Source organism: Pseudopipra pipra, chromosome 4, assembly GCF_036250125.1.
Source record: "Pseudopipra pipra isolate bDixPip1 chromosome 4, bDixPip1.hap1, whole genome shotgun sequence".
In the NCBI taxonomy this organism is placed as follows: Eukaryota; Metazoa; Chordata; class Aves; order Passeriformes; family Pipridae; genus Pseudopipra; species Pseudopipra pipra.
The window spans coordinates 3,496,548-3,784,905 of record NC_087552.1 but is presented as its reverse complement, the minus strand read 5'-3'; the positions used below and the strand labels follow the sequence as shown (position 1 = coordinate 3,784,905).

The 288,358-nt window shown below is 37.5% G+C and overlaps 3 long non-coding RNA genes across 3 annotated transcripts; 1 reads left to right on the top strand and 2 right to left on the bottom strand.

The window, feature by feature from the left end:
• Window positions 1–39,464: 39,464 nt before the first annotated feature.
• Window positions 39,465–40,507, bottom strand: LOC135412651 (uncharacterized). Its single transcript, XR_010429832.1, has 2 exons — window positions 40,286–40,507; window positions 39,465–39,924 (listed from the first exon to the last, which is right to left on the bottom strand). It is a non-coding gene; the product is annotated as an uncharacterized LOC135412651 (long non-coding RNA).
• A 23,645-nt stretch (window positions 40,508–64,152) lies between these two features.
• On the bottom strand, window positions 64,153–162,327 carry LOC135412650 (uncharacterized). The gene is made up of 13 exons (XR_010429831.1): window positions 162,123–162,327; window positions 161,028–161,069; window positions 151,056–151,160; window positions 137,625–137,659; window positions 135,095–135,146; window positions 134,850–134,932; window positions 116,371–116,448; window positions 108,732–109,106; window positions 107,038–107,158; window positions 104,043–104,102; window positions 102,696–102,821; window positions 67,610–67,739; window positions 64,153–64,529 (listed from the first exon to the last, which is right to left on the bottom strand). It is a non-coding gene; the product is annotated as an uncharacterized LOC135412650 (long non-coding RNA).
• A 6,701-nt stretch (window positions 162,328–169,028) lies between these two features.
• LOC135412649 (uncharacterized) lies at window positions 169,029–231,483 on the top strand. Its single transcript, XR_010429830.1, has 16 exons — window positions 169,029–170,071; window positions 170,426–170,519; window positions 196,671–196,783; window positions 197,074–197,161; window positions 201,402–201,481; window positions 201,685–201,742; window positions 204,035–204,331; window positions 206,382–206,536; window positions 210,592–210,693; window positions 223,220–223,309; window positions 225,318–225,714; window positions 227,264–227,381; window positions 228,380–228,467; window positions 228,573–228,698; window positions 230,301–230,402; window positions 231,383–231,483. It is a non-coding gene; the product is annotated as an uncharacterized LOC135412649 (long non-coding RNA).
• Window positions 231,484–288,358: the final 56,875 nt, after the last annotated feature.

Below are 288,358 nucleotides of genomic sequence, written 5' to 3'. Positions count from 1 at the left end.
CAGCTTGTGGCTCAGAGGAAGAATCTTTGAAGGGCTTACCATGAATAAGAGAAACACAACAGGGACACCTTATGTGAGAGGAGAATGGAGTCTAATTCACTGCCAGCCTCTTCCTATGTGCTCAGCTAATTAAACCTGCTTTAATCGCCGTAAATTTACCATAATGAGAAGATTCATGCATTATGCACCATAGTGTGTCATTGCACATCTCTGTATGCAACACAAGAGCACAGATAACAGAAGATAAGCTCACTTTAAGATCCAGTTTTAACTAGGTCATACAGATTTGTCCTCCAGCTCCAACTTTGAGCAGAGGTGTACACCAAAGATTAGAATAAACATGACATAGCCAACACAAAAGTGGATTTCATAGCAATTTTAAGTTGTTCCTGGAACATTCTGCATTAACATGTGGGCATGGTACCTCAGGAGGAACATTCACAAATATTCAAAATAGCAGTTTAATACTATTCATTTCATTGGGAAGTGGAAATAAGTTGGCCATATTAATATTCCAATAATACATTATTTAAAACAGTAAATTCAAGCAGTGCATGAATTATAGTTAGTAATTCAAAATAACGTTCAAGAAACAGATTTCAGACTAAGGAGGAGACAGGAAAACTGTTAAGCAAACATGAAAACCAACTTTTAAAGTGGGTGAAGTATATACACGTGTATGTATTTAGTCATCATTAAGAGGTCAGGAAGAAGCAAACATCTCTGCGTCACGCTGTTTGCCATCAAAGACTCCACCTGCCTTCCCTGCCACACTATTCAATCAGCCACAAGCCTGGTGGTTAATTAGTCTTCAAAGTTAAATTCAAACTTGAGTGAACTTCCCCAGCTTCAGTCAAACATCTGACTTCTCTGGCACTGAGTGGCCCTAACAACACAACATGCAACATGTCTTACAACAGGCACTGTCCTACTTTGGATCCAACACTGTAACTGTTGTTTCCAAATATTTACTCAAATTTTGTTTGGCCTGCAGACCATGAGCCATGTGTTGAAAAAACAGATCTCACATGCTTTTCATTTACATTCACAGTAACTTGTTTTTCTTCCAAGCTTAGTTAGACAATGAAGAAATAAACATAAAAGGCAGCTGGTTGTTCTTTGTGTTAGATTTGTACTTTTCTAGCCTTCTACCACTTTGTCCTTCTAGCAAATACTACCTTTTGCAACCTGATAAAGTTGACAAAAATTAAGATGTAGGTGTTGCTGAATTGTGTTTTCCCTGTACTTAATCTGCCCTCATAAATGTCCTTACTGTGTGCAGATAACACATACACATGACAAATGAGGGACAATTACTTCAGAATGATGTTTTAATGTGAAAAACTTCAGCTGGCTAAGCACAGCAATCATTCCTGGACATGCACTCAGAAAGAATCAAACTTCTGAAGGAACACAGATCTCTACATCCATACTTGCTATTTCTCCAAATATCTAGTGACCTCTGAAGTAATGGAAAACTTCCATGCTGTTTGGCATTAAAATCATACCTGCAGGACATTACATATGCTGACAGCCTCTACTCAGAGATGCTGAGAGTAAGAGCTTTTAAAAGCTAAAAAACCCAATGTCATATTGGGCATCCCACTGCTTTTGTTAGACATGTTTTAAAAGAGAGGGTGTAACATCAAAAGCAGAAGAAATCATCTGCCATAAATACTGTGCCTCATGTTGCAGTCCACACTGAGGTCAAATGCACTCTGTTGATAGGATGCATCTCACCTTAAGCATTCCCAGCAGCCAGTCTTGGATTGCATAAATAAAAATACCCAGGCTGCACTTAAGAGAGAGAAAATACTGGGCAAGATGATGTTCCATGCAACCACAAAATAGTGCAGTATGGGGAAAAAACACTCTTGTTTTAACAAGTCTACTGCCTAAGAGCTGTGGATTTAGCACAGGAGCAAGAACCTGATGTTCTCAGGCAGCTGCTTTGTAAGTGTCCAGATCCCTCTTCCAGTTTTCAAAGCAAACAATTGTATTTATTATCAATATGGGGCAAAAAAGGAAAAATAGCGTCTGTGCATCTAATCTACAAAGCTGATAAAGTTCATATATAAACTGCTTTTTGCTCTCACTTCAAATTCTGTTTCAAAGTAAATATGTTCTCCTTATTTTATTAACATATTGGCTTCCCTCTCATTTTAAATTTTCTCTCTAAAAGGTATTTTCCAAGTCTGAATTAGTTCTATTGCTTTCCCCCCATCTACTAATATTTTTTTCCTTTTCTTAATACTGGGATTTCCCCCCCCAGCTCAAACAGAAACGGATAATGGGAAGGATCCACAGTAAAACATAATGACTTTTTTCTTTTTGGGTTTAGGATTTTTTGGTTGGTTGGTTTTTGCTATGGGCTTAACAAAAATTGATATATTTCTCCAGGTTAATCTCAGACCCTGGTAATATTAAGTTAAAACAGTTTTTTAAAAGTATATAGATGAGTTTTCACATTTGCACATGCCAACAGAATGGATTCAGCACACCATAATGAAAATGGCTGGCTGGCTATTTGTGGGTGGTACTTTTGAGTTCAATAAAAATAACTGTACTGAGATAAAGTGTGAAAGTCCCTGAAGGACTGGCTATAAGGCTTCTATCGCCAGGATTTCAAAAAGAATCTGACACAACTTTTGTAGTTATTAAGCTGTGATTATCCACCCACCCCTGCAAGACACTACCTGTTTAATTTCTTTTGTATAAGTGACCTGCAAGTCCCTGGAGATTTACAGCTGTTAACTAGATGGCTCTTGCATTTCATTTTTAAATAAACATTTTCAAGCAATTCCCCTGGTGAAGAGAGAAGGAGGATCAAGAGTAGAACAACAATAGTTTGCTCACAGTATGTGTACAGTGGCAGACAGAAAGCTTTCAGCCTTGTCACCACATATCTTGTGCTTTCAAATGCTGCCCTTATATGTTCTGAAGTAACTGCACAGAAACGAGAGGAATACCATGTGTTTGCTGAGACAATGGAGCAGTTTCCAGTGTCTCAGAGAACATTTCAAACATCAGACAAAAGATGAGAGAAGGAAGGCAAATGCCTCTGGAAGACTTCAGCATTCTCCTCCCCCCTGAAGCCCTTTAAAGAACATTCCCATCTCAGCCCAGACTTACAAAATGTGTTCTGGCTCTTCCTCTGAAAGCACTGCTGTTCTCAATAGCCTTTTGCATGGTACTGAAGGCCTTCTCCTAAAGGATTTATTCTTTCAAGGGGAAGAATTATTTTCTGTGCCCCTCTGAATTTCTGCATCAGGACTCATTTCAAGTAGGAGACTGATGGAGCATTTCTAGGATTATACCAGGTGTTCTGCTTTGGTGGTAACAGCTCACACAGATCAAGGGCTTACGCTGAGACACAGGAAGCAGAAGAAAGATGAGAAATGAGGCAGGTTTTAAAAATAATAATAATAAAAGGGACACTTCAAACTTGCAAAGTAACAAATAACTCTTGATTTTATACTCCCTACTCTTTTCCCAGCATGAGCCACCATAGAGGGGAAATTACCCATGACCTTTCCATTTATTAGCAGAAAGCAATTCTACTGAATTCACATAAACTTTGCTCATCTTAGTGATAAGCTAATGCTTATTGAGAAATAAATTTTGAAGGAATATTTTTTCATTATTGTTTCTTACATCAGAAAAAAACAGAAGCAAATTTTACAGTGGAACAAGTAGAAAGTACTACTTTTCTTTCCAATAACACTGCCGTGTGTTGGGGTTGACATTTCCAGAAGGACACGGGTTTGCTTAACCAGATAAGTCACACTGGTTTAAATATGTGCAAAAGAACTACCATTTTTAGACAAACATTAAAGTTTCACCCTTCTGCTTTTATTTCCTCTGCTTTTTAGATATTGAAATAAATTTCTGGTGCTCTCTCAAGCTAACAAGTGGCCATATAAATAAAATTTTATAAAAAAAATTTGCATTTATTGGGCTTTAGTCAACCTTCATGTAACTAGCTGGACTACAAGGAGATCATAAAAATACTATATTCCAGGCTGTGTGTAAAACATTTTCCACTGTGAATTTCAGATCATACTGGAGGAAGGAATCCCTCCATCTGTGCCTGAAATGAGGAAGCTACTCCAACGAGATACAGGTTAGCAGGACACAGCAACATTTTATGGTTACTTAGAAAATGCTGCTCACCATCTTCAAGCCTTTTGAAACAATGCCAAGGATTTTCACAATAGAAATTTGACCAGAAACAGCAGCATCATAGAAACAATAAAAACTACAGAGATCCCCCAAATCAGCTGCACAGAATTCTTCCCAAGACCAAATTCTCTCAACTGTTCCCTATTTTGTTTGAGACAGAACCTGCATCCACAATTACTTAGTGCCCTACCTTCTTATGCCATGGGATTTTACAGCACTAAGGAACTTTTGCATCATTTGCCATGTCAGCCAGAAAAGATCAATATACAGACTGAACCCAGAAGCACAGCTGTTTAAAATGAAGAAACAGTTTTAATTTGACAAATGAAGCTTCGGGTGGGGGGGGCTGTTATTATTTAGGTTATAGTTGCTGAATGCTGTTTAAAATTGAACTGTTAAACAAACAAGGGAAAATGCAGCCTTTGCCTTCTAACAGAAGGAGTTCTTTATTTTAAAAGTGAGGTTTGTCTCCTATGGGTAACTGATTGGATGTGAACTTGAACAGGAGAGGAGGGAATAATTTAAATTTTAAATTTTCAACAAAGCTTTGAGTTCCTGATTTGTGTTTGCAAGGTAGCACTCAAGAGAAATTGTTCTTATTCCCCATGTTGACAGGTTCTTCTCAGCATTTCCTCAAATTATGTATGGATCTGAATCTTAGAGTGCTAATACTGCCATTAACATTTTTATTTTTACTTTTTTTTAAAACGTAACAAATGCTGGAATTTTCTAAGACAAGCTTTACTAGACTATTCACACAAGGTACTTAGGTCTCTTGAAACTTAGAAACAGTTTCTTAGGTGAGGGCAATGCATCAGAATAGTCTCCAATTTGATTTATTAGCAAGCTCATTATCTAAAGACTTGGAATAAAATATTAAATACTCCTCTGATTCCCAGCCATGAGATGCTAATGCATGTGAAGGTGAACTGTGCATTCACTCTCCTTTCATGCTAATCTCAGGCCTTCCCAGTGGCTTTAACACATGCTCAGATTTAACAGCACAAGAATTGCCTGTAAGCCCTGTTTTAATCAAGTAAATTAGAGTATCCTGAGTTGGAAGGCACCCACAAGGATCAAAGTCCAACTCCATGAAACAAGAGATTCATTTTTTTAACAGAGACATCACAAAACATGATGTCAAAAACCATCCTGCACAAGCACCTCTCCTAGACTACATCAGTATTTGCCTTTAAACAAACACCAGAAAAGGGAGCAAGAGTGTAGAAAAAGTGGAAGTCTGTGTGTGAGACTAAAAAGCAGAACTGGAACTACCTCTGCCACTGGAGCCACTATGAGGTATGGCATTTTTGCTTACAAGATAGCCAAAAATATTTAAAGAGCTATCTGTTCTCCTTTAAACTGACTCAATAAGCAGCATTCCTACTACAATATGCCATTTGATTCACCATATTTTTGGGGTGGGAGACTGGTTACTGCATGCCCACCCAATACAGGACTGGATCTGGTACTGGAGACTGTCAAACATTCTCTGAACCTTAGAGATGATCCAATATTCTGTGTCTGCCCACACAGATATAAAATATTGCTCCACAGCCATTAGTAGATGCACATATTTGGCAAATGATGGCTAAGCAGAGGGAGGACAGAAGTCTGAAAACTGGTAGATGGATGAAGATAAAGAATTTAGTGTTCTATATGCAGTAATAGCAAAAAATAAGAAAAGGAACATATAGTGTCATATCAAAGAAAAATATTTTGACAGACTGTAGAGAAATTTTCCAGGGAGATTTCCAATTGAAATGTCACTGCTTTTTAAAAAGAATGTAGGAAAGCATTAGGAGACACTGAGAAAGTAAAAACTGTGACTGTAGAAGTGCAATCCATTCCCAACTTCTGAGCTGAGGGGAAAGGACACACACACTAAAGCAAATCCACAGAGGCATCTCTGCACCTTATCCTAATCCTTCCTCATGCTTACAGCAAAGGAAAGGCAAACTGGCATTCCCACATATCTGAAAACAGCTACCTGAGTGGGTGCTTAACATATTTCAATGCCTCATTATCAGACAACTGATGTAAATAGAAAATAGTCCAAAAAATACCACAACATTACCATCTTTCATCTGACACTCTAAACAGAAATGCTCCCTTGTGTAAGCACAATGCACTCCTGGGACTTTGATTCCCATTAGCTATTTTATCAACTTTATTTTATTCTGCAGAAGATAAATATCAAATTGTCTTGAGATATTAAATCCCTTCCTGGTAAAACTGCCACTGGTAGCACCATCTCAGGACATTCTTGAGCAGTTTTGCTGGCCTGGCCTTAAGTAAGTGTCCTCCTAAATCCAAAATAACCACCTGTTCTTCCTCCCTAACTATTACTTTATACAATTTCAATTTTGAGTGCAGTAGATACAAAGTATGGATTAATTTACACAATTACATATAGAGATAGAAAAATCCACGCATCGGGTTTCAGTTTATATGAAGCTATTGCCACATTTCCAAAGACTCAAGTCTCCCATAATTACAGACCCTACAATGTGTTTGGGACTGTTTCTAAGCTTTAAAGAGCACTGACATATTGATACACAGGAAACTGAGTATTTCTCATCATCATCTTATGCAATTACAGGCTATGCTCCCAGCATTTTGATTCTCTACAAAACAAACTAGTACTGAACGGAGGACAAAGCTCCTCTGCCCATCCTTTGTGTGTCTGTGTTGCCCAGCCTTGAGAAATGAGGCTGGCTGATGAGGCACTAGCTCTGAATGTCTCAGCTGCCTGTCCCCCCACCCACAGCTGGCTACATCTGCCCCAGCAGTAACAGCAGTGAGATTTCCTCTCTACATCTGCCCCAGCAGTAACAGCAGTGAGATTTCCTCTCCTGCCTTTCCCAGAAGCATCACATCTGTCACACAGTATCTGCCTCTGTTAGATCCCCTCTATCCACAACACAATTAAGATGCAGAGAGAACAGAGGGAGGGTGAAAGCTTTTCATTAAGATTTCCAGCTCTACTCAGGTCTGTCACTATCCTTAAGCAAACAAGCGACTCCATGAGAAAGAATGAGAATAATGGAAGTAACAGAAGCAAAATCTGGGTAGTATAGTTTTATGGGGAATACATTTATCAATGATCTGTGACAAGGATTTGTCCCTCTTGATCCTTATCAAGACTCATTTTAAAGGCTTGCAAATCATGTCATGAATAGACTTGCTCAGACCAGTAAGTTTATACTCTTAGGATTATACCAGGACAAACAACCATAAACTCTGAAGGCTCAGGTTTTCCAATTGTATATTCCATGTGTATGTGCATTTTTTCATTAATAAGTCTAAAATACTGGTTTTAATTATCTCAACCACAGTAACAAAATTTGTGAATAAGAGTGAATTTGTGGGCAAAGGTTCAGGGTTTTTTTTCCAAATACTTTAAAATTTCAAGTCGTCCTACAGATATGATGGGAAAGCCTACCTATTTATCTAGGCTTTTCTTACAGAGAGCATTGTGGTTACTATTACTGTAAGCATTTGAAATTATGGAACATGGAACAAATAATGAGGTTTTCAAAAGCAACTTGAAGAATGAGTCAATAAAGTCCCAATGAAGATCAGCTACTAATGTCAAAAGGAGTAAGACACAGAAGCATGTCATGAAAATATCTGAATTAAATAACAAAAGGAAACCCATGGTATTTTAAGAAGAAAAACATCCCACTCAATTTTTAAAGTATATTGCTGTCTTCTACTGATTTTATACAGCTATGAAATTACATCAAGACTAATAAAAGACATGTTCAAATATAATGTGCCCAATGTGCAGCTCACCTGGGTAAATCCCCTAGTACAACAAGAGCATTAGTCTAGAAAATTTCTGTTGTTCTTTCCCTGCTGTAACTTCTGGAAGTTTCAGACCACACACATAATACATTTGTAAACTGTAAATTCAAACTCAGAAGTACATTATAACCTTGGTTTAATCTCTGTTCTTTTTAAAAGATTAATGAGTCTACAAAAGCTTGTAAGAATAGGAGAATGTAAATCCTCAGTTATAATAGAAGCAAAATCCCATCCTGAAAACTTTTGTTGAGCGTGGGTAATTTCTTTTTGGATAAGCCAGAACAGTCTTTCCAATGTATCCCTTGATACAGCTAAATATTATTGCACAAGCTACAATAATATATGCCTTACTGTCCCCTCAGTTGGCTCCCAAAGCTCATATTGCTATTCCATTATGCCACTTTGCATGCTAATAAGATTCCAGAAAATGATAGTTACCCTTAGGGACTACATTCAAAAGCTGCCCTTTTCATTAAAGAGGCACATTCATAGCCCAGGTTAGTCCAGATTTGAAAGGAAACCTTATGCCATTTGCCAGATTCCCAAAACTTTCAAAATAGCATTATTTGCTTAACAACCTTTACTCTTTATTGCTGTTAGTTCTAGAATCCAGAGTAAATAAAATTACAAAACATCAACAGTGACATCCTCCAAATAACATAATTAAAGAAACAATTGTGCATTGTTTGGAGAAGGACCAGAACACTAAACATTCAAAATGCAAAAAAAGATGAGCACTGGGAAGCTGCCAACTAAGATTCTATAAACAGGGGCCAGTTAAGCTAACCTGTGAGCCTGCTCTCTAATCCAGCCACATCCCCACCAAACCCAGCAATAACTGCAAAAAAATTATTTACAGCATAGAAACATTGGAGAGGATTGCCAAAAGAACTGCCAAGAAGGAAGATACTCAACCCCCATCTCCTTGTCAACACGCACAGGATTTAAGAACTCAGGTTGCATAATCTCATAGCTGTAAATCACCTGTATTTGTGATACATGTTCCACATGGGGATTTTTGTGCAGGACAAACGTTACTTATAAAAAGTTGGAGTAATCTTAAATTAATTCTTAATTATAAGATTTGAGTTACTTCTACCATGTAATTTTCAGCCCTTTGATTCTGACACTGGCAAATTTTTAATTCTGCACAGTCAGTACAGAAATAGTCACATAGTAAATAAACTCCCAAAATTTTTGGAAAATATTAGCATTTGTGCTTTAACTTAGAAAACTTTGGAGACACTATTATTTCCCAAAATATCTCACGGTTATTGAAATAATGAAATTAAATGTAAGTTGAAATCAAAGTGGACGGTGAACGGTGCTTTTATTTAAGAAACTATTTATAAATTACGTTTGCAATGCTCATTTGTAGATGATGAAGCACCATGAGCATCATACAGGTGACTAATGATTACTGAGCACATTAGCTTGGGCAAGTGGGTTATTTAGTTCTTGTCATCTCTCACCCTTTATCTCCCTCAAAATAAGATGACAATCTTTCAGCTCTCACAGCCTCCCCCTAAGTTAATCAGATGTAATCAAAATGCAAACTATAAAACACAACAGCCTAAAAATCAAATCAACATTAATCTTTCTCAAAGTAAAACATGCTGCTAAGAATTCCTTGTCTGCTTCTAATCTGATTTTCTTCTGGAGCACAGGCAGAATATGCCTAATGATAAATCTTTGAGAAATAGAGATTAAAGGTGCTTTACAGCAAAGGTCTGTAAAAGGCTGTCTCAGGAAAACAGCTTGTCATGATAAGACATTAAAATTTCGTAAACTAATGTTCAGAAAGCACAATTTATTCAATTTGAGATGAAGCAGAAAATCAATTATTGATAGGGTCTGCTTAGGCATCTATAATATTTGCTGTTTTCATGAAATCTACAGCTAAATAAGCACATGCTACTGTAGCTGGGCACGTGAGCACAATGACCTTCTGTACCAACCCCAGCAATGCCATATGTAACCTTCCAGGATGGAACCATATTCTGCACTGAATTCTCCCCTTGGCTGGAAAATTCCTCCCTGTCCTCACTTCTGGCCTTTGGTCGCTTCACCAACTTTCTATGTCTCTTTCTTTCCTAATATTTCATTCTCCTGAATCATTGAGAGCATCAATGAGTGAAGAAAAATAACCCTTTCATTTACAACAGTCTTTTTCTATTGCATTCTTACATAACTTCCTCACGAGGCCACAGATGCTAAGAAGTGTTAGCCCCAGCTCAGCAGGAGCTGCACTAGGAAGATGAATCTGTACTTATCCAGGGCTGTGCAAAATCCAAAAGATTCATTTTTTATGATACTTGTATTGAATTAAACCCACAGGGTAGAGAGGCAGATACAGTCTCTAGGGGAATCATTTCCATCTGAATGACCATCTGAACTGCATCCTTACTCCCAAACCTGCTCTAATAGCTCCTTATTGCTTCTGGTGTTTGTTCCATCTAAACTATTTCCTAGTCTCCATAATGGGTTAGGAATTTTGCTGCTGTGCTTTGTTGAACTAAGCTGTTAAACCTCAGAAGCAGGATGCTAGGTTTGGAATTCTATGCTAGTGTTTAACTAAAACTTTATTCCTTGGCTTTTGATAGCATTTAGCTGTAATGCTCCTAATGAGCTGTGCCATTACTGGGTTCATTACCTCCTCAAGTGCTGAAGTTTCAAAGTCAAGTCTGCAGACAGAAGTGCCTTGGCAAACACTGCAGCACAAACCCCAGAGTTTGTGTCACAGTAAAAAAACCAGAACTACTCATGGAACTTGGGAGCAGGGAAACCAAGAGCTGCACCAAAAGAGATAAGTGAATCCAGAACTCCTATTTTAACAAAATTTTTCTTTTGGAATCACTGTCTTATGAAGAAACTGAAATCACCACAATAATCTCAGCATTTGCTTTATATTTATTTTAGCTTTGCATGTTTATCTCCATGTAATTTTGCATGTGTCTGCATAAAAAAAAATTACCATGACAATCTGGTTTTAAATCAGGAACTGAATATAGATCACTGACTCAAATCTTCCATGGAAGTAATGCTTTATTTTTATTCCAAAATGTTAACTTTCACTTTGTTGTGCATATGCCACAAGGCCCGTTGCTGTGGGGCACAAGCTCCCATACCAAGAAAACATCTGCCAGGACCATGGGGATTTATTTCACTGTTATCCACCACTTCCTTGTTAATGGACGGTCAATACTATGACAAGAAACCTCTCAATAAATATGCAGGGGGAGATAAATTGCCAGAAAGTTGGGACTACCAGCTGTCAATACAATTAGAGACAAAAGAGGGCTGGAGCTGGTCTCGGAGGATTATACAGCCATTTGGGAATTGATTTCCTTGGGGGTTACTCTTCAGAGCTTTTTATCCACAAAAGGAGCCCATTTGCTGAGAAATACCATTTGTCAGCTCTTTACTACATTTACATGTAATATTTCTGCCATTCCCTGCCCAGACTACTATTCTCTTGAAATACTCCATCTTGTAATGCTGCCTGTATAAAAATGTACTTACTGTACATTTCCTTTAATGATACATAGATTTCTATTTATTCAATTCCAATGGCCCAAACTATAATCTTTTAGATCTAAATTGAAAATAAGACAATATTCTTATGCAAGGAATCCCCCACTTTTCTGTTCTCATATATTGTAAGAGGAAAGAATACAGCAAAGAGAACACAGAATGGAAATTTAACTCTGGGAAATGAACGGAGATTGCAGAAAATGGGCAGTGAGAAGCAGGTAAAATGAGCACTTCCTCACTCTCTGCCTGCATATTTTCAAGCCAAACAGTACAGTTTTCCAGCTTTCCCAACAGAAAAATCACTGCATGCCTTCCTCTTTCCTGAAAAACAAAAAGGCAGAATTTATTTCAGTCCTCTCCATAGTAGCAGCTTTCAAGGCTTTCAGGCTGCACTCATAAGCAGAATAAACCCTCTTGCAAGAAAAGTTTGCTTTATCCTGCAGATATCAGTTGGGCAAAACTCTGACACAACAGCTCTCAGGGAAGCAAATGCCAGTTTGAAAGAATCCAAGCGCCCCAGAGAAACACATTGATTGTGTCAAAATTCTGATGACATTCACTGGAACCCTGCCCAGTTTCACGTCTGCTCATCTTCCCACCTCCTCAGCCAATATTTCCAGGCTCATAATGAAAATAAAAAGTAAAAACAAAGTTAAATTAAAAAAAGGAGAGAATCAAAATTAAGGAGTTGTTTAAAAGCCTATGTAAGTGAATTATCTCAGTGTCTTAAAAATGGCATTATTTCAGAACTGATATAGCAGGGGAGTTTAGTACAGTTATTTTATTGTCTCAGACCCTTATTTCTCACATTTTGGAATTCTGACTAAAAGGAAAATTCCTTATTCCACCCAGTCACTACTGTTCATAAAACCATACCATACCAGCATTTGCCACACTATGAAACACATGAATGCAACTATACAATATCATGCCAGTGCCTGTGCTCTTGGTGCAATCCTGGTAGATCCTGAACAGAACAGTTCTGACCTCACTGAGCTCTCAGCTCATTCATTCTTCACATCTTCACTTCTACCATAAATCCATCTTTGTTGCTTTCTCCTGTTTCCATCTTTTTCTACATTTTTGTAGAGATGTCATGCCTCCCTTCTCCTTTTTGTTGACTTCAATCACAAACAAGGTTACCATTATATCACAAGCAAGCTAACGGAAGCACAAATCAAAGTAGGATCCAAAGTCAAAGACTAAGAAGCACTAACTCAAGCCTGGCCAAATGCAAGTGATATTAATTAGACTCTGTGTTTAAGGTACAATGCTCAATGCTGCTTTGCTTTTCTCTTTTCCAGCTCATTTGTTGCTGACTCACTGCACAGCATGCTAACCACCACTCCACTGCAGCACCCATCACCTTGTTATCAGCTGCCACTGTAAGACTGGTACACAGTGCATAAGGAATGTCTCAATATTTAGTTTATCCAGGTCTCAGTAACCCTTCCACTTCTCCTTTAAACCAGATCTTCTCCCAATACACAATACAGCTCCCTGTTTCACTCACTGTTGTTACCATTCATTAAAATACAGTATTTGGGTTTTGTTAACATGACAGCCTCGTGATTCTACAGCACTGTTGTGATCCGTGCCCTTATTATTTAGTCCATAATCTCAAACTCAGCTTTATTACAAGAAACAAGCAGCTTTAAATGTCAGTAATTTGTAAGGTGAAAAAAGTATCAGATCCATCAAGTACAACACAAGCAAACCAAACAGTGGTACTTAGGTGTGGGAACTAAATGCCAGCAACTATAGCATACAAATATAATTTAACAATACTTCTCAAAAGTAGCAGCCTAGAAAAAACACTCCAGAACCCTCTCCCAAACCTCCAGAATTTGTATGATTTTACTCCCTCTTCCCTTTATTCACTTCGATGTCTTGTTTCCTTTCCTTAGTGTCTTACCTACACTTATAATTTACATCAGAGTCATCTAAATTTTAAGTTGATTGTGTTATACTTGAGTTGTTTCAAAGGAATACTGTAAACAGAGCTGTAAGGGGCTGGAGGAGAGCCTTGCTGAGGTTACCCAGCAGTCCTTTTCCCTGGGTCCTCCACACTCCATCTGTTGTGTGCTGCCCTGTCAGCAGCTCAGAGTAGGACTCTGCTCACCAAAGTTGAATATCAACTATACACATGTCCTCTGGCATCAGAGAGAAACACACACTTCTAAAATAAATTTATTTCAACCCAAAGAATAGAAATAAAGTAAGTTAGACCAACTATATCCCAGAAGAATCTGGTTCTTCCTACTGAATACAAAGCTCATGATTACTGCCTTTAATGCAGGCAATGAGACATTCCCAGAGATCTGCAGGTGAAATTGAATCCCATCTCTGCTTTCTCTCACATAAAGAACTATAAATCCTTTTGTGGTTTGGTATATAAAATTCTCTGGATTCTCTGTTTTGCATGGAACATGCTTAATAACAGTTGTTCCATTCCATATGTTTAAGTAGTCTGTGACTGAACAGTTTTCTTACACATCAACAAAAATCCTTAAATTCTGAATAGATTAAATGAAAAATAAACCTTGAAGTGTTTGAAAGCTTTCTTTTAACTGAAGTGGGACAAAACCCAAACAGACTGGAAGCTGAAGGGGGTAAAAAAGGTAAGGAAAATCTGCACCACACAAGATCCAAAAACCCCAAAATACAAATCACAAAATACACCAACCAGCTACGGACCAACCAACAGATAAAGAGAATTTATGTTACAGTACCAACATAAACATGGTACTTCCCAACATATTATTCCCTAATATTAAATTCTAGATATGCTGCCTACACTTTTGAAAACAGTAACTTCAAAGAACTCTTCCTCAGCTTTTCCAAGCTCACCAGAACTGCCTGGCAACAATAGTAACTACTCTTTTCCGTGTTAAATGAAAAAAAACCAACCCTCTAGAATTTTCTATAATTATTAAGCTATTTAACACAGAAGCAAGAAACAGTCTACAGATCACCTGTAATACCCTTCTCCAGATCTTTGTCATACTTGTTGTGTTTTACCCATTCAACTCCTATCCTGGACTGAATGGCAATTATTTTTCATGTGCACAGTTTTAGCACTGTTTGTGACAAACATGTATCTTTCCTAAAGTAGAATATGCTGAAAATAATAGAGATTACTCTAAAACTCTGATAAAATAATGGCAACTTCTTGACTCAAATTCCCCATTTACAACCTGAAACACTGAGAATGTTTCTCAAACATGTACTGTACTGCAATTTAGAGAAGTCTTGTTAGTGCTCATCGGATTATTAATAATTTTTGCAGTTGTTGATGTATCAATTCCCAAAGAATTTAACAAACAACAACCAAGCTAACAGCCAACAGTTTACCATTATTTGCTTGGTTTATTACACCCAAGTACTGCTATAAGGTAACACTTCTACACTCAATTAAGAAAAACAATTTTAGTGGTACTGATGGAATAGAGCAAAGAATTAACTCTATTGACTTAAAAATCTACAGAAAATACAGGAGTAGCACAAAACAGAATGGCCCAATAGCCCTTGGTCAAAAATACATTTTAATATGGATGAATTAGACTTGATTAGCAGTAACAGGGCATTCTCTTGCTCACTAAGATCTTTATGGATGAGAGCTACCATAAGAAGAAAATGGACAATTATAGCAAATTACTGAAAGTTTGGGCAGTATGGAAGCTAACCTACCTAGTTGCACACCATGTAAATGATCAAAAAATAAAAGAAACGGAGAAGCCTGTGCAGTGAAAAAACTGCTTTGGAAAAAATCAGGTCTCCCTTCAAAATAAAATTAGTTTAAATTCATCTCAACAAGCTTAAATTACACTTGATGTAATTCCTTTTTCCTAAAACTCTTGATATTAACTTCTGTATTTTACTAAATTACACACAGATACTCTGCTTTGCATATGGCTCGCTTCATATGATGAGCTGTCTGCATTAATTTAAATTTTATTTAATCAGGTTAATACTAATAGTCTGTTTTGACAATTAAGAAAAGGTTTCTCAAAGACAGAAAATATATATATAAAATATTATACATTAAAATGTGTTATATTATCATGATATCTAAAAAATTAATAGAATAAGGATTAGTGTTCATTTAAGGCACAGGAAAAAATATTAAAAAAATACATAAACATAAAGCCACATTCTAGAGCTTCTAAGAACTAGTTCTGATTTGCATGAACTGTTAGTTGGCTCTCACACCAGCAAGATGCCATTAAGGTATTTTTCTGAGACTGCCTACAAAGTTTTGTGCCTAGGAAACCCAGATTTTCCCACATGTTGAGCATATAATGGTATTTTAGAAAGCACTGATGTTAGTTTTTAACTTCAAATGTAAACATTCAGTGGCTGCTAAGCAGAAAGTAATTCATTGGGGCTTTGCCTATGGATGTTCAAATGTTGCAAAGTATATATTAAATCTGAAATTCAGGCCACTTTGAATTTGCATAAGCAGTTCACATTTTCAAGCTCTCAAACTGGGCATTCAAAATATATTGACACTAATTTGAACCATGCTTTCTTAGTGACTATCTTAGTGAGTATCAGTTTGGACAGTATTGTGAAAGAGGATGTGGACCAGTGGTCTCCTCATCCAGGAGTTTCTCAAAAGAACTTGCAGGATAAAGACAGGCAGATTGGTGAAGAACAGTCACCTACAGGCACGTGGAACTCCAGCTAGCATCAGCAGCAACTCAGTTTATTGTTAAAGGACTGGTATTCTCCATGTTCATTATATTTATATAACTTTTAACTTCACTTAACTCACTTAGATTTTAGAAAGGGCTAGTAATACTGTAGTAAAGGTACCTGTAATGGCAAATCAGGCTCAATGAACCTGAAAACCACATTTTTAGAACTGGTATAAAAGACATCACTATAAAATCTGTTATCTGATAACATTTTCTTTTTCTCTCTTTTAAGTAAGGGCTAAGCTCTACAGAAGCCTCCCTTTGATCTCCTCTCTAGCAAAGGGTTGAAGTCTCCAAGATTTACTTCTCTAACTCACTCATAGATTATAATATTACCCTAACAGAGAAGGAAAAAATACCCACCCAAAAGCAATACCAGTGTTTACTTTGACCTACTGATAACCTGAGCAACATATCATGCACATTGAAAATGGTCATATCCTGGACTTCAGTCAATCTCTTAATCTGACAGAGACCGTGCCATCCGAATAACTTCCTGCCAATCAGCTCCCAAAATCCTGCACTCCCAGCATGTGACAGGAAGCACCTTTACTGAGATCCATGTGCCTCTCTTGACAGAAGCAGAATTTACCTTGTTTTCCTAGATCTGGTGGGGGGAGAGGGGGAATTTGTTTACTTTCCTTTCCCCCTGAACTGAAAGCAATCTTCATGGGTGAAACAAGAAAGTCTCAATCCTTTTGAATACTGTCCTTAAGGAAGCTTCAGGTACTCACAGGATTGTTAACATCTGAGAAACTAAATGCCTCCAAGGATGCTCCCTGATTTAGTTTTTTTATATTGTTAGAAGGTAAAGGTTACACACCCATATTAGTTCCTTAAATGTTAACCTCACAGCCAATGCCACATTGAACAATATTAATCCAGAATCGATCAGCCCTTATTATTGTGAGGCAAATAAGGTTCAACCCTACTGAAAGATTTCTTAATGCTGTGGCAAAACACATGTTCTTCCATCCTTTTTTTTCTTATCTAAGTATTTAGTTGTTACAGCAGCACACTTTGTTCAGATCAGACTGCAGAGGGAGCTGCTGAAGGAGTCCCTGCTCACTGGTAGGAACTTACTGTGCTGCACTGCACAATCACAGATACACCTTATTCCTAGAAGCCAAAACAGCCTTCCAAAAAGTACAAGTTATTCTTGACCTAGCTTCTCTCTTATATATTGTTTTACAGCCTATATAATAGGGTTATCCTCATAGAGTTAGTCTGGGCAACTGGAATAGCACAGGATCTGGCTCAAAGCCCCAGTATTTCTCCCCTGATTAGTTTCTTCTGGAACATGTGGATTACACACAACTGAATGGGAAGCCCCAACACTCCTTCACAGCAGCTGACTTGACACTCAATAGTAATCCTCTTGAAAAAAAACTGTAATGGGGAAGATCCTAAGTAGTCTTCCTAGGAGACTTGGTTTAAACTTTTATCTTAGGTCCTGATATGTTGAGGCTGCAGCATAACTTAAAGCACAAAAGAAATCCAAATATCACAGTATATTTGTGGGATAATTTGGCTTGTTTTAATGAGAAAATCCAAACTTAAGTTAGTTAAGGATAAGAAATGCAGCGAAAGCATCAGCAAAGTTCCTACAGTATTTGTACTTGAAATGTATGGCAGTCAAACTTAATAAAAGAAAGAGAAACCTGCTGTGCAGGAGTTGATTTTTCATCAGTTTGTAAAACAGCCCAGTTTTATAAATATCTAGAGCTAAACCTTCCTCACAGTATTATAATGGTAAATATCAAAAAGCTATTTAAGAACATTACCATATCTAATCAGAGACACGTAAAGAAATGAAGAAAAGTAGACAGCAGAAAGCTTATTACATTGAGAGCGAGGGAATTAAGTAACATATGTCTGAAAGGAAGGAAAGCAGGATTTGCTAACAGAGAAATTGGACAGTGGGTCAGTGTTCATGGAAAAAACAAAGATTTCAGTGGAAAGGAAATGTGTGTCCCCTAGAGAATACAGAGGCACCTGTTTGCACTCAGACAAGTAAACTAATCCAGTAGCCAGGATGCATTCCTGCCTGACAGAACATTACCACCTACCTCCTGAAAACAGGGGACAAAGGACAAACAAAAGCAGTCTGATGATATGAAACAAAGGGAAAATTGGGAAGAGTGGGACAGGTGGTATGATGAAACTAAATGGAACTGGAAGAAAAATTTCAATTTTTCTGGCAAATTACCAGGACTGCTTTATATCCAAGAACGTGCATGGTGGAAATAGGAGAAAACATTGTTTTCTATGCTTTCAAAAAACCCAATGCCTACTGAATATTATAATTTTCTGCATTGACTGTAACTATAGCAACCAGGAATAAATGCAGGAAAATCATCTGTACCCACAGCACTAACAGAACATCTGTGCACCAAGTCTTCGTATTACCAAGTTGTCAGTCCTGAAGACTGCTGGATCTTTAAAAGACTTATAACACAAAGAATTTCCAATATACACCAATATATTTCCAATAATACCCTAGACTGACTTTGCAGTTCAAAGGAGAGAGAATATTTAGTAACAGGTATCATAAATGCCTAGCAATTAGATGGCAGCACTTTACTGCAGTTGTTTCCAGCAGACCTGTTTGACTGCCCTGTAACTGCCACTTCAAACCTAAATGATGTCACTTCTCTGCCCAAATGGAGGGACTTGTGCCAGAACTGGTTTTCCTAAATGCCCTTCAGAAACAGGTGCATCAGCTCCTCATGAGGCAAAAAATCCAAAAATCAGAGGTATCATGCTACCAAAACTCCTTTGTCTCTACAATATCAAGGAAGCAAAGAGAGATATTTGAAATTAGATACTAATCCCATTCCTGCTCTGCCATTAACTGATTGACTTGGGATAAATCAAACTTTTCTGTCTCCATTTGCCATCTTTTTCATTGACAGGTCAATCTCTGCACAGTACAGAGGAACACAGGAAGACTTGCCCACAATAGTTGCAAAGCACACTGATCTATAAATCAACCTTTGCACCATTTTAGGAGAAGAGTATTTTTCCCCCCACCAGCACTGTACTTAGCATTCTGAAAATACTGTGATTCCTTTTCCAAGGATTAGGAATCACAAAGCATTACTGTTCCACTTCACCCTCCTGGCTTTATTTCTGGGAGTCAGTGCATTCCTAAATATACATCACCCTTCTTAACTACTCCAGTATTCTCCAGCAGAGATTCAATAACAAAGTGTTAGAGAAATCAAAGCTATCTGTAGGTTCATAGGCTTTCAAAAATCAATAAGTAACTCATGTTTTAAAAGCATTATTGATACAATTAGAATCTCTTTACAGAGATTCTGAAGACAGGATTTTACTTTGTTTCTTTTCTTATTGCCTGGCAATGTGACCTGTATATTCCCTGGGTGAGTGACATGAAAAACTGTTTTTCCTGTGAAATAAAGTACCTGATGTTGGCTCTCCAGGATTCATATAGAGGGTTGTCAAAACTTGTTTGAAAGTGCTCTTTGCTTCCTTGTTAGTGAAATAGATATAGCACTATCCATTTTATTCTACAGACTAAATTTAAAGATTGCACCTGCAGCATAAGGTGTTACCAATATGTTAAGCATCACTGTTGCCAGATAAGTAACAGCTGATTTTGCATAAAAAAGTGATCAGGGTTACTCACAATGAAAAAATAACAGGAATTAGGAGTATGACCTTGATTTTTTTTCTTCCAGTATGTTACAGTTACTAAAATAAAGGTCAGAAATAGATACACATTTCCAGCCTAAGTGCCTAAACTTTATTTTATTCTGGCAAGTAAACCTCAACTGTAATATAAGTGCCTCATCTACCTTATGTACTATTATTGAGGACTGCTCTGTGATCTTCACTGTTAAAGTCATCTATCACATCCCAAATTTAGGACTTGAGCCTATGCAGAAAGGATATTTATTGGAACAACCCACACCATTTGAAACCTGGTGTCATTGGAGACTAAATTTTGTTGCTCCTTCCCCTCAAATGAGTTAAAACTCAGCAGGATTTTTGTATTTAAAGAGCAGTCAGCTTTTTTTAAACAAAGCTTATATCACAAGAAACGAAAGATGGAGCCAGGAAAATGAAACATAGCTTGGTTTAATGTAACTTATGTTCAGCTCTTAAAAGCTGGTAAATGAAAACATATCAGTCACAACTAAACACAATCCCACTGAAGTATTCCCATATCAAAAATCAGACAGAAACAGTGACTAATCAAGCGGTTCTCAATTTAAAAATTATAATAATATGCATAATAGTTACATTCCATGATCTTGTCATGAGCAGAAACAATTCAGTCTCATAGCTAATGGCTTCAGTAATTTATTTGGTTCCTGTTTAAGTTCCTTCCTCGACTTTTTGAGCTTAAGTCAGACTTACTGGACAACAAGAAGATACTTAGAGCTGGGATCTGCAGGTGAAGACATCATCAAGCCTGCATTCACTTTTTAAAGTATGTACAAGCTATGATTTGTGAAAAAACAGATCATGCCCTTTCAGTGTTCTGCTTGCAGGTCCAGATAAAGTAGACATTCTGTCTGTTTACACTTGGCATCAGCTTTTAACAGCCCTAGGCAGGAGTTTAGGATATAACACCCAGTCTTGACGAGAAAGATTAACCAGTATCATTCCAAAAACTGCAAGTTGTAAATAACCAAGAAAAACTGACATTCTGTAATTATTAATTAAAGGAAAATATAGCAAAGATTATGTTTAAAATGAGTGAAAAACCAGCACAGAATACTAGACAATGATGGCACAGACATAGAAGGCAACATATTTTTAACTGTATCCAAAACTTACTAATGCCCTAAAAAGCACATAAAAGAAGAGTCCAGAAAGCAGACACCTTTGCCCACAGAACATTAACAAGCATGTAGGACCTGTCTGCTAATGGCATTCACACCACCATGCCTGCAATTAGTTATGTGATGCAGACAACACATAAACAGCACAGGATTTCTCATTTCGGCAAGAGGATCCAAAGCCCTGCAGTCTAAACCAGTACCAGCCATGCATTCCACAACTGCAGGTAACATGTGGGCTTCTAATGCCCACTGAACACTGTGCTGCACCACCAGGGACAAGCACTTGCAATGTGTCACCAGCAGCTTGCATGAGAATTTCAGTCTCCTTGGTGCCAGATGCTTGCCTAATGACTTACTATAAGTTCCTTTCTTACAGGCAGGCAGGGAAACTACATTTGTTAAGGTAGCACTTCCAGAGTAATGTGTGGCATTGGGACAAGCTTCTTCAAAGTCGCTCAAAAAACTTCCTCGATGATGTTTGCCTTGGGTTTAGTTTTGTGGACTGACACTGAATGTGCTTTATTTAAAATACTATGGGTATAAATGGCTTTGCTTGGTCATTACTGCCCAGCTCTTTGTTCTTAAATGCAGTATTTTATGTGTTTGTACACAGTAGACTATAGACTAATAGTGCTATAGTCATATTATACCTTGGTATAATATATAATACATATTACATATACACACTGTGCAGTCTATATATATGCAGAGATGCACTTCTCTTACAGCAATTCTCTCAAGCATCTTTAGTTTGCTTTTAAACCAGAGCTGTAAGAGGAGGTGGCTGGCAGTAAAAATGCCCTCTGCTGTTCTGACTCTTTCCTTTGGGTCACCTCACCATCTGCTTTTGGAACAGGAGCAGCTCTGCCTGGTGCTCTCGTGAACACCAGCTGACCTCGCTCCGGAGCTGTGCTGGAATAGCAAGTGGCTACACGTGCTGTGCTTTTTGCCAACAGTCAAGCCAGACTCACCAGCATGAATTTGAATCATTTTCTACACATTTCCACTGAACCACTTTCATCGTCAGACTTTGATGTCATTCTTTTTAAAAATTAATGCATTAATGCTCTGAGCAAAGAGACCTTGACAGGGAATAAAACTAGTTCCAAGGTTCTCTTGTGCTCATTAGCTTCTTTCTAAATATTTCCCATTATCTTGTGATTTGTTAAATACAAACCATAATGCTGGACAGAATTACTCTATATCATCCCTTGCCTACTAATAGGATTATAATTATTATGAAGAACTAAACCATGGAGTATCAGTTACACAATGGCCAAGAGAAACAAAAAGCAGATTCCTCTCTCTGTTATACCCAATAGGACACAATCACCATGGACAATATAAGCAATTAAAGGCTTTAGATATTCCATATACATATATACATATATATATGGGGCCATGTACCCCATGAAAATCCCATATGGTTTCACAACACTGTTAAACACACACCATGCAGTTGTTCTAGCCAAAAAAAGGCCAAATTTCCATTAGTCAAACAACTATAACTCACAGAAGCTTGAGTATGAGGCTTTTATGCCCTGAATGCAAAAGCAGGACAGATGAAATACTCTAGTGTCAACCATATAACAACAAAAACTACTCAATAAATACCAAGCCTATGCTTAGGAGTATGTGACACCAAGGACTGATGCAATCTGACGTGCTCCTAAGTACCACCCCATCGCCTGTAAAATGCTTCTTTGATTTCTCAAATAACACTTGTCAATATTTCAATATTTCATCATTTATACTTTCTTTCATCAAAGGGAAAACCAGGAATTAGAAGTACTAGGTGCTTTCTTGAAGAAACCAACAATTTTAAAGACTTGATACCATTGAAATTTAGAAGGTATTGTCTGTTTAGCTGTCCAAACTTGATAGCTCTGAAATACAGGTCTGTATACTTCATTCTTTCAGAAACAATATTTTGTTTTTCACAACAATCCTATTGTTCTAAAATAACTTAATATAAATACAGTGTGATTAAGAGCCTCTGTTCACCTAAAATACTATTCAAGAGAAGTACAAAGACAAAATGACAAAAACCCCATTCAATGCTTAAGGGCAGTGTTAGCAGTGCAGGGTTAAAACTTGGCAAATAAGTCTCCCAAGCCTCTGTGCCAAAATCTTCCTCTGCTCATCTGCCCAATAGCATAGAAAATTGAGTAAACAAATTATCATAACAATGATGAGTGAATGACTTGCAGCAAATATGTTCTCTGTGACAGAACCTGGTATTACATGGCCCCAAAAAAGCAATGAGGGAAGATGCTTTGCAGCTTACTGATCAGGTTTACATTTTGCTGTCTTTACTCTGGTGAAGAACACCCAAGATTATTCAGTGAGGACTCTCCAGTCCTCCTTCCTTTCTACAGTGCACCAGCACCTACTACAGCAAGTCATCAGCACAGGGAAATGCAACAGGGACAAAGAAGTCATTGTGGCTGGATTGGTTTCTGAACCACACTCTGCTCGGTACTGAGAGAGTTCCAAAGCCCAGACATTTTGGAACCATAATTGTAACTCATGAGGCTAAAAGAGCCAGAGCAACTCAGGGAAGCTTGCTTTCCACCTACATGGCCCCTCTCCCTGCTTCCCACCTCCTCCAAAAAAGATGCCTGCAGAAACACTTCAAGTTGGGTTCACAGTTTCCAAAGACCCACTTTGCTGAGACTGTGAGGAACTTTGCACACAGTGTTCTCTGCTATCTCATCTGAAACGAGAGGCTTATTAAGGTACAGAACATTGAGGTAAGGGCCCTGTTCCTAATGGCTGGTAGCTCTGACAATGCCCTGAATATCCTGGTCATTAGCACAGCAGATGGTTGACATTTGACACCTGTCCCAGCAGTTTTGTTTTTGCTACAGCTTGAAAAAAAACTCATACACAAAAGCCATTTGTCAAAAACTAACTGAAAAAGCCAAGTTAGGTGAAATTTTATTTCCTGAGAATAAACTTATTGCTAATAATAGCTAGATTTGAGTAACCAAAAACTTCTCTCTGGTATAGATAATCACTTCTCCACAGATACACTAAAAGGCAAAACTGACAAATAAACTGTTGCTAGCTTGGAGTGTATTATTTTGCACAAATAAAACCAAATTAATAGGTGGCTTATAGCACATAACTTTGTGCCAAAACCACCCAAGACAATTCACAGGTAATGGTCACTGACAGCAATCTGAGGGGGCTGTTTTTGTCATAGGTCTGCTTCTCCCTTTATGCAGAACACATGCTATTTAATTGAACTTTATTCTACATACAGTACTAAACCCAGAAAAGCACTAAGGATTTTTTTTTTAGTAGTTAGAGCACTCTCCAAGCAATCCCGATGTACATCTAGGATAACACATTAATTTTATCTTCAGCTTCATTTTGAGATTAGTTGTAAGTGTATACATTATTTTTATTTGTTTTTTTCTGACATTCCTTTTTCAGTATCACTTGAATGACTAGTCTCGATTACTTCAGGATTAAGTACTCTTAAAGGCTGAATTAATAAATTAGTCATTGTGTAAATCCAAGAGCTAAACCTCAGAAAGATGGCAGTCAGGCAGTCTAATGGAAAGAGTTAAGACAACGAAGAGGGACAGCCTAAAATGAGACTATAACGTTATGTCCTTGGAAATACAGCCCAAAGCATGAGCAATCACAGACAAAGGATCCATGGAATGGAGATGACTAAGTCTACTACAGACACACACCTAAGTGCCATGTGGCTCACATGAAAACCCATTCAGAAAGTTCATTTGCCTCTTGAGTGCCTTTAGTTGAACAGATGGAGCACAGACTCCTTGATCAGCTCACTGAACTGTCAGTAGCTGTGAGAGCAGCTGGAGCTACGCTTCACTCTAATGTTCAGACCTCCCACCTTTGGGGTTGCCTGGTGACCTTTGAAGGGATGAGAACTTGTCCTCAACAAGTTTCAGTGCCTGAAAGTGCACTGGCCAGTCTTCTGAAGGTACAGATCCTTTAATGTTTCAAAGAACAATAAGACTATGGAAATATCCCTGTTTGACACTTTTTGCTTCCATATAGTTACCCTCATTAGTAGTGCACTACATGACCAACCAATGTATTAGAGATGACATTCTGCTGTTTAAGAGTTTGCTTTAATAAAATTAACTCCTCCATTACACTTTCCATCTGGCTAGAATGGAATGAGAAATATTTGCCTCTAAGACAGCATCCTGAAAGACAGAGGGGAGAACACCTCTGTCTCTCAAGGTTCACCTTAGATAGGAATATGATATGTGAGCATAAACCACCCTTAAACAAACTGACTCTGCCCCATCTTCTGCTCATTGGAAAAGGACAACATAACCTTTCACCTGACGTCTCTGTGCTGCCTTTTCTATGGTCACAGTTATTGTACTCCCACAGCTGTTAAGGACACTTGCATAGACATTTTCTCCATCTCACATCTGCAAAGATGTAATATATACCATGATATGCAATTCACTATAAACTCTTCTGCACAATGATCAGGAAACTTAAATCCTCTTGATTATATCAAACATCACTGGGAAGGAGGAACAGCAAAACCTTCTGTTTCACATGCACAGAGAGCTACTTACACCACACTCATGGAAAACGAGGTGCTCAGCTAGGAGCTTATTGCTACCATGGTCCTTTACCAACAGGTCAGCTGAGGAATATTTGAGTAAAGGGGTTGTGAAGGAGAGAAAGGGAGTTATGTTAATCTACAGCAACTGCTCACCCCGATCCCTAAACAATCTGCTCATGCTCTGCAAGGTACTTCAAGCTCCTTTAAGGGCCACTTTCAGTACAGACCGGCTGAATGGAATGTGGGCAGACTTGTACAGTAACAAAGTGTAGAAGTGTAGAACCATACTTAAGAAATATATTCATATAAGATACATAAATGCATACACATTACATATATTTAGAACTGTTCTTCAAGCCAGAATTTGTCCTTAAAGCCAGGCCTCTGATGTATTATGCTGCCACTATTACATTATATATTGCTGTCCCATAACTCACACCACCTCTAACCCATTTCATGCCCACTCTATTACTGTGGCTACAAAGAATGATTTTAAGAGAATGATATAAAGTGATGTCACTCACCAGTGTACTCACTGGCTGAAAAGAGCTCTGAATTCTTTTTACTGTAATACACAGAGTATACTCTGTTGTAATTGCTGGGCTGTTCATTTTAGTCCTCTGGTGGCATTTACTGAAATGCCATCAATTCAAATTAGCTTTCATCAACTCTGCAGTCTGGGACTTTGAAACAGCATCCTCTCCCCTAGTATTCTTTTTCTAATAAATGGCAAATTAATTAACTAGCATCTGTTAAACAAACAGGAAAAGAAAAATAAATGCAATTTAAATACTGTGTTTGCTCTGAGATCATCGATACCATTCCCGAAACATAAATGCTATCTGCCTCTATTAAGTTTTGCAAATACACATGAACCTGATACAAACTCATGTATTTGCCTAAACCAGCCATACAATCACAATGCTGTAAAACCAAACCAGTTTACAAGTGGTATCTTTCAAACAACCTCATTCTGGGGGAAAACACCCCCTTTAACTCTCTCAAAAAAAAACCCCAAAACACCACCAAACCCCAAAGCAAAACAAAGCACCGTGCCACACCAAAACCCTCCCCAAACTTCTCCCTTCTCCTTTAATTTTAACAAGACAAATAAACCAAAAGCCACAGACACCCATTTCCATCAAGAAGATAACAGTAATTGCTGTTAAAATTTTACTCTGCTGAATTTGAATCTCACAATATTGCTTTGTTTTTTATTTTATTGTTGCTCCTTGGATTTAAACAGCAGAGAAATTTGGTCCATACTAATTTCTTATTTCTCACATTTCATATCACAATGAATTCCACTTTTATGTGCCTCTACAAGTGAAATGAAAGACAACTGCTTTGATTATAAGAACCAGATAGTGCAAACCCTGGGAAGAGCACAGAAGACCATGCAGCCTTTACTGCTGACAAGAAGAATGACTTTAATGTCCCTACACCACCCTCCTCACAAATGTCTTTCCAGCAAGGACATTAATCAATGTGTGGCACTGACACGGCAGAAGTTGTCAACCCTCTTGGTTGTTATATTGCTGCAGAAAGCACCTGGTGCAGGTTCACCCAGCCTTGACACCTGAGCTGAACTCTGGGAACACTCTGGATCAGTTGTCAGTGGAGTGATGATTGAGACCTCCCTGCTTTGCTGCAACATCTTCCCTTTCAGGCTGGTTAGGCCACTTCCAGTGAGCCAGTACAAATATAGTGGGGTTTTAAATTTTATTTTTCTTTTTCACTGAAAGACATTTTCATTACTTTAAAAAAAAATAAAGTTCTTTTTTTCTCTAAGAATGATTTGGTGACTCAGAAGAGATGCCTGAAGATGACTCAAACTATTTGTTGCGATTATTTCCTACAGAATCTGGCACACAACATTTCAGCTTTGCCTACTGAAACCCCTTTTCCACAAGTTTTTGTATGATCCCATTTCTTCCACTGGGTCATAAAATACGACATCATTAGCACCTTTTTCTTTGTGAAACTGAGGAAAGGTAAACCAGGTGACTTGCTACAATTACACTGGAAAATAATGGCATTGTCTGCAACAAAAATGGAATTTACCAAATTCCAAACCAATGTCTCTGACACCAAGTCAACCTCCCTCACCCTCTGTTCTTATTTCTGAGCTCAACGACCCAAACTAAACAAGCAGGAAGTGATCTCAAACCACATACTGAAACTCTGATTCACACATGGCCAGCAGGCCAAAACCACCATAGGTGGAGACAGTGAGTCTGCAGAGTATATTTAGGGTATATTAAAACTGCACAACAGACTATTATTAATTCAAACCTAACTTATGTAGAAAGCAGTGATAAAAATCACAGTAGGAAACTTTGGAAAGCCCTACTGCCTAAAGAAAAGATTCTTTAACCAAAGAAGTAAATTTGAGAAGAAATGAACTTCAACTACAATTAAAACTTGCCAGCTCAGCCTCTCCTTCTTTCTTCAGTTTCAGGGTAACAGAGTTTACTATTTTTTGCACTATTTTGTTTGCTATTGCCGTCATCACTGATCTCAAACAGAGCACTTCAGAGCTTGTAAAATTATCTTTTCTTACTGTTTTCATCGAGCTAACAAACGGCATTTTGTATGTGCATAGGGAAACATTTCAGTACCACAATTAACAGAACTATAACATCCCTCTAGCAGAATACTTTAAATGTTTTGAGACGTTCAAATCCTATAGCCATCATGGGACTACTCCCATATTGTCCACAGGGGCACCACTTAATCAAGATGCAGGCACTGACACACATAGTGCTAAATGCAGTGCTTCAGCCTCTGCATTATCCAGCTCCAAGGGCTCACATAAGCACCACACTCATTTCTCACAGAGGGGTGACTTTATCCAAGCAACCCTGCTGGTGGCCTTGATGAGATCTAGAGGTTTTCCTCTGAAGCAGAAAGGAGAAATTGGCTCAATTGGTAGGACTGCTTGGTTGCAATAAAGATATTCACAGTCAAGTGAAAAAAGTGTTGAGAAGAGTTAAACTTCTCTGATGTGTTGAAAACATTTTTTTTTAAACTTGGAGTAATTATTATCTCCTTTTAAAATAAAACACACAGCACTTAGAGGAGAAGGAATTGTTATACTACATTCCCACATGCATAACTTACAATGCAAGTCTACATTCCTGGATGTAAATACAGTCCTCATCCCAATAACTAAAGTCAGACTACTATCTCCCTAATGCCTTGAAAACAACTGAATTAAATAACAGGGTGGGGTCTGCCCCTCTTCAACTTCTAGGGTAAAATCCAACGGCATTCCAGTCCTTACTCCCTCTCCTAGTGCACCAAGATAGCTGAATGAGACAGCTCCAGTAGTAAAGAACATGAGCAATATATGTCTTTTTTAATCAAATACAGGGCATATTTTACAACACAGGCCTGTCACCAAGAAATAAGCTGTAAACTATAGCAGGAAAGAAAAGCAGATGTTAGCAAGTGGTAGTTTATTTCCTAGTAAGTGTGCCATCCATAATCAACTTTAATAAAATATCCTCAGAAAGTTTTAATTTTTTTCAGCATGGCCTTGCAAAATAAATACATCTCTCTTCCTGCAAAATTTACCTGTTGGCTCTCAGAAAGCACAGCACCTCCTACCAATTAAGAGGCCTATCAATCACACAGCACAGCACACAGACAACTGAATCCTGCTTCTTTTTTCCTCCCTCCTCCTGACAGAGTAATAATTTACAAGTAACTAGAGTATTGCTTTGCTCTGACATGCAAACTCCAAATGGTAACAGCTTCGTTTCAAGCATTATTCATAAAAATGTTCTAAGCACAAGAACTCACAGGTTGTGGAAGGGAGTGACAAATTAAAATCCTTGACATTCATTACAATAGTCCCTTCTTCTGTTTGCCACTTAAATGTGGGAAAACACAGAACTATTCCCTCAGAGCAGGTCTGGAAGATTATATCTGATTACTTGATCATTGGGTAGGCTCAAACAAAAAAAAGTTAGAGAAACTCCGTTCAAGTCATTATTACTACACTGATGTAAAGAACATCTTAGCTCAACTTCACAGCATGGAGCTTCAGAAAAACAGCAGAGCCTGGCTGAGTTATCATCAACAAAATGTCTTCTAGTAGCTGACAGCTGAAAAATGTTAATTTGAGAGGAAAAAAGCATATATTTTATTAACAGACTGGCACTATGGAAGCTTTCACACCTTGCTGCATCATGAAGTGATATGTAAGAGAAAGGTGGATGATGAGAACCACCAGATCTCTAAAGTGAAAAGCTTAGTGGCAATACCTAATTAAACACATGTAGGACAGAGATTTCCGATCCAGTAGTGAAGGACAAGACCAGAACTCAGCCACACAAACTGTCCTAGAGCAATGCAGCTCCACAGACTGGAATGTTTTAAGCCCCATCTTTGACATTACTGTACATATTCCAGCCCTAAGATTTCACACAGTATTATTTGACAAAGTTTCCAAGAGGAAAAAAAAACAAAACCCAACCCACAATATTTACTATGCCCATGAAAATTTATGTAAACTGTTACAAGTTCCCACTCTTTGTTAATACCAAAACATCCCAAAGTGTTTGCTGCTTTGCTTTTCAGTAAGAATACCATTTTTACTGCCTGCTCATAATTGCATTAAACTGTAAAACATCTGGCAAGAGGATAGGTCTGAAATCCAAGCCACTAGATGCTTAAGTAAAGGAAAATATGCAGACACGGGAGGATTTTCCCTACCCAACCCTCTGGTGCTTTGCTTATTACCTAGTTATTGTTTCCCACCCTGCCTCAAATGAAGCAATTAATATCGACCAGGTGCTTGCTACATCTTTGCTTCTTCAACCTTCTTGGGCTAAGGCCTGAATTCCACCAGGTCCAGAGAGCTGCTGGGAACTAACACCGGCCCCCAAGTGGCACTTGGCCCTGTTCCTTGGCGGGTGGGAGAGCCAGTATTAACAGAAACTGTTTCCTTTTCTCCCAGGGTGACAGTAGGGGTTGCAGCCCAAGTTAAGTCCCCTTTACCTTTAATGACTAGAAAAAAAATGTACTTTTTTTTTGTCTCGCAAATGACTCTAAAAAAAACAAAGGTAAATGAATACTTGTTACTTAGCTGGTGTCTTCTCAGAAACGTCTACCTTAGTGCAGGAATCTTCCTTCTATGTCATAACTGGTTTAACTTGCAATTATTTAAACATGACCCTTCTCTAAGCTCGTTTCCTGACCTGTTCAAGTAGATAATTTCATAGAAATTTATTTCACTTTCAAAAATCGAGATGGAATGGATTTTTCACAGCTACCTTCCTATACTCAGACTGTTTCAAGACAGCTGTCTTGCACCGCTGTTTCCCTCAGTCACAAGTCCAAAAGATTAACTACCAGGATTCAGTATCTCAGATTCCTCTTGTATTTCAGATCAGGATCGTAGCATTTTAGCACTGCAATTCAGCTGTGTCCTTGTTCTCTTTTCCTCTTATTTTGAAATGGGTTATTAGGCCCATCTCTTAGACAATAAGACAAATAATAGCTGTTGAGTTTATTGTATTTGAAGGTCATTTTTCACTCCACCTTCAGCAAATGTCTGTTCACAGGCTGACCAACATCTGTTGTGTAAAAACGGTAAATTCTTTATGGGGAAATAATTGAATCACTGGACAGAGGAACACCACTATGAAATACATTGCCATTAATTCCCTTCCCCACTTCCAAAGTTCACAATTTGCTGGGAGAGGTTTGTTAGAATGATGTATGTATTTAATTTAATCCAAATGGGAAATACAATAAGTTCCAAAGTGTTAAGCATACCATGGCCATTATTACCACATATTAGCTCTGATCCACAGTATGACCCCACATTTTCCCAATAATATAGGGATTTCTATTTCTCCCCAGTTTATTATTTTTCTTCTTCCATCTTAATTCACACATGGCTGCATATATCTTCATTATACAACAGGAGGAATAGAACACCTTGGTTTCTGTCCTCCTGGCAGGCCCTATAACTGCTTTCAGATAGGCAGACACTGGAGATCAATGTAGGAAACAAGGTTCTATTACTGCTGTATAACTTTATCCCACAAGCCCCTGAGTTGCTTTCATCTCGAGCTGCTGGATAGTGACAAGAAATTTCAGAACTTTGGCATCCTTTTATAATTAAATAAGCTAGGCAGATACAATTCATTAAGCCCCCTTGCACACTATTCAAGCAACAATATCCTAAGGCTTCTTTTACTATGGATGACCGTTCCAGCTTTCACACAGCAAGTACCTAAATATAAACCAAACCACAACCATTAGTTCCATGACTTTTTCACAACTGCTTGGTTCCAACTGATCCTCATTCTCATTACTAATGAAGTGCAGTCCATTTCTGGTTTGGATTAGCCAGGGTTCAGTTTCAAGACATCAATTCTCCTTACATTTTGTTCCATAAAGCAAAGCATCCAGAAAGCAGACACGAGCACAGTGCCATAGTCGTGTCTCACTATTCATTTTCAGGACTTAAATTTGAAACTCTGGGAATATCAGTGCAGGACACAGCCTTTTTTTTCCTGTCACTTTTGTCCCAGCACGGATCATTATCCAATATAATACAATTGATCCTTTTCAATCCCTACATGGGAGCTCACCCTATTTTAAGTATTATTCTCAGTCTTTATTTCTAGAAAAAAGATATTATATTTGGTAAAATTATTATATTTGATATGCAATCAATCTAACAATATATTCTTACTAAACTGCACTGTGAAGGGCAATACACTCAGTTCAAGATCAGTTATTGCTTGGCAGCTCAAGCATAAAATACATCAATACATGGTGACATCATAGAAAACATCAGTAAACCTCAAAAGCATTTGTACAGGTAGCTCCTATACTCTAAAAAGCAACCCAAAAGAACTGAAGCAAATAGCAGATTTTAATGTGAACATCACTGCAAATTGTGAAGGAAAAAGCATAGAAAGGATAACCAGTTGATTACACTTAACATGCTTCTTCCTAATGAATCTGGGATTAGACAAGAAACTAAGGCCTGTCTTAAAGTTAACATGAAAATTAAAGATATTGGGCCATATTTTACTGAACAGCATAACAGAAATGCAAATTATTATTTTTTTAATCAACTTGCACAAATGCTTTAGATTCAGATTACCATAGTTTCTAAACTGAGCTTTAGAACCCAGAGGGACTTTGATACACATCAGTTGCATCAGGATCTTGTGAAACATTTCTGGGTTGTGTTGAATGAAAAAGCAAAGAGCTTGGAACACTGATTGCTAGAATTCCGAGAGATACCTGATGGGGGTTTTGGCTCAGCAAGTACTGACAGAGGACACAGCAAGGTCAACAGGCCATCTGGCAGTCCCTGAAAATACTCAAAGGAGATATGATATCCAGCCTTTTATGGAGATGGCAGAGAGGGATAGGAAAAAGAAATATTTACAAAAATTAAACCAAGATAGGCTCAGAAAAGAGTATTCACCTCATACCCAATGGAACTAATCAATAAATGTTGTCCCATGGACAAAATGCTGAACAGATTGAAAAAAGAAATAACCCTGAAGATGCTTTGGGAAAATATTATTGAAAGATAACTAAGATATATAGTTGGAGAAGATTTTGACCTAAAAAGCACTGAAAGAGTCTTCAAGACCACTGAAGATACAGAAAATGCTCTGGGCTAAGCAGTTCCATGCTTGCAGGGATAAACACAATTCCCACTCCCTGAATATGCACAGCCAGGACACGAATCAGTGACATCTTTCTATCCTAGGGAACGGGTCCAGCTGAAAGGCAGCCAGCACGAGGAAAGAACAGCCTCCACACAAATACAGGACCTTCCTCTGCTCAGTTCTGAGGGGATCTGAAGGCACAGCATTTCAAACCCCACAGTGCCCCATACAACCAGAAACTTGCTGTGCCAGAAGGAACTCAGACAACATTATTCTGGCCTGTTCCTATGATGACATAATGTAGTAATTGAAAAAGATGCAATTTCATCCATTTTCTCCATTCCAACTCTTGTACAATCACTTAATTTGAATTTATGGAGACCTGATCTGGCACAGGTGGCCCAGACTCAAAACACAGTGCTGTTCACTGAGAAGACAAAAATCTCTGTAGGGAGCTCTGAAAACTCTATATAATTAATCTTTTAACCAATATATTCTCTTTGAGATAATATTACTGTCTCAGTAAGTTTCAAGTAAAAAATTTCTAACATTTAACATTCTGAGACTCAAGCTGTAACTCTCATATACCACAAGAATTTGGTCATTTTCCTCTGAAAACAAGTAAAATAATCAAAACTTTGCCTTTTTCATTCTATATCTTGTATTTACCCAGAAACATTTTTATAACAGAAAATTAGTAGCTTTTTTAATATGAAAAATAATGTTTTATTTCAAAGTTGTGTTTCATATTATCTTTTTTCCTAAAATTTCATTCGAAGTTACTACTAATCAGAGGGGTTTTTTTGCTATTTATGATTTCCTTTTCTACTAGCAGTCACATATCTCTAAATAAAACAAGCTATAGTAAAGATGGATGATTACAACCAAATTTACTAAAGAATTAGAACATTACTGAAATGATTTGGTTTAATATGTCTTAGTCATATTGATTTACTGATGAACCCTTGTTTTAATGTAAAACACAGAGCCACAAATAAAAATCACTACATTGAAACCCATACAGATATGCCCAACTGTAGGCAGCATCACAATCCCCCCTGCCCAAGGTTTTGAATCCCTGTCCATCTGTACTTTAAACCACACCTCTATTTTCAGCCACTCCATCACTCCTCCACATGGGAGAAACGAGAAGTGTCAAGAGCTACTGAACACAGAGTATTCACAGTTGATCAGCACATCACTACTCAAAACAGATGTTCTTATAATCACACAGCACTGAAAAAACACCAATACATTCAATAGCCTCTATCTCATACTCTTTTGTGCTGTTCTCATGTTAGACACAGCTCTTAGATATCTAACATTGAAGTGTTTGATTTCTTACAAGAAATATATCGAGTAAGCCACGGCATTTCCAAGGAAAACAGAATCTTAACAGTTTACACAGTCAAAGAGTTAGATAACCTCATAATTTATGCAAACAGGTTATTCACGAGAATTAGGATGCAGGAACAAGACTCAAAAACATCACAGATCGCATCTACTCTAACACTTCTGAAGGCACCAGGCTACTATATTTTTCCTATGCCTTCCCATTCCTCATTACTGTAATAATCATATATATATACACACCTTTCATCCTATTAGAAATAGTTCCTTTTCAGTATATATCTAGAACAGAGGAAATACCACTGGGGGAAAAAGTTCCAATACACTGAAGGCTAATATTCCTAAAGAGGATGGTGATGAGGAAGTCTAACCTGAATTCCAATCACTCAAAACACTTCAAGACCTTGAGAGCCTCAGAAAGAAAAGTTAAATTACTATCTGCTGTGACACTACTGCCTCACCATCAGTTTCATGTCTGGTGACATAAATTTTCCCTATTTTATATCAGAAATCAAACAGCACCTGAGACACCATTATTTTTCACAAGAAAGTCCTGCCTACGTTTCCATCCCTTCCATTCAGCCATTTCCCTAAAAGAGGAAAAAAAAAACCCCAAAACTAAAATAACTCAAAAAGAATCTCCAAGCAATCTTGAATCCCTTCAGCATTGCAGACACAAGCCAACTGGTTTCCCTTGAAGTTAAAACAGACAAAGGCAGTAAAATCCCTCAAAAATCACCAAAGAACCCTACAGACTATGAAAGTGGTACCAAAGGCAGCATTGTCTCTGACCCATTGATCAGCAGCAGCACCATTCAGAACATGCCCAAGGAGCTGATGACCAACTTTTCCTCTCCTTTCACAGGGTGACACCTGTGGAATTGGCTGTCTCTGGCATCCTAGTTTCCTACAGAGGGTCCTGCAGGAACATTTGTTATGAGCTCATTTTGTGTGTACTGGTCATAAAAAACACCAGACATTTCAAAAAGGAGGAAGAATGGTTTAGGGAGAACGTATTTCATCAAGGACAGTGTTTGAGGCAGTGAGCATTAAGCAGATACCAAAATACTGTTTGGGTCTCAGCTGGGGAAAGGGGGAAGTGTGACATTTAATCCTGCAGCAAGGTCAGCACTGTGGAGAGCAGCTGGCCCATGGATCCTGTCGTGGGACAGCCTGCCAGTCCTCCTCTTGCACACTCCCTTTGGCTCCAACATCCGTCACAGAACACAAGCATCAGCAGAGTCTGTTGCTGTTCTGTGCCCTGCTCTGTGCACTGTTGTCAGTACTGACACATCACAGTGCTGCATTTATTTTATGAGCAGTCCATGGGAATATCATTAGCAGCCTCATAGCTCAGTGGAGGGAAAACCACCAGGATTTTAGGAAACAAGACACAAAGCAGCATCCCAAGCAATTACTCTAGGTGACAATTCTCAGGTTGTGACAGTCAGATGACACAGTGCGGTGCCAGACGAAGGATGAGCAACAACGGCAAGTGAACCGAGTTCGACACTTCAGTGGCCAAGACTGCAGCAGAGATGGCACTAATTAGACATGGAAGGACAGGATCCACAGCTCACTGTTTGGGAAACATGCCACCATATAACACTACCTGGCTGTCAGATGGAGCCTGGTATACTTATAATTTAAGTATAATGCTACTTATAATGTTTAAAATATTAGAATAAGAATTCCTTATCCTAGTGAGCAGAAAAAAACCCTCTTTGACTGACAGATTTGGCCCAGCCTCCTAAACTTCAGCAACAGCTCTACTGTGTTGAAAAAAGAAAACACAATGGTAACAGACAACAGTTGCACACACTGTTCCAGCTCCACTCAGGAATTCGGAGCAGCTCTGCTTGTGTTTGACCAAAATAAACCAGAAAAATCAACACTGAACTTTGTGTATTTTGCAGCATCAATTCAATCTCGTTTAAAGCTCTCAACCTCTGGCTATCTCAAGAATCACACGTTCTTTAGGATTGAGTTTATTCTATAATAAACCCAAGCAGTCTAACAGGCAGCTCAGTATTACCCATAATTTCTCCGTTAAAATTTAAAAGCTAAAATTTCCAATTTAGATTATGATTAGAAACTAGTATTTTTCTATGAAAAAAATTTCAGATATCTTCATCTCAAATAGCATAGAAACATGGGAAAATAAAGTGGGAAAGAAAAAGAGAACAACTTGCAAACATGACTGATAAAAGGCAAGTGCTCTTGCCTGCTGTTTTTATGCCTCTCCAAACTGTCACCCATCTCCCTCACATGGAAAAAAAAAAACCAGCAGAAAAAATAACAATTTTTACTGTATTTTTCAGAAGATGACAGAATAATATTTATTTCACAGTATTACAACCAAAATCAGCAGTGACTACCACTAGCAGAAACATCTGAATTCACAATAAGGACAGATTCTTTCTCCCTTCTGTTCTTACTTTTAGGAAACCTCCAGCAGTTGAGATGGATTGAATTTCTGGGTGCAATTTAGTTGGTACCCATTTAGAAATAGCTTTACCGATTTGTTCTCAATACTGCTGCCAGATTTCCTTCTCTTTGGCACAACATGCCAACATGATTTAAACAGGATCCAGGTTGTGGATCTTGCTGTTTCATCTACTACCATCCTTAAACCCGTTGTTCCTTCCATTGCTTGATGTTCTTCTTGCTCCCCCACGTGTGTTACTGTGCACTGAGACAAACTCACAGCCTAAGAGGCACTGAGGGATTGTGGGTTGAAGGACAACCACTGCAACCCTGTGACTGCTCAATGAATTCACAACAGGCAGCAAGTCTGCTGTCAGAGAAGGGAAAAATCACAATCACAAGACACAACTCACTAAGCTTCATAAATTGAAAAAAGTAACACCAAGATTTTACACTGGGTCTAGGTAAAAGTCCTTTCTGCCCACTTTCCCTATGACAGCCAACTGCTTTGACGTAACTGACACATCAGTTTTCTTAAAAAACAAAGAAAAGTGCTTTCAAATGAATACTTGTGTGGCAAAATGGATTTTTAAACTGCCCTCTAAGTCATGCTGCTTGACCAATAATTAGATAAATATGGAAGAGAGACATTAAAGATTCATGTTACGCATTTTAACAAATACCAGCCTGTCAGAGGTGCTGGTAATGTACATCCAAAGAAATCTGGCAGAAAACACAGGAATACTACATTGCAACTGGCTCTTTACCCTGATCTGCTTAACATTCTAGTAAAGAATAAAACATTTCTTCCCCAAGTCAGGAAAAAATAAAAAAAACAAAATCAGGGTTGCACTTTTTTCCTCTATGATGTTTAAATGGAAGGAAACTTGAATTGCTGAAAAGACTTTTAATTCTCAATCAAATTGTACTCTTCATCCCCCTACCCTCCACAGAAAGAGCTGTGGCACTAAAATTTAAGACATTAGTGCCAGGCAGGTGATGAGTACAGCGGTATGAAATGCAAAACCTGCAGTATCAAATTGTGAGTAATTGTTTAAAACCAGAAAAAGAGTCCCACACAAAACTGTACAATTAACAGCACAGCCCACACCCATGTAAGTTTTTGTTTGATCAGAAGAAACATTCTCAATACAAAGTTCTTTATGCTACACATCTCAGATCCACTGTAGGAAAGCAGTCTGCTCCTGCTCCCTGACAGTGCAATTCAGGATCAGCTGGGCTTGATAACCACCAAGTGATGATCAACCTTGGCTTAAAAAAATAACTGCACCAAGAACCCAATTTGTGTAAATGCATTAATTTCATACAGCCAGTCATTTGTTGGTAAGAGGTTAATGCACTCACACTGTGCTTACTACTCTCCTTACCTGATACTTACCAGTGTCAGCAATAACCACCACAGAAATGAGTTTTATGAATGAAATAATACTGTGTAAAACAGATGTATTAGTAAAACAAATACCCAGTAATCTAATTAAAGATTTTACCATCTCGGCTGCACCAAATTTAAAAAATTTTCCAACTTCCGTCAAAATGATTTGTCTTGAAAACAAACAAAAAACCAAACAAAATTCCATTGCTCAGTGTCAGGGTCACAGGTTAACAAGGTTTGCTCGAGTCAAAATATTTACTCACCCTCACAAAATATTTACACCTACAGTCAATGGCACAGACAACTACTCACCACTTACCATTTTCCTATAGGGACATCCTGGCTGACATTGCCTGTAGGATGCTGCAATAAAGAGTTACTGAATACTTACATTTCCAATGTATTAAGCTTCTTGAAATTTATTTTCGTTTTTTTCCCTTTGTACAAACCTATCACATTTTGCCCAAACCAAAAGGTGCTGAACATTTAAAAAAGCAATTCATTTCTTTTTGTACAGGACAAGATTATATTCAACTTTTACCTCATTGTACAGCACATGCTGACCTCCACATTTTTTTTGTATGACTGAATTCACCTTTTTTTCCTGTTGTTTATAGGTTCTATGCATATTCCCATAATTATTTTCAAGTATTCTTGAACAGTGATTGCAAATTTTTATTTCAACAGTAAGAAATGTTATAAAATATTTAAAAATAGTTGTAACTGCATGTAATGTGCCTCATGGGCTGCCCAAAAAACTGCTAGTAATTCATACCTTGGCAGAGATTGTCATATGCACAAGAAAACCCCATTAAAAATTCATATTATTTGTTCTTCTTCAAAAAATGTTTCACATTTATGTTCTTTCGTATTTTGTCTGAATAACTACTACAGTAAATATTTCTGCTACACTACATTGAATACTTGGGCCACTCAGTGTAGTATTCTTGCACATCTACAGAGCAATAGCAAGGCAGGTTTGGAACTTGGCTACAGTAGCCATTAAAACTAAAAGAATAAACACACTGGAAGTCAGAACAAAATTCTTTATTGCTGTTTTAGAAGAAAAGTGCAATTCCTAACTTTAATTCTCAATTGAACATTAAAGACTATTCATGCTTTATAATCCCTCAGAGAACAAATAGAGAAAGATATTTTTTCCCCTGGACATTTCTATATTCTTATAAACTAGCCAGAAGCTTCAACTAGTTTCCCGCTTTTCCTTAACTTAAGCAACTATAAGCATTCATAATCGTACCGTTAACTGCACATTTTAATTACTCAGCCATGGTGGTGTGCAGCAACAAACCCCTCAGTAAAATGTCTATCACTAACCTTCACGGTTTTCCACAGGAAAGTGCTCAGGATCCACCAACTGCATTGCTGCCTTCACCAGCTCCTCCTGCTCTGCTCTGCTCTGGTCTGGTCTCTCCCGTCCTTCCACAGCTCACAAAGTAAGAGAAGCAGCTCCATCTTCTCCTAAAAAGCAACACTAACAAGGCCAGGGTGTGTTTTATTGCCTTCCCTTGATCATGTAATCCCCAACACCTGCTTCTCCCTCTGAGGTCCCCGTGGCCTTTATGCCCCTTTCCCGATCGACTGTCCCTCAGGAGCATTACTTATTATATAAATTATACACATAATTATTATATATTTATTATATAAAATCTTGTCTCTCCCGCCTCCCAACATTTGCAGCAGGTATTTTTAGGAAAAGCAGTCACCAGCTGTGCCTTTTCAAAGTGGCAATGGCCCAAAGGTACCCTGTTGCTTCACACCTTCATCGTAGGTCAGGTGTGGGAGTTTAAGACTCATCATCTCTCTCGGCCCACCTTTCACCAACCAGGACCCACCTCCCAGCCATTTCTGCCCCCTTTGTAAATTCAGGATAATATTTTAATCATCCCCGCAGCTAAAGCGTCCACGTAATCCCCTCCCTCGGGGCAGGAAGGGCCCCGCTCGCCCCCCACTCCCTTCAGGGGACCGATCCGCCATCGCGCCGCCTCATGAGGGTGCCGCTACAAGATGGCGCCGGTGGGGCGGCTACAAGATGGCGCCAGCTGAACAACCCCAAAATGGCGCCGGTGGGGTAGCCACAAGATGGCGCCAGCGGGGCCACTCCAAAATTGTGACAGCAGGGGAGGCGTGAGGGGACAGGGAGCAGCGGTCTAGGCCTGGTGCCACTCTCGACCTATTCCAGAAATTTAGGAAAATCACCTTCCATAAAACATTCCCCAACACCATGCCTGAGAGATTGAGGTTTGTGGTTTTTATCCCCCCGGGTCTCCCAGCTCTGAGAGCTGAGCAGTTCACTCTGGGAAGCCCAGGACTGCTCTCCATTTCCATCTGGATAAATGATAACTCTGCCTCTGAAAATAAATATCCCTCAACAAAGCTTCTATATAACCAGGTAAAAAAATGTTATAGTAAACAGTGAAGAAAAGTCATAAGATTAGTCTTTTCCCATGAAGTCAATGCAAAGAGAAGTTAGGAAAAATGTAGACTACTGTTAAACGAAGACCACGAGTTAATCTAAGCATCAGGGATGCTGATGCTTTACTTCCTTGGGAGTCTGCTATGTAACAAAGAGGGAGAAAAGAACAGGCATGTGGGTTTTTTAAACACCATTTTGGCTACAAGATAAACTCTTTTAGTGGGAAGAGACCACTCTATCTGTGAACCGCAGGGGAATTGTAACCATGGCAGTAACACAGTTCTGTTCTCCTGTACCAGAGCACATCAATCGCCTTTTGAAAGCACTAAAAAAACCCTCAAGGCAAGTCTTCCTTGCTGAAATGGCTGGACCAGCCTGGGGAGGTAGACAACATGTTGACAGTACAGTATTAATCTTAACGTCGAGGGAAAAGGACAGATGGACTTGTTTTTCCCCTGAAAAATAAGTGTGAGGTTGCACTGGGCAGCTTAAGAGAAAGGGAAAGGCAACAGAGATGAGAGGGAAGGAAAGGAAGTAAGATTGACAAGGTAATTTACTGTCTATTCTTTGTGTTTCACGAAACACACGTCATCACTCTCTAATAAAGCTTTCAACGTTTCCCAGATGCTCTCAGATAGAATCCTGGCACAAAGTGATTTTTATGCACGGATGCATTATTTTCTCTTTATCTGCTGTATATTAAGGACAAACTGGAACGTGCTCTAACAAAGTTCCAACCTACTCTCCTAGGCACAGACAAAACAAAGCAAAGTAACACTCTGCAACATCAATAGCCCTGAAGAGAAAAAAAAAAGTAACAGAGCAATACTGAAAACATTCAGTTCATTTCTCCCCAGATTCGCCAGATTTTTCTGCAGGCTGAGCTACCCTTTCCTGTAGCACACCACGTTCTGGTTTGACCTTTCCATTTTCAGTCCTACCAGGACCGTTGGTTTTGCTCAGCATGTGGATGGGAGATGAAAAAGAAGGAAAACTGGACTGTGTACTTTGACAGATGGCATCTTCCCTCCAGAGCCAGGGCCCGAACTAGGGCTCCCATGCTGCGGTTTGGGGCATTTGGGTGGCAGGACTTGCCAGCTCTCAGACAGCCTGAACAAGGACAAACTGTTTCAACCACTTGTGTCCTTGAAAATGCCCATGTTTTGTTTGTTACAGGCAACCAAGAAAAAGATTGCCTTGGCTTGGGAGTCACCCAAATCGGGCAGATGGAATCATGTCACTTTGCTTACAGAGTTATTCGCATCCTCTCTCAGATTCAGCTCCTCTTTCTTTTAGCCACAGACTCCAAAGTTGTGTTTTTCAACAGATTCGTCTCACAGGGTTAGACCCATTCAGTGAGCTTTTTGTTAACACTTTGTCCAGCTCTTCTGGGACATATTTCTTTCATAAGTCAATATTTCTTTAGTAAAAATACTGGTTTCTAACCATAAATCTAAAAGCTATATCAAAGGAATGTAACAATGTCATTTTGTTTTGGTAAGATCACATTACTCCAGGGAGATTTGTCTGCAGAAGAGGTAGGACGTGTAATGTGTGCAAATTCAACAGTTCTGCATGCAATTTCAATTTCCAAAAGACAGCAAAAATTGGTATCCCAAATAGTTTCTAATTTGAAAGCATATTTGCTGAGTTAAAAACTGTGTTTACACTGCAGAACAAAAGATGCAACATATTTCATGTGTCTGATTCATTTCAGGAAAAGATCACAAATATAAGAAGACTGAATGCAACATGCAGAGGACAAACCCCAAAAGCCTGCACTGTTCACTAAAGGATGCTGGAAGATATCCCAAAGGCACAGGAAATTCGTAGCACAGTGACCTGGCTTTTTACAGGTGCTGTCACAGAGCCAATGGACACTCAGGTTTTTGTATGCAAATTTTTCTATGAGTATTTCAGCTGCAAGAATATTTGAGCACCTTAATAAACAGAGGGACACTAGACAAGCACCTCCTGATACTGAGCCAGCTACCAGTGAAGCAAGTGAAATGGAGAAGAAACAGCAAGGCGATGCCTTTAACACCTTAGATCATTCTACAGGCATGAGTCTCAGATTCTGCTATCCCTATAACCTATTAAAGGGCATATTTAAGAAACTAAAACCTATGGCAGATTTTATTAGGAGCCTTCCAGCATGTCCTGGGCAGAAGATATCACTTGGAATTGATGCAAGTCTCAGAGAAGACAGCCCCTTAAAAAAAAAAAAAAAAATTCAAACCACAACTGTAATACTTTAAAGGGGAAAAAAATACTCTGAGTAGAGCCAAGTTTTAAAATTTTCAGTGTTCATCCCTGATCAGAGAGAAAGAGGCTCTCATTGAAAGTGGCAGTATTTCTGCAAAGATCAGAACTAGAAGCTGCAGTGACTTCAAATACTCTGCCTGCAAAGAACCTTTTCATTTTTTGCTTTATTGTTTGCAATTATGAAATTACTTGAAAAAAAATTATTAGGCATTCAGTTTGAAGTTCTGTTTGGAAATAATCATGCATTATAGCCCTTCTAATTGAATAATTATTGACTAAATATTAATGTATTTAGTTAGATATGTCAGCAAAAGTTCAACACAAAATTGTTGAGAATATAAGGCTTTCCATACCCTGTTGATTGTCACCAAATACATACAGAGCTGTAACTTTGCTACAACTTAAGCTTTTATGTTTGTTACAGCAAGTTTAACTTCTTGATTAAATTTCAGATGGGTGCATTGCAATTTCTCTCTCCCAGCTTTTTCACTGATAGATCTTGGCATCTTTGTGGAGATAAAACCTTGTTTTTAAAACCAAACCACCTACTGGGATTTGTTCTTAAGTACCTGCCTTCTGCCAGCCAACAGGTCACACTTCAGACGTGGCTGTGATCTCATTAAACACCACTGCACTGCCTCACTTCATGCAGGAGAGCACTGAAAGGATAAACATGACAGAAATCTGTTTTAAAAATCATAGTTTCTGTTAACTGTTGATGGATATTTCAGGAAGTATCCATCAATACTTAATATTAATTGCAAGTCCCTGCTGTACATGCTACAACTGTTGATAAATTGTTACCTTAATCTAACTAATGATTAAAGTGTCCATACAGGTTTTCCTCACTGCAGTTACTTTGCTTTCACCTCATGCCATGACTTGCACATAATACTTTAAAGGCAGGGTCTGGCTGTACTATCTGTTGGGAGTCACTGCAGAGCTGCAGTAATGAAGACCAGCACTGCTGCCGTGTCTGAAAACATCAATGCAGTTGAGTTAGGCCCAAAATAAAACCCTCAGCTGAGTAATTTTGAACTGAACAAATGGCCTAAATACATATTAGTGGTTGGGAAGGCAGAAGCAGCAAGGGATTTGGCTGGGGAGAAAGTAGATAAACCTGGAAATAAGCTCCAAGACAAAAGGGATGATGATCTATTTCAATCATGGAATGAAGAAACTGGAAATACCTCAAACACAGAGCAGAGTGGGGTGTTATCAAGCCCTGGTTCTGAAATTTGTGGCTCAGTACATGTCTGTCACTTGAGTTTAATACAGGTTACAAACACATAATCAGCAGTTAGTCTGTTCTCCTCCCTCAGCATAAGGGAACCTCAGCATGGTAACCTTCAGTTAGGGAAAGGTCACAAAAAATTTCCTGCAGAAAGCACTTTTAACTCCCTTAGAGCCTAATAATACACTTTATTTTGCATTTGGAGAACATGACTGAAGCTCCAGTGCCATTTAGCATCTTCTTTCACAGGCAAGTGATTGCCCTGCGCAATTAAGCACCTGCAATACAGAGCCTGGTGAGAGTCCCTTCCTTGCCAAATGTCTCTTTCACTGAGAAAACAACATGGTGAAAGGTGAAAACCAGAAGACTTTCTTTGCTCAGAAGTGATCTCCAATTCTTTCTTTTCTCTTTTTGTTGTTAGTGGCCTTTACTTTCACAGCTTGTTACTTGAACTAGACAAATGTCCCAATAAAAATACTACTTTCCTAATCAGTGATACAAATTATTTAACGTAATCTGCAACACAGTTGCTCTAAATTCTATTGGAAACCTTCAGAGAGGAGAGAAATTCTGCTGGAAAGATCGTAGGGGAGGGAACTGGGATCCAATTCAGACACAGACAGAAAGAGCTATAAGCCACAAATTTCTATGTATACCTGAAACTCTCCCTCAAAATTCATCAGTAAAAATACATGTTATTTCTGCAAAAATTGGTGGTAAAATCTTGTCTTTTGTCCCAAATCAAAAATTGAGTTTCCATGACTGTTCTTAAGCTTGCAATTTTAATGAGATAGTTTGAAAAAGATGATTAACATGGAGGACTACTTCTCTCATTACAATAACCTTTCCGATTCTTTCAGAATAAATTTTGTTGAACACCTTTCCTGTGATTTGCTTCATTATCTTTTCATTTAAATCATCTTTGATGACACACCATTTAATTAGGTTTATTGTGCAGGTACTGATGGTTAAACTTGTGCATTCAGCACATGCACTTCCATTTGACTAACGTAATAAATCTTATTCATGCCAATGTCACCATCCATTACAAAAATTAACAAGGCATCATCCAGTTAAACTAAGTTTGCAAAATGTTGTTTATGAAGAATTTTTCTTTCACACCATTACAGGATCCCTTATTGACGACTTTCTTGGTGTTCTGTGATCCAAGTCATAAATAAAGATTTACTTGTCAACATAAACTGTAAAATGTTACCTTCCAGGGAGTTAGCCAGTGTTCTCCCCCAGTCATAAATACGATTCCCTTTGTTGTAGTATTATTAATGTTGCATTTTTTCCTGTTATGAGATTTTACAGCCAAGAAAAGAAAGAAAATTGCCTAGTAGTTAATACCAAACATTTTACACACACACAAAGAAAATCTCATGTAATAACTTACAAATTTACTTTGGCCTGCAGCAAGAGGCATATATTCACATCCTGTTAAATTTGCAGATAAATATGTATTCCTGTGCACAAAATTTTTATTGTCAAAATATATCGTTCAGCAGCTGAAAAAAAAATCAGCAGGATATCTCAGAAAAAATTCTGGCTGCAATGATTAAAGGTCCTACAAAATCCCCTCTGTGCTTCTATTACTGTTTTTAACAGGGGTTTTTTTTCAAATAAAACAAGATTTGTAGGAAAAAGTAATACACTTTCCTAGATCAGCTGATGTAATTGGGAAAAAGGACAAGCTTTTAGCCGGTGAGCCCCTCTCTCAGTCTGATTCTGATGGGGCTGTCTTTACTGCAAACCAACAAAGCTAGGAATGCCAGCATCAGGAAGCATCAGTCACTGAAAGCCTGTGGTCAATTTAGCTAAGACTAAACTAATTAGAGCTGAGGCAACACTTTCCTCCCCAGTCACTGACTGAGTGGAGATCTGCTCTGTTACCTGGCATTGAAAATCCTTGATGAGTTTTCTCAGCCCATGGAATACCGTGGTAGTGAAGGATTTGTGCACCATTACATTAACACAAAGCCTGCTGATGGACCCTGTTCTAGGACTATTTGAGAGATGGCACAAGTCAGGTAACAGTGAAGAGCATGACAGCACAAACCCCCACCTTGGTTGACATCCAAACTTAAGAGCAGTGATGGTTACACTGGAAGCATCCTTGCTGGATTGCCAAAAGTTTTTCCCAGGAAAAGGAGTTGCTGTGCCACTCTCACAGCAGAGTGAAGTCGAGATTTATGAGATGGCTCAGATGATTTCCCAGAAATAATGAATCACTAGTCATTAGTTTAAATCATTTTAGCCATAGTACCTCTGCTCCAGAAAAGTGCTTCCACTACTGCTCTATGCTTCTATAAAATAACTTTGCTTTCAGCCTTTTTTTTTCTTTTAATATAAGCTACTTCACATGACAATAAAAAATTAAATTGCCAGGACCACAGCAAAAAAGAACAGCCCTGTTCATGGTGAATCCCTTCTCTGTGAATTCAGGACTGTTTTATGAAGGACTGTCAGGCAAATGCTCTTAGGCTCAGAAACACATGGCTCACATAAGAACAAAACCAGACATAGAATAAGATCTTTTAAACTCCTACAGAACATCTGAGGAAAAACAAGTGAGAACAGCTAAGGGCTCAATGCTCCTTCAGAATAACAAAGCTGCTTCATAGGCCAAGCTCGCTGCAATGCTGCAAAAATGCTGAGGGGATCAGATGTTTGAAACCAAAGCCCACAGTGAACGGCCATGACTGGTTATGCACCCACCCTCCCTGCATGATAAAGGCCAAAAAAATATTTTTATTCCAACTAGAAACCTCAAGAAAACTTTGAGAGCTGTTCTTCCCTGGTTTTCAGGCTTTGTGACAGTACCACGAATGCAGCGTTGGGGCATCAGCAAATGAGAAGGTCCAGGTGGTTTGAAGGCAGGTTTGAAAGAGGGTGTCAGTCACAAACAGTGACAATAAAGCTGGAGCAGCTCCAAATGGAGACAGAAACAGCCACCACTACATCCAAAAGTCATAGGGAGACTTCAGAAAAGAAGCAATGATGGTAAGAGCAGAACAAATAGATGAGCAGAGCATTAAACACATAAAATTGTCAATGGTACTACTTCAAAAGTGCTCTATTTTATACACTCAGTTACCTGAATAAATCTGTCATTAAAGTATTTAAATATGTATTTAAAATAAAGAGAAAAGGTGCTTTGTAATCACACCCTATTTTTCTCTTTTGCTTTCCTGCTCTGCCAGTAGTTTGATCTACAAAATCCACACTTGTACATGCAGCAAAAATTCTCATTAAAACTCGTGCATTTTTAACATATAAGATTTTATAATGAAAAACTTAACAGTAACAGATACATGAAAAAAAGAGTAAGAATTGTCTGAGATGTTGAATTTCATAGTTCATGACTTTTCAGCACTTCATTATGCAAATCATGTCATCTTAACACAGCTTTCTCAATGGAATATGTCTTTCTGCTATTAAATTAATTTTCTATGTCTGCTTCTTTTACATTCTCTTTGTACTCCCTGTTCTCAGCATAAAACCTTAAAATGTAGGGTCAAAACCAGATTTCAGTGTATATAGACTTAAAAAGCCCAGTGCCCAGAGAAAGAAGGAAAAGTAACATGCAATGTAAAGTTTATATCCCATGTAAACCAGCAACTATTATCTGTGCTCAGGAAAGTTCTCAAGGACAAAAACACAACTTGTATTTTTTTTTAAACCTCTGCATTTTACTGCAGGTTGAGGAAAGATAAAAATCTGTTGTGCTGTGGTAAAAATAAACATTTTGGGGCTATATTTTATAGATGGAAATAAAATGGCTAACCTTACGGTTTTTAGTTTTTTTCCCTTTCATCTAGATTTTAACCCAGTGCTATTCTCCTTCAGGGTAATTCTCTTTTTTTCTTGGCTGGTCTCTCTCACTCCAATATATTTGGTTACATCATGGAAATTGTACCTAACCCAGCTCTTTTTATTCTGTCAGCAGCAATAGCAAAGCACCACTGGCTTACTTCTTTTTTCTTTTGAAACTGAAAATGATAATCAATATCTACAATAATTGTTTTATTTGCAGGAGAATCTGGGCTGTACAAAGAAGGTGATAATTTCATTTACCCTCACATTTTATGAAACATAGTTTTAATAAAGAGAACTATGTTTGTATATGGTTAGATCAAAAGAGAGAAATTCAACACTTTACAGAGCAGGGATCTGAAATAAAATTTAAGTTTTGGCCAGCCAGGCAGCTGACCAACAATAGCTACAATTCTTAATGTCATCTTTATTTTAACAAATATGAGAAAAGGTAGCAGTCTGTAGTGAAAATAAAAATAACTGAAATGCAGAAAAAAAATTATATTCCATATTTATTGATGCAGTGAAAGGTTAGATGCTATCAGTATCCAAAATTCACTCACAGTTGGATTTAAGTTCCTTCCATGTGTTTTCTCCAAATGTCACCTCTATGCCTTTTATAATACCTACTTGAAAATACCTTCCAAGGGTTTTTTGGTGTATTTAAAATATATAGGCTTTTATATTGGAATTGTATTAATATTCTTATGGTTCTTTCCAGAAAGGTTTTTTTCTCCATTCACCCACTTGTTTAAAAATAATAGGTTTGGAAAAAACCACAATATCCAGATGAACCAAATGCCCCTTATCCTTAACCTGGTGTGACCTAACATAATGAACACTGACTTCCAGAAGAATAACAGGATGATGATTATGATTATCTTTCTTCTTCAGAAAAAAGAAAATAGATACACACTCAAATGAACAACTTCCTCTTAGGTACACATTATAAAGGGATTTTTTTGTTACTTCTAATTGGGAGCAGGAACTGAAATAACACCCAAAGAATACAACCTCAATCAGTAGCATCTGCAGAGTTAATCTGTGTGCTCTGCTAGAACACAGCAGTACAGTTCTGTTAAAAATGGTATGTAAGCGGTGTTCATGTATAAGGAGAGAGTTGAACTACAAGGCCAACCCCAATTTAAGACTTGGACTAGACTGGTGAAAAGATTTAAATGAATGCTTTGAAAAATTAGGTAAATCAAGTCAATTATGACTTTTTTTGTGCTCTCCTAAAGCTCCATGGAGTAGCAATGAATAGTAATTAAGAAAACCTACAGACAAGAGTCCCCTGTAACACTAACTGTGCCTCAATTCCTTTCAGTCACTGTTAAAAGAATCCCAGGTGGCCCTTCTGTCCTACTGTAATTTCTATTGCTTTTCACTCTTCATCTGGAGCACTTCCTTAATACTTAGTTATTCACAGGGAAATCTCACCGGATTTCAGCCACTTGCCTTCTCACTACCAATAATATATAAATTTCTAACCTCGCTTTTTCCACAGTACGTTCCTCCCAGCTGTGACTCCATCCACTGATTGTTTCATCTGGAATGGATACACTGCTTTGTTACACACCTAAGTTTACAGAGGTATCAACAATCTCACTCAATATCTTTGTCTTTCTTTACCTAGGAGGACACACAAGTCCTTAAGCAGGGAATGGTACATCAGACTTTCAATCCACCCACACTAGTGGGTGTTTGGAGTGGAGATGCATGAGGAGAAAAAAAATGAAAATGTTATAATTCATTTCTCAGCACTCCAGACTATGAGTACGTTTTAGGCTGGTGATGATAAAAGGTGAAAAAAAAAGTAGGATTACCTTTTTTCAGGCACAGGAGAGCGCTGAAGTAAGTCTTGTGTATGTCCCCAAAACCAAGCCATTTAATAAATGGGCATTTTCAGCACTTCCTCCTGTGGAAAAACTCCCAAGAGTCTAGACTTTTATCCCGATAAAGCGTTGTGCATTACTACACTAATATTTGGCTGTGTTTTCTATATTCTTCCCCCTGGAAAAGTTAAGAATAAGTGAGAGCTGTCCCTGTGCTGCTTTAATGGAGTGCATGGGGGTTTCCAGGGCTTTTCCACTCTGATGGAACTGCACTGCAGGATCTATCCTCAGGCACTTCAAATAATGCTCCAGCCTTCAGTGCCGCTGCGGGGGACACACTGCTTGCTAGTGCTGCCTTCAAACGGCCCCAAAAATACAAAATCACCTTTGCAGTAAGGCTCAGCCATTTAATCATAAAGTCTATAATCAAGCAGGCTACTCAAGTGAGAATGCACATGGAGCCAGCTGGGAATAGAGGAGGAAAACAACCTAAGCCTTGCTCAAGACTGTAAAGACACACACAGTGCAACCTTCAGTTCCATCGGCCCTGCCAGAATCTGCCTCTTAACCTGCAGTTGAAATGACTTCAGAAAATAGTCTCAAATCTCACAGAAACCTTGTGAAAACACATGACTTTCCCCAGGATGCTTCATAGACATTTCAGAATACCTCTTGTGCTGTCTTTCACTCCTCTTCTTGTAAACCAAATTCTGACAAGCTGCAGGGGAGGCAATGGCATTCAGGTGATTTATAACAGTTGAGGCTATTTCCCTTTTCACCTCAGCTATCCCTCTCCTTTCTCATCTCCCTCTTGAAACACTTGTTTAAATGTAATTAGGTAGAATTTGGTGGGTGTCCCTCATAATCTACAGCTGCAGATTTCAAAGGGCATCTCACTGGATTTTTCCAGAGGTTGCAGCAATGGATGGACACCTGTCTGCCTCATCTTTCAGAAATTATAATCCTGAGCAGAGATTTTGCTGCTCAAGAGGGTCTTTGTTCCAACCTATCCTTCCAACTTTTAAAGCACAGAATGAGCAGCTGAAAATAGCTCACCAACTTCTTGGCAAATATTGTCAAGGATATCATCAATAAAGAAAATGCACTGTGATATCTGAGTCCCATAGAAGATGATCCTGGGCTATTGCATGACTTAAAGACTCAATAAATCTCATTTTAAGGAAAGATGAGCACTGATGCATCCTTTCTTTAAGTGTCCAGAATATTTAGAGGACAAGAAAGGACTACATGGACTGCAAAAGTCTCACATGCAACACGAATTTCTTTCAACAAATATGAGCCAGTTTACTTCTTTCACTGCCGTGATTTAAGGGTCAGATTTGCCCATCACGACATTTTTCATGAGGTCAGTTGCTAGTTAAGTTTTCTTTTGAGATTTTACAGAAGTCATTTTGATTTTTTTTGGTGTTCTTACCTGTGGGCTAAGTGCTATTATCTTCCCTCATCTTTCAGCCTGGGAGACAGTGCTTTCTTGGTAAACAATTAAAAAAAAATCTTCACGAGTATCAGCCTGTAAAATCAATTTTAGTATGATGCTGATGAAGTTTGCACTTTTCAACAGCTGTGAGGGTGATTTCAAGGGTGAGTGGTAATTTCATGTTTAAAAACCAAACCAAGACAGATAAATAGCATAAAATACTGAATTTAAAAAAAAAAAAAAGGATCTCAAAATCCCAAGCAAATTACTGTTTAGAGACAATCCATACCCCACCATTTCAGGGGATGATACCTTTATGTACTTACCTTGGGGCCATGTGTGGTTCAAATTCACTTGCATAAAGTCCAATGAAGCGACCTGAAAAGCAAAAATAAAGCAGACAAGGCAATCCAAGTCATTATGGGAATGATGTGCACTGCACACAGAGAGTGGAATGTCACAAACATATTGATCTAAAAATGTCTGTGTTGGTAGAGGTGACCAGAATATGCAGAAATCTAAATTGCAGACATATCAATGTAAGTGAGTGAAACAGTGGCATTTGGTACTCTGGGCAGGTAATGCCCATGGAGACTCTCATGGAATTAGAGGAGTTACATTGTAACTTGGCTGTAGTACAAGATGGAAAGTTTAGACTGAAATTTTTAATCTATTTTGCTTGTAAAAGTGGGTTGAATCATCCCACGTTTCAATGAACACAGAGTAAGATGTATTAGATAGCACTTACAGAGCTAGGCTAAATCACTGGTAAGAGAAAAACTAAGAACTTGATTTCAATCTTCTAACAAACATTACAGCATTTTTAGTTTTGGCCAGTATTTTAGAAGGGAAATGGAAAATTAATACCTAAATACTGTAAAAAAAAAAAATCTTTTACAGAATGGCAACGTAAAAAAGGTCCAGATTTTTGTTTGGCACCATCTCTACATAATCACATACTTGTAAAATATTTTGGGGAATATAATTCAGGTAAATTTCAATTCTCAGGGGAAAAATTATAACAAAAAAATATCAATACTAACTTAACTGAATGCATCTGTAATTTAAAACATCTCTGTGTAGATAATGTTTTTCATATAAGTAGATCAATATATCCTGCATTATTGGGGGAGGATACCAGCTGACATGACCTGAGCTTACTTTCTGTGTCACTAAAAGCAGCCAGACAAAGAAAGCTCTATTACCCACTAAAGGAACAAATCTTGTTCAATTTGTTCTAAGTGCAGTCTATTATATAAACCACATAAAATGTCAATATGACTTTCTCACAAAACAAGGAGTACATCACTTTATGTTTGGAATGATCAGTACAGCACTTTTTGAAGCACAAATATGGGCACGGATGCTTAATATGAAGATATTTTATATATTTTCTTGTACATCATTTAGGGTGATGGCAGGATGGTGAGTGTTAACTAGGACAATTAAAATTAGTTGTGTGGATATTCCTCTTATAAATTAGATATAATCTGGAACATTATACCTCCACTAAGTCTTTGTTATTAGAATGATTTTTGAAGGGAACAATGATTCAGGTTTGTAAACCTAAGTTCACTGAAGGCAGAAAAAAGGAAAGGATATGAGTGACAGCTCCATACTGCCTGCAGCCATCCAGTGGCAGGAATGTACTGAAGGAAAGGAAGGGGGAAGCAGCAAAGTGAATTATAACACACAGACATCTGGAGAAAATGCCAGTGGTGCTGACTGGGACAGCGACGGCCTGGGAAAGCTGCTGTGGTGGCTCAGGGCAGAAAGGAACAGGGAAAAATAAGAAAGGTGAGGATTACCAGAAATAAAGGGTTTACTCTAAAGCTAAGGGAGTTTGGTGATACCACCCCTGCCCCTTGAATGACCACACTGTGTTCCAGGACAGGATTTCAAGCCACCCCCAAAAGTAAGGTACAGACTCTTTTCTTCCAAACTAACTCTGCTTGCAGTCGGTCGTATTTGAATTCCGCCCATGGAATTCATTAGGCTGTATTGATTTATTGATACAAGAACCTGATCTCATTTGCATGTGTAAATTAGCAGGAAGAACATTTTCCATTACTTTGCTGTACGGCTGGAATGACTGTTTACTTAATTCCCTCCAGCACAACACTCTGATTTTGCAAGATGCATTTGCAACCAAGGGTGTCATCCTGGATTTAGTTACATGTTGCATATGCTTTATAAAAAGAGGAAAGCAGTGCAAATTTTAAAGTCTGGGAATTACAATTTGCTACCAGTCACAAGGCTTTCTAAACAGAATGCATCAATCCTTTGGAACACTTGAGTTTTTCCTCCATAGAAGTACTAGAAAAAGCTTATTGGAATCTATAATTTCTCTTAAGAAGGAAGTGTTTTCTATCATTTTTGATACAATTTGCTTTAAATTGTCCTATACACATCTCGGTTTCAGTAGTTTGTTTACCTCTCTGGGGGAGTTGGGAGACAAAACTTGCTTGAATAGGAAATAATACATCTATTTTACTAGCCTTTTTTTTTGGTAAAGAAATAGAAATTTATTTCTTGATTCGTTCCATTCAGTTTGAATTGAGTCCAAATGAAAAGTTATAATTTCATACAGAGAATTCACACAGGGAATGTCAGAGGACCTGCATCAAATCAACATGTCAGATCTAAAGTTTATGGCACCATGAACAACAATCAAGACACCAAATAATTCAGGTGGTCTGCACTTAAGGATTAAAGATGAAATAACAGAGTTATTGATGCACGGTATCACATCATGCAAAGTCACCTTGTTAGCAGAGGGCTGGAAGGTGACTAGAAAGACTTTTAAAAATAAGTTTATGCAAAATTTCTCCTAAATTACTAACAACTTATTCTGAAATCTGCTCCAGGGAAATTATTGGAAACTATAAAAAAACCCCACCCAGAATTATCAAAGCCACAATAAGTAGGATCTATTACAGAGGAATCAACACAGCTCAAAAAAAGGCAAGGCGTGTGTCAAAAATCCATTGACTACATTTGTAGTCAATAATAAGAGATAATAAGCTGTGTGAGAGGTGAGGTTAATACAACATACATGGATTTCCAAAAAGCCTTCTGCAAGAATGTTTTCCAAGTGTTTTCCTAGAGGCTGAGCAGTTGTGAGAAGGAAGGACCTCACACGAATAAAATAGCTGATTAAAAAGGAAGATACTGAAGGTTAGTGTAAAAGCCATTTCTCTCCCAGAAGAGAGATACTCAGCAGAGTCTTACAGGATTTATGAGAGACCCTGGTGCTCAGCATGTTTTCAAGTTATCTGGGAAAAGGAGCAGAGAGAGTGATGACAAACTTTCAGGATGCTACTGTCATTCATGGTGGTAAAGATAGGAACTGACTGTGAAGAAGTGCAGCAAAACCTTTCAGCCAAGGAAGAGAGTGAGATAATGGCAGATGAAATTCAGGAAGGATAGTTGTAAAATGATGCACAGGGGAAAAAATAATTTTAGCTCCACAGTGATAAGCCAACCACTAATATGTAGGAGCAGGATGTTAAGGTCAGGGTAGATAGCGCTGTGAAAACATAAATCCAATCCCCAGGAGTGCAAAACCAGAGATGGGGACATTAGCAATTACTAAGAAAGGAACAGAAAAGCAAACAAAAATATCATTAGCTCAGCGTGCAAATCCACCATACTGCTGCATCCTTAAACCTGGCTGCAGTTGTGGTTCTTCCCTGGCAGTGAGGATGATTCAGGATAGAGGATGGCTCCCGCGAAAGGACCCACTGGCCACACCAGCTCTTCCTGAACCTCAAGCAAATTGGTTATTAACAGCTGTCCTTTCACTGCTGCTGTCAACTAGGGAAAATTAGGGAAACGTGAGAACAGTTTGGATGGTCGTTCGCTGCAGTGAGGAGTCTTCTGATTTTGATAAAGAAAAAAGCAGCAGCTTTTAAACCTGTAAGGATTTAATGTGTAAAACTTATATGTGGATTCCATTAGTGGTAGCAAACAAGAGAGAATGACTGAGTAAATTACTGTAGTTCACTAAAGAGATACTGGAGGAAAAAAAAGTCAAACCAACCACACTTTATAATCTTTTTTCAACCTAGTTAAAAGGATATTGATTTATGGGAAATCACATTTAGAAATTACTAGTAATCTAACATTTTAGTTCCCTTAGCTTATATTGGTTAACCTTTGAAGTGGAAGGAGAAATTATTCTTCTGACCTACAGGGCATAACTATAAAGAATTTAAGCAGGAAATCAGAAGAGCAGAAATCAGGAACTAGTTGGATTTAGTACTGCTGGGAATGAATCAATACAGTACAGCAGCACAAAGATATTCAGTCTCAAGAAAATAAATGTTAGGGAATTAAAGTTAACCATCAGCTTGGAACAGGAATTTCTTTTAGTCATAAGAACTGGTAAAGTGGAACAGAACAATGCAGATGACAATGTAATCCCATTTAGAGTGGTGTCACTCAAAAGCACAACTAACTTGTGCTGAAAAAGACATTATGGAAGAAGAAATAATGCAAAGAATAAGCAAATTAGACGGGCAAGTCAGACCTAAAGGCTTTAAGATCACAGCAGGAAAGGTACAATAATATCTAGTGCTTTAGAGAAAAGAAGGCTGCTTTTGTTTTGGTTTGTTTGTTTTGATTTGTGAGATAGGGCACTGATACATTGAGTTTTTCTCCCATGCTCTTGTGATATACTGCCATCGTGCCTTCTGGGGGTTTTCTCCTAAGTTTTATATCTTGCATGTTTTTGAAGGCTGTGCTGTGATCAGGGCTGGGGAAAAGAAATGAGAAGATGTTCTGGGGCTCTCACAGACCAGCAATTTTTTGCATGGACTAGCAAATTCAGGTCCCTCCATTATATTCTTCTCTCATTTTCTTAGAAATGTTAGGTATTACTATGTTAGATTGTTACAACAGTATCCAGTTTACAGCTGGGAAAATAGCATATAACATGAATAATGAAGCAGCAGGAGAAGACAAAACAACACAAACACAAGGAAAAGAGTGTTAAGGACAGCTTAAATTGATTTCCTGGGTTCAGTGGAGTACTTTCTCCTGAGAAGATTGTTCATTCCCAGAGTAACAACAGCCTAACTTTTTGTTAAATCTATTCTCTCTTCTTTCTGTTGTCATTCCATTGCTTTTCCCCACATGCATCATAAAAGCAGCAAGTTTTGTCACGGGAAAAAACCACTATCAAGGATTCTCAAGAAAATGAGAATTCTTTTCCCTTTTAACCTAAACAGCTACTTCTTGATGAAAGAAAAGTATAAATGCATATTACAGAGATACCCCATATTTTAAACCCCCCCAAATTAAAGTGCTAATATAAATCAACTGTTTTAATAGAAGCAAATAGCTGCAGTGGCAATTTATTACAGAAAACCCCAATAAATTGAAATCCATGTGCAATAGTGGTTTTTTTAATAAGACAGTAGAGTAACAAAAGTAATAACTAAGCTGAGGAAAGCTAGAGATTCAAATCAGCGTGAGAAGAGAGAATAGGTACACCATGAAAAAGTGTGAGAAGGAAATGAAGCATCACTCAGATAACTGAAGTTTGATGTTCTAAGCTTCAACAATCAATGTCACCTTCAGTCCACTGATCAACCATACACATACACACACAGAGAGAAGCACTCTAGTAAATTATACATATATTTTTCATTAACCTACTTCTCTTCCATCCCATTAAAGTGACTACTTTCCCCTCTGGTCCCCCCTGGCTGGGTCTAATAGTGTCTCTGCCTTCTGTGGAGGTGATAATTAAATCCACTAAATAAGTGGCAAGTAGGTGAGAAAGCAACTATTTAAGCTTATTCAAAAGGGAGTGGCTCAATTAACACTTAGTTTAGGAGCTTTTAAAATTTTATCATAACTTGAACCCAACCCCAAGCTCTCAGATCCCTCCATCCAGACCGGTTGGTTTGGTTCTTCCTTTCAGATGTCAGACAGGAACCTCTACTTAGAAACAGGGAGGTCAAACAAAGAAGCTCAAAGATCTGAATAAAGGTCTGTTGGCATCAAAAGAAGAGAAGTGATTTAATGGCTAAAAGAAAAGAAAAAAAGAAAAAGTGATGGCAGGTGAGTTCTGAGCTTGCATCTGGCTGAGTAAGATAGATCTTGAACTAATCAGAGCATTTCTCTCCGTTTTCCCAGTCCTGAAATAAGAGCAATTGTCTTATCCTTGGATAAAAATGATTGACCTGGTTTGATCCAGACCTTAAAAGGAGCCGTGACACTCAAATACCTCGGATGAAAGAGTTACAAATACCTTCACAGTGCCTGTGTTCAGGTACCTGGGATTATTAACAGGGGTGGAAATACAAATTTTATAGATACAACTCTACCTACTAGGAAGCCCCGAGAGCATTTGAGAGCATAGTCTGGTGCAAAGTAACATTGATTTACCTCCCCCCCAACAAAAATAAACTGACGGAACAGGATTTGTAATTAAAATTGACCTTACTACTCTTTCTTACCCTTGGAATAACTCCAGAAAAATCCACTTTTGTGAAGGAGATAAGAGCACATTTCAATTTATAGTGCATAAGCAACACCAGTGAACTGCATATTCTGAATACAAGAGGAGGGGGAAAAAACAGGTTTCAGTACAAAAGATAAAGTAATTAAATTTTAAAAAAACCCAGCTATTTTCCAGGGCCATCATCAGGGATTTGCATGCATTACCACTGAACAAGTGTGGAGACACACAGGCAGAAACTGAGGTTTATTGGTCTAGTCTGCTCTGGTCTCATCCCAGCTACAATAAATTACTCTGCTACTGATAAGAAGCAGGTATTAACCAAACAGCAACACAGTTCTCTAAACCCTTCAATTATTCTGACTTGGCAACTTCAAAAAAAGATCACAAACAGCAAAGAATTATTATTCAAATCTTAATCATTAGAATTTACAGGGAACAGCCCAATATTGCTATCAAAATATTGCAAATATGGATAGCGTGCAGTTTTTAATCTCCTTAGGTTCACTTCTGCTTAAATTGTTGGATGACACACATAAAAAGGGTGACTAAAATCTTTTCAGGAATATATCTCCTCTAAGCTGGAATGGTTGTAGCTAATCCTCCCATGAGTAAGACTAAAGATGCAGGACTGTTAACACAAACCTGAAATTCCAGAGGTTCTAATCATGTTTTTTATAAAGGAGCATTTCTAGACAGGGAAAAAAAAAAAAGAAGAGAGGGAGAGATGGAGAGAGAAAAAGCAAGGGATATTTTTCTGCTCTGTGCTTGCCATTTGGAAAGCAAGGTCTCTAGCTAAATTCCAGTAGTTTGGAAAGCTGAATGTAGCTAATTGAACTTCAGTAGGAATTCCTGAGACTTTATTTACAGCTGTGATGCAGCTGAATGACCTGGACACAACTTTTGCCGTTGCTTTTCCCAAACAATTAAGGGTCCCATTTCTAACAGGGTGGGCACAGACTGTTGTTTGCCATTACAAAATTGAAAGGGTAGCCAGTATGAAGAGCACTAATTCTCTCACAGATGTGGCAGTGATATTTCATCCAATATTAGAGCACCATTTTCAGAGCAGTTAATAGGGCTGGAAGCAGTCCCTGCCCCAACAAAGCTTATCTGCATTAACAGAGACCAACATGCCAGTGGAATATTGCATTCCCTTAACTAGGAGTTCTTGCAGTTCTTCAGATACTATCTGGAAATTAAAAAGCAAGTTTTCAGATATTGGTACACCTAAGTATAGCAAAGTAGGCTAATTTATACTACAGATCTTCTGATAATGCTTCTCAGTATCACATTCACTTAAAAATAGTTATAAAAATGTTCTAAAAAAACCCCAAAACTGCTTGTAGTGATTAATACTTCCCTTCTGGTTCATTTTAATCAAAGGGTCATTAATTATAACTGAGTTACTTTTATCACCTGAAGCCTGACACTCCATCTTTGGCCTGATATCCAGCATATTAAAAGTTGGTACAGCTATCTTAAATACTGTTCAAATTATGAATATTGGGCAGATAAATTTTATTCCATTATATAATGGATTATGTTACCTTATCCATTTTACTATTCAAGAATTTCACTGCCTTGCTCCATTTATTTGTCTTATATTCTTCTCAGTATGTTCTCTCAGGAAAGGTGGTTAAATAGAGAAAGCAAATTACATTGGTTTCTTCAAAGCTGTAAATTCTTGAATTCATTTAGTCATCCATGATCTTTATATGTAGAAATTATTATAATCTACTGCCATGAGATACAATTTTCAGATCAAAGACTAATCACAGTTTTCGACATCCTGTTGTTAAAGAACTTACAGTTTTATGATGCATGTTGTCAATCTGGCATTTTATGTGTAAGAGCCAAATTTCTAATAAAACTAAAAAAGACACAAAAGTTCATGTTTAAATCAATGCCATTGGGAAAAGTGAAAACAGTGTGGAATTCCTGCAGTTTTTGCAGTGTGTTAAAAACATGTTAGCCTTTTTTGAATTGGGAAATTCAGATTCAAATTCAAATAAGAAATTCAGGAGTCCTACAATTACAAAGACTTGGAATGAATAGATAGTGGTGATTAAACCAGAAAATGCTTCTAGTGCTTCTGTCTATGGTTTTCTATATATTTCAAGAGTGAATAAAAAAAAAATCAGAAAGAAATAATACAAAATGGATAAAGAGTGACTTATTCTTTGGTTAGTAAGGCATGGAAAGAACAGGGTTGTAAGAGTAGTCTTGGCTTCCCTTACAAAGGAGAGTTTACATAAATTTTACTGGAGACAGTTGTACAAAAACCTGCAGGGGGAAAACTAGACAGTGGCTAAACTGTGTAAAGTGCTGGAAGAGGACTTCCAAACACCAATCAATACTGAAAGCAAAGATCTGCAAGCATTTTTACTAATCAGTAAATCAGTTAAAAACACTCCTCCCCCCCCCCCTTTAATGAAGCTAGTCAACATTGAGTGAATTCACACTTACATAATGATTCCTAAAACTGTTGGTTTATTCCACGTTTAGAAAATGCAACAGTATTCAGCCAGGCTACAGAGAGTATGATGGAGCAGGTTCTGAAGTGAATAGTTCTGTCTCTAACCCCTCTCCACCCTCCACATAAAGACAGTCATCATCAAGTCCAACAGATTAGAAAACACTTTCCTAAAACTCCTAGTCCAGAAACTAATTTTTTTCTTTCACACTCTGCTAAACTCATCCAATAACAAACGGAAACAACTCATCCCACAATATTCTCACCCAACAGAAGGCTTTAAAAACAGCAAATACAATATAAAGAAATTGAAGTGAGGAAGTAGACAAGAGCTAAACAAACAAATCCAGCATTGGACCACCTCTGTATTATGCAGAGGATATAATTGAGCCTGGCTCTTCAGATAAGCTCTTTTTCAAAGCTCATTCTGATTATCCAATTGGACCTTTTTCCATTGTGGCAGAGTTGCCTACCAATTTCCAAAATGAATGGTTGAGTTGCATTTCTTTTATTAAACACACAGAGATCCTCCTTTGCTTACTGCATTGGATAAGGGGAGAAACACTTTGTCTGGAGGATAAGGAGAACAAGAGAATGAAGGGGAAGTTCATGTGGCAGGAGTGAAAGGTAAAGATGGAAGGAGGAAGTGATGGTTTGAAAACTGCCTTCTCCTTGAGGAAACTCTGCAGTTACACTCAGGTAACAACACCTCTGCCACAGACATAAATATACTTTTCCAGAGTAGAAAAAGATGAACACACCCTCAAAAAAAAAAAAAAATCTGCTTGAAAGCAGCCAGAGATTTTCCTGATTATTCATGTGCCACAAAGGGTATTCTAATGATAGTTGACTCCTGCAGAAGAACCCACTCGTTCATCAATTTAGAGTTTCAGGAGGAAATATTCTTGGTAGACACAGTGTACTAATTACCATATAATTTTATACCTGTCATTGACTTCAAATGACACATACATTTATTTAATTTACTTTTAATCAGAATTTCCCTAGGAGATGTGTTTGCATACTCAGGGTGTAATTCTCAAGTTCGAGGCCTGAAATCTTGTGTGTCACTGAGCTGGGTCTCCATTCCTTGTTAACTAGAGTTCATCTCTCTCTAGAAGGTTATGATAAGACTTAAAAGCACATCAAATACATTGGCAGAGAACAGTTTATAATGCAAATAACTTTTAAAATGCTTGAAAAAGTAATTTCTCACCATCAGTTCTTCTAGTTTATAAAATTTAAGAGATTACACTGCTTAGAACTTGTTTCAGAGTTGATGCAAGTCACTACTGAATCTTGGGTTGAAAATATGCAACCAAGTTTTTTTTTCCTGCTGAATTCCAGTTCTCTAACAGCAAATACCACTGCAGAAATCTAAAGCTGCTTCATCTTCATATTTGGATATGCTCTACTGCAATAAAAAAAGCTTCTGGCAATGTTAAACATCCCATTGCTGAAGCACTGTGTAATTCAGATGAAGGTTCTGCCACTGTACTCAGAATATACCATTCAACATCATAGAACACTGGATTGGCTTAAACAGTGCTTAAACATATTTTAAAAAATTCAGATGACCATTTTTCTTGTGAACGAGGTTTGATACTGATATTCACAGACTTTGTCATTTCATTTTTATGTCATCGTACCATTTTCCAAAGTGAACTCAGCATCATTAGGTCATACCCAAGACAAGGAACTTCTATTTTAGCAAAAAAGAAAAAAGTATAATAATTTTAGAATAACTGCAACTATTACACTTTGCTAGAATTTCCTTGTGAGGAAATTCATTGCACATTCAAATGCAATATTTTAATATGGAATTATACATTAATATTTCATTGCATATATATGCATTTTGTGATTAACTAATAAATAATATTTAATTTCTGCTGCAAGCCATTCTGAGCACTGCAGTGAATATGGATTGCAGAAAGGGCTCTCTACAAGAAAAATAATGCCATAGAAGCTGTTAAAAAGGATCTCTTTCAAGGTTCCCATATCGAAAGCAGTGCCAGGTAATTAAAGTCTGTTAGTTTTTGTCTTCACTCACAAGTAACAGCACCATAAACTGGGTTCTTAATAAATGACACCAAGAGCTGCCAGACTGCTGTAGAACTCACCCCATTAACGTGCAGTGAAATGGGCATTTAGGCTGAGCTTCACATGGCAATGAGAGCAGTTGCAGTTCAATTTGCCTTCAGAGGCTTGACTCAAAGCTCAGCTTAGACCTAAGGCAGGATTTTGCATCAAAGATCTGGGGATTTGGGCTTTTTTTTTTTCCTTTTTTTTTTTGTTTTTTCTCCCCTCACAGCCAAGTTAGTGCCTGTGGTATGGAGTTCCCCTTGCCAGGACAATCAGAGGAGGTGGCTGTCAGGGGCTGTTGCTGCATCTCCTTTGTCACTCTCTGTGGAGCTGCAAAAATATCTCGAGGACATTTTTTTTTTGATTCACTGTCTGACAGGTTTGAAAAAAATGTAGAATGAGATGCCCAGTAATTTTAAGGCAGCATTTTTATAGGTTGTAAATAGGTTTTGTCTTGGATTGCTCAAAATGCTGTCTGCCTGCCCAGGTCAGGAATGTCTGTGGCAGCTGCAGGCTCTGAGTTCTCCTGGAGACCTCACTTCAGCCTCCCAACCAGGAATTCTGCCAGCTTATTTCCAGACACACTGCCTGAACTGCTGCTCCCCAACAGTCACTTCTCATGCCCATAACAAAACTCAGGGTGTAAAAAGAAGATGGTAATGTATTTTCCTTTTAATTACATTTCAGAAAAATCTCTATTGTACAGGCTTGTAGCAATGTGACTCAACCTTCTCTTTTCTAAGAGGATCACTAACATAGGAATATTACTTTCACAAACAAGTAGTAGTAGAGTATTTTATTTTGGACAGTTCTCACTGTTATAAGTTCATTCCTTTTTCCTCTCCATTCTTCTCATTCTTTAGTAATATACTTCATAATTTTGACAGCACCATAAAGCCAGGTAATAGTCACAAGGATAACACTCTCAAAATGTGACATTAAAAAAAAACCAAAACAAACCACAACAAAAAAACCCACAAAACCAAAACAGGACAACCACTACACTAGCAGGAAAAACCTTCCTTCCAGAGCCAGAGATGTAACTTTGATGGAAAGTGGAAGAAAAATGTTTTCATGAGAGAACCCATCTTACAAAAAGAGCAATATCCAAGAAAACTGTGACATAGTTCATAAATCCTTACAACTCACTTTCTTCTTATATCTTTAAGAAGGAAAATCCCATTACAATCAAAACACTTGTCTGATGTGCCCAGAGTAATAACTGGAGTTATTACTGGAGCTACCATAGTGGGTCTTGTAGCAGACACTTCAAAGTTTTAATCTAAATTCTGCTTTGGAATTGCATAAATTACAGTTATAGAAATGTATCTTTCAATTGGGTCTGAAAATACACAAAGATTTTTGGAGAAGGATTTAACCCTTTTTGTTTTTAGCTCAATGTCATTTCCACCTCTGTTGTGTGAAGGTTGAAGATTACCTGTGTAGTTTCTAATTTCAAAATGACAACTTTCTAATTTACAGCCTGTTGAAAATATTTTTCTACCAAGAACGAACAAGAGTGTTTTTAATAGAAGGTCATACATATATATATTTATATATATACATATGGTTGAGCATCTGGACATGTGACAAAATTGAGCTGCCTGGTTTCCTTCACAGTTTTTAACATACTCTCACTATCCCACAACATGCAGGTCTGTTGAATCAGCATATTCATTCTAGTAAAAAAAGGCTACTCCAATGCCAGCCTTCCAGGCATTGAGTGATTTGTGGCTGGTTTTTGACACTTGGGAGTTTTCAGCTCCTTTGGAAGCTGGGAGAGCTCTCACCCAAAGCTTGTTGCCAAAGGGGAGACTTACCAAGTACTTGGAAAAAATATGAGTTACTAAGTAGAAAGAAACCACATGTAGCTCAGGAAATCTAATCTGAAAATAGATGGAAAGGCAAGGATATGAGAGGAAGTGTCACACATACCTGCCCTTCACTGTGCTGTGCATCTGCCTGGGGACAACATGCACCTTTGTTCTAACTCCCTGGGATCACGTTCAGGCTCTACTTGATAATCAGTTGGTTGGAAGGAACTTCAGAGGAGGAAAAAAAAATAAAAAAAAAAAATCAGTCAAATGTTTTACCTACCTCATCTAATTTTATTTTCTAGTGAATTCATTATTTTTAAAAAATACTAAGTATGGTAACAAAGCAGATAGGGGCAAAGAAACCAAATTACTCCTTTGGATAGCTGAAAGCTACTTTCTGATAAAACCCCTGGTTATGCTTTCTAAATTACCCTTGGATTATGTCAGAGATGAAGGAAGACAAGAATAGGTGTAATAGTTACAAAAAAAGAACTATACTGTCACTATTGACATCTGTAACTTTCTGGTTTCAGTAACTGGAAAAATTTGCTTGGTTTAATATGACAACTCCAACTTAATAAGAGTTTTACAAAGAATAAGTAAGATCCCAACACTCCTCAAATCTAACTCTTCTTGGAAATCTCCAGTAGAGGTCAAAGCAGGAGAAAGATGTTGTTGGGATTAGAAGGCACCTCTGAGGATAATACAGCCCAAAACCCTACTCAGAGCCACCTAGAGCTGGTGACTCAGGGCCATATCCAGTTTGAATGACAGATAATGGCTCCAAAGTCTCTCTGAGCAACCTGATCCAGTGTTTGACCACACACACAAGAAAGCCTCCACTTCTCACTTATGTTTAAATGCCATTTTCTGTATCACACTTTGTGCCCATTGCCTCTTGCCCTGTCACTGGGCACCACTGAGAAAAGCCAGGCTCCATCTTTCTATGCACACAGGTATTGATATTTTGGTAATGCAAGCAGGTATCTTCTAGGGTGGGCCATATGGAATGTTCTGGCAATAAGGTCTGCCCCCAGCACTCTCTTCACAAAGCTGAATAATCCCAGCATGCCAGTTTTCCTCATTTCCCATCTGCTTCACCCCCCTCATGATTTTTAGTGGTCCCCCCACTGCTAATTGGAGAGAAACAGTAGAGCAAATTTCCAGTAAGTTAATTCTCTATGAAAGGCTAAAGGGAAAGAGCTCTCCAGTCACAGAAAGAGCAGCATGCAGACTTAATACAAGTGTCCAAGGAGGCAATGAAGGAAAAATCTAGGACACTTCCTTTCATGTACAGTAGAGGGGCATTTTAAGAATTTGGAATATGAATGAGAACAACATGGCAGAGGTCCCCACTGCACTGAAATCCAGAGACACAGAGAAAGAGCCTTTATGAATGGTTGAGTAACAGTGTGCAGAGAAAGGATGATCTTTCTTGGAGACCAGGGAAATATTTTGGCATACAAATGAGCCCACTGAGCAGTGGGCTCCACTTAAAACAGTAGGGAATGTGCCTGACTGGCACTTAGAAACTACAGGGGATGGAGGAACAAGCTCTGTGGGATTAAGCAGCTATTAAAGGTGAAATACATCCCGAAAAATAAAAGGAGAGGAAAGAAAAGAGTCAAATACAGAAATACTAGATATGCACAATTGTCTTTAGAAACATGATAACAGTGTGAACCAAAATGAATGCCAGGTTTTAAATGAATATATTAATGTGGCTTCCCTTGTTATGGAAGTAACAACATGCAGGGTGTTGTTATACCACAATACATGTGCTAATGGATTGTAAATAAAAGTCCAAAAACTTTTGGATCTCTTTAGTAAGTCACATCTATGAGGTATTTCAAGATGTGACTACAAAAAAAGCCACTATGTAATAGTAATGATGAAATACTTATTCAGTATCTGCTCATGAGGAAAGGAAGACTCTGGAAGAGTTCAAAAGTGAGGGAGAAAATTAAACTCAATGAAAAGAACAAACAAAAAGATAAAGCAAGACATCACAGTTTAAAATAGACCTGAAACAGGTTAATTACCACTTTGTAGAAACTGGGCAAAAAACACAGCTTTCAAATGAAGTGATTTCTCCATGATGTTAGAATTTTAGTGAGAGAAGTTAAAAGCATAGTGCTTTGTCATTTCTAGTGACTCGTACATAGTGTTCAGTGCTTGACACAAGCAACTGTCAGTCCACCCCTATGGCTCCACGAAAGTTTAACAAAGAAACTACTAGTTTCAATTAAAAAAGGAAGATACAAGGATGAATAATTTTATTTCAGTATATTATACTTAATTAATATCAATAAACTTTTTTAGCACTTGCAAGTAATGACATAACTACACCTGTCACCAAAATTGTGATCAGTGTGTGATCAGGGATGAACATTCTTATGAGCAACAGAAAGCTCCATCACAGATCTAAACCTCTTTCAGTATTTATTAACCTCAGCTCATCCTGTAGTCCTGATGCATTTCATATAAAAACACAGTTCTTCAAAGTTTAACAAAATATTATTTTGCTTAAATAAATATTTCTCATGCAAGAGTCACAATAATGACCCAAATGTGTCCCAGAAGTGGAGAGAGGAAATTGTAATACAGAAGTGCTGTTCATTTTTAAAGAGCACTTCTGTTCCACTGCAGAGAAGTTCCCACTGATCCCTGTGAACACATTTGTAGCAAATGAACTAGTTTTCAAAAATTAGAATTATTTGAAAGTGGAACAGCTGCAGGCATGAATACTCAGATACAGAAGACAATGGCAGATTTGCATTTATCTCAAATGTATTTTATCTGAAGTCTGACTGCAATGAAAAGCACTATGCTTTGCAAAAACTTTTGGAGCTATTGGCTCTAATCCAACCTCATAGTCAAACAGAGCTGGCAGAGGTCTTCCCATCTGTTTACAGTCTTTTGCCCCTCATGGATGAGATTAAAAAGAATCCACAGTGCAAAAAGTGGCTTTTCCCACGTATGTAACACACAGGTTATCATCTTTAAATGGCAAAAGCTTCCTCTTTAATCCATGTTGCCATCTGGTGTATCAGGTAGCAACACACAATTTAGTTTTTTCTTGCTGTGCAAACTCCCATTTCTCTTTTTATGAACGCCTCTGGGCAAAGTTAAAACAAGTGCTTGCATTGCATGGCTCTTCACAGGAACAAACTGCCAGCCATCATCATGCTCTCCCTGTAAGCATTTCAGTTTTGTTTCAGAAAGTAGCAGATCTCACATGGACTCTCCTCCAGTGCCAGGACACAAGGCCAACAAAGAACTCAGGACAAATAGTGAGTTCATACCTGTGTGGAGATGAGGAAAACTGTCCAGTGGCTCTTCCTTTTGTAGGTCAGCCAGAGCACAACCAGCAAGACCTGAGCAATCAGTTCATTAGTAGCTCTCAGCTAGAATATTCCACTTTTGATTGAACTGCTGGAAAACAACAGCAGAATATTGGGAAAATCAGATGAAAAATTAAAACTACGCTCAGTAAAATTTAAAAATCATGAAGGTTATAACTTCTCTAGAACAACGTTTCAGTGCATGGTGATTGGCAGGACCCAGTGGAAAACAAATTTATATCACTTCTTAGCTTAAAATAAAAAAAAAAAGGCATCAAGGGAAAACTGAATAATTACATTTCTTTGAGGAAAATGTCACTAAGAATCACACTTAAGCCCTGGTATTTTACAGATGCATTTTGTGAGACAGAATTGATTGAAACAAAACACCCAGGGTGTGATCTGCAGCAAGTGATCACCTTAAAAACTGAAAAGGCACAGTGTGGTTCTTGACTTCCCACTGTTCTCAAGGTTAAACTGTTCAAGTAAGCTAGTTACTATGACTATCAAAAGTTATTAAGAATTAGTATGCAATTGCTTTGAAAAAGTTATGCAGATGGATAGACCTTGGTTATTTATAAATTTATTTTTTGGAAGATACACCAGCACTGTAGAAGAAGGAAGGTGGCAACACTGCTGGAGGAAATACAGCTACAGCTTCCCTGAACACCAGGCTGTGCTATCTGCAGCCAGGCTGGGGAACACCAGAAACAGAGGGAATGAAAGCTCTAAATATCCCACTGATGCTGCTTTAGTGTGCAGGACAGTCTTGTCAACTAGACAAACATTTTTAATGGAATCAGTAGTTTTCCTGTTCCCCTTCTCTCCAGCTCTGGTTCCCACTACATCTTCTGCTCTCGGGATATTAATACCTCTTCCCCTTTTTTCATTTGCTTAAAAATACAAAGAAATTGCACAGCGAGCCCTCAGCCCACGGGGCTGTTGCCGGTGTGGGGACTTGAGACAATGAACTATTTTGCATCTTGTATTCTGTGAGAACTTGGCAAAGCAAAGGGCTTTCACCTCTGCCTAACCCCTTTGACAACACCGAGCTGGGAAGCGAGCGAGCACAGCCCCACTGCTGCTCCAACAGTCGTGAGCAAAGTGATGGCCCTGCTGGAGGGTGGGGAAGTGTTAATTGGCAAATTAAGGCGGCGCTGCACTGAGGCGTTGAGGATAAATTGCTGCACTGAATATGCATTTTCAGGGCTTATCGGGAAATGGAGTGGAAGATGTGTAAAAGGCAGCTCCACGCACTGCTGGGGAGGGGGGAGTTACCCAATTTATTTTCTGGTGTGTCTACAGCAGTCTCTCAGCTCTCGGAGAGCTGTTTGTACTTTCAGGGATATTGTTTAATTAAAGAAGAAACTTCATCTGTGAAAGGTTATCTAATTCCCTCCACGAAACTGTTAAGTTTAAAAGGCCAGGGATGGGTAGAACAACCAGAATTATGTACTAAATGCTGCTTAAGTTTAAGGCCATTTACATACCTGACTCTGCATAGAATACAAATTATAAAGAATTAGACTAACAGTGAAGGCTGTTGTCTAAGCCAAATATAAAGACTGACTACTGCATTTTTCAATAACGAGTATGTAGTATTGACTGTTGTCCTAGATTGCCTGAGAAATCTTTAATTTAGATTTCATTCTGGCACTCGTAATGATTCCTATGTCCTTGTTCATGATCAGTAATCTACATTTCTAGCCACAGAAGTCAAGCTGTCATCACTGCAGTGTTTTACACTGGACTTTATGGTATTGCACTGCTGCTGGCAGCTTTGCTCCTGGAGGAAAAGTAGATTAAAAAAGCCCAGTTCCCTTCTTACTTCAGCAGGTTTTGGCCCCCGTTGCTGCATCCCCTGTCCCACATGTGCCCCTTTTCCCTCTAGGCCAAAATGCAGGTCCCAGCTGTACCCTTTCCTGTCTTCTCCCTTTGCTGCACTTTTGCCAGTTCATCTTCAATATGAAAAAGGTCATTTACATGTGGATAAAAGCACTGCATTTTGACAGTGTACCTATGGAATACTATTGAACTTTAGACCCGTGAAGTTCAAGTCAGGCATATGCACAGTACTAACCAACAGAATTCCCCAGCCTCCGCCAAAAAAACAGATCAAAGCTCTTTAGTACCAGTTATTCAAGAAAATCTAGCATGAATTATTCAATAAAGAAGTGCATTTTTCCACATGAATGAAACATTCTGTTCTGTGACTCTGTGATACTCAACTCTGATATTAAGCAACTCTCTTCATAAAAAATTTGGCATATCTTTTCCTTTTAAATTGCATTCAGATTTAGTTGGATGAATTTGTTCATAATTTTAATTTTCTGCCTTTAGATTATTTCCATTTTCAGATAACAAGTTGCATTCTGTGCAAATTTAAAATGCAGTTTGGTAGTATTCTGTGACAAAGGCAGCCTGCTAGACTAGAGTTCCAGTATTCGGTATAATTCGGAAAGAAGCCCAGTTTCCCATCAAATTCAAACATGGATCAGTGATAACCAGTTTCTCACACTTTCTTGCCCTGATTGAAATCAGAGCTGTGACTCAACAAAGAAGTCTTCCAGATATGAACTGGAATCCAAGGCACAGGAGTGCTTTGGAAGCTACTGCTGGAAGCTGAAGTTGCTCTGCTGTTTCACAAAGAGCAGGTTTATCTGGGAGATTTAATGAAGTTGAAAGTCTGACATTTTCTAATATTGACTACTGTCAATAGCGGCTGTCCTTAGCTCTGATGACAATTGCCACATGTTACATAGAGAAATTCTATAAAGGTCACTGCAATGTGGAAATCAGAGGCTGGGGAACATTTGCTGGTTTCACTTTAAGTGGTGTAAAGTTTTCATCCTTTGCATTTTCTAAAACACCAGACAAGTGTGCTTTTCTCATTCTGTCTCAACATTAGAAGTCTCTGAACACACAAGTGATGGCAAATAATTTTCAGATGTACAAAATAAATGCCAATTAAATAAGGTATATATAGGGTATGACTCAGGCAGAGAATGCTCAATAATATGCCCTGTATAGAGCTGGAGAGTTCGTATTACTCTTATAGCTTTTAATACTCTTATAGAATATTACTCTTATAGCTTTTAATAATGGCATATGCCAAGTGTTCTAAAAGTGTTAAATATTTTACTTACCATTATTTGGAGAAGAACTGCCAGAAACTTAAAAAGCCTAAAATTCTTTACATGAAGCAATATCAGAACAATTAGATAATATTAGGTTTTGCTAGAAGCAATTTCTCACTCATCCTTGCTCAACAACAAAAAAAATTTTAATATTTGCTTTTATTTAAACAAAAATGGATTTAAGGACAGATGTAGAACTGTACCATTCAGGATGTGGGAAAAGTAGAGGACTGGGGTTATGAAGGACACAAACCAGAGCTGCAGCTGGAATGGGGCTACAGAGTGGCTGCCAAGGGAAGGGACAGCCTAGATATGTAGTATATTTAGCCTTCATTCTAAATTAACAATTTAAAATTTATCATTATGTTAGAAGACATTATAAAAAGGTTTTCTTACTTGAAGGTGAGCTGCCAAAACAGATGTTGTAGAATTAGAGGAAAGGAAAGGAGCATGATCCAAACTGGACATTACACTGCTATCTCCATCAGTGAATATCAACCCTTGGTGATATTCCCCAGTTCCCTCCTGGGATTTGCTTCGTTTCAGGAACCTTATTTGAACATTTATCACACCTTTAGCTTTTCTCCCCGTTGTTTCCACAGTAACACACCTAACATTCAGTGCCATTCTCCTTTTAAGCACTTGAGCTTCATCATCTCTCAGCATTCAAAAGGCTTTGCAGGAGTATTTTCCATACATCCATCTCATTAGTTTGTTTTTTAAGCTATATCTATACATGAATACACACATGAAGCACAATCAACTTGTAAGAATTTTGTGACTTTCATATTCTGTGAAAAAAAAAAAATCCTAAAAACTTCATATGGATATTAGGGGGTAAAAAAAATATTACTCCACAATTCAAATACACGTGTAAATGCCAGATCTCAAGTTGATCCCCTTGTAGCCCACCTGTGCAGCCACAAGTAGCCAAAAACTGTCAGAAAGTGGAACTGGCAGTTGATGGGACTCATTGAGATGCTCTTGGCACAGCAGGAAATTCCAGCCCAGCCTGTTCCACCCAGTGCCCTACTTCAGCTCCATGCCCAGTGACACAGCAGTGGTAAGGAAGGCACTTCCAGCCCTCAGATCCACATTAAGAGAGCTACCAATCAATTATTTGCTGAACAGAGGCAAACAAAAAGGCTTTCACTACACTTGCACAGTACTCATCAAAGCCTCGGCTGTTAAGGCAGCTCAAAGACTTGGGAAACAAAACACTTCCACCTTATCCCAAGTTTTTTCACAAAGCTACCTTTTGTAGCTTAATTCTGTTTTAAGGGTAGCAAATCCTGTAAATCATTTGCAATTGCATTTTGAAATTATCTTGCTAAGAACACTAAACCAGAATATGGAATGTAATTAATGGCTTGTTTCATTAATGTGCAGACACTGAAAACAAGAAATAATTACTCCACAAAAAGACAACTTTTCTTGAACTTTTGAGTGTAAGTCCAAGCACAAAAAAGCCAGATGTTCTGCTATTTTTTTTTCCTCTTTTAAAACAGTACTGTATATTTTTGGCATTTTTTTTTTAAATTGAACTTATTGTCTTTATTACACCTACTGCAAAGTCAGCACTTCCAATCATTACTGCAGCATTAAATCCTTCATTTTAGATACTCTACAGGAACAGTATATTTGCTGCAGCCTGGATGTCTTTTGCCTCTTGGAAAGCAACGGTCCAGAGAGGTTATCCAAGTTACCTGACTGGGAAAAGCCCAGAGCATCCTGGTCTGATCTCAGAGCTGCCCCTGCTGTGAGCAGGAGGCCAAGCTCAAGATCTCTCCAGATCCCTTCCACCCTGAATTAACTCCTATTTAGTAAAAGAAACATTTCATTTCCCTTCTGGTTTCCATTTGGCTGTGGACTGTGAGAAACTGGGGACATGCAAATAGTGCATCAAACGCTTTGCAGATGGGAACAAAACTCTCTGGTGGATTCTGACAAGGAAAACATTCATGCAAACTTCACAAACAACCCTCAAGCCTACAAGAGAACACAAACATTTAGATATTTTCTCCATAAATTAGAAAATAATCTACTCTGAAAGCATCATATCAATTTTACTGACAACACAAATGGAAGAAAATGAGACATAGTCCATCCTTTGAACACTTTTTTGGGATGGTAAAAAGTCCCTAAACTGGAGATGTTAGGCCATGTGTGGCACAGAGAACAACATAGACAAAATAACTCCTTTTCCCTGTCTTAGCTTTGTTGAAGCTTTACCTTTTCTCACTTGTGTTCATCTATAACCATTTAAGACTATTATTTTCTGAGTCTGTTTTTTTTTTTAAAAAGAAAATTACGTCCCAGTTCTTGACTGTTAGAAGAAACAGGATAGTCATTTGTCAAATGCTGATTCTTTCTGGTTCTTCTGGCATAACATCTATGGATAAATGCCAACAGAAGGAACAGAACAGGCAAAACCACTTTTTGACTTCCTACATATATAACTTATTATTTAGGATACGAAACATCCAACAAATTTTTTCTTTTCCATGGGTATTTTTCTTTCCTTCCTTCCACAAAGACATGCATAAGTCCTCTCTAGTAGGAGCAAAGAATGAGGCTGATGATCTGCAGAGCCAGCAAACATCTCCAGATGGGGGGGAAAGAGTGGGTTGATTTTGTTTTATATAACTCTGTGGATCACAGAGGATAAAAACAGCTTTTATTTTACCCCTGTGGAATCCCAGCACTCTGAACTAGAAAGCCAACCTTTTAAAGAGTGTATATTTAGGCCTCCTAATGCATTGTGTTTTTCCCATCTGTTCCTCCCCTGCCTCTTGATTTGATGGCTCAGAGATCCATCCTGCCCTTCCAAACCAATTTGTATCCAGTGCTCTCTAAGGTGGAGATCATTAAACACATTTGGGGAACTCCCTCCATTCAGAAGAATTAAACTAAGCTGGACCATCTTCAGGAACTGAATTTCCAAGCGTGTCAGGGTATACACTGCTCGACTCACATGAGGCTGTTGGATTTATGCTTTACTTCTGAATCATTGATTAGCTGGAACAATTATGAAAACCCTTTGGCTTGCAGGAAAGGCTGATCCCAGACAAAGCACTGGGAATCCAATCCCGACCCACTGAAGGCATGGAATGCATAAGTATATGGAAGTTGATGCTTTTAAAATGCATGGCATTTGGTCAGAAGAGAATTACATATCACTTCTCATAAGAATCAGCCTTACTTTCAAAGCTGCCAGTGACTGTTGTGATTACAGGCACTACTCACATTTGAGAACTGGATCACACTCATTTCAGCACCTCAATGAATTTTTACCACCTTCAATTTGCAAGAGCCACATTTCCAAGTAGCCTGAGATGTGTGTACACAGCCATTTCAATATATGCATTTTTAATTGGCTCAGCCTTCCTCAGGCATGGAAAATGATTACAGATGTTGATTAAGACTAAACTATTGCTTTTCCATGGCACAATAAGACACTGAAAATGAAGGGCTTCCCTGGAAAATGTCAAACATGGGATAGACTAATGATTGGCATTGAAGTTGTGGGTCAGGTAAGAGTTATTTATGTGACTTTCCAGCAAAGCTGAGAATTTCAGGGCTATACTAAAGCACAAGTCCAGAGATGGACAGAAGGAGAAACAAGGGATAAAACCAGAGGAGAACAAGAAAATACAAACCCCAAAAGGTACCTTTTCTGCCCAAAGAGACAACTCTACTTAGGTGTGTTAATTTGTTATTAACATATTTCTTACTTTTACACATTTAGTTGTGACTGAAGCCCAAAGGGCTGCTCATTACAATAAAAAAGTTTTACTGCCATCCCCATCACAAAAAGAAAATAAAGGGAGTATTTGGACTGTTCTTATAGAAGAGCCTGGGCAAGGACTCAAGTCTGTCCTCTAATTTGGGCGTTTTACTAAACCCTTGTCTTCCTTTGAGAAAAACAGAGTCTGACGCCCTGGGCTACAGATGGAGGGGAAAAGTATTTTACCTGAAACAGTGATAGAAAAGCAGAAATTATTCCTTTATGAACCCTTGGGACCTTCATATCCATTATGTGGTTTGCTATTTTAATGTAAATAAACCAGCCTTTACGAACAACTTGGACTTCCTTATACTAACTGCTGTATAAGCCAGAGACCAAATTTATGCAAGTGACTTCATAATCTAGAGTTACCTAACAGTGGTTAATCTGAAATGGTGTGATTGAAAAGTGTCCCTCTTCCATAAACTCACTTCAATCTTAGCTAGGGAGGAGAAGTGAAAGAACCTTTCTGTTAAATACCTCTGTGACAGTTCATGTAACAGCACATAAATTACCTTTTGTCTTTTTCTTTTCAATCTAGTTAATTACTCCTGTAGATTTTATCTGCTCAGTACAGAAAGAAACATTACAGATTGCTCAAATAACTCAGCAGGGTAAACGATGTATTTTACCAGAGAAAAAGACTTTGACAAATGCCAGTCACATTGAAAACCACTTCAAAAAGAGTTCTGAAAGCTCTAGATACAAATGCCATCATAGCTGAATACTTAGAATTTTCCCATCACTCATGGAAAAGCATTCTATAGGCAGTTCTACAACCAAATAGACCGTAATCCAAGGCATTATGTGCATTTGTTGTTAAGTAGGTATATTATATAGTCAGAGAATGACAGGGAAATTCAGTTCTGCTTTGCAAGTATTAATTCTTTCTGTTGTCTTAAAAAAAACCCAACAAAAACCCCAACTTTTACAACAAACTAAGCCTCAGATCAGAAGTCTCTTACAGCCTAAATTCAAGTTTTCATGGTAGAGTGGAGCAGTAGCAGAGCATGCAGATTTTTATTGTTTATGTGTATTTTTTTTTCCCTTCACTCCTTCCCCCATCAGGGCTGTTGCACTGGGGATCCACAGTGCTGCTGACAGACAAGTGCTGGGGTCACTCAACTGAACACATATCAACAGGAACAATCTGCTTTCCTGCAGGAGGTGAGACGAGCAATGTGATTTCTAAGCGTGTCAGAGTAATAAAATAGTCTTATTAGAGTTCATATATGCCAAAGAGTGTAATTAATTTTCTTGGAGACTTGCTTAAACTCATTGTTGTCTGTTTACAGGCAACTCACCAGCAGAAGACTCCACATCCCAGCAGGATGACAAGTTTGCAGCATGCTACACATACCATTACTTTTCCTGTTACTCTAATAAGAAAAGAGATTACTGACATAGTTTTCAAGCCTATTCTGAAGTAAAACAGCTAATGGCAGCAGGAGATTATTCACAGTAGTTCTAGAAAGTCATGAAATCACCAAGACTTGTCTCATTAACAATTGCCATCCAGCTGTATGCAGGAGACCACCAGACTTTTGCCTCTCAAAAGATTAATCTTTACTCACTGAATCTACAATCCACAATTTTATCCTCTTTTATACAGATGGTGTCATTTCCCCAACGCAAATGGAAAAAGATGAAGCACAGCGCCCTCAAAATGCATATCCTAACAGACAACAAATCTGGGGTAGACATGTAAATAAAATAACTTCTTTTGATCTGACACAATCCTTCAGCCTCTGGCATCACCAGAGAGCAAACATCATTTCATATTTAGCTCACAGACTGAAATTCAAGGAGGATTTCATAAAGAGTTACAATTAACTCACTGCTCATTAAATAACTGTTGTATACATTTCTGTGGAAACATCCAGCATAGCACAGGATGAGAAATAGAAAGCAGTTCTGGCAAGGAAGATGTTAAAGCAAAATGCAGTGTTTAAAGGATTTTAACAGAAACTAAAGAAATTACATGTAAATTGTATTTCTGTAAAACAAACTCACCCAAGGACAAGGCTTTAACCTGATTTAGTGTAGCTCGAGGATCAATCTCTTCTAATGTATTATTCTGTCACTATAGATTGGTGGATTGATCACATCTTGAGCTGAGCTTTAGTTGCCAGGGAGCACAAAGTAATGTGTCCAATTGGTTTCAGTGGCATCCAGTCAGCAAGCACTAACTAGATCTGATCCACATCCCCTGCAGTGGAACAGCTCCTGTGTTTGGCCTGCTCTGGACTCCAGAAGTGACAGGTCGGTGTCAGCACTGTTTAGCAGTGATGGCCCAAGTGGTGCACCATGCAAAGCAGGAGTGCTTCAAGTGGCACACCTTCGGAACAGGACACTTGAGAGCTTCCCTGTCAGCTTTGCTCCAGCACAGGGGAAAGGCCTCCATCAGCTGAGAGCAAGGAAGGTGGGATTTGGACACTCGAGTCTCACAGGATCAGCTTTTTGTCACTATTACTGGTCTAAAAATATTTATTATTATAAGCCCTGTTAATTGTTGTGCATGAGAAACTTGTAGTCAGAATCACATAAGAAAAACACCTTATTGCTAGAATATACCACCATCATATATTTCAGAAAAGATCTAAATGGTAGCCCACAGGCATGAAGATGTAATGACACTGAAAAGGGAGAGGAGGAGCAAAACCATAGTGAGACAGTAAAGTTATTTAGCTGCCAAGCTTCTCCTTGTCATTCATCCAAGGCATCCCAAACTTAATCTGCTGCAAGAACTGGACTCTTCAGCAACAACAGTGTCTTGACACAGGCTTTGCTTTGGTAGTCAGAACCTTGCACTGATTGTTATTTTGATTTACAGGGCAGGCAAGCCAGCAGCTTTCCTCAAGCTACTCAGAATCACAGTGGAGCTCCTGCAGCAGCTGAAGCAGTTTGATAAAGCCTTGTTGATAAGGGCTTTGGTGACCTAATTGAAACATCTTCAATTAATTGAAATCCCAGAGCTGAGCGTTTCACAGTGTCATATCTGGATTGAGAAACATTTTGTCAGGAATACTCTTTACTCCCCCTCCAAGAATGGGATAAACCAGTTCTTTCCAAACGTTAAGGCTTCAGTACTGTGGGAAGGTCTCACACAACTCAAAGAATAGTGAAATCATAAGAGGGGGAAAAAGAGGTGGGGAAAAACTAAAAGCTTTCACCCATCCAAGATAAATCTGTAGCTTACTTACAACAAATATTACTATGAAATTGCAATACTAAAAGCAATTTTCAAGCGGTGCCTGTGTAAGGGCCACCAGTGGGACATATAGCACCTGCCAGGTTCAGAGGTTACTGGTGAGCATTACCCACCAGAGAAGTGGCACTTGGCTGCTTGATGGAACTGCTCTGCCTAAGAGCTCCCTCTGGAGAGCTGAGTCCCTCTGGGATAGCAACAGCTTAGCTCAGCATGATCCCATTCAGTGTTTAGCCCCAGAGCTACTTGGGTGCATGCACAGTTCAGGGACTGAATCTCGGGAGACTGCTTTGTGAGCGATGAGAAGAGGAAATTGGAACCTGTGCTTGCTTGGAAAAGACTTTGAGAAATCTCAATTAAAAAAATAGAATCTCCAAACCAGCCAAAACACCTGTAAAAGACTTAAATGAGCTCTTTTAAAAACCAAAAATACTAGTGTGATTTTTAAGGTGAATTTAAAATAATTTTTATCAACTCTGTCATGAATTCCTTAATTGTTTTTTTCTTTTTGGTCTTTTCAAAACCAAATTATCACAGACCTCACATCAGCCTACTATAATAAATGAGATGGATTTTTTTGCTGGTCCCTCAGTAGATTTCATCTGCCCTCAAAAGTGAGATGTAACACTTCTGGAGCCATGCACACCACAGTGGTTAGTGGCATAATATTAGAGGAAACTAGATTTAGAAGAGCCAGCAGTGCCAGGCACACACAGGAAGATCCACAGCGTTGGAGTCAATGAACTGACTGGCACAGCCAAATCTGAGTGTGCCAGCAGCCCAGGCAGCCAACTCCCCCAGCATCCCCATCTACCAGCCACACAGCAGTGCTTTAACCTGCCAATGAACCACAAGGGACCTGACAAGCACATGAATGTTGCTACTGACTGCTGATCACATCATCATCATCACCAACTCCTCCTAGAACCAGATCTATTACCAAAAATTGGGGAAAAAAATACAGGCAGAGCTTGATTTTTGCTGCCTCCCTCCTTTCCTCAACTGAGGAGCCTTTCGAGGCTTTGGAACTCTGCTCTGTGACAGCTGAATTCACTTGTATTCCCTTCTAGTTTTGGTGATGCCTCCAGGAATTAGTGAAAACGTGAAGTGCCCAGTTGAGCTGTAGCACATTGGATGGCAAACTCATTGCAATTACAAGCCTTTGTCCCTACTAATTTGTGTGATAAGAAATTAAATTAAACCTTACATACCACAAGCATACACTTATGTAGCACATTCCTTTTTGTGAACTAATAAAGAAATAACATAAGGATTCATACAAAACTGCTGATGGAGAAGACTACCCACCAACACCCCATTAGCTCTTGCATCTTGTGTTTTCAAATAAAACCTGCTGTGTAGAAGTGATTGCCCTGGAAGTTATTGGTACATTTGAATGCAAACTACCAAACCATGAAAAATGAGGCATCCATTTGCTATAAAAATAAATTAGGAGGCAATGCTTTGCTGGCAAAGCCATTTGAGTACCACAGTTCATAACTATTCATGGTACCATTAACAGATGTCTTTGCTTGTACTGTGAGCAGCCTTATGATATTGTTGTATTCAGCAGTACTTTATATTTAAAGTGAGTGCAAGCAACTTTGTTTTAGAATATAATAAAATCTTGCCTGATGTAGAAATCCTCTGGGAAATTAGACAATAATGTTACCTACATAACTAAGTTTCTTCTTATGAAATCATGATTCCCACTACGCTTTTAGAGCTATTCCAAGTATTGTTTAACATCACCATTTCCATGTTAATATCTCAATAAATCACTGAAATACAATACTTCATATGAAAAGTGAGTCATACCTTCGGGAACATAAGTTTTCCTTTCTAAATTAAAAGGGGAATAAAATTGATGCTGAATGTACTGTATGTTGTTCAAGGGTAGTAAAAGTACCCAAGTGCCCCTAACAAAGCAGGGCTAAAACTGTGTGTGCACAGACATCAGAAATTGTGGAATATTGCTGAGCTATTTAACTCAGAGCTACAAGAACCTGAGAGCCTGGAAAACAACAAAAAGCACTGTTTCTTCAGAGATTACTCAGAACTAAAAGCAAAGGACTAATCAGAATGAACTTGCCACGTGTAGGGCACTTGTGACACTGCTATTTGAACTTTTGAATAAGGATTATTTTGACTCTGCACTGGAGCAATCAAACACCACCAATCCAATGCTTCTTAAAAATACTGGAATTATAAAGATTTCATGCATTGTGTGTGGACCACCACACTGGTACACCAGTGAACTACTCCTGTAGCTACATTTTCACCCCTTTCCTGTTTGCATCTGTGTGCAACTTATATACTGTTATAATAAAGTCTTAGGTGGGGGATTAATAGTCCCCCCATTCAGACTCTCATTGTAACTCCCATTCACCGCATGCTAATATGTAGTTACAGCATCATTTCCACCCTTTCCCTGCAGTTCCTCATCAATGTTCTATTCAGCAGTGCTCTTTTCCAGGCAGGATTCAGTTGAGGTGGGCTTTGGCCAATATGCAAAGGAAAGAGCTGTACATAAGTAGAGCAAACGTGTTTAGAAGTTGTGGAATATGAGATCCATGCAATTTACTCAGCCTTTGTTCTAGCTTTGTTTAAAATACCTTTTAGCCCTGTGTACTCTGCTGACCACCTCTGTACTAAATTGTGCAAACCCTCCACAGCCACTTTGTTAAACTCTTTCAGTAGGACACCATTTTGGCCTTTCTGGACTGAAAAAATAGCAGACAAACAGCAATTAAAGTATTCCTGGATTATGTGTGAGAAAGAAAAAAACAATTTGAGGATTCTGCTAGTTGTATTATGTTCTTTTTATATGCTTTAGAATACACTTTTTCTAAACATTTATTAAAAACATGAGATTACCTTGATCCAGCAGTAGAAGAGCTCCCTACTTAGTTAAATCGCTTCCACTGACTATGAAGAAATCCCATAAATATCTTCCCAAAGCAAAGACTTTTGATGAAATTCTTTATTTGCAGACTCTCGATTATCCACAAATACAGTTGTTCCTTTCTTAAATAATAACCAAAAGCCATAAATAGTAGCAATTATTATTCCCACCATAAGAAAAAAATGCTCAAATTAGTGTAATAATTATGGCTAAATGTTGAATGGGAGATTAACGCTATGGACAGGGAGAAAAAGCATGTCTTTAACAGGTGCACAGTGCCTGTACATTCTCTTTCTTGCCATTTTCATAAACCATCCCCTTTGTTTCTCTGTAAGGATCTTCAAAATAGTGCAGAATTGGGAAAGCAGGTGTAAAACCAGCTCTGGAGAGGACAGGTCCAGGCCTGAGCCTTCCTGGAGCTCCCAGCCCACAGGCAGAGTGTGTGTGGATTGGGAATCCCCCGTGAGGCTTCTCAGGAAAATTTTGACATGTTAGTGCCTTCCCTGACAAGCCAAAGCACTTACTCTTCTCCACAAGGAGCTCTTATTCCTTGGCTGTCTAAATCCTCCATGGCAATTTAGCAAGGAATTTTGTCCAAATGCTTCCTAGTTACCCAAAGCAGGCTGTGTCAACAGGCAGCAGCTTGGCAGCTGCCTGAAACAAGCCTGAAAGGTTTGTGAAACCTAATTTCTCTTGCCATAAACTATTTTAAGAACTCTTCCCAACACATATTCACCCATGTGAATACTAATTAAATTATTGCATATTATATTTGATGGCTTACTAATTATGGTGTCAGGCAAATGCACATTGGTACATACCAATGAGGGTGTCAGGCTTGCTGGCTTCTTTTTTGAAGCTTTGAAAGGTCTTGATGCCACTCACGCCAGCTGAGGGAGTTTTTTTGAAATTAGGGGATTTTTTTAATGTTAAAATAATTTTTCACTTAACTGTAGCAGCACATCTTGTGAAAATGGCAGATTTAGGTTGGACACTGTAGGGCAGCTGCAGTGGAGTCAGGGAATTGGTCTTTAGCAACCTGCCAACATCCTGCAGAAACCAAAGTTGTTTCCCCTCTTCTCTCTCCCTGTATGCCTTTAGTTCTGCCTGGAATCAGGCTGCTTTAATTTGATCATGTGTATTAGATCTTATTTAGTAAGAGAAAGCAACACTTTATTGATAATCTTAGTTACAGAAGGGTCACAAAGAAACATCCACACTGCTCACTGCACCAGAAACCATAAGGCACAAAGGAACTTGCCTTTTAAAGCTCCCTAAACCTCACAAAAGGTATCTCTAAAGATATAAATAAGTATATATATAAGGACATAGTGAGGTTAGTAAGCTGCAGTAAGTTGGTAAGCAATGGGAAATCTTAGAGAACTCAAACCCACACATACTGTAGGTCTGGATCACCTGTTATTTATATATTTACAAACACTTTGAGCTAAAATATATAATTTGATAGAGAAAATTAAGCAAAAATATTTTATCTCTGCCTTACACACGAGCACTATAAGTGATATCCAGCCAGAAAAAAAAAACATATTCTAGCTCTAAGTTTATTTTTATTTCCCATGGAAATTTTCTGAAAGAGTATGGCCAAACACCTATATCACCAAATGAGCCTTCTTATAAAAGTTATTCCTTTATGAAAACAGTCCAAGTAGCAGCTATCAAGGGGGGGAAAAGTGAAAAATAAGAAATGCCTACATCGGAATCTAGGTAATTTTTTTTGCACTAGCTTTCATCTTTTTACACGTTTCAGAATAGCCAAAACCAGTGTCATACCAGGAAAATCAAAACAAGTGGGTAACCTCAGTTGGCAACAGCAAAAAATACACAGAAAGACAGAGAACACCCAGGCAGAGGCTGTTTACCTCTATTTACACTTGACCATAAAACTTTTCAGGATTAGAGATGCAAGAAACACACTAAAAAAAGGAAAATAGACTTAAAAACTTACCAATGTCTTCCAGTAGCAAGTTTGGGATAGCTCATTCCTTCAGACTGACCAAGGAGCCACTTCACCACCAGTTCCCTTGGAGAACACATTGTGGGATCACACCTCCCTACCAGAAAGGAAGGCCATCCAGAACAATAAATACCCTTTCCACACCTGGGATTAATATGAATCAGTGAGAAGCTACAGCTGCCTCTAATTCTGTAGGGCTTAAAAAATCAAAGCAAAGTGAGATGCTGCAGGAAGGTGTTTTAGAAATTGAGGATAAAAGAAGGATTTCTCTGAAATGACCTTCACATGAGTTCACAGTTTCCTCTCACCCAGAAGGTGGTATTAATGGTGTGTGTTCTGTGTGCATCTGTCTTTGATGACCACAGGAATTTGTAAGCTCTTCTGCCCACTGACTTGCTTTATATTAGAGCAAATTCACACTTGTGCCAGCCAGGAGGCACTCACCTGTCCCCCAGCTTCTTCCAAGGGGAAATCTAAGTGGAATGGGAGAGATATATAAAGTGAAAAACCAGCCCTTCTTCTGGAGTGTTCTACCCTTCCCTTAGGGAGAGAGGATAGGGTGGAAAAGAGAAAAGCAAGAGAGAAAATGGAAAAGGAAGAGAAAGGGAAGTGGAAATAGCCTTTCCATACACATATTTTAGGTCTCTATTGATATTTCTCTAGCCTCTAGATGGATGTCTCCTATAATTCTTCCCTAGCCACAAACTTTAAAGAGATGGTACATCATGTTGATATATATCTATGCAACAGAGAATTCAGGAATAATAATTTATTTGTAACGTACTAATCACGATTTAATAAAAGACAGGAGTGTAGATTCACTAAATAAACATACTCTAAACCTCCCAAACTATTTTCAATTGCTATGTGCCATTTTTTAAACATAATTCTCAGCTTAATTTCAGCTGCTATATTGGTTGAACAGGTTAAGTTGGCAATTACTCATTTCTGCACCATAATACTCTGGAACTCATTGCTGGAGGTTTGCACTTGAGTGATGGTGTAAGAAATTGTTTCCTCTGTAATCAACATAAAAGATTAACCAAAACATGTTCATCTGCTGCGTTAGGCATGCTGTAGAGGAGAAAAATCTAGCATCATGGTCATTTACATAGCAATTCAGGTGTTAACTGAGCTTTTAAATAAACTTTTCAAGAGGAGTCAGAACCTTTTGCTGCAAGATTTTTGAGGTTATAATAGTGTATGATCTGAGATCTTAGCATTCTACATTTAAAACCATGGAATTCCTTTAAATCTTTATACATGTGATGAAGGAAAAACTGTCATACGAATTCTAGTTATTACTATAAGCATAGAAGTCTTTGGTTATGCTTGCACCAATTTTACTGTCTCTTAACATTTCAAATTCTTTGAAAACCTCTAAATCAGGGCTGTTGCTTGCTTTTTATTAAAAACAATACAGATGCAAAGTTGTTGCAAATATTCTATGCCTAAACTTCCCTGTGTTGCTTTTGTATCCAGGTCTTTCTGATGCTTAAAATTTGTCAATAGCAGCTGATTAAACATTTATTACATCATTCAGATCACAACACTGCATTCCCAGCTCAGTTGGTATTTTCTTGCTAAATCTCAATTTCCAGGGGTTTATTACTCAATTATCTTATATCTCACTGAACTCTCTTATAATAACAGGGGATTATGTCTGAAACTTAATTAGTTCAATTTTTATTGATAGCATTTACTAGCAGGTCCCCAGTTTCTACCCTACAGCTAGTGGATAAAGAAAATCCAGACAGGGAACTCGAGAGAGAAAACATTTTCAAACCAAAACTAATAGCGGAGAAAATTCATCAGAATATCCTAGAAAAGGCCTGAAGTCTTTTTTGGGGGCAAAGATGCAAAATAAAGCAGCAATTGCAAATTCAGTGTGCTGGTGGGGGATCTCCAGAGCCTCTGGTGGAAGGTTCACAGCTGTCACTTCCTGGCAGCAAGCAGGCTCAGTTCCTCTGGGGAAAGCAGGCATCACTTCCCAGGAGATGGTATGCACTGAGACTGCACATGACATTTGTGAGCCTTGTAACAAGGCTGCATTAATCTAAGCCAGAGCCACTGACAGAGAAACAAATGTGCATTTGCTTTAAATGTACTATTTTACTTCTCCATAAAACATGACAACAAATATACGTCGGATCAAAATAAATCCAACTGATCGGGCTGACACCTGCAAAATATATGGTCTGCCATGTGAGCAGAGCTCTAAAAAGATATAGGAGGGGCTTTTTTCTTTTAGCATTGGAAAGAGTTGTGCTCATTGGCAATAACTAGGGAGCACTTCCCTCCCTGCTACAAGGGTGTTTCAGTTCCTGTATCAGCAGTAAGGATCGAAATAGTCTCCTGGAGATGCTCAGAATAGAAGAAAGCAGAACAAAAATGCACATTTCAGACAGGAAAGATGCATTAAGAGTACAGAATTTCCTCACACTAAGGCATATGTTTCTTCTTACAGGAATACAGAAAAAGCATCATTGTTTGTTGGACTACTGAGTTTAGCAGACATGAGTATAAGGCAACCTAGGAAAAAATAATAACAATTATGGCTGAATGCCCATAGATACTGCACAACATGCCATGATTGTATTAGAGATTCAGAAGGGATTGTCTCAAAACATAAAGTTTTAGAACAAACTACATTATATTAACTAATTTCAAGTTAGTTGCAACACAGGACATCTGAAAAAGTCTGTGTATGTGCCAATAACTTCCACTTTTGGATGCTGCTGTAAAAATGGAGAGAAAAATGCCTCCTTCCCTTTAATAAGACTTCACAGATTTCTAAATACAGTACTGAGGGAAAAAACTGGAAGGAGGCCATAAAAATTGCGAGTTCTGCACACAGCACAACAAAGAGAATTTATGAAGAATATCCATAGAGGCACTTGGTTGGAGCATTCTACACTCTCACAAAGTAGTTTTTTTCTCATTTGAATTTGTAAATGAATCCTATATATTTACATGGGGAAGGAAAAACCCACTGCTGTTCCGCAGATCAAACATCTCCCCGTGAACACTGATCTGCAGCCTTGGTCTTTTCTGACTGATTTTACTACAAATATTTCCCTCACTAGCTACACAAATTATTTTGTACCATGCTATGCTGAGGAGCTGTGAGTGTTCAGAGATTCCAGCCTTTTCTGTGTCTTTCTTTATTACAAAATGGAAACATATGGCTGAGTTTCAAGTGTCTAATTGGCAATATCTAAAAGTGCTGTTGAGAGGTTCAATTGTATGTATAACATCTGATAACCTGATTGTATTTTATTTAAGGCTCAAGAGCACTTCAGAAGTCAACAGATGGCAGCAGATATACTTTAGAGAAAAAAAAAACCTACCAGTAATTCTCTTTCTTTTACTGGGTTTTCTTGCCATTTATTGAGGGAGAGTTTGAATGGAGGGGCTGGAATGCAAGGGAAAAGACTAAGAGTGGATGGGTTTGCTTTTTGTTTATGGAGAAAGTTTCAGTCAATCACAAATGTCTTGTTTCATGCAAGGCACACATATATCATAATCCAATCGCTATTTATAGGCACAAAACTACTCTTCATACCATATGCTGCATAAGAAATTGCCTTGGTGAATGGGAAAGGCTTTACACTCCCAGCTTCCACGTGGCTGGGTGATATACTGCAGATGAGGGCACTAGTGTTGTAGGATTATACACTGGAATCCAGCCTCCAAGTAATCTCTGTGATTTAGATCTCAATTGCCCTCAGGAGGGTTTTGATGCCCACAAATAATAGTAAATCTTAATTGCTTCTTTTGATTAAAAATGCCCCGGATAAGCAATGGGTTTTGGCGGAGCAGGAGAGATGAGTTTTATGAGGCAGGTGATTACAGACCTGAAAGCAGTGTGAAGGGGGCTATTCCTCACAAGAGCTACTTGGCAAGGCGTGCCCAAAGTCATTTCCAGGACAATGACCATTTGTCTAAAAGATCAGTCCTCAGCAGAAGGATACTCCTTCTTCTCTGCTCCTTTCCAAAGTACATCTCTAGTGTCCCTTGCCTTAAGTGTTTAAATGCAGGGTGTTTCTGACTCTGAGGGGGTTTCTGGATAGTTCTACAGCAGAACACCACACTCCTGTGATGAGTCTGAATTGTATTGCCTTCAGATCTTTTGAGAGCATCTTTTCAAGATATAAAACCAAGTAATGCTTTAAAAATACATAATCCCCTTTTGCTAATCTAAAAATAGACATATTGAGAATTTTTTACGGAGTAATTTAAAGTTTAAGTGCAAAGGAAGGATCTTTTGCTTGTCTTATAATGGAGTCACATTATTGCTGATAAAAACATAAAGTGTTTATGTTCTTACAGTTATTTCAGACCTTTTATCTGTGAATTTTTTTCATAACCACTCTAAACCACAAGCCATTTTAGCTTGTAATATTAATGCTTCATGTAGTAGTGGAAAGAGAACAAACCAGAGTGTTGCATTGTTTGAGAGATGTGTTTCTCCAATCCTAGTTTATTAATCTTAACAGAAAACACCTTTATCGAAAAAATATGTTTCATTATAAGGAAAGAAAAAAATGAGTATGTTCTTTGAAATGCTCCTTGAATTCAAGGTGTGCTGTGAGCAAAGTGTTGCATATATCCTCAGCTCCTGCATATATTTCCAATATATCTGGTGTGCATGTATCATGTATTACATGTATCTGCATGTGCATGTATTGTAACATGCAGAACTATTATTGTTTTAGAATATAAGTTATGGTAGTTAAGTAAAATGTATCATAGCTGAAAACTCATTTTTCCCAATTTTTCTCATTAAGATAATATAAACAGATATGTTTATATTATCTTAATCTCTTATTGTAGTGTTCAAAAAAGAAGATGTACTGTGTGAAAATGAACTAAAGCAGCCTTTCAGCCCTTAGTAGGTGCCTACTAGAAATAAGGCCTAAGTTGACTACAAAAACCATTTGAAGACTTCTGCCTTCTTCTGTTCTGCTGCTGCCTAGTTTTATCTGTGAATAAAGTACTTAGTGAAGGTTTTGAGCAATGGATGAATTTTGTCTGCAGAAAATCCATATGGATTTTGAGGCTACTTACAAGATGAGTAAGGGGCAGATAATAGGAATATAATTTCATTATCCTTACAATAAGGGTAATATTTATCAAAAAGGCAAAAAATACAGCTGACTCTTCTCAACTGTATCAACTCATATCACCTCACTAAACCTTGACTTGACATGAACTACTAAGCTCTTTCTATACTGGTGGGGATATTTTCTTCCAACTTCTTGGTGAAGGGGCAACAAAATTTACGGTGCAAAATGAACTGAGTCCCTCTTCCCAGGGGGACTTCCCAGAGGACTCTTCCCAGGATTTAAAATAGTAGAGGGAATTATGGCTGCTTCAGCAGTGCCTATTCACCATCCTCCACTGTGCACACCCAGGGGACATCAGGCTATCATGTGCTTTTAACATTTTCTGAAGCAAATCTTCAATAGAAGAGATACGTGTCTTGGTGGGTGCATAGAGAGATTATCGATAGTATTCAAAACCAAATTGCATTTCATACATATCCCTTTTGATCTTCATTCAATTCTAGTATTCTTAAAAAAAAAAAGGGAGTATTTCAACCCTTTTTATGGTATGAACACTATGTTCCCATTGAGAGGGTGCATATAAATGCACATGTGGAAGAGAGAATAAAATGCCATAGCTGAAACGAGTTACCTGGGGAAACATTAAAGCATTTAGCTGTGGTTATTGTTCAAACACAGATTCTTCTGCATCCCATTATGTAAAATAATACTACCATTTTCCTTTTAAAATTACAAGAATTAGAAAGAGATTATAATTAAGGCAATGTTTTGACCTCTGAGTTTCTCATGATCCAAACAAACCAAGGAAAAGATTCCCACATTTATTAGAGCAGATCCATTCCTGCATCAGGAAAAAGCAACCTAAAACCAAACTCAGTATTTCAACCCTCTCCCAGTTCTTTCCAGTTCTGAAATACATAGAGATTGACTGTTTTGGCAAGAAAATGCTGTTAGATCAGTATGAATTGTAAATAAGTCACAAGTAAACAGCAAATGTTCTTCTTCAATATGAACCATTTACTCTCCCAAGGGAGTAAAAGCTGAGTTTCATATTTAGATTCAGGCCTGCACTGCTATGATCCATATGATGAAGCGATGCCACATCACCTGGCAAACACTAGAATTCCCAAAGTGTGAAGTTGTCCAAAGAATCCAGGTCAGGTTCTTTTGAATTTCAAGCAGGACCAGGAAGCAGGAATTGCTTGCATTCATTTAGAGAAGAAAGTGAAGCCTGATTATTACTGGTCACAAGTGCTTGTTCACTTATCCCGGAGGAAATGATCTCCTGCTGGCAATTAAGAGGGAATTGGCAGTTTCCTGACTCGAATAAACACATCCAGCCAGTGATTTTCCATTCTCAACCTGAGGGCAAGTGAACTATTGCCAGTTGCAGATGTTTAGTGCTGTCCATCCTCTGAACAGTCTCAGCCCACAATTTCAGAAATGCTGCTTTAAGCATGAGAATTCAGGGCATGGGAAGCTTTATGTCATACAGGAATTTGCTGAAAGATAGCTTATATTTTCTGTAAGGTCTGATTTAATATCCTACAGAAGAGTCAAGCATTGAGATTAACATTTGGGTATGCAAGTGGCCAAAGCACTCCAGCTGCAGTAGACAAATGCCCTATGAATACCTAGGATTTCTGTTAGTGTGGAATCACACAAACTATTCCTGGAGACAGAAGTAAAATGATCAATAATGAGCAGACATAACAGTATGTGTATCTGGGAATCTCCACTCTACTGGAATGGGATATTTTCCATTTCTATACAGAGGTCATTTCTCTTCTAATACCTTGCCATATGTAATTCAAAAATTGCATTAAAATAACAGGACATGGCTGAAAAGCTCACCTATGATTTCTCTTTGCTTCTGCTTATATTTGAGCAATTCACTTATTTAGGAAGCCTCTGCATCAAGGCACAGAGCACAGGCACATGTCAAAGAATAAACAGTTTCTGAGCTGCTCAATCAAAATAGTGTCTCAAAAATTATTTTGTTAGAGATACAATCTGAAAAGTACCATCCCTGCACTAGAATATTTCCAAGAACACCCTCACCCTTTCCACTACAGAGGATCAATAAAACACTATTCTGAAGTCCCAGAGAGAACAGAAATATCCTGAATGACAACAGCTACATAAGTTACTTTTAAACCATTTTTAACTTTTTGTATACTTTTAGCATTGAGATTTGTTCCCTCTTCCCCTCCCCTTATATTTAGATAAAGCAATAGAGTATATCAGGAGTAGTTTTGATCCCAGGGTAGTGGAATGAGTGTATGAGAGGAAGAAAACTTCATAGAGTCTTAGTAAATGTTAATGTACCGAGGCAGATATTAATATTTTTTAAAAGGGATAACAATTTTTTGTATAAATTAAAGTCAGAATTATCATTGTGACAGAAGAAACCAATTCTTATGTTTAAGACTCCTTCATTTTTCTCCTGAGCAGTTCTGCTAAACTTAGGGAAGTTTAGTTCTGTTAAGCTTGGGGAACCTTTCACAGCCCATTTGTTTTATTGTTCTCTTAAGCTTATGGCATTTTTTAAGCAGTGATTTAAACAGCCTTTTAAACTTCCCTAAATAGTGCATCAAATGCATGTCTTAAGATTACCAGCCAGTCCCTGCTATGAATTAGGTAGTTCTGCAAGTTTATTTGCAATTTCACCCCAAATAGAACTTCTGAAACTTTCAGACAGAAAGTTTAACTAAAGCCCATGTGGAACCAAGGCTGAAGTTAATGGGTATCTGGGGGCTGTGCAGCTGGGGATGGGTTTGGAAATGACCTCGTGAAACTCTGCTTAGCAATGAAAATGTTCACACCAGTCTGTTACAATGCCTTGCCATTCTTAACCTAAATACTCTTGGCTAACTTTTTAAAGCCCGTTGATATTTTTCTTCTTCTTTCTGATGATGATGATGTTTTAAACCTCTCTTCCCTCAAGGAATCTTTTATGATTTCAAGGTTTTTTTTATAACCTGTCAGATATCTAATCTGTAGACTCAGGAGTCAAAAAACTGAATCTGAACATTTCCTTGTTCTAAAGCTTGCCTTAGAGGAGGGGAGTTTCAAGGTGTAAAAACTCCAAGGTTCTTGTCACAAAACCATTTGCCCCTATAGCAGAGATTTCCAAATCATGTATTTTTTAATGAATTCTGTCTCTAAATTAAACCAACTACAATTCAAGTCCATGTCCAAAGCACAGAAATTAATTAGAATTGGCTTGAGTACTTAATGGCTTGAGTACTGAGGTGTGTGTGAATTGCTGTTGTCTTTTGCCTTTTCAAGAAGTTAATAGTATCACATTTCTTATTATTCTGTTCTCTGATAGAATGTCAGATCTCAGATAATTTCCTCAGTAATGAACAAATATTAGTAGTGGGATCTGACTTAGCAGCTTTCTCTGAGATTATTCCATTTGTCCTTTTTTTAACTATTAAATAAATAAAGTGATTACCTACCACCTCAATTGCTATTAACAAATCCAATACAAGCTATAAAATTACCGCTTAGTTAAAGATTTTCTTGCAAGTATTTCTCCTTATTTTCAAAATTTTGCCTGTAATAGTCATGCTGTAAAAAAGCAAAGGGATTGGGAAAGTGCACTCCTCTGCTCTGAATGGAAGGTGCCAGAACTGCAGAGCAGGTGACAGTGGAGTCAAGGGGAGCCCCAGGCACTGTGCTGCCCCAGGGAAGCTCCAGTGTGTTTCCAACCCAGCTTTGTTGGTTCTTTGTTCCACTGCTTTACATTTTTATTCTTTTCATAGACTGATGACTCCATCTGACAAAATACAAGCATCCTGTTTTGACTCACTTTATGTATATTTTATTCCCATTGATTTTACTTCCTCCTTCATCTCTCTCTTTTCAACATACCTTCCTTTTAATCTCCACTTATCTGTTTTCCTTTCATGACACGTTTCTCTTTCTTTCCTGATATCCATCACTTCTGATACTTTGTTTTAGTGCTGATTGCTTTTTCCTTTTGTCTTTAGCATTCCTAGATATTGGCCTCCCTAGGTTTATGACACTTGGGCACAAATTCAGTCATTCAGTGTCTCTTGCTTGGCACCAAACTATTAACCACAAACACCTATTCCACATTCCAAAATATTTGCTAGGGGAGACTTTCCTTTGCAAGTCAGGTTTTCTCTTCCACCAGGCCAAGAGTTCAGTGTGGGTGAAGCACAGCTCTCACACTCTTTGACTACACAGAGATATTTAAACCAATTTAAATCAGCATTTTCATATAACTTCTGCTGCAGTACCAGTATGTCAGCCTTCACCTGTTCATTCCTTTTCTTGCTGTACTGTGTATTATAAATGGAAAGGAAGACAGAGGGGTAGAACCTTAAAAATATTTTGATAATGTGAAAGGTTTTGTTATTCTGGAAATCTTTTTAGATCCTGTGAAAGTGTCCGCAATCAATTTAGTGGATTATTTTTCCATCAAAGAAGGATTATTAGATGTTCATAAACTTTCATGAACTTTACAAGTACTGCTTTCAAGTTATATTTTCTGGATAAGAAATATAACTTAACAACAGAGATACTGTTGTTAAGTATCTCCAATTCACTCTTAAAAGTGGACATTAATCTTTGGGAAATTCCAATTTCCTCAATTATTCTTGCTAAAAGCCTGATTCTGCAGCCATTAAAAGTATGACATAGATTATGGTAGACCTTGGTGACATTTTGTTAAAAGGAAGCAACGTTCTCCTGAATTTTCTTTCCATTTTCCCTGATGAAAACTGATCTGAATTCCCAGGATTAGGAAATTTATGGCTGCTTTCCCTCTAAACATACAGGTATTTTTGTTGAATAGCAAACAATCCATGTTGTTTGGGTGGATGGGAACAATCCTAAAAAGAAGGGAAATGGCATGGAAATGTTTCCAACTGAGCTCCAGCCATAATAAATCTATATTTTAGCCCCGATTTGCAACTGAAATGCTCATCTGTATTAAGCCTTTGTCCAGCTGCAAACATCTGTATGCCATGGTAGATATTTCCACTTGGCACTGAGGTGGAGAGCAAAATTTATGAGAAAATGACAGCAGGCAAAAGAACAAATTTGTGTGTGTTTCTAATATTCCCTCCCTGGAAACACTAAAATGAAATGTTGACAAATCCAATATTAGCAATTTATTCCCGACCTGCTTTCTGGTTTTCCATGTAATGCCATTTTCGCTCAGTTTAGGTAAACCTTGATGCTTCAAATGTGTAAGAAAAATGACTACTCTGGGACGATCCAAGGAAAGGCATCTACACTTGTGGTTTCATTCTTTCCACAAATAGGAACCATATTTTCTCCTAAGTGGATAATGCTTTTCAGTTCACATCAAGTAGAGCCCTGAGGAGTAGCAATAATATTCTATATATCATGAAATTATTATAAAAACAATCCAAACCAGATGGGAACAGCATAACTAAGAGTAAAGTTTTAACTGAAGCTTCAAGTCCCTGAATTTTTAATTCAAAATTAAAAGTTACAAGATTTTTCTTTGGATTCTCCTTTTAAATCGGCATTGAAATCAACAGAAGATTTCTAAAAGCTTGGCATAAAACATTATTTTGATGAAAACCACCAGCTAAGCTCATCTTAAACAGCTCAGGAGGAACAAAGAAGGACAAACAGCAAAAATTCAGAAGCACACAGGCCTGGATCTCATTTTATGAAGTTCACTCCATCCAGCACAGAGCAGGGATGACACCTAACTGCTAGTTGGACACAATTTGAGTTTTTCATGTTTGAGATTAAATATTATTTACAATACCCAAGGAAGCAGTCAGGCTCAAAGTTAACAGTTCCTGGCAGGCTCAGAAAACCCGTGTCAAAGAAATACAGATATTTAATATATGTTGAATAACCCAAGTTTCTTGGTGGGTGCTTTTTGTTCAGGACTTTTTTTCAAGTCTGATAAACAGTTTTTATTGAACTATCAATAAGTATATTTTATAAATTGAGAAATGTCTTTCTTTGGAGCTTCATTACAGCAGTGATGGCTGGTACTAATTGATAACATAGCGGTAAGTGAAGAGAATGTATTACTGAAAACTAAAAATTGTCTGAAATACCACAGTTTATAGGTAATTACATTATATCTGCAGTGTGAATATTATTGCAGGTGAGCATTTTATCACTACAGGAATGGTTATTCACTTGCCCTTTGTCTTCTGGTACCTCTGGCTGATATTAATCTGCAAATTGGTGGTGAAAGCACTGAAAGAGGCTAACTTAGCATCAGGGCCTCCATCTCAGAGGTCTGCTCCAACCTGATTGATTCTGGGAACTGTGCACTCACTCCAGGCTGTGCCTTGGGTCCAGGAAGGGATGATTTCAATGGACAGACCCAATCTCCAAGTGGCAGTGGATATTCCAGGTTGCACAGCAGGTGAGTGGGGTTGGAGGTCAAATCCTGACACAGAGAGTCCAACCCTGCACTGCACGAGTCCTGCCCAGCTCCTCTTTCTTAATTGGAGATTTAGCTCTGTTAGGCCTCCAGCTGTTTTTCATACTCCTCCCAAATGCAGTTAAGTTGGGAAGTTGACCTTGTAATAGCTAATTATTTTTATGTGCTAGGCAGCATAAAGACGTGTGGCTTAATCCCTGCATTTCTCCCTGCAATGTGCATTTATTGCCAGACTCAAGGAAAGCTGGAAAACTGCTTTATTTAGTAGGAGTGTTCTATGAAAGCTTATATACATATATGTATTTCTTTTTTAGTGTGTGAAATGAGGTGGGGGGAGAAATAAAAGGCAATCAGACAGATTACTGTCCTTAGTGTGGGTATAATGCATTTTATTCCCCTTATCATTTTTTCACTGACAGGCTACTGTTTCCCAAAAGGTTTGATTAGGCTTTTAATTAACTTGAGCTGGAGGTGATGTGACCTCTAATTAAGTTTAATTTTGTTTCTTCTGGCAGTATAATAATGAATGTATTCAAATGAGATTCGCAGATCAACAAACCCAAGCAAGTTAGCAACTAATAATGAAGGTTGTCAATAGATGTGAAAAGGGTTTTTTTTAAAAAAGAAGGATTTAGTCTCAAAATTAATCTGCTTCTGTGAGCAGGAATTACTGAGGTGAGTTCCCATCATGTATGTATGGCAGTACTCTGTCCAATTCCCCAGTTATGGATCAGCCAAGTGCCTCACAGCAAAGTTGTACATTCACCAATGTATTTCTTCGTGTCAATTATTTTTATGGTGGTTACTATTATTTGCTCAATAATAGCACCCAGACATCCCAGGTAACAGGATGCTCCCATGATTCTAAATGTATAATGATTGACAATTTATTCCCCAAAAAGTTTAAAATTGAGGTGGATGTTGCTTCTGAACGAGATAGAAGAATAAAATAGTGTTTTCATGGGTGATGAAGATTGAATTTTCCAGGACCACAAATGAAACCTGTGGCAGTTCCAGGAAAAGGACTTTGAAATGTTACAGGAACAGATGAATTCTGAAGTACAAGATTATCCTTCCTTTTCTAAACTCTATTTACCAAGCCCCTAAGTTGTCTCAGGCAGGAAGAATGTTTTTAAAAGCTCATATACAATTAAGAGATCAATATTCCACAGTTGATGCCAATGTTGCCACAGTAACTTCCCTGATGGATATTATTTTCAGAGTGATGTTGGAGGCGAACGGAATTCAAGAAAAAAATATTAAAAATGTGAGCATTTTGCAGATTTTTCCAAACTTATTATTTTTGTTTTTCCTGAAGAATTTTCACTTGTACTGCCTGGCATGGACAAATGGTTTTCCAGGGAAAAGTACTGAGAGAGTACTGGTGTATTTTTGAAGTCCTATCCAGGTGAAGTTCTACAAAATGTTTGGTAGGAAAGGTTCACAGTTTTTTTCAGTTTTTTCTTTGTGAAGCCTTTTGTTTGTTTGTGAGTTTTTGGTGGTTTTTTTTCCCCTCAAGATAATTTTGAAAGTTCTCTTCAGTTATACTCTTAGAGGAGTCTTTTTTTTTTAATTACATAGAATGAAAATTAAATTACTCTTATAATATGAAATTTAGCTCTATTTCTTAATATTGTTGTTCTTCTGGCTGTTTCTATAACTTTTTCCTCAATGCCTTTCTTAATGGGAATTTCCCAGGTGATGGGAAAGCCCAAGAGAATTACTCAAGGGTCTCAGCAGTTGGTGACAGGCTTTTTTTTTTTTCCCTTTTGATTTACATGTTAATTAAAGAAGGGATGTCAGAGCAGGGTCTGTCTGAGAGATCCAGAGTAGTTCAATTAAATGTGGCTTCTTTTTCATCAAACTAAGCAGATGTTACCACAGAGAAGGAAATGAAGGGCATGTTCACTCCTGCTAAATTTGGGGGTTGAGGCCTCACATTTACAGACAGTTTGGCCACAAAAAAGTTGTGCTCCAGACCCTTCACCTTATTCCACTGTTATTTCAATGTTTCTCAGTAAGTCTTGAAAGATGTGTCACATTTTCCAAGCAAAACTTTGGAAATATTTATGTAGGTTCTTCAGGAAGAATTTTTGGGGCACTGAAGCCTTGGATTTACCTTAGAAAGAAGACAGTTTGTAGGGAAAAAAAGTATTTGTATGAACAAGTAAAATGTCCTTCCTACAAGTGTAAAGGAAAGACAGGTGATGGGAACAGTATTCTCTGGAAAAAAAAGGCTGGAAGTAATTTTACAGTAAAATAAGGAGGGTAGTTGTAGTAGGCTGGAATGGGAAGGAACTGGAAGGTCAGGAAAAGATCACTGTCTCTGAGGCAGTGAAAAATGGAAAGGAAATGGAGAAATTCTAAAAGGAGTGACCAATCCAAAGAGCAGAACTTGTGAAGGAAGGCCTGAGAAACGAAAATTACTGCTACTGTGTCTTTGTAAATGAAGTGTGGAGATACAATGGAATAAATTGGTATTTCTGAAGTTATTGAGTTGTATTTAGTTATCACTGGTCCTTACTTACTCTGAGTCACAAAGGACCAGCAGGACAACATCAGGCCCTTCAATATCTAGGGTATGTTTCACCAATTTAACATCTATTTAGCAAGTGAGAAAACAATCTTATTTTGAGCAGAACAAAGGAGTCATTAATTCATATTGACAGTGGAAAAATAAGTTCTATTTATAAAGCTGGGTATGTTTGGTTGATTTAATTTGAATTATGTATTTATGAACTCTTTTATTTTGGAGCTACTTTTAATAAAGTTACTAAAACAAGAATGTTATTATGTCAATAGTAATAATGTTTTCTCTGCCTATCAAAACAAAATGGCAATTCCTAAAGCACAGCTTGTTGCATAAACTGTTGTATCTCATCTGATCATATTTATATAATGTTGAATTTTATTAATCACACAAAAGCTTGAAAGTTTGTCTTTTAACAATTACCTCACCATACCAGGCAACATAATTTCATGAGGGCTACATTTTCTTGTTTCAGAAAGATGTTGTTTTACTCCTTCCTGATTTTCTAAATGCTTTCTACCATCACATTTGACTCCTGCTTATTCAGGATAAACTACTGTCTGCTGAATTATTTTTCTTTTATATTTTTTTTCCAGAATGTACATTTGTTATCTCGACAGCTGCAATGTACAGACCTGTATTATGGAGACAAATTGCAAACAGAATTCTTTCTGTCTTTTAAAATAATTTCAGAGTACGGGAGCATGGAAAATATTTTGTCACTTAACAGAGTTATTTTGCTTGTGTCATGTCTCATTTTGGTTGCTAAAGTAGTACAATGCTGAATGTTGCAGCACAAAGTATTTAAAATGTCAGTTATTTGTGAGCTGACTGGTCCTTTTAAAATGAAACAGAAGTGGTATCTATTGATACCTTTGATTAAACATTTAAGAGTGTTTTGGAGAGAAATCTTGCAAACTCATAACAGAGTTCAATGTTTTTCCAGGGAAAGTAAAAGAGAAATTTGATTTTTGGAAAGGAAACTATAAGTATGCACAGATAGATGAAAAAATAATTTTGTTTTAAAGGCTAATGTGCATAGGGTGGCAATGAAAATTAAAGATTCATCTTAACTGTAATCATTTTAGAGTGAAGAAAATTTCATTGCCTCTAAAAGAGATCATGTTACCAATTCATAAGTATTGAATTTTTTGGCCTCGAGTTTATGAAGTCCCTAAAATGCTTTAGAGCATTTGGAGACCTTTAGAAAAATAAATTAAACCAGAACACCATTATATGGAGAAACCTGTGCATCACAGCTCTTGATGCCATTGAAAAAGCAGCTATTAAAACAAAAATACACTTCCTAAAGCACAGCTTGCTGCAAAGATATTGGCATAAAATATAAAATCTGGCATTTTAATTCTTACCAGTAGAAGCACAACAACGACTTTCGAGATGATGTCTTTCAAATATTGAACAGTGTATTTTGCAACAGTATTTTTAGCTACTGTAGCTTTTGGATTAACAATCTGGTAGAGGTGTCTGATTTTACAAAGGAACTCAAAAAATTATTTGTGCAACTTGAATAAGAACATTTATTCTACTTCTTTAGAGTTAGAAAGAACCCCATCAACTCAACATGTCAAAACATCTGAATTCTGGTGATTCTCTATTAAGTAAGGGGAATGTGTGAAGTTTATAGTTTAATCGGGGAAAATAAAAAGTATAATGAAATTGTTGAAGGGCACCTAATGTTTTTAAAGAAGTGGAAGAAAATTTCAAAATGTTGAGCTACCTTTTCTCCCAGTTAAATTAAAGCATTCAAAGGCTCCTCTGAGAGCTGAAAGAGGAGGGAGAGAGACCTGGCAAAGACAATTCAGAATTTATGTGCTGCAGTGCTCTCTAGAGGTCCTTTTTTTTTCTCCATTGCCTGTAGAAGGAGTCCAGATTTTAACTGTGCTGATTTAAACATCTCAGCTTGGGGCCTCCAATTACAGGGGAAGAGGGGAAAAAACCAAAGGGAGACAAATTTGTGATCCAGCAATTATATATACGGTTACATTTTCAAGGACTCTGTAAGTTGTGCTTGTTTTTTCCTCATGTGAAAACACTGCAAAGTCAAAAATATTGGCATCGAAACGTAAAGCATTGTTTCAGCAGAACAACTGAGGGGAAACAGTAGGCCATGTAATTTTTCTTAAAAATTAGAAAGAAAGGTTCTCCTCTCAGTTCCATTCTTCCTTGAGGTTACGAAAAAAAATAGCTTACTTATTTCAGATGCCATTCTGATGTTATTAAACACTTAATAACGCTTTTTTTCTTGAAACAGTGTTCTGTGCATGCAGTACAGTTACTATTTTTACTACAAGTAAATCACCCTCCAAACTCCCTGCCTGTGTGCTCTTTCCTTGTGCTTATAATCTGGAGTGGCTACCTAGAGGGAAGGTGAAGCTTCTCGCTGTTTTTCAGCCCAGAGAAGAAGAGTTTGTGTGAGTTTTAGGACATGCACTTGCATTCTGAGCTAACTTTCCAAAGGTCAAATGATAATTTGGTTCTGATGTTTAGGAATTGGTGGCACAGGCTTGAGAAGGCTTGGCAGGTGAGCATGTGGTGGGGAAATTAGGACAGGCTTGTCAAGCAGTGCACTTGAAATGAAAGATTAATAAGCCTGTCTTTAGTCAATAAGAGCACCTGGACCAAGAGATCCCCTTCTATTAGTGTCAAAACCTGACTGTTAATTGTTTGTGCTTAAATAAGTTTTGCTATGGCAGTGTTCTTGTGCTAAGCTAAGTTTTTTGTGACAGAATAAGAACTTTAGGTGGTCTGCAGATTATCAGCCCATACAATGTTACTGTAACATCAGCCTTGATTTGTGGTGACTGTATTAAATTCTATTTATTCTCCTTGCCTCTTCTAATTTCTGCAATTGTTCTATTTATGTGAGAACTTTGAAGCACGGATAGAATTAAATTTCTTACAAAAGCTATCAGGTGCCAAGTAAGCCTTACTCATATCTCTAGATTTGCACATTTTGCTACCTTTGAAAATTCCCCCAGCTGAGTGTAAAACAATCCAGCATGCTGTGGCTCAACAATGCATGTTGGAGTTTCAAAGTGCACCGCAGATCTTCTCATGTTCGTGCATTTCAGTTTCTAAATCCGTGTGTGCCGAGACATCACAAAAATATTTTGCTGTTTACTACTGGAAGTTATTTTTGCCTTTTACTCTTGTCTTCCAAGTCTGGGGCCACGCAGCTACTTGGCACCCTATTGAGAGAGGGAAGGCAGAAACTGCTGTTCTAACAGCTGCCTCAGGTCCCTCAGACATCATCCAACTTGATGTTTTATACAGCAGCAAAGGCAGAGGCTTTGTATACATTGCCATTTTTTTCTTTCATGCAAAATCCTTAATTCAGGTGGAAAGCAAAAAGCTTCCTCAGCAAAATGGATGTCTGCTCCATTTCATTGTCCAGTTCCTATTTCATTGTCTAGTTTCTATTTTTCTAGTTTCTAGTTTAAAACCATATTAATTCTGTTTCATCTCCTCCTTTGCATTCATGAACTGGCCATTTTTATTAAAAAAAAATATATAATGCAGATGTAAACACCTCAGGCTTTTAACATCCAGTTAATCTTATTGACAGCAAAAGGCAGAATTCAGCAGCATGACAGGAAAATCCATTTTGCATCACCAGTTATTATTAGGAAATGCTTTCCTATTCCTGATACGTGACAATGAAAAATCCTCTTTTGAGGGCATTGCTTGACTTCTGATTTAATGTTAATCTTTGTCTAAAAATCCCCAGGTCCTGCCTTGTTTAACCAGGATCATTTATTTAACATCACTACTATTAAGAGGTTGCTTTTGAATATGCAAACCCAGATACTTAGCATTTGCTTTTGTTTGTTTCCACTTCTTCCCCTAATTGTTCTGAAGACTCCACGAAAAAAGAAACTGCCCCCTGGAAGAGTACAACTATCCCCTTTTCATCCCCTTATTATGCTTAATTTTCAAGAGAAAGCAAAAGTATTATAAACTTCTTTCAGCAATGGCACTGTTTTCCAGTGTTATTTCACTTTTGAAAAGCTACTTCTTAATATTTGAAGAAGTCCCAGTGTGATTCAATAGAATAATGAACAAAGATTAGTGCACAAGTGAAACTCCCAACTCTTCATGATTCATGTTTTTACTTAATCACAATTTCTTTGAGGTATAGAATCTATGTCTCATGGAAATGATTTGATGGATTTAGTTTGACCTCAAAGGGTTTAGGTGGCATCAATCCCATCCTTTACCCACAAAAAAGCAAAATAAAACAGAAATGGATTTGCAGTATAAATTTCCATACCTTTTCTTACACCAACCACCTACTTGGAGAACTTCATGAAGAAAATAACACAACTTCATTAGAAGAATAACTGCTGTGTAGATGTGGAAAATGTGAGTGGAGCAAAAATGTTTCTACAAAAATGTAGAATAAACCTGCACATTGCAGGCCAGTTCTTGATCAAACCACAACCAAAAAATTAGCCTTTATTTGGAAAACTGTTCCTTACACATAAATCCCTCCACACACAAACATGTAGACACGCTTCTGGAAATACTTCAGTGAGTTCTAAGATAGTTACTCTCAAGACTAAACTTTACTGTAAACTTCTAATAACAAGATAGAAGAAATAGTTATAAATATTCTTGTGAAAGTTTTGTTTTCTCCTTTGGTGGAAATAATAGGCTAGGCCATGTTAGTATCTCTAAATTACCTTCACAGTCCTGGTTTTAGATTGTGTGTTGATACTGAACTCCACCTTTCACTTTGACACCTCGTGTAAGACTTGACTTAAGCAGGAAAAATGGAGGCTCTTTCTCTGACAGGTAAGGCTAAATTAGGACTCGTGGACTTCTTCATACATCTACCCATATCAGGAGAAGCTTCTCATGTTTCAATTGCTAAAAGATCCTCTGGTAACTCGTGGGAAATATGAAGCTTTTAAATAGAGTTCCCAGGAATCCCACTAAGCAGAAGTAGCTGTTTTCAGTTCTATGTTATCCCTGCTCTTCAAAGGAAGAGGAAACAATTGTAGAGAAAGGAACTAAGTGCATCAGGAGCCCATTAACTGGCAGATAGTAGGAAGAGAGGAATAAGCGTGGAAATTTGTTACAGGGAAAAATAATTTGTGATTTCCCCTTCCTTTGTTTATGCAACATACATGGGATGTTATTTTCTGGACGGAAAACCTCTGGATCATAAAAGCAAAGGCAATCCTGTCTCATGGAGTTTTAAAAAATTATTAGGTCTCAAGGGAACAGAAACACATTGGATGATTAGTGTACGTAGGAAATTAATATTTCATCTTGAACCTTAATGGGGAAGCCTCCATCTTTTTTTGGTCAGTTAAACTTCAGCTGAGCATTATTAGGTACACACAACATTGACCTTGAAATGAATCTCCAGGACAGTAAGAAGTATGCTCACTTAAGAATGCCTAAACAACAGATAAATGACAATCATCCTTTTTGATCTCGATAGCCTGTCATAATTTTTTGGCAAGAAAAGGCTCTTCCTGTATCTTCTTATGGTGTTAATGTGCTCATTCAAGAGGAGCAGGTAAGACAAAGGTGACTTATAAGATATAGACTTGGATACTAGACAGAGAAGATGAAAGTGGAAGATAGGCCCTGCAATGTCTTTTATCTATTGAAGATCAAGGGGGTTCTACCAGATTAGCATGAAGAGAAGACTTTACCTCGTACATTATGAAGCAGTGGCTGTGTGAGGCAGAGCTAAACTTCAGAAAGGTTATTGTCATGCAGTTGTACAGTGTAGACAAGCTTTAAATATTTGTGTGTAGCTGCTAATTCCTAAGACTCATTTCTCTTTACATACCTCATTTTTTTCTATCCGTACAGACAAACTAAATTTTGACTGATCAGGAAATGTCAGCACTGAAAGTGGTTTATTTTTCTCCATTCCTAGATCCAGAGCTGACCCTTTTTTAAAATCAATTTATCTGATCTGTGAATACTTCCAGCTCCATAATGTCAGCTTGCTGATAAAACCTTTCCCCCTAAAATGCCTACCTTTGTGTCAGTCAGTGAGAAACATCTTCCTGGGACAGTTCTTGCTGCTAAGGTAGGAGGACTTTGTGAGGCTCCATAACAGATGAGTGGAGGACTTCCAAGCAGCCATGACTAACTCATGGTCATCTGAAAATAAAATTTTAGTTATTATTATTATTATTATTATTATTATTATTATTATTATTATTATTATTATTACTATTATGCTTTATATTATTTAGAACAAACAAATCCAACTCTAGGTCTGGAAGGCACTGGATAACTGTGCTCTGCCATACCATCTGCATCTACCTGACTCAGAGGGAGGCCTTGCAGTCAATATTCCTCCTTGAAAGCAGAATTTCCCTATCTGTTGGAAACACTTGCTTTAATCCTACGGCTTGACAGTTGCACAGAGAGCTCTCTAACCTATGTCATTCAGCTGCCAAGGCAGCCTTACTGTTTAGAACTGTGACTAGATGAGACACAAACCCCTTTTTCACTGTGCCAGCCAACTTCGTGCTTTTTAGTTTTATTACGTCCATGCTTCTTGTTCTCTTTTTCCAGTGCCTCCTTTCAGACCTCACTATTGCAGGTTCTAATCAAAGTCACTCCTGTGTTCCGTCTTTGACAGAATCATATGACAGGAGAGGCTTTTCCCACTTTTTGACAGCTTAATAATACAAACTGTGAATCCAGAAGAGCTTGTCTGTGTTTTCTGAAATATTCACTGGCACCCAATATGTTCAATATTTGAGATCTCATATCACAGATAAAACATTCAAACAATCTGTGGAAGAGACTGGAAATGTATAATAACCATCGTGTTTAAAATACTTTTTATGAGATACTATAAAATTGCCTTTCCTTGAAGTGAGTAATTCATTAGGCAATAAAAGTCAAAAGCAATTTTTTTTTTTTCAGAAGCAATTTGCTATTTAGTGTATGAAAGAAAAGCAACAGGATTACAACTGCTGTTAATTTTTAGAAGACTCTATATTTGAATATTCAATTCATTTTACTGACTATAATGTAATTTCTAAAGAAAACAAAGTATGATTTGGTGCCAGTTTTGTAGTGGATGCATAAGCTACACAAGACCCGCACTTCTGAAAATCTCACTTGCTCAGGTTTGGAGCTTTCCTGTTTGCTGTGTTTCTTGGAGAACACTGACAGAGTGTAGACAGTTCAGCTCACAACAACTCAGCCCAAATAGGTGACAGTGAGGCACTCATGCATAATCTCAATTCAGTGCTGTATTGCTATTTAATGAGACATAATTAAAGACAAGACTCTGTAAGGGAGATAAAGTACTGCAATGTGCAGCTTGTCTGCACAGTGAGTTGTAGGAAACAAGCATTTACTTACTTTACTTTATTTTCAGTTTTCAGTCATCATAACACAAATATAGATGAGCTTAAGGTTTTCCTGCAAAAGAAGTAGCCATAGTGTCAAACATTGTGCTTGTGGAAAACAAGACTAAATTGTTAATAAGGACTATTGTAATACAGTTATTATATTGAATAATTGGTAGTATTTTCATTTAAACAGTGTGTATTAAATAGCATTCACCTGTAAAAAGTAAGCTAAATATTATGCAGTGCAAAGAAGCAGAATGAGGTCTTGCCAAGTGGATGAGTTTTGTCTGTCCATGTGAGATATTTAATTCGATTTTCATCTTTTCTGGAAGCAAATCTATTGTAATCCAAATGACCCCACCTGTAGTATTGACAGCACGAGAGCTGCATCCTTCCATCAGTGAGATGCACAAAGAACTATGGAAGTGTTCTCAGAGTCTGTGGGCCACTCTGAACCACTAGAAAAGACCACCACTAGAAAAGGAGTGAAGCTTTTGTTTGTTTGCTTTCAAATTATTTACTATTTGAGGAACGTAGAGACATTCAATGGGAGAGGGAGAGAAATGCTGTTGGGAGAAAAAGCTGCTGTAGGAAATGCACATTCTAACATCTGGTTTGGCAAACCCGTGTGGCCTGGACAGGCGGTTGTCTCGCGGAGCCTCCCTGGCAGCCCTGAGGGAAGCGTGGGTTTTGTTGGTAAACACATGCTCAGAAGTCTGGTGTCAGGTTGTCCATATGGACTGAGGAGTAAGCCTCACAAGACCATATGCAGCTCTTATACTCTTTAGGTAAAGGATGGTAAAGACTGCAGGTGGGATAATGTTCTCCTCTGTGTTCTCTCCCACGGGCAAGGCTCTGGAGGGAAGGGGTTCCCCCTGAATCCAAGCACGGAACTGCACATTGTGCCATCAGGGGAAGAAGGGATTGAGAAATAATGGCAACTGTGCTCTGCTTCAGCAGCCAAATCATACCCAGAATTCACCAATTCACCAATCAAATGTCCCTCAGTTTTCCATGGAAAATGAGTTCTGTGACCTAGACAGAAATAAAGAGAACACTGTGCATGCATTAGCCCAGGGTACAACAGTTCAGGCTGCAATAAATTCTGCACTTAAAGAGAAACCGAATCTGCTGCTGCTCATTAAAGATTCAGACTTGATGTTGGAGCCTGGCATTCATGGAGGCCTTTTTTTTTTTCCATTTCTTTTTAATATGTAGAAGTGCAAATGGAGGCAGAGCTTTGTGCAGCACTTTCTCAGATTTTATGGAAGGAGAGAGGATGAATAAGCTTATATGGGGCAGATTTATTCCACTGAGAGACACTTGTGTCTTTCTTTTCTGGGCCTACTTCTATATGGTATCAAAGAATTTTATATAAACTCTGGTAGGTGAAAATTAACACTGTCTTCAAAAGACAACTCAGAAATGTGAGATCTATTTACATTTGCTACTCATATCTGGGTATAGTATAGTATATTAAATGTGAAATATATAGTAAACAATATAATTAAAAAATTAAATGTGAAAATAAAAAAACAAATAGTCCTTTATTTTTTCCACTTTAGATCCTAGGGATCTTGGATGAAATGATATCTCTAAAATGAAAATATTTGTGAGTTATTTATCAATAAGTTTTAAGATATACCTTTCAAATATGCTATAATGTTTATCATATGTTTTCTTAGCTGATGCTATTTCCTAAATACAGTCTGTAACTAGAAATGGAACGCTTCTTATGTAGGAAATGCTTTTTGGAAGGTATTACTGTGTTTATTTCCAGAAGCAATGAAAATTTCATCACAAAAAGTCCATTTATCTAAACAAGCTCAAAGGACAGGACCTTGCAGGTGGATTAAAATCCTCTCTTTGTGTTTCAGAATTCAAGGGGACAAACTGATGTTTCATAGGCTAGAAACCCATGCAAATTATTTTCTCCATTGTTGATTCCTGGCTAAGGAATCCTGAAAGGAGCATTCTGACTCATGGTGTTTAATCAGCTTTCGGGTCTGTGCTGCTCACCAGCAACAAACATAAAGCTGCAAGAGAAGGGAGCTTGAAAGGGGAAAAGGAAAAAGCATTCCCAAATGTTTCTGAAGCCAGGCCAGTGAAAATCCATCTGGATTATGGATTCATGTGACAGCAGCTCAGTTTTATCCAGGCAGAGCACATGGTGCTTGGTATTCATTAATGATTTTATGACAAATTGGATGTATTTTCGTCTGCAGGTAGAAGTACGTCACTGCAGGCTTCATTTCTCAAAAAAAAGCACCTAGTGCAAGAGGATCTAAAATTTAAGCTTGATTTATTTTTCAGGAAGCCTGTGTGCATTTCATTTTCAGTGCATTCCTATTTGAAGTGCCACCTCAGGAGACAGGCAGCACCTTTGGGAGCTGCGTTTGCCAACATCTGATCTTACACCAGAGAGCTCAGGTTTTATGTTCATCTTGCATCCTCCAAACACAATATCCTTACTGAATCCCTTAGGAAGGCCTGACTGCTTTTAAACTCAGCATATGGTGATCATGGTCAATCAGTAAACTGGTCATGTTGTATCAGGTTAAGGTTGGGATAGTTTTCACATGGAAAGAAATGGCACGTGAGGGCTCATGCTTGTCATGGCGCTACTGTAGGGAAAGAACTACCTTATGGTTGGTTCCTTACTCATGATCTTTGGCTCACAAAGTCAGCAAAGGTATGTCCTGGGCAGTGTTGTGAGAGATTTCACAGTGTACAGCAGAAGGCTCTGGAGCCCGTGGTCTCCCAGCACTCCTGAGCATGCCTGAACAGCAGATATTTGCAGGCTAAAGTAGGACACAGAGGTTTAAATTGCATGGAGTTGTATAGAAAATCAAGAACCTCTTGCATATATCAAATAAATTAAATTATTAAAAACTGATACTGTTCCTTTCTGTGTGGGCAGGAAGGCAATAAGAGAGGGGAATCATACCAGGGGAGCTGCCTGCTCTATCGTGTACAAGAGTATTTGATATCTAAGCAAGACTTACCCCAGTGTTTTGACTCGTTTGATGCCTGAGGAGAGGCAGAAGCTGGAGTAGATGCCCAGTTCCATTAGTAGCACAATCTCTGTAGCTTACTCATCCAAAGGCAGCTGACTGTCTGCTCCATCTGAGGGAGAAATTCATCTTGGTGTCATGCAAAATAGCACTTCTCTGAGCTGGTAACTTGAAGATATTGCTCTTACCTTTGTTGCTAGTTAAGCCTAATGTAACTATAGTAGTTACTTCTAGTCAAAGATAAAATATTTATGCATTTTTCGCTTCTTACATAAACCTCACTTACATTGCCTTAACATGACCTAAACCACATCTATGACCAGTCCTTACTGGATTAATTCAGAAGGTAGAATTGTCCTTTAAAATTTTCTATCAGTGAGACACAACCAGGAAAAAATATATTAAGTGAGCTAACACACTCTTTTGTTGTTTCCTCCAGTTTTTGTGTGCTCAGGAGAGTAAATTATTCACCAGCTGGAACTTTGGAATACTCTTGGTAATAAATCTTGTATGACACAGATAGACACATCTCCAAAGTCATAAAAACACAAGACAGGATTATAAACAATTCAATAATCCACCTGATTATTAGGTTGCCAGATAACATTAATTACACAATCCTAAAGTACTGGACTTTGCTGTGGATATAAATGTATGAAAAGGGGACTCCAGTAGCTTTTGCAGAACGGTTTTTGGAAGGGAAATTTGTGAAAGATAAATTGTTAGTTAGTAAAATGCCCAAGGAAGAGAGGTTGAGCTTAATTTTACAACTCTTATTCAAGTGGCAAATCGTTATGCATTTGAATACTGTCACTGAATTCACATGTGAATAAAGATACAGAATGTTAGAATTCTGAACTCCTATCTTTCCACTTAAATACTTATGTAAAGAATTACTTGTTACTTGTTAAAACCAGCTTATAACATACTTATGTATTAGATATACCAAGCACTCTTGAGCAAGCCAGAATCCACGTTTGAAGAGTTATGCAGGTGTGTAATTCATTTTAGTATCTCACAAGTAAAATGACAGAGGCTGTTATTATAATGGGAATAGAACAAGAAAAGAGAGCTCATATCCTAAATTGTTCAAATTACAGGTTAAGCAGTTCCTCCAACGTTGCTTGACTGTAGTTGTACTGGTCTAAAGGATGTGGGAAAGACAAAGCTTCTAGATGTTTTTTCTTTTAATATGAATGGTTTCTACTTTAAGTTTATTCCTCTAATTTATCTAATTTATCCTTTTTTTTTTTTTTTTTGGTTTAGCCTAGAGTCCTGCCTGACCTGGAATATTGCACAGAGAGTATCAATGGCTACGAGTCACATTTTGGTTTGAGAATAAAAATAAAATGATATGAATTAATTTCTTAGGAGCTTTAAAAGACTCAAAGCTGTAACTTTAAGGGTGATTTTACTGATGTTTAAGGCCATGACTAGAATACCCACTTCTCTGGGTAATGGGTGGAAAGATTCTGTGGATGGTAAATTTGTGAGACGTATGTTCCTTTCTTTTTTCTTTTGTCAAACCTCGGCAGAAATGTCCTTTGAAGATGTTAATTTTAAAAGACTGGAAGAATAGAGTCATATATAGATTTTAAATACCGTGATAGCAAGGACAAGGCACCTTCAGGAACTGATCAGCTCACAACAACACAATCAAAAGTGGAGAACATTGGCTTAAATACTGTGACTCTCATGTCCAATGAATATTAATGCCCTCAGAGTGAGGATCAGGACTTGGCTCGATGTACAAAGTCCAGTGTCTGTCCTTAAAGGGTTCCACCTGCTGCCGTTGCCAAGTGGTGCCTCACAAGCCCCCCTTCAAGCTTCAACGTTATTTTCATTGCTTTGGTTTTGTTTCCCAATTACAAACACGATTTGCAAAATGAATAGAAATCCGAAAGAGGTTTAAGGCTTCCAGGCAAACTCCCCAAAGGCATTTGGCAGCACCGTGCCAGGGCGAGGTCAGAGTGAGAAAAGCACTCTAATTTAAAATTCTTCACTGGTCTCATCCAACAGATAGACAGTGGCTGCTGAAGCTGTGCTTCCAGGATGATATCCTGCAGAAAGCAATTTAGGTTATTAGCACAGAGAGGACAGAAGAGCAATTTTCCAGCCTATACAGTTAATCAATAGGAAGCTCCCACTTCCTCTGGAGGGAAGGGAGAACAGTGCTTAAATGACAATGATTCATAAAACGGCTTGAAAACATTATAATGGTACGAAAAAGGCATTTGAGAATGGAAAAATTTGAAGAGGAGAGACAGAGGTAATTTACACCAAGGGTTCGGGTGGCCACAGACAGCGAGGAAGCCGTCAAGGCCTGCTGCAGATGCCAAAAATGAAGGCCCAGTTCATAAAGATAATGCACACTGTTGACATAGCAAAACCAAATGCCTAACACAGAGATTTGTTTACAATTAATGGACATGTGTGTTTGCCCTAAACTCTTATCCCAATTCCTTTGAAATAGAAAAAGAAAGTACAGTTAAACAGATGACCATCAAACCCTATTGTCACTAGACAAGCACAGTAATGTCTGCCTGCAGGCCACTGTTTTAGAAGCAGTTCATGATGAAATATGGGTTTAGACTTGGGACCTCTGGTTTGTTATCAAGTACAAAAGAACGGTGCAAGTCACCAAGAGTATTTATTTTACACTGATTAACATTTTGCTTATTAAGCTAAATGTAAGTGTGGAATCGTTTGCTGTAGTGTTTTTGAGAAGACTTAATAGAAGTGACTTTTAATTGGTAATTCAGAGGCAGTGAGAACTCAGACACTGAATATAACAGACAAGTTGCAAGAGCTTTGTATCAGAGAGTGCCTTTGCTGTCACACAACATCTGTATCCCTGCTCCCCTTTTTGGGCATATTTTCTCTGCAGTAACCCAATTTCCTCAAAAGCAAAACCTCTGATTCCGGGAAAATTTCACTTAAGATCCCCAAATAAACCAGCAGGACAATTTCCAGAGGAGGAGTCAGGAAACAAAGCTGATGGAAAGCATCATGGAAGGTGATGTGTGTGTCCCTACAACCCTCAGCACAGGGGGGGTGATTTGCAGCAGTCCTCAGCTCCCATAAAATGTAGGGATTCACTCTCAAAAGGCAGGAGGGACAAGGCCACACTTTTATCTTTCTCTACCTCCTGCTCTTGTTTATCCCAGCTGGCCTCTTTTTATGTTTTTAATTTTAATTTTGCTAAAAAAAAAGTATATACTTTTTTGATGCTAACATCATCCTCAGGACAAGAATAGCAGAAACTGGATATTAGAAAACATATTTTACTAGTTCTATTTTATAGTTGTATAATGTTATGCAGACCTAGTTTTACTTTCTTATATGACACCCTGGCTGCACAACTTTAGCCCTGTGACTATGAGGAAGCTTCTTGGTTTTGCCAGCCTGAATGACTGTTTAATGGCACACACCAGTTGTAAAAAAGTTCTTAAACATGAACTGCATTTGAAAAGAAACTGTTAGTGGGACAAAACATTTTCTTTATTACTTATTGATTTTTGTAGCTTGGTTAGATAATTCTTGGGCCTGTTAATTGCACTAAAAAATAGGTTTCTGTACTAGAAAAACCTCTTTTATCATGGTGGACTCCATCAAGCTCCAGAGGAGAAAAGAGAATATTATATTAATGGGAAGAGGTGAATGATTTTGTTTAGAATTAACGTACTTTTAAAAAATTTGAATTAAGCTCCTGCTGCTCCACCTGATTTTCTGCAGTGCTTTACAATCTGATAAGTAAGTGCTCAATTTCTCTGTTTCTCTGTGTGTTGAATAATCCATGGCCATGTATATAAAAATAACTTGGCATAAAAATAACTGAGTAAATTTCTTACTGACAGTTGTACAGAAACATTTAACCTAAAAGTGATGTTATAATTGCTTCTGATCATAGCAAGTGTCTACTTTTTCTGGACTCCACTGAAAACCTGATCAATGAATAAATATAAATGTAACTATAAATATGACATCCTTATTTACTGATATTTCTGTGCTGAAATTCTATATTCTGGAGATTTTTTTTATATAAGACAATTTGACCTTTATTTTACAGGCTGAGATGGTGGTGTTTGATATCTCTAGGCCCAGTTTAAGTGAATCCTGAAAAATTTTAGACACATCTTCATTTACTGCCTTGACCTGCAGATCTCGTGGTGCCTCATAAAAAAATCCACAGGACTTTAAAGCCAAATAAATACTCTTAATTTATGTTCTACCCCTTAATCAGATCACAGCAGAAGAGTGATATAATGTGGGATTCTCAGTACATAGTTGTAAATAGGATATTTTTACATTTTCATGTTTCTAACCATTAAAGAAAAAGGGTAGATGGGGAATGTTGGCCTTGAAAAACCAGATATGCTGGGATTTAGCTGTAGTGTTGTCCCAGATGCCCTGCACTGGACTATTCAGTCTTCTAAGATAAAAGTGTTGAAAACCCAGGGCAGTTATAGGGTATCTGCTGTGACTTGTAAGCAGCCTGTTACCTTTGTGCTTAATAGTCCAAACAGTACGAAAAGCAAATAGAAATTCTGGATTTAAACTATTATATAAGTAGTTGCAGGAGGTGCTGTTGCAGTATTTGTAGTGGCAGCACTAGTATTTACCTCTCTGGGATATTAGAGACAAGGTAAGCAGCTGAAATCTAAATTAGGAACCCTTATAAAACTGGATTTATAATGTCTGGAGTTATGTATGATAGATCCATCCCTTCACGTGCTGTAAAATTCCCTGTTGGCAGCAAAGCAGCTCTGCTGTTTATCTTTCCCTGTCCATGTTTCCTTGCTAGGATTGCCCTGGTATGTAACAGACCTTACAAAGGGAGGGGATGGCATGAAAGTGTCAAATTCAGGATCATTTAAGAAATAACCTCCCAAACCCCTCATTAAATCCTTCAGAAGTGGTGTTTTGGATCCATGAGGTGCATGCACACCCCCCAGCTCCTCTCTTGACAGTGGATGAAGAGGACTTAAAGACCCTTGAACTGAATTGAATTACAGCTTGTATCAAATACTAAATGCAAGGTTTTCAAACAGAATATACCTTTTGCAAGGGTTCCTCTATAATAACAGGAATTGCCAGGTTGCTAGGTTTCCATTCACTCTTCCATGCAATTGTCAGTCAAATGATTGCTTTCTGTAAAAAGTTATAATTATTATAATCAAATACAATTTAAAACTTATGCTAGGTGGGATGATGTTACAATCATGAACCAATCTCTGAGCTACAATAAACTCTTTTGTCAGTGCTTTTCTTATGAAGTCTGGTTTTCACTGGGTTTTTAATTTATTCATGACTGTTTATCCAAACTTCAGATGCACTTGTGCATAATATAATTAAAACATATTTGTTTTGCATTTAGGAATAAAAAGATAATTGGGAGCGTAATGAGTTGAAGGTCAGAGCAATCACACACATTTTTACTTAGTTCACAGTTCTAATCATAAATATCTTTGCACATGCAGTATTTCCTGCTGCTTTGGTGCACTGGCTCACAACATTTTCATTATTCCCTGTTTTCAGTTTATAGTCTCCCTTCATGTATCTATGAAGATTCTCTCAGTGTTTGCAATCACTTGGAGCGAGTTTGTTTGTCTGTTTGTTTGTTAAGGAGCATGGAACATTTGAAGTCCTGCCTTATTCTCCTGTAAGTATCATAATGGGTTGATTGGACAGGGATCCATGGTCTGAGGGGGACTGACAGTTATTCCTCTTCAGTTTTAGCACAGCTCCTGCACATTTGATAATCACTTGGACCACACAAGTCTGCAAACAATCTGATCTGCTTTGACAACGTGACCTCCAGAGAGCCAACCCCATTTCTGCTGCTACTTTGTGGTTCTGTTCTATCACACCTCATATCATCAAGAAACCCCTTGTGTTAGAAGGAATGTTGGTAACAATTAATATGCAATTCTCATCTTGTAAATTCCTCTGTACCCATGCTGCCAGAAAAAGAACAGATGTTTGTGTTATCACAGCTGAAAGCTGAGCTGCTCAATGAACAACAAAAAGCAAATCATTATGTTACAATCCTTAATTTATAATACAAATCAAGCACTAGAGAAGTAAAAATTGTTTGGCATTTAATATCATGTTATGTTTTTACTGCAGTCTAGAAGAGTAAATGCTACAGAAACACCATTTTTAAGGTGTGTAAGCAGTCCAGGTATCAGAGGCCCTGCTATCTGATGTTTTGGCCATACACATCCTGAAAGAGGCATGTTGTTCCTATGCAGAATCTGTAAAGGACAGAGGGGAAATAGATTTACTCTTAAAAGTTAATTTAATTCTGGTAAACCACCCATTCCATCTGTCAGCAGGAATATGGTGTTCTGTGATACCACAAAAACCGTATAAAAATTAAAATATGCTCTTGAAAATTGCATTAAGCTGATGCTTGAAAGGTGAGATCCCCTCCATCTGTGTGTGATGCCGGAGTAATCAGGCTCTGTGGTACCTACTCCAAACCCATGGCACATTCTAGTGCACACAACATGACTCCAAACTATAAAAGAAAGTGATTTAACACCTGAAAAGAACCGTTGCAAAGTATGGAATTGTTTATTTAGATGTACCTCTTGTACCCTGTCACATTAACTGAGTCCATCAGTTGGGGACTTGACTACAGAGAGATTTGGGCAGGATGTTCAAACCCCAGTGATTCAGCACTAAGGCTCCACTGCTTTCTGGGTATCTGACTGTCTTTTGCAAATGGAACTTAAGTACATTACAACACTGATTTCTCAAAGGCAGCATGGGAATGATAAAATAAGGAGCTAAACTTGGATCTCCTGCAACCCCAGCAGCTCTCTACCAACCCATTGTTTGCTAGTGAATAAGAATCAAAAGATGAAGGAAACTAGCACTTCTGGATATAACTGCAACGAGGAGAATATAAGCATTAAATAAATCACAGATATAGTGAAAACTAGATCACATTTTTTTGAATTATTTTCTATTTTATCACCGAAAAGTTCTAGTAGTGATCGAAATAAAGAAATAAAAGTTTACACTGTTTCTTGCTTTGTATGAACTGTTTCATTGATTGCAAGGCTCTAGAAATGAAAAATTGGTTTGTTCACCGTAACATTTTCAATGAATCATATTTAAGGTGACACTGTGCTATTATACTACAAAGTCATGTAGTAGAGAAACATAATGACCTCTCTGGTAATCTTACAGTTTTCAATGGAGTATCCTCATACAGCAGTAATTTGATATTTTGCAGTTTTAAAATGTAATTGAAAGCATTTTTATTGGATACATTCTCATTACACAGCACACAGCCTTCATTTGACAAAGCTGTTTAACAGCAGACTGAAAATGAATGATCAGTTAGAAGGGAAAAAAACACTGATGAAAAAGGGAAAATAAAGAGCTTGGCAAAATTTTAATCACTGTAAATTTTGTGATAATGACATTGCTCTTCAAGGTATTCTGATTTTTTCTTTGCCAGCACTCAGAACTCTCTGTGTTCCATTAAAGGCTTCACTGCAGCCTTGCAAGGGTTCTCAAATGTAACCTGGCAATTCACTCAACCCACACTGGAACAGCAGCACTGGCTCCCTTTCCCTGGCTGCTCCCACATTTCTCCTTTTCCTTATATATGTTTTCCTTCCCTACCAGCTCATTTGCTGTTAGTTCTGAGCAGCTTTAGAAGTACTTACAGACAACAGGTAGAAGTTCAGCTGTCTTTCTGTTTTGCCAGTCTTTGCATCTCTTACTTCTTGTCATTTTTCCTTATGCCTTTCAGCTTTCCTGATTCCAAAAAAGAAGCTGGCACCAGTTTTGTGCCTCCAACTCACCCGAGTGGAGTGGAAGTTACGTGTTCCATAATTAAGGGTGATGTGCATTTCGAATTTGAGAAGTTGGCCTGATGTCATAAGAACCAGCTGGGTTTGATAACTGGTTGTGTACTGTGATCCATTTATCTGACTCAAATAGAAGAGAATGATGCCAATAATTCAAAATAGAAAACTCTTAAACTGCATATTTTTTCTAGTAGAATAACAAACTACCATAGATAAGAACCCTGCAAGAGGGATCAAAAATAAACTTATTAGGAGACTCATCATGCTTCATTTTTTTTCCTAAACTGTTTCTAGGATAAGACTTTTGTTTCCATGCTAAAGCAAGTGATAGGAATTTTGAATTCTTGTTTTGCTAATCTCTAGATGTTAAATGCCCCTCAGTTTTGTTAATTTGTTTCTGCATTTCCCCTGAGACAATTCCAATTTCCACAAGCCTGCTTTTATACTGATTGATTCAGAGACAATAGACTGAAAAGGTATAAAACCAAACAGCTTATAATAGAAAAGTTACTTTGGCTGCTGTAATTAAAGACAACCTTCTCTCACTTAGCAATAAACTACATTTAGATTTTGTCAGTACTTGGCAAACGAATGAGCAAACAATATTACACATTCTGCACTTCAAGTTTCAGGTCTCATCTGCTCTAGAAAACCTCTCTGTCTTATCTGATGCAGTGATAATGAACAGATTTAGGGTGTTGGGAAGCAGAAGGAAAAGAACCCAAACCATGTATCATATAGAAATTCTTCTGCTTATTTGAGCAAGAGAAATGTAGACAATGCCTCAGTCTTGATTTCAAGTTTAATTTTTTCTTTTTCAGTACCTGTAACTTCCTCTCACGCACTTCTTTTTCTTCTTGTTCCCTGAAATTGTTGTAGTCACCCACAGTCTCCCGTGGTCTGAATGTTCCTGCTCTGTACCCCTTTTTTATTTGATCTGTGTATATTTTTTCCATTAATTCTTTCACTGCTGCAGTGTCATGGCTTGGGCTGGAACTGCAGAAGTCTTCAGAAATGCCTCATCAGGAAACTGTGTAGCCCTCCCAATTTCATTAATGGGCACAAGTGTCAAATATTAATTTTCCTATTATATTCCTTTCTGATGTTCCAAATAGTAAAAAAATATAATGCAATTAATCTAGTTCTTTCAGCTTTTAAAGCAGAAAAACTGGTAATAAATAATTCATGATGACTTCCTTTGAAATTTCTTTTTTTAATGGTTCATTTAAGGGAGCAGAGATAAAGTAAAAACATGAGCTGTAGAAAACACAGCACTGGAGGATATAACTGCACAAATATCATATGATGGTCTCCATCCTCAGCACTTCTTTGTAGGAAATATGTGGATTAATTTAGGCCAGTAATTAAGACAACAGATCAGAACTCCCTGCCTAGATAATGGCTGGACATTATTATGGAGGGTTACTACTGACTCATGGAAGGGTTTGCTTAAAACTGACATTTGCCAAACAGCCAAATTCTAGAATTCACTTACACATCAGGTTTCCTGGAGATCCCAGTGCAGAGCCAAACAGTGTTGAAATCTGTATCTCGTTGTGTCAGATGTAATTCTCTGTAAAGAAAATAGTGAAGGATTCAGAGAAAACCTCACTACAATGGGACAGAAAAATAGCAGTATGGATCTTGAGATTCTGTGTTTGAGAAATAAAACTTATGTCATAATTCTAAGAAGCAATATCTGATCACTAAAACCTGGCTGATCTTCTTTGATTTTTTTTTAATTGAATGTTTTTGCTAATAAAGGAACACATTTGAATAGAAGAAAACATTGGAAAACAAGGAAAAGGTAAAGCAGGAGAGGGCAAAAAAAGAGAAAAAAGTGGGAAAATATAACAGAAGTAGATTTAAACTTTGAAAATTTGCAGGTTTTTGACTTTGATGCAACAGGTCAGTATGAGAAGGAATACGGCAACTGAAATAATGTCTGGAGAAACAGCAATGAAAGATGATGATCACTGAGGCGGATTTAGGAGATTTCTACTGCTATTTAAGAATATTAAGAATTAATTTGTTATCGGAAACCTGTGCACCATCCTTATTTTGTTTCCACAGTGTAAAATGACTTGCTGCAACAGAGCATTTCAATCTGCAGCGTGGATTTATTAGCATAACCACTGCTGAACTCCAGCTTGGCAATCCTAGCTTTCTTTCCAAATATATATTACAAAATTATTTATATAGAAATATATAAATTTTCGACATGTGCTGGCTCTGATTTTCCCATCCGAGCCATTTCAAAAAATACCCTCTCCCTTTTCAAAAAGATACCAGTAAATGCAGAAAGTGAAAGAGATGCAGAATGTTTGACAAGACTTGATCTGAATTCAAAGGCTACTGCTGAGTGTTTAGGAGGAATCATTAAGGTTTATTAATTTCTGGGGTATTTGCTGTTTGGCACAAGACATTCTCAGGACATGAGGTGACAGCCCTGCTGTGGCAGCATCACCAATGTGCTTTCAGCACCAGTTTCATGGATAGATGTTCTTGCAGCTTCTATTTTCTGTCCTCAGGCATTTTTTTCCCTCCCTAATCTGTTGCAAGGGAGAGAAGTGCAGTGATAAATGGCACACAGTGGCATAAACATAAGCAGGGGCTGACAAGGATACCCTTGGAAGGCTGTGGCATAAGTTACACCTTTTCCATAAAGCCTTAGTATATGATCTGATGTCCTCTGCTCTGTGCAGGTCCAGGCTGTTCCATAAATAATGTGAATTCCCCCAGTCAGAGGCACACAAATAGTATGTTACACCTATGCAAGGAGCAAATGATTTTTTGAAAAATTGGGCTCTTAAACTGTATTATGGATAACAATTCTCACCATCGTCGTTCATCCATCCAGATGAAATGGTACCTATTTCCTCCTTAAATGTCAAATATGTAATATGTATTTTGAAATAGAAAGGATACCTTAGGGTACATGCTAATGTACTTCCTTCAATTACATTTTATGATTATGACCTTTATTCCAACAATAATTTAATGTTTTAATTAAATTTGCAACCATTTTCATTGCTGCAAGATGTCCTTCATCTCTCTGTACTGTAATTTAATGAAGTGATTTTCAATCACAATCAGCAATATCTAACAATAAATTTTAATACCATTTCTCATGAGTCTAAGAGGATCTTTCATGTTTTAAAGCAAACTTCATATCAGTGCCATGGCAAGGAATAATTCCAGCCTTTACTGTAAGCCTAGAATACACATTTTCAGGTTTTTCAACCAGATCTTGGGATGTGGAATAATCAGTGTTTATTCCAAAAAGAGACTTCTTATAAAAAAGGACCTTTAATTAAGAAAGAGAAAAAAAAATAAATAATGAAACTGTTCCAAAAGGGATAGCACCATGGTAAAGAATGAAACAATGTCCATTAGTAATCACAATGTCTCTTAATTTTGATTTATGGATTTTTTTTTATTAAAAATTAAAATTTCAATGCAGGTTAATAACAGGCAACAATGGTGTACAGAAAAGGGGAAAAGATCACCAGGAAAAAAGGGTCAGAATATTTAATTTGGAAGAATAAAATAAACTACTGCTGTATTTTCTTTCTATAACAGCAGCAGGTAATGAATTCTGCACATTTTTGCATATTAGGGGGATAAGCACAGCAGCAGAAACAGAAAAAACATTTTAAGTATTAAATCATCAAAAAAACGGAAACAGGTTTTTTGTCTCTTTCTTGCACATGAATTTAAAGTTTCTTGGAAGCACATAATAGTCTTGCCCCCTTTTTTTGGTATTTTAACAAAAATGATTGCAGGGAAAATCAGGGAAATCTGAGCTGGTTTTTAACTTGGAAAATACATTGCCTTGAAAAAAAAAAAAAAAGGAGAGAAATACTGAGAACACCTAAATGTGAGGAAATGTTGGCAGGGTCTGATAACATAGAGTTTTAAATTACAGTACCAGTGCCAGTGCTGAAGCCAAAGCTCCCAGGAGCTGGTTTCAGGACACATCTATACATCGGGGCACAAGAACAGATCTGCTCTTGGGCCTGGAGATGGTGGTCAAAATCACCTGGAAGCAGCTAAATTAAAGAATTGCAGCAGTTTGCATTGGTAAGATGAAAGAGGGAGGTTTTCTGAAGGCAGAAAGCTGAAGTGCTGAATGGAAATGAGAAGGTTCCACAGAAGGGAAGGTGTAAAGCAGGAACACGATGGCACATGTGGTGACAGTAAAAAATCTGGGTTGCAATGATGATGAACAGAACTGAAGCAGAATCTCTGTACTGATAAAGGCTGAAGAGATGCCAAGAAATAAAACCTGGATTTTGACAAAATATAATGAGCCTTGTAACGCAATGAGCCCTATATAATGTCAAGTAATTTAATTTTCTTTACTGCATTCTTTGAAGCCTTATGTAGAACAAAGGTACCTTCTACCATGGATCTCTCAAATCCCTGTTTCTTGGAAGGTGGTGAGTAAATTTTATTAGTTACATCAGTGTAACTTGAGTTTATACTACAGTGATATGCTATGGGAACCTCTGGGCTGAATTTATACAAATTGACTTACCTGGCTAATAGGAAAAAAGCTAGAAATTACTTAATTCAGTTGTATCCTCTGCAGACCAAAAGCAATCAGGAACATACCTAAACAGAATTATTAGCTCCTGAATGTTCTCTGCTCATCTCATGTGGTCATTGGGTTCAGTGCAATTATTATTTCCAGGCATAAGCTGGTAATGAATGAACAGGAATAATTGCTGTTGTGCTTTAACAGTTTCAACCGTGCTCAAAATTCGGACTCTCGGCAGCAGGGAAATGTCTTGTTTTCAAGTGGTTTTGAGATGCATCTGTACTTGTTACCAAATGATCCTCACAGCATAAGGGCTTTTTTCCCCCACTTCTACTGCTTCTTAATTTTAAAATGTATGTAGTGTACATGCAGACTCCTTTGGTAAAGAACAGGAGTGATTTATGGACTCTCTATCGCCTGAGCTGCTGGTCTTTTCTAATTCCATGAGGTGTAAGTCCCACTTTTAACAAAACAGCAGGACATTTTTCTGGACAGACTCAAACAGCAGTTTATTTTGCTTGTTTTTTGTGCAAACAATAGACAATATTTTTGTCCTAAGGGTAGGTTTTATGTTTGATTTCTGCTGCCTGTAGTTGTGAAATCCTCCAGAGAACCATTTATATAAGACAAAAATTGATTCTCGGAAAATATATCAGAAATGCCAGTGTAAGGAGAATGCATAATCTAGTGTATGAAAAGAATAAAATACATCAGCTACTTTGTATCAAATATTGGTATTAAAACTATTGTTTTTAAAGCATTCATCTGTATCTCAGTTTAGAATGAGTCAGTGACCTCTGCATTAAAAGCCTTGTTTAGCAAGATCATCGATTTTTATTGAAAAGTTCAATTAAAAAATACAGAACAAAAGAAATGAAAAGCCTGCTATAATGATAATCCTGCTAGAATTCTGAGTGCTGTAAAACAGCTTTACTTGTTTAATGTAGTTGTTGATGTGGGATTGAGAAGGTGAGTAAAAATGTTCTAAAATATTTACTTTAAAGGGCTTATCTATCATTTATTTCCACACCTCAGTTTTTCCATATCTGAAATGGTAAAATCAATGGAATTGGGATGTTAAAATGATCAGATTATCTGCTTTAGAGAGTTCAGAGATGACTACAGGTTGTGAGAAACATCTGGGCAGATCTCTCCCAGCTGAGATGGAATCTTTTACTTCCTCTTGAACTCTGACTGTAAATACAGATGTTACTGGCTGAGATTAAACAGGAGAAATATTTTAATACTCCAAACTCTTTCAAGTACAAAGGCCAGACCTGGTAGTCAGGAATCATGTTCCCAGCCTGCCTTCTGCTCTAAGCCAAGCTTTTACACTGGCCACTTGTGGGATATCCTTCAAAATTAAGGTCAAGCTAATTAATTTAGAGCATATTATGACAACCAAATTAATATTAAATGAGTTAATCGTGATTAATGTTGTTACTGAACAATTAAACCTGATAGGATCATTCTTTTAAGACTTGGTTCAGTTTAGAGTTACCTCATAGTATGAGCAGATGTGCTTCTGAGCTAAAAATACATTTCATCAGTAGAAGCAACGAGTTTTGTGAGAAGTGGTGCTTAAACCCTCAGATATTTATAAGCAGCAAAAAGTTTCTGAAGCTCAATAGGTTTTCTGCTCTTTGTAGTAATCCCCTTTTAACAGATAAACTTGGAAATCCTAATCCCAGTCTCTTCTTGCACAGGTTTCTTACAGCTGAAATGTATTTATTGATTTTGGTTGAGTTGCTTCTCACCTAACTGGGGACAGAACAAACTTCACGGTTTGCATTTAAAGTCGAAATACGTCAGAGTCCTGAGGTTTTGAAAGAATTTTTTCTTTTTAAAGAATTAACTTCAAAAATCTGGGAGAAAATGATACATCTAGTTGTGATAACTAGATATAATTTATGACTCACAGTTTTTAATTAGACTTAGTGAAATCAGCAACGTGTAAAACATTTACTAGAAATCTGTCTGCAAGGTGTTAGTGTTGGTGCCAAGATCAATGCACAAATCTGAAAGCCTATATTTTTCTGTTTCTGCCACAAGCTATTTTTCATACAATATTCCATTTTTTTGGGTCCCATAAAGCATAATAGAATTTTATAAGAAATTTAGAATGGGAAATAAAAGAATGTTCCTACTGAGAGTGCAGATAATTTCCAACATTTTGCTTTACTACTGGGTAAGTTAGCAAAATATCATTCCTAGAGTACGTGGTAGATAAGTTATTAGTTTTTACTTCCCGGATTTTTCTTGGTCTCATGTAATGGATTTCTCTTAAATGTGACATAACTAAGTCATATAATTCTACAAGTAAAAAAATTACATTCAGTCACACATCATTCTTTCTCAAGTTGCTTTTTTGTTATTTTATGTTATGTTATTATAGAATATCTCAAATAATGAGGGACCCATAAGGATCAAGTTCAACTTTGTGCTCCTCAAAGGACTACCTAAATTTAAACAGTATGAATAAGAGCAGTGTCCAGATGCTCCTTGAATTAATTCTGGCAGTCTTGATGCCTATATTATATTATAATATTATATTATATTTTTAATATAAGTTGCAGCAATGTGTACTAGAAGCTGAGTCTGGGGTGTTTGTCAAATACGGTCTTAACATCCTTCTAATTTATGATAAGCAATATTTTGCAGATGTTTTCCACAAAAATGCAAATGCAAAGTTACATATTCCAATGAAGCTGATTCTTAGCAGTTGTATCTATTATTTAAATTCATATTCTTCTAAAGCACTGGGTGCCCTGACCTATTCTGATTTTTAAGGAACCTGCAGAACACTCTGTATTACTTATAAAACATAATTAAATTCCTTTCCATTTATCCATTCATGGTGACTTAAAAGCAAAAAGCCATAATCCACCTTATTGCTTTTGTTGCATGCTCATTATTTAGATTTTTGTGTAAAATGTCATTATTCAGACTGCTGACTGAATAACTCTACAGTCTGTTGTGTCCTATTAGCAAAGCTGCTCATTATGCAGGGTGGGATGACTGATGGAACGCCTTTGCCTACCATAAACTAGTGTTCAGACAGGAAATAGCAGAGAAGTAATAATAATTAATTAAAAACTTAATTACAATTTCCTTTCAGGGATTGCCACAACGGTGCTGGTAAAGAAAAAACCCCAACCCAACCAGAAAGATACACATCTGTGTATGTTCTTCAACAGAAATCATGTATATGTTTTCTTCATACCGGATAAATAAAGATTTCAATGGGGACATGATATAAGCCCCTGAAGAAAAAAAACCACAATGATTTTCTTTTCCTAAAGAGTCAACCAAGATTTCCTTATCAGTCAGGTTTGTAACAGAACGTGAAAATAAGAATTTCCAGCTGAGTTTCGCAGCATTTAGTGCATCAGTGTTTCAGCTCTGTGAGAGTATTCAATTCTGCTAAAATATTTCTAGTTTCCACCATTACAAGTAGCTCCTTCTGAATAAAACAGGTGACTCCAATTTTGTTTCTGTAGTTACCTATGGAAGTTTTTGATTGATAGCTGTTTTACATGCAGAACATTTAGAAGCTGTGCATTCTTTCTACAAAAGTCACGTCACTAAGTGCCTTTACAAATCCCTGGCAGAATTTGTGTACTCCCAGTTGCTGAACTATTTCTTAAGTTAAAATGGAAACCAGTGTGAAGTCATCAAAGAAAAATGAAAAACCTACTGAAAAGCCACTGAGCTAAAGGGAGCCTATTTTTAGTTTAGAGGAAGTCCATATGTATCATGCTGTACACCACACTTTAATCATTACCCTCATCAGGATGACAGGTGATGCCAGGATAATAAATAAAATCTACAATAAGAAATTAAACTGCTATGACAGAATTTAAAGGCCATTAAGCCTCCTAATTCCACTCCTGTTTTTCCTCTACAAACATCCTTCCTCTTCCTCCACAATAAACTGTCTGTTCGTTCAAATTCAAGGATACACTGTAGGGAAGAATCAGTAAAGATCAACATCAGAAACCAAACCAAACCAAGATCAGCTGTCAATGTAAAATTCTCTAGCCACAAATGGAGCCTAAGGAAAAGAAGAAATCACCTGTAATATCAAGAGCATATGGAGAAATGCCTTTTGTCAGCAGTTGCTTCTGTTTTACCAAAAATAATGAAGTAATAAGATGCCCACTCTGTGTCACTAGATCTAGATTCTAGATCAGGAAATACAATAATAACTTAAAACACACACTGCAGATTCCTGTCTTAGTTGTAAAGGAAAGCAGTCCTGCTACCACATTAGTACTACAGCCAGAAAATAGCTACCCATGTATGTCCCATTTCCAGGAATATTCCAGTACCAGCAAGTTCAAACAAATGTGTCTCAAATTATGCTTCCATGACTATGCTGTTTATGACACCTACTTCACAAGTATCAGTGCACTTTGAACAATCACGTGGCATTTAATTAACTAACAATAATCATTGTCTACATGCAAATTAACTACTTATTGGAGAAATAATTTCATGTGAAGTGTAGTCATGTTATCTTTATCGATTTGACTGACAAACATTAATCTGCATTATATTAGTCCTTCCAGTCTAAATTAACATCTGTTGATTTAGTTGGGCTTGATACAACCACAATACATAGACTGTTGGAGAAGCTGAGTGCAAAGCCCACCTTCTTCTTTAAACTTCAGGTGGTGAAAATACTTCAGTTTCTCGGATTTTGTCTTCAGGTAACACAAATCTGAAAGTCCCAATGGGTTAGACAAGACTGAAAGTATTTTTGGCATCTTTGATCTAAGTTGTGGGGTTTTCCACCTGTACTGCAGAGCTGCCTTTAGCTGCCTAAATTGCATTTACAGCCCTTTGTGAATGTGTTTAAACATTACTTTTATCCCCAGTTTAGGGATGGAGAAATGGAATTGCAATAAACTGAAATTACATGCCCCACATATACTCCCATTCTGCAGTTCTCATAAGCATAAAAATCAGTGGTATTTATCAGCTCACCTAGAGCTGCATGACTTTCGGTTCTATTGCTGTGGTACTTTTTATTTAAAGTGTTTTCTTGGACTTGAGTGCAGAGGTTATACCTTTCCTGGCAATAGCATTCTACAGCCAAATATATACAGCTCTAATGGTATTTTCAGTAGTTAGCCTATTTTTTCCATTTCTTAATATCACTCTGCTTTTAAACTTTTATAGCTTAACCTCTTAAATTAGTATCTTCAGCATTTCACGCCTCAGAAAAATGGCTCTTGTAACTGTATACCCAATACTGTCATCTATTAGAATGCAGCACAATTATTCAGTTTTGTTCCTTTTTTCATTGCTCTTTCTCTGTACATTTACTTATTCTATAAATGTAGAGCAAAATATTATTGTAACCATCTCTCATAATGTCTTGAATCTAGGCACACAGTCCAAAAATGTACCATGATTGCTCTTTTCATGGCATGCTCATTAGAATGTGAAGTGCTGTCCACTGCTGGGAAGAACATTAACAGTTAATAACTTGTCCAGTCATTTTTAACAGCTTAGAACTATGGGAGATACAGATTTTATTTATGTGAATTTAACATCTTAGAACTATGGGAAATAGAGATTTTATTTATGTGAATTTGTTGACTGCTGAGAAAAAATGAATTATTGCCTTTAATACATATGATTTACAACTGAAGTGGAATTAAGGGAAGGAATAAAAGCTGGACCTAATGCCACTGGCCTTTGTGTTCTGTTATTTGATTTCATTTTAGACTAGATGCCTGGAGTCAGGAACCTAACATGGCTGCAGGTGAGTCAGTGGCTTTTTTGCAACTGATGGGGTTAATAGCATCTCTTTTTCTTTATTTCAATAAATGAGGTTAAAACCAATTCCATTTTGTAGCCAAACTGCAGCAAGAAGACTTTGTCAAATAGCAGCAGAGATTCCCAGGCAACTAATTAAGAGCCAGTGCCTTTCCACAAAGGTGTTCTTGGCCACAGATGTGTCATTTTGTGCACTGTTGACTGCATTTATTTGCTATGACTTCACAGCCTCTTATTAGAAAGACATTTTACTTTTCAAATGCCATCCACTCTAAATTAGCGGAGAGCAGGTCTCCGAAACTTGGAGTGTTTCCCAGACAAAACACAATGCACAAAGCTCTAAGTTGTTCAAGAAATGATACCAGAAGTTAGAATATGTTCTTGATGAAGCTGTGAACTTCAACTGGTAGACTTCTCACAGGAAGGCTCAATCCCCCTGCTTAGTGGGGTGAATGCCACTTCCATCTGTTGTATTGTACAGAAATAAAATAAACTTCAAAGAGAAAGCTCTTAACCTGTTTGTTTTTTGCTGAAATGAAAATACCAATTCAGCAAGTCATATTTTGGAAACAAGTCTCCAGTAATCATAACATTTTGTTGGATGCCAGATGGCCTGCTCTCCTGGTCTGCACGTCAGAATAACTAAATGCTTGTCTTTCTTAATGTAGCATTTTAGGGTAGCAAATGAATATGTAAAGTCATTAAAATTAGAAGCTCTGAGATGAAATCTCAGTGCTACTGAACTCAGGGACATTTCTGCCATTGGCTTCAGCAGTGTTATGTTTTTGCCACTGCTGTATCCTGGAGTTGAAAATACGTCTGTTTTATTTTGACAATGGCATTTCAAGACAAGTAGATTGTTACATGTTTCCTCACATTACTGCTTTCCTCATATTTACAGGTTGGTACCCATAAAACATACAACTGATAACCTGTAAAAAAGCAGGTTCTTTAAAAGCTTTCTAAAACAAAAGTTTCATTTCAAATGTTTCTTTAAAAGCTTCTTGGAACTGAGAGATCATGACGCACTCACCTGCCAAAATGTGGTGGTTTGGATGTGGTTACAAATGCACACAGATTTCACCCAAATTTTAAGGTCTCTAAAGAACGGTGCGATTAAAATTAATGTGCAAGTTTCATAGTCAGCAGAGTGAGACAGAGAGGCCTTTGAAAACTTCTTGGAGTGATTGCTGACTGTCTGTCCTGGGAACCTGAACTTTAAAGCCACGGCCTTCCTTTCTATAGGATATCAAAACCATATCCATGGACTTTAAGGATATTAGAAGTGTTTACTATTGAAAATTCACAAAAATCCTTGAGTTTAAGACTTAGTTAAATAGGATCTCTCTTCAGGATTTTACCCTTGGACAAAAGGTTTGGAAAACTTTGCTCTTCTAAAAATTAATGTACTGACAGTAACCACTAAGTGGGTAAGAATTTAAGGCAGTGAATTGCTGCTGGGTTTAACTAGAGCCAAGCCCAGCTTCCTACAACATGAACCCTTCCACAGGGCATGCCTTTGAAAAACACCTGCTTTTGACACTGAACAGCATCTGAATGCTGACTCCAAAAGGGCCAGAAGCTGGACTAATGAATTATACAATAAACTCCTGTCATTTTAGCCTGTTCTTTCAACTAATAATAAAGTACTAGACAACTATTGTGCACCTTTTATTGTCGTGCTACGCTGCTACCATCTGGGTTGTCATGCATTGGAGCATTGAAGATGAGCTGAAGAGTGACTGTTGTATATTTATAAAGGATTCTGTGGCTAACTTTGCTCAAAATTGGGCATGTAATGAATGCATTACTGCAAAGCAGGGAAATAAAACCTATTATAGGCTAGAAATGAATCATCCCAATGGCAAATCATTTTCTAAGCTGCAGTATTTTCTCTGTTATTGCTTTGCTTTAAGCTTTGGTGAAAAGCAATTACTTTATTCTTTCTCTTTACTTTTATTGCTGGTGATTCTTATGCTAATTTTCCCCCTTTATATTTGATTTGATTTTGAAAAGCTTTTTGGAATTTAAGATTAAATTGAATTGGTGATACTGCCCTGTCATCTTCACCTCCTACCTTTCTTATCCCCACTGCCCACTCCGGGTTCTGAAGAATTCTTAAGAAGAGTAAACTCAAAACTATCACATTCTAAACTGTTTCTTGTTCTAAATAAATGAGACAAATCAGCATCCTCAAAATATCAGAATAATAGAAGTTTGGGGTTTTCTTGGTAGTTCTTTTTTTTTTCTTAATGTTAAGCTTATTTTTGATTTAATAGTTTAAAGAAGCAAAAGTTCCCTGCATTTGAAAAGTGTTCTTACATGAATTTTTCCCCTTGAAGAATGGCACATGTGCATGTCAGTAAAATGTGTACACTTGTGAGACCTTTGTTGTCCTATGTGCCAGTGGCTTAGGTGGGTATAAAACATGCAAATTATTTTCTTGCAGTGAAATTAGTAATTGATAATTTTCAAATTAAACAAGAATCCCTTCAATTAAACAAAAAATAAAAATCTGCAAACAAACAACTTAAAATTCTACCCACAAACCTGGAGGTGATTTTTCACTCATTCATTTTTTTTTCTTGGACAAAACCATTTTAGAAAAAAAGGTATTTTTTTATTATCAAAAGCCACTAAGAAGGCACAGGACTAGCGAGGATTTACTTTGCTCCAAACTTCTGGCATGAGATACAGTGTGAGAATTCATACGAATTAGCACTTTTAGATGAAAGTCTTATTATTTAAATGCTGGGATTTTGTGTATTTTTTTCATTAGTATTCAATGACTTTGAATTAAATTTCAAAACTAAAACCCTCATGATTGTGATCAGCACATCCTTTTAAAGTCTACTGCTAGAATGCATTTGAATGAATAAAATCCTGTGAACAATAATATGCTATTGCTTACAGCTTCAAAAACAATATGCCTGAAGGCACCCCTTTTAATTTTAAATCTTAAAGCTATCAAGATTGTTCCAGATATCCCATGACTGCAACATTCCATCTCCTGACAGTCCAAGTAGAAACAGGTCGTTATGCTACCCTGAACTCTCCTCTTGGATTTGGATTCCTTGCTTGGACCTGGCTGAAGAGCAGAAATTACAGGCAGAGTTGTCCAAGGTCCACTCTGTTGTCAAAAGGGAAAGAAAGTCTAAGTGCAGATCTAGAAAATTATCTGTATTGTGATCTTTGTATTAGTCATAGTTGGGTGAGATGAAATCTCAGCTTGCTTTAAAACAAATTAATTCAGCAGTTGCTTTCCTGGAAGAAATCTGTGTAATATACCCACAAATGGCTGCAAGGAAGCTCCAGATTTCCTTACCTCAGGAAGATGAAATGATGCAGAACCAAAAATGGAAATTACACTTTTCCTAATGTTGGGTCCAACACAGAGGCAATATTTTCTAAAAACCATAAAATGTTACAAGGCAGTAATGAAATACTTTCCTGTAGGCTTGAGGGCAACCTTTGATGCAAGTAAAACCAAAAATGTCCTAAAAAAATCCTTGAAAAAGGCTCCTTGTTTTCCTCCCCTTCCCTGAACTCTGGCCTGGGACACCATGTACTGTTGATGGCTGTGATGTCAGTGATCACTGAGCTTTCATTCAATTTATTTTGGAAAATTTAGGACAAAAGACAAATCCAGGCCTCTTGCACAGGCCTCAGGCAATTGTGTGTACTTTATTTCAGGGCAGGCATTGCAGGTTAGCTGAAACATTGCAGGAACAATGATTGTCTCACAGTCACAAAGGTGGCAGTGCCACATCTTTTCATGCTCTCTGATGGAGCTTAGGTGAATTGCAAATATAAAAAAAAATTAAAATTATTTATCTAAAAAAACCTATGGACATAGGTAAGGCTTTCATTCTTTTTATGTCTTTGGAAGCTCAGAAAATACAGCTGTAGCTAGGCAATCACCATGGTGAAAAAGAGAAATATGTCCTTAAAATTTCAAGAACTACTATCAATTAAAAATCAGAGAGTCTTTTTTCATTCATATTAAGAGAAATTTCTTTAAGTCCTCACTGCTTGCTTAAAGATCAAATAAAATACATTGTGACTGCCAACGAACCATGAGATGAATGATTTAAGATAGATTTTCATTCTGACCACTGATTTAATAAAAAGGTAGATTAACACCTAACAATTCTAGAAACAGCTTATTTTCATAGAACCTCTGCAGCACTAATGATTATGTTCTAATAAAAGGCTATATTTTTCCATAATCCATCTAATGAAACATGTAGTTTTCCATAAAACAGGGTTTTTTAAATATATAAATTTATCTCTGAGTAAATGTTGGAAACTTGTTTAAATACTGAAAGAACTGAAGCACAGCAAAAGTATTCTTTAATATCCCAAATTCAGCTTTGTTTTTACGATTTGGATGAATAAGAGTAGTTCTTTTTGTTAATTTTTCTGAATGTTAAACCACGACTTTGAGGTTGTTTCTCAAGAGTTTCAATAGGAGTAGTACTGTAATACTTATTTACAGTTTCAGCACAGGTTAAATGTGTGCATTGAACACTTGTAAAAGTAATCAGTCTTGATTAATGTTTGTCACTGTGCTGTTCACAGGGTTTTTTTGAGTTTTACCTACCTCTTAATATTTTTATTGGATTTAATTAATTTTATCAGCTTTATTTTAACTTGGTGTGACTAAAATTAGAAGCACTACAACTGCTGCCAACTTTCTGAGATTATCCCATCATCACATATGGTTTAGGCCATCCTTGTGACATAAAACCAGAGACTTCAATTTGAGTCGTTCCAAGCAGCTGAAATCATAGAATGCTGCAACCAAAGGGTTTTATTTTGTATGTAACATTTTAGTTGCATTCGAAGTCTAAAGGGCCATTATTAACATTTCATTCTGAAGAAGCAATTACTTCACCATAGATGGGTGAACAGATAGGAGAACAAGGTCCTTTCTAATTTGATTGCACATGATGTACTCTGTGATTACATTTTGTTCAGCAAGGCATTCAACCAGGCTTTAATCAGAACTTCTACTTGTTTTTAGAGCCTAACTAGGAGTCTTTCTTGCCTTCTAAATTTTACAGGAACTTCACCTGCACAAAATGAGAAGCACTCCTGTGACATTTCCAATGGTGTGGAATTACATTTAGACTCATAATTTGTATTTTATTGCAAGATGTGCCCTTATTAGGACACACAGGATTAAGGGTGTGTACCTCTTATTACAGGTATCTGCAGAACAGAATCCTCTCTCTTCTCTTTACTCCCCCTCTGTCTCTCTCCCTCTCCTTATCCCATAAGCCAAGATATCCCTCACAGTTAAGAGTCAGAGCTGAACAAGCTTTGCTTTGCTGCATCCATTGAACACTCACTGTGCTGTACTTCACTTAAGCTGTTAAAGTAAACAAAATCCTTTCCTAGAAAAAGCTTTCTGAAAGGACTCAGTACTTCTTTTTAGGTTATTTGATCAGATTTTCAGAACCACTAGGAGAATACTTAAAATCTTGGGGAAATAATTGTTAACTACTGGCCAGTAAAATAGATTATCAAAAGGGACGTAATACATACCCGTGCATTTAAATATATGACATTTAATCTTGAACATTTGAGCATGGTACATGGAATAGCTAATTCCCAGCTTATCTGGCCTTATAATTGAGTCATAGTTTCAGAAAGTAGTGAAATAATTCAGATCTGTGATTCTGACTTAGTGTTGTTTCTGAAGATGATTTATCACTACTATAAGTCAGTAGTGATGCTACAGTCCTTCAAGGACAAACCTATTTCAGATCTGCTGAAACCTTTAAAGTCACACAGAAGCAGGCATTGTAGCAGGTAAGGAGTTAATGTGTAAAATATTAACAGCCCTAAAGTTCCTTTCTGTCAACAACATATAGGCTATCCTTTTGAAACCTTCCAGCTGTACATATTAGTTCTGACAGGAAGGGTAATGGAGACCAGGCATCATGTGCTGTCTCTTCTTTGGGCTGGAAGGCTTTGAACGCCAGAGGCTGCACAAAGAGAGTGGGGAGAGATTACAGGAGACATTTTCAAAGGCATAAAGAGTTCTGAAGGACCCAGCTCCCATTCAAAATCAATGAGAGCTGGACACCTAATTAGCATGGGTACTTTGAAAATCTCCCACTCCTTCTCTTTTATGCAAGTTCCTTGCTATAGAAACAGTACTGAAATAGAAATCTAATTGGGAAAGGCTGTGACTGGGAAACAGAGGTGAGGAACTGGATTAACTGCATATTTCAAGACAAAAACTTTTTTTGGACGTGTTCATTGCACTTGCTGTTGAAATCAAAATCAAAGTCTTCACCAGAATGCAAACTCTCATCTTTTTCTCCTTGAATTTCAGTATTTGGACCCCAAAGATGTCTTGTCTTTAGAAATGACTGTGTCATTTTCAGCAATATTAGTTTGCTTTGTGTTATGTTGACATTATTGCTGTCTGTATAAAACAATATAAAGGCACATATCTGTTTTCAGAGGGCAATACATGTTCAGCTCGCCTGTGCCTGATAAAAGGATTCTTTGATAGGCAAGATTGTGTCTGCTTTCAAATCACAAGGCAACAGTTACAAGGAAGTGGATGCTCATTGCCTTCCTGCCACCCTCCCTGGTCTCTCAGTTTTGAACCAAGACCAAGGAATGACTGGCAAGCCAGAACACTGCATCTTCATTATCCTCCAAGATGTAAAGTCAAGGGCCGGACAAAACCATTATGCCTTGGAAGTTGGGAATGGGAGAATGGAGAACCCAAAAATGCTTTGGTGGGGCCTGTTGTATTTAATATCTGCATTATTGTATTATCTACATCCACAAACCAATTTGTTTCAGTCTTAGATATGACTGCCCTTGGAGACAGTAAGAGCAGAGATCAGGATTTACACCTCCTTGGCAACAGGTATTTTTTATGCCAGAAACAATTTTGATCTTTCATCCAAAAGAAGCTTTATTCTCTCTGCTTTAAATATAATTCTGGTTTTTGTCATTATGCCAGCTCATTCGGAGTCTCTGGCTTCGTGCCTCATTATGACACGTTTTCAACTGGCCAATAAAAAAATCTGATATTGAGCCATTTTGGCAAATGTCTATTATCATCGAGGAAGAAAATTAGGGCCCCACTTGACATATGCCTCTGGTTTTAATCAAACTATTAAGACTCTGATATTGATAAATTGGCCAGAAATTGCTCAAACAGTGACTACTGCTGCACTACCACTGTAATAATTAGTTCAATGACAAGAATTACTGTGATGCAGCACGGCAATTTTCCCTTTGTCTTTGAAAAGAGAAAATGAAGCAGGCAATACCTAAACTTTTGTAAAATAACTGTATGCTTTAAAATACATTTGGTTTACATTGGGTGAAACCAATCCTTTCTGTCATCACTTGATTATGAAACAATACTTCATTAGGATGTCTTGCATAAGGGGAGTCATCCTGGAACTTATTCCCTACATCCAGCTAATCTCCCTTGATTTAAGTTAAGATTTTAAAAATGTCTAGGTAACTGCCTTCTGTAACCCTTCTCACTATTACTTTCATTCAGGCATGCAGACAGATAAACAAGAGAGAGAAAATGGGCCTTATAACAGAATTAATCCTGTAAGACCTAATTGTTCCTGTGCTGGTTGATGATTCACATACATTTCACAAAACTTCCTCTTACCTGCTTCCTCATAGAAAAAAATTAAAACTATAAAATTATCAGGACTCCAATCCAATATTGTTTTATTGATGTTTGTCACTTAGAATGTATTTTCACAGCATGAGTCATAGTACTAATGATAATCTTGCATCTTTCAATGCACACAACTCACTGTACACCGTGAAACAGGTAAGTATGTCAAAGTTCTCTGACCTTTTAGGTATAATAAAAATGTTTTAAAGAACAATTGGAAGGAAGACAGTGCTGGCTTGCTAATAAACATCTTTTTCTTTTTAACAGCAGGATTTAATATGTGGATTTAGGAGGGAAATTCTTGTAGATCCTAGAACTTCCAGCACAAGCATGGTTTTGATTCATATAAGTCTCACACTTTAGAAAGTCCCTACTCCTGAGCGAAATTCTACCACCAGCACATTGTCAGAGCCTTCAGGACAGCTTCAATGTCTTGTTTGTCTTACAAAGGAGAGCAGAGTTTGGATCAGTGAATTCAGTTAGGAATTACTTGTCATGGTGATATGCAGCTGGATTTCACTTATCATCCTTCTATTACAGCCTTCTGCAGCCAGATTGCTTTTATTATGGTTTTGTACACGGTTACATTTTGCTTTGTAAACGGGGGGTAGTTGAGGATATTTCCCACAATCCATTAATATAATGATACTCCTGCTTCTCCCACTTCACATTAGTGGGGGAAAAGAATTCCAGCATGTGCGCTCTCAGCAACACAGTAGATTTTTAATGGGTCTAATTTAAGAATATTTCATGCCAGGAAGAAGAAGAAAAACAATGAACTGCTTTGTAAAAATTCTGTTCCTTAAAAAATTCTCTACAAGGACTGAGACGTTAAAACAGCAAACACATGAAAACTACATCCAAAAGAACAGAAGATCAGATCTGGATCCATTTTGACTTACACCAAGGGTTTATTTAGCCAAGGCACTTTAGCAGCTGCCATTAGAGATAAACACAGATCAGACTAACCCAGGGAAAGTTCTCTGTTTCACACAGTGCTTGCCATGAGATGTTTGGTGTTAGAGCGAGAGAAGAGGTAGCATCTGTCACAACTTTATCCTGAGGTGGTTTGAGGATTTGCACCATGCTATTATATGACCCAATTTTTCAGAACGTGCCAGCTGGCAAATCTGAATCTCCTTGAATTTACTAATATTGGAGACCAATTCTTAACTGTAAAACTGCTCAGATCATCAAGAACTGAGCTTTGTCAGTAGAGGCAAATAAAGAGAATTAGAATGCTTTCTTTCCTCTTTCACATTTGCATTTGGATTTTGCTGTTCCAAGAAAAGAAAACACTGTTCTCAAATATGTCATGCACAGAGACAACAATTTATAACATGAATGCTAATAAATAGCTTTTCTTGTCATTCTTCCAGTTTCACCTGTCTCCCTACTCTTAACTAAAAACATTTACAGGAGCTAAACCAAGAGTCTTTTCAGTGTCCATTTCAATGAAGTCACTAATAGCTTAGAGGAATGCCCTGAGTGCTCTCTTGTGTGCTGGTAAGAAGACAGCTATGTATTTATCAAGAAAAGAATGTTTTTTCAGTAGTAAACTCTATTTCAGTAAATATTTTAATTTTTTTTTTCCGGAGTAACACTCATTCTGTCATTAAATACATTATTCATTTAAGAGCATGAGAATACAGTATTTCCAAATATCCTGCGAAATACCTACACCTACCTGCATCCCAGTTTTTTGGATTTCAGTGCTACAATTCAGGAACAGTTAAAAGTGTGATTACTTTGGAATGTTCAGATGACAACTGTGCAGGCTACATCAAACTGACATGATTTTTCTTTGCAGTTTGCTTGCAGAAGGAATCTCTGTCAGGTTTTTCATTCCTATCTTCTAAATGGTAGAGGTTACAGCTGGACATTTTTTATGTAACTTACATTTAACTCAGAAATATTAATTTAAATTAAAAGTAAGAATGAACATTACCAAATTCATTACATTACATACCTTTATCTAAAGCCAAAGTGGATTCAATTGCTCAGAATATTCTGAATCTGTACAAGCCCACATCCTGTCTGTCTCCAGAAGCACTGTCAAGCAAACATTAAACTCCATCTTTATAAGTGGTTTAGTGAGGAAAAAAACCCAAACCAATGCACATTCTTCAGCTTTAAAGCAATGATCATAAAAATTCTCCATGATTTTAAGAATGTAGGGAAGAGACATTCTGCATTTTAAATGCATTAATTTACCTTTGTGATGTGAGGCACTGGTCTGGGTCCAGCACAGCAGGTAAGAGTGGTGCTTAAGGAAATAGAAGAGAAATACATTGAGAAGAAAGATTCTCTGCAAATGGTAATCCTTGTAGAGAAGACAATGCTTCATTTGTGAAATAATAAACAATTTAATGGATATAATGCATGTGGAAATGCATAGAGCAGTTTAAAGAAACAAGGGAATTGCAGAGCAAACACACTGCCCCTCTCGTGAGGGCCATATCAGAGATAACCTGCTTATAGTGTGCTGTGCACTTCCTCCAAAAAAAGAAAGATAAATTCAGGCACCCTGCACTTTTCAGGTCCTGATACCAAACCTACGGAAATTCATCGGTCCCTGACCTTAATGTGCTTTGAATCAGATCCTTAAGAGGAAAAAAAAATGTATGCTTGAGAATATTCACTGCCATTCAAGCACTTCCAACACTTACCTTGACAGACAGTGTAACCCAGGCAATTATCCTGCAACGTTGTATGTAAATAATTATCAATTTTTGCTGTCCCTGCTCTGACCTCCTGTAATTAGGCTGATGAGGTGTCAGCAAGCAGACCTTACCAGACACTTGCCAACCCTATCTGCAGACTGGTGAATAAGAGTTTTGTTCACCATTCCTTGAGTTCCCAAAGAACTACAGAGCACAACCACAGCGCCATTTAGAGTGAAACTCATAGTTCCCAAATTCTAGTGTGAAACTATATTACTAATTTTAAGATTTGAACAGAAAGTATCTTTCTGAATATTTCTCCTTCAAGTGCTTTTGTCAGTCTTAATCATTAACACAGATGTACCCATAAGGCAATAATATATTTAAATACTTTTAGATGTTACTTGCTGTAGCTCTTTCTTCTGTTAGATTTTGGTACTGTAGGAAAGCACAGGAATGTGCCTGGAGAACCTTGATCTCTCCAAATTCTACAGGTTTGAAACACCACATGAGCCTTCTGATACATTGGTTTCAGGTAAGATTGTCTCCTCTGCCTGTTTACTTGCCAGAATATTCTATTCAGCTTTACCTTCTGTATTTCACCCTGTAATATCAGAGAATAATCTTTTATTTGTGCTTGTGTTGTAAAAGTATATAGAGATCATATTATTTGATATCATTTTCTCCACATATTTCATTGAAATCTCAGCTGCCAGCTTCCCAGCACTGAGCACAGTACCTTTGAAGCTCAGTGTATCTGCCAACAACCTCTTAGTTCAAAGTTTAAATTTCCAGTCATAACTCTAATCTGCAATTTTTCCTATGGTGCTATTCCACCTGCAGATTATGAAAGTTGAGTTCTGATAGAGGATTAAAGCATTAATAGTATTTATTTATATCTGCATCGATATAATTTTTGGGTGGCTTTACTGAGAATACCAGCAAAATGCCTTTTATTGGCAAAGAAAGCTCAAAGACTGAACTTTGAAGGGCTGTAGAGTTATTTAGCATTCCTGTCCCTAATCTGTGTCATGCAGAAAGGTTTCCTCTTTCATCTTTCTAACAGAAAAATTGCTTAAAAATATTATTTGCCATTTTGGGATTTTAGGACGAGTAACAAGCGCAGATCTGAGAAAATGCCAAGGTAAATCACACACACAGAGAAGTGGTAACTTCCCACAGGTAAGAATTTTAAATCACAATTCTCCTGTGAATCCTAGAAATCATGATTCTCCTAGAAAATATTACTGGTTGGTTTCCCTTGTATTCATTTTTCCTTACAATAAATTCCCAGCAAATAACTCACTGATAGGTCAGCTTTAATACACGAAGTCTGCCAGCACTCCTCACGTGACATACCTCATACCATTCACTGGTATGAGAAAACAGTTTTAAAATTATCTCTACTTCTCATACTTCAAAGATTTGCAGGGAAAAAAATGGTTATTCATCCAATATATTTAACAGAGTAACACAGAAATTTATGAGAAGCATTCACTTGGTAACTTAAAGAATAAAAAGAAAACTTGCAGTTTAACCCCATGATCTTCTCTGGCTTTCCTGTTTTCAGTGAACCTTAGAGAACTATTAAAACAACACAGGGTGTTGCTGGTAGGCCATAGGAACTCCTTATTTCTGCTTAGAATCTGTATAGAAAATGAACTACAGAGGTCAATAAAAATCACTTTATTAGTTTGATAAGTCTCAATATTCTCTTGATTTTGTTGTCTTAATAACATCTAATATTACTACACTGTATCTTTTTTTTTTCTCCTTAGTCTGTTTGCAAGTTTGGCTGATTAAAAGCTGGTATTAAAGTAACTAGCAAATTCTCAGGAATTGCTATCAGGGCTCAAAAAGGAAGCATAGACAGGATTTTATCTCCATCACAAGCTGTATCTGTCTTCCTATCCAAGATGCCATCCAGAGTAAAGGTGTGTGATCAGAAAGCAAAAGTACAGCAACTCCATACTAAAGGAAAATTACAATGTGAAATGAGCAAAATGCAACAGATGGAGACAACTGCTGTTACAGACCTATTATATTGCCTCCTCAATTCTGTATGAATATTTATTTCTTACCTGCTGGCTGGAAAGGTAAGTATTTCCTTCAAGGCCTAAAAGGAAGGAGAAAAAAGGGAAAATTAAATTTTAAATGGATTTTTTTCCCAATGCTCACAAACCAAAATGAAGCATAGACTTAAATTTATTTTTTTCCTCCATCCCTTCTATTTCTACTATTTTAAGGAGAAACCAAAATGGAAGTACATTACTTTCCTCATTAGATTATCACATACCCATCATTTCAAGGGAAATAGTTTTTTCAGTCATTGAATGAGCAAAGGGATGAATGAACCAACCAAACTTTTTTCAAAGCAATGTTAACCAACGTATTGTTGACTTACACCTTGTTTTCAGTATAAAACTCAGCCTGAAGAAACTTAGTTTATAAGGATAAACCACTAATGAAACACAAATCCAGTATTTGAATCTTCTCAACTGCTCATCCTGCCCTTTTGGATATAAAACATAAAAACATAAAACCAATTCCAGCATAACATGAAAGAACAGAATTCTTCAAATGTTTTTGTATCTATAAAATGCACAGACTTTTGTAAAGCAATATAATGACATCTAGAGAAAAATAAAAGCAGTTGCTCATGGTAATTATAGGAGAGCGACAGAAAACCTAACAAGATTGGTTATTTCCTTTTAAATTCACCACTAGGTCTCCTGTAGCATAGAAGAAATTACAGAGGGAACCAGCAAATATTCTGAATGATTAGTCTGTTATTACAGTTGAAAGTGCAATAATCTTTGCTAGATCATTTTCCAGACACCAACAAAGCTGCATTAGGAATATTTCAAAATCCAATATTGGTACACTGTCAGAGATTTTAATTTCATAACGAGCATTTTTTACATTTGCATCATTAGCATCATTTGCAGTTGCTAATGCTGCTTGTTCACAAATTAATACCAAACTGACTATTTGCTTCCAGCCAACTACCCAGATAACATGATGAACATGAATCATCATTGGGTGTAAAGACATTTAAAAATATTTTAATAATTTTTATTCATCCGCAAAACAGGATTAATAACTCTGGGATATATTCCATTGCATCAGGTTCAGAAATCATGGAAACATTGATATCCCTGTAAAATTATTCTCTCTAAGTGGTGGAATTATAAGGATTTGAAAATGTCTCCAAACTATTAGTAGCTTCTTTTGTAATTTTGAGAACATCTTGATGTGCAACTGAGTTGTGATTTTTGGAAATATATCAGAATAAGCAAGATAAAATTGGAAAGAAGTTTTCAGGCTGAATATTGCCTAGGCTTTTTTTCCACTATTTGAAAAATAATGACTATAAATTGATGGTGTATGTCCTTAAGTTCATGACACAACACATTAACTGGAGAACAGATCCCAGTAAGGAATCAAACAAAAGTTATCCACTGAAATTCAGATCTAAAAATTTAGCAGAGTAGAAATCAGAAATAGAGATTGCAAAAAGTAGTAAATATTGTTTTGCCACTAACTGATTTCTTGTTCTGATTTCAAGAAATGAAATGATCCCATTCCAAATCCAGCCGCTTTCTCTGGAATAACTATTGTTTTCTGAGATATCTGGAACTGTTAACGAGCACTGAATGTGGCAAGAGATTTATCTGCAGGAGGTACATTGAAAATAAGTTCAAGTGGGTGTGTGCATGCTCATATAAGGAAATATTTCAATGTTCTTTTCTTAAAGCCGAGTGGTAGTATTTCAGCATTATGGTTAACATACTGCATGATTTTTAAGATATAATTGTCTTTTTAGCTACAGAAGAAAGGGTGGATTTGCTAATGTATGTCAGACAACTGGCCCATTTTTAAATGATTGTTCTCTTGGCAAAGTCTGATATCAGGGGAACAGAACTGTAACATGCAGAGCATTGGACACTGCAGGAAATAGTGCAAACCAAAGCTCGATTACTCACCAACAGTTCCAGTAAACTTTTTATAGTTTAGGTACCACACAGCATGAATTCTTGTCTGTCAAGCCCTTATTGAAGAGAGTGGGAAGCAAGAATAGGTCGCTCACTTATCCAAGTGATGGATTCTCCTGTGTTGGCTACAATACTTGCTACCAAGTCCACAGATTTGCTTCCATCTGTCTTGAAGAGCTATAAATGTCCCTGCTAAGTCCTATGATCCACTGTCAAGGTCTATATAGGGCATAAAGAAAGAAGGATGATGATTTCCTTGATGGAATCTCATCATCTACCTCCAAGCAACCTGTGAGATGTTAGTAGTGAAGGAATTTCTTCTTGCTCCCTGACCCTTAATAGGCAATTAGCTTTTACTTCTTAAAATTATAGCATGTTCCTTATTTTAGTTTATCTAACTTGAAGTGTTAATTATTGGTCACAAAATTACCCTTTTGAAAATTGCCCATAAGAATTTCATACTCCAAACTTCTGCATCTTTGGTTTAAACAGATGGACTCTGAGCTTTTGAGTATCCTACTTATTTTTAAGTGTTATAGCTTTAATCATTAAAATATCAGTCTTATATTTAAGGATAAAATGTGTGTCTATATGTCTATACCAGTATTAATGGCATAGGATCAGAGCAGGTTAGCATTCAGCTAAGAGACATTTTGTCTCGGGTCCCACAGTGGTCAAGTGTGATGCACACAAATTACAAATATGCTGCTGCTCTGAATGGTCTCTGACTCACAGATAATGCTCCCAGCTCACAGAGCACTATCAGAGCACTATCAGAGTGCTCTGCAGCTCTTTCAAGCCCTGTCTACACACAGATAGTTCCTTTTCAGCTGCAGCTGCCACACTGAGCAGAGCACGGGCCCTCATGGTGTGACCTGAGCTGATCGGGCTATTTGCTTGCCACTGCGCCTGTATTTCCATACGGACAGGGATGGCAGGGACCTCCCCTCTGAAGTCAGCAAATCCATACTAATTTACAGCAGACCAGGAGCTGGCTCTTAACATACTTAGCTGCTTCTTACATGGTTTATTTGTGGAAGGCTCAATAACTCTACTATCTGCTGAAGAGGAAAATGCACATCTAAGCATAATAGAGCAACTTGAACATTGTTATTACAGCCGAGGTGCCACGTTCAGCGAGATCAATGCTCATATTAAGATGTTTGTTAATGAAACCCCCTGGCATATGGCTAATTTATGCTTCTCAAGCAGCTCCTGCAGGCTGGCTACTGTGACTGTCATAAAATATATAGGTGAGCAATTCATCTGGCTAGATTAAAATCGTGAACTCGTAGCAAGCACATCAAAGACAGCTTTATACCTGCTCTGTGGGTCTGCACAGCAAAGATAGAAAATGCAATTTCACTAACTCTCTTATTTAATTAAAGAAAGGAAAAAGAAAAACAAGTGGAGCTGTTATAGGAGTATCAATCCCACCTGACTTACAGAACTTTGATGATCAAATTCAGTACTAAGTGTATCAAAACTTGGTAAGCCATTGAGAGAACCAAACTGGCTGACTGGCATCCCAGTGGGCAGATTAATCCGTGTGAACTCTTCCACTGAGTGTATACTGCCCAACCCTCCAAAATAGTACTTTTTGTAGTATAAGAGACCTGAGTGATTTCTGTAATTAAAAGTATTTTAATAATCTATTCCTCAGCTAGAAGGACCTACAGTTAAAATGTCAACTTTAATCTTGTTTTGGTATCAGGCTTTTTCTTAAAAAAGATTCTCCCTACACTGAAGCAGCCCTAAATTTGTTTCTGTTAAGAGGTGGGGAGGCTGATTGCAGAAATGACTAAGCTATTTTTTGCTACAGGTATTTCAGTTTTTCTCTGAAATCTAATTTCAGCAAACAGGTACATGCCAGTAAGGAACACAGAGGAACCACGACCTAGAGAACACTAGAGGAGATGAATATTTAAAATATGGGCAGATGAGGTGGCCTCTGCAGACTTAGTCAGAGCTGGGGCATGGATATGAGCAAATGACATTAACAGGCTGTTGGCTATTTTCAGGTGGCACTCTGCCACCACCTTTGCTCTTTCCCTCACTGGAGACAAAAGGTTCGCTGCAGAGGATAAAAATAAATGAAAATTTGCATGTTCTGATACAAAAATCTCCAAATCCTGAGCAGTGCCTGTATATTTTGCATTATAATGACTTGGAGCCTTGGAGCTCAGAAACCATGGGAGCCTTAAGCAGAGGCAATTCACTCCTTCAGTGACACTGATAAAATCTCTTGATGTCAGGAAGAGTTCTAAAAAACCTTGCTGAATCCCTGAAGGGCATTAACCCTTGTTAATGGCAGGAATTTGAGCTCTGTGATCATGGTACAGCACAATATATTGTATCCAGTCAATCCATCTGAATGCTGGTGTTTCTCAAAGCACAGTTCCCTTCTGGGATAAACTGCCCAGAATTATAGATTTTGGGAACAACCTGCCTGCTCAGTGACATTGGTATTCCTGTCAGCTTCTGTGCCAACAGCAGCAGGAAAGCTGAAGAGAATGCCAATGAAGTAGGAGAGCTGCTTCATTACATGTTTTGGTGGATTTGAATCAGAATTCTACATGTTCTCAATTAGTAGGAAAATTTGAAATTGCAACTCTAGGCAGATCTAGATCAAAACAAAAATCAGTAAAACTCGAAATTTTCTGTGAAACAGCAATCCTGTTCCTTCTATTGGCTTTATTATTCACATCAAAAAGATCTGTGGAAACAGCAAGAACAAATTTTCATTTCATCCTGCCATAGTGCTGGGCAGAGTTGCAAGTTTCCAAGCCATGTTCTCGTCCTCGTGCTATACAAAATAGGATTTTAGCAGTATGAACAAGTCACAATGAGAAGCAAAAGAAAATAAACCAGTAGGCTATACCTACTCCTGAAAGGTGAGCTCTCTGCATAAATGCTTCTGCTGAAAAACATACCCCTAAAAGTGAAAAGAATCTAAAATGTGGGATATACAAATGTGTTATTTATGCCACAGTGCTTTTATTCATTGCATCAATAATTTTGCTTGCAGAGACACAGGTAGATGATTACCTTTAAAAGGAATCCTGGTGCTCTATTTGTAGCAGGTTGAATTTCATCATAAAAATATCAATTTTCTCATGTTGCCTCAAGCTTAAATAGCCAATACCATCTTAAAGAAGATATTTACAGATGGATAAACTCTAGCTTTTGCAAGCTGCACAGATCTGACTCTCTGGAAATTTGTTAAGAGGATGGTACTGATTCAAGTGCTTCAAGTCAGTGCGATCAAGAAAACACTTTAAAATCACAGTTTACTATTAAACCCACTTACTTTTTGCTAAGTATTTAGTCTTTTATAGAATTATCATACCACATAAGAATAAATCTTTATATGAGTGTCCTTGTTTTGATGAGAGTCTACTCTTGAATTACCATCCCCTGAGTTATTTAAAAACTTGGGGACATGGTTTAGTGGTGGGATTGGCAGTGCTGGGAGAATGGTTGGACTTGATAATCTTAAAGCTCTTTTCCAACCTGAAGGATTCTATGGTTCTCTGATCTGCTACGTGGCTGAAATATTAACTTACTCCACGCTGGAAATACCCTCTTAAAAATGTTTATAATTAAACAGATTGCCCTTCCCTTTCTTCTGAAACTCTTTATCCAAGTGTTCACTATGTCCTTGCATCACAGCACTCTCACTGTGAATATATAACTTATATAGAAGTTGTATTTATACACAGTATTTCAGAGGATTTGGCAGGAAATAAAAATACATAAACCCAATAATTCCAAACAGAAAAGTTATTCATTAACTACTTGAAGAAAAAAACAGAAAATACATTGTTGGAATAAATTTATCACATGTGAATTTTAGTTAAGTTTTACACCTTCTTTTTGGGTCTTTTGTCTTTATATGAAAGAAAAGAAATTCAATATACAATTTCAGTTTTATTACCTTTGTACTATTCCCATCAAATAAATCCAGCTATGTGAAGGTCTTTCTCTGCTTTTTAAAAAGATCACTCTTGAAATGAAACTTTCTTTCCATTTCAGTGCAACATAGCCTGTTTTAATAAAGAATTTTGCTCCCGATTGAGAGCGTTTTGATGAAATAATACAATTGCTTTCGTTTGCCATTTAATTTACCAGTGGATCGATAGAGTTGGACATAACTACTTTTGGTATTAAAAGTCACAAATTCTAGGGGAAATGGAGGTTAAATCGTAAACAAAATATTTCATTGGCATTGATCTGAAAAGCAGACTGACAGGATTGCTAAAAAATCATCCGCTTGCAATTATAAATCTCCCCAAACTGACAAGAGATGGATTTGATTATTTTGCTTTGAAAGGGGTCATTCCTTTAAAGCTGCAAGACTTTATCAATTTATAAAAGATTAAATGAACCATGTTTTCCTTTGCTTCCTGTCACAACTCCTTTTTTGTGATTACCCAGGCTAGATCAGGTTATGAGAATGACTGATTATTTTCCTCTCTATTTTAGGCAACCTCACATTAACAGAATTTATGACCCATGCTGGATCATTTGTGATACAAAGATTACAGGTAACCTGAACTTACTTAATGTACTGTGATACAGTGCCAACAAGTACAGCTACTCCTAATGCCACAAGTGCAGCATGAAAAAATTCCCCAATTTCATCCACCAATATCCATCCAGACAATATCCAAAGTTACAGTTGCAGTTTATTTCTTTAAATGAATGAGAATTTTTATGTACCCTGTAGCTAACAAAAATACTGCCTTTTTAACCTAATTTCCCCCCTCTTCTCTCTTGCTCCAAGAGAAATAGGAGTAGGCCAGTTCTTTAGATAACATTAATTGCTCTATTTCAGTCACTAACTGTGTACACTTTAAATTGGCAGAGAAAAGGGAACAATTTCCCAAGCAAGCATAACACCTTATAAACCTCTGCATGGTAAAAGGGAATCCTTGTCTAAAAAGCACCTTTCAAATGGTCATTATTTGGGTTCCCACCTTATCAAAACGTTACAACTGTGCTTATATTTTGGATGCTGATACCCTTACCAACAGAACAGCTCACACCCAGCCCCAGCAGATCAATCCCTCTGCTGTGCTGATGTCTAAGCTCTCCAGGAATGACAGAATTCTGTGCCAAGTACCCAGAAGGCACAAATTCCTCTCTAGAACTAATTTTCTTTCAGCAGCTTTGACAGCCAGGATAGAGGCAAAAACCTGTGGCAAGCCAGGAGAGAGCAAGAATGGCGGGATAGTGGCTAAAGCCCAGTTCCTTGTGCAGCTGTGGTACGGCCTTCACACTGCTGCTCATTGCAGTGATGAACTCCTGCAGTGCTTTCCTTGCAGCTTACAAGGCTGGGGAGAGCTGTGGTGGACTGTTTGGTGATGGTGTGTCTGTAAGTATGAGTACAAACCAGGCCTGAATACCTTATATGTATATTTATATAATAGCTAATGAAATCATATACAAATACTGCTTTTTAAATTCCTTTGATCTGTTCCTGCACATATAAAGGTAGCAGGTGTCCTACTCTTGTAGCTGAACTACACCATAAAAACCCCAAGCAGATGAAACTTAAATATGATAACATTTTTGTAACAATCATAACATTGTCAAGGTACTTTGTTTCTTAAGCTTGTAAATAATATGAAGAAACTGTTTTCTGCATATGCTGAAAACATGAGCAAGGGCCTATAAATTTTACACATCCCATTTATGTTACAATGGAATTTAATCTTGCTATAGCAGTTCGGAGCAACCTTAGTGACATTTTTCCTGTGGCCCCCTCTACAAGAAGAAACAACAAAAATCATAAGAAATGTCTGCAAAAATGTTTGCTTGTCTCCAGCTGTTTAGTACTGACATTCTAGCATTGAAACTTATATTCAGGCAAAACCCCTCCTCTTAAAAATTCCACTTCAGCTGTTCAAACTGTCCTTAACTCACATTGAAATAAAAGATGTTATGCTACAAAAAGCAGTTTCAGTTACATTTATGCTTTATTTTTATGCACTAGACTGTTTACAGGAATTCAGTCTAATAAGAGTCAGCTCAGTTAAAAGAAGAACTTCACCAGCAGTTTAATCAGCTTTTTATCCCCACTTTTTTGATTTTGATCCCTCACAGTCACTCTAAGCATATTTATGTCAATATTTCAAAGTTTCCTGTATTCTCAAAGCTACTGAAGCAGCTGATGTTTTATAGCATTATGTTAGCAACTCATCAATTTTTTATAATTATATTTCCAGTAGTCTACTCCCATCACTCCACATATGATTATCTGCCTGAGGCCACCACTCAGAACCGTCCTATTTTAATGCACAGGTCAGCAAGACTTTGCTCCTTCTTGGCTGATTTTTTTTCCCAGTTGTGTTTCAATTTTTTTGCTTAGTCACCCACAAACCAGAACTTAGTAAAAATAAGTAAAAATGTACACTATTGGATTAATTACTAAATAGTATTTCAGCTTTGTGTTTAGCAACAAGGCTCAGTGCCACAAGTTAGAAACTTGTGGGGACTCAGAAAAATGACAGGGATACTTTTTTACTGCAAATTAGTCCATACAGGTCTTGTTAAAAGGGTCAAGCTTCAGAGGAAAAGTACAAGTGATGAAAACAGATCACTGGAGGAATGTATGTAGGTACTCCAAGCAATAAGAGAGAATGATGCTCTCGCCTGCTAGTGGGAAATGCCAAAGAAAAAGAATCAGCATCACAGTGGAAGTTATTTCTCTTGGATAAAAGAGCAGCAAAGCAGCTAAGTGCTTGTTCAGAGGGGAGCAGGAATGTAGAACTGCTTTTTTCACCTTTAAATACCTAAGATAGCAATTTTATTTCTTCTGCACAGGTTTCTATAGACCAGCAAAAAAATATTGTTACTCTTCACACTCTATACAGAAGCAACTTTTGACTTCTGATCTCCACTCTCTGTAACTTAGGAATTTTTGTTCTTAAAAAAAGTGTGGGAACATGCATCCACTTTCCTACATACACTTCACTGGCTGAATAACACTCTCTGCTAAAATCCAAGAAAAATAAGCCAAAAAAATCTCTGCATTGCTATGGCACATAATAAAAAATAACAAAACCTGTTTTCCTGTCATCTTAGGTATTTTTACATTGCTCATTAGAAATTAATGGTATTAATGCCATAAATTCCAGAGCCCAAGGTTAATCTGGTTGCATAAATGTATGATGATTGCTATTTTAGAACTTTTACTGATTTCTGGCATAGGAATGGCAGATATTATCCAATCTTTTATGATTATATTTGTGGTCAATATAAAAAATATTTGCTAACATGGCTCTTGAACTTTTTAAAAGCGATTATTGTTTTTGCTCAGATGTAAACGCATTTACAGCCAGAGGAACCAGTGAACATACGGAAAGGGCACATGGCAGAACTCTTTCCTCTGAAAATCCATCCCTCTTTCTGCCAGCAGCATTAAGAGAATGCTGCCACCATTTTCTGCTTCTATATCATTGGAAGACCTCCCAGCCTCAGTGAGGTTGTGATGACCCCAGGAATGGAAATTGTTTGCTTTCATGCATTCATTTTGATGTTGGATTGATTTATTTTCATGTAAAACTACAGTAGTAATATGCTTGAGTTGCATAAATCTGGAAGCCATGTATATTTTCATTTATACATAATCACATTTTAATGACAACTATGATAGGTATGTATGTGAGATTGGTAAGTGTGGCATTTTGCAGTGTCATCTTTCTGAAGATGTATTTTCTTGTTAAATTATTTCATTTATATCAAGCCCTCTGAGCTTACTGTGACCTCACTTTCAGGCAGTCAGCAAAAGCAATAAACAAAGAAGCTTTGCACAGCACATTTCCCTTTTCACTTAGCTGCTTACAAAGCCATCATTCAAAGATTGTTTTGGAAACATTTGTCTGACTCGCTAAAATTGAAAGGAGGATTACTCAGGAACAGGAGGGAGGAGGAACAGCACAACATGCAGGGAAGAGATGGAGTGGCTTCTGAGACACATCAGTGCCTAGCCTATAGTGTTGTCTGCAGAGCAACAAACTGGCATTATTTAAAGAATTAAACCCAAAATTTAAGAAGACTGATGGTATGATTGGGGGTTTGATTAATATAAGTAGGTTTGCTGACAGAATTACAAACTAATCCTCTCATAGAAACTATAGCTCTGAAAGCATTTTACAAAGTAAGTAACATCTTTATCAGTACTTTATAAATGGGGTAACTCTGCCATGAGATAATCAAATCCTTATGTTATTCAGCAGGCCAATGATAGACTTCAAAATAAAAGTTAAACTCTGTGCATCCTGTATCAGTGATGAATTCATGGACTTTCTCCTTTAAAGAGATTAATGTGACAGGATTTAGAGAAGTTTAATTAACCTATCTATGGTTGGTTTGTTGTTTTGTTTGGTTGGTTTTTGTTTTGGTTTGTTTTTTTTCCTGGGGTACATATTCAAGTACGGACTTAGAAGGGAATCAGGAGTTTTCTCTCTGAAAACAGGCCAAGATTTAGGAACAAAAGACAGCTGGAAGGGGAGTGTGTGTCTGGGAAAGAATTAGAGCTCCCTGTTCTCTGTGGCCATCAGCTGAACAGGCAGGTTGCCAGAACAGGAGCACTGGGTTTGTGTTTGGGGGAATGGGATCCAGGTATTCTCTCTTTGAAGTAGAGGCTGTTGAGAATTTGTGCTTTGCAAAGCTGTTGCAAGAACAGCTCTATCTTTTTCCCCCTGTGACTTACACTTGCAAGTCAGATTTGAGTTTATATGCACACAGAAGCAGAACCCACTCTTATACACAGAATACCACTTAAAATACTTGTGTTAATTACCTTTTAAAACTCGCAAACTCTTGACCTGTATCTAATGTGACAGCAAATCCTCTTCAGTTCTTGATAATCCTTTAAACCAATTGTTCTTGTAGAAAAGAGTTTGACAATTATATCAAAGAAATGACCTTTTCTTCACCCATTTTCCAAACCCATTTGTCACTGAGAGTTCTGCAAATCAGGCTGTATCAATCCCATTACACTACAATACATCACAGCATGTACTAAGGCATGAATGATATAAGCTAAGATTAGATGTCATAACCACACATATTACTAAGATACTTGAGAAGCCAAAAGACCACATTCTTATCTGATATGAAGTGACTTGTTTGGGGAGGTCTGGAGGATTTTCTCTCTGGGGAGAAACTACAAGATAGGATATGCTTTATCTGCCAACATTGCACCATTACACTTGATGATGTGTCGTTTGCTGTATCATTACGTGTACATGTGTAACATGAGCAGATTCAACATGTATTCCTCTGTGGATGTTTGACTAGCCACTGAAAATCACCTCCTGTAAGAGCAGCTGGTGGAAGCTGATCTAAGGAAAACTGAAATGGTGAGGTTTGGAAAAGAAAATGTTTCAAAAGTTGTTCCAAAGCTTTCAGTTTCTATTTGTTAATCTAGTGCACATGCCTGGGTCTTGTTGGATCCCTCCTGAACTTGGGCGTTCACAAACCATCCATCTCCAAAATGAGCATTTGTCCTTCCATTGTATCAGTTCAACCCTGCCTAAGGACAGTTTCCTGTAGCAGTCTCTGTATTTGTCATTGTATCTTTGTGTTCAAATGAAGAAGACACAGCATAACTTCCCTAGTAATAGCAAGCCTATGCCTGTGCTATATATATGGATAAGTTAAAGGCATTCCATACAGCCTGACAATACAATCTAACAACTGCATTCAGTATTCCCATTTAACAGGGAAGTCTAAAAAGGAATGAACTGGACCTAATTTCACCTCTTCACAGGGAGGGAAATGTATGTCATTTATACTGTCATATAAATGAAAATAAAAAAATTAAGAATATAAGACTCTAAAAAATATAGCAAAAATTAGTTAAATATTATAAGTACAAAATGTAAATAAATACATAGGAACTATCTAAGTTTTTCTCCATTTAAACTTCAAAACCAAGTTTGTCTTCCACTGGAAAAATGTCCATTAAAATAGGTTGTAATATTATAAATACATGTATACAAAACCCAAGTCATACTCTTTGATGTCTCCCATGACATTTCTACCTAAATAAAATCAAAGTTTAGGTGTGATGTTTTTATTCCTTTGCATAACAAAATCTCTCATGCTAATGCCTTATCATGAACCCTACAGAACTTCAGCCCAACAAAGCAGATAATTTAACACACACTCAAACTTCTGGATTTTCATTTGAAATTATTCTCTGCATTTTTGTAATATGTTTAACAGACTTCAGGTTAGTCAAAAGAGCCCAGGACATTTACAAATACTGCAAAGAAAAAATATGCCATTTCTGAAACGAAAATAAATTAGTCTTAGGTACTTAAACCCCCCCACTCACACAGTCAGACCAGGTTTCTTTACCGGCTTGGTCTCAGTTTTCCCATAGCAGAATCTTGACATCCCAGTCCTCGAAATAATTTAATCATGGGGCAATAAAAAAATAACAGCTAGAGATGGGTGCCTCAGGGGAGAGAACCCCAACAAAGGAAACCCTGGGCTTTTATACCATCACGGTTTTGAAAATTTTACTAGCAGACTTTAAGGTTTAGAGAAGAATACTCAGGGAAAAAAGAAAAAAAAAAAAAAGAGGCCTACATTACATTTAACAAGGAGGAAAGGAAAAAAACCATCTTTTGCAAAAGATGCAGTTCAATAAAAGTCAAATGTCAAATATATAAAGATTGACTGGTACCTGAAAAACAAGTGCTGTGAAGAGAAACCTGCTGTGCAAAGGAGGAAATAGAAAGCACAACTATGACACCTTGACCATGTTTCAGAATAAGTACTCATGAATATATTCACCTACCTTGTGTTATAGCTCATCCAACAGTATATCTGTTTGTATGAGTAATAGACACAGACATGGATGTATTTTTTCTGTGTGCTAAAACAGTCACACAAAAAAGAAACACCTCAAATCAGTCTTCTAAAATTTCACCTTCTGAAATGTTTTAAGTTGGTCACATTCACCTATTAGTTCCAGTGTTTAAATAAGGACTTATAGTAAGGATGTTCTTGTATGATATTGTAAATAATGAAAGTTTATAAATAGCTTTTGGTTCATTATTCTGTGTCTTCCAGTGACGTCCCAAGGATAAGTCAAATTATGAAAGTAATTGCAGACTGTAAAAAAAGAAATAATTAGCTTTGTAATAGAAAACATTTCTGTAGCTTGTGTGGGTTGTTAGAGCCAATTTTTGCTTCATTAATCGAAGTAGTTATTCAGCATACATTAATTCAGTCCCCAGAATTCAGAAGTGGCAAGCAATCAATAAAAATAAATGAATATTGATATGGCAGGACTTTCATGGTATTGTATTTATGGCGCCCCTGAAGCAAGTTAGATCCTACATTAAAAGATCAATAAACTAATGCAACGGCTAACGCCCTGCATCCAGAAAGCCATGGTGTCAGGGGAGGAGAGGAAGGAAGCTAAATATTTATTCCTGTGTTTCTGATGAGATTGCAGAACTTCTGTAAGATTGAAACGAGGACATTGATTACCTTTCCAGCGGAGTCCAAGGCTACTTTACCCTGTTCAGCCAACATCCCTATATCAGCAAAGGGCCTCCTCTTCCCTCAGGTTCCTGTGCTCCTGTGAGTTGTTCTCTGAAAGAGAAGGAGAAAACATCCCATTTTTGTTCTGCAGTGACACAGCTCTTTGAATTTGATATGCTGCTGAACTCACTGCTTTGCTTTCAAAATGGGAGAAAAATTATAATAAAATCAGGTTATTTTCACTGAAGTAAAAAAAACCTGGTCAATGAAAATACCAGGGTAAATGAGGTCGTACAGAAACTTCAGTAGCAGCTGTCAAAAATCTTGTGGTCAAACTTTTAATCAAATGCTAGATTTTATTTAATAAATATAATGTGTGGATACATATGCACATATAAAATCCTTGTATTAATGTAAAATCGTATTTGACAGTCAGAATTTAAAAGTCAAAGTGTTTGTAGTGAGGGATTTTAGACTGTATTTATTAAAGAACATATGAAAAATAGTTAATGCCTTTAAAACATATGACTTGATAATGCAACCTAAGAATGTGTGATTTGACAAAACCCACTTAATAAAAAAAAAAAAAAACAACTTCACTTTCAAATAACTTTCTTCACATTTTTCATTAGGTTAAATTTGGCTTGAAAACTGTCAAATCTGATATTTTACTACTGTAATTTACGTATTTCACTGCCGTATGTGAAAAGAGAATGAAAACAACACAGGAAAAAAGTTAGCTATTTTTCATAAGATGGATATCCTTCTCAAGCTGTTTTTCAAAATGAGTGTTTCAATAATTTCACCCTCAACAAAACAAACATTCTCCCCAGAGTTTAAACCAGGCTCTTTAAATCAAAGTATTTTCAAACTTTTTTACCCAAAGTGTCTCAGCCTTTCCTACCCTACAGACCATCTGCCTTCACTTAAATTTTTATTTTCTATTTTGTTGTTTTGTCTTGAAAACTTGATTCCAAGCCTGACTTGTTCAATAAGGGTGACTTATTAAGGTAACAGTCTTTAGCATCATGAGCTGCCTTCCAGTCCACACTGTGAAGCTGGGTGAGAGATTTTAGAAGTGTGTCAGTACTATTAAAGCACAAAAAGGTGTATCTGTGAGCTGGAGCACAGCTAAACAACTGCTGTGAGAACCTCTCCAATGGACAAGAGTCCTCACTCATCCCAGATTTTCAGGCTGATATTTGTAGAGAGTAATCCCAAAGGGACAAGATACACAGAAAGGAAGGTTGATCCTGAAGCATTAAATCTGCAAACCCTTAAGGAATACACAGATTTGAAGATTTCACTGCACACTTCATTACACACTCAGCAGCTTGGATTTCCTGCACCCTTGTGCTGCCTTTTAACTGGGATAGAGTATGCATGGCCTCTTATTATTTTACAGTATAAATTATTATTTGCAAAAACTATTTTATGGTTTTTCCTGTGTACTCTCTGATTGTCAAGACAAGGCATGTGCAGACAAACCAGCCATAAGAGAAGGATGGGTGCCAGCTGTCAAAACAAAAACTCCTCCTTTTTGAGAGAAGCAGTTTAGACAGCCCATGGGAGAAGAGCTGTACCTTACCTACAAGGAAGGATGGGAGCAGAGCTCTGCAATGCAACAGGAAAGATCCTTTTCCAGCTCTTTAGTCTCTGAGGTGACAGCAGAAGCACAGAAATTCCACAGAAATTGGTTTTATGCTGCCAGGGTGCTACAGAGCCGTTGCTGTGGACATAAATCTATACCCCAAGGTAGAGCATGGTATAGAAAGTATTAAGCAAGATATTGCTATGTAACTAAAAATGACAATAATAAAAATATATATTGTATATGAACTTCTCAGGTGGCCTGGTTAGAAAATCTTAATCATCACTAGCTATATATTGATTTGCCAGTGCTACAGAGTTTAAATAGAATTTTTTAGGTAACTATGATTTGAGATCACTTTTCATTGCTGGATTTGTTGGGTGTTTTTAAAGAATGAGAATTGAGACCACTGATCTCATCCTCTTGATTTTGAAGCATTGTAATCTGTCTTTAAAAAGGCCAGTTCTGTTTAAATGAAGGCTTTAAATTCATGTCTGGAAATAATGTAATCAAAGGAATAGGAATACAGTCTTTGCTCAAACTTCCAATATTTTGACAAGATATAGGAGCTGATTCTGTTTCTAAATGGTGGTACTGAAATTAAGATTGATGAGTAAGTATTAGAAGAAAATAACTTCAAGTTACCTGCAATAGCATTTAATTGCATCATTTAAATTCTTAAGCATTTCAATTTTATATTCATTCAGGGTTTTGCATAATTAATTTGCAGATTTCCAGAATGCATTAGGATGAAACTTTTAAATGGATGGATGGTTATTAATGGATGATATAAATATATTATTCATTATTTTTGGTTGTCATTGTAAATTGCACTGGGTACTTCTGAATGAATATTAAATTCAACATCATCCCCTGAATTCAAAAGCAAAATGCATCCTCAGTAATAATTTGTTGAAATATAGAATACTTCAGGTGTCATTTCATAATAAGTGCCCTGTAACAAAATGTTAACAACTGTTAATGTCACACTTTCCTTTTCTCAGGAAAATGGCAGGATCACCCAGGCAAAACTGAATTTCAAGTAGTCAACCTTTTCAAAGATGTCAACACTAGGCAGATCTGCTCTAGTTCAGAAATAAATTCTCAAAACTCTGATTACCTAAGCAATACTAACATTTGCAGGGCAACTGAATGCTATGTTAGAGAATAATTTCATTTATACCAAAAAAGTACCAGAGAACATATATAAGAAGATGGCCACAGAGAAATTCCATTAACTAAAGAAGAAAGGGGAAAAAGGTAGGAAAAAAAGGTAGTCTTTCAGAAGCTGTTTCCAGCAGGTAACACAGATATTCATAAACAATTCTCATCTGTTTTTAATGCTTCAATTCTTACCCTATGTTATTCAGTACTATTCTCCACAAAATAAATGAAGAAATAGCCTTAATAGAAGACTGGAACAATTAAAAAAAAGCAATTAAAACCTAAGTTCTCTTTAAATGTAAGAAGAACTGGAAAATGTTGAAAACCATCATATTGACAGTATTTAGTGATGAAGTGATGGGTAGCAGCAAACAACAAGACACTCAGTAAGCAGTCTCTTATCTAGGGAATGTTTCCAAAAGGGTTGATGACACCATCTGCAAGGGAGAACTACAGTAGGAATACAGTGGCAAAAGAGCCTAGAAAAACCTCAGAGATTTCCACAAAGCTGCTTTTCAGTGTAGTCCATTGCTTACAGCTATTTGTAGTGGGTCTGGCTCGGGTGAAGTTGATTTTCTTCACAGCAGCCTCTGTGGTGCTGTGTTTTGGATTTGGGACTCAAACAGTGCTAACACACCAGTGCTTTGGCTGGTGCTGCAGTGCTTACACAGCAGCAGGTTCTCTCACCTCCTCCCTGCTCAGTGAGTAGGTTGGGATGGCACAAGAAGCTGGGATGGCACACGGTGGATGCAGGTGGCCTGAACTGACCTAAGAGACATTCCTTACCTTATGACAGGCTCAAAAAGGAGAGCTTAGGGCACAGAGGAGGAAGTGGAGATGTTCACAGTCATGGTGTTCTGGCACCCCAAGTAATTCTTATGAGCACTGAGGCCCTGCTTTCAATGCAGGAGCCAAGCATCCACCAGCTGATGGGAAGTATTGAACAAATCCCTTATTTTGCTGTGCTTATGCATGAAGCTTTGCCTCACTTACTAAATTGTCTCTACCTCAACCCACGAGTTCTCACTTTTGCTCATCCAGTTCTCTCCCTATCTGGCTGAGGGGTGGGTGAGAATGACTGGGTGGGGGCTTGGCTGCTGGCCAGGGTCAACCCACTACATTATTTCAACAGGAAATTTAAAAAAAAATCTTTCATGTAATGAATGCCTAGGAACAGAAGATGCATCTCTATGGCTGTTGGCAGGAACAAATCAGAGCTGCTGTCCCAAGGATCACATTGCATAATAATAAGCATTTTGTTTGCTACCTTAATGAAGCAGATCTCTGTTTGCTATTATTGAATGAACATTTCCATTATTAGTACTATTCCCTCAGTAAATTCTAAGCTGGGGTTGAAAAGCCATGATACACACGTGTAATGAAGAAAGAGGTCCTTCATAATTATTAACAGTCATGGATGGACTAAATGGTCATCTCAGAAACAGCAGGAGATTTCTCTGGTTGCCCTTGTTCTGCATAGAATGGCAGAGCTTGGTGCAGACTATTATCCTAAAAAATAATCTCTGATTTCATTTTAAGGCACTTTACATTTGTTTTTTTCACATTCAGCTAAGCATGTTGTATTTGGAACATATGTCATAACAAAAATTAGGAGAAAGGAAGAAACAGCAGTATTAAATCCAAAGTGATTCCCAGAGAGCAAAAAGCCCTTCAAAAAACCCTTTTCCTTTTCCTGTATTTTTGTCTTCACTTAAATAACCCAACATAACCTGAATCCATATAATCTAGTTCAGGTGGAACAAAACCTTGTAGTAATGCTCAGTAGGCATTACTACAGTTACCACAGCTTGAAGATCCAGGCCCTGCAGTTACACGGTATTTCTATGTTTGTTTAAAGGCAAATATACAGAGAGTGGAGAAAATACATCATACTTTAAAATATCTGATGTTTTCAGGCTTACAATTAAATGACAGGAGGACAATTATCCAAGTGGAAATGATCCCTTCCAGTACAGTAATGCAGAAAAGCAAGACAAGCACAGAAATGGAGTGGCAGTGCAAGAAATATACTGCCATGACTTACTTTTCAAAAGTGCTAATGAGAAAGTAAGAGGCTGATGCTGAACCAGGCTTCATAATCAAAACTAATTTTCAAACCTTTTCTATCACACAGTCTGTAATGAATGGAGAATTATCCTTGTACTGCTAGTTTTATGCCCTCATTTTTCTCTTTTAGACTGTGGCCAAATATTTCCATGAGCTGTCACTTCCTAGCTGATTAATCAATCAGGCAGTTTTGCATCTACATAATCAAACTAAGTAGTCCTTCAGAGATTTTCTGTGTGAATGATGGCCTTGGTATTCTGGGGGCAGTGAAAGCCTTTTGCTCATGAGTAGCTTGTACTGCTTTAGCACAACTAAAACCAACATGGTATTTATTACATTTCTAGTTTTACTTCTTTACCTCCTTTTGGCACCATCTCTTACACTTTCCATGTCTATACTCCAGTCTTTTAACTGCATTTATGAGAAGAATTGAAAAAACAACGGGTCTCCCAAGCTTTACAGCTTCTCCTCTATAGGAATAACCAGGATAACCACTGGGCAGTAAAAAAAATTCAGAAGCAGAACTGAAATGTCATTTATCTCACTCGAGTTCTTGTTAGGTTGCACACACTGAACATGTGATAGAGCAGAGCATTTTTCACTGAAGAAACCAATTCAAATGTATTCAGTAAAAAAATCTTATATGATTGACTATTAAGCAAATCCCAAAGTGAACTAGGTGATTAATTTTTTGCCTTTTTTAACCCTTACAACTGTGAGCCCATTATGCTGACCAGTTTAATCTAAATTTCTTTCTTCTTTCACTTTTAGTAGGTCTGCTTTTTGAAGGCAAATATAAAATATAAATATCGATTTTCTTGTACTTTTAGGCTTTGTTGATGAGCTGTGTACTGGCCTAACAGTGCCAAACTCATTCTTGAAGCACTTGCTGCTGGCTTCCAGCATCTTCGCTACTCATGCAGTGATAATTTCTAATTCCAGCTCCTGAGGATTGATGACATTGCATTGATACAAAGCTAGAACACCCCAAATCCTATTCCATCTTTTCCAAATGTGATTTCTGATCCTTTAACTCAAGTTATGAGGTACATACTGAGTTGCCAAGCATGGAATTCTGGCCTACATGAGTGAGGAGGAGGTGATCTTAGTCATCATCGCTCTCCTGGTCTCTGGTGGGATGAACACTGCCTACATCAGACTGATGAACTGCATTAATCAGACTGATAAGATAACTTAAAACATATTTTGAGCTCACATCTATTATAGCTGAATACAATTAAATTTTACACATCACACATTCTTTAGCTATCTAAAAGTTACCTCCTCTTGGCCTCAGTCTGCGATATATGGCTGAAAAAAAGTTCCTACAGGTGGATTGACCCTTAATTTTGAAGATATTTATTGAAGATAGTTATTGCTGCTCCTGTAAACGTGCAGTCCATTACAGCAGGTAATGAAGAAAAACATCTGTCTATGGTAGTAATCTCCAGTGAAAGCAATCTCACATAAAAGTTCATACTCTCCTACTGGATGCTTTAATGAAAAAAAATAAAGCAGCTGGAATGTAATCCCTAAATATTTCTTGATTCTCCAAAATAAAGAAAATCACAGAAGTGGAATGTACTCCAGAGAAGCAGATCACTCCTCTCAGTAAGACATTCTGGTAAAGGACAATTGTGCAGTTTCCATAGGAGCTGGCAGAAGTTTAACTTCCACTTGAATGTTTATGAGCTATCAGCCAGAAGTCACATCTTAAAAATCTATTGTTCAATGTGTAGCTGCTGATACCAAGTCAGGTGCTGACAAGGAACTGATTTAAATAACTCAGCCTGCCTCTAAATATATATCCAACAGAACCTATATTTTAAAAGTACATAAATTAAAAAAAAAAAACTATTTTTATGTGAACAGTATAAAATATCACCTATATAAGGTATATATTATGGGGGAAAAAATCATTTTTATAGTTGATACAGACAAACTATTCAATGCTGTCAGTAAAGCAATGAATTTACTGCTATCCTGAAACTGTGAAACCTCTCAAGTACAATGATAATTATTGGCTGACAGGGCTCTCTTAAAAGCCAAAGTATGTTAAGAAGGTACTACAATAAATGTAGAGACTTACCTATCACTTAACTCATGAAAAAAAGGAAAACCAAAATATTGACTGAGATTATCTGTTTCAGTGTACTCACTCTATTTTTTCTTAAAATCACAACTAAGGTTTTGTACATTGGATTTTGCTCTGAACTGTTTTAAGGCAGTTGATTACCTACAGAACTGGACCTTTTAGATTAAAATAAGAATGAAAGCTGAATGATACAGCTTTAGTCATGGTCATGCTGCCCCTATTTTATTTTTAAGTTTTCCTTCTGTCATGGCCATGTAGTTCCCCCCCCCCTTTTTTTTATTTTCCCTTTAAGTGCCATTGCATCCATCATCCCTGCCTGATCTTCTAGGAACCTTTCAAGTATGGAACTGGAGCCAGAGAGCTGCTAAGGAGCTGAAGCCAATCTAGCTACAGTGAAGAGACAACTGTCTGGCTGCAGATGGACAGAACTGGCTGAGTTCCACCCTCTCCACACACAGAATGCTGAAGGGTGAACAGGGAGCTGATTTTAGCAGCGATATTTCTCTGGAAAATAAAGTGGGACTGAAAAATGGATACTGGGAAAGGCAAAATTATGTACATGAAGTTTTGAAAATGCTGATAGCAGTTTTAGCTGTAAATCACTGCAACAAGTAGAGTTCTAGAAAAGAAGAGTTACCACAAGAGCCCAAAATCAGAGGAGTTCCATGTCTGCAGTGCCAAGGATCTCAGCAGCTCTGGAGACAAAAGAACTCTGTAATGCTAATTTTGCCCAGTGAAATTCCCTGTTCTCAGCTTAGTTGCAAAGTGATGAGACAACAGTTTGGGCCAAGAACTGCAGTGCACAGACAAAACCAAGTGAATGCAGAGTAAATTTCAACGGTGCTGTAATTTACATTTTGTTGTGTCTCAGTGTGTTTTGAATGATCTATATAAAACCAAAACATGCACTCCAAATTAAAACCCAAACAAGCTGGAAACGGTACTGAGCAGACAAGGGACAGGTCAGTGGGCCACTACTAAGGAGAAACATGAGACAAAAAAAAGACAAACCTCCACTGAGCAGAAATGACCAATGGGAATTCCGAATTGAGCCTGTAATGGTTTATGTGTCGAGCAAACGTGTTCAGCACACTTACATTGCAGTACTACTGTTAATCTGCATAGGTAGCAGTGTAACAATAAAACAGTTGCAAGGTAAGCCGTCACAGAAAACTTAACCTCACTGGTACTTCCCAAAAAGCCTTTCCTGACTATGACTAAGAACATGGAATTCATGGACAGGATTTTGAAAGAATATTACAAACTAATAAGGTAAGCAGAGGTAGACCGACTTCACAAGGCATTAATTTTGATCAAGTTTTTCTTTTCTTCTGTTTTATTGTGTTCTCGAGAATAAAAAGCAGAATATTAAAGCCAGTTCTCAGTATAGGGCTGTTCTAATGGTTATTAAGAACTTGAGACAATCTTTGGGATTCAAACATAGCAGCTCTATACCTAATATTCAAATGACAAATTCTATAAATTCCCCTCTTTTTTTTTGTTTTAAAAAAAATAAAAAACGAGTTATTGCTATAGCTACAATCAACTTATGATACCTGAAATACACATTTGTTTAACTTGTGTTCATATTCAATAAGATGCTCATGGTATTCTGTATTACAAATGTCATGACATTTTTCTCCTTTAACTAGATGAAAATCATACTCTTGGTCAGGTAACTTCTTCTCTGGGAACTGTTCAAATCTAGCAAGAACCTTTGAAAACATGCTGAAATTATTCAGAATGTTAGGTTAGCAACATGGAAGCCAAAAAAAAAAAAAAAAAAAGAGCTTTCCCCCCCCACACACATAGACCACAGTAAACTTCTTTAAGAGTGAAGAATCACCACAGAGTTTTTAAAATAGGCTTGCTGCTTTAAAGTAGCAGCCTTGCCATCTGTTCTATAGTAATTAGGAATGCAAAGAGAACACATTTCACAGTTACATCAGCACATAGTAAGATTAAACTGTTTAAATGACTAGGTAAAAGCTTCCCATGCTTGTACAATGAGATTTCCAACTGTGCTTCTCCTGTTCATGACATAAATAAGGAAAAACGATACCCTAGATAACATGAAAGTTTTAGAATTACTAAATACTTCCTTGTATTTGCTGTTATATACAATGATCTGTCAGCTTAAGTCTGCAGTTTGTTCCTTTGAATCTGGACCAAAAACACAGTGTGAGAGTAAAGAGAGGGTATAAAGAAGAACAGCTTAAATTTATTTAGAATTAGAGCAACATCTTAAGGCAGAAGATCTAATCAATATATCATAACTACATTAGCTCCTGGAAAGGAATATGAACTGCATTTACTGAGATAATACTTTTATTAATATCTGGGAAATCTAACAGGTGCTGACGATTGCTTAAGTCAGAATATGACATCAAGCTAGTGATAACCACAAATGGAACTATTCCTTCAAAAAGTAAAACTGGATGTGCCTGAATCCACAAAAATCACAAATGCAGAATTTAATAGGTGAAATACAGAGATTTAAGAAGTAATCAAAAGTAAGAAAAGTATTTAAATACATGAAAAATGGTGAGATTGAAATAAAAAGGATGCATTTGCCACACTGTGAGAGGAAAATGGGACAAGAATTCCTTTTCTTTTATTAAAGAGGAGATATTGTGAGATTCTGCAACAAAGCAACACTGTCATTAGGCTTCCACAGACTGTTCTTGCTTCAGACTGAAAATGAGAACAACTATGGTTTAAGAAGATTTGTAAGCCATGTAAAAGAAAGTTTACAGAATCCTCCAGACTTTTGACTACACAGCAGTCATTAAACATGCAGGAGGTGGGTAATAGATGAGATATTTAAAAATGTATTGCTTAAATTACTTAGAAAAGCAAACACTGCATAAACTAGTAATCAGTGTTGGAGAGGCTGTGTCAGATTTGAAGTGAGTTGTCAGTTTTCACTGTTCCCTGTTTCTTCAGATTTTTAAAATAGCATTTCATATTTCATAAACATTACTTGCTTTATAGAAAAATCCTCAGAACAAACAGCCACACGCATAATATAAATCAATAATTTCTTTTATAAATTTCATACCAATGCTGCCGCAATAGTTCTGCGTTCTGTTTCAACAATCTCCTGTAATAAGTAAAAAAAAAAGAAATGCAATCACAATTTCTCTATTGGACTTTGCAGAGCCTAAGTTTTGTTGTTGGTCTGTGTAAATATCCCCCAAACTTACTCGGAGAGAGAACCTAGTCATGCAGGCCTAATGAACAACTGGTCATCAACACTGAACCATTGTTAGTTACTCACCTGCTCTGTGTTTTAGCTTGCTGTAGTTGTGATTTAGCTTAAACATCTTTCAGTGGTGTTTGGGTGAGCAGGCCCAGTGGGGCCGCTCAGCCCTTCACCAGCAACCTGGTTTTAAACCACTTCTCATGCCGATACCCACCTTCTAACAAGAACTGAGGAACACCAGAAGAAAGTCTCCTTAAATAATGTGCAAGCAGTGCACATTTGGTGTCTCTCTTAAACAGGACTTCCTGAGGGTGTTTTATTCACTCAGGTGTGTTTTATTCACTGGGAGGGGGGGGACAGTCTGGGGTCCCTCAGGGCAGCCCACAAGGCTCTGAGGGGGCTTTTAGAACCAAATTAAAAAGAAACCCCAAATGAAAAAAACCCACCAAACAGGGCACAACAAAAAAAAAAGAACATGAGCAATGAAAATGAACTTGCCAAACGCAGCCGAGCGAGCAATCACCTGGAAGCTTTACCAGTATCTCCTTACCAGGGTGCTGTTCCTGAGGCAGGTCTGAGGGCCTCCCCACAGTATTCCGCCCTTTTAAAGCCTTCTTTCTCACCCTTTTAGAACCTTCTATTCCTTTCGCCTCTTTTTGCCCTTTTAGGGCCTTCTTTCCTGCCCTTTTGGAACTTTCTTTGCCCCTCACAGCTCCCTGCCCTTTTAGAGGCTTTTTTTGCGCCCCGCTTCCTCACACTTTCCTACCCTTTCTGTGCCTTCTTTGCTACTCACACTTTCCCTCCCTTTTTAGAGGCTCCTTTTGCCCACTACTCCCTCACAGTTTCCTTCCCTGTTGGAGTCACCTTTGCCCCTCACCGCTTCCTCCCCTTTTAAAGGCGTCTTTGCCCCCGCCCCTCACAGTTTCACGCCCTTTTTGGAGGCTTCATTACCCCGCTCCCTCAGAGCTGCCCTCGGCTGTGAAGGGATGGGGGGGGCTCCGCTTCTCGGGGCTGCTTGGCGTTCTCCCGGCAGGTTAGTGGGTCTATGCCGGCTGTGTGGTTGGGAAAGGTTTCCTCCCACCTTTGCCTCAGGGACGAAGAACTTCGTTTTTCGGGGGGGAAGCCCTCTGAGGGGCTGGTTGCGGCCGGTCCGTGCGGCCTCCCCTGCAGGCTGCTTCGCTTTCGGCCGTGGCACAGACTGAGGTGCAAGGTCACTCCTTTCCCTCTGCTTGTGGTTTTATATCATCTGAATTTATATCTATCTGAATTATCAGCCCCCGGGGATGGTGAAAAGATGCTGCTGAGCTTACAGGCAAGTGGGGGTTAACCCTATTCATTGCCCTCATGTGTGAGGCATAATTATTTCCCTTATCTTTTATATCCCCCCCCCCTCTACTTAATAAACCGACCAGCGGGATGCTAATAAAAGAAACAGCTATTACTAAAGCATGTTTTTCTTTTAGAAGAAAACAAGTTCATGATTTTGGTTTTATCAGAACCCAACACCCCCTTAAGGGAGTGGGGTGGGTCTAAAGTAGCTATTAAAATTATTGCTTGAAATGAAATTTGATTTAAAAAGCAGCAGCCCCATTGCTTTACAAAGGCATTTCAGTAAAATAGTGCTGTTTCAGGTCATTATTTGAGCTTTGTGTGCTGCTTTATTAAAGATAGTTACTTAAAATATTACAGATATGAAATGGAAAACTGTCTAACCTTTTATTATTTGATGTTTGAACAACAAATACAGGCCCCTGCAAGGTAAAAGATTTGGTTCCCCCATTGCTAAATGCTTATTATTTCTGTAGCACACTAGTACAATGTTATTTTTATAACTTTTTCTTTTTTTTAACTCCACTCTGTGCTACCTGGAAACTTGAGGAACAGTCATGTTTTTCCCCCTGTCTTCAAGGCCATCCAGCAACCAGTTCCTTGGTGATGTATGATGTTCAGTGTTACTAGGCACCAAGTTAGAAAATTCTGGCTTTTAATGCCTGGTTTTAAGATTCACTTGTGCAGAAATTTGTGAAGGAGCAAGGTAAATACATATAGTAATTGTGGGGTTTTTTGTCCAGTTGTCATCTGTGTTCTCAGAAAGACCATCTTTGCTAACCATTAACACAGAAAGATGAAGAACTTGGAGGTGTGGCTTAATGCATTTTAATGTGTCTTCCACCATTAACAAATGAATGAACTAACAAATAAATTAATAAACTGTTGAAACAGTTTTTTTGGGATGAAACTGCCTAAATCTTTGTCCTGAGTTCCTGGCATTCACACAGCTCTTACTTTCTCTTACTTGTCTCCTGTGTGTGTTGATACAGTCATGTTCACACATACATCCTGAATTACAGGTAGGAACCAGTTTTGCAGGGTTTTCTCCTCAGTTTCAGTCAAGTATGCAAGACTGTCCTCCTGAAGTGCTACAAAATGAAAGCTCTTTGAAATTTCTGTAAGAATATGATAAAATTGAATTTTTTTGGACAGCACTGTTCCTTCTGATGATTAGAATTAGGCAGAGGAAAGCATGGTGTGCTTGTTGTGTTTGGGGTTTTTGCCTGTTTGTTTTGAAGTGGGCCCAGAAGTGTGAATTGATGCTCATTCACACAACTAATAATTAATAAAATAGTATTAATAGTATTAATGACTTCTAACACCATATGTGCATCTGTGAATGGTTCTTATGACACCAACTAGAAAAACCTCAACGTTAATACTCACATTACATTGGTTTTATAGGATTATGTTTCCTTATGAACATAGGGAAGCTGCCAATATTTGACAATATTTATGTTTTGTTATGATTAGATCAAGGTTTTAGCACAAAACTCAGTAAATGTTGCCAAGATATTTGGCTCGTATGATAGACTAGTATCGTTCAGCTTTTCCATATGCCTTTGTCTGTTGCAGCTTTTTTAACAAATGGGTTTAATTAGTGATAATAAAAGTGAGGCAAATTAGAATGCTCAGTTATTTGCTAGAAATATTCATTTTGTTTAAGTGGAAGTATGAATTTGTGTGAAAAGCAGTCACACATACCTTTTCATTTCAGAGCGTTGTCAAACAGCTCAGTTGGCTTTTGAGGAGAATGCTGCTCTGTGCATATTCAAGCCACCTTTTCCAACCTTTGCTGGCCTGCAGTTTTCAGAAAAGCACCCGAAACAGCAAGTTTGTCTCACAAAATTCAGAACAGCTGAGGCTTGACCCCTGTGCTTTGGTAAGAGTGCGTCCTGTGTTTGCTTCCTTGCTTCATTCGTGCTGTGATTTTGTGTGTATGACAGCAATAAATTCACAGTGCTACTGTAAAACTTCTCCAGTGGATACCAACTTCACCATTTTCAGGTCAATTCTCGGACAGAGAGAATTGTTGTGGGTTTTTTTTTTTTGATTGCTCGGTTCTATAGGAAATAAAAGGTAATAAAAAAACTTGCTGTTGTTGGATACTGTTACTGCCATTACTGTTACAATGTTACTGATTTGTCAAGGGGTGTTTCTATGACCAACAGGTAAATGTAACTTGTATATAGGTGTAAATCTAGAGATATGGGTAGACAATCAAGATACTCTAAATTTTATGTGCTTACAGTTTGTAAACACTTAAATAGTTCCTATAACCATGTTTTTACTTGCCTATGAGCTACTTGGAACTTGCTGGAAATGGCAGAGTATAAGCATGGGTAAGGGCAGGAATCACAGCAAGGCCACCATGTTAAAGGCATATTAAATGCAGCTCATTCAGCAGTTACTTGATTGTTTATTTTCTGCATAAATGTGCCAGATTTGGGTGCCCAAACTGGGCATTTAACTACAGGGTATGGGTATGAAACTTTATGGGGAATGGTAGATTTCCCTGTACTGGTTGTGTGATTGAATGCAGCCAACACATTGTGCTTGGTAAGATTCGTGTCATGAGTGTGCATCTCAGAAAGAAAATATGCCTTTGTAAGACTTGTAAGTCTTTCTAAATCCTAATCTTATTAATGAATAGTGGATATTTTATTTACCCATTTATGTCTCTCCCTAAATCATTTAAAAACTGTTCAGGTGCATTTAAGCAAATCCAGACCTCTCTAGTTGATCTAGTAGAGAAATGGAGACCAATAAGTCAGTAATGGAAATTAAGTCATTTTCTAAGTTTAATATTTTTCAGCAGAACTACATTACATCATCCTGATTTGTGATGACTGGGTTTTAAGTCTGAAGTAGACCAGGAAGAGGATATAATCTTTCATGCTTACAATTCTGTTCTGTATTGATATTCTTTGAAGCTAAATATTCATTAAAGCTCCAAATTGAAAAGAATGCAGATTTTGTCTGTTTAGCAGTTTTTCAGACAGAAGAGAAGACAGAAGAAGTTGAACATTAAGGTAGTGTTGATTTCATACTTTTCAACCAGTAGATAAGCTTTTTCACATTGATATTTGAAAGAAACTTGCTTTGGTGGATATGATCTATATTGAGCAAATACAAAAGAAAATAATCTCTTTGCCAAGAAAATAAATTACATGACAGAAACTGAATCAGCTCATTGTAATTTTCTTCTCCTAGCTGATGGATGCCTGACAGGACCTATATTCTCTCCTGCTGAAAAGCAAAAAAAAAGAAAAAAGAAAAAAATACAATTTCTTTTCTTTCACAGCAAATATTTATTAAGATTATTCTTGTTATTTTATTACCTTATCTGAGCTGTGCTGTTTTTATTACCTTTTCCCTACTGCAGCCATCTTTCTGCAGTCCAGCTTAGCTGCTTTGGCTGAGCGAGGCAGGGAGGAAAAGGAAGCAGGGACTCTTAATACTTCCCTCATGCAACTCCAGTGGGGAATGTCTTTGCTGTCCAACTTAGGTCACTGTGTTGGACAGAGAAAATGGGCACAGATCCTGTAGCTGTGTGCACACAGAAGTGTTCATGCCTGAGTAACTCTTACCCCCACAAATTCAAAGTAAAAGCTGGGCTGTGTAGATGCCAGAGATGGGTAAAGTTGTGTGAACAGAGACCATGTCTGGGGAAAAACGAGAGAAGAAAGAAAGGAACCGTGAGATAAAAGCTAGATTTAATTTCCTGACGTGCTTTCTTCTGAATATACATCACTTCAATTTTCTTCCTCTTGAGAATGTAAAGGTACAATGCCTCTGTGTTTGTTTCCACTAGGTATTAAAAACACTGGCTTTGATTAATGGAAATTCCCTTTTTTATTACTTATTTTTTCCAGTAACCCTACCTACAGGGACTAAGCAGCAGTAATACTGAGTGGTGTCCTTGCCTTGAGGCTGCTTCCACTCCTCCACACAGAAGTTATGTCCTGCCTTTCCTCTTAGTACACGTTTCTGTTCTAGTGTTTCATGAGTGGAAGAACACAGGGAGAAAGGTTTTTAAGGTCAAATGATAGAAAAATCGCATTCATGGTTCACCAATAGCATGCATACAATCTTGGGATCTGTAAACTTAACTATGCTGAGTTTTCATTTCTCAAAAATTTTATGACTCAAACCTTTGTTCCTTAAGAGACTTATACTTCATTTCCTGTTGAAGAATGAAAAAAATGTTCACAGACTTTTCTCAGATTCAAAGTGTGCTCTCCTCACAGATGGCAAGTATTCAAGGTCTAAATTCATATAAATGTGATAGTCTGTATCATCTTTTATATTTACCCAGGAATATGAAAGAGTCGCATAAAATAAAAACAATAAAAAAATATTAATTGGTTCATCTCTTCTTGTCTATACTGTGGGGCTAGGCTAGTCAGTCACACTGTAATTATCTCATGCATAAAAATCTTGCTTTCAGATAATTACACAGTTTTTCAACCCTAGTATAATGCATAAGACTATCACGATTAAATTATAGGACTAGATTAAATGTGAAATGCAAACTTTTAAAGGAATTGGCTGGCTCTATACAGGGGCATTCTTTTATTAATCTGAAAGCATAATAAACCTTTAACTTCCACAGTACAATTGCATCTGCATAATTGCTTACTGCTGTTGGGTATTTTTCTTCCACAAAGCTAATAATTTTAGAATGCCTAAATAATAAAGCTTTTTTTTGTGGTTTAAAAGAAGGTTGGGATAAAACTTGGCATGGTCCTAGTCCTATTTTGAACTCAGGGTCTAAAATGTATAGTTTCTTTTAGGAATAATAGGCAAATTAGGAATATACTTCAAGGACTGTATTGCTCATAAATTCTTTGTTTCAATCTGACTGGCACTAGTTTTCCCTTTAAAAATGACACTTTTTTTGTTTTCAGTTTTGTACTCTTTGTCCTTTTTTAATATGGCCACTCATTATTAAACCTAGAATATATCTGTACATTGGGCTCAGATGTGCTAGAGTTTAATGGGACAAATATGTATGATTTCTCTTCTAATTAATTTGGCTGTTATTTTTAATGGGAATATTTAGGAACTAATTATAAGTGTGATTTGTAGAAGGTTTTTTTTCTTTTGGAATTTCCCATTAAGAATGAATAATACATTGAATAATGGAGGTACAACAAACAGTTCTAGCTTGGACCTAGTAATTTTTGCTTCACTTCTGTTTGCCTGCTGTAGTTCCATGTTATTTAGTAGAGACAGTTATTATAGTGCTCAGTGTATTATATGCTTTGAATGACAAGAGCTATAATATATAATTTAGTAGTTGACTTAGAAGTAGGTTTTTTTATTGCATATTTGCCATAGGGGACAGCAAATCTACTGTAGGAATAAGGAAAACAGTGGTTGATGTAACAACAGATTATATGGTTCTTCCCATTTACAGCAGCCAAAGAATGTAATTTTGTTAAAGTGACTCAGATTTTGAATTAAGGAGAAGTAAGTCTTCTGTTTGGTAACTAAGTGCACTGCAATGAGGACTGTAACACGAGATACATTTACTGAGGGCTCTGTGACTTTGTTGAAGTACCACAGAAGACTTAATTTTTACCCAATAAATGGATGTATTTCTATTTACTGTCTGATCTGAAGAACATCACTTCTAACTAAACATAAAATTAACTCTTTGCCACATCTCTCCTTTCATTTAATGTAGGATTGAGGATTTAAGTGAGCTTAAGTAATGTGCAAGACCAATTTTTGTCCCATGACAGCTTCACTTTCAAAACATGTAGTTTGATTAACAATAGATTTAGGCCCAGTCATGGTGAAAAAGCTTTGAATTGGAAGCACTGGATATTGTTAAAATTATTGGATATTGTTAAAATATCCAATATTGGAGTATTCTAATATTTCCAATTCCAATACTTCCAAAATACTGGAAATTGTTAAAATGAACAAGCACCTTTCTTTTGACTTTATAGTGTTTTGGATCAGGTTATCCATTTCTGTGTACATTCTAAAATGTCAATGTCAGAAATTAACTCAGTGCCGTGTTTGTCATGTTTGTTATGTTTGTCCCTTGAATCTCGCAGTATGTTTGAAAACAAACTCCTGTTTTGTTTTGTCTGTTCAGAAATGACTTCACACTCTTTTAATTAAGAGCAATAGAAATATGATTTTCCTTAATGTTCTTCTGGAACAATTGTTAGAACTGCAGCTGGTGGAACCATAAATTGAATGTGATAAAAGAAAAAAGGAGGGAAATGGGCACCTTGTCTATTTTTTATATGCATGTCTGATGTTACTTAGTTTGTCTTGTGGCTTGTGCACATACAATCAAATGCAATACACATTTCAGTTGTATATTATGAACTAGAGGTGATAACTGTCTGTTGTAGGAAACAATGGGCCTTAATACAACATCAGTGCTTACATATAGATGTGACTTTTTCCAAGCTCATCCTTTTCTCTTGATTTTTTTTCAAACCAGGTAAGAGAGGATATGCTATACTTATGTATGTGTCTAAAACCACTAATAAGGTGGAAGTTCTGAGCTTTTTTTCTGTGTATTTATGTGATGGAAACAATTTCTTGTCAGTCATAATGACACAGAATTCTTAAGTTCTTAGTTTATTTTGGATTTCCTAGTTTGCAATCTACCTAGCTCAATGTCCACTGTCAATACATGCATTTATAACATTAATCATAAGAGAAAACCAGACCTATAAGTAAAGAGGGGACCATGGCACATGCTATCATATAACCAAATGCATTCAAAGGAGGCTATCAAAAATGCAATTAAAATGGGCTGCAAAGATAGGCAAGGCATCGAAGCACTTTGTAAAATTAGAAAGTAGGGTATGTTTAGGGATGTAAACACATCAAATTGAACTGCAGTCTGGTATTATCCACTACCAAAGAGTAGACTGGGAAGAGTCATTTCAGAGTTTCAGTAAACAGAGTAATGCAAGCAACATAATTTAAGTTGGAAAGATAAGGGAGGGAAATAGGCAGCAGTGATCACTGTCTCGTTTGATTTAGGATTATAGCACATACTAAAACTACAGGGGTGCAAAGACAAAATGATTTGTAAAATGCCAAGTTTGGTAAAACCAGAGAATAGTGTGCAATGCCATAGCTTGGATGGGAAATGCTTGAGAGATCCGAGGTTTGGCACCATTTAAAGCAAAAATTTAAATGCAAATTAAGAGACCTTGTAATCAACATATGAGTAAAAATAATCCTAGTGAACGATTATTCTGGTGATGAGAAAGATGGTGACCACAACTTCTGTTACAGCAACTGTTACAGTCTGTTATTGTTTCCAAGCGTGCAGACCTTCAGAAAAAGGAACACATGTGAGTACAATTAGGCTGAAGATGGAGGCTGCATGTTCTGAGGCTCTCATGAAAATCATATCTGAGAGTAAATTTTTTTCTGATTTGCAAACTGTCTCAATTGTAGCTAGCTGATCCCATTCCTGAACAAAACAGCCTTTTCCCAATATAAATATCATATTGCTTTTTAGGTGTTCTTCATGTTGCTGTGTCTCTGAAAGAAGCTGACAGTTCCCAGATGTCACAGATCAGGTAAATGAGCTCCTGTGTGATCTTCCAGTCCCTTTTGATACAGAGCTCTTGTAGGAAGAAGGTGACATGTTTAAACAATACTGCTGCATTCTGGTGGTCTTTGGCTTTCAGGATCTACTTCAGCAACTTGAAGTAGTTTAATGCTGCCCACCTAGACCTGAGCCTAAATCAAAGATGTGTGCCTAAATATTGGCAGCAGTAATGATGAGATAGTTCTTGATACTGTAAAATACTGGGACTGGGTGTAGTACCCTTTGAGTGCAATCTGGGCTAGAATAATTAAAAATAAACTATTCTTTATATCACAAAATAAATTTGTACAAACATTTTAATGCTTGCTGGTATTTTCATAAGTTACTGCTTCTGATGATGAATTTTCAGTCAAGATGAACATCTGAATCTTAGAAGACATGATGAAATCCAATCAGGATCTTGATGGGTTTTCCAAGTAAGTATTTTATAGGTAAAAATATAAAGTCTGTAGTAAAAGTAGCGTGTCCTGCAGCAATCTCCACTACAATTAGATATCATTAATAATGCAGTGTTGAAAAAGTTTGCATAAGAAATCCAGAGCATTAATATTTTATTGTTGCTAATATGCTTTGATTTCGGTTCACATTTTTTGGCTTGAGCAAGGGAAAAGTGATTTTGAACACTGTTTTTCCATATGAGTAGAGAAATATTAATCATTTTCTCAGGAAACTCTCATGGGAAGTTGCACATTTTGCAAAGCTTATTTTCAAGCGTCTTTCTCATTCACATTTTTTCTGATTAACATTATATGAGCCTTTTCCTTTAAAATTCAATGTGTGAAATCTTGCCCTGCCAAAGCCCGAGGCACAAGTTCCCTGGTTATTTTTGGAATGAAATTCTGACCCTATTAATAAGCAAAGCTTTGACAAATGCCAAGGAAGTGAATGAGATCAGAACACAAAAGCTCCTTCCACATAACTATTTTCTAACAGCTAATCATTGGAGTCCTTTTTGCTACCTGGAGGCCACGCAGAGAAAGAAAATGTTCACATTTTAACTTTATCAAGAGTTGTCACATGGACTTTGGTGATGACTCACAGTGATTGTTACGATCTGACACAGTAAAGGCAATTATAATCTGTCAAATCAAAATCAAAGGGGAGGGGAGGATTTTTTTTTTTCTTGCATTTCAGAGTTGAGGTAAGGCAAAAATATTTGTGTGCTCTGCTGCTGGATGTACGTAAGCAGGAACCTGCCTATGAAGGGCTCCATCAGAAACCAGAGTCTTTGTGGAACTGCAGAAACTGAGCTCCCAAAAAACTTTCCTTACAAGCAGACAGAAAGCTTGTTTGAAGTCACTAGGTATGAGTTAGTGGCAGAAATTGTCTGATAATTTTGTGTGATTAATTTAGTCCTCACAGGTATTTAAAGGGTTTCATTTCTCGCTCTGAATTTTGCATCGATTTAGATGACTTTGAAGTAGCATTAGCTCTATAATTACTTATTCTGATCACCAATAAAGGAATTACTTACTTATTGTCATTTTAATGAACTTATGATTTCATTGCTATTCAACTGGAAAAATGATAAGGCGTTGTTTATGGAATTCTACTGTACCCATAAAAAAGAATATTTCTTTGAAAGATAAAAATCCTATTGTTCTGTGTACCCATTGAAACAAGAATACCTTCTCACTGCAGTGGTAACTACAACATATAGTTATTAACTCTCAACAGAATCCTCTATTATCTCCTTTTATAATTTTTAAGCTGACACTGTAGAAATAAGTAACATTCGATGATTATTTTGTGACAGTGTAGAGCTATTCTTGGAAGTATAGGATTTAGCTAATATAGTAATTATATGTCGGGTTTTTTCCTTAAACAGTATGATCTAGTTGACCTTTTTATGATTTATTTGTGTTTCCTTTATTTAAAAATATTAATATATTTACATTACTAAAAAGGCTTTTTTAGTACAAATATGCCGTGTTCATTGTCTTTAAATGGCATTGCAGAGGGTAATTACTCTAAAGATTTATTTACTCAAAAATATTCTAAATTACCTAATTCATTAATTCCCACCTTATTAATGGCCTTGCCAGTATTTAGGACCAGCATGACTAATCAGATGTCAACAAAATGCAATTACTACCAACTGAAAAGTAATTTTCATCCTTATGTTTTTAATGAGCCTGATACAAAGCAAATTCTCCTGTAATTGCAGTGTTTCTCAGCTATTCACCATAAAGTTATGGGTTGGGCTTTCCATCACTATGAATTCCTTGGGAAAAAATAAAGCATTCAGGGTACAGAATTTGTTTCTTTTTTTAGAGACTCAATTTTATAAGTAAATTAACTCCCTACAGGATACTTCTTGGTTTTATTAATAATTGCTGATTAGTTTTCTGAGATACACTATTGAAATATTAGTTTGGATTCATCTAGTCCTGGTTACCTTTTTGTGGAGTCCTCTATTACCGCATTAATGACCGTTTTATGTTTTTATTCCTGAACTTGTTTTGAAACTGTAAAAATATTTTTTGTGTGTTAAGGGGATTCCAAAGTTGGGCATCTTAGTGAGATTAAATTGAAAAGGAAAATCTGTTTCTCTTTGGGAAGCTATCTTTAGATGTTTTACACTTTTGGGGATTGAAGGAAATGTTGAAAATTTAACTGAGTGAGATGTTCTTGAGCGTAGTCTACTACAATTAAGATTACTGAACCAAAAGAATCAAATTGTAACTTAGTGCTTGAAATATGTTGCATTTTGACAGTAATTCTCTAATTACTTTTTTAAATGGTTGCTGGGGAGAATATTCTATGCTGATTGCACTTGCAACTTGTGACTTCTCTTGTGTGTGGATGAAAGCCACGGGTTGTTATCCACTGTGTGAAGAGGTTGGTTCTGGTGTTTGCGTTTCCAAGATGCATTTTGTTCATCTCTGCAGTGTGAACACCTGTATCCACTCCTGTGGGATAGACTAGGGTTAAGATAATTACAGCATCTTCACTAAAGCTTTGGCAGGGAAATTTTCTGGGAGACATGCAGGGGTTTTTTTACTCATTTTTTCTTTTTCTTAGATAATCAGCAGTTGGTTTTCTCTGTGTGTTAAACCAGAGGTGTCAAGAAGTGTGCCTGGGACAGCTGTAGGAGAGTTTCTGCTGGCAGACCATGTTACCTGTGGTACTGACACCAGAGGTGCATGACAGACCATCTGACCCCTGGAAGTGCCTTCCAACCTCAGCCTTTCAGTGCCATGTCCAGCAGAGCTGGGTATGGTCCGTGACACTTGCTGAGCTCCTCTCTGACATCGAGAAGATTTTCAGCAGTTTTTTTGTCCATCTGTGAACAAACCCCTTTACTACCATAAATCTGTAGTCACAGACAAAGAAAAGGAAGAAGCTCACATATAAACCCCTACTTATGCAAATGGTACATCTGGTGCTTTTTGAGGTAGTGCCAGTGACTCTTTCAAAGCAGACTTAGACAAGCACAGAAAATTGATGGAAGATCAATCAAAACCACATCCTGTTATATTTTAATTTCCATAGCACCGTAGGAGAATTCCCCTCCTCCATAAAAATATTGGAATATTATATGAAGGCACGTAATTCCTAAGTAACTACACCTTTGAACTTTAGCAGGATGTCTTAATGGTTAAAACTTGCTCTTATGGAACATTCAGAACAACATAATTAAGTTGTTCATTTTTTTCTGTTTTTTTTTTTTTTTCCCCTCACTGTATCTATACCAAATCTTTGTAAAAAATGCAATATTGTGGCTTTCAGTTCACAGAGCCTGTACAGATTATTTGCTAAGAACAAGACAGGAAAAAGTATGAAAATTGAATAGATGAACTCCGATATAGATGATAAAAAGACACGTGTCTATCAACTTGGGTGCTGGTTTGTATGCATCATTGTTGTGTGCCAGGAACTCAGGCCAACAGAGGTGGGAGGAGATGAATAATTTGTTTGTGGAGGCCCCAACATCCAGCTCTTGATAAAATATGGTAAGGTAAGGAAGATGCTTCTGACTTTTTTGATTTATTTTTTTAAATCCTCCTGATTTACAGTCACCTGCTGCTGTTCATACTCGGGTATATCACCTTTTGAGTAACTTAAATACACAGCCCAAGATTTGCTGAGTCTTTAGCAGCAATAACTGCTACTGTTTGTTTTTTGAATGTAATTCATAATATTTCCCAAGCATACTGCTCGATCTATAATTTTCTAGGTAGTATGAGTGCTATTTTTGTGTAAATGCCACTGTGAATGTGAGCAAAGCTGCTGCTGTTTCCCTGCTGCCACTGTCTTTAGTTGCTGCAGCTGTGCCGGGGTGACTTCTGATGTAGCTGTCACTGAAATGGCTTGTGTTATCCTGCCCTTTTTCTGGTTTGGATGACCAGATTAGCTTAAACCTTTTACTCAGTTTTTTCAAGCTAAACTGGGTTGCTTCAGCTACAGAACTGTCATATGAAGTAACATTCTGCACCTCACTTCTTTTTACCATTAAAAAGCTGCTGGAGAGGAATTGTAGCTGTTTGAAAAATGCGTATCCGCCCTCACCTGCAGCCCAAGAAGCAAATCTAAATAGTCAGAAACATTATATTAATGTATTATGCTATCAGATGGACTCAGTTTTACAGATCTTCCCTATGTTTGCACAGAGTTCTGTCCAAATTAATTTTTGCCTTTGTACTGCTTACATCAAAATCTGTTTCACTAAGTGCTATAATAATTTTTCAGGTGATTAACAGAAATTAAAAGAAGACTAATTGCAGTATGGCTACATAAAAAAAAAGTTAATATTAAAACAAGTGCAGTGACTGAATCTTCAGACTTTAAAGCCATCTAGTGTGCAAAATTAGAAGCTCCCAGTATCCTGAGAGGAACTCGGTCAGTCAGCTGACTACAGTCACCTGAACAAGATCCAACTGGACAATTTTCACTTTGCTAGTAGCCTGAAATCCTGCCAGTTTGTCACAAGAATTGTAGAAGCAGATGCAACAAATTTTGTTTTGTTGGTTTTTTGGGGGGGAAGGGGAAGGATGTGTTAGGTCTTTCAAAAAATTCTCAGTTTTCATGGAGACTGGTAAGTCAGGCTTACCAATGAATCCTGGAGATGTTGACCATCCTAGCTTTGTGGAAAAGTGTCCAAGGGATACTTTTCTTTAAAGAACAGAAAATGCTGGCAGTAGTTGCCTAGATCACAAAGTTTGTATTGTAGAGCTAACTCTCATCTTGGGGTCTCAGTCCAAATGGATAATCATAAACATCTCATTCTTCTGGAAATAATTAAGTTAATGACGGCAATGAATTTGATTCAAGTTGTCATGTTGAGCCCCTCAGACATACCTTTAACCTCTTATGTTTCTCCTAAGGCATAGTTCAAAACTGTGTTACACACTCATGAATTTAGGATCACTTACATAAATTGAAGAGCTAATTCTATATTTTTTCCAAGCATTAACTATGCAGTTATTAATCAGATAATGAAAAAGCACAGTACTAATCAAAAAGTACAAACCTTTTCTCAATGTTGTGTTCCTGTGATTTAAAATTGCCTCTGATTTTACTAGGTAATCTGAATTATTTTTTTTTTAATGATACCTCTTGGTTGGAAGAGTTATTTTGCTTCTCCTGATGTTTTTCCTGTTTAGTTTTAAGCTGATAATGAGTGATATTCGCTGCTTAATGCCTTGTTTTGTTCATAGCTGCCTATAGAGGCATAATATTTTTCAGAGCCAGATGGTTGTGCATCTTGCATCTGTAGTAGACAGAAAATTGACTCCTTGTGGAAATACTTTTGCAGTTTCTTTGATATGTTTCCATACCACTAGTTCTAATAATATTGAATGTTTGGGTTTTTCTCAGGGAGAAGAAAGAGATTGCTTGCTTTTATTCATAACCCACTTTTTTTGCTTGGTTTCCTGTAGAAATTTGAATTGAGATCACACCAGCAGTCAGTTTCTGTCACTTTATGTGCCTGAATTGAGTTAAAATTACTGGCTAATTGAAACCTAATTTGAAACAGAAAATTCTGCAAGTTGTAACATGAGAGAGGCTAAGGCAGAACTCCTCTCATCTGAGGGAAGGCACACAGTGGTAGGATACTCAGAGAACCTTGATCCTAGGAAAACAGAGCCAGACTGTACATACCCTGAGCATTCTCATCTAGGTGGAATTACTTAGGGTTGGGATCAGACTAAATGCCTTTCAGAGGTCCCTTCACAGCTGATTTATCATGTGAGGCTGCGATGAATAAACCTGCATGTTGAATTTCTCCTGCCTATTGACAGGGAAGTCGCTGGTGCTGAATGAAAGGAAATAGGCTTGGATATTTCTGCATTCACTCTGGTAAGATATCTCTGCATATGGCCTTTGAGCAAATCCTACAGTGCACCTGGCATCAGGGCTCAGAATCAGATAACAAACACACATGAAGTATGTTGTTTCAATATAAACTCCCACTGGAGTGGGATCCAAAATGTTGCAATGTTTTTGATGCACTAATTTTGTGCATGCTACCCTGTGCTTGCATCAGGGTAGCATCTGTCCAACCCTTCCCTATTTTATTCTGGACCATGAATCATTTGTCCTCCCACAGCTGTCATAGAAGTGCCATAAAGTTGGCATAAACTCCATGTCATCTGTTCTGGCAGTTTTCAGGGAAATTTAATCCTCTTTTCACATTTGATTTTGATTGTGTTTATACTGCTGTGTGATCCAACACTACATGGATTATGCAACCACATCCTGATTGTACTTCCTTGAATGGGTTTACTGTGAACTCTTCATCTTTGGGATGTCAAGTCCAAAGAATGTTACAAGACAAGTCTATGAAAATGAACCAGCATTCAATACCATTATGAATGTTTGAATATTGCCCATAAAAATGGAGTATGTGTTTGGGCAAATGTTCCCTCTTTTCCCTTACAGATAAACTTCCATCTTTTCATTTACACAAACTAGTAAGCACTGTCTGCTTTCTCTGAAAGAAGAAATTGGTATTTTCAGTGGTGGCATTTAGATGAAAGCAAAAGGGATTGGTTATGAATGCTGAGTTCAGTAGATGATTGCCTGGGAGGAAAGGAAGGCAACTTCTTAATATGTTCCAGAGTTAGGGGAAGTATTACTGATCTGAACAGACTCAGTTTAAGTTAATTGTAGGGGAATAAATGATGGTATCTCATTATTTTAAATGACAGTTGCCTGGAACTTTAAAACTTGAGACAAATCTAATAAATGAATAGGATGGGTATATCTTGATGCTTTTATCTAGTGGATTGAGCTTTGTTCATTTTTGCATTGACAGTTCTACTTCCATGAGTCATTAAGAAATGAAAACTGTCCTTAGGACTTAAGACATTAAAATATTGCACAAGAAATTATCTGAACTATTAAACAGGGTGATAAGTCTATATCTGTTACTTAAGCAAATATTTTTGTTAGGGGCAGTATTGGCATGTTGTTTTCCTAGCATAGATCAACAAATGTATTAATTTGGGATTTGAATCTATTTGGAAGTAGGAAAGAAGAGTAGGTTTTTGGTATGTTTTGTGTTCCTCAGTCTGATAATCTAATTTAATGATGATCAATTATTTAATCTAAAGGCTGAACATGCATCAAAACACTTAGGGATTCACAGTAAATTCTCAGGAGCTGTTTCATTAATTCTTTGGTATATTACTTGAGTGATGCCAAGATTGTGATAGGAATAATTTTGGGATAATGAAGTTTTTGCTAGAGTCAAATCAGAAGAGACTGCAGGTTCTTATTGAGGACTCTGCTTTGCTACTGGGGTCACAGAGAATGAAAAGATGAACATGTTACCAGATGTCTGCTCTTGGCTTGGAAATAAGCTTACTTTAAAAATGGCAGGGGGAAAAAAGCCAGTGTTCTGGTTCCTAATACTAACATTTGTGCTTTCCTCTGATAAATTTATTATTGAGAGACATGTTTGAAAGATAAAAGCAGCACATGTTGCTTTGGTAATAGATCTATGGACCTCTCCTCCTTGCAATTTGTTTTGTTACCCTCTGTTGCAGGTTTGATTACCACATGTAGTTTTGGAATTATTGGTATTCAGATGTTAACTCCACGAAGTACCATTCAAACTGAAGCACATTAGTGTCAAACTGTTAAATACTAGTCAGAGGAGCTGTCTGGCAAGTCTGACAGCACTTACCTCATCAGTGGTTGCTCTTACCTCCTTGATTTAAAAAAAAAATCTAATGCAAGCCTTGCAAGTCAAGTGAATAGTATAACCAAATGAGTATATGTCACTTGCTGATAATGCCATAGATCAGTTATCAGTGGAATTAAGCAGATTAGAGACTTTTCTCTGAGGTTAGTGTTAACATGTACGTGTTGCAGTGAGGAGCCATAAAGCTCCTTGGAATTTGCACATATGTGAACTGCAAAGTAGTACATGACATCAGGTTCAAAAATGAAATGGGAACATTTGAGGTTTACAGCCCTTTAGCAGGCACTAAATTTATGTGTTGTCCATTTGAAAAGTATGACCTTCTTGCCTTTCTTTTCCCTCAGCAGAGAGCACAGTCACCTTTCTTTCAGATACTCGATTAAAAAAAAAGAAAAAAAAAAATCAAGCAGTTAGTTTCCCTTCTTTGTGCTTCTGATAGCTTTTTTTTAGTGCACATAGTTGCTTAATGCTTTGCTTACTTCTCTTCATTTTTAGACTCTATTTTCTTGCCTACAGTAGCTGTGAGCCATCAATCACTAATGGTCACAGAATAGATGTAAAACAGAGTCACATTCTGCATCACTAGGATGCCTAAATTACCAAGAGGTACAGGAATTCAGTTATTTCTGGCTCTTCAGTTTTTCCTGTTGCAGGACTGAGGCCTGTCATCTTCGAGTGCATGTCACAAATCCCTTTCTTTGGTGCCTCATTTTCAGTGTCTGGGAGAGGAGGGATTTGTATGCTGACAATGCCATGAACTAAGCTGCTTCAGCTGAGCATCAAGTCATAATATGCCAAAATCCGAGTGCTTGCATGAGCAGGAACATTAGTAAAATGACAAGAGCTGCTTTGGAATGAGACTCAGTAGCGTGCAACAAATCATCTCTTTGCAGATCACCAAATGCCATCCTCTAATCCCATTTTGGGAATCATTCACTTAGCATTACTCTCTTCTGTTGTACAGAAACCTGTTTCCTCTCCAAGGGTATAATTTCTCATGACCTCTTTGGAAGCTGCTGTGCAGTCACAGGTGGCCAAGCTTTGGGGAGAATGGTGAAGGAAGGGGAAGAAACAAAATCAGTTGTGTTTGCGGGCTGTTTCAGTGACAAAGTGCAGTGCAGGTACTGGATCCTCTGGAAATATTTCCCCAGTGTTAGCCAGCTGCCAGGTATCCCACTGTCCTAATGAACTCCATCAGCTTCTCAGTTCTTTGGGATGTCATATCAGACAAAGCTGGGATCACACTCCTTATGAGGCTTAGGTGTGTATCTCTGGTCAGTCATGAGTAGTTTACATCATGTCAATAAAAATACTTTACTGCTTTGCAGCTTCAAAAGTCTTGCATCAGCAGAGAGTGAGCAACAGAGTGAAGTCAAGGTTTACTTCTTCATTAGAAAAGTAAACAGATTTAACAGTGATGCTTGGAAAAATGATAGGCAAGAGAGGCTTCAGCATTTCCTGCTTTAATAGTCATAAACAGAAAACTTTGGTTCTTAATACAGGAAATTATCCTTTGATCAAATTCGTTGGCTCTGTCCACTTGTATTTTTCATTTCTTCAGTCTTCCTCAAACATGGTTTTGCAACTTATGTCCAGTCTCTCTCTATATATATACAGGATTAACTCTGGGGAAAAGGTCTCTTTTTGCTGTGTCCATATAACATAGAAAAGCTGAGATCTTGTTAGTAGCATTTAGTTGCTGTCACATGGACAATGCTGATAAATACCAGCAAGGTCAGAACAGTGTCTTTATGACACTTTTTTAGCCTCTCTGTTGACAGCATTGTTAAGAAGCAAAGGTGTAGAATTTTCTATTTTTTTTAGTGGTGTCCACCGATGTGATAAAACCACATCCATACATTTACACTCCTCAGTTTTGTTCTTCAGGTCTGTCAGCCAGGAATCTTTCACCAATGCACAAAGTGCTAAAAGGTTTTCTAGAAGTAAAGTATCAAGCAAATGAATCAATAATCTACCATATTAGATGATGATCCTGCAATGAGCTCTTTGTGACCAGACACCTTGCCTGTCATGAAAAGTATATTCACTTTATAAAAAATCCACTTGGGTGTTGCCTTCAGTACTAGGAGCTTGTTCATGGGAAAAGAAGAATGGCAGAACACAGCTGTACTCAATATAAAACCACGGTTTGGATCATAATCATCTAAAAAAATAGGAAAAAAAGACTTGGAAAACTTTGTTAGATATAATTTCAGTTCACTAATATAAAGTGTGTCATTTAGCTGTCATGGCACTGAAACTGCAGCTGTTGGCTCTCTAGAATCTTAAGTTAACAATATGAACTGTTGTCTTTTTTGATAATATTTGCCTTCTTGAATCCAGAAGATTTTCAGTAGCTGAAGGAGTTGAATGCAACAACTGCTCATGTTTCATATTGTTTCACTTGACTCTAAAATTGCAGAGTAGGAAATGTTTGGGTAAATGGAACGTGTTTTTGTTTAGTTTCTGCAAGCAAAGACACAAACACTTTTTTTCAGACTATAGACTTCTGGGTTTTCCACTGTGTGTGCAATTTTAAAATATTTCTATTCAGTGACAAATAATTATCTCTAGAATTTGTTTCCTGCATGTATCCATTTGCATTTGTAGAAAAATTCAAGCATTTTTGCTTAGTACTTTCATTCACATGCTTGTTCTTTGTACTGCGTGGAAGCTTACGACTACAATGAATATAGTGCAATGCTTGAGGGGACTGGGAAAAAATACAAAAAAGAGTAAATAGCACTAATTTGAAGGTACTTCAAGTCTGTCAGTGATGCAACAGAATGAGAGCATAAATCCCTGCTCATCCTGGACAAATGTCCAGTGATTTGTTGACTCCTCTGCAGCAATTTGACCAGAGAACTTCGAGTTCTCCCTGTGCTGATATTATGCTGATGCCTAATATCAGTAAATAGAATCTTCTGCTTGGGGAAAAAAACATTGAGACACTTTTATTTTTCACTGACAAAGCCAAAAATCAGCACTGTACCACTCGTGTAAAGGTCCAGATTTATTAGCATCTATTCATGGAACTCCTAATCACTCTTCTAGTCAGAGTTTCAAAACAGCTTCTTATATTTGTTACTTTGTGGACCATTCATTGTCATACTCAAAATAAGATTTTATAAATATTCTTAGTTGCTTCTATTGTTACTGAATTGTGTTGAAACCAGTTAATTTTATGCTGAGCCAAATTATAACCCTTAAAATGGATTTCCTCTCAACATGGAATTGTTCCACACTATCTGGAAGAAGTGATAAGTTCTTGAAGCCAGTCTGGAGTGGAAAAGCCTGGGTTTAAACAACACTATTGGTCAGGGACTGGTGGAAAGAAGTTTGCAAAGCCTGTGTAAGAATTCCAGACAGATTCCAACGTTTTTGAAACTGAAATCCTGTTTGGACTGATGGTCTCTGGGTTGGTGTTGTGTGGAGGTGGGTGAGTCCCGTGGTTTGCTAATCCCAGTTTAAATTATAGGTACAATTTTGATCTTCACGACTACAGTCAGTGTGGGTTTGGTTATTCATGTAACTTTAATTACAGGGCTGCTGTATAGTTTTATATTTTAGGGAGTGATACACATGTGTACAACTGAAGTCACACTGATACACTTATTAAGTGTTTACTGTACTAACTGTAACTTTACACTGTTGTCATACGAAGACACTCTGTACTTTTTTCTTTGTAGTTTACAATTTTGGACTTAAGTTGATGATTCTATTGTTTTCCTCCAAAATTAGTTTGCTCTGTGTTCTCTAACTTCTCCCACTTTAAGTTGGTTTTGTTTGCTTGGGGTTTATTTTAATTAAAATTTACTAATTTTTATTTCATGCTTTTATTTCTTTTTTAAATGAAAGAGGAAGCCTAGCTGCATGAAAACTGCATATATGAAAAATGCTGCAATGTTTGAGTAACAAAGTTTCTGGTAGAAACCAAAGGTTTATTTTGATTTGTCATCTAATGAGTTGGTTTTGTCACCTAAGGAAAAAATATGAGGATAATTTTATTGCTTTTTCATTTAATTGCTGAACATGGAATATCCTGGACTATCATTTAAAATATTTTTACAGGTTTTTTGTTTTTTAAAAGGCAGTAACATGTATTACATGTTTGAATATTTCAGGCACCATAATTAATCATAAATTGACTTACATGGATAATTTTTTTTACCTAATTAACAGTGTGTTTTTAATATCTACCTTTGTAGCTGTAAGAGATGTCTCTCCTGACAGGGTAAAAATTGAGGGAAAATTTTTTTTGCCATTTCTTAGTGTTGCCTCTCAGCCTGTCAGTTGATCTGCACTAAAAGAGTTCTTCTGGAATCTAATCCACATTTTCTTAGAACACAAAAAAAATCCATTGTGAAAGACAATTGCTTATAAAACCCTGAAGGTGGGAAGAGCAGAAGTTAATTTTTGTTGTCCAGCTATTCAGGGAGTTAAATTTTCTTACATGCTGGGCCTTCTGAGCCTTGAAATCCCCACAACTGTAGATTTTTGTGTTTTTCAGAGACTCTGAAAGAATTACGTGCAGAGAGCTAAGTTTCTTTGGAGATTAAAAGCTAAAAATGTAGTGCCCTTTCACCTCCACACAAGGAATTATATTTTCCTGCAGCTGAATTTATGAGGTCTTGCTCTTTAATAAGGACTTTTAAGTGCAAAAAAAAAAAGGGGTAAATAATATAGCAGAGATGACTTTTGAACTGTGGTCTGCCAGTGTAGCAAGCCTTGTGCACCTTCTGATAAGCTAAAAGATTTGAAGATAAATTCCCACCTCTTCTATAGAAGAGAGAACTGAGTCTTCTCAGTGGTTTCCTCCCACCATTTTTATATTGTGGACACACTGATTCTGAAATTTTAGCTAAATTTTTATTGTTTTGTGAAAAAATGGACATGAAATTTTTGTGTTTCATTTTCAGAAGGAAATGCTTCAGGTGATAGAACATGTTGTCCATGTGTTTAAGAAAATGCTAATTTGTGTTAAAGTGTACTTTATATCTTCATTTTACTTCATTATTCAGGATTTGCATCGTGGGGGAATCTTAGTTTAATCTTAGTTATCGCTGAAGTGTAAGAAATGCAGAATGCCGTGTGGCAATGGTTCAGATGGTTCTAGAAGTAGTGTCCTGATGGCTTTGTATTGAAAAAGATAAATTATATTTATACAGCCTGCATTTTAACTGTGATGTGCAGTGTGTTGGCAGCAAATTGTGGCTCCCCTTGGCAAGACTCATATAATTGCATCAGTGACCTACTGAGATAAGCTCAACCCAGACTCAGATTGCTGCTGCTTGTTCATTTTTAAGTGGAAAAACCTCTTTTTGTTGTTCTCAGAAAGACTAAAAGAGCTGCTGTCATTGCCAGCACTGTCAAGGGCATGGCATTGATCAATTTGTGGCTTTTTCAGCCATGAATGGGGCTCTTTGGAAGTGATTGACACCTGCAAAGTGAGTCGTTGGGTCCTGAGCTTGTAACATCACCAGTAATTTAATTACACAGAGAGGTAAGAGCTTGTTTGGAGAAATATTAAGATAGACAGGAACGGAGCAATGAGATTTTTGTCACATCACATTTTTCCTCTCCCTAATTCATCTGGAGTTTTTATCACAAGCCTTGTCTTGACATAGAGCACTTGAAGTAATTGCCAGAAATTGGCTGCTTCATAGCTTGATTTTAATGTAGTTTGGATTACTGAATTTTTGGACAGTTTTCAAGGTGGTGAGCTACTTTACAGAAGTGTCTTTTAGGAAGTATGTGCCAAAATAATTAGTGCATCATTTCTGCTGCCATTCCAACCTTGTCTTGGTCTTGCAGATTTCAGAAACTAAACTTGAACTTAATAAGGTTACGTACCCTTTCCAGGATAAGGAAATGGGTTGAAATAACAGGTGGTGTTTAAGACAAGTGTGAAATCCTCTGTCAGACATGGTCACAAGGACTCGAGGCTCTTCCATACCTCCCGTGGCCAGCAGAAACCTTTGATCCATTTAATAGTTATGCTGGACCTAGTTAGGTGATCAGTTCTGGAGAGTTTTGTTTCCTAATAACTCTGTAACAAAGGTGAAAACCCTGCTTGTTTTCACCTTGTCTGGCCTCCCCCCAACAAGAGTTTCCTCCTAATTACAGACAGCTTCTTTACCCTAACAGGAGTCCTGCCTTTCCCTGGCTGAAGCATAGGTTATCTCCTCTCTCCACAAGGTGTTGCAAAACCCCTTCCAGTTTTCCCCCCTATTTTATTTTCCTAATGCATACATCTCTGGAGCAGGTGTGGATGGTGACTCACCCATAAATACCCTATAGTTGTCCTTAAATTCCAGAAGACACCTATAAAAATGAAGACATATTTCAAAACTTTAAAATAAAAGAAGATTAAAAGACAGGCAAGAGAATTATAGGAGAACTTATCAGGAGAACTGTCAGCCTTGGGAGGGACCCATCCCTGGTTTATCCTGAAGGACTGCAGGCTGGGAAGGACCCATGCTGGAGCAAGGGAAAAGTGTGAGGAGGAGAGAGCAGCAGAGAAGACAGGTTACAGGTTAATCACAACCCCTCATTCCTCATCCCTTCTGTGCCACTTGGACTTGGCAGGAGGATGTGAAGGAATAGGGAATGAAGGATGGGTGTCTGGCCTGGAAAGAAGGGGTAGTGACTGGGGAAGGTATTTTAGCTTTTATCTCTTTCTAATCATTATCCATCTTTATTTTTAATTGGTGCTACGTTAAATTAATTTATCCATCAGTCTGTTTTTCCTGTGATAATAACAGGCAAATAATTCACCCTGTCTTTATCTTGACCCATGAGCATTTCCATCTTATTTTCTCCCCCTGTTTTTTTGTGGAGAGAGAGTGGAGGAGCAGGCTGTGGGATGCTCCTGGCAGCTGGGCAAGGTCAACCCACCAGAATTATTTGAGGGTAGGAGGGAGTAAGATTTTTTTTTTTTAGATATTAGCCCTTAAATTCTATACAATCCTGCTTAGTAGGCTCAGTGTCACAGTCATAACTTCCTTTTTTATTGCTTCTCCTAAAGGACTAGCCTTGAAGGGAGAGAAAAATCCCACCTTCCCTGAGCAGACACATGTAATTGGAAACACAGCTGGTATTTACTGTTCTCTGCAGCAAGGAAACTTTGTCTCCCAACAGATTTACAGCCCCATGACAATCAGTATATTTATCTAAAATTGTGATTGCCATTTCTTCAATTACTCTAAAGCAGGAACCGGTTATTATTCAACACAAGAGATACGGATGGGGACGTTGGCACCAAAGCAATTTTTAGATATTTATAGGATTTCAGCACAGTGAGAAACATTGTTTTTAAGATGAATGGTTTTTTGTAATCAGCTAATTGTCAGTTGTTTTTCTGAGCAGCAATCAACTGCATTCTGAAGTTGCATTTATTTTTGGACTAGTGCACCTTTTGCAAATTGCTTCCAGTCTGCTGAGAGCCGTACAGGAAATAAGACACTGGAAACCGCAGGAACTGAACAGCAGATGTGAGGTTCTTTTTGCAGTGATGGCACCTGTACTGTGAGGATGCCTTTCTTCAGCTTAGAGACGTTGAGCAGAGTTGTGAAACACAATGGAAAGAGGCAATTAATGGGTGATTGGCTGTTTTGCTGACATGACAGTGTCAAAAAGATGGGTCCTTTTGTACAGTTCCCAATAATGCTGGAGATTTTCTGAGCAATTACTTGATTCAAACACGAGGGTAAGTGGTGGTTGCTTCTGAATGGTATTTGCTTCAGAAAACTACATAGAGATCTAATATAATGGTAAAAAAATAATCTCTACATACCATATAATGTAAATTATTGTGCAGCACAATCATTCAGTTTTCCACAAAAGCATATAAGTCTAGTTCCTATCTAAAAATGTACTATTATTTGTATGAAAACAGACGCTGCTTTTGAGCATTTGATCTCATTGAAAGCAGATTTTAATAAGTAGCTCAAAAATTGAAGCTCATATTTTTAAAGTGCTCTGTAAAAAAAAAGGAAAAAAAATAAAAAAATCATATTAGCAGTGCACATTTCATTATAAAAATGCACCATAGGCAGTTTATACTCCTAAAATGTAAAATAGGAAAGGGCTTATGTAGTGAAGTTCTTCACAGCTCTAGATGGAGTAAAAGGATTAATATTTATGCAAAGGCTTAATCCCATGAAAAGTTATATCTTGACTGATATCCCCTTTACCACTTGAGTTGGAAGAACACCCACAGTAGATATTAATATCTGTTACATGGTGTTTTAAATCCTGTATTTGAAGGTAAATTGTTAGCAAAATTTCTGCTGTGGCCCTGTGCAAGACTGTGCTACAGCTTAACATATGGGGGCACTTAAAAAATTACTTTAGTAGGGTGTTTTCATGAATAATACTAACAAAATACTTAAGTTATTGCTGAAAAAATGTTTAGTATTAAAAACCTAGGACTATGGCAGGAGGGCTGGTCTTTAAAGTCCCTTTCAGCCCAAATCATTCTGTGATTATGGACTGTGGATATGGAAATGCAGCTATCAAGAAATGCAGTTCTATCAAGAGTTCTTTGATACATTCCTGTAAAATAAGATTCTCACTCTATAAGCTCATCTGTTTTTCAGTAAGCCAGACAGCAGTTTTGTGCAGTGTATTATATTGTAGTAGCACCTGAGGGTGGCAAATAATCAGTGGGACTTAGAGCCAAAATTGGGGCATGAAATGGAAGACTATGAGTCCTATGTGAAGATACAAGATTTCAAATTTAAAGACAATATTCCCCCAGATAACAAACATCAGAAAGTAAAAATCAATTTTTCTTCTATCATTTTGCTGCCTCTTAAGTTGCAATTCAGCCTTTGCCTTCAACAGGAAAAAGTATTTAATTTGGGGTATATCGGAAAACATATTCTAGTAGGACTGTTTCAGAGCTAACTCTGAGATAGTTCAGAGCTTACAAGGATTTATAGAAGGATAGTTTTCCCAAGTCCAGTGCATCCTTTGGTTGTGCACTTACCATTTGTGGGGTAGTGGATGCTAATTGTCAGGAACAAGATGAGTCAGGACTGTTTCGAGTCACCTGTCTTTAATGTTCAGCACTGAGGTCCTGAATTCCCATTGTGATTCTGTGGGCATCCAGCCCCCTCTGAAATCTCAGCTGACAGACATATCCCTAGGGAGATGTCAGAAAAAGATGTTGATATCCTGAACTGAATGTAAGGAAATGTGTCAGAGCTGGTTGTAGGTCTGTGAGTCACCGGTGAACGGGATGTCTTTGTGAGCATGGGAATGAATTAGCTGGTTGAAAACCTAGAAAGGGAGATGAAGAGAATACAAATGGCATCATAAAGTGGTACCACAGCGACCACGAAGCTATTCCTGAGCCAAATAGGACATGGAAAGCAGGTTGAATACTGTGCCAGTGTAGTTGTGGTGCTTCTCCCAGAAAACTGGGTGGCCTGGATACCCTTGCATGCCATACCTGGCATGGTTGTGCCAGGTATTATTTGGATGATGCAACAGGCAGAGACACCCACAGTGTGTGAGTGACTCTGTGCTTTCATAAAAATGACAGGTATTGTGATACTTGCCTTTAGTTTTCCTCTGCTTTTAGCACGAGTAGCCCAGGCAGCTGAGTCCTTAGGCAGAAAAATTAATTTGGTGCATTGAGCCATGACTTCTTCTATCTGATTAGAAGATGTGTACATAGCATGTAGGTACATGGATAGATAAATACTCCAAATCATGAAAGGACACATGATTGATTTTGCTTGTAACCTACATCTTATTTTAAGATGCAATAAACTGATTATTTTAAAGCAAACAGCATTTCGATGAAACTGAGCAACTTTAGCTCGTTTGGCCAGTATAAATTCTTTCAGATTAAGATGAATGTTTGTTTAATCAGGTATTCATGCTTGCTTTGTCTCCCTCCATTTGGCTGTGTGCACTGCTACTCCAGCTGTGCATTTTAAACAGTCCCCATATTTTTCTGATAGTTACAGCTTGCAGTACATCTCCTTACAGAATTGTTCCATGTTGCACATGTGCCTGTATCCCAACTAAACCAGGGAATTGTAAGTGTTACACAATGCTGTCACCTGATGGTAAGAAGTGATGGTATTGGAGGCTTAGAGCTTGGTTTTCTCTCTTAGTTTTAGTCTGTGTTAATGGCATGTCTGACTTTGTGTTATAACAAAAAATATATTACACTCCGTTTTGGTAAAATGAAACATAAAAAAATCACTGGTTTCCCAACAGTCAGGGAGTAGCTTTACTGTTTTAAAAAGACTATTGTTGAGATCCCTCATCTACATAATTTAACTTGCTATACTTATGGCTTTGGCCACAACTGCAGATTGGGAAGCAATTGCTTTATACAAGGCCAAGAGATATTTAAATAATTGGTAACATTTAAATAAATGGTAGATGTTCTCCAATTTTGTAACTGGGCAATTAAGTTAAATCTAGTTCTATTAGTTATGATAAACATGAGAACTATCATGTCATACAATTTATTTGTACACTGACCTTTTTCGAGATGATCCACCAGGGAGAGAACTTCATAATTTATACTGGAAAAAAAAACCCAAACAATTACATTAAAAAAATAAAGGGCACTAGTGCCATGTCAGACATCTTTAATAGCAAGAAAAAAACCCCTGGAAATTCACAGGGAAACAAAATTGTACATACTGATCAAAAAAATAGAAATGGTGATGTTTGTTTCAAGGAAACGAAATAATTCCTTCCCACTATCAGTATACTATATTTTTATTAGAAGTCAAGAAGTCAAACTTCTTGGCTGTGTTAGGACAAAAATACTGCATCTTGGAAAATTTTGTTTTCTTTTTGCTTTTTGTTCTCATGATTGACCCAAACACCTCAGCTGCTTTGTAGCTTTGGCTCTTCTGAACTTCTGGAATAACTTATCCAATGTCCAGAACTTCAGATGAGGCAAAAATAAATTGTCCCCAACAACCCTGTACTAAATCTGTGAGAATCTAAGCAGATGGCTTTTGTTTAATGGGGTTAATTGATTATTGAGAAATGTAAGGCAGATCTTTCACAGGTAGAAGATTAAGATCTGACAAACTTATGCTAATGCAGCTGAGTTTGACCATAGTGATTACATGAGGCTTCAACAGAGTGGCCAAACCAAAATTATTTTGAGGTTTTTGAGGAAATTTATATTGATCAGCAGTGCATTGTAATGTACTTTGGGGAAAAAAAAAAATTGAAATGATCCCATCTTCTTCCAGATGCAGAGTTCTGTTAAATTCCTTTGAAGGGGACAATTATTAGATACCTGAATTTGAGAAGTTGTACAAGATAGATAATTAGAAAAACTTTTCCCTTATTGAGTAACTTGATATTATGGTTGATTTCTTTTTTTTTTTTTCCTGATACTTGAAGTCCTTATTTCTGTGTTACTTCATGGAGCTGTTATTAGAATTGCTTGGTGAGGGGAACAGGAAGAATTTTTCAGTCTTGCTCTCACAGAAGTACCTGTTAGCTGTGTTTCTAACTTTTTTTAAATTCAGAATGAAAAGCACACATTTATAAAGGTGGCAGAACTGCAGGCTTGCTGGAGCACACACTTTTCCTGCAGTTCACAGATAGCCTCAATCCTCAGAAAGCACCACAAGCTATTAAGCAATGCTCTGTGGACTAATATAGGGTAAAAAACCTTTAATAAAGGGTGGATGTATATAGCTGTAAATTAATTCTCACATAGCAACATTGTAATAAATTATTTTTTCCCCTAAGGTATATCCTTACATCTGTATATCCCAGTCTTAATGTATTTTTAAAAGATGGGGTTTATACTTTTCAGTTTATTCGTTAAGTTAAAATATTTATAGCACCTTTTCCTAGTAAATGTAGGATGTCACACATACCTTATGAGGGCAGAAGCATGCTGGAGAGCTTCAGAGGCTATCACCTTAGATTTCAGCAAAGATAAACGTGATATGTCTTCATCAAAGGTCCAGATAATTCAGAGGAGAAGAGTCTGTCACAGCAATTGGAATTTGAAGTTATTATCAGAGAAAAGCTCCTTTAGAATACAGTTAGCAGAGCATGAAGAAAATGATTTTCATGGTGGCAATTAATCAAATGTAGGACAAACTGCATGAGGATAGGAATATCTAATCCAGGAGAACTCTTCTAGCAGTTTCCAGTTTTCCCATTTAGAAGCAAAAAGTCAATTTTGATTATTTCAGACTACTTGAAAATCCATTGAGAGGTGTCCTGGAGGTCTCTTATGTACTTTCACAGAATGGATCCTCATCAGTGTGCTTGTGAGAGTGGGGCAAAAATGCCTGCAGCAGAACACAAGCTTCATGTTGGCTCCTGCCCATCCTCATTTAGTACTGTATTACAGTTTTTTAGTGGTTTCTTTTCTCCATACTTTAAATTTTATCATATTCAGAGCATCTTTGGAATTTTAAACAGGCTGAGTGCTTAAACCCCAAATTTTGCTTATCTCCTCCAGGCAGTGGTTATTAGTAGGGGAGGGAATTTAATTTATGATTTATTATCTATTTTCAGCAAAGCTTTGGACTACAGAGAAGCCCATCCTTGCTTTCCCTTGCAGGGATGGGATAATTTAGCTGTTTGCTTGAATGAAAATAGATCTCAACAGGTTTTGTGTGTTCTGTTAGAGAGTCTGTCACATTTATTAGTGGAGTTTAGGCTTCAGAGTTGCTTGAATTACAGTAGTGATTGTTTGCAACTGTTCACTGCTCTTTATTATATGAAAAAATTCTGAACAATCTCAGTGAATGTAGCTGTTCAGCTTATAGACCCTTTATACAAAGTGTGAGTGGTGTTTAAAATCTTATCTGGTCACACGTGAGCAAAGAATTGTTTAAGTTACCCAACTGGGCATGCTGAGTAAAAAGCTGTATCTTAAATTGCCTGCTTCTTGAAAAATGGCTGTATGGGAGAAATGCATTCTTTAAATCTTGTGATGAAAATATTCCTCTTAGTTTGGAATAATTAAAGTTAATAATGTGTAATTCATATGGTGACTTTCTGCCCCATTTGTGCTGCTCCAACGTGGAAAATGTAGCGGGAAACAGTTATCACAGTATTTAATTCCTGATGTTCTCTGGCATTTTAATTTCTATTACATAATTGGAGACTTCAGATTTTCATGTAAGGAAAGTGAATGAAGTGGATGAGGCTTAAATGAGGAGGAGGAGGCAGAAGAGGGTCTATGGTGGAATTGTCAGATACCATTTGTGGCACTGGTGATGAGAAGCAGTTTTTCCACTCTTGTTACAGTCACTTCTCGAATTTTTGCTTCCTAAACCACTAACTGGCAGCTGTGGTCACCCCAGAAAGTAGGTGCTTCCTGTTTTTTATGTGGTGGGATGGGGAGAAGGTCATAAACCATGGATAAAAGCAGGAATAAGATTTTGTGGAGATTAGAATCATAAGTATAGCGTGGCTTCTGTGTGAGGAGCAGCTGCTTGGAATCCCTTCAGTTTGGAAATGCAACAACTGGGTGGAGAGGGCAAAAAGGCTTAAGAAATCATGAAAGCAGTGATGTGGTAACAGGAGGGCCTCAAATGAAGCAGCAGGTCATGGGTTTGAAACAAAAGAAGGGATACTTCTTCACACACTGTGTGGTTCATCTGCGTAACTTCTTGCACTGGAATCTTGAGGTAAATCCCCATGAAGTTTGAGTTATGGAGCTTTGAAACGCAGCTTGGCTTTCTTCAGGGGACAGCAGTAGTGTCACACTTTGCAGGATCAGGCTCTCGGCACAAAGCAGAGTGGATACAAAAACCAAATGTGGGGCAGCACAAAAGAATATAAAGCATAAACCAAGCATAGGAAGTGGCATACTTTGTTGGCAATACTGAGGACACCATGCTGCAAGAAGACTGTTTCAATAGTCCTTTCTAAAAATCTTTGTAGAGATTGAGTCTTTTCACCCAGTTTAGTTATCCTCTCGTGACCTTGCAGTGTTGTGGACTAATTGTATTAGAGCCAGCCTGTGTATTCTCCTCCCTAATCTCTTTTCTTACTCGGTCTGTCCAAAGAGAGAGTGAATTCTGGCTGAGCCACAGCTGTAAGTGGTGGCTCCAGTGGAATCCAGCCTGGCAGAACATGCTGAGCCAGACAGAGTGGCTGACATCTATTAATAGTAGGAGTGAACTATAGATCCCTAGGACAAAAGAAGGATGGGAGTAAAATTTCCTGTGACAAGATAAAGATGTCATAACAAGATTATGCTTATAGGCAATTTAAACTTCGGTAAAAATGATCTCAAAGTTCATGAGACATGACATGATGGAGAGAGTGCCAGTGATTGCAGTAAATAATCATTTTATGAGCAATTGTGTTAAAGTAACCCTAATAAATTCTGTTTCTCCTAGGCTGAGGTCACTCTCCCCTTGTCTGGAGCACATCTTGTAACTGAATTTTCTTCAGCTGTACCTCAGAACAATAATCTCTGTAAAAATAGAGAAAACCAATATTTCTGGGTCTCATGACTTGGGAACAGAGGAATTTAAACTTTCATAGTACACAAGATGAAATGTAGAACTCGATGAAAGAAAACTCAAATCCTGGAAACTAATTTTCCATTTTTAAACACTAATCTACCGATTCAAAAAAATAAATGTTTAAATTATGGTGATACTAAAAGGTCCTGTTTATAATCTCGAGTTGGACTTCTAAAAGGCACTGAGGGAAATATTGCCCCAAGTAGAAGCAGAAAGCACATATTAGAGCTGTCTTTAAGTGTGAAAATTTAAACCAGTTGGATAAGCTCTCTGGCTGAAGGTTTCTTGGAAATGGGAAGCTAATAAGTCTTTAGAATTGAAATGAGAGCTTGAGAATTTACTCTACATGAGGAATTTTAGATCATGAGAATATTTTAGGTAAACACGTGAGGTAAAGTGTCTGGGAAGTTTCCTTCCACAGCAAATGTTGAGGTATTTCTGTTTTATTCTGCTTTTACTCCATTACTTGAGATTTTCTTGTCTCTGTGATTTTTATTTTTTCCTTGACAAATTCTCATCTGAATGTTTAGCCACAGATTCTTTTGCTGTTGAAGTAATTAAAATCAGCTGATGGGTAATAATTCTCTCTGCTGGGACCGAGCAAACAGGTTCAGCTCCTCCAGTGCACGTGTTCCTTCTGTGGTAATCAGGTCCTCTCTACAAGGCTTACCCTCTTCTGAGGAGGGAACTGGCTTTGCAGCATCACAGGAGCAATTGGAGAACAGAGAGGAAATAGTGGTTGTACCTGTACAGAAAACAAGGGACACAGCTGCCAGGAAAAAAAAAATAAATAAGTCAGAAGGGTAGAGATAGATTGGTGGGGGAAAAAGTGATAGAAAATGCAGGAGTGACACCGGTGGAGAAGATGGAGAATGCTTAGGAGGAAAAAATGTAAAGAAAAGGTAGTGTTCAAGGGAATTAAATAGGACTATTACTGTAGTTTTTCTTTGTAATAATTTTACAAAAAAAAAGGAGAGGGAATGACATTTTATAAAGCTTTTTAATAACCAAAGTTGGCTCAGTTTAATTTTCAGCACAGTGAAGTGTGGAGCCCCTAGTTCCTTATGAAAATTGGAGGAGGAGCAGCTCACATAAGGGAGTGTTAATTCAGGTGAGTTGTGCACTGCCTGCTTAATACACTTGAAAGGTGAACAGGCTGCAGGTGGAGTGGGTCAATAAAGTCAGGTACAGTTCAGACACTGCCTGGCAAGTGACCCCTTCCTTCAGGGGTGCTCTGTCAGAATCCATGGGCACTGCTATTTTAAACAAGCGGGAGACTGACTTGAGAGTGTGTACAATAAAAACCTTTAAAAAATAGAAGCTCAAACTGCTCTGCTGTGCACTTTAGTGCGAGCAGGAGGTTTTTCTTCACTGGTGGTTGTCACTGCACTGCTCAGGCTTTATTTCATAAGCTGATACCGTCCTAATTTAAACTTTGACTTCCTATTACAAAGTATAAATCAGAAGATTAAAAACCTCCCGCTATAGATTTTTTTTAATAGAAAGTGACAGTTTAATTTGGCAGAGTTGAGCTGAAAGGATGCTTAAACCTAGTAGAGAGTGCCAGCATCAGCAGCTCCACAGTAGCTGGAAATGAAAACAGAAACATGAATAATTAACAGTTAAGCTTGAGTTCTCCAGATATTTTGCAATTACTTATTTTAGCAAAGTTTTCTTCTCCATTAAATCCCAGAGTTCTATTTTTGTAGTCAATCTGGTTTTGCTTACTGAAAAATAGTGGAAATATGTCCCTTTTGTTTCACAATGAAAGTTTGGGGTTTGATGCTTTTAATTAAAAAGTATAGTTTCCCAGGTAAACTTTTTTTTTTTTAGCAATACGTAGTTTTACTTCTTGCTGTCACATCGGTGTTTCTTTCCCAAAATATGGCAACATTTAAAAATATCATAATTTGTATTTGTTGGGTTCCACAAGGCCAAACGACCTGCAGTTTTTGGGTACAATACATAACTGACAAGCAATTGAAGCCTTGTAGTCAGGGCCTTCTGATCAAGTGTGCAGCTTTAAGTAACAACACTGAGCTGTTAAACATCTGAGTTACTCCATGTGCTTACAGTAAACAGCATTCAGAAAATTGTCACCACCACAATGGCACAGAAAATACTACTTTTTTTTTTCTGTTTATCCCGTTTTTCCTACTGGCTGTGCAACAGCTTCGTGAGGTGGAATATGATTGAACCACGTGGTGGAATCAAAGCAGCCAGTTTTTCCCTGCAGGGAAATGACTATGCAAAACCCTTTTTTGAAAGTTCTTTTATATATTTCAGCCTACAAGAGATTTTGTTAACTCAGATGGTGATTTGAATTAAGAAATTTGTTCAGAGCATCCTGTTGGTAAAATCTATGCAGTTTTGCTTTGAGAAAAAATATTTATGCCTGCAAAACTGATTTTTTTCCACGCTGTGCTCCCTTACTAAGTAGGATGACGGTCTATTTTCCTCCCAGTTTCCTCTTCATAATACTCTAATTTGGAAAACCTTTCTTATTTGAGGAAGGTGTATACTTTTTATAGGGAACAGGAGTAAATTTAACTTCGGTTCTGCTGCTCTGACTTCCATTATAAGTGTATTTCTAACAGCAAGTACCAAATTGTAGACATATAGTAATACCAGTTTTCTTTTCTTTTGGAGGTGATTATACTTAATCAAAGAATATTTTCCATTGGAATAACCTGCATTTTACTGCAGCCTCAAATTAAAAAAAAACATTTTTAGTAAAAAAAAGAGGTCACAGAAGTGGTATTAAATATCAAAATTATGTTATTTATTTCACTCTATAGAAACATGGAAAGTGTTGTACTGTATAAAAAACAACCAACTAAAAAAAACTACCACAAAGCCACCCATAACCAATATTGTGGCTTTGTGAATACACTAGGAACAGTTTTCTGATTTTATCCAAAGCTTGGTTAATATTTTTTCTGTTGAAATCCTTCATTTCATCCTTACCATGCTACCTCCCACCTCCCTTAAATATCAGCATATATTGATATTACCATTCCTTGCATTTCATACCTGTTCTTGAGCTCTCACAAGAGGGAAGATTTGCTTCCCAAAAGTGTTTATAAACAAGACGACCCCTGTCTCCTGCTATGTGGAAGTTTTTTGTGTTAGTGTGTTTTGTATTAAAGTCAACCCCCCTGAGTGAAATTCCTCCTTCACTGTAAAGGATAGGGAATCTTGCTGAAGCAATTCTAGTGGCATTTTTCTCCCAAGGTAAAAAAAAAAAATAAAATAATGGAAGGCTCAGCCTTGTGATGGCAATGTCTTTGGTGTGACTGGTGTAATTAGGGAAGCAGACCTAACGAGGTATTCTAGTGAAGTATTGTGAAATCTATAGTAACAACAGGTACTCTCAGTCTCTAATTATCCTGGTGCATGGGGGCCAGGGAAAAATTAAAAATACAACCCAAAACCAACCAAAAACTCCCCACCTGAATACTTTGGTAACTCAAAGCAGTGGAGCTGTAAACTAAGGGCGTGCATTATTTGGCTTCTGACATAATGTGAAGACCTTTTTAGAAAGTGGAGTTACTGAAGTATAGGACCTAATATTCTCTTGTTCTAATGCTGCTTATATAATAACATAATGAAAGGGAAAACTATAGGACTGAAGTGCTTTCAGGCTTAACATAATTAAGTAGACAAATGTTCTTGTTCTTTTCTTTAAATGTCAGATTCGGTTCTCATTATTTTAAGAACTTCAGTGAAGACGTAATTGGTCAGGCAGAACTTTCACCAGGCATATTGGTCCACGAGCCTGAGCTTCTCAAAGGCTAATCCCAACTCTATTTTATTACCCTTCTTATTAATGCAAAAAGTGTGATGTCACTTTTCTCTGATTTCTGCCATCAGTGAAAAGGTTACTGACCAAGGAGGGCTCTTGCTTCTTGCCTTTGCAGATTGTTTTCAGTTTTAGCCCTGAGAATACATTGGCAACGTTGCTCAGAGGTAAAGATCGCTTTCTTCTTGGAGTGGACTGTCAAATACAACCAATTAAAATCTTCACCTTCATGTAAGTTTTAACATATTTTTTCATGTGTGTTATTTGAAATTTGTTAGAGGCTGTTTAGATAAGAACTGGGTTTTCCCTTATTCTTCAGAGTATTTGCTGTAGGAACTCAGAGCAGGCCTGTGCCTGTTCAAAGGGTGGTGGATCAAACCATATTCTAGTCCAAAATATCTGTTTTAGCAGTGGGCTAGAGTGCTTTAAACCTTGATGTTCATTAAAAGGATAATTTTCCCCTCAGTAACTCAGTTATTTGGAGCAAAACAAAACATTTCTGTCTAAAATATGTGTTGCAGGTATGCAGAGAAGGAGGTGAATGAGTCTTCCAGCTGCAAGAGAATTCCGAGGGAAACAGTGGATACAATACAGAAAACTGTGAAAGGGGTGAGAATCCTTTGCTTAATGTTCCTTTGTACAAATAGTCACATGTATTACACAAAGTGGGTTTTGTATAATAATAGCAATAAATGCTAAACCGTTATAATTTCACTTAAATAGTGCCTCGTGCCTTAAATAGTGCCTAGGGAGGAACATTCTGATTAGTGTCGACTCCTTTCCAAGTGATCATTGAATAGATGACAGAATTCAGAAAAATATAGGAAGGGTCATTCAGTCTTTGCTATTAGAATAAAATTTTCCCATTTGGGATTGGAGAACTTGGCATGATTTGTTTTTAAGACCTTTTAAAGATACCATCCACAGCTTGAAAAGATTGTGAGATATCAAGAAGTAACTCTATTGCCAACGAGTTTTTTGTGGAAATAGGTAGATATTATGATAAAGGTCAGAAAAATACTTTTCCAAAAATCACTATTGGTGTCATGTGTTAAGGGGATTTTGATGGAATATTTGGTTTCTAATTGAAGAGTTTATAGCAGAGTTTTGGAGAACTTTGCTTTTCACAGGAACCTGTAATTATTCTTGAAAAACAAGTTATCCACTTTATGTGAAATGCTTCCTAGAAAATAAAAGGAATTTCATGCTACTGATAACGTGATCACTTCAGCGTGGTGGAAGTGTTACACCTCACACAGAGCACAGTTTGTAGGATGACACAGGGAATCCAGTCTGGGAGTCTGTCTGAAAGCTGGATAATAGGATGAGTAACGAAATGTCATCTCCTGTGAGTTACCAATATACTGTTCCTGAAAGATGGACACAAATTTAACTTTTATTCCCTCAAAACCCAGCCTTTCATAGCAATGTCTTTAGCAAAGCTAGGATTCTTGAGCTGTCTGTGACCAGTAAGTGCCTTTTTTTGCTGTTGTTGTTACTTTAACCTCACCCCTATATTTGAATCTTATCCAAACTGATCACCCAAGAACCAAGGCAGGATGGATTACTTTCTGAGGTGCAGGATTCAAAAATAATCAATAGATACTGCTTTTTCTTATTACCTGCTAAAGAGCTCAAGTTGTTTCCTGAGAGAAAAATATATTTTCAATGTCTTTATGTACATGTTGTCCCTCAAGGGAAAAGCAGAATACAACTAATCTGCAGAAATTTGAAGAAATTTTGTGAGTCTAGTTAATTCACTATCCGACAAGAATTCCTTTGTCAAGCCTGTCAGTATGGAAGCAGGACATAATCTGGGAAACACTGATAAAACATGACAAAGAGCTTTTAGTGTGTTTGATGTGTCATGCAAACGTAAACAAATGCTGCTGCATAAAGTGAAATTGTATGTCAAGGAGCTTGAAAACAGTGGAAAACCTCTCCTCCTAAACAACAGAATAAGCAAAAAGACCATGTAAACCCTGCTGTTCTTTTACACTGCCTGAGAATGTTGTGCAAAACATAGCACTTCTTATTTCTCAGCTGAAAAATTAAGTGTACAACGTGCAAAATAAACATTGAACAAATGCCAGAAGCTTTCAAGAGCAGCTTCTGGTTTACACCTAATAAGATTGAAGTCAACAACTCTCTCATTAAGCTGTTCAGAGAAATGTGGAGGCAGGTAAGATGCACAGTAATTTGTTAGCATGGATCTTACAAAGCAGAGGATGTATCTCTTTATTCCAGATGACACCAAGGCAGTGGGTAGTGCTTACCAAACCGAATCAATTTACTTCAGAAGAGTTGCAGGGAAAAGCATTCCTTCTGTTGGCATTTTTAGAAATGTATCTGGCTGATTTTTAGTATCAAACACTTCCAAGAAAGAGGAAGATGGGGTTTTTTGCTTTGGGGGGGGGGAAATTCCTTAGCGTGCAGGAAGTTGCTGAAGGAATACATAAATCTTTTAAAGTAGAATCAACATGCAAATGCTGCAGCACAGGGAAATGTAATGTAGCTGTACTTTTTGGTGTGAGAAAAAAATAAAATGAATGGTGTATTGGCTATAGGAGGAGAATTTTGCACTTTCTAGGAATGATCTGAGAAACTGAGGATCTTTTAAAGAGTCTTTATCAGTATGTAACCAAAATTTAGAGTTTCTAAGTTTGATATAGTCACCTTGCCAGCTAATAGGAGGTAAATAGAGAAGTGCCTGATGGCCCATGTGCTATACTGGGACCCTTTTGTTTAAATGCAGGAAACCAATACAGGAATTGCCTTCTTGATGTAACTGCATCTCTGTGAAGTTCTCTGTTGACAAACACACCAGTCTGTGTGTGTTAATAGCCATTAATAGCATGTGCTCCCAAAGGAAATATAATTTGCTTCAGCATTTTTTTTTCAGGTGCACAGAAGGAGAAGACAGATTGAAAAAAGCCTTAAGTAGCAGCCAGTGAGTGCATTTCGTGTCTCCCTCTTTTAAGGTTAAATTCTTCTTTTAGGAGACTGATACATGGATCATCTCATCATATCTGTCCAACCACCCATCCTGTCTCCCATTGAAATATACATTAAGCTCATCTATTGTGAAATAAATCCTCAGAAATCTCTCCAAAATAGACTTAACAGGTGTAATGGATTGAATTAAAATTGAGTGACTTAACGTTTAAAAAATGCTTGGTAAAATAGTTAATCCTGATGAAAGGTATAAATACCTTACCTGAAGCAAAGATAACTTTGAACTATAAATAATGTAATACATTTTAATCAGTTTTACTGCAACAACTTTTATCTATGAAATAAGCTATCTTGGAAGCTCTTTTCAAGTCAGTTGAAAGAAGGATATAATTTGCTTGAAAAGTATTTTAGCAGTGAAATCTCCTTAGTTTGGAACCTGGGGAATCTTGTAATGGTTTACTCTCTTTCTTTCTCTGTGTAACAGCAACTGAAAAAAGACTTACTGAGTACTTGCCTAAAGTGGTACAGAAAATACAAGTTGAGTTGCAAGTTTCTTTCTTGTCAAAACAGTACTGGTGGACTATATTTACTCAGAAAGCCATGGAAGATTTACCAGAGCAAAATTCACAGTATTGCAGTATTATGTACCTTTGAAGCTGCTTGTTCCTGCTTAAAATAGAAAGGTAGTACCTGACAAAAATTTAAAATCACTGTGCAGAGAAGGGATATTTTGGCATTTGAACTGGAAGTTTTGAGCCTTGTGCAATACAGTGGAGTTTCTGGGATTCTTTCCTCGAGCAGAATTTAACAAAGATAAAGCTTTATAACTAACTCTTGTTCAAAATATACTTCTTTCCATCTAGGGAAAAAAAACAAACAAACATATTCCTCCTTGTAAGGACTCGAGCAGGGTGTAGCTGTGACAGGGGCCATGGTCACCAGTGTGGGACCATGGCTAGCAAGGCAGCAATTGCTATTACAGGTTTTCCAGGCTTTTCAGAATACCTGCCTTGTAGTTCCACATCACTCAGTTGTGGATCTTTTTGGAAGGTCCTTATACAATATTTCAGCACCCTCTAGAATGTTCTCGTTTCCCCACAGGAGGCTCTGGTCTGTAACCCTGAGTGCATAACAGAACAGCTGGAATAAAACAGCTTGTGTTACCATCTGCTGTGCTCTTGGGACATGTTGAAACTGCCCTGTTGCTATGAGAGAGGTGGCAGGGGACTGCTTCTCTTAAAAAGGAAGGAAGGCACTTTGAAATTAAAAAGCTTTTGAGAGTTATTTTCTAGAGATGGTAATGTTTTCTTCCCCTGTCTTCTGTGAAGTCCAGTTAGGCTTGTCTTTGTGATCTAAAGTAGTGTGCTGATGGTGTTAAAAACCCAGGTGGAGATACAGATGAAATAATGGGGCACCAAGTACATTTTGACCCAACCAGGCTGCAGTCTATATCTGAGGTATGTGCTTCAAAACTCCAAAAGCTATATCTGGACAGCAGTTTAATCTGTAACAGGTAATGGTGAAGTACTTGAATGAAAAACAGAAGTTTGAAACTTTTTAATGTGTCAATATAGACTTAATCCATTAAGACTACTTCTACTTCTTCCTCCCTGCAAAGGGAATATTGCTGAAATGGCAGCAGAGAAAAAGCCACAGTCACATCCTTACGGGGAAAGTTCCCTAGTTTTGGGTAGGTTAAAATTGCCTCGTTGTTTTAATATTTAGCAAATTAATAGCTACCTATAAAAGCCCTAGAAAAATATGGACCGTGGCATATGTGATGTTGTGGCCTGGCTTTCTTGGTCGTGATTTTCTTCAGCAGTATCTGTGAACAGTTTGAGGACCTGGATTAAATGAGTAAATATTGCTAATTCACAAAATCTTTCATTTTCAGCTCTGCAGTCTCTCAGGATGGACCTAATCTCCATTGAGAATTTACAACTGTTCATGTAACAGCTCTGTCAAGCCCAAAAGGTGTTTTTTATTTTTTATTTTATTTGTAACTCCTTACAGCATAGTAGCATATTTTTTCAGGTAGTACTAGTATATGATTTTTTTTTTTCTTGGCATAAAGTGCACAGCTGTCAAAGTTTCTTTTAATTTGCTGTATTGTCTAAACAACCGTTTCAAGGGCTAAAATGTCATATTTTAATTTTTTTTCCCCTCATATATTTCAGTGTGAGCGTTCTGTCTCTTCTCAGCTTGCAGTGAGTTCTGACAAGGCCTGCTAATCAGGTAGGTGGCTGTCTCTGAAGCAGAGTCCTTGGGAATAATTTTCAACATTATCTGTCACCTGGTATTAATTGTCTTGTGGCAAATGGTATTTCTAGTGGTATTAACCACTGTAATGCCATCACCCTTCCTCAGTGCCAGCTGACTGTTCTGCTTGTGGTTTACATACTGTCTCTAAATAAATAACGTCTTCAAGAGATCTCACAGGTAGAAAATCGGTCTAATGTTCTAGGAAAACTTCTCAAAGCCCTGACTGGCAATGTTTCACTAACTTATTTGAGCCTAACCCATTACCACTGTCACTTGAAGAATCATACACAGCATGATTTTGCATGGTCACTTTTATCCACAGAATCCATGTGTAGGCTGAGGGTGAAGGGACAAGGCAGCGTGTTTGTTAGTGGTGCCTCTGTGGATGCTTTAATAGTGTTCCAAACTGCAATTTCTTTCAAGTTGTGCATTCTAAAGAATATTAAATCACAGGTTTCACTCTTCTCTTAATGCACTTAATGAGTTATACCTGTTGTCTTATGAGAAAAGCTGTATAATGGTTATGCTGTAAAAGAAACTCATTCCACTGCAGTAAGTCCTTTTTAATAGTTCAGTGAGACACTGCACCTCACTCAGACAAGAAAAGCTGCAATGAACATGGCAGAGCAAGAAAAGTCAGCACTTCCCTCATCTCATGTGCATTCATTATAAAATCAATACAAATGTAAGTGCTGTAAAACAAGGATGAGGCAATCTGAGGAGCACAGTACTTGTGCTGAATTTTCTTTCATTTGTATTTTAATGACGACTTCGTGCAGTCATTTCAATGTAGGTCCATCCCAAAATAGACACCTAGAATAGCCATTGTTACAGAAATCATTTCACCCAGAGGAAGGATAGAGTTTAAAATATCTACAATGCAGAGTTCATAACACAGCAAATGCTGACTCTACTATAACTTGCCAGGTAACTTCAGTAACTATAATAAGCAGAATTTATTTAGGGACAATGAAAGGCAAATATTAACCTTGACAAATGAAGTGTCATAAAGACAGGACTTAACACAGAATTGAAATGGTAAAATGCTGCCTTTCTTTTCTGCTATTCCAATCCTGAAGGGAGAAGGAATTCCTAACAAAGTTTTGAGCTTTTGTCAACTCAGTAACTTCTGACCAACTCAGTAATTTCTAAGTAAACAGAAGAGCTCTCAGTCCTTAGGCAAGTTTTTCCCACTAATATAGTTTGTCCCTTCCATTTACACATTTCTAGCACATAGTTGACTTGAATGTTCTTTCTCTTTATGTATTATCAATGGTTCTGGGAGATTTTTAATTTATTGCTTGATTTCTAATATTTAGCATAATGGGCAGTCTAATTGACACTGAGTAAGCTTTCTGGCTAAAAGTTGACATAAAATATCCATCTTTTCTCTTGTTATTGGCCTCATCTCCTGAAATATCATGAAACACCCCTTCTTAGCTTTATCTCCTAGTAAAAACAATATGCTATCTGTTACACTAGAAATTCAGGGCAGTAAAATCCTCTGTCAAACAACTTCATAGAGAAAAGGCCTTTGCTTTTAACAAAATGCCAACGAATATTTGGGTTCATTTGCAGTCAGTTCAGGTGCCTGTAGAATTTCGATGGAGGTCCATTTATTCACAAGGAAGGGCTTTTTCCCCACTGATGCCAAGGACTTTGGGATAAAGAATTGTAGTGGATACCGTAAAGCTGAAAGCACTTCAGTCGTGCTGTCATGTGCATTTGGGACAGCATTGAAATAGGTTTGCTGTTCACACACGATGTAGGGAACGAGATGATGGTTGGCTTGCATGTCAATGAGGTTGGCTACTGCATTCACTGCAGTGAGAGGTTTCCTACCAGAAGGCCACCAGTATTTATTTGTGCAGATGGACTATGAAAATGCTTCACCCAAACACTTCATGACACAATTAAGTGAAACTTGCGTATTTGCTGCAACCAGACCCCAAAATAGGTTATTAGGTTGGAATTCAGACCAGAATTTTCTAAACAGAAAGTTTGAGCTGCAGCAGTGGGACAGGGCTCTTTTTACTGAGGGTTGTATTTTTAAAGTAGACAATACAGTATCTGTTAAAATTGGTCGTTAAATCTGTTAAAATGTCACTACTGAACTACTTTATGTGGTGTTCTTTTAGCACTTGCGGTACTGAGAGGATTCCTTTTCTTCCCTCCTGTGTCATTACCATGGAATGTGTTTCCTAAGCTCCTTTCTAGTCACAAATGACGAAGAGTAACTGACCTGTCATTTCATCTTATTCCCAGAGGGTCAAGACTTATATTGATTTTACCTTCTGTATAATTTTTGTGGTTCTGATGCAGCAAGACCTTTTTCACAACTGTGCTGCAATAAGAGTTCACTTCTGAAAGAGTGTTTTAAAAGATACCAGCTCATGAACATCCCATGCAGGCAAGAGCTCTCTAAGTGGATTTTATGCTCAAATGCTGGGCTGAAAACTAAAAAAAAGTGGCTGCAGAAATGTTCTTTGATACAGATAATGGCAATCAACTTTGCTGTATTGAGTGTAGAATACTTGAGGAACCTGCATTCACCTGAAACAGGTAAAACATAAGTAAAGCAGTATAAAATTAGAAAACCTAATTCCATCATTCATAATAACCGTAACCACTGACAAATTCACTGAGTTTTCTGTGTACTCAGAAGTTTTCTATGAAATCTTCCTCTAGAGCTGTGAAGCCCAGTGAGTGTTTTGAGGACTCTGACTTTCCAGAAATGTTGCAGGTAAATGCTCTGCAAAGATCTATGTAACCCCGGGGCAGGCTAAGTAGCAGCAGAAGCAGAAAGCAGCCAGCCTGAACACTGAGGCCCAAGATGAACAAGCTAAGAGAGACACAAGTCATGTTGTTTTCCTGAAGCTGCTGTGGTGGCAGCAGCAAGAAAATATGTCCTCAAAGAAAGGCAGATTAGTGTTTCTCAGGAGTGACAAAATCCCAAATTCTACAGTGCTGGTCGTTTCAGAGGCTTTGACGGTGCACATCACTCAGCAACAGAGACCAGTTTGACAGGGGATTCAAATAGTGACTTTGATGCACCATCTTTTGCGGGTCCCAAAGGCCTGCAACAAGACAACAAAAATGACAGGCCTGATCTGTGGCTGGCATTGCCTGAGCAATGGGAATTCAGTGTTGGAGGCATGCAGTGACACCACTTGAAGGAGGAGAACGGGTGGGGACAACAAACTTTTGAGTTCTGGTAAACTCCTTTCCAGATAAACAGAAGTCTACTACTGATAGCTTTTTTTAATCCCTGTTAAAGTATTGCCACACAGGATAGGCTGTAGGATACCCTACCCTCTGCCATCCCTGTGACAGATCTCCCTGCAGCACTTGGGGAGGAGCAGCTCCTTGACCAGCTCTCTCTGGGAATCCTGGGTGGGAGCGCCCTGGGTTCTGATTTTCAGTATATGCCATCATTGCTTGGGACAGAGCTGCAGGGAGTCATGGTTTCAGGAGGAATTAAGGCATTGGAATTATAATTATGTACAGGTGATAAATAAAACTGGCCTGAGAAATGTGTACATAAGTGTTTAATATAGTATCAGGTAGTCTTTGCTTATCTGCTGTGAGCAAAGGGCAATTCCTGCATGGGCACTAAGCATTTTGATGTTCTAGTGCTATTTCAGATAACACCTTAAATGTTCCTGTTAAAATATTCAATCTGGCTCTATAATAATTCATTTTGTTTGAATGTAGCCATGTATAAAATGTAGAAGATATAATACTTTTTTTTTCTCTCTAGGTGAATAGGTCTTTCAGTGACTAAACCAAGAACCTTAAAAGCAGTATTTCACAAGTATTCTACATTTCCTCAGGGGGAATGTGCATATAATATTGGAGTAATTTAAATTAGTGTTAGCTTTCAGGTTGTTAACTATTAAGTGTACTCACCTGCAGTATCTGCAGTATTCCTCTCTTTTGCAGATTCTTCTGCCCCCTTGGTGTGCAAGTGAGGAGAGGACAACGCCATGAAGATTTCCTCCCTACCTTTTTCTGTGGCTCCTGCTTTTAGGAATTTGGTAGTTGTCTGGTGTCTTGCTCAGAGCTGGTTTTGCTAAAGAACATGTGAATTATAACATTTTAAATAGACTTTCCTTCTCCAACATACTTATGCTCTTACTGCCTTGTGAGTAATAAATGACAAAAAGACGAAAATGGGGAAATAATTATTTAGTGACAAAGAGTGTTGCAATTGCTGTAAAATTTCCAGGAAGTAATGTTTTGTTGTTGTTGTTTGTATTTCTGTTGTGCTGGTACTAAACAAAGGGGATAGGAATGATCTCTGTATCATATGAGCTGAGCAGTTAATGCAAGTGAGAGAGGAGGGAAGCAGATGAAGTGAACAGGTGTCTGCATATGGCTGAAGTGACACCTTTACATGAGGCAAGGGGAGCAGCTGGAAGTAGTGATGCTCAAGACTTCTACAGAATGGGCTCTGTTTTTAATAGAAATTGTTCTATTAAGACTTTTATTATCTCACTGAGAGCATCCTTTGACACTCTCAGGCCTGTGACCTCTCTGTAATCATGAAGGTTGCTTACAGACAAATGTAACGTCATTAACACACTTTTTTATACTTTTTGTTGTATGTCAGTAGGGTTTCTCAGCTGGAAGGAGCCTGGTGAACTGAGCACTGTGTGACTAATGAGCTGTCTGTGGAACATCTGCAGTCTGAATACCTGCATCTCCACTAAAAACAGTCTGGGAACCTGTGCCTTAATGAAACTTCAGACCACACTCCTAGAAAAGGTGATTTCTACTAGTTTGGCTGCTGGCTTATTTTTTATGTTGTTTTTCTCTGGTGCTTGGATAATCCTGATCTGCCACAGTCTATTCAGTTGTGTTCTGCCTAATTTTTTTTTATGGTATAAACACAAGTCAAATAGCTGCCTCTTAGAGATGCTGCTGTACTAACTTGCATTTTTTTTTTGTTTCTTTCTAGTGTCAAGCATTTCTTGTCAGTAAATTTGAAATGACATTAAAATAATAATTACTCTTCCTTAATTATCAGTTTTCAAAATAGTAATACTAAAAAGAGTAACAACAAATATTATTCCTGAAGTCAAGGGCTCTCTTAATCTTGGGAGCTGATAATTTTTGATTGGATAATCCCGTGCAGAAGTGCTGCATGGCAAACTATTCAAGGGCTGAACCCACAACATAATGTATAAGTTGAATAGGATTAACCCTAGTAGACAGTAGTAATAGTTGAGATTTCAATTGTATTATAAAAAAATGTTTCCACAGTTCATGTGCTGATCTTGGAATACTTGTTTCTCTGCTTTACCTTGGCCTGTTTCTATATGCTCATGTAAATCCTTTGCTCTCCTGACACCTTCCACTGTCTGCTATATATACTTTACTGGCCAAGAGGAGTTTTGGAGTGTGGTGATGTCAAACATAACTGGTTACTCAGCTACTGTAGTCACAGAAACTCTCTAAGTAACTCAGATAGACTACATCTTCCTTTTCTGGTGATTATTCTGAACAACTTTTCTAACATCAGCTTCCCGAACTCAGTGTATGACAGATCACATGACACTTCTGTGGCTGGGGTGTTATTTCATTTTGGGGTGTTTGTAACCCAGAACAGCAGCTCTTTGGCAGTGCCAGGATGTAGTGCTTCAAGATTTCACTGCAGTGCAAGTGTGTCTGTGGAATTCCATTAATATTTGCTTGTGATGGAATCAACACGAGGAAGCTTGAACCAAATACTGACAAAACATGGGCTGCGACCACATGGAAGGAACTGAATAATTCAGTCTGCCCAAAGAACAGCACATAATATAGATTTTTTTTTTTTCCCCCTAACCAGGGAAATGCAAGAAAAAAATGTAACTGAAGTGTGTCTTGTAGTTATGTTGTATTACTGCATCCTGTAAGTGTAATTGAAACAGACCACCAAAGGTTGTCATCTTTTACTGATTTTAAATGTAAGGAACAACTTGCTTCAGGTTGATTATGGTCATTATTAAATGTCAGTAACTGGTAATATTATTTATAATTTTATCAGCAGCGAATGCCTTTGGCTACAATAAAAATGTTCATTTGACTGTGTATTGAAAATCAGAAATAATCTCTCAAGTACTTTATTAGCACACTAAATTTGTAACAATACAGTGCAGATTTTATTTCTGGAGGGTGCAACTTGTGTGATTTATAGGGATGACACCACTAAGCTCAGCAAATGCATTATGTGCTGCAACTTCCTTTTGAGAAGCAAATAACACTTTATGTTATCAAATAGTCATAAAACTTGCAGTCATAAACCTGTCTGCTGCTGTTAGCTAATCAGACTCATTCTTCCATGGATAATATTTTCAGGTAATGTTTTAGTAAATTGTGTGTTTTATTGCTTTTGTAACATAGTAACCACCTCCTCCTCTGATTCACAAACAGGGCACAAAAACAAGTCCCTTTAAAATATGGAAACTTTTGAAGTGAAAAGACATTGCCCTCTTTCACTAGGCAAATTAATTAAAAAATTCAGTTTCATTGTTAATGAACTGAATAAAAAGGGAAACTCTTAAATCAGGAAAAGAATGATGGCCAGGGTCAAAATTAGTACTCCAAGATGTCAGCAACCCTGAAGACATCAGACTTGCATCAACACTTTGGCTGTTGCCAGTTTCCATTTTTTGCCAAATATGCCATTTCTGCCTCCCCAGGTGGGAAGGAAGAGGCTCTCTAGAAATTCTTAACTTCTTTTTATGGAGTTTTAGAACTGGTATTTTCTCTTCCATTGAGGACTTAAGCTCTAAGCAGCTGAGTGTGTGATTAGTACCAGTCCTTGAATGTCTGATTCTGCTGAAGCCATTACTAAGCTTAAAAGCTTCTTTTCCTACAGCCACTGGGAAATGTGACTCACTGCTGGGAAGAGAACCTGGAGAAATGAATTAAACAGATTCCAAGTGCTAGAGGTGAAGGAAGCCAGTTGGAGAATGAATGGTGTCATCAAATAATTAGTGGGTGCTTCTGTGTTTATTCTGGAAGTTATTTAGTAATAACTCTAAATCATTAGTGCAGCTGTGCCCATACTAAAAAGGAGACATTTTGAGATTTGATAAGAAAATCACCTTTATAAAGAATCTGGGAATAACTGACCCTAGTGATTTATTTCACTTGAATACTACAACAGCATACATGTCTGCAATGTGTATTCTCATTATTAAAAACTCTTAGTACAAATATTTAAATATCTAATAACTGGAGAGTTGGCATTTATTATAATGTAGGTTTGGGAAGGGCTAAAAAATGCTTTTAGTGGAACTTGACAGCATTAAAGACAAAAACTGTATTTCCATTATTGGAATGCCCCAAAAGGAAAATTACAAGTGTCATTTATAGTTCTCTTCCACTACCCCTTCTGAGTCTGACCTGAGTTATGGTTAGCACTGGCTCAAGTATTTGGAACAAGAAAGGGGATCTTGAATATTATTGAATGTAATCTTGAATATATTTTCCCCCTCAGATAAACAGATAAAAATTCATCTGGATAGTAAAAATTTTTGTATCTGTGTTTAGAAATAGAGTTAATGCTAAATGTGCCTAGCTGACAGGTGGATAGGCAAACAGAGAGATTATTAGATCTGGAAAAACTCATAACAGCATCAAAGAAGCTGAAGTTTACGATAAAATCCTTCTTTTATTCTCCCAGACAGAGAGGATAGTGGGCTGATACAGAGTCCCTAAAGAATCCTCAGTGACAATATCAGGAGATGCAGATAAAACCACATTGGGGTATTCACGCTATTTTTTTCGCATTTAAATTCAGAGATGGAGTTCTCAGCCAGCTCCACAGAAGAGCCCATATTGACAAATGACACTCTTTTAATGCTTTCTGACAATAACACTGCTTTCTGCCAATTCCTGCTGCCAATAATAATGACTGTCTGTTAAAGCAAACAACTAATGAATGTCTCCAAAATGACCTTTTAGCAACTACTGTCAACATTAACTACTCCACAGCATCTCCGCCCTCCTCTGGAATTGCCAGTGTTTCATTTGGAGTGTGTAAAGGTACCTGACATTAGGAGTACTGTATCTATGGGAGTTTGAATGATGATGTACTGCAGCAGCTGGTCTAGTTCTACATCTTGTGACCAACACTTGAGGTTATAACGATGGGTGACTTCTCAGGACAGGGCAAAAGTGCTTGCTGGGTGCAAATTTCTCCCATGAAAGGCAATACGAAGCGTGAAAGAATTGTTCTGATCTGTTTGTGAGCAGCACAGAATGAGCTTTAGAGACTGCTGGATGGCACGGACATCATGTTCAGGATTCCTGGAAGCAACCACACAAGCACTCAGCTTCCTAGAAAATAAATACAAGGTGAAACAAGCTAAAGGAACTGAAGCTGAAGTTGGGTTAAAATTCCAGATGAATGACAGACTTCCTCTAGGACCAATTAATGCTTTGTAAAACACAACTCTGTAACATAGCTACTACTTCTTTATCGTGTTAGTTTGCTGTGCTCTGTACAGTGTGACCTCTCTTCATTCCCCAGAACCTGTATTTAGCTTCCAAATCAAAATGACAATCTGGTACAAACATTTGAAGGCAAGGCATAAATTCCCTTGGATTTGAAAGAACACCAGCATCTCATCCTATTGTTTAGAGATCTGCTCTCTTGAGGCTGATGTCAGAAGCCCCCTCTTCTTACAGCTCTTCATGTTTAACGTTTATTTAAAGCTTAATATATGTGAAAAAGTGTTTGCATAACATATCATGGGCTGCTCTGAACATCAGCTCCTGAAAGGTCTTTTTCTCACAAAGCCAAGAAATCACATTGTTCTTTTTGGCAGGCAGAGAAAAATGGAGCAGCACCAGTGTATGGGGAAGATTGTGCTTGCAGTGACAGAACCAGAGTTCCACTTCCCAGCTTCCCACCAGCACATGGCACACGGGTGAGCATCCTGGCTTTTTATGCTTCCAACTTCATAACCTCCCTGCACTGGATGATGCCTCAAATCCACAGCACGAGACTGAGATCTGAATTGTTGTCCTGTGTAGGGAACTGTGGAGTACAACTGGATCCTTATAGTACTGCTTGGTTTATGGAAATCGTTCAAACACTTCTGCTGTAGTAATGTAAGGCAGGTACTGGGCATGGAAATCTCATTTCTAAACACCAAAATTTAGCAGCATTTCCAGCAATTAAAACACAGAATTTTTAATGGTTAGTTTTAGCTTGGTGTTACTGTTAGACCAATGTGAATCAAAGAACTGTCCCTTCTCCTTCCCCCCAGCCCCCAAACAGGAAATCGAAAGTCTTTGATGTTATTTCTTTCTACAGAATGAAAAAGAAAATTCCTGAATAAAATGGGGTTTAGTATTGTGTTCCACAATGTAAGAAAGCACACTGTAAATTAATTATTCTCTGCAGACTACATTATTATGAGATTGAGATAAGCTTTGACCTTTGCTGCATCCATTTGCATAATACAGCACAGAGCACCATGCCATTGTGTATTTTTCATCATCAACATGTGCTTCTACTGATACTAAATTGTGTTCACTTAGAATATTCCATTGTGTGAATTTTAATTGCAAACATATTCTTGATGTTATTTGTTGGACCCAAGTAGTGCTGAGTACAATTTATCTCTTAATACCCACTGGCTTTTGGCACTTGAAAGACAACGAAGAATAGAATTGGATACTGAGAGCATGGGATATTAATAATAAAAAGTCCAAAGGAATATTACACTTAAATAGAGCAGTTCCTGCAAAATAAAAGGTTAACACTAATATTCAGTGTAAAGCTCTCTTTCTTCTCCAGATTGAAGAGAGGCACACAGTTACACTTGCAGGAACTGATCTCCTTGTCATGTACATGACTGACCTTAATAGAGATGGGGCACGCAATGAAGTTTTTATTTAGCATGTGCAGGCAGGATGAAAACAGTTAAGAAATATTGTTTATTAGCAGGATATTTTACAGATAGTAAAATGGTATGCTAGACTGGCTGCTTGGCAAATTACCACAATGGACAGATGGTTTTTCCTTATCTGTTATATAGAAATACAAGGCTTGCAGCATTGTGCTTTGTATTGATGTTTATTCATCTGTGAGAGAGTAATTTTCAGGAGTCTTGTCCAGAAAACATTCTAAATCTTCCTTTGCATCTGCGGAACATCTGCTTAAACTGAGATTGTCAGTGTCAATGTTTTTTTTCTGGTAAGCTGCAGGCTGTCTTAATGTCTTCCCAAAGCCAAGGAAATGAGTATAAAATGGGATTTCAGGGCTGGGATCCAGGGTTTGCCGTCTAGATGCATCCTTTACTCTGCACGTAGTGTCAAATCTTACTAAGACTCATTCTGTTCCTGGTAACATATTGCTACAACAATTAGCACAGAAAAAGGAGAAGTTTTTCTTTGTATCAGTTGACAAATGGTGGGGAGAAGATACATCTAGTTCAGGTATTCATGTAACCATGTTTGATGGCAAGAAACAATGTAAAAAATAACCCCCAACATTATAAACATCTTGGTAGGAAACACCTTTCAGTAATTACTCTAGAGAGGGAGGCTGAGGATTTCACATCTAGGGGACTTAAAAATTTAGAAGTCGTAAATGACAGTGTCCATTAAAAAACCTCAGTGTGGAAGCTGCAGAAGGTAAGGTGCATTTTTCAGCTCCTTCAGGTACTCAATATTTCACTAATTCCTCACGTGCCAATAATATTGTTGTTTTCCTGCAATTATCCCAGCCCTTGCTGTTGATTTCCATCTCTCCCATGGCTGTTGGAAGTGTAAGCTTTGGGGGCACATGTGAAATAGTAGCTGAGCACTGTCCCTAACAAGGTAGGGTTCAATGAACTAGGAGTTCTAGTTAGTTTTTATAGTCTTTCTCCAGTTTTTCATAGTATGTGCAGTGTATATAACAAACCTTAAATACACGTACACAGTGTTCTGATAGGATTCTCATTAGTAAAAAACAATTCTTGTGTCCCACAGAGCTTTGAGAATTAAAAAATGTTCCAATTCTTTAAGTTCTGGTAAAGGAAGGTGCAGAGTCAATGCCTAGAGTAACTGGCACGTGAATGTAGCGCTGAAGGTTAAAATTCAAGCTCTGAAGGAAATTATTCTGTTTTACTTAATCCAGGTTTGGGAAGTGAATCCAAGTCTCTTACACCGTGGATGAGAATCCTAGCCATCAGATATGGGATTCATGTTTGAGGCCAATAGCAAGGGCCAGATTTAATACAAAATATTTCAAATAATCAAAGAGACAAATTTCACTGGAGGTTGCCTGATATTTATAGTGTTTACAGGGGCTGTGGCAAACTCAGGGTGAATGTCTCTGAAGCAGATACAGGTAACCCATATGTGTGTGAGGATGCAGTTGTTGTTATATAGTATTTTTAACTTTGGTAATTTCATCCTCTCACTTCTACTGTGAGAGATACTGAAGAGTATGAGAAATGTTGTTCACTGTCCCAAGCTGTAATGTGGATGTAGTTTGTCTATGGCTTTTAGAACATCACTGTAACCTGTTTCCTCAAAAGCAGAAATATTTCTGCAGCGTGATTATTTCATCTTATCAGTTCTTTTGGATGATTTCAATGAGAAGTTGATCTTAATCTAAAAGTTGCTCTAGTATAGTGGTTTTTCAGACATAAATTTTTAAGTCACAAAAACACTGTAGTGATTTCCACCCATAATTAGACTGAAAACTTTGATGTGAGATACATCCCCATGCTTGTGGCCCACCCAGGTTCCAGAATAATCGCCGGTCACACACTTGTTTGTGTTTATCCAGTTAATTTATCAACACTGGAATGGTTCCTCCTGTGTTATAAACATGAGTAAACCTCATTGCCTTTGCTTTTTAAGAAAACCATCCCAAAACTACTATTGTTTTATTTCTCCCTAGAAACTTTATGCAGTTGTTTATCTCTTGTTCTTTTTTTTTCCCCCTCCTTTCAAAACACAGGGTAAGTATATTTTCTCTAAAATGTATTGCTGAGGCACACCTAATTGCACTGCTTACCTTTGATGCTCCTTATTTTGCATAAGCACTGGAATTCGGGTCTAATGTGAGGAAAAGCATTACAGGTATTGGTTGCAGTTGGGAAGCTGTTTTAATTGAAGGAGGAATTCTCTTATTTGTTTTTCACTGTTCACTTTGCTTCCTGGAGACAGAAAAGCAGGTGAGTGCTGAAATATCGAGTTTAGTCAGGGCTCCTACTCGAGCTTGTACGTGCAAGTGCAAGGCCACAAATAAAGCACAAACTCATAAACACATCTTTCCTGAGTTTAGATCCTGAAAAAAACCCTGACCACACTTTCAGAGATACTGTGTTTTGTTTACTCCAGCCTTGATCCACTTAAAAAGAACCTGGTTCAAGACTGCGTTTCTTAGAAGAACCTACTTCAAGAATATATTTCTTGGATTCCTTTTCAAAGGAGAACCTCAGTGTTCACCAATAATATTTTCTGAGTGGGTCAGCTGAGAACTGTGGCAATGCTGTGACTGCCACAGCTGCTGAAAGCTTCTTGAACCCACTTCACCTCCAGCCCATTGTTGCTTTGTGGTCACTTAGAGGTGGCTTTTCATCTCAAAATATGGCAAAAAGGCTGATTTCTCTTTTCCAGTTGCAGACATTGTGTATATCTTAGAAACTAATGCACAGTTACTGTCTTTACTCTTAAAGAACAAGGTTCGTTACCTTCCCATGACAGTTCCAGGATCATCATGCAGACAGATATTAAATGTCAAGAACAGTACTAGATAGAGCTGGATAATTTGAAAGGAATCTGTGTTGTACTTTACACGTATTAATTTAGCTGTGATATTTATCTTTCCAAGAAAAGATTGAACATGCTGCTAAGAAATGAGAAAAAGAAGCCAACCTTTCATTTGGCTCTTCTCTACTTCCAATTTGTAAATCTTAGTATTTCTGCCTAAAACGAAAAACTGAATATATGAAATATAGGGAAATGATTAGAACAAGAGAATCAGTCAATCTGCTCAAAGTTTAGGATTCATTACTTTGAACACTATTTTCAAAATTGTAAATTATAACTGGAGCTGATGTTGTAAACTAGATCAGATTAGGGCTTTTTTCATTTTGGGAAGTCTTGACCTAATTTCACCCTCAGACTGTGTGTTTCAATGGTTGTTGCTCTCAAGAAAATGTACTTACTCTTCTGACCTGAGCTTTTCTATGTATTGATGAAAATGATCTCTTTTACCTGTCTTGGCTCAGCATGAACTTTTAATTTTCTGTGAACTCTTCTCCTGTGCTAAGAATTTAGTTATTTACATCATTCCATAAGAAAGAACATTGCCTTCCATATCTTAATTTGACCAAGGGTCAGCTTGCAAGCATGTAGAATGAAAGCATTAAACTTTGCATCTTAACACAACCATTTTTTCTGTGGAACAATAGTAAATAGTGGAGCAATAGTAAAAAGTAAATAAATAAATGAGTGGTTTACTATGTTACTTCATTGATAATGAGCATTAAGTTTTTTCTCTACTATTATATCCTGTGAAAATAAGTCTTTTTACACACAAAATGATACTGATTTACAGAAGTTGAAATAATTAAATGTTATGCACAGTATGTAGCATCATTTTCATTACTCCTTAGAAAAACAAACACTGAAAATGACAGCAGTGTCCATTTCAGACTATTTGCAAAAAGATACCATTTTTATAGTGTTTTGATCGTTCAGTTAACTTCATAATGACTAGAGATGTAGTCTTTCACCATCTAAGCAGAATTGTGGCAACCTTTTGTAAAAAGCAAATTTATCTTGTTTTCTGATCAGAGGCGGTTTCAGGTGTTTTACTTTTTCTGTTGGATGTGTGAAGGTTCCCTAGAAATTTATTTCTGCCTGTGATTACAGCACGAGGAGGTGAAATTTTCAGTTGCCGTGTGTGATTTTAATATTGCTTTGAATGTTGTGATCCTCAAAAAAAAGTGTGCTGCAGAACTCATCATAAGGGGAACATTAGGGAGACTTTCTAAATGAAGGTGGTAGTTACCCAGTAATTTCCTTCTGTGTTAATTGGAATAAACAGCTCATCAAGCCAACCTGAAATTTGAAGGTAATGACATTGCTCTTGCTGCAGGTTCTCTCAGCATGGTGTGTACAGCCTTGTGGTTATTAGTACAGCAGATAACTGGGTTTTCCTGACACTTATTCCAGCTATTTGCTCTGCTGGAATTTTACAGATAGGTGTTACTGCCAAGCACTGCACCACCATGAGTGTCCTTGACAAATTAACCTGCTGAGTCCACATCAAAAAGGAACTTCACCTTAGTTCTGTATTCTGAAGTTTTTGTTTTATTTACACCAGACTGTTCTGGAACATGGAGATCTTAGTGTGAGATCAAGAAAAGAAAGAATATTTTTTTTTTATTATAATGCAACTATTTTTGCTTTTGGGAAGTAAAAATCACTTTTGCGATTTCATTGCTTAAATTCAGTCGTGAACATCACACTCCAGTCTTTTGTGACAGTGGATTTATATTTTGTCATGTTCCCCCTTCAAGGGAGCACAAGATTTGCTTTGTCAAGGCAAATAGTGTTTGCTGTGGAGCAAGGAATGTTAACTCTTGTTATCAGCTTTCTCTCATGTGTATACTTTAAACTTAAATACCTGTGATTTGATATCTGATGGGTCAAGTGCCAAATACTTACATGTGATCAAGGAGGCTCAAAAATACTTCAAGACCTTGATAACATGATAGCAGATACTTAATGAAATAGTTATGGCTAAGGTTAAGAGGTGCTAATTATTTTGAAGAGTAATACTAGAGCGGTCAAATGAAAAGAACTTAAGCTGCTAGAGGTTTTAGGTACTTTAATTTATAGCACTTCATCTGAGGTGGGAGGCTCTGTCTTGGGATTTCTAACAGGAAAAAAATTGTTAAATGGTAATTAACCCTCATTTCAGTTCTACCTTTACTCAAACTAAATGTAAGTGAATTTTTTTGTCCTCACTTTCCCTCTCCTGTTCTCATCATTTATCTGAAAATGGGTATGACTGAAGTTAATTTTTCCATTTAAGTTATATTTCATTCTTTTTCTATACATTTGGACCTAACTTTGTATATATTTTTGTTTGATTTATTAATTTCAGTCATGTCCACAGAAGACCAAAAAAATAATCACAGCTTTGAAACTGTGGCAAAACTGTGTCCTGCCTTTGAAATTCAGTTTCATTCAGTGGATTTCAGAAAAGTAATCACTCTTTGTTGAAGACCTCTTCTGAAACCAGTGCTTCAGTGGTGACTTCAAACAGTTGGTATAAACAACTAATAGAAGACTTTAAGAAAAAAAAAAACTGTCATCATTTGAAACCTTAAATCAATCTATGTATGATCCAATGGTTGGCTGTGTTGTTGAGCTGGATGTGTCTAATTATTTTCTTGTTATGGCATCTTCTGGCTTAAAAAATATTAGGGTTTAAATTTCACTCATTTCCGTTTTTCCTTTGAAAAGCATGGTCCTGCAAGTTTTATGTTTACCAAAAGAGATTCATGAGCTTTTTCAGGATAACTAATGAAACTTGGAACCATGAGATTCTTTAAGTTTGTTAAATCCGCTGAGTTTTTAAAAGTTGACCGTGTAGGTACCAAATTCTGTTTTCAGTGTGTTTGTGTCTGTGGTGTTCTATCCTACCTGTGTTTTCAACATGTTAGCTGGAAACTTTAGACCTGCACTAAACAGAAATGTGCCACCTTTTCTCCCTGTAATCTTTTCTTAGTGCAATTCAGCACGGAACTTAATCTCCCAGATAACTGACGGGGGCTGACAAATGATTAAGTCCCATCCTGAATGTGAATCTTCGGTCTGATTGTGATGTACACGGAGCCAGCTTAGGAACTGTTTAGTGCAAATATGTTCCAAGAAAAACAATCAGCTTTCACCCATCTGCTCCTTGTATTTTGCAGATTAAAAGGAGGAAAGTAATTTCTTGCATTGAGAACCGCTCAGAAAGGAGCAGAACCGCTCCGCTGAGCAGAGAGTCTGTCACAGTTTTGCCAACCTGCAAAATTGGCAACTTTAAAATGGACTCCTTTTGCTTTACTCACACAACTTTTCAGCCAGTGGAGTGCACATTAAATGTTTGTGCAAGGAGAGGTGATCCACTGGGGAACATGCAGAAGGGAAAAACCAGAATGCTCAGCTTCAGAAAATGCCTTTAAACATCCCGAATCAGAAGCCAGTGGCTGTTTCATCATTTGCTGTCCTTCAGTGAAATACTCTCTTCTTAAATGCCCAACCACCAATTTAATGTGAAATTGTCTTAAATTTGTTGAGCTTCACAATGGCCAATTCTTTTTATGACTGTCATTAAATGTTTATTGTTGATGGTTATAGTTTATTGTTAATGATCATGGCTCTTTATTGGTCTATGGAGAAACAGCTACAGTTATTTACACTGCTGTGTTAGTTTATCCTACATCTGTGGTCATCAGAAAGCAAATTTGAAAATAGCCATTAAAGTTGTATATGGGGAAAAAAAATTGCACTTGCTCTTTTACAGTAGCAGAAAAGACAACAACTGTTCTCAGGCATGAATTATTGCAATTTAGTTTTAATGGTGTCTGAGTTATCATAATTTGAAGTGATAAAATCTTTGTTTACATCAGTAGTTTTCTCCTAACGTTGATTGAGGTTAAAAAAAAAAAAAGAGAAAGCAATACAACAGAATTTTATTTTATTTTTCTTTAATCTTAAAGTCTAAACGTGTCTTAAAGTACTTTTTAAAAGAGTAAACCATGAGGAAGTTTATAATTTAACCCAAAATAATGAAGTTCTAGAAGTGGAAGGGGAAAAACTGCTTAATTATTAACACTTTTCCCCCCCCAAAAGTTACAGAGAGGAAATTCGTTATTCTGACACTACCAGAGTGTTTTCTTGAGACCCTCTAATAAATATAATGATGTTGTGAGCTCGGGTGCTAAGACAATTTGGAGCTATTTATTCCCATATCTTACTCCAAATCTCTTGTAGCTGGATAAAACTGGCATAACATATCACAGATAACTTCACTGCTTTAACAAATTCTTTAAATTGCATTTAAAAGTTTCTGCAACAGAAAATGCTTAGACAAACCTTTTGGTGAAGAATTTTTTCCCAATGTCCAGTCTTTAATGATCTAAAGAGCCAGGATATAATTAGAAAACAAAGCAATCTGAACACTGAATTTTCTGTAATGATGTGGGGTCTCGACCAAAAGCCAGTACTGATATTTTTAAAGTTAGTAGTGATAGAATAATAAAAGCTGGAGCTGCATTTATTTGTCAAGACATTACAGTGCAAAGGCAGAAGGGAGGGATTTTAAAGGACCACCTCTCATTAAGAATATTCCAAAGTCTCCATATTAATCAGCACCTCTTTCTTTGCGAGCTTCGTTGTGAAGGGGAACATCTCTATGTCCCTACACACCCAGTGGCTTCAGAATTAACAGAGGCTCTGCTGAGCAAGACCTGCAGGGTATGTGAAATCTTTACTCTGTTTTCATGCAGGAGCCTGTGTTTATATTGCCTGGGTTGCTGACTCCAAGAAGTAACCGGTTTTATGCAGCTCCACACCTCAAACCGGGGAGTGGGACAGAGGGTTTTTGCTTTTGTTTGGCCATTTCAAAGGGGTGATTAAAAATTAATGATCCCAGAGGCAGCTTTTATAGCCCTTCCTCTTGCATTTTTAATGTTAATTGACCAATTTCAATATGAATGAAAAGTTACTCCTAAATAAACACGAGGTCACATTTTCTGCCAGGAAAAAGTTCCTCGTGTAATCTTTCCTACCTCTGTGGGGAGAAGGTAGGTCAAGTTTTCTACTTGCTTATTCTGCCCAGTTCGTGTCGGGGGATGCAGCCTCCTCCTCTCAATTGCCTTTGGTTCTCTGTTAGGGATCATATTTAATCACGTGTTCTCCTCCTTGCTCTTTTAAACTGGCTCCCTTGTGGTATGTATCGTGCATCAGAAAGGGCTTTGTCTGCTCTTCCTGGGGACTTTTGTGGCTTAGCTCTATTTTAATTCTCATTAAAATGTTGTTTCCATCTGCAGTGGACCTGTGACACCAGCCTTCAGCACCCACTTATTAATTGCTGAAAATAAATATGCTGTTTCCACCATTACCTTTCTAAACATCTGCAAACTGCTCTAATTACCTTCTGTCAAATCCTTCCCTGCAACTCATCTCTGAGGTCATGTCCAAAAGAAGCCATCCAAAGGCTCAGGTGGCTTATGTTTGAGACTGCATCCCAACCCTGGGACCACTGGTGTCCTATTGTTTCCTTGTGCTTCCTAATGCTTATTTAATTCTTGGCTTTAATTTCAGTAAACTCTGCAGTGGGGACTAATGTTTTTGTGGGTTTTTACAGCAGAGTCCAGTTAGGTACTGGGGATAGACCAAAGCAATCCCCACAGTAAAACAAAACAGGTGAACTGGAGAACTCTGTTACAGCTGTATTAGGGGGATTATTATGGATATAACTGCAGACCTGCCTGTAAGATTTGTTTGTGTGGTTGTGAAAATTGAGTGTCTTTCAGCACAGGTACGATGTGTTACAGAACTACTATTTAAATATCATGGAATTAGTTCAGAACGTTTACTAAATCAAAGGAAAAATTCCTAATATAATGTCATAGAGCAGTTAACTCCTTATGCCACAGTTGTGTATCATTTGGAAGTCAAATCCTACACACAGTCCTCTTTGCATCCACAGACTTCTTGGGAAGTCTTATTGGAATCTAAGGACTCTTAAGGGTCTCCTGAGAGTTGTGCAGTTGCTCTGTGTTGGTATTTCAGCATATTTCTCCCTTTTTTTTTTCCCCCCAACTCATATATTGTGACTTATTGCTCCAAATCTTTTTGATTGCTGTGCTTTGACTGAACACTGTAACTATAGCACTTGGTATGTTAGAGCAGATTTAGAAAACTTGAGGATGTTGGTAGGATGCCATTCCTCTGTGTAAATTCTTGTTAAGGTTAATGTCATATAAGCTCCACTGTTATCCTTTCTAAGTCATGAGCCATGCAGTGAAGACTATTAGCAAAAGCTTTTGGTCTTGGCTGTTGGGTCTTTGGAGAGAACAAATAACAGAGGATTGAAGGAAAAAGCGTGTTGTAAGAATTTGGCAGGAAAATTTGTGTCCAAAGGCTTAAGTAACTTTTCCTGGTGAAAGAGAAGCAACAGAATGTGTCTTTATGATTGAAAGACAGAAGAGGTAATTTTCTTCTTTGGTAGCTAAAAAGTCAGCTTAGTACTCAGGTTGAACACCAAATACAGTGTGACTGGAAAGTGATAACACTTGGATAGAATAGGTTGAAATGCTGTTGCAGTGGTTCTATTTCTTGAACCCTTACTTCTTGCTTTTAGCTTGATAATTGCAAGAGAATTTGGACTTTCTCATCTCTGTCTCAGGCTAAATGCAGTGAGACAGCCAAACTGCCTGGCTTTCTGAAGTATCTGAGCTTTCCTGGATGTCTGTGTTTGCAGTTCACTGTTGCCTGCAGAGAGCGATTTCTTAAACCTGTCAGCAAGAAAACATAGAAACACTCTGTATTTGGCAAAATGGTAAATGCCTCTGATTGAAAGGGATGACTGTGAAGGGCCAGTGAGGCAGGAACCTGCACATCAAAGTAGTTCAAAATATATGCTATCCCAATGTGTTGGTAATGCAGCATGAAGCTGAGTTACATCCCAGCTGGCAAAGCGTGGGGCTGCACTGTCAGCTGGAAAAATCATCAAGGGAGTTACTCAGCCATTATCCTGGGATCTTCAAATAGTCTCTTAAATTAAAAACATTTGGAATATGTTGATAACTATTTTGTATTTTAAGCAGTATTCTGATTATTTACTGTCAACTAATGATGACTTTGAAGTTGCCTGGGGAATGGCAGAGCTAATCATTGCATGGGGCTATGAAAGTGTAACACAGGAAATGATTGTTGAAATGGAATTTATATTTTTCTCCATCTGTCTCTAACTCTGCCTTACCAAAGTGCATCACGACCCCCTTTAAGCTGTAATGCAAGGCATGGCTTGATTTGCTTCAAAAAAATTGCTGATTTCTAAATGTACTGTTGCCACTGAATGCAAGTCTTATTCTATGTCACAGTTTTGTAACTGTGTTGTAGTGAATGACAGTGTTGTCAATGCAGTGCAGTGCAGGAAAATTGTGCTTCTTCAAGTTTGTAAATGGACATGGTTAGTGTGAGTTTCTGTGCTTCTGATCAGTAAATAATGGTCACATAGGTTTTAAATACAGTTTTGAAGCTGGCTACTAAAACCCTGATTCCATGAGCTTTGCTAATCTAATCAAGGAGCAGATTTCACCCTGTAATCTGTGTCCCTTTAACATTAAAGAAAGTCGGTTTTTACATGTCAAGTTCAAAAGAAGTAATTTCTGTGTAAGATACAGAGGGAAATGAGGTAGGGGATTTTTGCCACAGGATTTGTAGCAGCTAATTTTGAGAGTTACTTTTGTTGTGAGCTATTTGTAAGCAGTCCATAGTCTTGAATGTGTCCCTGGGTTCATGTATCCATCATAAAGTCTCCAACTGTGTATAACTGCTGTCAGCTTTATATCTACTTCTGTGGTAAATCAATACCTGAGAATCACGCAGATCCTTGAGGAGATTGTCACATCTCACCTCTTGTCTTGGATGCTCTATTTCCATCTGTAATTCAGCTCATCAGAGTGTCTCGACTACCAGGGATGGTAAACAATAATTTCACTATATAGAGAAAATATATCTTGGATCCCTTGTTCCAGAGCCTTGTTTTCTTTGGTGTGTTCTTTTCCCTTCTGCTTTCTCTGGTGTCTCTTTTCTGGGAAATTCTCTGGACAAGTTTGGCCCAGAGTCAGGAAAACTCACCAGAACCATTCAAGAAAATTTCTTTTCTTTTTTTTTTTTTTTTCCAGTTAAGATATTCTTGTATACAAACACACTTGAGATCCTACTCCAGACTAAAGAGTTGAGAAATCACACAGCTACGACCCAAACTTTGCTGTCTCACTTTGACCTGGAAGAAATCCACTTTTCTCTTATTTCACGCTGTCTTGGACCAAGACAAGGCCCTTCATGAGTGGCAGATACAGGGCAGTGAATTTTTAATTAACTAAGCCCTAAGGAAGTCAAACTACTTGTCAAAGAGTTTAACAATCTGTCTTGTGGTCAGTTCTAAACTGCTTTGAAAGTGCCACCCGAAAGGCCACGAAGCACAAGCAGTGTCAGAAGGAACTCTCACAGTAGCTGTGGTGAGAGCATTTTGTCCTCAGCCACATAAGGCTGCACTGTGAAAACATCATCCCATCCCAGCCTGTCCTTCCCAATCAGGGACCAAGGCTGCTTCCTCAGCACACTTATGGAGCTGACCTGGATGTGGCATCGTGACTTGTTGAGATGATGGATTGATTCTGGTGTTTCTGCTCTCCTCTGAATTTTCTCCAGACACTACTACAAGCCTTGGGAGTAATCATGTGAAAGGAAAATCTTCCTGAGCAATTATGGCTCCTGAGCAATCTGCACAGCCAGCAGAAGGTGACGGTAATGTGGTTGAGATTTGATTTGCACAGCCCACTGCAATACAAGGGTTAATTGTCTGTGGAACTGCAGCAGGAGGGTTAATTTGAAGAGATTAGATTACCATGATTAGCAGTGCCTGGGGAGCAGCATCAAATGATTTCCCATTTAGACTGGTTTGCTGCTGCTAGAGTGAAAAGAACCTGTTCAGAAAAATGAAATTATCATTGCTGAGGACACAGAATGTGAGTGCCAAGTTGGAGGGGCTCAGTGTGTGCTTCTCACATGTCTAACTCAACCTGGCTAAAACGATTTAGAAATTTCTTCTGTACTCACAAAATACACCTAAAAATAGCCTGCAGGTGTGGCACAGAGCTGAACTATCTGGAATATCACATTTTAAAATGAGAGGTTTAAAGTATTCGAGTTAGTTTACTTGTTTTAGAAATGTGCCCAAATTCACTGGATATTCATTTAAAAAAATAATAATAGCAAGAATTTCTTAGAATAACAAATGTTGAAACCCAGTGGAAGTCTTATTTTTACCATATATTTTTCTGAAACTCTTAACTAGAAACAGAATAATATTTCTGAGAGGCGGGACTGTTTCCAGTCTGTATTTTCAGACAGAACTCTGGTCATATACAGTAGAATTTTCCACAGTTTTCTATTTTTATCTGAAATAAGTTTATTGAAAATTGACGTATATAGTATGAACACACATGTTATTTATTTCTATGTATACTCTCTTTTCCTACTTGTCAACAGTAAATTTCTGTCTTCCAGAGCAAATACTAGCTATGAATTTTAGCTCTTAATCATGCTCACTGCATATTATCTTATACAAAGGTTTAATCAGACAAATTATTTTGTGTTACTTAGAAAGTAATGCTTGGATATTACAATTAGATAAACTCTTTGAGCTCATAACATTTGTAATTGCTGTACATATATATTACTGTTAATCTGATTATGTAAATTAATTGCTAGTCATTTAACTGTCTATAATGCCTTTGTTTATTAGAAAAGTTTGTTTATTAGAAGTTGGGTAATGTATATTTTACAATTAGTAGTCTTCTGTAACATTAATTATCAACCAGGATTCACTCAACATTCACCAAATAACCTGACAAATCTCAAGTTTGGAGCCAGTTGTCTAATGCTCAGAGCAAAGCATTGGGAAATAGGCTACATGTACCTGGTACTCAAAAATACGTTTTTGTTTTTGTTTTTTTATGAAGATGTAGACAGGTTTTGTCCTACTACTTTAAATGTTTCATTTTGCTTCTTAAGGATATGCAAAGTTACCAGCTTATTATTCTAACAAACCTGTGTATGAATAAACTAGGTTTATTAATATTGTATGTGTCTAAACCTCGCAGTCAGTCAAAAAAAGGAGTATTCATTGTCTCTCTCCACCACTGATGTTATGAGCTGGAGTTACTTACAAGATGCAGACATAAAGCAATACTTCAGAATATTTTTTTATCTCTCTAAATATGCTGGAATAGTGAAGGATGATAAGAAAATACTTTTTTACAAGGTATTTCTTATTAAAAGAGACTGTGTTGCTGTTTTGTTTGCTCTTGACACCATTTGGAGTAAATCTGAGCTTCCAAGACGTGCTTGAGACAATTAAATATTTATGCTCCCCAAACTGAATTTTTGAAGAAGATTTTCTGTTTGCAGGAATCAGGTTTGCTTTGTTTTTATGGCTTTCCTCACAGCTTATAAGACACTTTTTCTTCTTCATGGGGAAAAAAATATGTATTTATGTGTTTGCAAAGTCTCTGCTCTGCTGAAAAAGCAATAGGCAAGCTGACTATAACATTTTTGTGTTCTTCCATATCTCTATTTCTAAGTCCTAATACCTGTGATATTTTCCATTTTGTTTTCTATTAGGCCTGAAATTGGAAACTGTTTAAAACCTAACAAACCCCAGAGTTTCCCCCTGTTCTTCGAATAGCAACAGCAGTGTGGCTATTGTGGTTTGACATATACATGAAGTACAACCTCTGCTTTTCAGCAGGTACTCAACTGGAACTTTTGCAAGTGGAATATCCTAAGAAGTGAAATGTTAGCTGCTGACTCTGCTGCTTTTGGCCACAGACTGCTGCTTTTAGGAATCCTGTTTGTCCTTCTGCCTCTTTTGTGGTTTCTACAGACTTGATGGAAAACGAAGCACTTGTCCTGTTACCCTGGAGTTCCAGCAGGTCAGCTGGAGCAGGAGTAACCTGGAAAACTGGCCACTGATATGTGCAGATCCATTACAGGGTGTCCATCCAGTGATTCAGACACATCCAGGGTACAAAGAGCGTTGCATTACCCTCCATGTGCAGTGCCCAGCCAACCTTCCAGTATCCACAGGCAGAAATACCAGCATCTAATGAACCATGGAAACCAAGCTGTTAAAATGGATAGAGGTAAGATTAGGGTTTACCACGCACTCAATGGTCCTGAACAGCTACAGTACAAATATTCTTTATTTACTTGTGCTAAAAACTTTTTCCTGCATTATTATTATCCTTTGTTTCCAAGGAAGAGGAAGGATGTTATTGCAAGTTTCTGCATCAATTATTGGCAATTAGCAGTCAAGGTACTATCTTTTGAATCAAAATCACCAAGGGAAGTTCAGAGTAGATACCAGAAAAATTCTTTTCACTTAAAGAGTGGTCAGGCACTGGAATAAGTTGCCCAGGGAGATGGTGGAGTCATCATCCCTGGAAGTGTTCAAGAGGCATCTGGATGCGGCACTTGGGGATATGGTTTAGGGGTGATGATGGTGGTGCTGGATTGGTAGTTGGGTTAGATGATCTTGAAGGTCTCTTCCAACCTTGATGATCCTGTGAATACCCATGACTTCAGCACGTTACTATCAGCTGACTCCCCTCAGCCAACTCTTCCCTTTTCCTTCTCAGACCCCATTTTTGCGTGGGATCACGAAGAAAACAAGCTCTGAACTTTTACAAAATCAGGTTAGGGAAGATGTTTACATAATTGTTTATTTCTTTCAAATTAACACTTCTAACATTCACTGCTTTGAGTAATAAGCCTATAAGTGAGAAGCTCATAAAAATAGGAATTTTGAAGCAGAACTCAGTATTTTATAGCTTTTTCCTCTGCCTTATGATTTACACCCATGCAAAGATGTGCGTGAAACTCTTACCCTGTCAGAAGGACAGGGTTTTCATATCATTGTAGCTTCACTGACATGAGCTAAAACTGCTTGAGTAGTCCATGAGTGGTAGGACTAAAAGGCACTGAGATGGTGAAGATCCTGTATAATATGATTTTTCCAACCAGCTCTTAATGTATTTCTCCTGCAAACCAATTAATGTATCACAGAGCTCAATGACCTGCCCATGAAATGGGAGTTGTTGCTCAGAACTGTGAAATTATGGAATGTGACAGTAGATTAATACTGTTGTAATACTCTCTCAGCTTTATCAGGGTATTATAAACTTGCAGCAAGTCTTAGTAAAGATGATAATGTGCTGGTGTACATTAAAAAAAATGGAGGCTGGAGGAGAAACTAGCCTCACAGTACTCTTGTTTTCAGACTCAACATTGCCAACCACCACATGTGGCAGTGAAAGTGTTGGTTTGTATTTGTAAAGACCAAACTGCCATCAATTAGCCAAACTGCCAAGTGTTCAGTGATTTCTATGAGTCACTTCCTTCAGGAACTCTTCCTTAGGAGGAGGCCTGTTCCAAATCTACTCTGTCTCTTAAAAAAAAAACCCTAACCATAGTAGCTTTATTTATTTATTTATAGTCTGAAGGATGAGTCAAGCAGCTGTCGCGGTGCCATCAGCAAGGAAAAATGCAATTGCTTGACTATTCTTAATTAAGGTTCCAATTTTAATGAGCTTGCAGCCTAGTGAAGGAGATTAGACAATTCCAGGTACTGGGTGAGGGGAAAAATAATTAGAAAGGCTCTAACCACTGACATCACAGTAAATTTTATGTCAGCTATCTCTTCAGGGACGAGTTTAAATCCCAGAATGTTAGAGGAATCACTGCACAAACAAGTTCCAACTGAATGAAACCAGAAGTAAGGGACATGGCAAATTCCCTGATCAAAGCAAAGGTACAAAAATAATTTAAATTTCTTGGGGCTCTGAATCCTCATTTCAAAATATCACTGTTTAAATATAGGGAAAAGGTTGGGATTTTACTTTTCTGTTGTGTTTTTTGTGTTACAAGTATGTATTCAAACATGCAATATTTAATATATGACTAAAATCTTGTAAAAAACATGCAGTTTTTTAACAGTCAGAAGTATGTTGGTCACCTCACTGGATAGTAATTGAGGTCTCCTGTGTTCCTCAAACAAATATTTTTCTCAGAATGCCTTTTTGTGTGATTTGTATCTTACCTTGTGAAGATGTAAGAGACTTTCTCATTTTAATATAACCCACCATTTACATGGACCATTCCGTGTTTTTCCAGCCATTTGAATCTCCAGGATTTGTTGGGAAAAGAAAAATGGCGATGGAATTAAATTTTTACTGTAAAAATTAGGACCTTCCTATTTGTAAACACATACATAAACTTCCAACCTTTCACTGGTCATAAAGGACAAAATTTTAATAAAGATGCAATTTATATAGAAAATTATATTAATTCCTCATTCATTTTTTATTTTTTGAGGAATGGAATTCCTGAGAAGCAGTTTAAATCATTCCAGGTTAACCTGGAACATGTTAAAAATCTGATGAAGCCACAGCTAAACAGGTATCAGGATAATCCACTGGATATGTCAAACTGTATGAAATTCTCTTATGGTTGATTATGGTCAATTAAATTAAAAATTGTTAAAGTTAAATTATAGTTAAGTCAGCATCCAGCTGTTAATAATTACAACATTCTTCCACAATCCAAGTCCATCCAAGTACTTGAGGAATTGTACTGAGACTGCTCAGGAGTTAAAAGCTGCAAATTTGGTGTGTAGAAATTTGGTAATGTACAGGTTAGAAGACAATTTTTAAAAGTTCTGTTTCTTTAAGTTCTATTGAAGGGTTTATCTCTTTAATGGGTTTTTATTACTATTCTCCATGATTTTTCCTCGGTGTGTTTTTTTTTTAGATTGAAAGTGGTTTACTGTGGTACCTTCTCCATTGCAAGACAGTAAGAAGCCATCATTACAAAACCATAATTTTTTTGTAATTTGCAGGTAATGGGAGCTATATTCAAATAGAAACTTTTCTCAGCTTCCCTCTTCCTTCCCCCATTCAAATACTCTTTTAAAAATTACAGAACCCTGCATTCTCTATTACAGACAAATGTCCTCCCCCAAAAAAGTGTAGATCATCTCCCTGGATAAATCTGGAAAGCACTGCTCCTCCAAGGATCTTCAAGGATGTTCTTCACCCAAGAACCTCAAAGCACAAATAATTTTAGTAAGGTGGGTAAGAAGGCCACTTCCATCTTCTCTTACAGTTTGGCAGCTGTTTGATTAGCTCACATGGCATTATAAGGATTTGGGCAGGAATATAAGAATTGAAACCATGGAATAAACTTTTCTTCATGTTTCAAATGTCTCTCCCTGTGTATTTTGGAGGACTCTCAACCAAATGGTGTAACTCAACACAGTTGATAATGGAATATTGCAATATTGTGAATAATTTTAAATATCACAGATAAATAAAATCACTAACAAAAGTCTAAAATCCCAAGTTAACCTCCAAGATTGCAATTAGTAAGAACTCGAATTTTCCACTTTCTGAAAAATCTGAGATTTAATGTTTCCTCTAGTTTTGTGTCAGAAAGCCACACACAGCAGAACAGTTGGTGCACTGAGGGCAACCTCCTCTTTGTTTTTTTGGGAGCTCAAGGTCTTCAAATAGTATTAGTGAGAAAAGTAGCAGCTTAAAATACTTCTTAATCTTAAAGGAAGCATAAGTAACACACTGCTTTAAGAAGGTGTTTTTGAAGCAGCTTTAGCAAAGTGATTGGCCTTTTCCTGTGTTTCACTTAGATTTTTGCCTTAACACTGAATTGGTTTAGCACTGGAACAGTTCAGAATATTCAGCACCTACACATATAGTTTACCAGAGGAAGCAAGAATAAGGTTTCCAGAGGTTTGTTCTTGGTGCTCATTATAAAGTGAGTTATGTGGCTAAACCCATAGTTATCTTGAGAAATTTTAAATTCTGAGGAGTCAAGGATTAGGTTTTGAGCTGGTTCTGTTACTCTGGTGCAGACTAAAACAGCCCTAGTGCAAATACCCTGCATATGTTATATAACATCTGCAATAAGTGAATCCCAGAAGATTTTAGGATTTATTTTGAGTCTGTTTCAATCTTGAATATAAACCCAAAATGATTTTTATCTTGTCCCTGTAGATTGAAGCATTTTTGAGAACTAATTACACTATGTTTTGGGGATTAGAAGAAATGTGAGAATTGGGCAGAGAAAATTATTTTCTTTCAGTCAAGTAACTACCAGCCCAGATCTTCTCATATATTCTGAATGATAAGCTCATTTTTGCTGGAATCCCTTTCAGATATTCAAGACATTATGGCTGGTTAAAATCAGCTGCTGAAGTACTTTCAGGTACTTTTGTACCAGAAGGTGGAGCTGGAGAACCTGGATTCAAGATCTCATCAGGATCAGTTTCTTTTAGTAATGTTGACCTGAGTTTTATAATGTCCAGAGATGAGATCAAAAAAGGAAAGTTGTGATCACAGCTATTGCACCATTTTATAGATCTGTAGCCTTTTCAACTTAGAAAATCTGAGAATAAAAACAAAATCTAAGTAAATTCAACCTAGAACAGTTAAAGAGCAAGTAAAAATTTCAATGGGAAATATCCACAAGATAATATATAGGATTTTTTTTTTTCTAAGAAATACTTGGAGATTAATTTTAAATCCCAGTGGGAGAAGTCTCAAAGGTTAAGCTGAGTGGAGTTATATTTATATAGGATTATTCATACCTAATTCTTCATAGGACATGTATCAAATTATAAAGAGCAAGGGATATGATTCTGCAAACTTTTTCACAGGCTGACCTCATACAGGAACTGATGCTGTGGAATTTTTAAGCAAGATGCCTAAAACCACTTAGTAAGAAGAGCTAATCTTCTGATGGATGGCTGGCACTAATGGTCAGTATTTTGCACACTATTTTATACCTTACAGAGCCAGAGTCATGAAAAGTGCCCACATGAATGCCATTTTCAGAGTTTCTTAGCAAAATAAAGAAGTGTAGGTTTTATTAACGCAGATGGCAACATTTTTAGCAAGAATCCTAATTATTGAATATAGCAACTTCCCCCTTTCCCTCCCACTGATATTTCAGTCACCAAGGATCTAACTAACCCTGCAAAAATAATCCTAGAGAAGGATCGAAATAAAATTCATAATTTGGTTTTTCTAACAGCAACACACCACCAATGTGTACATAATGTTGCTGCCACTTTATGTACTTCTTGTAAATATCACATACAAATCAACAGCTTTTTTCTTTTCTGTTTTCAAAACAAATCTTAAATGTTTGAGAAGCACTTGGAAGATGAGTACTGTTTTGATATTTAGCTTAAAAAGTAGTATATTCTCTCATTTACTTTTACACAAAACTTCCATTGACTTATTAAAAACTCCTCAGGGAGTTTTGCATTGCTGGGCATTAATTCATTGGAAATGACCAGAAACAAATGTGCAATGAGAGACTTTCAGTGGTTTTATATAGTTTTCCTTGATCTATTCTGTCTTCTAAAGCTTGATAAAATTGAGGCTGCTGTTGAAATAACAGACAGCTATTTAATCTCTCACAGGTGATACCTTCCGTGTTTGGCCTTTCATTATTTTTTTGCTTTGAAATCTGAAATCCATGATCAAATAATATCAGTAGTTCTAGTGCCATTGTTTGGTTTGTGTTTTGTTGTGACATGGCACAGTGTGGGTGTGATTAACTGGTATGTTATTGCAGATTTTTGAAACGAGTGCTTAGAAATCAGTAGAATCAGAGGTAATGTAGTGATGAATCAGCATAAAGCTGGAGTAGCAAGGCTGGAATCAGCATTACTTCCCCTGCACATAATTGTTAAATAACTTGTGATTATAAAAATTAATCCATTTCTTGCAGAATTATTAAATAAATGGACATGCCTGGGGAAGGGACTGAAAAAAGGACTCTCAGCTGTCACCATTGTGAGTATAAGTTGTGTTGAATAAGAAGAAAACATGGAAACCTTATCCGTGGAACTTTGTTGCAGCGATCTTTTGTGTATCAGCTGTTTCACAGTGCACTGAAAGTTCTCCAAGAAGCAAAGAGGTGCACCATACTAAAGGACAAATCATATTTATGTTGGTCATATTCAAAAAGCAGTAATTTTATGAAATAATTATAGTCTTTGAGTCACTTTGCCAAATGACTTGAGTGACACGTTCTGTTACACTGAGTGTTTCACTCAGTTATTTCATGGGGTGCCTAAATGTTTCAAGCATTTCTTCAAATGACTATTACATGGCTATTACACAGAATCTATTGCTGTGAGTCCTCTATTGCACTGGGTTTTGTGAATAGTAAGTGCTTCCACAGAGAAGTAAGAACCTCAGGAACTTCTATACAAAAAGGATATTAAGTGACAGAGCTTATTAACGTAGATTCTTTCTACATTATTAGAATTCTATATTAAGCTCAAAGTGTGATTATTAAAAAATAACAATAGCAAGTGATCAATCATGACCAGCTGTAAACCAGTGGACTGGAAAATTTAAGAAAACAAGCTTCTCTTAATTTTCTGAAATGTAAAGCTTGACCACGGAGTGTTTTTATGGCATGAACTCGCAGGTAAATCAGAAGAAGCAGAGCACTATAGATTTACCCAACAGGTCTGTAATTTATGTCTGGTTCTACCTGACTTGCTGTCCTGACTGTGTAATGTCAAAAACATCCAGTTCTCCATCCTCCTGCTTAGTAAAGATGACTAATAAGCCAAATATAGGGTCAAGAAAGGCAGAAGTCATCTTTTTAATCTAAACCCCCCAATACTCAAAGCCATACCTGTTTCTTTTTGATGTAGATTTTTAAATCTTCCAGTTGTGCATAAAATCACTGGGTAATTTCTGATGGCTTTGCTATCACATTAATTCCATTGAAAATTGGTAGGGAGGTCTCAAGTGACTCTTCTCAGGGCTCTAGTTTCAGAACCTTGCACACAGAGAGCAGTAATACTGCTCAGCCACGTGACCAAATGAGTGACTGCTGGAGTGAAACGTTATCTGTGCTATTTTTCCTCGGGGAAAAAAATCATTGCAGTAATGGAATCTGCTTAGGCCTACTAAAGGGAATTTTTCCCAGAGCATTAATACCTCTGGTGGGATTGAGGTCCTCAGAACAAAGGTTTATGCAAAACTATGAAAGATGAGAATCTGGTGATGGTTTTCCAGTTTATAGCTTCAGCTTGTTGAGCTAGTGTTTATTGTAAGACATTATATTCCTAGGGCTATTACTTTAAAATTCGAAATAAGAACACAATTAACTTCTGACCTCATTATAACCAACAGTTGCATTTGCTGTTTTGCATTTTTGCAGTTGAGACTTGGGGGGGGGAAGCTGATCTCAAAGGTGAATGGATAATAAATCTTACAGACCATTAATAATCTGCTAAAGCCTGCAGTGCTTTATCTTATGTACTTTTTGTCAAATGGTTATACTCTCCCAGACACTTTCTAATTAGCCCCTTTCAATCTCCTTCTATCAGTTCCATCAGCTTCATTTCCCTGTACTACACTTAACACATTTCAAAGCTTGCATTTTTATGCTAAATGCTCCTGCTGCATAATTAATTTGTCTTAAAAGAGAGTGTGTATGAATCAAACAGATTAATATTCTTCCCAGTCTTTCACGGTCTACGCTTATTTTGGAAAATTCTATCGAGAGATTTTTCTCACTCTATTTCTGTCCTTGAATATAATTCCCCAGGCAATATTGAATCTTTTCTACATAGAGGAGGGCAAAGATTTCAGTTGTTGCTGCAAATTCTCCTCGAGCATCTCTACTGATACTGTATAATTCAGTGTAACCTGACTCTATGTTTAAAGTACAAAGGTTATAAATAACATTTCTGCAAGAGAAGAAGCAGCATAGTATTTCTTTGGTCTGGACTCAGTAATTGTGTGATTCACTCAAAGGACTGTAATCATATAACAAAAGAGGAGTAATTAAATATCAGAATTATTCAGTGACTCTTAATGTAGGGATTTAGATGTGTTTTGTTGCATTGTAATGCTTTGGAGTGTTTTATGGCGCTTGCACAGGCATAAAGTCTGTAACCCATAAAGCAGGGAAAAGGCCTAATTGCTCTAGGCATGGATTATTTATAACTAAGTGGTCTATGAAGGAACAGGAGTCCATAAAAAGAATGCCACTGAGTGTTAAAACCAATCTGTTTGCTGCATTTTAATTGGGAGGAGAATATTGGCTCTGTGGTTGCAGAAACGTTGCATTATGAATATGGTGCTCGCATTCCAATTTTAAAATGGAAATACGAGAAGTAAATATTGATTAAGAAATCTTATGTATCAGGGGTATAGTCACTGTGTGACAGATGAAGGCACCAAGCCCCGGGAGATTTATATTTGTCTTGTTTCCTCAGAAGTTGAGATTTACTGATTCACTTGAGAGGAGCAGGGAGAACTCTGCGTTTGTTCCTGGAATAACTGTCTCTGCATACGGATTCACGGGGGCATAACCAGGCACAACTGGAGTATGCAAACAGTGTTTATGTCAGCCTACCTCTCTCTGTTCTATCTTTTTTCCTTGGTTCCTTTGTCCTCTCCCCTGTCTTACTGACCCCATAGATTCTGACCTCTTAGGACACATGATTAGGCTTCCTTTTCTGGGAGATACTGGCATAGGTTATACCAGTACACAGATTTTGTAGAATAAACCTGGGACAGAACTGGCTTAAAGTTGGTGAGTGGGGATGTCAGGAATGCAAAATATATTTAATTTTGTTGAACGTGTAAAATAATTTCCTCCTGGATTCCCTGAAGTGCCACAATTCAGCCCAGAGTCAAGTTTTACATCCAAGTGGCTAGAGAAATGGTAATAATTCAGTCATATAATGGCTCAAACAGCACTGTTATAGTGCACAATTAAAATCTGTCCCTACAGTGATACTAAAATCCATTATCACCCTTGAAAGCTCCTATGGACACTTGGCACTTAAATTGATGTATGGATCCATCAACGCTCACCTTTTGCTAACCTATAGGTTAGTTAGTCTCCTTTAATTCTCCGCTGTAGTGAAGCAATTCCACTGCTCGACATGTAATTATGGTCCAACATGCATATGCCTCTCAAAAAGTGCACTTTGGGAAGCTTGTGATGGTCTTTGTGTTGGACAAGTGGGGAAATTGGTATTAATCATGTTCTCCGTGGGTGCTATCCAGAAAAGGAAAAAAAAACAACAACCCAACAAATACAAAATGGATGTACTAGATCTGTCTGGTTTATATTTCATAGGAACTAACATTTGCTACCTGTGATTGAAAAGAAACAACCAAAACCTACCAATGAATAAAGTTGAATAATGGAAATAATGGGGAGAGCTGTACATTGTGAAAATCAACAGCAAAAAATGGTACTTGCAGTTGAATTAAGTGCAGCAGGACAAGGCTTGCTCTGTTTTGACAAACTGAGGGTAGAATAATATAAGAGATTAAGAGTAACCTTAACACTCAAGGCTCAAGAAACAACGTATTTTAATTCTTTTAACAGCATATTTTGATTCTAATTTTTCTCTGATAATTGGCAGCATAGCAAAATCTATTTTCATTAAGCTATTTATATTTATATTTATATTTATTAGCAGTGAAAACAGTGTGTGCCACATTCAGTTTAAGAATTTTACTCATACACTGGGAAAGCAAAGCTGTTTAATAAGGGTAAAGGAGGTCTGGACTGTGGTCGGAAACACTTTTCTTTCATAGAGTATTCTGTTGAAATATCTTAAAAAAATAAAATAATGCTGCAGCAGCATGCTCTAAAAATTATGTATGTACTTGCTAAATACACATATTCAAATAGCTGTAACTTTATGAAGCTAATAGTGTGCTCTCTGGAGACATCAGGAAAGATAAAGAGGATAAATGATTATTTTTCTTGGAAGAAATTGTTTATCTTCAGCAAATTGTCTGCTGATGTTGGGGATTATCAGACAACACACACCTTCCCATACCTTGACTACCACCTGCCTTGAAATCCCATTTCAATGCTTTTCATTATCCTATACTTAAATAAGAAAAACTCAAAGCCCAGAAAGGATGTAACACTAATGTTATGTATTCATATCTGTATGAAGAGTGGTTATTTTTCTTCTATTTTTAATAGAGCCTAAATAGACATTATATGACTCTTGGGAAATCCAGCTATTTAATTGTACATCACTGACACTGTGGCAGAACTCAAATTATTAAAAACAAGCCAAAAATCTATTAAGCAAAAGTCCTATTTCATTTACACTGTGTGGCAATCTTATTTTTGACCTATGACCGTGGTGCGTTGCAGATGTTCAGGGTAAAATTTCTATATAGGTAATAAAAGGCACTTAAATTTTCATAAGTCTTCATGTAAAAGCCAGATCTGAAGCTGATTGACTGGTACAATTTTGTGATTCACCCTTAGCCACTGGAGCTCAGAGCAGAGAATATATTCTAGAAATGCCATGTTATCAGTGGATTGTCAAGTCATTTCTGATTTAGCCCATGGCTCCAACCAGACTTGTCCTGCTTTCTGGGAGAGTAATAAAAAGATAAGCCCTGAGAGATACGTAGGGAAAAAAAGCTCATTTGCATTCAGATGAGCTATTCTTGCGGCATCTCTCTCTATTTTATCTTATAAAAATTATCATAGATTTGATCAAAAGCAGAGAAAAGAAGCATAAATCCAAAGGCAGGTTAACAACAGTTTCTTCAGTAGATAACTGCTGCACACAAACCCATCTTCCTGCTCACTAAAATGCACTGTACAGTGCATTACATTATTGATCAGGAGTATTAGATGTGACACTGAAATGTCAAATTACTTCACTAGGAGCTGAAATACAGAATTTCATCTTAACAAGGCTTCTCTTAAAATGCTGATATGGTCCCTTAGATTTGGTGCTGTTTAATAAGTTTCATTTTGGCCACCATTGCATATAGCATGCAAAACATTTTATTGCTGCACACTGTATTAAAGGGATATAGGAGTGTGTTCATAATATAGACACTGCACACAATATCTTCAGCCACATTATCTAAAAATGCCTCTAAAATAAAGCCTATTGTAGAAGCCTACAGGCCAATTTGTTTGTAATTTTGCATTTATAATCTTCTGATGTAAATGTTCATTTAGTACAAATGAGTGAAGACCCTCAAGTTGCATAAAGTCATTTTGATCCACTAACCCAAGAACATTCTATAGCCTTATTTACCAGGGCAAAATCTTGGTAGGGTTAAAATTTGGTGGCAGAGAGAGAGCACTGGGGAGGGGAAGTGTGTTTGTGATAACTTTTTTTTTGGCTGAAGGCATAAAAGTAAAATTTAGAAAGTGAGTACCTTTGAGCACAGATAAGGTCAGAATGTGGTTTAAACCAGCAGATTTATACAAGATATTTTTCTTTAAAATTTTTGTGAATTGGAACATGGAAAAAAGGTTTTACATACTCATTCTCTGAGGCATTTCCTTTCTTTTCACAAACTGGGGAGGAGTGGATGCAAAAAAGGGGTCAGGGAGGGAGGAGGACTAAACTGCTCTTTGTATTTGCCTTTGGAGGATCAAAGTGTTGACTGAAAGCCACCTCAGCTGAGTATACTTGTCATGTTATGAATATCTGTCTCTTGGCTGGATACTCAGCATCTGTATGTGCAGAATCCTTCATGGTACCCTTTGTCCTCACCTTGCCCCTTTGCATTGCCACTGAAATATTTTCCTTTCATTGTAAATTTAATGAGATTTTACTCAGGTGGAAATTTGCAGTGTTAGGGAATGTAGTTTTTTATGCACCTTCTGAGTGAGCCTTTCATAAGGGCTTCTGTGTTATGCAGAGGCTACAGATATTTGGGTGTAAAGGCTGATACAGTCCTAATCACTTTGATTTGTATAAAAGGCAGCTATTCTCCTTATTACTGACTTCACAGAATAGTTTACTCAGGTTGAAAAAAATAAATGTCTGTTGGGGGTAGTTGAGAAAGTGCATAATGATGATGATCACAGGGATGGGTAAGAACTTCATAAAAACACCATCCACTTCTTCATACCATCAGACTAGAGATCAATATTCAGACTTGCAGTTACAGCTTCATTTTAAGCTACAGTGATCTATAGTAAATCTTTAAATATTTAATAAAGTAAATGTTACAAATTACAACTTAATTTGGAGACAAGTTAAACAAAGTGAGGAGGAGTTGGGTTTTTTTAAATACTCTTGTTTACAGCCTGATTGGAGAGGTTTTGCCTCTTATGAAAGTACCTTTTAATTTCTGGGCAATAGTGACCTAGGAAATAAAACTTGATGGTTACATGATCTCACTTCCAACAGCTGCATTACGTCAAAGTGAGTAAAAGTACATTTTTCTGACTTCTGGAGGCAGTGGCTATAATTGCTAGAAGGAAGTGGTGTAATGGCAGGACATATGTTGTGTGCTATTAGTCCACAGGCTGAAAGGATTTGAAAATAGCAGTCAAACCCACATGAGAGGTCCATGCATGTAATTAAAAATCAGTTCCTTGCACCATCTGTGCCAGTCTACTCTGTATCAGTTTGGTGGCTGGGTAGGTGAAACTGGGGGGGAAATACTTAAATCTAAAGCAAAGTAGTTGATGTATTTTAAGTTATGGAGATGAACCCATGAGGCAACCAAATAAATCTTTCTGTGGCCTCTAGCAATAATTTAAAACTGCTAACAAATATATGCTGCATAACCTGCTTTTAATATATTTACTTTGAAACATGTATATATGACTCGATTGCATTATTGCAATTTCTTTACATGTGCAACTTCACCCATAAATGGCCACAGGAAACGTGAGAGCTTTGGTTTTCTGTTGCTTCTGTTTATTAATTCTTCAAGGTGTTGCTTTATATTTGTACACAGCTGCTGTGGCACTAGAATTAGAATGTTCCAAAAATAGGAGTAAAAAAACAGAGCTTATCCTGCAGCAGGCACAGACAACATTTGATCCTAATTGTTTTTCAAAGCATCTTAATTGAGAGACATCCAGAATGTCAGGGTTAACCTAACTAATATGTATACCAGGCTAAGGCAAAACCAGGCCTATCTCCTAAAAATGCAAGTTAGAGCTTTAGCAGCCAAATGATTTGCAAATAAATGGCTTATAGGTATTGTGGAGTATTAAGCATAAAGTTTCTGTTTCAGGCAGTTGTTCAAAAGCAATGGGAGACTGCAGAGCTCAGGGTTTGAATTGCAACTTTAATTTCCTTATTTGCTGTAATTTAGACTTAAAACGTTCTGAAGTAATAATGAGAAAAAAAATGAAAGGAAATGTTATTTGACAGGGACCATGGTAGTGCTTTTCTTCACAGGCTTGAAATGGTTTTAATCCATTAAAATCTCCAGGTGAAGGGAAGATTGTAGCAGCTCCTCTCTTTTTAAGCCAGATTTTCAAAGAAGGCTCTAAAATTGCATTTGAAGGTTGGGGTGGCTTTTTTTATTCCCTCCTTTCATGACCAGTCTAAGAAGTCCAATTTTACAGGCCTATTTAACATTTGATCTGAAAAAAAAAAAAGCAGTCCTCTGCTTTGTATTTTGGGAACTACTTAACCTTGGGAATTTCTCCATCTCCTCAGGCCATTGAAGGTCAGTCGTTCAGGTTTCGTTCTTCCTTTAATATAATTTGTTTATTTGGGCTTTGAGTTTTAGTCAAAGAAATAGATCTTTTCTCTCAGCAGCTTAGCATTTGTATGGTGGAACTCTGTGCAAGTAAACTCACTCAGGAAAGACAGGTAAATTAGCTCCTCTGAAGATGTGCACTGCCTCACACTGATGCTTCAGTTTGGCTGTCTCTGACTTTCTAAAAATAATCTATAGTATGATTAAATATTCTTTTAATTTGGCAGTAAATTTTCCAAGTTAAGTCTATTTGATCAGTGACCTCCCTGACTTTATCTTGAAGCAGCTTTCTAGTTCCTGCTTTTTTTATTGACTGGGTGGAAGGTTGGCTGCCAGAAAGGGCCAGGCCACCCCAAGAACCACATAGACTCAACCTTGGAGACCTGATCAAGAATCTGCTCTTTGTTCTTGGCTAATATTTGTCGGGAACATGTGGCATGGTAAGAGGCAGATGATAAACCCATGTTCAACACCCACTTTTTGTGTCATAAACGGTGCTTTGATAACAATGAATGAAGTTACGAAGAAAAAAGTTTGAGAGCATTTGAGTATTTTCTCATCTCAGAGGAATTTTGGTCTCCTGCAAAGCTCTTTGGGAAGATGTTATGGATTAAAGGTCTCTGAATACTTTAGCCACTGATTTATTACACCAAAGGAGAAACCTTTTGTCATCCCCATCTCATCCTACACATCCAGACACAAAATTCTTATGCACCATCTGCTCCATATTTGAAAGGAAGTATGTACACAGCACCCACTCTGGAGTAGGTTTCCCTGGATTTGACTTGCTGTAGTTAGTTCACAGGGTCAGAATTCAAAACATGTTTTGGTCACCATGCAAGACAAAGCTGTACTTGGCTCTAATCCAGGATTACTGATGTTTTTTTCCCAGCCACCCTTGCTTCAACTCCTTAGTGAACAGGAGAAATTGTCACTAACTTGCAAAACTATCTTTGAGGTGATCACAGACTTCAGAATTATCAAAGAGTAATTCTTAAAACAGATTTATTCCAAAGGCTGACCATGCTGCCATCCTTGTGTTTTAATAGAGAATTTTCATCTGTTTGATCAAACTCGAGAACATACTTAATTTTAAAGTGGAATTCTTTGTGAATGAGACTATGAGGAATATGATGTTTATACCCACAGCAGTAGAGTAGAACAACTTGTAACCAATCTGGCAATAAAGCCTTATTTTTCCATCACTAAACCTGTATTAACACAATTCATAAGCTGGTGATATCTACCTCTATAGTGGAAAATATTTATTGACTTTATTGACAACTTAATATACTTTGTCAAGTTCTGTTGCTTAGTTCCTATCGATCCTCAGGCACATGGGGTTACTTTTGTTTCTGAAGAGAACGAATGTGCAAACACTTAGAATTAGGTTTTGGGAAGATCGGCGCATGTGACTTCGTAATTCACTTCTGAGAAGCATCATAATGATGAATATTTCAGCTAGAAATGATAATATTTGGCATAAGAATATGTGAAAGGTTATTATGTGAATTTGTTTTTAAGTCCTGGATAGATTAAATGAGGCTTTTGGGGAAAGTCTGAGCTGGATTTTATATTGAGTTTGGTAACCTCTGATTCTTCTCTCCTTTCTCTTTCTACTAGAACTTCTAATAAATTTATTATGTCCAAATCAAAACCTTCTTTTTTAGTGTTGATATGTTTTTTGGAGCGGAGGTGGTGGGGGGAGAGAAAAAAATACCCACTTTTGTGAATACAATTTAAATTTCAGATTGCTGATTTGACCCTTTCCAAGATTCCACTGAGCAGGCTAAAACTGAGGGGATAACTCATTGTCATTTAGGAGTAAAAATCTGCATTTCACTCCCTGTATTATGAGCTTTCAGTTACCTGAGCTTTTCAGTTTATTTGCAAGAAAGTAAAAAAAAAAAAAGTTCTGCTGAAAATCCAGATAAATAGATGTAAAATCTTCTGTGCTATTTTTAGTCTACTCCCCTTTCTGCACATGTTTTACCAACTGTAGAACATCTGCAAAACTTTTAACTACATCTTCTTTATACTTGGGACCATATTTAACATCATCTATTAACACATTCTCGTGTCACTGAATTTATCCAAGGACTCTTAGTATCAATAATGACTGATAAAGCTATGCCTTCCTAATTAATAATGCATTTTTAATGATTCAAAGCATGTATTTCCCCATATATTTAATCATCTAATGACTATAAGTTTGTTTTGAATGAAGTAAATACCAAGCAGATTTAAAGAAAGAGTGGGGTTTAGTGTGTTTTAATATAGACTATGTATGGGCAAATATGCATTTATTTTGAAATTTCAGCTACCTTTAACTTCATACCCTGTTCATATTGAAATTCAGCCTGATGAATCAAAAGCAGACATAAAATAGTTCCTTTACATTCTCCTAATTTGGAGGCAAAATTTTCATAGCTTTTTTTTTTCCTACTCAGGAAATGGCAAGTATTTATTTATCCAGCTACATCCATATTTTCCACCATCACTATTCCCAGTGATGCCTGCAGGGATAAGTGGTCAGTGACCACGTAGGGGGAACTAACTCAGGCTCACAGACTTGCCCATTATTCATCACAGAGGTAGAACCACTGCAGCAGCACGGTGACATTTTGCTAAAAGCTCACATTTTTTCCCAATAGGTTATTATACAGGCAGAATAAAATGTCTTCTTAAAGACCAAACCACGCCTTTTCTCTGCCTGAAAGGTGGCTTTTGTTTGCTCTGTCTTATTTTGGTGAAAGTCAAAAGTTATGAAACGAGGGGGAGACTCAGAGGAAATGCCAGAACCACCAACTGGTGTTACTTGTATGTAAATGTCTCCATTTACACACTCAAACTTGCTCTTAGAGACCTTTAAACTGGATTTAAAAGTTGGCTTGGTGGGTGGTGTTGGCTGCTGGTTATCTAATTGAAATGAACATTTCTTCCTCCATCTGTTTTCTGTCTGGTTTGGTGTCACTTCTGAACGTTGCCAATAATGAAATTGCCATACAACAGCTGAGGGAGTAGCTTTTGCATCTTTGAATTTGTGAAGCTGATTTGTAATCTTTTGTCCTACTGGATTTTTATGAGCAGGTAACTTTTTAGAGAGAGCACTGAGAAGTTAGTTATAGGTCTCTGTTAGTCAACAGATGTTTGATGGTGATGTAAGGGAGCAAGATACAGAATAAGTCACAGAGAAGTCATTTAAGCAGGGAGCATGCATGGTTAATTCTTCAAACTAAAATAAATTGGTTTTTTGTTCTGAAGGAGAGCGATTCCTAATGCCATTTTGAGTGTTGCAAAAAGATAATTAAAAAGAAACAAGTGTATTGCTTGTGTCTGCTATGGGCAGGAACATTTGAACATATTGCCATTTCTTATAGGTGTTCCCCCAGATTTTCACTAGTTGGGCAGCTGTCCTAGTGAAAGCAAGTCTGTTTTAATAAGTATTTGAAAGGCAAATCTCAGAAAAACCATAGTTTTAGTTTTATTGGGGTTTGGAGGTGCTCATCTGGAGCGTATCTGTTAAATTATTATGCTAATATTGTGGTAATTGTGATGTCTGAGTAATGAACAAGCCAACACCTGATTTGTAGTTGATTTTCTATCTTTAATGTTGTGAACAGATTTTTAAGAACTATGCCTTCTCTCATAGCTGAGGAAAGCGTGGTTCATACTAACAGGATGATTATTCATATCCCTTTGGGTTTGTAGAAGAGCAGTTTCACCTCAAGATGATTTTCCTTGCCCTCATTTTCATTTTTATTTTAGGTATTATGGCCTGGCAGGTTGACCTTTTCAATTTACATGCTGTGAACTGTTGCTACTAAGGACAGTTGATGTCAAAGCAGGTTCTTTTCTAGCTCTTATTAAAATTATTGAAAGATAAAAGGTTTCTAATTAAGCTCCAGAACTGTGCAATATTAGGAACATGTACCTATAAAAAGAACAGATATTTCTTTTCTGCCTGTATCTAGAAAGACAGTTAGTGCCAACTGAACTTCTGAAATAATATGTAGAACTCATGAGTGGCCACCACAAATGGTATTCATTTCTGGAAAACACCGTTTTTGTTGGAAAAAAAACCACCACCAGCACCACCCCCAGAAGAAAAGTTCAGCAGCATCAAAGTGTGCCAGTGTAAAAGACTGATATGTTCAGAAACACCTGTGCTTCAGCTGGAATATCCGCTGCTGTAGTTTAGTGGTGCTGGAGTGTTTTGTTCTGTCAGTCTGTGAGCCCATATTCCACACAGTATCGTTTGTCAGAAGTCCATTTCACTTTTACAGTCCCTCTGTTTTCCCACTTCTGAGTTATTATTTTCTCCAGTACTTTTATACGGGAATTCTTGGTGATAAAAATAATACATGGTACATAATGTTTTATGGTTCTGATTGGATTTTTTTTCAAGTTTTAGAATAATTACCTTTTGTTTCCATCCTGTGGAGAAATGCATTTACAGTTTCAGTGGTTTTTTTCCTATGCTAATCTTACTTATGCACTAAATTAGGGGAAAAAAACCCCTCATTTCAGGGAAAATATTGTGTTCTTACTTACTCTTAAATTAATTAAAACATGGTTATATTGCTCTCTGTTTAGTTTCTTAATTCAATTTTGTAGAGTTTGGAAATCTCTTAATTTGAAATATGTAGTGAAGAGTGGCTGTTTTCCTGTGTTTAGCTGCTGGGTGAGAATCACAGGCTTAGTTTAGAGATTTGCTTTTAAACATCTCTTACTCCTTATAAATTTTTGTTTGTTTGTTTGTGGTTTTGTTAGAACATAAATAGGAAGGGGATCTTTGTGGAAAAATTTTCATCCGAACTGAATTTGTGTCCTGGAGCCCAGCACTGAATTCCTTAATTTTCTAAAGGCATGAAGGACACTGGGAATTCCTCACAGACTGTTATTTTGGGACAGCAGTCATTCCTGTTTGGAATCATGAAATGCTCAGCACGGTACAGCTGGAGCTCTGAAGGGCAGGGACGTTCCAGGAGGATGAATGATAACTTATACAACTTGAACTGTTTCAAACCTGGCATGGAGATGAAAATCAGGAACAAATTTATCCCTCATTCTAAGTATAATGGCACTCTTCAAAAGTTTTGCTGTTCAAGGAGCACCAGTCCAAAATTGTATATGTGGGGGGGTGTTCTGTGGGGGAAAAGCAGTTTGTGAGACTCAGCCTTGGTCCTGTGGGCAGCCCTAGGGTTTTATGCAGGAGTCTTAAGAGGTAGAGGAATCTGGAATTTAATAAGGGTTTGGAAGATTAGTAGATTTGTTGCTAGAGGGAGGGGAAAAAAAAGTCTTCGAAGTCATGGAGCAATTATTAGATAAGATACTGGAACAGCCTCTGAGAAAAGGTGCTGCTGCTGCATATGGTTTTTCTGAAACTCAATGGATGCACACAAGACTTGTTATGACTAATAGGATTGCACCTAAACAGAATACAGCCATTTTTCTTGTAATTTAGTGAGGCATCTTTTGATCCACGGTGAGCTGAGGGCTCACTGTGCAAGGCTGAAAGTAAACTATATGCTCTGAAAAGATTTTGGTCTTTGTGACTTATGGAAGGTTGACTTATGGAGCAAATGCTTTGCTCATTGGGACTGTGTATTTTAGTTTTATCTCCTATGATTCTAGGCAGTGTTAAAAAGGTATTATTTCCCTCAAATTTGATGGCAGCGGAGTCTCAGCTGATTAATATGGATCTATGTAAGGTTTGTAAAACAAAACAAAATAAAATTGTCTGGCAAACTTTTAGGCAACGGAGTAATCAATCTTAATAGAAGGGGAAGAAACTAAACTTCCATCTTAATTTCAGAGATGATTGCTCTGTTTTGCCTGTTTTCTCATACTGGATGTGTAACCACCACACTTCATTTTGATCCTCACCACTGACTGCACCACGTTACCTGCCCTCTGCTGCACACCTTGACTTTCTTGTCAGGTGGGATCACTGAAATAGAAAAGATGGTCTTATTTCATTTAAATCATTAAAACACCTTGGCAGTTTTTTAAATCTTATGCCAGGCTGAATATCAGTGCTGGCACATATCTAAGGCACCAAATAGAGACGGAGGTGCTGAACACAATTCAGTTAAGAACAGTCACTGCTGCACTGCTAGGAAAAAAAACTAAATTGAGCCCATGGAACAATATGCTTGATTATGCTAACTGGTACCTGTGTTTGTAATGCTTAGTAACTTTTCTTCCCTCAAAACTGTGAGAGAACTCTTGGCTGTGTAATGTGGCCGTGCATTTAACCTTCCATTTATGCACGTGGCTGTTACATCACATGGTTATGGTGATGCCAATTTGGTAGGAGAGCACTTCTATTTCAAAAAATCATTAGCAGAGCTGTTACGGTTCTCAGAAAGCTTGTTTTTCTCTGATGCTGTCACAAAATCTAACGGTGAGCTACCTTTGGTGTGAGAGAATTTCTTACACTGAGCAGGGAAAGGTCTAGTGTCTCTCTCACACACACATGATCATTCACTGTGATAAATTCATTGTTTCTATATTCCTCTGGTAGCTTATGAACCCTAGAAAAATACTGGTGGGTTTTGATTTTCCTGGAGCAGAAGCACAGCTTACAGAAAGACAGAACTATGAATCATTCTTTTTACCCCCAAATATTGACAGGAAAATCTTCCACAGCTTGTATCCCATTTTCTAATGTGGATCAAACCAGCCTTGTCTCATCACAACAAATGTTTTCTTCATCAAAATCCCAGAGATGACCAAACAAAGCCTCTTTTCTTCCATGCTTGGTAAGTACCAAGGTCAGCATCTGCTTTTTCACCATTGGTTTAGCACAGGGTTACTTCTGGCTATCAGGTGGCTAAGCCTTGCTCCACTTACAGTTTATCTGTCTCACTTGCTCCCTTAAAATTTAGTTATTTATTTGTTAAAATTAACAAAGTCCGTTCTTGTAACTGGGGCCTTGCTCTTGCACCACATGGAGAGATTTATTTTAAGAAGTTTATCCACGCAGGGTATGGTAAGTTATTAAGATGAAGTTTTGATTGTGTTAATTTTATATTCTTTTATCTCTGATTGGGCATCCAAGTGGCCAAAATTACTAGAAATCTATAAATCATTGCCAGTCATTTATATTGATCTTTATTTCCTTTAGTGAACTTTACCTGGGCAAGCAGAGCTAGTTTCCTGGGACTGACATCGTCTGTCTCTGGACATTTATTACCTTCTCAGGTAATGTAAAGAGGCACTGTGGTAACTCCAATCTGCTTTAGGCCTCTCTTAATTGATTTTCTGTGAATTTCAATGATAAAACTTCTCAAATTGCTAGTCAGACTTATAAAGGGAACTGGGATGATCTGCTTGAATTAACACAGCATCCTCAGTTTCCCATTAGTTGCTGACAGGTTCGTGTTGAAAATTCCTCTTCATTTGGGACACAAAGAATAAAACATAATTTTCATTCCAAACTCCAGGAAAAGGACATGTGGCATAAAGGGAAAGACCTCTTGTCTTAGACTGAGCCAGAAAAGTTATCACCTAGTGAGGCCAGTTATTAATCTCCTCACTGCAGCCCTAATGCTTTAGCAGGCCAAAGAAAACTTAACTTCTTGTTTTGTTTTTTTTCTCCTCCCTGCCTTTCAAAACAATTTCCCAGCTGGTTGCCTTTAAAACTTCTGTCATCCTGGGCATCTGGCTTTGTATGTATTTATATCTAGTTGCTCTAAATCATCAGGAGGCATTCCAGCTACAATGTGGCTGGGTAGCTGGAAAACAAGGCCATAAGACATCTAGAATAACTCTTGTGCAGCAGGATGCCAGCCTTTTTTCCAAGCATGTTCTTTTTTCTTTCCCCCCCTGCATGTGTTATGGAATGTGTCCTTTAGAAAAGGTTGCCTTTTAAAAATAAACACCTCTCCCCTAAAAAAGCCATACAAACAAAAAAAAAAAAAAAAACAAAGCCCAAAACCAAACCAACCAAAATCCTGGAAACCCCAGAGCAAGATATTCTGAGAACGTGTTGGAATTGCTTTTGTTGAAATGCTACCTTTCCACTTAAAAATTAAGGAAATCAGATGAACCCTCCTCAAAAGCAGGAAGCCTCTGGACCTTATTATATCTTCAGCTAGAAACAGAGAGGGTAAGTGGATGAGGAAAGATGTTCAGAAAGGTTAAACGAAGTTAATAGGAAAGAGCTTTAGCAGTCAAAGATCTGGATTATTGTGGTGATGTTACTAAAATATTTACTGTGTTATTAACAGACAAGTCTGTTAATTGCCCTGAGACTTTATTTCTCATATACACAATTGAATATTTATTGCTTTTTCATCATAACTCATTGTTAAGACAGCCTTAAAGGATGGGAAACTGGGTGTATAAATATACATATCCTTCCTTAAGACTTGTAATGTATTTACTAGGTCTTTTTTCCTCCTCATTCATAATACAAGGATCACAATATAGGATCATTGTACTTAAACTATGACTGAAGCAGAGAAGCAAGGGATTTTTTTGAAGCAGTTTGTAGTGTTTTTTGCAGAACAGAAATGAAATTGAGGGAAAGTTGTGTTATTAGATAGTGTTTGCAATCTGTGGCTACACCAGTGTCCAGAGTTTGGGGCAGATTGTTTGCAAGCAGTTAATTTTCTACTCGACTGAATGCTCAAGAACAATCAGGCTGATTATGTTCAAGCAGTTGAAAGTTCAATGTAGAGTGAGAAATAGGATAGCAATTATCTTCTAAATTCCTTTACACGAACCACAGGATGTGCTTTTGCTCAGGACTGGAATCCTGGATGATTTGTATCATCTACACAGTTCTGGTTTTAGTTCCTAATATGTTTTGGGAAAAATCAGCATGAGGATGATTGAAGTTGATCTTTATTAATCCTCAGGCAGCCCTGAGAGGGAGATGTGTGTGATTTCAGACTTCTAAACCAAAGGAAAGTCAAATAGTTAAAATTCTGAAAATACAAGACAACTGCTTATTCCAGGTATTCATTAAAACCAGATTCTGCTATAGCCCAAAGATTAGAAATGAGCCTTGGCCGAGATAATTAATTTGCAGCTAAGACACAGGAAAAAAGCATAGTGGCTGTAGTATATTTAGGACTTCATTCTTAATTAGGGAAGACTAAATTCTTGCCTTATGTATCACACCATACTCCTGTTAAACTTCTTACTACATGTTGAAGGTGTTACTCTCCAAAAATTTTTGTCTGTGGAGTCATGGGGAGATGGGAAAATATCTCCTGTATCTGAAACAGAGAGCCTGGCAAAGAGGCAGCCTGTGAATTCCCATATGAAAGGCTTGGAAGGTGCCTGTGCAGTTAAAGTCTGGGATTACATTGGGCTTTTTAAGCACTTTGTTTCATTGGCCTTTGAATATATGAGATATTTCAATATCTGGTATACGTATCTTTTAAATCCTTAGCCTTTTGTGTTTTAAATATATGTTCTTACCAAGTCTCTTTTGTAACATCTGTATTTGGTGCAAGGAACGTGCTATCAGAATCAGTGATTTGACTTTAAAAGTTATTATCTTTGTTTTCTAGAAGTTGTGTGCAGGCAGAAGAGGTAACCCTTGCAGGCCTTATCAGACTGAGCTGTTCATGTTAGCAGAGAAGTGGTTTGAGTGAGGACTGAAGGAAAGAACTGCCAAATTGGTATGAAAATTAATTTCACAGGATTGTCTGATGACAGGGGTGCAAATTTGTTTGTTGTTCCTTCTCTGCAGTTTGGCTTCTAGGTGGAGAATTGTTTTTCTAGCGATTATTAAAGGAATAGGCTTAAACTTAACAAAGGCTCAATATATTAAAGCAATAATATAGGTGTAAACATTGTTTATTTTTCTTACTCGGTTTCAATTCTCTTTTTCCAGGAGAAGAAAAAAACCAAAAACCCTTTTTTTTCAGGGAGTTAAAATGTGATTTTGTTTTTCTAATCAGAACTTTAAAAAGTTATAATTTTTATGGTTTTATTGCAGAGAAATATTCTCTTCCTACAGGTCACGCCCAAAAGCTATTAAGCACTGAGCTCCCAAATGCATTTAAAGGAGTATCCTGGCATTCCCATTTTAGATCATAACCATGTGTTTTTGGTATTTTTTTACTTGTTTCATTAAAAAGGAAAGCAAAAAAGTTGTTCCACTCAGACATGCTCACATTACAAACCCTGCTAGATGCTACTGCTGAGAAAGAAATTTGACCCTACCTAGTTTGAACCACCTTGACTTGCTTCACTCAAAATCTGGTGAAATTCAGTTTTGACACAAAGCTCGGATAAATTTAAAAGAAAACAAAAAATCTAACCTGCTTTTTGTCAATACATCTTTATGATTTATCCTCCACAAGAGGCTCATGCTCCTTTAATACTGCAGGATTACAGATAGTGGAGGAATTGTTCTGCTTCCAAACTGATCCTACAAACAATAAAAGATTAATGAAGTCTTGTAACAGGCTTAAGAGCAGCTTTTATTTCACAGCACTTTTAAGATGGTGCCTCAGAAAAACTGTGAAGTTTTTCTGATGATGCTGAAAAAGTAGATTCCTTGAGAGGTTTGAACCAAGACCTTGTTCCCTGTTTTCTAGACTGTTCTTCACGTGTTCTTCTGATTCTCCCTGTCGATGGCAAGTTGCTTGGTAACAGTAGGTGGTGATTGGTAGTATGGGATTTTTCCTGGAAATATGTAATTTAAAACATTATCTTTTAGTAGACACAGACTCTTGCTGCTAAATATTAGTTGAAATATTAGTAGAGATTTAAGTACACAAAAAAGTTAAATATAGCAGCATGCAATGATTCCCTCTGTACCATATCATGGATTATAGTGAGGATTCTATGCTGCTCTGCTTAATGATCATCATGCAAATATGAAAAATCAAGTGCCTATGTATTATTTCTTTTGCAAAAACTTTTTCAAGCAAACCATATACAGATTCTTACCCAACCAATGATGTTTTCTGAACAATGACATTGGAAGGCATTTGTCAGAAATGTTTCTTCCTAAATTTCATCGTGCATTAACTCTTTTTGGTCTTAGTTCCCTAAAATACCTGATATTCACCATCCAGCCCAAGGCAAAATATACAGTGCACTATAATAAAGTCAACTTTCACAGCAAAGGTGTTTGATGCCTGAGAGAAGAAGGGTTCACTTTCTCTACCTATTGATTGAAACCCCTTTTTGTAATTGATTGTGTTTAATATTTGTGAATCCATAGGTGTGATTAGGAGTGTGTAAAAGTCACTGTTTTGAATGAGCTGAAGATTTCAAAAGGAATTACCAGGAACAGGCCTGATTTAGTGTTGTCCAAAAAACCGTGAAGTGGCCTCAGAACAATTTGGATATGGTTTTTGGGGTTTTCTTTAGCTTGTACCTATAATCAACTGCAAGTTTACTTGTTTTAATTGGACGTTTTTCTGCAGCTTCACACCTTGCTTCCTCTTTCCTCACCTATTTCAGATGGGTCACCTCTCTTCCTGAAAATTAATTTCTCACACTCCTCTTATTATTTCTCAAACTTAGGGATCTCCTGAGCTTGAAGGACTACTCTGACATGGGGGTTTCCCATCTGTTCCAAAGCTTTTCTGGTTTTGCATTCACTGCAAGTTTTACTCACTGAGGAGGAAATGCCTTCCCAGACTGGTTCAGTGGGTACCCCGACACCTCTAGGAAGAGCACTGCACTGCTGGATGTGAAGAGCCCCCCTTCCTTTGGAGAAAGCACCATCTGAAGTTGTTTCCCCACACAAACCTTGCTGATACATTCCCCATCTTGCTCGACAGTATCCAGCACTTGCCGTGGGTTACACAAACGTGGTGAGAATACCAAGTCCCCCGTGTTCTCAGGCAGAGAGACACTGCCAAAGCCCAAATTGTCAGGAGAAAAGTTGCTAAAACACGTTGATAAGTAAAATAGCAACAATCACGACGGCCAGATGGTGCTCACCGAAAACTTGAAAGAATTAATCATTATGTTCCGCAGGCTGGGAGCAGAAATATGTTTGCTATATTTAAATGAAGATACTTTATTGAAGAGTTTCAGAGTAATTGGAATTTTCTTAAAACTCTCTGTCAAAATTACACTGAAAGACCTGTGGGCCAGATGATTCAGACCCAGGTAACTTGATTCAAGTGTTAGTTGATGGTAACATAGAGGTAGAAGAGAACACAGGCATAGCTGGGAAAACAGTCACTCAGAGCTCCATGTTTACTCTAAACCTTGCTCCCTTCCTTGTCTTTCCTGTTGACTATTTTAGCCCAGGTGGCATCGTCTGGTGAAGTATTTGACAGAAGATTTTAATGTAAGTATGGAAGAAGACAATCTAGACTCTGCAGTATGTTTGAAATTAATATATTTTAGTATTTTATAAACTACTGCTCTGAACCCTGATCTCAGTGATACCCCCATTAGTTTCAGCTGAGACATGATTTTTTAGCTTTAAGAATCCTATTTGTTCACTGTTGCTTTAACTGTCAGATTACAGTTTAAATGGCTGTAAAAAAATTCTTTGTGCTTTTCAGGCAGTTTTCTGTGTTTTCACCTTAAAATGTATTTAAAGATTCGTGCAACAAGTTGTGAAGAGTTCTGCTGAAATAATTTGGATACTTACATGTTAAAGTTTATCTGTTCATGGGCTTTATACTGTCTGCTAGGGTTTTATCAGAGCCACTGCTATTACTTTGAATTTACACTTTGGTTTTCAACCATTTGTATTTCTGGTCCCTGTTTGATGGAGAAATATGTATTCTTCTCCTCAGAAATGAAAACAAATCTATGCTTCCTGAGCAAAGGACTAGGAATCGTTCTGTGGTCTCCTCTGGATTTTCCTCGTGTTGTCTGGATGAGTTCAGCCTGGAATGTGTAAGATGGGCTCATTGCCATGTGGTGCTTCTGCTTGCTGCGTTCACAGATGTGATTCTCCAGTGGTAAATTCATCTTTTTCAGCTTTGTGTTGCCTGCTAGAGCCAAAGGAAACAAAAGGTATGATTTTCTACCATTATAGACAGGCAGCTCTCTTCATTTGCTCACATAAATGGAGTTTGTCTCCTAAGAAAACCCAACATTACAAGCTGTGGGCCTCAGGTACTCAGAGGGAGACTTATTTTCATCTTGAAATGTGAGAGTGATTCATTCTATGAGTGCTGTAAGAAGAAACACTTTTAAAGATATTATCAAAAAAGAGAAGTATTAGCAGAAGTTTGTTGGGATTGCTACTCCCTAGTCAGAGTAACATTTTTAATGATGTTGTGGGTAATGAACCTCTCATGCTTGTCAATAGTAATAGAGTCTCTAAAGGTCATTTTGTCAGTCCTTTGTTTAATTATGGGGACAAATTTATTACTACCTTTACTTATTTGTGGATTTAGGAAGCAATGTGTGCCTTATGCTCACTATTCCTTAATGTCAGCAAGGGACTATTGAAGGCAGTAGGGGATAAACCCAAATTAAGATTAAAAAACCCAGAAATATAAAAAAAAATGATAATATGTCATTTGTCTGATTACAGTTATGCTGAAGTATAAATTTATGTAACCAGTGAGATTATCTCAGAATATAACTAGGCCAAAGCAATCAGCTTAAGGAGAAAGATGTATTTTTTCCTTACATTTAGCCTTTGCTACGCTTCCAATTTCTCTTTTTGTGCCTCTTTTGCTCTCACCACTTTTCTTTCTTTTTTTGTAATTTTTCTTTCATTCTTCCATTGTCACCTTTTCCACTGAAATCAGTGAACTCTGCAATGAACTGCACATTTCTCTCAATTAAAAAACCCCAAAGAAACCACTCCCAGCCAACTTCAGCAATGTCACACCTTCCTTTCCATAATGAGCAGGAGCTTCTCTAATTTGCTCTTGCCCAACTTGCAGTGGTAAAGGACAGGGGAAAAAAAGGTATTTGTTGATCTTCCTTCTTCCTTTCCCTCAAAGGAGAGGACAACAACGTTTCTGATAGATTTCCCCTTGGAAGACAAATGGGAACACCCAAAGCTTTGTGGATTGGAAATCAATGTGCATAAAGCAAGAGAAATGGGCAATGTTATCAAGCTCAGAGTTTGCACAGTCAGTGAACTTCAGAAAAAAATAGCCCATTTTCCTACCCCTGGCTAAGCTGGCAAGCTCCAGCAAATAATTCCAGCTGTTTCCCAACCTCTCTTCAAAAACATTCCCCTTCCTGCCCCAACACACAGTGTTTGTGCTGCCATCTGTATCCCGAGAAAAGTTACCGCATTTTTTGGTACTGTCTAGGGTTTTTTTTTTAAAGGGTGGTCAGCAATTTTCCCTCTGGATTTGAAGTGGTTGCCCACTCCTTGTGTGTCAAATTTTTAATCTTTCTTTTTTAAAACCTACCCTGAAATTCCCTCTCTTTGCTACACTGAAGTTCCATAAGGGGAATGGTATTAGGGAAAATATTTGTAGCTTAGTGCATTCACCTAAATCCAGTAGAGCTCTTTGGTGATGATTAGGTCCTACAACCAATTTTAGGACAGAGCATCAGCTGTTCTTTTGCATCAGGGGTGTGACTTTTGCAGCAGTAAGGCTTTGTACCAGCTTTTTTGTGCTTTTTGAGTGTGAAAGTGGCCATTCTAATTTTTAACTATTCTGTCCTGGCGTGTTCTGTGTGTAGAATGTAATTGGGTTTATTTGGAGGACTCTACAGAATGTCTGTTAAGTGAAAATGTGTAGGTGGAATCTTGGCCCTCTTGGTAGAGATGAAAAGTTTCCATTGCCTGGAATGAAGTTACTGTTTCTAACTGGTTTTGTACAAAACGAGCTAAGAAGCAGCAGGCAAAGTCCATCAGCTGTGGGTATTTTTTACATCTAAAGTAAGTTGTCTTAAGAAACTAAAGCCTGAGCTGCACAGTTTCCAAGGCTTGGAATCTTCTGACCTCAAAGTGGCAAAAAATTGTCAAAGGAGCAAAAAAGATACCATTAGAGCCAGTGAAAAATATAGATATTTGTAGGAAAAATAAAGTGTACATTTTTAGAAAATATTCTTTTCAGTCAAATTGAGTGAGATTTCTTGGCAGCAGAGCTCTCATTCGCTACATGAAAATGTTTTTCTTCACTTATGCAGCTAAGAATTTGATGAAAACAACTGCATTGGAGGGAAAATTCTTTCATTAATGCAGAAGCAACTAGGTTAATTTTAAAGGTTTTTGCAGTCAAATTATTTTAATCTGCTAGAAAATTTACCAGGATCTATACGAAGATATTACTTATTCACATTCATTTGAATGATAGAAATTCATGCTATTTGCTTATTTAATCTGTGAAGCAGTATTAGGCTTAAATCCCTAAAAGCACACTGCTGGCTTAAAATTTGTACATTATACAGGAAGCTACCACAGAGGAATGTTCTGGACTGTTCTCCATGGAAACAGCATCGGTCATTATCCATGGGACATGGAAGATTTTAAAGCTAAACCAAACAAGCTCTGCCTTCTTTTAGTATTTTTCTTGAAGTAGGTATCAAAATTAGGTTGAAAAATTTATGAGATAATACATAGATAACCAGTTAACAGTATTCTTTTGCTTGTAAATAATGCTCCAATCAGCTTCCCAAATTGAGTTCTATTCTCAGCTTCTCTGCTGTTGTCAAAAGAATTTAAAATCTGCCAAATGGAAAACAAGCAAGTAAAGCACACTTGGCTTATTTTGCCTTGAGTATATAATAACTTTCCTCAGTCTGCTGGCTGTGCCACTCTGAAATAAATTATCCTTATTTTTGCAATATAGGAGAGTATCTGTTGATAGTATACCATCTTGTCATCCATTTCAAAAACATTCATGGCTACTGACAGCTCTAGAGTCTTGAATTTTGATTAAGGAATTAAATTTTGAAATGACTGCTTTCTACTTCTCTGAAATGTTCCATTACAAATGCCTTCACTGTACTTTGATTTTTGCTTCCTTTAATCACACTCACCGAATAAGGTAAAAACGAAAATCAGACACTAAAGGCTATTAGGAAAGGAATCAAGAATATGAAAACACATGTCCACATCTAGAACAAGGTGTGCAATTCCAGTCTTTTTATCTGAAGAAGTGCATCAGGAGTATGAGAACAGAGTTCCATCAAATCATGCGTGTTCTTTCAGGAGCCTGAGGTTCTACCCTGTCTCCTGTTTCCTCCTGTGTGCTTCTTTGGTCAGTTTTGTATATTTTGTGTATCTCGAGATGGAAATAATCAGTAGAGCTGAATAATGCAAAGATGAACATTAGACCAGGCATTTGTAACAGAGCTCAGGGACAGCACACGGGAATGAAAAAGAAGCTGAGTAACAAATGAGGAGAGAAAGAAATAGTAACAGAGGAAAATACCAATACACACAGTTCAGACCCATGAGTACACCAAGGAGGAAAGCAAATCTTTGGATATTTTCCAGCTGTTGCTGTTCTAATCTCATTTGATTCTCTTCACCCATGTGTATATGAAAATACAGTACCTAGCACTGGCAGAATTTTTCTTTGTGTGTGTTAAACACTTGTGTAAAAATAGTCTGGATTTCGTCTGGATTGACTTGTAGAAAATTTTAAAAAATTATCTTTCTGTTGTCCTTAAAGGGGAAGAGTAAGGTATTAATGAGCAATCAGACCAGACTCTATTATCAACATCACTAAGAAAAGAGTCAGTGTGAGTCAAATTCAGTGGTAAAGGAACCTAGCAGCATTGTTTCCCTGATAATGCAATAATTAGGTAAACAGATCACTGGATTCACAGGAAAGGCTGTTGGAATTGTCTTATTGTAGTAGAGTTTTGTTTTCTTGCCGATAACTTTTTCTCTTCTCACTGGCTTTCCAAATTCTAGTGAAAACCAAATCTGTTTTTTTTTTTCTTTCATGGATAAAATTATTTTTCAGCTACAAACTAAACCAAGAGAAATAAAATTACTTTCATGTGTTGTATTAATTTTATCTCTGTTTTCTCTTTATAGTGCTTGTGTTGTGACAAGAACTAAGTGGAATTAGCTTTTAAATGAACACTATTTTTGACTATTGTTGTTCTTATTTTTTGGAAATTTCAATAAGAAACATTTAGTGCTTGTGGAAATGCATAAAAACACGGAGAAAGCTAACTGGGCTGTTGGAAGAAGCACTAGAGAAGTGATCTGTCCTTGCACATGGGCTGAGAGATACAGGCCATGTTTGGAGGCTTGTGACTGACAGGATATTCAGGATATAAAGGCTGGTGATTGTGGGAAGTTTTTCTTAACTTCTGTATCTCTTGACAACAATAGAAAATGAAATATTACTGGATGGGAGAAGGAGCAACGTGGAAACAGCACAAATTATTAATAATGAGAATGGCAGTCAGATAAATAGTCCCAGCGATGTCAGCAGGAATAAGAGGCTACTTTTTCATTCAAAGAACAAAATGGAAGCTCTTAGTCAATTCATTAAAATATACAGTATTATACCACTGGAGAAAAAGTAAAATGATGAAATAACATCTGTAACAGGGGTGTCGAAGGTTTTACATGGCTCAGGAAAATGGGAGAGATAAAAGTATACAGAATCCAGATTAAGTATGAGTTGGCTCATTTTAAGTGAGAAGAATTATGGGCAAGAGCATAACTGTGATTGAAGTTGTCAGCTTTAACAGGACGTATTTTGGTTCACAGGAGCTCTTAGTGTGAAGTCAATTGGGCGGATATAAATGGGGAAAGACCGGAATTTCTTTGAGTCAAAAGAGGAAAATCTATTACAAATGTATATAAAAAGTGTGGGAAAGGGGAGGGGGGAAATGTTCAAAGAGCTCTAAAAATAATGAGATGATCGGTTCCGGAGGAGTGTAGGATTCAAGAAGAAGAAGAATCCCCAAAGAGTAGAAAGAATGGATTGATGAAGAAAACAGTTATAGTGTGGAGATCAACAAACACAGGGGTAAAAACAGGTTTGACAAAAGTTAAAGTTAGATTTTGCAAAGATTATTAAAACAAGTTTTCAAGTATATTTTAATCTAATAAATAAATAGTGTATAAAAAGGGAATAAAATCAGAGGCATGGTTAATCAAACAGAAAATTGGGATTTCATTCATAGAGAACTGAAATATCTTCGAAACTGAAATAATGGCATTTATAAAACTAGAAAATATTTTCTTGTTGACAGGTAACAAGAATTTAGATTAGAAACTTAACAGATGATCTGGAGGAAATGACAGAGAAGGAGAAGGACCTGCTACAAATACCAGAAGGGGTATGGGAGGCCAACAAGACACAACAATGAAGAAAAGGCAGATGTTATTGTCGAATGTGTCCAGCAAGGTAATTCCAACAGAAAAATATTCACACTGTTGCACAAGGTGAATAGGATCTCACTTGGGGAGCCATATACAGTCCGAGTGCCCCATAGAGGAAAGATGGGGTTGGGGAGATGCAAAGGACATTAAAGGGAATGCAAAATGTGTTGATAGGCTTAGACATGGGGGAGACTGACACACAATATTATATACATATTAAAAGTATATCAGAAGACACTAGAGGCAGAAGACACACAAATATGTTTCAACGAGCCATAGATAAATCTACTCTAAAAATTAGAAGTGGATTTTTAATCATTAAACAGGGCAAAGTTTGCAGCAGTCTTCAAAAGAGAGCAGTGAAATAATTGCAAAAATTGTCCCAGTCTGAAGTTACAGAGCATCTAAAAGATTTTATATTTTGCTAAGTAATTGTCAATTTCCTGGTTTAGGCTTTCTTACTGTATATATTTAACCTTTTATGAGTAGCGACTTAAAAATTAAGCTTTTCATCTTCTGAGACTCTTTTTCAGGCCCTGCAGTCAGGCATTTATTCATTAAACTCTGTGATTCATTAGAGCTACTTGTCTGCTCTTGGATATTATGAATACAAACATTCCCCATCAGGTTGTTTACAGTGCCAGCGCTGAATAAACACACAGGAATTACCAGGTGGTTACATTGTTTTACATATGACAGATCTATGGCGTGCCATTCCTGCTTTATTATCTGTTTATTTTAAACCACTTAATTTAGTGCTGGGGGAGTAGGCTCCTCAGAAGCAATAAACATCTGTTGCTGCTGTTAGTCTGAGCATTTGCACTCCATAATGTTCTTGTCCCCTCTGGTAGCCGAAGGTAAATAAGGGAGCATCACACAAGTGTCAGCGTGGGGGAAGCTGGGTGAGGAGGGGACAACGTGTGCGTACAGAATTAGGGGTGGATTTCTTTTCCCCGGTCTGAAAACCTCTCACACGAAATATGAAAATCCAAATTTAAATGTCAGTCTAATATTAAAAAAAAAAAAGGATTTCTAAATGCATAAATTAGTCTCGCATACATATATTTCTAAAAAAAAAAAACCACCCCAAACAACCCTCGCCAAAAACAAGTAGTGAATATTGGTAACTTTGGGTCAATGTTTTCTAACCTGAAGTTAGATTTCCCCTCAGTTTAGACTGCTTCCTTTCGGCCTTTAAGCCTGAGAAGTCTCTAAGTGGTTATATTTACCTCAGGTAATTGGTATTCCATAAATAGGAATGGAAGAGTTTTTAGTGCTCCTTATTGGTACAGTCCTCTACCACTTTTTACCGTAAGACCTTATTTTCAGGTCCTTTGTAGCTGTAAAATGCATGTGACCTTTTCTCCTTCTCTCTACCATATACAAACTGTCCCCTTTGAGATATCTTTTTCCTGCTATTTCAGCTAAAATAGCCATTTTCTGAATTAAGGGAAAATTCTTATTACCCATGCTAATAAAATCATATAGCCATTTAATCCAAATGGTCTCATATCCTCTGTATGGTGGAGCTGAGGTTTAGGATCAGAGGAACAATCTTTTACCTGGGATGAGTTTTCTCTATCTTTATGAAATTTGCCTATCAAGTCACCAGTCTCTGAAAAATCCCATTTTACGGACATTTACTAGAAACATATGAAGTTTGGGAGCTGAAACCCCTGAAAGTGCCCTCGGCACTAAACCTGCTCCAGAAATCCAGCTTCTGAGTGAACTGCTGCTGTTATCACTCCTCCCCACTGCAATTAATTTTCCTGCAGGGAGCGGGACCGTGGAGACCTCACAGCCTGAATTCCTCACTAGCTCTGTTAAACATCACCTGCAAATGGTCCCTGGGGTGCCAGAGCAGAAGAGCTCATTCCATCTTGACCAGAACGACTGACCTTGGTTGTTCATGCTGTTTTCAGTTCTTTACTACAAGATGAAACATTCAGGGTCTAATTTTGATAGCACTGGACACCTTTTTTTTAAATTTTATTTTTATTTTTCTTCTGGGAAATATTTGTAGGGAAAGGAGGGAAGGAAAAAAAAGTGTTCTGGCTTTATTTTTTATTTTGCGAGGGAAGTTATTTTCCTTTAAAATGTTAATCATGATGTTGATCAGTATGCAAGAACTTGGAAATACTAGAAAAGAAATAATGCCCTTTCAGGAAACACAAGACCTTTATTCAGCCCTGTGTTTAGCTGTATAGGGAGGGTAGGTAATTAATTAGTGAATAGGTGCTCCCTTACAACCACAGAATATAGAGATCTCCCCACGGCGTCCCCATGAAAATACTCAAGCATTCAGATCTCCTTTAGTGTGTACCTCTTCACATCCCATAGTTATGACACCTTTATACGATGTTGTGTCATAACAAATGGAAAGATAACCTCACTTTTCTTCTTGTTCATTTTTCTTCTGTCAAATTATTAAACAGAAAGTGATAAACACAGCAACTTTAGCATTGGAGGAAAGTGCCATGTTTTTTTCCACTCCATCTTTCTTTCAGGGATATTTCTCAAGTTCAATTTTCTTTATGCATGTGAAAAAATGCAAAGCATAAACCCTCCTGAATCATATTTTCTAAGCCATTTTTGTCATCTTTGTTGTTCTCATCTTCTCGGTTTTCAATTTGTCTTTTTAAAATATCATGTCCCAAACTGAATCCAATCAGTCCTGCTGCTGAAGCCCGAGCAGAAGGATTATTGTGCTGTTTTGACACATGCTCTTACTGTTAATATAATCAAGCATAGCATTTGTCCCTTTTCAGTGTGAGCATCTTATATTTGATTCTCAGGAAGTTTATGATTTAACATATAATAACCATGTCTGTAGGAGTGTTCCTTGAGTCACATTTCTCATAAATGTTTGCTTGGGGTTCAACATTCACTAGCACTGCAATTTTTTGGACTGTAAAAATATATATCTAAAAAAAATACATCTAAGATGCATTAGGCAATGGAAGAGTGGAACAAAGTGAGTCTGTGTGGCAGGGAATATGCAGAGAACATGTTACAGATTAAAGTAGAGTTTTAAAAACGGTAAATAAAATACATTCTGAATGTCTCACTGGAGGCGTGGTTTCAAGGTCCCCACCAAAGTGAGCTGTTTATTCAGAGTGCCATGAGCAGTGATGAGATTGTTCTAAGTGGATGTAGAAAACTGAGGAGTTTTGTGTCTGGGGAAACTGCAGGCAGGACATTAAGCAAGAAAACGGCCGCCATTTTGTAGAACAGCCACCATTTTGTGTTTGGGGAAATGGCCGCCATTTTGTGTTTGGGGAAGCGGCTGCCGTTTTGTGGAATGGCCACCGTTTTGTGTTTGGGGAAACAGCCGCCATTTTGTAGAACAGCTGCCACTTTGTGGAATGGCCACCATTTTGCGTTTGGGGAAATGGCTGCCATTTTGTGCAAAGGAGTTTTTTTTCTTAATAGAGTTCAGATAAGAGACTGCAGAAAAAAAAGGCACAACTGGATTTGGTCAACTAGTTGCAAGATAGTTGTACTGAGGTGAAAAGATGCTTCACAGAAATAAGTTTAGCAAGTGCTTGTGACTGAAAAGAGAGATCTGCTCAGGAAAGCTGTGGCCTGGCAATAGGGAAGTAGGTAAGTGCAGGAATGCAAGTAACTGGATGCTAAATTAACATAATAAGAGTAAGTTCTTATCCATTCACTTGTATATGTACGGAACTAGTGAGTCTTGGTCCATCAATGTAGATTAGTTACAGTTTTTTATGGCAGATTGGCACTCCAAAGGTATTTTTTTCACCATTGTTTAATGAATCTGCAGTAACTTGATTGTCGTGGAGAACACAACCACAAGTGCTGCATTTTAATCATTCTGATATGCTGCAGAAAATCATAGTGCTATTGCTGTTAATTCAGGGAATATGAGCACAGTAATGGTGACATTTGAAACAGAAGGGACAGTAGGCACTTTCTGGTAGGGTGTAAAAATGTGCTACCAGGATGTCTTAGCTACAGATACCACCTCCTGAGTGTTGAAATGGATGTTGAAATCAATACTTGAAATAAATTGAAACTGCTACTCTAGACCATTTTGCTTTTTCACTACCAAATATTTTGCCGTCTTAATATGTAAGTTCTAAGGATGTGATGGTCAGTTTTCTGTGACCACATTGACCAATCTTCACATCTTCCCAGAGGAAAAAAATTGTAATATTAGAGCTCTTCAAGTCCTCTTACCTCTTAGAGCAAATTATATACAATTTTAGTAATTCCTCCACAGATCAGAGAAAAAAAAAATCAGTCTCTTCTGAGATCCTTGGAGTTCAAAGTGGTAGAGTAAGAGTATGTGCTTGGCAGGGCAAGGCTGTAAGACAGGCAAAGCTCACAGTAAAAAATATCAGACCAGAGATATGAGATAACCAGTCATAGACTGTCATTAATGAAAAAACCCCTAACACATACTTTGAGATTAAACATGCTAAAGAAAGACATTATCTAGAATATGATGTAATTACACAGATCCAGCTGTAAAACACACTGAGCAGCCCCAGTTCCCACTGTGTGCAAGATTCTTACACTTGTTTTTTAGAATAATGCAGAACAGCAATTCTGCAGTAGCTCCCCTGGGGGCACTGCAATTTCCACACCAGGAATATTTTTGTATGGACTAAATGTGGCCTCATATGGGGGTAGTGGAGAACAACCATTAGACCTGAAATTTCCTCCCTAATTTATCCCATAGTGGCTTCCACCTGCAAACAATCTGGTATCATTCCTTATGCCTCATTTCTGCAAGCTCCTTCTGCGAGAGAAGTCAAAAGAAGGATAAAAGCAGGTTAAAATTTCAGCAGGTAGATGATTTCTCTGAGAGCTGTGGGCATTTAGCATCTGCAGGATTGAGCCTCAAGGCACTTATTTTTCCTGCACATCCAGACAAGTTTTCAGTTCCTGAAATGAGACTGCATAGTGTATAAAAATGAATGATCAATGTCTCTGTTGCTGTAATTCCATTAGCGAAAGTGTTTGGCATATGAGGGAAGCCAAATGTTACATTAACACCTTAACTAGTCCTAATGCTGTCAAACTTCCACTACTTTTCATTAAAAGTAGTGAAGTCAGCTTTTTATGGTCTTTATCAGCATTGTGGAATGAGGGGTAAGATATCCACTAAATTCTCTGTTGGGCCATTTTCTCTAGGTGAAATTCAGCATAATGATTTCAGCAGAGGAAAAGAATTCTTGAGAGCAAAACCTCTGCATAGCAGCTTGATTTTAGTGTGGAAGAAAACGCATGTGGACAAGAAAAATGGGCAAGTACAGGGGGGTTGAGAGTTGGGCTTTGTTCTGTTGTATGCAGACATGTAGCACAGTGGAGTTTTGACCTCTGCAGTGGCAAGAGAAACCAGGGGGAATCATATAAAACTAGATGAATTATTCTGAAATATATGCAAAAAAAGTGATTAAAATTGTTTATCAGAAATTATATGTATAACTTATATATTTTATATATATAAGCCCAAATTAAGGTTTTATAATTTTAGGTGTGGTATGCCAAGTAAAAATTTTGCCTTTCGATTACAGTAAAAGATAAAATTTTATAATAAATACCAAAAAAAACTATATAGATCGCTCTATTTTGATAAGAATGCAAATATTCTGATTTTGGTTATGTTACCAATTTAAAGCTCCAGTTTTTGATGGAAATCTAAAGTCAAAAAAAAATGACCCAAACACCTCAGTGGCAGTTAGGAGTTTGAAAGGTATGCTGATCCTGGACATACTGGCCAGGCTCTGTACTATTGCCTTGTATTATTCAAGATGAAGAGCAAAACTACTTGCTTGTGGCACTGTGAATTTGTATTTTAGTCAGGTACAGGCTAAATATGCTTTAACTATCCAGTGCAAGCTTGAAACAGGCTGACCTGTCTTGCTCTCAGAGGGAAAATCGGATACTTTCACATGTCCTCTTTGTAAATACATGTCATTATGGGATACATTTTAAATTCTACTTACATTGGATGTTGCTGTAAGGCTTTACCTGCAGATTAATCCCTGCACACGTTTTTAAATGAGGATATCATGAAATACACTATAAAACACATATTTTTTTCTGTCAGTAAACCTTCAGTTGCATATAGTGAAAATTTGAGTTACAAACTATGAGCTGAAATGGTTTTTTTAGATTATGATTTAAATAAATCTTTCACCAATAAACTCAGTGTACTTTGAGGAGGGATTATAAAGAAATGGGAGAAAGTTATAAAATAGAAATTGATAAAAGGCTTATTTGGTCTTTGGGAGTCCTGTGCAAGCAGCTAAAAAAGTCTTTGGAACAGAACCAATCTCTCTGTGAAAGCTTTATTGATTACACAGAGAAAAGTCCATTTTAAACACTTTCATAGCACTGTGTTGCCTGAGGAAGCAAAATCTATTACACTTAGATTATGAACTTTTTGTTTATGAACTCAGCTGTCTTAGTGGACAGCTGGAAGAAACCAGCACTATTATTTCTTCTGTCTATAAAGCAGAGTTATTAAGAAGTCCATATTTTCCCCATGTTTGTACTGCTGCTGTTTTCAAAACCATCCATAGTGTGAAGCCCTGTGCTCTGGGTGGACCCAGCATGTGCTGCTGTCTCTTGGAATGGTTTTCCAGGTCAGACAGCTTCTCAGGTCCAGACCCTCAGTACAGAGTCTGTACCACACACCTCTGGTGAATCTCATCTGGGCTGTACTCCCTGATTAGTATTTCTGTAATTGCTCTGGTTGCTTTAGGCATTTTTCAGGCTCTGGGTGATTTAGTTGTGTTAGGAGAATGACTCAGATCTATCTATGGTTAAATAAGCTGTGAAATAAGCTGCCCAAACAACTATCACTCATCAGGGTGAATGCTGCTTTATAGGAAGAATTTCCACTTCTCTTTGACCTAAGAAAAAGTCTAAGCCAGAAAAATGATGGGGGAAAAAGTGATTGCTTCTCTTTCCCTTTACTTAAGAGGGGTGAATGTGGGGCTGCAGCGGGGGATGGCGTGAATTTGGAAGGTGCAAATTTCCACCTCCTGGGGAGAATGACAGATGCTGCTGGAGGGGTAGGAAAAGAGCAGGGAAGGACATGATGAGAGGCTCAGAAAGACAACAGGGTCTCAGCTGAAAGCAGCAGTGGCTGTGAAACTCATGGGCTGTGCAGGTCATCTCTGCCCATGGTGTCTGAGATTGGAGCCAGTGGGACTGAAAGAACTCGTGGAGAGCAGGAAGGGGGAATTGCATGTATGCTGTGTGGTCACGTATTTCTTGTCTCCAGTGATGGGCCTGACATTTGGCATCTCATTGAGGGTGACATGATGTGACCTGCTTGTTCTAGATCTGGGTTTTTATCAGTTTGTGCTCATACCATCAATCCAGCCAAAGGTGATACCTGTAAGTTCTTGAAGTCCCAGGTACTGTGCAGTTGATTAAACTGACTCTGAAACAGCATCTTCAAACCCTTTTTTCCCCCAAAGGCTCAAAGCATGTAGAGAAAAGGGTGAAAATGATAAAACACCTTACTTACTTCCACTGAAATTTTTCCTTGGAGCTTAGAGATCTTTTCATTCCAACTGACCCTCATTTCTGATGGTGAGAAACAGACTGTGATGTGCACAGCATGTTTTCTCTCTCCTCTTGTAATACCTTGCCAGCCTGACAAGTTTTAATGACTCCTTGGAAATTTTTTTAACAACAAAACAGAAAAGGATGGGAGAAAGATTTCTTGCCTGCAATATCAAAAGTTAGAATCTGCTCATTTGTACAATAGCACTAGGTGGTTGCTCTTCTACCAGAGATTTAAGTCTCATAGAAGTTGTGGATAAACACAGAAATACTGGGAAAATACCTCAAAGCATTTGCAGTCTATTCTCTTTTACTCAGCTTCTCTTTATAATATAGCTCAGAATGGAAGCTTTAGCAGGAGAATTAGAGAATAGTACAATGAAACGATAGAATGCTTATAAAATTAACAAATTCTCTACATTTTAGATCTAGGAATACTAGCTTTAATTTCTGTTAGCTGTGAACTTGCAGGGTTTAGATTATAGTCTGGCAGAAGTATGTTTAAAATGGATGTTTATGACTTAAAACTTTACAAAAATAGTGCATTAGGATCCTTTAGCCCTTTTCTCTGCACAAGTATTAGTCAAAATTAATGCAAATGTTTGCTCTTTGTATGAGCAATAAGGACTTGTAAAAATTGCTACAAGTGTAGTGAAGTGTATGATTGGATGAGTGGGAACTGATTTTGGGGAAAAGAATGGATTTCTGTGGATATCCCATTCTTCTTACAGCATGATAGAAGCTGAATAAAGATCTCAGATCTACCCCTTACTAGAGCTTCTTCTTTGAGGACCCTCTCTCTTTTGGATTCTTTAATCATTTTTCTTAAAGATCACTGCACCAGTGTTCTACTCCTGTTCTAAAGGCCCCTGAAGTTAATGAGAAAGTCTTCCCTGGCTGGGTTTGATTTTCCCCCCTTACATTAAGCCATTTCTGAAAGCATTCTCAGTGGTGCTGGTGGTAATCTGAGAGCAGTGGTATACAGGAACACAGTCAGTTCAGTTTGGAAATACCTGAGAAGCTCTTATATTCGAGCGCTGCCATTCCTATAACTTTCATTCTGAATAAGAAAACACGGCAATGTCACGTTTTTGGGATCCAACTGCTTTTTTACCATTAGCAATACCAACTTCTTCTACTTTATGTCATTTTCTAAAGCTCCAAGAAATCGACCTTTCCTTTAGAGATGTTTTACCTCAATTTAGAACTTGCCAAGTACTTTATAGCTGCTGAAACAGAGCTCTGTGATTAAATAAGGGCCTCTAAATAAATGTTTGTGATCTTTAAACAAATTACCTTAATTCAAGGTTTCTGTCTTACGACACCTGATGTATCTGTGTTGTCTAAAACTGCACTACCTGAAAGGAGAGATGGTATTGACAAGCTTTAAATTGGGCTGTTTGGTTTTACTAAAGTTTAATTAAAAAAGAATTGGAGTTCTCCAAAGCACTCAGGGGGAAGGAAGATTGTATTGGTGAAAAATCATGTGGTTAATTTACAAATGTGCCTACAAATACCAGCCAGACATTTTAAATGCAAATAGACTTATCAGGCTACATTCGTCATATTTAATTAATTTGCCTTCACGTATCTTTTGGCATAAAGTTAATCTTCTTCTTAGGTTTAAACAGACCTTAACAGCCAGCCCAGAAACAGGTATATGAACAGGTGCTATGGGCTTGCTACAGCTTTGAACAACAGGTGTGTGAAGACAGGAAATTATAATGGCTCAAATTACTTTTCTGAGCTTTCCTGCTCGGCAAACATTGTTAAAAAAAACACCCCCCTTCCTCCCCAGTGCCTGAAAGGGAAAGGAGCAGAAAGGGGTTTTACTCGTTGTCACCCGCTTTCTGCTCCTCGTAACTCAGTCGGCTCATTGACATAACTACATGCATTAGTCTTGTGCTTTTGCCCCAAAAATATGGCAGCAGAACATGGTATCCCCTAGAGCTGTTATTTAAAAAATTGCATCAGATTCAAGAGATGAAGAGCAGCAATGTAAACAGTGAGGTAAAAGAGAAAAATCAGTTCTCCATTTCTCTCTGAAAGTTTACTTAGCTTCTTTTGTCTGGACAAATCTATCTTTTGATAGATTGTAAACATAGAACTGTAAAAATAAAACTTACAGACAGACAAAATGCTATTAGCAATGCGATGGTAAAACGTTGCTTGTCCCCCCTTACCTACCATATCACCACACTCAATTATTATACACACATAGCAGACTAGATCTTCCTAGTGAATATCAAGCTTGTGCAGCCGTGCCAGTTTATGCAAACTCTTAAAAAATAATTTCAAAATGAAGTACATGCCTCATCAGTCTGATCTGCAGGAAATGGAGAATTATCAATTATGAATAGAATGCTGTAAATAAAGCTTAATTCTATGTCTGAATGCATTACCTAAATATGGTTCTGCTATTATAAAAATAGTGCTTCAGATAAGCTAGATGTTTCAGCTTCCCTTTCAAATTGGCATCTTTATACGTCATCTCTGATACCTTTGAAGCTGGACTTTGCTCAGTAACTTCATTCCCTTGCTACTGAGTGCAAGGTAATCTTTTTAAAACTGAACTCCTGACTTTTAGTTGCACACATGAGGGCACATTTTCTCAGTTTGGCTAAATCTGGTGTCTTTGAGACACCTTCATCTCATACAGCTTATTAATGTTTCAAAAGATCTGCCTTGGGGTCACAGGTACCATCATGTGTGGGAGAAAAATCCGGACTTTGTAGGAAGTTTGTTGTTTTCTCTGCTCCGAAGCTGTAACATGTTTCCTCTGAACCAGCAGCTTGGTTTCCAAATTTCAAGTTCAATGATTAATTCTGAAGATGAAAAACAAACCCCATGAATTATAACAGAATTTACACCCTTGTGCAAATGTTTGGACAAACTGAGTACAGGTGCAGTTGGTATGAAATGGGAAGATTGAGCCTAATGAGACACCTTAGTGAAAGCTGGAGGGGCAATAAGACAGGTTCTGCAAAGGGAGAGTTAAGAGAACAGTCAGGCCATGGACAGAATAACAAGCAAAAGGTGGGGTGAGAGAAGTCAGGCTGGTGAAAGAATGAAAAGAAGTATAAATAAGGTAGAAAAACGTTAAGGGTGACTGACGGGTTGGAGGGTACGAAAATGCAGCAATGGATCAGAGAGCGCAAAGGAGAAGGTCACTGCAGACTGTCAAGAGGAGTTTCTATTAACAGCTGGATTTTGGCTGGTGCTGACGGAAAGGGACCTCAGGCAGCTTCTGTAAACAATGAGCTTAGAGGTGAGAGGGAGAAGAGTGATATTTAGTCCATGAAGTGGGGTTGAAGGCCAGCAAAATGGTACTGGGTCAGAGAGGAGGTGCAGATTTGAGGGGAAAAGCTGGTTCTGGTGTACTAGTTCATCTTCATTGCATTTTAAGCCAAAGCAAATAGGAATTTGCCAGGAAGTTTACAAAATATGGCTGGAGGAGTACAGGGGTGGGGTGCATTTACCAACTTGTTTAGTGTCCACGAGACACCAGCACATTATCAGCTTCAGTTCCACACTAAAGGGAAAATGAGGCATAGATTCTGGCCATTTTGAAGAAAGAGTTTGAGGCTTAAAATTGTTGGATCCTGTAGTCCATGGACATACGTTTTATGTAAGTGTTAAGTGTATATTAATTACATTTAAAGACTAAACTGCTTTGACTCTGAGGGAATGGCTAGGATAACGTGCCAATGTTTCTGTATGAAACAGGCTTTTATCTTTCAAATTCACACCTCAGCTACTACGAAAATAATGTTTTTTCTTGTTTCTTCTTAGGGATAGATGCTTTTTTATTGTTTTTTCTTGCGAAGTTCTCAGATATTGAATTAGACTTACAGAGAGCTGTCATTATTGTCCTTCATTATCTGGACTTTTCAATGAAGGTACTAGGCAGTAAGGACAATCATATCTATGCCGTGTTCTCTTTTAACCAGATCACATTAATCTCTAGAGTTTTCTTTATATAATTTAGTAATGTGATTAGAGAAGTAAAATGCCAGAGCCTTATTCGTCCTTTTAGAAGACACTAGATACTAAAAGAAAGCCCTCTTGTTAAATGAATTTTTATAATGTAAGCTGGGCATGAATTCAAAACACTATTACACTTGGACCATAAATGTGTTAAACTGAAATAACAAAATTAGAGGGGACAATAAATAAAACTTTGGGGGCGTGCTTTTACTGCCTTAACAAAATGAATTCCTTATAATCACAGAAATTATCACATCACTAATGGAAGAATTTTTCCGGGAAACAGCCCAGACTATCTGTCTCATTCCAGCATGTTCAGACATTATCCATAGGGTTCAGTCAGTGCCGTTCCTTTATCTGTTGCCAATTGCCATATACAGTTGTGCTGAAAGCATTAGGTAATAGTAGCAAACCCCAAAAAGACGCCTCCAGAGCAAATCCTTCTCAGTTTATTGATGCCACTGAAGACTGGCACGCTCTTCTGAACAGATGGAGAGGATTTAATGTTATAGCACAATAAAAAAAATCCTTAATCAAAGAACAGTACATTAAAAGAATTAAAAGGGGGTTAATATTGGTTGCTTAATGCACGGGAACAGCTTTTTTATTGAATTACACTGGAACAAATTTTGCCTTTCTGCACACTTCAGCACGCAGCATTTAGCAGAAGAAAATGGTGTTGAGTACAGGACAAGGACAAGAGAAGCAGAAGGTAAAGAAAGAACTGATGTGAATAGAAATCCAAGCTTAATTTCCTAAGTCTCAGACTTGGATGTGTTGTTTGATACTTAATTTTAGAGCTCTTAATTAAGAGGATTCTCCCATATCTTTAAATACTTCTGTTTGCAAAGGAGGATGTTTAAACTCATGTGATTCTAGTTGAAACCATAGAGGCCTCCTGATGCCAGAAGGGTCATTTGCTACATTTGCTGTTGTGTGTTGTTGCAAAATCAGAGTATATATGGATACGAATTCTTAGCAACTCTATTTAGAAGTGACCAGGAAATTGGAATATGTATCTAAGTCTCTTAAATCTGAAAAATTAATTCAATTCTCACATTTTAATTTTGCTTATGACTTTCATTCTGCATTAGTGCTAAGTTTCCTTAGATACTGTCCCCACTCAGAACTGATTGGTCAGAACTGAGCCCAGAACCTCACATATACCTCTTGAATGGTCTCATTTGAAACATTTGCAGCAATCGCAGGGGCAAGACATTATTAAGTCTCATAGCCCTACAGCCTCCCTTTGGAACCCAGTCTTCTTAATTACTGACCACAGTGTTTAGAAATTAGGAACTTAAATCCAGGAGTTTGGGTTGGACAATTTTATGTTTGGTTTTTAATGTGAGAGAAAAGTTCATCTTAAGCTTTCCTTAATTGGCTTTATCTGAGTTAACTGTGGCCAGACATTTTCTTGAAATTTCCCCAGAGAGCACACATACAAAGCTTTGTGTAAAATGTATTTTTAATAGCTGTATAATCCTAATAATACTGGTCAGGAGAAATGTCGTGTAATGTCCCACAGAGAACCTTTCCATAAATTGTTTAAGAGTGATTGCAGACATATACAACTAATTACCTGTGCCTATTTGAACTGCAGGGATTAGATCAGGATGTATGTATCTCTTTCCCATCCCTTCCCCTGATTTTCAGAAATAAGAGGCAAAATACTCTCAGTGGTGTCCACTGATACTAAATTGCCGTATTTTGCAGCTCAAAATTGAAATTCAGGGAGCTAATTTTAATATTATTCGCTCTGTAGGACTCTTTGCATCTGATATTGAGGACTGAGTTTGTACCGAGTCCCACTGATAAAGGTTCTGTAGCAGGGTTTCCATAGTGCTCGTTTGCTCCATGTTGGCACCTGGGAGCTCTCGGATACATTGAAAAAAACAACCAGAAAACCAAAAAGGCCAAACAACAACCCCCCAACACCAGCCACCAAGAAAATAAACGATGTTTACAATCTGTACTTCTATCCATTCCTCTCTGATGATCATTAATTTCATGATCTAGTCTATGTAAAATCTCTGGACTGTAATCGAGATCTGAAGTCCTATCTAGGTGCCTACTTTGCAGAATCTAACTTTTGGCTCAGTCTTCTCTGCTGAGACACAGTTTGTACCAGAATCATGTCTAGTTTCTTGCATTGCCTGTATGTTTTTTTTCAATCACCTGCTTTATCCAGGACTGGGATGGTCAGGAGTTGATTAATACCATCACACTATATCATCTGCGAGTCTGGGGGAAGTAACTTGAAATTAAGACCTACTAACTAATCTGCAATCCTACCCATAATAGATGCCAACTCCATTGAAATAAACTCTGTAACAGTCTGGGGGGAACTGACATACCTGTGCTACTCCAAAAATTACAAATCTTACATGCAGCTACATAAAAACCATGAAATACTCTGATTCCAACTTTAAAAGCATATGAAGTTAAGCGTATTTCCTAATAAACAAATAGAAAGAACCCTGATGAAGTGACACTAACATCTGAAGTTTTGGCTAAGGCTGAGGTTTAAGGTGCTACGTAAGATTGATGTTTCAGAGAAGTAGGAGATTCAATACATGTGCCTGACTGATGCAAGTTTGGGTCTTTTTTTTTCTCTGTGTCAGGAGAACCTGAAATCTCAGTAATCCATCTCTTGCTTAAAATAACATTCTGAAAACAAAGTCAGTACAGCACAAATTGCTTTACTTGACCTGTAGTAGAAGAGGCCTTTCTAACAATGTGCTCTGGCACCTCTGCAGCCTTAGGAGCTGAACTTGCAGCCTACATCTGAACTTCCAAAAAAAAAAAAAAACCAACAAAAAAATGAATTCAGGCTGTTTGGCACCCAGAAGCCAAAAGGCAGGATATCACACAAGTTTATGGAGCTGAACTCTCTTAACCTCGTGAACAGGAGGCTGCATCCAGGCTGCCTGAGGGGAGCAGTCCCTGGGCTCTGCTAATGCCTAACATGCATCAGGAGCACCAAAATCTGGCTGTGGGCATTGCCTGGTGTAAGAATAGAGGTGAGGGTGTGCCAGGGGCTCTGCACATGCCCCTGACCTGGCAGTGCTTGGATTCCAGCACAATCGTTAAGGGGAAGGGAAAATGTTCCTCCTTGCATTGCAACTCTAAAGCTTTATTTCCCCTTTATCACAGTGATGTCTCTCACCATTAAATGAACTCCTTTTCATGCGTTTTCTCACTCTGGAGTTGCTGGTGGGGAGAAAAAAAAGTGCTTGTGATGTTTATTCTTTCTTGTGTGAAACAGAAAATAACACTACCCAGCTGCCTCCCAGCAGTTCATTAAGCTGTACAGCTACACCCTTCTCACAGGGGAAGGATAAGTCTTGATTTTTATGTTTTGAGAGGCTTTTTAGCGTGGTTTCTTAGGGAAACTAGGCTTGTGCAATCACATGGGAAGCGGCAGAGGAGACAGAGGAAAGGAAGGAGTGAGTCTGTCTGTGTGTGTCACCCCACTGTTGAGCTACTGGCTGTTCTTCCCCTCTTGGTTGAGAGAGATCCCTTTTGACACTTTAATAGACAGCAAGATGATAGCTAGACCTTCTCTGGCACTGACAAAAGCAACCAGCAGACTAAACTCATAAGCAAGTAGAATTCATTAATTCACATGATAGCAGAACTGCTTCTTTCACTCTTTCATATTTTTTTCTGTGGGAATGTCAAGAAAATCATATGAAAGTGAAAAAAGCCAGTTTTGCTAAAATAATTTTCTCAAATGGAAAACCTTCAACTGTTGTACTACACACAGACATACACATGTGAACACAGACGTGCCATTTTTTTCTGTGAAACATATGCACACACATATAGACACAACAGATGTTTTTATCTATGGAGAAACTTCCATAGCTGAAAGTTACATAATAGTCCCATTATTTTGTAGCTAGGGTTTTCTTTCTCCATCTAGTAGATTGGTATTTTGCAAAGCAGTTAAAATAGCCCAGCTCTTAAAAATGTTTTAAATTGTCTGGTCTGATAGACTTCAGCTGAAGGTAGAATTATTTTTGTGATAATAATTGTTGTGCTGAGACACGACTGAAATTCAATCCAAACATCTGAAAGTCCAAATCTCTGTAGATCATCTTGTTGATTATAAACAAATCAAAATCAGAACAACTTTTTCTTCTCATAAATCTACATTATTTTTATGAACAAAAGAAGAGAAAAATAGCCAAGTTTAAAACTGTTAGTGTTGGAAATATTCTGCCTTTCCCCCAAACTAGATTCAAATTCAGTCATGTAGATGGCACTAGAACATGTAGAGAGTCCAGATGCAATACCATGTGCCACAGCTACTGTGCTGTGCTTTTGAAACACTGCACTCTTGTTAAAACTGCAAAGATAATATATAGAAATGGAAAAAGAAAAGCAAATGTCTCAACCTCTGTTATATTCTTGCCAAGAAGAAAACTAGCATAACATGAATCTCAAATATCAGTAAACCAATTTTTTTAGAAGCTGTAGTCCAACACTCTATGTTATTTCTGTTAGAAAAAAAAAAGTTAAACTCATATTGTTTACCTTCTGCAGTTATCAGTCTAGAGGAAGTAAAAGTAGAAAATATTTTTGTAAAATAGCTTTGAGTAAGTCTTGAATGTCTGATAGAATGAAAAATTACATGCATTAGTTACATCAGGTTTGTAGGTGACTGGATGGATGGACCTGCAAACATATAAAAGTTCATAATACAGCAGAGATACTGCAAATGCTTCTCTGACTCATTGGTAGCACTGAAGCAACATCTCATATTGGACATAAACCCAAGAGCATTTTAAGTAGAAAAATAAAAATGTTGAAACATTTGCAAACATCTAGTAAATCCAGTTTGTGATACAAATTGAACCTCTTTGTTTGGTTGAATTTTTACATGCTTTGTGCTTTGCACCTCTGTAAAGAAGGATGGTGTGAAAGCACTAAAATGAGTCCCTGAAGTTTTGGAATAGCAGAATTTTGTGGGGTTTAGGACCCACATGCACGTTGGCAAATATTATGGTATTGCATAGGTCCCCTGTACTAGAGTTCCCAATGAAACAAAAAATAAACGCTGTTAAAAACGTCCCTCTTGCACACAAAAGACAGGTAACTTTGTTATCCTAAAACAGGAAAAATTTTTTTGAAGCAATTCATTTTTCAGTGAAGCTTCCCGTTTTAAAACTCATGAACTAAAATTATGAGGGACACTTGGGAGGGTTTTTTCCCCAGATGTCAATATGCAACTCCTTGTTTGTTTAACCGGCTAAATGGACATGAATCACGCTGACATTTGGGATGGGTATTCAGAGCGGAATAGTGCTTAGCAAAGGGAGCCCGAGGCCACCCATTAAACAAAGGGAAGCAAACTGAGCGCTGCCTGCCCATTTATCTGAGCATTGACCGCCCCGGGAGAGGAGCTGAGCACAAGCCCTCGAAGAGAATTTGTCCCCGGGCACTTGCATTTGTATTTAGAGCAGCACGGGCTGCCCATATTTTGCATTTCCCAGTGTTTTACTGCTTGTGTTTGCTTTGAGTTTAACACCTTGTTAATGCTTGTCGGAGAGAAAAAGGAGTGGGAACTTGGTTGTGGTACTTCATTGCAGTCTGTTATTAAATCTATGAGAGACTTAGACCTTATGCAGCATAAGATAAAAGGGGACACCTCTGTCTTGCAGGAGACCTCTTTGCAAGGAGGGGTCTAGCTGGAGGACATAGTGCTAATGCAAATTTGCTGGCAAACTAAAAGACTGTGAGTTTTCTCCTGAAGCTTCATAACACTTGAAGGAAGAGTCACTTCAGGAAATCTTAACAGGCTCTGTGACCAACACAGGGAGCTCGGTGACCCTTGTCCAAACAGCAGAATTCATGGAGTGATGGGTTTATGATGGAATTACGAGTAAGGCTGGACCATATGATGAAATGAGCATCAGAGTTTTGATCCATCATCATCCACATTCCTTCTGGAGCTGGAAATGGTATTTTCACAGCAGTACATGCTTGTGCCTGAGATAATAAGTGCCTTTTGGTCTGATAAGAAATATGATGTGTTCTTTCTGCTCTGTGGTGTTCCAGCTGGGTATATACCAGAAGGGAAACAGTGTCTGGGTTCTCTGCACTGTATAGGGTAGACAAGTCATTAATTTATCAATACTGGTACTGATTTTCCTCAAGGATCTAAGTTTCTCAAATATGACCAAAAAATGATGATGCTGACTTTTAGGGTTTTTTCAGATGCGAGGCTCCCCAAATGCTATAAGAACACAGGACCTGACTCTGTCATAGCTACCTAGCACCATGGCTGAGATTTTGGCAGGCCTTCCCAAAGTCCCTGGGAGCGTCCTTCAGGGTTACCTTGGTGCTGCTGGGTAACTCTTTGTTGTGAGGCTCAGACCTATATAGCAATAGGCATATATAGTAATAGGCAGAGATCACAAATATCTCTATAATTCATGGACTTCAGAGCCTGTGCCATTTTGGGATGCAGAGTTGCCTGGAGTACATCATTCTATTATTAAAATCCGGTACATTGATATAATCTCTTACATGACTGGTGAAATACAAGTATATATCACAGTCTGATTGCACTTGCAGGTATCTAAGAATGACTCTAACATTACTTTAAAAGCACACCAATGATTTTTTTTACTTTTCTACTGATTCATTCTCCTTTCTTGTGCATGGCAGAGTATGATTTATAAGAATTGGTATGTCTGCTGGTGATATGTAGTAACATGCCATTCAGCAAGGAAAAAGAAGTTTCATTTTGTTAATATTCCGTATTTCATTTTGTTGGCTCAGTGGACCTTTACATATGTATTCATGAGACTGTGCCTGTAGATGAATATGGAGATAGAATTAGCAACAGAACCAAATGCAGAATGTTAGAAATGATCTGTAAAAGGTTTCAAATTCTTCATTTCTGAGACAAGGATTACAACTAGACTGGAAAAATGGCACCAGGTAAAAGAATTGCAGTGACACTTCACCGTAAGAATTGAGAAGAAAGGTAGAAATCCTAGTCATTATATTTAGAACTTCAAGGTCATAATATTTTAGTTGTTCTCAGATGTTGCAACATGGAGAATTAAATAATTGTACCAGAAATACATATACATTAGTTAATTTTATATGATTTTTCCATTAAGGTTTCAATTCTCTTTATTAGACTTGAACTCTTAAAATAAATTCTTTCTACTAATTACCTTTTTAAGACTACAATGCAAATAGATTACATTGAACAATAATAATTTATTTTCATTCTTTCTTGCTCTGTCTTCATTTGAATGACAAAAATCATAACTAAAGTAGAAAATAGTGCAGATGTAATCCATTCTAGTGTCACAAAACATAAAAAGAAAAAAATAAGACAACAATATATAGTTTTGGCATGCCTAAATTACTCATAGGAGTTAATACCTATTTTTCCCTGTCAAATTCTTGCTTGAATTTCACAGTGGTTTAGAAGTAATTTATGTGCAAAACATTGTAGCAGGCATACAAGATGGGATCTAATTATTCAATTCAGAGAAATTTTAAAGCTGCAAATTTTAGGCCTTCAAACACGCCATGTGTCATGGTCTGACTGCAGAGTATAACAAAAATGTTAGGGATACTGATTTTATAAGTTCAGGTTTTCCAATACAGAAATGTTGCAGGATACACGGAGTAAAATCCTGTTAAATTTCCAGGACTGACCACGAGGAGGTTTGGGACAGAAAGAGGGAATTTATCAAGCCACTACTGTAGCTTGAATTAAAGTACCATAGAACATGCATTTTAAACAACTTGATATTAAAATATTTTAAAATGTTTAAATGTTTCCCTTCAAGCAGCAGAAAGGATCTATTAGGCTGATGTTGAGCTCTGTCATTGCAGTCAGCTTGGCATCACTCAGTTTTACATGGTGTAAGTGCTAGCTGCTCTTTAATCCTGATTTCTCCCTGAGTGCTGTTTTTAGTGGAGCCTTTTTTGCATTTCTAGTAACATGCAGGAGGTAGGGAATGGAGCCATTTTTAGGTCAGTTAAATCCTAAAAGTCAGACACAGCAGAGAGAGAGAGCAGATTTATGGAACCAGGCTCTGGTAGTTCATGCCATGTCAGAAATGCCATCAGCAATCAGGGGGTGGGGAGCACTCCCTAAAATACATCCCTAAAACACATAGACTCTGAGAAGTGACTCTGCTGTTTACTATTTTTGTATTTCAGTGCTTCATCTCAAACTGTGATTCTGCCTTTATATGTAACAAAAATGGGATGTGCTTGCATGTATATTGCTTACAGTGACTTTGTTTTAAATATTTTTAATTGTCAGAAACGAAAGAGAGGAAAAGATGTCAGCAAACCCTTGGAAGCTTTGTCTGCAGTCTGAAAGCCAAAGCTCTGCTCTTTCTGGTTTATGCCTCATCAGTCATGAAGATTTTGCAGTGAGAACTGAGTTGATGCCAATGCTGGTAAGCCAAAATTGAACCCAGCTCACTTTTCTAGGACTCTATTAACTTTGCAGCATGAGCAGGACTAAAAATGAATAACCATTTATTTCAGTTACTAGGGGAATCAACCATGTCTTCGAATTTACAGCGGTAGGAGCTCAGTTAAATAAAAAAGGCATTGAATGCAGAGTAGAATTGTGCTTTAACGGTGAAGGAATGCTGCTCTGGGGCTGTTGGCTCTTAGTTCTGTTTCTGGATGTACATGCATCCATCACAGAGACAAGATGGGCCACGGGGCTCCTTCACATCATGTGATACAGTATTTGGCAATGTACTGATTGTGCCTGACTCAGAAATGTGTGGACAGTGGTACCTACCAGCACTACTTACAAAGTTCCCATTGCCAGAATGTATCTTCTCAGCCTTACTTGCATTACCTTCTTTAAAACACCTGCTTTGCAGCCGTGGGAAAAGCTACACTAAAAATCGGGGTTTTAATCAAAAATGTCTTGCACTAATTCAGCCTCTCCAAAGTGTGTGGTCTGCTGTTCATACTATAAACAAATGTTTGAGGATGTCTAAATTAATCTGTACTATTTAGTCGAGGTTATTAAGAGAGTAATATCAAATTAGGTTTGTGCTCCTCCAAACTATTCTGATTTCAGTGAGGTTTTTCAATGATTGCTGCAGGTTTCATCCATTATCTCTCTGTCCCATATGTATATTGGCAGATTGCATTTGAACACAACAGGCTGAGGAATCCTATTCTGAAAGAAACACATGACTCTTTCTTTCTGATACACACGTTTGAATTTTTGTATCTTCTCAAAAGTTTACCTTATGTTCACAATATCCTTAGTCTATAAAGGCCTGATTTTAGCAACTGTACAAACAGGTCAGGATATGTGAAGAGATCCTAATTTCTGAAAGCTTTATTTCCCCCCACATTTACATTATAAATGGGCACCTTGCTCTTAAAGATCTTAAAGATCATTCAAAGAAGTATGAATTGTATCAATTTATACAGTTATGTTAAGCTACTGAAAGAATGAAAATAAGAAGAAATTTAAATTGCTTTTCCACACTTTTATTTTATTTGCAGTATAAAGTACTGTTTGCTAAAGTAATCAAATAAATATTCTGATTTAATCTCCTCAGCTAAATAGAATTTTGCTCCCATTCAGCAGACTGGTGAGTGTTTTCTGGGTTCACTACAGGGAAGCAAGGTTTGGATCTGACCCACTTTTACTTGGCATGCACATGTAACTCATGCACAGAGCTTTTAAAGGCAATAAAAGCACCATCAGCTGACAGTGCCCTTCATTTTACAGATGGAGAACCCGAGCAGGAGGTGCTACAAGACAGAAGGATGCAAGAATTCTGGCAAGATCCATGAGAAAAAGGTAATTGGAAAACACCGTAGTGAGATCTGTCAAAACACTCAGCAGCGTTTAATCCTGGACCTCTAGAAAGCTCTTTGCTACTACAGAGACTATGGAATGAAAGTTTCACAGGTTCTGAAAGCCTGTTTTGGGGCCTGCCCAGATGTCTTTCTGGTCTTAAATTGATAGTTCTGTCCAGGTACATCAGGGTCCCTTTTGGAGCCACGCTGCTGCTGTGCAGTGTTCCTACACTCACTGAACCTCTCTGCATCTCCCTAAAGTAAGAAACACAATCCAGTGTGTCCCTGTGTGTGCTGTTGAACAGAGAAAGTGCCAGGAGTTCAAGCATTCAGCTATTGGTAACAGTATGAAAATCCAGCTCAGTAACCTACAGTGCCAAAACAGATATTAAATCAAAGCTACATCTGAAGAGTACAAGTTTCTCACAATAAAAGATGTATTTCTCTGTTTTCTGGCATCACATTTGGATTATCTATTATACCATTACACATATAAGAACAGGGCTCAAAATATTTTTGTGTCTGAATAAGTTACATTTCTTCCATAATAAACATTAAAGATATGCTGCTGTATTTAATTTCTGGAGAAAATGAAAGGCAAGAAAGTAGTGAAGTGGTTTCAATAGGTTGTTAAAAACTGCTCGTGCTGTGCAGAATTGGACAGCAAACAAATGAAGTTTTATGGAAAATCAGTTAATATTCAGTGATGCAAATTTGGCTTTGCCAAGCACATTTCATAACTCAAAAATATTCTGCAATATATTTGTTTAATTATTGCATGACAAAAATATGGAAGCTTGTAACCTATATAATGTCTAAGTGGGAAACAAGTAAGGCTGGTCTTGAGTTACACTTGGGTCAGTTCATCCTTCCCAGCCTAAAGTTCAGTACCATGGAAAAAGGTTCAGATGCCCTTTCCTGTCTACTCCAACAAGATACTCTTCACATTAGGAAGTCTGACCAGGTAGATTGAGTATCAGATTGGCCTTTTCTCAGATAGCAGGAGGCAGGTTTTGGGATCAGCTGCCACTCTCAGTGCCTGAGAACTAAATTCTCGGGGGGGGGGGGAAAGCCATTTCTTTCAAGTTGTGCTTCAAGGGAAAGAAACTAAAAAGAATTGGATCAAAGGGCAATAAATGCTGAAGAGACTTCTCTGAAAATCACGGCGCTGTGCCAGTTTTTGGATGCCTGTGGACAGTTAAATAAAGCAAGACACAAAATTGCTCCACAATGTCTTCTTCTGCCTTGTGCATACCTTGAATCCCTTTCCAAGTGAATTCTTCACTGACCTGCTCAGGCTCTGATAGCTCAAACAAGGTGACTCTGCAGGAGAGCAGAACACAGAACTGGCTGCCAGCTTGGTGTCTTTGGGGCTATTTACAAATGAAAAGAGGACGATATGAAGCTTGTATAGTCTGCTTGTGATTTTCTCCATTCAAAAATATTGTATTATTGAATTACATAACAAAGGAACTGAAAAAAATACCCAGGGCACATATTACCCTCTTTTCCCCCCTACTAAATTAGATAGGGAAAACCTAGCAGGGCTGGAAGAAAGCACAGAGAAATGAAAGAAGGCAGGAGTCCCCTTGCAGGCTTTTGTCACACAAACTTCCTAAAATTGTCCTCGCTTCTGGAAGGGATGGATTGGTTGTAAAGGCTGGAGACTGAGTGCCCACAGAGACTCAGAAGCTTATTTATACCCACAGCTTCTGCTTTGCTGAGCACACCTCCAAGGGAGACTCTCCAAACGACAGCTCTTAAGTGAGTTATGTTTTCTGATAATTTCCTACATGGAAATCTGGCCACAGGGAAAGGTAACACTTCCTGCTGGTCAGGCCCCAGGCTCTTCCAAAACTCCGAGAATCTGTCTTTGTGTGGAGCTGGTGCTTTAATCCCTCCTGTTGTAAAGGCAGCAGCTAAATACATCCTTCCTTAAAATCTGTACATCACATGGAGATCAAAACAGACCTTTGAAGTAGGGGTGATAAACCACAGGTATTTCTTCACTATGTTGCAGGTTGCAGGGTGCTGCCCCTCCTGTTGTGGTTTTTCTGTGATAGGAAAAGCTCCTCCTTTTATAACTCTTTTGCTTCTGCCTCTTTTTTGCAAGCTTGTAGAGCTGGCCATGGGAACCTGTCCCTGGATTTTCAGACAGGTCAGATTTGTTACCAATTATTTTGCTGAATGATGGTCTGTTTATGATTTCTTAGAAGATGTCAAAGTGTGAAAAAAAAATAGTACAGGCATATTTTAAAAGCAAGTGTTAAAGGTTCAATTTATAGAAGACCAAACCTATGAACTGTGTAAAGCTTGAATTTGACAAAGAATTTATTATGAAAAGATTTTAATGAAAACCTACCTTCACCAATATTGTCTCAATTTCTTCTTTATTTTGAGGCTTAGGATATCATTAGCTGATTTAGCATCATTTTGGAGTCTTCCCAAAGGCAGTGCTGACTTAGAAGTGAGGTTTGATGTAAGTCATTAAGGAGGCAAAGCACTGTGTGTGTAATTAGGTTGGTCAGTATTTCCAGGGCCTAGCACAGGTTAACTCATTTGTGAACATTCTACAGTGCTCTGTGCAACAATGACCCCACAAAGCACAGAACAGGAGTTACAACACTAGTTAAAGGTTCCTGAGGAAATGGGTATTAACCTGGTGAACTAATGTTTTTCTCCCAATCATAGATATAAACCCAGTTCCAATTACTTCTTTTGTTGTTGTTGTTTTTAGTGAGATTGTGACGTGGATGGCATTTACTGCTAAAGATTTCATTAAAATCTATGATCACTCATGCATATATATAAAATTTGAATTACTACAAGCCATAGAGATGAGTCAGCATTGTAGATTTATGTCTGGTTTAATGTAGTGAGAAGGATCTTCTGAGAAGACAGAAAAAAGCGATTTATATTCCCATAATTTAAGAAGTGAAGCCCCCCTGAGCAGCCCCTGAATACCTTGAAGGATATACAGGAGGACTTTTCATAAATTACCTGGTACATGTAAAAGAAAGGTTATTCAGAGTAATTGTGTAGGACAGTCTAATATAGTAGGGCAGGAATTTATTTGAGTCCATTAAAATCATTTGTGTCCTGTCAGAGAAAAATCAATGAGATGTGTACACCAGGGGATTGCACTGGGCTCAGAAAAGGTGGAGCATGTGTAAGATTCCCTTGGATGTGTGGGTAAGTTCCCCCAGATCACTGTTTGCTTGGGGCACTCACAGGAACTGAGCTAACTGGGTACTGAAATTTTGGTCCTGGATATTTAAATCTCAGCCACAAATCAGTTTATGTATGTAACACTTACTCTGGATTTCATCCTAAATGGACTAGCAGCAAAAATCACACCAGAAGTCTGTGGAAAAACAGGGGTTATACTCACTAGGAGATCTGCTGGTTTTGTTAAGGGAACAAGCAAAATGTGTCACTTCCTTTCTCACCATCTTTCTCACCATCTCAACCCGTTCAAATCTGTCTACAAATTCTTTGGGAATAATCCTCTCTGTAACTGCATCTCTGAAAATCTAAGCAAATAATAGACTGTTAATGCATCTTCGGATCACGTGGCAACAAAACAAAAAAAGGAAAACAGAGTCAAAAAATGTCTGTTCTGTGCTGCATGCCCCGGGTTGTGCCACTAAGGAATTGTGGAGGATTTATACTGAGTGCCTGTTGGCACCGTGTTGCAAGAGAGAGAACTAAGCTTTTCTTTCTTAGGAATTCTTCCTGGAGTGGCTCCAGAGAGAAGCTGCATATAGATATGCGGGAATTTTGATAACCTGCTACTGTAGGAGTCACCAACATATGCCATAAATCACATCCTTCTTTTGCCCTGCCTGTTGATGCTTCCACACTCCAGACATCCACATTCATTCTCCACTCCTATCAGCTCCAACATTTCTGTCACAGCTGAATATTTGTGAATAGCCAAGTGCTTCTGTTTGCTTTGTTGCCCACAGTTATGTAAGAGTCTATACATACCCAGAGTGGAGGTTTTTTTTAATTCCTGGCTCAAGGTGCCAAAATCTTGGAGGTGTCTGCAAGCTAATAATTGAGAAAGTTTTAGGAGTTACGTCAACTGTGAAATCTCATTTTGATGCTGACCTTTCTGAAAAATACTGGTCTAAAAATACTATCATTGATTTAACTCTCTAAGCAAAAAAGTAATCTCAGGCCAAAACTTGGAACCTGTCATTTAGAAAGTGTCGTGTTGTGACAACTGGGAAACTTCTTTCCCTTTAAATGAGAAAAAAAAAAAAAAAGCAGTGAAATCATTCAGATACAGGGAAATTTTGAGTGTTACAGTTTTGATCTTACTGAGGGAAGGTTCTTGCCACACATATGTGGGGTTTCCTTGATGTTGCACTATGTTGTCTCCTACACAGGGTACCTGTGTGTGGGAAGAGCTGCTGGTTTCTATTTTTAATGTACAGGACTGTGTGTGGCAAATATGTCAGCAGGAATCCCTTTCTCTCTGGTGTGTGAGCTTAACACAGGTAAATGGGGAAATCAAGAACCCTGCAGTCTTATTGTGTGGATCAATCCATCTGTAATTTTTCTGTGGTTTTTTTTATGTGTAATTTTTTATGTTTTATGTGTTGTAATATTTTATGGGTTCAAATAAGTTAGCAGAATAACAAACAAGCTAAATAAAACAATGCTGTTCTCTGGCCTACCATTGAGAAAGCCCATTAAGACTACAATTGATTTCATAATATGTATTTTCTCATCTTAATTCCATTTTCCAAGAGTCTCTAATGGAAAAGAAACACCTGAATGAGGAAATAAGCTTGAGATAATGATATGACAAGAAGAAAGAGCATCCACATACCCCAGTGGAAAATTCCTTTTGTTCCACTTCTGAAGCTACAGAGGAAAACTCTGTAAAAAATAATTGTCTTTGTCACTCTAAGACTATATATCATAGCAGAAACGAGTGCCTCTTTTTTCCCTAACCCATGAAGTTCTTTCACTTGTTTATCTACAGAAGCTTTTTACATTTTACATGTCCTCTTAGAGAGTCAACATATTTCACACCACACGGAGGGCTGGGGTTTTTCATGGGGAGTTTCAGGCAAGCGTCTCTTGTTAAGAGTATTTTAGATTTTGGGGCTTTGTTGCTGTTCCAGGGGCTTCACAGAGAGCCATGGGGGTTGCAAGATGTCATGGCAGGTTGTATTTGAAATCCTCAAAGGGGTTTTTTCTCAGGGAATTTCTCAGTTACGTCCTTTGCTGTTGTTGGAAAACCAACTCCATTTCCCCTGTGACACCTGTGTGAATGAATAGCTTCTGTCAGTTTAGCGTGTTCTGCTTCCTAATTTTGCAAGGTAATATTTTCAGTTAAGTTTTTCTACTGTTTTCTAAACAATTTCCAGTTCTTCAGCTTCTTCTTGAGAAGTAATAAGTTGTCTTTGCAGCACACTGGCTTGTACCTTTTCAATGTTTAATGAAGCCTGCAAAGCACTTCTACAATTTTTCTAATCTGGTATTATTCCTGTAAGCCTCTACATAGCCCTGTTACAGACACAGTTACTGAACAGTGATTTAGCTGAGTTCTTATTAAAATATTAAATGAGTGATGAAATCAACAAACATTTTTTTACTCAGCTTTCTTCAGTTTGGTTAGTGGCAGCTGCCCTGCTAATAAATAGATGGTGGCATAGCAGACAGTGAATATCACCACACCTTAAAGCTGCATTTTAGATTCTTTACAACTCTGCCTCCCATTTTAGCAGCACAATTTTTATCTTCATTACAAAGAAAAAAAAATATTAAGTGTATTTTTAAAGTCTCATTTACATATTCCTGAGGAAAGCAGAATCAAAGAAGAAGTGTTTAGGAATTACTGAAGCATCTGATTAATTGCAGGCCTTTTTCTCACTTAGTTGCACATTAATCTTGAATTGCTGCTTCAGTCTTTCCGGTGACTGAAGGCTCCCCATTATTCAGGGGACATTTCCAGCTGTCTGTGTTGGTAGCAGCAAATGACACTCATAGGTCTTTGCTAAGAAGCTGCCTAAATCTGAAAGCAAACAGCACAACAGCACCATGACAGAGCCAGAACATCCTTTGGGGCTGTCTAATCCATCACTTGCCTGTGAGAGGAATGCAATGTTTTCCCAAATTTGTCTCCAGCAAAAGGAATTTGTGTGTAAAATCCCAGTGGGAGAAATTTTGTTGTAACTAACAACACTGGTAGGACTCAACTGTGCAGTTACTGCTGATTTACCCTGTTGTAAATGAAAAGGGAATATGAGCTGATGTCTTGATATAACAGAGCATAACATTGTCTGGAGCATGTTCAGCTACCTCCTCTCTGCCAGGGAAAAGGCTCACCCTGTTCTTGGATAGGAACATTCTGGGGGTGCCTGTGTAGGGACACAAGGAACAAGAATGAATGCCAGGGATGTGCAGGGAAGAGGGTGATTGTGTGAACACGTGTGATTTTAATTACCAGGTTTTACCAGGTGATTACTTTTTTACTGCTTTCGTGATGGTGCCCAGCAGCAGCACATATTGTTATTGTGTTTGTGAACTCCTGGTTATAAATGCAGACAATATGTACTGAGATAAAGGGAAAAGATCAAGTCTTCAAATGAAGAGATGTCTCTTCGTACTAGTTAAGGCCTGACCTATGTTTACCTAGTTAAATTTAGATTAAAAGCAGTGTATTTGTGATCATTTTGTTTCAGACATACCAGTAAACCATTGAAAAATGTAGTGTTAAATATAATTCCTGACCCTTATCATTAGCAGCATGAATTCATTATTTAGACCTGCTTCAGTGGAATCCACTGAAATTTAGTTTCTGAACTCACTGAGGCTGGGATTGAAAGAATCCATATTGATGTGGGAAACAAAGGTAGCCAAATTTTTTGAATGTGATTGAACACATGTAATAAAGCATAATACCATCATTCATCTTAATAGGCAAGATTAAAAAAATAGTTTTCATACAGCCTACAAGTAATACAAATGAATTAAAGTAATTCAATTGCAAAATATTTTAAAAGTCACGATGATAGCTAAAAAATAACTGCTATGCCTAATTTTAATAAGAGAATGACAACTTCATTAGCTTTAAAAATGTGTATAATTTACAGGAATGTTTTATTAGCATTGAGGTGACATTTTCTATTTTATCCAGATTAAAATTGTGTAAATAGTCCATTTGAAATGCTCCTATTGTATATTAAAATTAACTGTCAGGAAATTAATTCTTCAACTTCATGAGAGTTATCCTTATTCACACCAGAAGATTCATTGACTAATGGCATTTTTCAAGCATAATCAGATGACAGTGGGACAAGTATAATAATTACTCATGTGAAAAATACCAGCTCTATCATTCTTTGTTAAAATATTTGCTGATAATGGTTCTTTTCCTGCAATTTGCTGTTTCAGTGTTCAGTGCTGTGCAGCAGACAGAGGGAAATTCTTTGGTATTCTCTGTGGATGACCAGTTTCTTCTCTGACAGAGAACAGGAATTAAAATGCTGTATAGACAGCACAGAGGTGTGGGGGGGCACAGGGCAGTGCAAAGGTCGTATTTTACCTAAATAGATAAGGGATCTCACCTTCCACTTCGATTTAAGAGTTATTCTTATAAAATAGTCTTAAACAGTTAATAATTCAGGTTTGGTTTTGCAGAGGGGAGGAAAATGTAGCAAGCATATGCTGGAGTGAAGCAAATTAATTCAGTGATGAGGACAAAACATGATCAAGAATATAAATTTTTAATATTAGCATTTTCTGTTTGCTTTCAGGTAATAACATCTTTTCTGAGCAATATGGGGCTTCATGAGTTTTTTTGGCCTCAACTCAGGACAACAGTGGAAACTCAAGAGTAGATGTCTGTCTACAAGGTTGGCCAAAAATTCAGCTTTGTGATGTAAGTGCTGTCATGCTGTCGGTTCTGGAAACATGCAGGTCATCAATACCTGAGATAACTGAGCAGTTGGCCAATTTAGTAATTCATTCAGTCTTGCTTTTATAAGCAAAGCCTTTCATGGGACTCCAAAAGCAATCCATGGACATCAAAGAGTCTCCGGACCACAGACTGGAAAATAGTGGTTCAGCTGTTGTTAATTTCAAAATAACTTGTATTCCTAAATCACGTGGCAACATTTTGATAAATTTATTGATGACCTAAATACGGGTGCAGAGCCCTATCTTTTATTACATATTTCTAATGTTTCCTAGTTTTTCTAACCATGCTTTCTTGCAGCTGTGGCTCTTTGAACTGCTCTTCATCATGTGCAATATCCTGCTTGTGTCAGTGTTTCTGTGGCTCATTAAAAGACACACATTTGAAATGAAAACTCTCTCGAGCATTTAAAAATCATCATCCGGTAGTATATTGAAAAGGATTCCTTGGGATTTACAAGAAGCACTTGTTAAAATATGTCAGCTACTCATCCTGTAATTTATAAACAGATAATCCTCATCAACAAGAGAGATGGAAATGCTTCCTAAAGCAATTTTGGTGCCTTTGTAATAGATCAGATTTGTGCAATATGGTACATAATTCAAGAGAATATTCGAAGAGTAAAGCCATAGATCCTCTTAAATGACTCTTTCTTCTTCATAATTCTGGCTTGAAGACTACTATCTGTCTCATATCCTACTATATTGATATTCAGAATACATTAAAATACTTCCTAAAGTTTTTTTTTCCAAACAGCAACTTGCTGCTCTAAATCTGAAGGCTGCTCAGCCTTCATAGTTGATCGTGGAAAACAGTTTTGTTTTTAGTATTTTTTTTTTCAGAAAGACTTATCTCTTAGTACTCCCCAGCCTTTCTTTTTGTTTGCATGAGGTTTAAATAAAAAATAAGTTATTAGCAGCTGTTACTACCTCTTAATGCTGGATCCAGAATCTCATACCAAGAGATTAGAAAAGTAATATCCAGAAATTTAAATGTTCTGGATTAATTGTGTAGCTTCTTTTGTATATTCAGCTGCTTAAATAGCACAGTCTTTCATTCACCATTAAAAAAAAAAAATCAACATTTGGGCTGAGTTATTCCACTGAAGGGCAATAACAATGTTAATTCATTGGAACTTTATTGATAGACAGTCCTGGTGTGAAGTGTTTGAAAGGAGGCAGCACTTTTCCAGGAGCTGAAGTCAGAAGGCTTTCAGAGATTCCTAAGGAGGTGATGCATTCTTTTCAAAGACAGTTTTGATGATTATCCCTTCAAGCAGGAAAAGAGAGGGGGTTATAATAGAATGAAAATGGCATTGGGGATCAATGTGAAGAAATATCAAAGTCAGAATACAGGGCCTTGTAAGGAGGCCAAAACTTTTTATTAGTATGTGAATTTTTTACAAACAGGATGGAATATCTCTGAGGAGAGTTGAAATCACTTTTGTCACCTATATTAATTTGCCCCTGTGTCCTGTAAATCATTTCATGCCACAAATAATTGATCAGAGCGAACAATTCAGGCTGTGATTTAAAGGGAATTAACTCTTAATTAAGTTGGCTTACTCTGGATTTTCATCTTTAGGGAGAACAGGCTGCTAAGCATTCCCAGTGCCAACACTTAGTTTAATATTAGGAAAACGCTTCATGAGAGATTAAGGAACTCTTCATATTAAGGACATGGGATTGAAGTGCCCAAATTCA